This window comes from Rhinichthys klamathensis, unplaced genomic scaffold (genome assembly GCF_029890125.1).
Source record: "Rhinichthys klamathensis goyatoka isolate OS25496 unplaced genomic scaffold, OSU_Roscu_1.1 h1tg000091l_1, whole genome shotgun sequence".
NCBI classification, from domain to species: domain Eukaryota; kingdom Metazoa; phylum Chordata; class Actinopteri; order Cypriniformes; family Leuciscidae; genus Rhinichthys; species Rhinichthys klamathensis.
This window is the reverse complement of record NW_026606630.1, coordinates 1-262,500: the sequence shown is the minus strand read 5'-3', so window position 1 is coordinate 262,500 and position 262,500 is coordinate 1. Positions and strand designations below refer to the sequence as shown.

The window sequence follows — 262,500 nt, the reverse complement described above, 5'->3', positions numbered from 1 at the left end:
CAGTTGTTGGTCTGTCAGTTGTACATTTTTTTTGTTGTTTTTTTTAGGATTCTTTGATGAATAGGAAGTTCAAAAGACTTTTGTAACATTATAAATGTCTTTACTGTCACTTTCGATCAAATTAATTATTCCTTGATAAATAAAAGTATTGATTTCTTTCCTCCAAAAAATAAAAATAAAATTCTCACTGACCCCAAACTTTTGAACGGTAGTGTATATATACACAGACAGACATGTGATCCACCAATCTAGAACCACTTTCCCATTGAAGCAACATTTTAGAGGCACTTCATGCACTTCTTGGATATATGATCCGAGATGAAATGTGTAATGAGTCTAGACCATGATTCAAAGTGTATCAGATCTGTTATGTTTATGTTGCTACAAGACTTTTATTTTAGTGAGCCAACATAATTTTTAAAGAAGAAAGAATCTAATATAGTCGCGGTAGATGCCATATTTAATTTTATATAGATGAAAATGAGGCTGTGAGGGATAAACACTGTTGAAACGGTGTTAGGGTTAAGAAGGAATGTTCTGGGATCTGTACAAGTTAAGTTCAATCAAAAGCATTTTCAGAAGAATGTTGATTGACAGAGAAAATTATTTAGATTTGTCCTAAAAGCAGATGGATCGATGGATGGAGGGAGGGATGGATGGAGGGATAGATCGATGGATGGATGGAGGGATGGATGGATGGATGGAGGGAGGGATGGATGGAGGGATGGATGGATGGAGGGATGGATGGATGGATGGATGGAGGGATGGATGGAGGAATGGATGGATGGAGGGATGGATGGATGGATGGAGGGATGGATGGAGGGATGGATGGAGGGATGGATGGATGGAGGGATGGATGGATGGATGGATGGAGGGATGGATGACAGACAGACAGGTGATGGATGGATGGATGACAGACAGACAGATGGTAGATGGATGGAGGAATGGATGGATGGATGCATGGAGGGAGGGATGGATGGATGACAGACAGACAGATGATAGATGGATGGAGGAATGGATGGATGGATGCATGGAGGGAGGGATGGATGGATGGATGGATGGAGGGATGGATGGAGGGATGGAGGGAGGGAGGGATGGATGGATGGATGGAGGGATGGATGGATGGAGGGAGGGATGGATGGAGGGATGGAGGGATGGATGGATGGATGGAGGGATGGATGGAGGGATGGATGGATGGATGGAGGGATGGATGGCTGGATGGATGAAACTAAATTCAACTAAATGAATTGTACATCCATCCCTAATGGTCTAGTTTTGATTAACATTAAATTAAAAATGGCCCTGAGACAATTATTGAAACCCTTTTTCTCATATATTTTATCAAGTGATTCACACTGTGAGTCAAAACCCGAAACAAGGGACTCTTGTATCACTGAAGTTGACTTACGTCCCAGGCGTAGTTTGATGGACTGCAGTAAAGTTCCTCGTTCATCATGGCAGCTGTAGTTGCCTTCCATTGAGTGTGTGGTGTTGAGTAGTGCAAGCGAGCCCTCGTGTGTTTGCCACGTCGGTACTGAGCTCCCATTGAACCGCCATTCCACCGGAGACCTGCCGACCCCATCCAAAACTCAAAGTCAACATCTCAGTCAAGAACCTTCACCTAGTTTCCTTGCAAACCTGTTTTAATCAAAGATATACCTACGACCAAATAACAGTTATCAACGCCAGCTGGACCTACGTATCGCGTTACTCGTTTGTGTGTCTTGCAAATCTTATTTTTGGCAGCCGTATTCTCTTGGATAGCATCCTTTTTGGCGAGAAATAGGATTTCTCAACAACTGCATTTATATGAAACATAAGGCTTGCCAAAATCTGAGGCTGGGGAATCAACCCCCCTCTAAATAGCCTCAATGTGTCCAAACCCTATAAGGACTGGCCCTGTGCCCCTACAGAGGGTGGTTAAGCACACTATTATCACTCCTTACAGGAAAGCTTAGCTCTGGAAGTCTGATGGAGTTCTAGCAAAAACTTAATATAGACCGGAGTACGTACCCGCCATGTGAGCCTCCGCATGTGAGGGTGACCCTGGAGCCCAGTCCACCGAACTGGACGTCTGAAACTGAAAGCAGGAGACATGTGAGCTGTTCTATTCCAGAGCTGTCAAGTGATTATGTTATCAACAAGCCAATAGCACAGGAATTTTGACGGAGCCAAAGTGTGCCGCACACAGCCTGAAAAGTGAAGCCTAAACATTTAGATCGCCCCCTGGTGGCTGGCTGCAGAATAGGTCATAAACCCAATTACCCAAAACCAATTACACTTTTTGTAATAAAAAGATTGTTTTTAGGTCGTTCACACTGAGGTTTGTTCAAGTGTTCTTTATTCCAATAAGTTTGGTTTTAGTTAGTTATTCGATGCTATAAAAACAGGGTGTAACATCACGACCGAGTCTGCGCGAGTATAGGGGTCACCCCGGCTCTGTATGACATCATTAACAATGACTGTTTCAGGGATATTTTGGCTTCATTTTTCTACAGTGGAAGAAAGTGGAGACCCCGCTGTCCGTCTTTTTTACAGTCTATGGTCGGAGTATTGGTGGTGTATGTTCTATTTACCATAAACTATCAAATAAAATACATTAAATTAAATAAATAAAGAGCATAAATTTGGCTGTCGAATTTAACGTTAACACGTGCAATTGATTAAATGCTTAAAAAAGAAAATTAGTCATTGTCTTTAATGCATTTATACATTTATTGAAATAACAAAATGTCATCATCGTGAAACGTTCGCCATTCTTAGACATTTTACTGTGAACGCCTATAGAGTCGTGCAGGACAGCAGCAAAAATGTAAGATTATGTCCATAAAGTGGTGGGGAATGTTTATTTATTTGATTTGTTGCAGTCTAAAGGGCCGTCTAACCAAAGAACGATAACTATAAAGATAACTACAGTAGTCAACATTTGAAGTGGATAAAAAAAATTCATCAAAGTTGTCATAAGACAAGAACGGGTATTGTTCAAAATAAATGTATAACTTTGATGAAAGGTTTTGATCCACTTCAAAAGTTGACTACTGTATAACGATAACTATATTTGCGTCCACACCAACGAACGACAACGGTCTGTTTTTCTAAGCTCGCGCTGCGGTTTAAGTGTAGTACAACGTCATTGAACATGTTTTTGCTCTTCCCGTTGCATTTACACCAGCAGATGTCCTCAGCACGCTGTGTTTTGAGTGAAGCGTAATCCAGCTAATAATCTAACGGTGAAGCTGATGTAGTCAATATATGTTTATTTTCCAAGCCAATTTTCTTGAAAAGTGGCTCGACTTTTCAAACAGTGGTGGATTTTCCTGGACCTCGGCGATTAACTTCTCCGCAATGTCGTCTGCCATTTTAAATGCGCGAGCCCTTAAACTAGAATAGATTCTGATTGGCTGTCAGTGTTTTAATAGTTCAGCAGCAAAAAAAAAAACATTACGAAAGTGATCCCAACGATATCGTTCCTCTATATTGTAATAGCTGTGGTGTGAACTCTGCTATTCTTTAATATTGAGAACGATTTTAAGAACTATATCTTTATCGCTATCGTCCTATGGGCCTTAATAGTTGCTTCCACCAAATTCCACTGCTTCACACGTTCATCATTAAAAGCCTAGCAGAGATTCTATAGCAAGAATCAAGGTGTTTATGTTACTTTTCTGCCTAGTCAGAATTCAGTATTTATATCAGACATTTACTGCCAAAAGTTAAACAAAGAAAGGCAAACACACACGCGCACAGAGACACACACACTGGGAGTGGCGTCGTTCCAGTGGCCGGGGTTTTAACTGCGCTCAAGAAACGCTCGTGCTCAATGTCGGCTTTCAGGAAATATTGGCAAAAGCATGGTATTTGAAATCCCACCACATTTCTCAAATTTCTCCCTCTCTAGCCAGCTAAATAGCAGCCATAACACACACACACACACACACACACACACACACACACACACACACACAGACAAGCCAGAGTGGCTAACATTAATTGAGCAATTCATATGTAAGGCAATGGAGACTGGAAGTTTTAAACAAAGATGTGTATTGTTCTAAAAAACAAGGCCTTAGCTATGTTCCTGGTATGGATTAAAATTACATTTTCACATGATGAATCTTTTTGCTATCTGGAGTAGTCGTACAGTATAATTTCACCCTGCTTTGACTAAACGAAGACACGCTACAAAGGCTTTTGACCAATTCCATATGCAGGAACACAAATCCAAATACTAGCAGCAACCAAATCCCAATGCTAATGTGACTAGCTATCCTGATGCACTTCGGCTCAAATAAAAGCAATCCGTACCTTCATTGGTCCATATCTCTGATTTGACGTGGTCAGAGAAGAGGATGAGGATTCCAGTGACTATTAGATCGCCAAGGCATGACACTAAACCGGGCATCTGTGAGGGAGGGGGGGAAAAAACAACAGTTTAGGCTCTTGGTTAAAGGGAAGTTAATGGGTATCATCCTGTGTAAAACATCCACCTGCTTAGCAACCATCAAGGCTGTGAAACAACATAACAATTAACCGCTCTAATTTTGATATAGGCAAACAAGACACCATGGCAATACGTGCGTGACCATCTGATATTTCTGTATAAACAGCACAGAGAATCAACATCACTGCAAAGCCATGTTGACATGAATGCTGGTCGATTTGAACAGTTCTGCAGAATTCTGGGAAGTTATTTGGCTTAAGTACATTCGCAATAATTGACTGTTGAGGACATTCTGGGTTATGACGTCAAATGAAAAGGGCCCGTTATCTGAAATACGGCCCCGAGGAGCCTTGTATCAACAGACTGTAAACATTTTAAACAAATACTGTGACTGACAGGACACATCTGTCATGTATGCGGCGGGGATTTGCCTGGCAGGAATCGTTTTATGACAAACGGATACGGATGCATCTAAAGCGTAAAGGAAAAGCAAAGTAAATGCAGGAAATATCTTCACATTCCAACAGCTGAGGTCACTAAACCTCACAACAAGACTCAGGGGAGTTTATTAATTCATTAATGGCAGAAAATGATTTCCAAACGGAAGTGATAAACAAAAGTTATGACCGTTGTTAACAAACTACACAATTAGAGAGCAAAAAACAAGTAGAGAGGAAAATAAGTCAATTCAATCATTAATGAATTAATTACATTTAAAAAAAAAGTTATATAATGCGGAATGCTTTTAAATCCGAAGCAGAAAGTTTACAGTTGGGTTTAAATGTAAGGTCTCTTGCTTTGAGAATGTGGTATTTAACATCATACAAAAGACATTTAAAAGATCTTCTAGCTCAATATTGCCAGAAACATCACAGTGAAATTGTACATTTTTTGTACAAATTTAACACACAAACAAAAACAAAAATGGACACTGAAATTTCCAATTTACTGAAAGTTACAATACACACTGAAATAAGCGCTGTGAAATATTTTACTTCAGGGCATCACCTTACCCTGTTTGGATAGGGCTTCAGACAGAACGTTAATTTGTTAATAAAATCACATTGTCTTGACTCGCACATGTAAATAATGACGCATCAGACCGCTGTCAGTTTGGCAAACTAACGTTCTAAAACCACAATGTGTGCTGATATCCACAGAAGATAAACAAACAAAGACACCGTTGAACCACTGGGCTTCCCAGTAAGAACCATGGAACCAAATTTATCTGGGGTCTTTCCTGCTACTTCCGCTAAATGTGAGCAAACCATAGGGTTGTGCGATATGTATCATCTACGATAATATCCCTAATGTTCAAGCCGGCATTATCGAGAATGTCAGCTGCTTTACAAGAACCAAACAAACACACTTCCAGTTCATGACGTAGTCTGGCCATTTTCCCCTTCTTGGGTTTAGTCTCATATCAAATGATTAATGATATCAATGTCACACGAGAGTGCTCTGAATATCAGCACACATTTCATGAATGATTCAATGACCAAATGAATCAGCCCTTTGAATAAATGACTCAATGACTCAACTCGTGAAGCAGCCAAATAGATATAGTAGAGTATAGTAATAAAATAAACTTCAGAAGATCTAAGAACTGGATTCACTGAAGTGTGTGGCATTACATTTATTAGATATTCAAAGACTTGTTTAATTTTAAATCAATCTGCATTTGCTGAATGTCATAAAGTCGTAGTTCACGAATAAACACTTAACCAAATATTTAGCCCCTAGGCTTTGTTATTATCATTATCTTCTTGAGCATCATGGGATGTGCGTTTCTCAAAGCAGACGGGTCAGAGAAACGCTCAGGATTTTGTCATCATTCTTGGCAGCTGTAACCGAGTAGCCTGATTGTAGAAGATTATATGTAGTAGTAATCAAGAGACACATATTTTAGTGAAAACGACACAATCCTTCACAGTAAATCAATTTTCAGAGGGGAAAAGTAAGACTAAAACTCTCTGAGCAGTAAAAACATCCTTGATTTTTATTTCAATATGGTTTAGCCATCATTATTATCTTACATCTCTTGGTAATTCAGAATATATGAATTTTCCTCAGTGCATCAGAAGAGTTTGACTTCTCAAAACCGCAGGCCGAAGTTGTTCCCCATTAGTTTTATGCTACTTTATTGCAGGACTGCACCAATCTACAATGTTTTTCCCTCACTGCTAATCTATAACACAGGCTTATAATGCCTAGAAATTATCCTTTTATGCTATTTCAGATTGTAATTATAATAATGCCAGCCTATATGCTCTTCATTGGCTGAACGTGAACAACGTCTTACTTTAACCCTCAAACACTGTAGTTGTAGCTGAGACTGAAAGAGTTTGGTTCGTGTTGTTGTCATGTCAAGAAGACGCTGTTTTCTGTGCTGCAAAAGCAACTTCCAAAGGATGAGGACCCGGGCTAAAATTGATATGGCAAAACCTATGTCATGGTTACTGTTTGTATCTCTGTGAATACAAGTGCTGAGGAAGATTGAATTTCAGAAATGATAATGGTTGTTTGGTTTCTGACACATGCTGTAAACGGAAGATCCAATCAAAACAGACTGGGCCATCTGACCAATCAGAGCGGAGTAGACAAATCACAACATACTGGGTCATCTGACCAATCAGAGCAGAGTAGACCAATCGCAACAGACTGAGTCATCTGACCAATCAGATCAGAGTAGACCAATCACAACAGACTGGGCCATCTGACCAATCAGAGCAGAGTAGACCAATCACAACAGACTGAGCCATCTGACCAATCAGAGCAGAGTAGACCAATCACAACAGACTGAGTCATCTGACCAATCAGAGCAGAGTAGACCAATCACAACAGACTGGGCCATCTGACCAATCAGAGCAGAGTAGACCAATCACAACAGACTGGGCCATCTGACCAATCAGAGCAGAGTAGACCAATCACAACAGACTGGGCCATCTGACCAATCAGATCAGAGTAGACCAATCACAACATACTGGGTCATTGACCAATCAGAGCAGAGTAGACCAATCACAACATACTGGGTCATTGACCAATCAGTGCAGAGTAGACCAATCGCAACAGACTGAGTCATCTGACCAATCAGAGCAGAGTAGACTAATCACAACAGACTGAGTCATCTGACCAATCAGAGCAGAGTAGACCAATCACAACATACTGGGTCATCTGACCAATCAGAGTAGAGTAAACCAATCACAACAGACTGGGTCATCTGACCAATTAGTGCAGAGTAGACCAATCAGAACAGACTGGGTCATCTGACCAATCAGTGCAGAGTAGACCAATCACAACAGACCAATCACAACAGACTTTAAAAGTTTCATAATGTGAGTTAAGCTCACAGAATGTACAATAAATCCTGTACACGTGTATCTTAGTGTGCCAAACCCGAGGGCATGTCAAAGCCAGCAGTGGTCATTCTCTTATTTGACGTAGTTTGTTATCTGGATGGCCTCCATGTTCTCCACTCTCAGAAGACTGTCAAATTCAGCATGGAGGTGCAGCTCCTCTCACGCTCCATAAAGACCTTCTGCATGTCATCATCAAGCATTTGCAAGAGTGAAGTGTTTTTTTGTTGGTCTGATATGGGACATCGCACTTTAAACCACTTAAAGGCTGCCTGATTATAACAACAGTGGTCGGACAGTGTGGACTGAATGTTTCTGGGAATGTTTTCTTGTTGTTGGTAAATGATTTTATAAATCTATACAGTTTTCTATGTCAATATATATAGTAAAATGTAATTTATTCCTGTGATCAAAGTCCAGTCTTCAGTGTCACATGATCCTTCAGAAATCATTCTAAATATCCTGATTTGCTGCTTGAGAAACAGTTGTGCTGCTTCATACTACTGAGGAAACCATGATACACTACCATTCAAAAGTTTGGGATAAGTACGATTTTTAAAATGTAAAAAAATAGTTTATGTTAGATTGTAATTTTTTTTTTTTTTTACTTTTTTTTACAGCATTTTTGATCAAATAATAAGAGACTTCTATCCAAACCAATAATTATTACAAACATTTTTTCTCTGTCTCTGTGTGTGTGTGTGTGTGTGTGTGTGTGTGTGTGTGTGTGTGTGTGTGTGTGTGTGTGTGTGTGTGTGTGTGTGTGTGTGTGTGTGTGTGTGTGTGTGTGTGTGTGTGTGTGTGTGTGTGTAAATTATGTGAAAAAAAAATAGTTATTGCTTAATAAAGAGAAAAGAGAAAAGCTAATAAAAACCTAATTGTGACTAATACAAATATGGTAACCATATAGTATTATGCATGTTGTGTTGTTTATTACTTCATTTAAAAATATATAGAAATTATACAAATAAAATGAATTCACACACGCTGCATAGACAGGATCATATCATAATACACCATCAATTCTTCTGCCATTAGATCTGTTTGCCTCTGGAATCTCTCAGAGTGGATGCACCTGCGGCTCTTTGCGACCGAGCCAGAAAGGGCAGAGTTATGATCCCGGCTTCATCAACCCCCACCCGCTGGAATGCCTCGACTTTTCCTTCACCACAAAAATGCATCTCCACACAAGAGCTCTACCTTCCACATGTCAAACCCACAGCGTGAAAAACCAAGAGCTAAACGGTGACCGCAAGCCAGTGGTAAATTATATATCAGGGGCATATCCTTATATATTATTTAGTCTGTTGCCTGTTGTTGTTCAGGATGGCTGGTTCGAACGCAACAGAACGACGGAGCATCTGGCGAGGATAAACAAAGAGCTGTAAATCCATGTTAAAAACAGACCCTCAGGACCCATAACATCCTTTAACTTTTCCCAACATTATGGGCAGGTCTAAAAGTTTGTGAATAATAATAATAAATTATATATATATATTTTATATAATTATATATAGTATATATATATATAATTATATATACACAGTATACATATATATATATATATATATATACATATATGTATATATGTATACTGTGTATAATTATTTTGTATATATGAATACACACACACATGCATGTATATATTTTAAAAAAATGTGTTATTTATATCTAAAATATATATATATATATATATATATATTATAAATTATGTATAAATATTTATAAAAACTTTTATTTTGGATGCGATTAATCACGATTAATCGTTGCAACGCACTAATACATACATATATTCAACAATACCCTTTTATTTCAGCCTTATGAATATTTTAAAACTAGTGGCAAAAATAGTACCCATTAAGATCACTCAAAATACAAATTTTATATCAAGTATCTACATGATGCTATTAATATCCTATACCAATCACTAACAAAAGAGGTTTTGTTTATGTGCCATTACAAGATCTTATTGAACAGTGGAACCAAATGTTCCTAAAATTGCCATTTATGAAAATTTAATGGCTTTGGATAATTTTTCCACCCACACGTTTTCATATTCGAATACTCAATGCCAAAACAAACACATACACACACAAATGCACATATGCCAGCCAGATGTTGAGTTTGCATATTCAAGCATGTAAAAATCTAAATTTACGACCACAACGCATGGCAACTATCAGGTTCTGGAACACAAACACACACACACATATGGATAACCTTCCCAAAATCTGAATCATCAGAAAACCCACACGCAACTGTAACTCTGCTCATACATTACAATCAACCTCACATCACTACACCAATCGAATCAAACACTAAGGCTCTGTTCCAAAACCTACATATAGAAAACTTCAACTTAAATGAACATTTTAAATGTTGCCTTGGCAACTAACTAAGATAAAATAATTTTAAGTTGAAATACTAACATTTCCGCAACTAAAATAAATATAATAATATAACTTCGTCCATTACATCCCTTATTTCTAATTTAAGTTTGTTAAGATTTTATTTTATTTCTGATTCTGAAAAACTTGATGCGGCAAGTCGTAACGTAGCTCAACAGCTGTGGCGGTGTGCCTAATGAATACCTTAAAATAAACTCAATTTGATTTTATTCGAAATTTTATTCGAAATTACAATTTTCTTTTGCCATCTTGTGTAACTAACTGTGCTAATACTGTGGTATAACAAAAACAGTATAGCAAGATCTTTGCTAATATAATTCTATGGTTGCACAAAATACCATCATATCACCCAACATTAGCATAGTCTATAAAACTATTTAAGTCCTGTTCATTTCAAATGATTTCTTAAAATACTTCCCTTAAAGGTCAAATTAAGTCCTCAGTACTTAGTCACAAATCGTTCTGCAGGAAAGACAATGGACCAGAGAGGTAAAGGAGGATAGGGGGACCTTGGGGGACTCAAGTTGCCTCAAAGTAGGAAAGACAGCCAAGAAAGTGCGAAGGAATGTGCAAGCCTCGCCAACATTTTATGTTTCTTTCCATTGAATTCCAGTGTTTGCTCTGTGGGGTTGCTCCGCTTGCCAATAGAGGCCGACTCTCAGAGTGCTATGATAACAAGAGATAAGGCTCTTATGTGAGTCTTTTCTGATATAATATCATTTTCAATGTCAGCTGAGCTGCAACAATTATATCTCCATCTGCTTCACAAGCTTATCGCCCATTGCCAATGTTTGTATATGGAAAATTGAAAAGGCATTGTTGATAAAAGGCGTAGAAGTAAAGACATCCTGTGGCCTTGTGTGAGGTATTGCCTCGAAAAAAGAACAATGCCTTCGCCGACTCTCAAGTGCACTTTTTGGTACGCAAACACTTTGCAGCATCTTCTGTTTGGACATCTAGGAAACAAGTTCACTCATTTCAGAGGGTGTTTGTCTTTCTTTCCAGCACTGATTAGCAGGACCCTTGCAGTGTAATGCAAGTCTAAGCATACATCGCAAACATGACTCATGAAGTAACATGCAGTCTTTTTACGAGGGAAAATGCAGATAGGACGACTGGAAATAGACAGTGTTCCCTCTTTGACACATTCCAACTCATCCAACACGCCTGAATGGAAAACAGACTGCCTGACGAATGGAAAGGCTCACGTGAGGAATGTGAGGCACATTTGCCCGGGGTTTCATGCATTCTTCTCTGACAGTTGTTTCCTAGCCCACATGCATTAGGCGGTGAGCGTATCAGACAAAATAATTAATCAGTGCGAGTGACATTTCTCTAGATTATCACCTTTGCAAAGGGCAGCGGTTGAGAACAATAACCCTACGAGAGAGCTGATGGTGCACTGGACAACACTGGCCTCAACGTTAATCTCCTGTGTGTAATGAGCCTGGTCAACAGGAAAATAAAATGTGTTTGAACTTTAACACTTGATCTGGCATCACCTATAGCATAACGGAAAACCAATATAGTTGTTCTTAATAAAGTCAAAGTATACTTTAATGCTTTTTGCATATCAAAAAGACAGCTAAATCAACGATTAGCCGTCATTAGTACCACAACTGCAGAAGTTACATTTATATCTTATAAAATAAGAAGGTCAGACTTTGCATTTTGACCGGAATCACTTCAAAACAATTGAATACACCTCTACTATGAGCAGCATGTTTTAAGCTACTGTATTAAAATTAATTTAGCTATTTTTTTAGAGCATGAAATCAAATATGTTGGGGGGACACTGTAAAACTGATTGATAATGACAAAAAAATATGTTTTTACTTTATGCTTGATGGTTACACCACAGGACATTTAAATTTAAACTTTTCTGGAAAACGGATTGAGTTTTCGGCACACGTGTTTTACATTAGATTTTCCCTTTAGTTCTCATGACCCTTATTCCAAGTTGCTATCCAACCAGAAAAGTAAACACAGTTACTTATTGTATCTACAAAAGTAAACACAAATCTACAGATAGATTAATATAGAACACTGGTAACACTTTTGTTTGGGTCCAAATCTCACCATAAACTAGTTCCTAGTGCATATTACTAGGATATTGGATGTTAATAGTACTTATAAATCACATATTAATGCCTTATTCTGCATGACCATATTCTACATCCCTTAATCTAGCCAATACCAAAACTTAACCACTACCTTACTAACTATTAATAAGCAGTAAATTAGATTTTATTGAGGCAAAAGTCATAGTTAATAGTGAATATGTGTTGCCCAAACTAAAGTGTGTCCAGAACACTATATTAGTTGGGGATTAATCATTTTTTCGGTAACACTTTAGTTTAGGGTCCAATTCTCACTGTTAACTAGTTGCTTGTTAGCATGCATATTACTAGGATATTGGCTATTTATTAGTACTTGTAATGCACATATCATTCTGCATGACCATATTCTACATTCCTTAATCCTACCCAATACCTGAACTTAACAACTACCTTACTAACTATTAATAAGCAGTAATTAGGAGTTTATTGAGGCAAAAGTTGTAGTTAATAGCTAGTAAATAGTAAAAAAAAATGGACCCTAATCTAGTGTGACCATTTTTTCCTATTCTATTATTATAAAAAAAAAACTTCCTCATACTTAAATAACTTTAAGTGGCTCTCGAGGCGTATCGCTTTAATCTGGTGTATTCACTTGTGAACAGCTAAACAACATAAACATATTGTTTAGCCAAAGAAAATAAATGAAATATATAAAAACAAACATTTCTTTAATGTCTTGCTAATGTAGTCTTACCACGCCCTTCTTGAAAAGCCATTTAGCTAAATCTTGAAAAAAATTGTTTGATTTCCTACTCGTGTCCTTGTAAGTCTGAGATGATTGGATGCGTTTTCCCAGAGTTGCCTGCGGTGCAGGGCCACTGCAGGTCTTCGGAAAAAGAAAGAGAGCGGTATAAGCACATCTTCGCAACAAGAGACGAGTATCAAGGGATTCAAGGAAAATAAAGCTGTAAGTAATCTTCCCTTTTGTTTGAATGGGCAGAGGTTGCTAAACAGTCCAGGATGTGGACACACAGGGGACCAGGGCTTGTGTTCTCTCTTCGTAACTTGAATTTAGACCACCCAGGGCCCTTCAGATAAAGGTGTGGTTTACAGATACTTGACTGGCAATGCTTGCAGAATATGAGCCCAAATATACAGCATTATTCTAGAAGAATGGAGATAGGTCCGAGTCTACTGAGAGAGAGGTTGCCCATTTCAGGAAGAATGGGTTGTGATGTTTTTATCATCTGAAGATATGGACTTTGTCCAGACATAAACACTAGGTACAAGATGAAGTCTAGTTGGGCAACAACTGGTAGTTTTCAGGCTTACAAAGAAATCCTGGAATTTTTGTTACCATGAGAACAGCACTAAATAATACTTAATGACTTTTAACTTTTTAGGACCTGGAACTCAACATGATGTAACTTTGAATACCACAAATCAGACTATCAATCTCCTTTCAGAGTTCATTGTATATCGTCGCTGTCGGGCAGAAACCTTGCATCTTCATTTTTTGTCATTTTTATTTCTTTTCATAAATCATTACTATTGGTCAGCCTTCACGTATTTCTGTGGGTTTTGCAAAAAGGCAACCAATGAAAAGTATTTAAACAAACTTGTGACTAAACCTAGTATCTCCATTGGATCTTCAAACTTAAACTGTCAATCAAACCTTATAACTCTGCATCCGCACATTGGAAGGGTAAATAAAGTACTGGTTCCTTGAATAAGTAACCAAGAAGCACTATAAATATAAAAAGACTAATGTTTTATGTATTTGAGGAGCGGAGAGGAGTGTTTTATTCTAACATTTATCATCGAGTCATAGCCAATAACTAAATAGCTTGCGTGTAGCACTTCATCTTTAATAACATGAGATTTTGGCCAAATTATAGAAGAAAAAAAACTGGCTGACTGCATAACTACAGTAAACGTTGGATCCAAACGTTACAGTAAACCTGTAAGCTGATTAATGATTAATTTCTGGATTGGACTGATCCAGTTCTCAGTGACCCAGTACAACAATGTATGACTTTGTTAGTAATATGGAATAACTTATATGATACTTTTATTTTGCTCTCTTTAAACCCTGAAAGCTCTGGTCCCTATTCATCGTAATTGTGTGGAAAAGAAGTACCAGTACTTAATTCAAAGTCTTTCCTTTTCAGTTCTATGGAAGAAAGTAATGATGAAAGAATTTTAATATTTTGGTGAACTAATCTTTTAGGTTTAGTTCAATGGCAAATTGTTGCCAAACTATGTTGACTGGATAAAATCCATGACAATTATGGTTGCAGATCAAAAGAAAAAAGAAAGTTATCATCCACATTGTCAAAAGACGTCAAACTTTCTGCAAGGCTCCAGTGTCTCTAAGGAAGAAGTAAATTTAACCTGGGTAATGACACAAAAAGCAAATAAACAAGTGAGCCAATGCATATTTCAAGTTGCCCACCCAAAGCCTCTGTGAGACCCTTCTACATGGGGAAAGCAGATGATCTAACTAGTCAAAGAAAGAAAATAGCATCTGTTTGTGGACTGCTCACAGTCAATGTTTGTGCAGTTTGACAGACACAGCTAAGAGTCCTCTCGAAAGGGGTAAATTACGCACATTTGGGCCTGGCTTTGAAAACAGGCATCAGTTTGACGTGAAACGGGGATAAGGCTGCGGAGCACAAGAGCTATCATAGCCACTCAAGGCTGGAATTTCCTCAGGCACTGGCCAGAATAAGATGGCTACCAGATGCCAGCTATTCAACTAAGCTTTTGGCTGGTTTCCCAGGAGAATTGCAGCCTCAGCCAGTTCTGCTTGGAGGTAGACTGTGCGTGAACACTTACCCTCATTTTACTCAACACAGGATTAAACAGAGAGGACAAAAGCATCCCCGACTGATTGATTGCCTTGTTCTGTGGTTCCAAACATGGCCTGAAGACTTGATTACAACTTAGTATGGCACAAACTTTCTCTTGGAAGGAGCACCTTTCATGGAAGTTGCACTTTGGAGCATTCTCGGTTTATGACACCAGTCATTTACCTCGAACAAGAGGTTTCCGTATACCGCAGTTGTGAGTCACAGTTAAAGCCAAACTTGGAAACGTTCATTGACCCAACAACCTCTGCACCATGTGAAAGCCACTATCTGCTCTTCGAAAGCAGACGTCGGCGCGCTCAAGGAATTAGAAGATCTCTCTGAAGAAGGACCTCATCGACAATGACAGCTCAACACCAGCCTCGGCTGCTTGGCATTTAAAATGGCGCCACAGTCCCGCTGCATGTAATTATGGAGGCCGTACGGGCCAAAGCTCACTTCGACAAGCTACCACATCACGAACAGCACAAAACTCCACAACGCCAACATGTCATTTCAGCAAACGAGCGAAAGCAAATAAATGTCAGACGACACAAAGATCAGACCAGCAGCTGCAAGAGCCTGTTTCTGTATCTGGCATGAGGAATATGGCACTGGATCTGCAGTCTCTTTATATTCAATCAATGCCAAGTGAGTCATGGGGAGTATAAACCCCTGGAGTGCATTGTGAAGTGCTCTGAATGGCTTGTTGAACGGTCTCTAGCGTCATTTATCAAGTCTCAGGCTGGTTGAAGGTTGACACAACTCCCTGCGGAGGTGATACTGTTTGACCTGCTGCATGTGATAGGGGCTGAATAGAGAAAATGTCTCACAAACAACTGAAGATGATCCATTGGTAAAAGGTTTGCTAAGCATCAAACAGCTAGAGTATCAGATGTTGCCTGCAGGTATATGCATTTGTATATGGTTCCCAAACAGATGGGAGTTCTCTCCGGAAGATAAAGTACTTTCTTTGTGCCTATGACTCACACCTGCTGGGAAACGGCACACATATTCTCTTACCACTGTTCCAACATGCTTGGCTCATAGAATGCCCGTCTCTGGCATGAGAGGGGAAACAAAAACTGCACAGCATCCAAACACAAGCACTGCAGCACAATCGAACCTTCTGCAGACAGAACTTTGTTTGAATATCCTTACTGATAGCAGTCATATGTCTACCAAACATTTATTCTCGTAATGTGTGCTTAGTGAGGCCATTCCTCAAACGGATTACAACCATTTGAAACCCCTTATTAAATCTGAGTGGCAGCAAGAGATCTTCAGAGATAAAAGGCTTTAGCTGAATCAAAGCGAGTTGCCATGACAGGCCCGAGCCAAGAGCATTCTTACCGCCTAAAATCAAACTGTCAACACATATAGGGTTAATTAGAACCCTTATGTCTCATAAGATGATTTTAAAAAGAAAAGCATGATACTAGTTTTAAAAAATGGATTTTATATACTTTTAACTTTGTTGAATGTATTATTTTCCTTTTTTTTTTTTTTTTTTTAGACTTTCTAAAAGATAAAGTGTTAGGGTTTTTTTCAAACCTGGCTCATTTGGAGCGTTTGTTCCAGAACCTGGTGAGTTTTCCCTCTTACTTTGGTTCTCTTAAAGGAGAACTCCGGCGCAAAATGAACCTTTGGTCTAATAAAACATTGGTACCTAGTCAACCGTTCTCTGAGATTTGTTTTCATGATGATCGAATGTAAAGAGTTTTATCTCTAAAAACTGTTTAGCGTATAACGCTAGTAATGGGGGCATCTATTAAGTAAAAATAAATCGCTAGTTTATACCACTAACAAGGCTCAAAATAGCCCCACACGAACACAGTAACATAATGAGGGTCCCTACATGCAAAACGAAGCATTGAGAACTTTGTAAGTGTACAGACCGTTTTATAAGAAGATATTTTATGAAGACAGTCCACTTCGTGTATACAGACAGGAGCCATCTTTGGAAAACAGTCTCGACTAGTCAAACCATGAACGACGTGCTAAGTGAGCTGAACTGTATGAAGTTCAGTGAACTTCTGAACTGTATGAACCACGTTCGTGGTTTGACTAGTCGAGACTGTTTTCCAAAGATGGCTCCTGTCTGTATACACGAAGTGGACTGTCTTCATAAAATATCTTCTTATTAAACGGTCTGTACACTTACAAAGTTCTCAATGCTTCGTTTTGCATGTAGGGACCCTCATTATGTTACTGTGTTAGTGTGGGGCTATTTTGAGTCTTGTTAGTGGTATAAACTAGCGATTTATTTTTACTTAATAGATGCCCCCATTACTAGCGTTATACGCTAAACAGTTTTTAGAGATAAAACTCTTTACATTCGATTATCATGAAAACAAATCTCAGAGAACGGTTGACTAGGTACCAATGTTTTATTAGACCAAAGGTTCATTTTGCGCCGGAGTTCTCCTTTAAGCAAACAATTGCTTCAGTTGAGGTGAGAAAGCAATCTGATCCAACGGACCAAGGAACCAAGCAGTATGTGGCGAGCAGGACGAGGCCGGGGGCCGTGAGAGAGCGGCGCGAGGCCGGTGGCGTGATTGATAATGGCCGGTCTCGTATCTCTCACGGAGGAGCGGAGGCATAAAAGGAGGAGCCACAATGGTGAAGGACGAGGGAGGCCAGGCCTGGATTTATGTTGTGTTGTTTATGTTTTATTATGTGACAGCAGTCGTCCATGAGGGGCTGCTGTCTTTTACTTTCGTTCTGTTTTTGTTTTATTTTGTTATTAAAATCTTTGGAATGTTCGCCGGTTCCCGCCTCCTTCTTCCCATAACAACGAACCTTGTTACACAGTATTAAAATTCATAATGTGAAATGTGTTATATAAAAAGCAGCAGTGTCTGATTCTGTGAGTGAGAACATTATCGCAGTTGAAAACCAAAAAGTGCTTTTTCATCTTAAAGTTTTGTGTAAGTGCTCTTCTTCGTCCCTTGCAAGAATGCTTTCCCGGTGAAGCCTTGTGTGGCAAGCAGGACGAGGCCGAGAGTTGTGAGAGCGGGACGAGCTCACGGAGGAGCGACAACAGTGAAGGACGAGAGAGGACCAGGCCTGGACTATTACGTCATTTTGTTTATCTGTGTGCGGCAGTCGTCCGCGAGCGGCTGCCGCTTTTACATTCGTTTTGTGTTTGTTTATTTTATAATTGAAGTCTTTAAACATTTGCATGTTCCCGCCTCCTTCCCTGAACTAACAAACCTTGCTACACCTTTATTACCGCTATAACTCCTAATTAGTTAATGTATTAACTAACATGAACTAACAATGAACAATACATTAGTTACAATATTATTAATCTTTGTTAATGTTAGTTTATTAAAAATAGAGTTGTTCATTGTTTGTTCATGTTAGTTCACAGTGCATTAACTAATGTTAACAGATACAACTTTTGATTTTAATAATGTATTAGTAAATGTTGAAATTAACATTAAAGCTACTGTAGGTAACTTTTGAAAAAATGTATTTGCTAAAACTGTCATTATGTCCTGACAGTAGAATATGAGACAGATAATCTGTGTAAAAATCAAGCTCCTCTGGCTCCTCCCAGTGGTCCTATTGCCATTTGCAAGAAATACACGCTCCCGGTCAGAAACAACCAATCAGAGCCAGGAGGAGTGTCTTAGCAGTGTCAATCACGCTCGTGTCCGCGCTGATCACACCCCTCTCTTGCACAGCGCGAGCCGTCGTTCAAACTCAAGATTGCCGGCGTGCTGCAGCTGTGCTTATGATGGAGAAACAACCTAAACGGCCAATTCTCGAGTGACACCTGCTCATAAAACAAAGAGGTAAAAGGAAAAAGACTAATGACGATAAACAAGCGAAAAAGAAAGAATTACACAGAGCCCATTGACTCGGTGTCAAAACTCTAGCCGCATAACATGTGGATAAAATGTCACGCACTCTGCTAAGCAACAATTGAAACCTGCTAATTCACTGGCTTGTCATGTTGCTGAAATAATGTACTAGCACACTTTATCTAGCATTATATATCGCTAGAATAATTACTTACATTCTGTAACGTTAGTTACCGTTATATTAACGTTATATTACTAGCTATTTATAACTTATAGAAAGAGTGCAACGTTATAAAGTTACATGTAGGCTATTGCAAAATACATAATGATTTGAGGACCAAGTTTGTAGTCAAAGTATGGGCAGGCCATAGTCAATGTAAAGCATATTATTGATGTTTAGTCCCTATTAGTGAATGTGCCATATAACTTTTTATCCGCTGTTATCGGTGGCCCTGTTTACTAGCCTGCGCGTTCACGACAGGCTCCGCTGTGGAGGACGAGCTGTGGAGGGAGGGCTGTAGCGCAGCAGAGAGCAAGGGGGTGGGACCTGTAAGTTATGCTTGTTCAAATTTTCAGGCTAAGTCAACGTTTTCTCAAAAACTACTGCAGCTTTAAATAAGATTAATAAATGCTGTCGAAGTAGGGATGGGCGATATACTGTATACATGATAAACCAGAAGACATTGGTCAACCGGTAGAGATTTTTGACTATCGTCTCTATCGCGGTTACGCTCATGTGATGTTGCTTTGTTGCGAGGTCTTGAAAGCTTATCGTTTGCATGCGTTTTTTAAGCACTGCAGTTTAAAATCATGTGATTGAAGAGCAATTAGCAGCGAAACAGAACTCCTAATGACCATGTACTTGCAAGTAAACAAATCAATTTATGTCTTAAGTGAACGTAAATAATTGAGAAAAAAATACAAGTATATTGGATCCATGCAGTCGGTCTTAAAGTGACAGCATCCAAATGCTGTCATTATTAATGCTAATCAAACAACAACAAAAGAGAGAAAATCTCTCACTGCTCTTGACTGAATCACTTTTGTAACTTTAATAAGAATAAATGTATATTTAATTTAGCTACACAGTAAAGACTATGCATTTTTTATACATTTACTTTATACATTTTATGTAGTATTTCTAGTGCTTAAAAGTTTTTCAGGTAGTCCTTTTTCATGTGTCTTTGTTCTTTTGTACTTTGTTTTCATTGTGCTTTCTTTTTCAGTTTACTAGTCTTCAGTAAGCTTGAGAGTTTTTTTCATGATATATATATATTGTTATTGTGAAATAAAACTACTCATATTGCGATATAAGATTTTTGTCATATCGCCGACTCCCATGTAGAAGTATAAATCATTATTATAGTAGTTCACTAATGTTAACTAAACAACGGTAAAGTGTTACTAAAAACAGTACAGATTACGCAATATAAATGCCAGATGAAAATTCTTTCAAATGATGATGGTGAACATATGCAAAAACTTTATATCTGATATCATTTCATTATAGAAAAACTTCAATGCAGGTCAAAATGTGTGTACTGAGGGAACAAAAAAAACCTGAATTTGATATTCAACACAAAAATACACTCGCTTCTTGCGCAACCTGCCATGTCCTGCATTTCACCAAGTAGACTTCAAAGACATGGACAGACATCCTCTATTTCAGTTTAATTACCGCATTTCCCAACTGTGGGGCTTCACCAGACCTCGACACTTTCAACTCATAAACAAACCCTTAACGAACGTGAACTCTTCTGCAATGACTCACCCTGCCCTCGCATTACAGTTTCAAGGAAAATGACACAATCTAAAGCGTCACGCTGAATAATTAGTCGGCAAATTACTGTCCAATGCATATATATCTTTTGTAGGGAAATTCATCCTGAGCAAATACATATGAAACCGTTTAGGCAGCCTAAGCAAAATGTATGAAATCCCATCTAGGGCCTCAAGCAAGTTAAATCTTGGAGCAGCCCAGAGCCAACACACCGTCGGTGTGCCAGTGAGATAGTCGACCACGTCCCCTTCGCTGAGGCCCTTTTCCCCTGACAGAACAAAGAGCACTCAAGTCTAATTCGAAATTGATTGCCACTCATAATGCGTGCAGAAATATGCATTGGAAACGAGTGTGCTTGAATGAGGAACAGAGCTTGGCAAGTCAGAAAACCAGAGAGGATTCATAGGGGATGGAGCCGTGCATTCCACCGCCAAACAAACTTTGCAGACGTATCGCTTTCCTGCATTTAGAGGGTTTAAAAAAAAAACTGAACTGTTTTTCTCATGTTTGCATTCCGCTTTCTAGTATTTACAGAAAATAAACTTTCTTATATATGAGGAATGCACATCTGGGCAGATGTTGTCTATGTAGGGCTGCTATGATGATGTCTTTAATACCTGGCTAAAGCGAGGCCTGATGTGGAAACTAAGAGAGTGGTCTGTATTTAAGGAGTTTTTCAAAAGCAGTCGAGACAGTTTGGACTGTGTACACTGGATCCAAGGTTAAAATACACAAAGAGATTCAGCACAAATGACTGGAGACACTGTTCCCAAACAGTTTTAAAACAAAGACCTTTCCAAGAGATTATAAGCATTAAATGTCCCGTTCTGTCTTATGTCTAAGATGTACAAACAATTATATTCACCGTCCACAGTAACCGCACAGGCAAGCTTATGAAAGCACACTGGAGTAAAGAAGAGTAAGGGAAAGCAATGGCAACTGTAAATGCCCGGCTTCTGATTGGCTGTTAATGTTTTTATCTTTCATCAACTGAAAAACAAACAAAGTGAAAGTGCTATCTAATGCTGTTATCGTTATAGTTGTTGTGTGGACTCTGCTATTCTTTTACATTTAGAACAATCTTCAAAACTATATTGTTATCGCTATAGTTGTGTGATTAGGCCTTAAAACACAGAAATGTAACATCAGTAACTTTTTGTAGCGCATATTCCATTGGTCGTGCTTTTATATGAAGTCTCAATATAACTTTTAAACGTCCTTCTTAATCATTAAGATAAGTCTAGTTTTTAAAGACGTTGTGCTTTGATTAACATATACACATTCAATTTAATTCTACACAAAATATTGAAGTTTACCATTTGTTGTTACATTTATCACAAATCTCCATTACGATTATAGAGCTACATTGGCCTTGTTACACAATTAAGTGATTTTAGTAATGACTGCTAATATGTCAAAGTTGCTTGAGGCAAACTGCTATCTATGCTCTCCTCTATTTAGTCATGTGACGCTGGCAGAGTTTATTTTTGGACACATCGCCTTGCTATTGTTAACAGTTATTTTTTTCCTAAATACCTACACAAAGTATCCAGCTTCACAGTAAACTGAAAAAGTATGGCTGATCAAGCCCATAAGGGGACAGGATCCCCAACATTCAAACTAATGACAAACCAATATGCGTTTCAATTAACAAATTGTACATTTTTGTAAAATGAAAATAATAATAAAAGATTTTAATGGTATTCACATTTGTTTACATTATCAAAGATGAAGATTACTGACATAAATAGAAATTATAAAAAAGATGAAAATATATAATACAATAAAAAATACATTTAAAACATGGAAAAACAACTTTTAAAAGACTTTAAAAAGCCAATTTTTTTTTTTTTTTAAAGACAAGATAAGATAATGAAAAAATATTTGAGAAAAGCAACTCTAATCAAATTTTTTTTAAGTAATTCAATAAATATTTATATATATATATATATTTTACTCTTATTTAAAAAAAAAAAAAATTTAAAGTCCAGTAAATTTGCAATACGTAACATTTCTACGTAGTACACAAGATACTGTAGATGAATGTTTTAACAAATAACGCTGTTCCATAATAAATACATCATCACGTAGGCTACTCAACAGGTATCGAGCTGCTAGTTACGGTGTACATGCGAAGTTATTTCCGTTTTTCAAATGCAAAAACTTACAACATAACGTTTTTTTGACATAATAAACTGCTTATCTTCAGTGCAGCGGACAGATTTCCAAGCGCAGCTCCCAGAGCTCACAGTTATATGATCCCCCTGGGGTCGCCGAAACTTTCTTCTCACTGTCACTATGATGCCATTTCTAACGCATACAACATTTTCCCACAAATGTAGCTGCTAAAAGTGCTTCTGGTCAGTCCTTACCTTACTTTTCTTCAAACTTTAAACGAGCATTTTGACGCGGTTCCTCTCCATTGCTTTGGCTTCGCTTCACCTTCGTAGTAGAGTCAGAGGATTAGATGAGACTTCCCCTCCTCTCTTCCCATTGGAGAACAGCTCTGTCAGTACACACATGCTCGCGCCAGGATTTCCTGTCCTGGGCGGTGTTTCCACTGGCTTACTACCATTCTTTTCGTAAAAAAAAAAGTGTGTAGGGTGCCTTCTGCACATTTTCTGTATGTGATTTTTCTATAATGACTGCAACAACCATGATTGTTTTTAATTATTATGATTACAGATGAACAGTAAAATCTAATCTCAATCACACAAAAGGAAAAGTACAACTAATTACAGTCTCCAGTAAGCTCACAATAAAACTTTGGAAGCGTTTATAATTAAATTATACAAATTATACTAAATTATACCTACAATCATTATTAATAATGCACACGTATGCATACACGCCTATATTAAAACTCTTAAAGTAGACAAGAAATTGAAGTTTTGATAGAGTTTTCGTAACACTTTACAATTAAGGTTCATTAGTTAGCATTAGTTAACCTTGGTTAACATGAACAAAGAATGAATACTTCTACAACATTTATTAATATTAGTCGATATTAATTTCAACATTTACTATTAAAATCAAAGGTTGTATTTGTTAACAGTGTGTGAACTAATGTGAACAAACAATAACAGTTGTATTTTTATTAACTAACATTAACAAAGATTAATTAATACAGTAACAAATGTAGGCCTATTGCTCATTGTTAGTTCATGTTAGTTAATACATTAATAATGATAACTAATGAACCTTACCTTACTGTAAAGTGTTACCAACTTTTCTTTTCTATTGTGACGTTTACCCCAGTAGTGAGACGGCTTCTCAGACAGATGCTTGTCCAAACACCCACACTGGCGGTCTTTGCACTTGACCACTTGTCTCCTTGCATGACCAATTTCCTCTATTTTCAAGTAGGCGTAAAGACTGCGAGAGTGTGTAGAACTTTTGATTACTCGATGGGACACACGTATAGTCGTGCAAATAATGCAAGTGTCAACAGAGCTTTTATTTATTATATTAAATATCAATTTGGGCATTTCTGCCTTGTCCTAATACCCACACTTGTGGTCTTGGCCACTAGCGTGTGTACGCGACAGGAAGTAAGTACGCAGGAATGTCCCACGTCTTAAAAATGACAAAGTGCAGTGCCCTTAATGCACACTAAACCCACACTATCTCCAATACCGCTATATTCAAAGCTAAGCGTATCCCATCATCGTGCATTATGTTCGGGAAATCGCGAGATGTCGAGGAAAACATTCCACTGTAATTTAAATGAATTCAATACATGTAATTTGGTATAGTAAAAACAAGTGTTGCACATTTTATTGGTGCAAAGATGAGTATGTGTAGGACTATTTTGTAGGACATTTGCAACTGTTTTTTATCATTTTATTAGAAGCACAACAATTTTAAATTTGTGTGTTCTGTTAGTTAGCGACTACTGAACAAACATGTAGAAGTTTATTTTAAAATGCAAAGTATTGAAAATATAATACATTTAAAAACACTTGTAAAGACTATAAGTGTGTCCCATGGAGTAATCAAAAGTTTTACACACACTTGCAGTCTTTACGCCTACTTAATAAAACACTTGGGCTAAATAGAGGAAATACATCATGCAAGTAGACAAGTGGTCAAGTGTAAAGAACGCAAGTGTGGGTATTTGGACGAGGCAAAACACAAATGTAGAATCAGGACTTGATTTGAATTGATTGGATTGTTGTGGATGGTTGTGTTTTGCTATTGGTGGATCTCATGTGAGTGACAGGTTGCTCCGCCCTCACGCCAGTGAACGCATCATCAGAGAAGAGATGCTGCAAGAGAGAGGGGAAGTGATTGCGGTTTTTTCGACTGCGGAAGTGATTCATTAAGGTTGTGAGGCACATGAATTAAAATAATAATAATGATGTGCTCTAATAAATTGATACTGCCATATTCTTAATAAAAAAAAGAAGAACAAGAATTTTGATTTCATGGTGACTTAAAATTATAATACTTTTTATGAATTTTGTCCATTTTATTTTTGGGTGTGGTTTGTCACCATGGAAACAAGATGGGTTCATGCACTGAATACTAAACATAATATTAAGCCTGAGTTTTTGCACACAACATTGCAGAAATGGCATTTATGATGTTGTCAGCACATTCCCCTGCAGGTTTTAGGTCAATTAAATCCACCTTTTATGGACATTACTGTCATATTTCATTTTATTTCACTGATATAATTTGCCGTGAATAATTTGCGTATTTCACGGATATAATTTCACTGATATAATTTGCCGTTTTTTACCTCAGAAAACATGCCTCTTGTCAGACTCCCTGTGCATAAACTTGCCAGTCAGGCAAAAAGATCTTCCATTCACAGTTGAAATAATTGAACTTCAGTGAAATGTTTGGCAGTTGTGATACATTGCCTGTTGTTTACACAGATTTGCCATTGTAAGCTATGTTTGTTTTTCAGTGAAATGTAATGTGACCTTGTTTATAGTTTTGTGTTTTCACTGTTTTTGAAGCATGTCATTCAGATTTCCAGATTCAAAATAAAACTTTCCACAAGCATTGGAGTTTGGTTTGGAATTGTTTTGTAATAAAAAAAAAATGCTATATTGATGTTTTGAGGTTTGATGTTTTTGCAACTTTTCAAGAACAATCTATTTGAATTTGGTGTGGTTTCCAGAATATTTAGTAACACTTTCTATGAAACCTGTATATATTGTGCATTATAATGCAGGAGGCAGGACAGTAAGTGTAATCCACAAATGATTAATCTACACGTTTATGATATGCCAGCAACACCCTTTATATGTGATAAAGGGTACATATGTTTATATGTGATAAAGAGTTGTCACAACCTGTTATGTGTCATTTGCTTTAGCCTATTCTTTATGCAACTTTTCTCCATTGTTCATTTGGTCATTTACTCAGCAGTTCATATGGTGTCATTGCTTAGCCAACTGTACATAGCAAATGCAAATGTGCACACTCTGTATTAGGATAGGCATTGCTTGTTTTCTCATAGGAAAAACACTTTTTTTGTATGCAGTTGTTAATTATGTATGTCTTGAAATTTGAATCTGGTCAGCACTATCTTTATTAGACCCAGTATAAAAGGCCTGACATGGAACCCATGGACAAACTCATTTAGGGGACATAATTTGGATAATTCCGATAGAGCCAACATGGAATCTGTGGACAGGCCCATCCCAGGTGTGTATGGATCCACAAACCCATGCAGGGTCCATACTAGGGCTAATTCAGATAGCACCATAATGGATCCCATGGACAAACCAATGCACGGCCCATACTGGGGCTAATTCGGATAGGGTCGACTTGGAGCCCATCGACAAACCCATTTAGAGCACATAATGAGCCTAATTCAGATAGGCACAACATGGAACCCATGGACAAGTGTTAATTTCGTTAACAAAAACTATGACGAAAAATGTTCGTTGACAAACTTTTTTTCCCTGACTAAAACAAGACGATGAGAGACGACACCTACGTAATTAAACGACAACTGTGACGATATCAACACATGCAATACCCTACTGTTGACGAAAAAAGGCGAGACTGAAAAAAATAAAAACTTGACCAAAACCACTTGTTTTTGTCGCATAGGGCCTAAAGGAGGAGACAACACATTACACACTGTTTTTACGAGCGTGTATGCTTACGGTTGCCAGATTCCAATGAGTTAACCCCCCAGCTTTTCTGTTAACATACCCGGTATTTTCAATAGTATCTGGCAACCATATAAGCGCTCTCTCCACAGCCACACACTGCTGAAGAAGCATCTGAAAACACAGACAAGTAGGCTGGAGTGCAGCGATCTTCACTTGAGATTTTCTCAAATTAAAGTGTCATTCAGTCGGTCTGTGTTCTGTAACGAGACGCTTGCGCTTTTGGCGATTTTAAATCTAGCCGCGATCAAAATGCAGCAGTGGTTCTCAAACTGAGGTACGTGGGGTGACCATGGACTGTAAAAAAATATAGTGACAGGGGGTACGCGAACAAAATCCTGAGTTTTTCCGTTCATTTAATTCTACTTCACCTTAAAATAAAGCGGAGCAAGTATTTCTAGCAGGTAAAATGCGGTAGGCCTAATAGGCTACATGTATCCAAATCATCTTTCACGGTCAAAACTGACTGCATCCACAAAAGCCAGCAAATCGCACTAGGCCTACATTATTGCTGTTCTCCACAATATAACGTTACCTTTGCAAAAGTTAGGATTTAATACTTACTAGCATTAAGAACAAACCTAGACACAGACTTTGCAAGATTAAAACTCTCTTCGATACAAAAACATACCCTGTGTGAGTGATCATACGAGCAAGAATGCAATGTTTCCCGAATATCCACACGATTTCAAATGTGACATTGATTTTATACAACAGTTCAACAAACAAAAGGGAAACATTAAGTGATGTAGCTACTAAACAGTATTGTCATCATTATAGGCTATATTGCCAACGAAAGCCATAGCAGAACTGCAGCACAGCGGTGATCGTGAACGAATCTGTGGCTTTGAACGAATCGTGAGATTCAATGTCCTGTTCATAAAAATACCATAGATGTAGGCTTCATAATAAAGGCATTATGTATATGATAAATACAGTCACTTGCTTCGTTACTGAATGAATGATGACTCGATGACTCACTCATAAAGACAGTGACTCACCACTACTGCCGATTTTAATTAAATATTTAAAAGTACCATAATTGCATATTTATTGAACATTGTTTAAAGCATTATTTATTTTATAAAGGAATTTATAAAGGTAAAAAATGAACTGGAAAAAATCAATTAAAGGGGTCAAATATTGTTCCTTAAAGGTGCTCTATGTAGCTTTTCTTCTAAAATGAATCCTTTTTTTTATTGCCTGTGTGTGAAGGGGTTGTAATCACACATGGCAATGATCCACTTGTCGGGTTTTGCTATTACCTCTGAAGGCCAATATTCATATTTATATGTGAAGTCTCCGGGTCGGATTTACAGCAAAATCCATCGGATGTGACGTGCATGCGCGCTCCCGAGCCTCTCCATACAGTCAATGCGACGGCACTTCAGCTAACGACATGCAGTCTGATAACACCCCAAAACTAGCTGCCTCCAGCACAACACAGACTCCAACATAAACTCCACAAAAATATAAAAAACAAAAAAAAAAGTTTTATCTGCTGAAACTCGTCAGGCCAAACGTGATTCTGATCGACTCAGGACGAAAACACGGATCAACATCGGCAGAGCTTTTGAATTATTAGTAAACTCTAATGAAATAGCAAGGTAAACTACATGAGACATGAAATTAATACAAAAGACTGTTCCAGGATAACAAAAAGTAGGTACTTTAGGATGTAACTTATTTTATGTACTAGATCTACTGTCTAACGTTACTCATCCCACTACTATCATATTGTTTATAATAAACATTTCCAGACACGTTCAGTACAGTAATGTTACTTCCTACTGTCTTACTGTTACACTGACATTGTTCAGTCTAGTTCACCGTTTTCGTTATCATATTATACATTTACCTATGTTGACATTGCTGATTGTGAAAGATACACAAATAGTTAGTGAAATGCCTTATGCTAACACTAGGGGTGTAACGGTACACAAAAATCAGGTTCGGTACGTACCTCGGTTTTAAAGTCACGGTTCGGTACATTTTCGATACAGCAAAAAGTAAGAAATGCCAGAGAAATTTCCTATTTGTTAAAAGAAAAAAAATGTTTTTTAAATAAGTGTGAGTTTTCCTACATCTTGAAACTTTCAGGTTTATAAATGGGTGCCATCTTTGAAGGATGAACAAATAATGTTTTGGTCATCACATTAAAAATAACATTTAAATATATGAAGAGTTCAGATGCAAAAGCATTATTTTTATCAAGCTTGTACATTTAAGTTCAGTAATTTCACTTAAATGGCAATGAAGATTAGCTATTAATTGTCATTTGAGTGAAATTACTGAACTTAAATATACAAGCTTCATAAAAATGATCATTCTAGAAGAAAATTTCAAATGGCACTTAGAGGCTTTTGCATCTGAACTCTTCATATATTTATTTATATAATATTTGAGTTTTGAAGTGCTGGAAAAAGATGTGTGAAGTACTTGAAAGCATTTCACTATTCCAGCCAAACTGGTTACATTTAGTGTTACTATATTAAATCCATGGTGAGTGTTGCTGGTCTGTGGACGTAAAGTATTACTAGTTCATTCACGGCACAATATTTCTCCTGGTGTCCACGTCAGCGCTGTTTGATCTAATAGAGATCTATGGTTAATAACGGAGAAATGTGAATGCTTCTCACTAGATCTCGCAGCGATGTTATAATCAGTGGCGAATTCAAATGTTTTCTTTACTGGATCTTAGCGCTGTGTTGTAACAGTGTCGCTTGATCAAGATTGGCGCGCGCTGCACAGATGTTGCTGGTCCGAACTGATAAACGGTCCGTGAAGCACATAATGAGTAGCGCAGTTTCGTTCCGCTTGCCATTTAATGCTGGGCAACGTTGTGGTGATCGCGCCAGCGCGAATTTTGTCGGCAGGAAAAATGGTCCAAGGAATCGTTCGGTTTGTATGCATACCGAACCGGAAGCCTCGAACCGAAACGGTTCAATACGAATACATGTACCGTTACACCCCTAGCTAACACCACATGCCGGCTAAATGCAGTCAATGTAACGTTATCATGGTATGAGCATGGAGCATTAGTTCAACGTCAAGCTGATAAAAGTAGCCTATTATTGTAACGTTGCAGTGGGCGTTTACATGAGTTTCCAGCATGTTGTGTGATGCTTTCGCCATTGCGTTGAAAGTCTCTGTGTGGCCGGTAGTGAATGCTCGCTCTTGAGATCACACACGAGCACGAGCCCTCTTGTTGCAATCTGAAACATCACTGCTAGAGGCGCTAAAAAATACACAGAGCACCTTTAATGGAAAAAGTGTGACTGCAGTCTAAGTGGAAGAGGGGGGTACGCAGAAGGACGTTAAAATTAATGTCGGTAACTGCAGTTTGACTAAAGTAATAATGACTAAAAGTTAACAAAAAATGCAATGACTTTTTGTCGTCTAAAGCCCTATTCGCACGGGATAAGTATTACCTGGTGACCTCTAGTCATTTGTAATAATTGCGGAGGTTGTCTGTGATCTTAATCCCGTGCGAATCGGCCATGTCTGTAATTTGTAAAGTAAAAATTCCCCTGCAAATGACCTACCATATTTCGCCGAACACCGAGGTCCTGTGTTAACATTAGTCCCGTGCGTATCGGCATCTCTGTGATTTGGCGGGGTAGTTTATCATTTTTTCAAGGTTTTTGTTTCCTGTGCGTTTTTTTATCCATCTTTCACGAAGAATAGAGGCTGCGTTAGAGTGTTTTGATAGTATTTTGGGTGCTGGGTCATATCGCTATACACCATACAACTATACAATTTGCAGAAAGAGAAAGCTGAAAACCATCAGAAGAGCAAAAACAAAAATAATGATTAGATGGAGATGAATGACATGTATAGCAGCATCCGGTAAGGACAATTCTTCTGTTTATGATATATCATACAGCTAGACATATAATAACGACAAGACATTTCCAAGCAATAGCCTAATGACATCATATCCGGGAGATAAGTCAGTAAATTCGAGTAAAATCACAGGCTTCGCTTATCCCGTGCGAATACGCTACACGAAATTCAGATGTGGGTGGGTAATTTCAAATTCACACGAGGTCCCCAGATAATACTAATCCCGTGCGAATAGGGCTTAAAACTATGAAAGACAAAAATGACAAAATTGTGACTAAGATTAATAAGCATTTTTGTTTGAAGATGAAGACAAAGACTAAATCAAAAATTGCTGCCAAAATTAACACTGCCATGGACAAACCCATGTAGGGTCCATACTGGGGATAATTCAGATAGGCCCGACATGGAACCCATGGACAAACCCATGTAGGCCCCATACTGGGGATAATTCTGATAGGCCCGACATGGAACCCATGGACAAACCCATGTAGGGTCCATACTGGGGCTAATTCTGATAGGCCCGACATGGAACCCATGGACAAACCCATGTAGGGTCCATACTGGGGCTAATTCAGATAGGCCCGACATGGAACCCATGGACAAACCCATGTAGGGTCCATACGGGGCTAATTCAGATAGGCCTGACATGGAACCCATGGACAAACCCATGTAGGCCCCATACTGGGGATAATTCAGATAGGCCCGAAATGGAACCCATGGACAAACCCATGTAGGCCCCATACTGGGGATAATTCAGATAGGCCTGACATGGAACCCATGGACAAACCCATGTAGGGCCCATACTGGGGATAATTCAGATAGGCCTGACATGGAACCCATGGACAAACCCATGTAGGGCCCATACTGGGGATAATTCAGATAGGCCTGACATGGAACCCATGGACAAACCCATATAGGGCCCATACTGGGGATAATTCTGATAGGCCTGACAAGGAACCCATGGACAAACCGATGTAGGCCCCATACTGGAGATAATTCAGATAGGCCTGACATGGAACCCATGGACAAACCCATGTAGGGCCCATACTGGGGATAATTCAGATAGGCCTGACATGGAACCCATGGACAAACCCATGTAGGGTCCATACGGGGCTAATTCAGATAGGCCCGACATAGAACCCATGGACAAACCCATGTAGGCCCCATACTGGGGATAATTCAGATAGGCCTGACATGGAACCCATGGACAAACCCATGTAGGGCCCATACTGGGGATAATTCAGATAGGCCTGACATGGAACCCATGGACAAACCCATATAGGGCCCATACTGGGGATAATTCTGATAGCCCTAACATGGAACCCATGGACAAACCCATGTAGGCCCCATACTGGAGATAATTCAGATAGGCCTGACATGGAACCCATGGACAAACCCATGTAGGGCCCATACTGGGGATAATTCAGATAGGCCTGATATGGAACCCATGGACAAACCCATATAGGGCCCATACTGGGGATAATTCTGATAGGCCTGACATGGAACCCATGGACAAACCCATGTAGGCCCCATACTGGGGATAATTCAGATAGGCCTGACATAGAACCCATGGACAAACCCATGGACAAACCCATGTAGGGCCCATACTGGGGCTAATTCAGATAGGCCCGACATGGAACCCATGGACAAACCCATGTAGGGCCCATACTGGGGATAATTCAGATAGGCCCGACATAGAACCCATGGACAAACCCATGTAGGGCCCATACTGGGGCTAATTCAGATAGGCCCGACATGGAACCCATGGACAAACCCATGTAGGGCCCATACTGGGGATAATTCAGATAGGCCCGACATAGAACCCATGGACAAACCCATGTAGGGCCCATACTGGGGATAATTCTGATAGGCCCGACATGGATTCCGTGCACAAACCAATGCAGGGCCCACTTTTCAAGCCCATGTTGTACCTACATCGGCCCCACCATGAATTTTTGAATGTTATTTTCCTTTAAGTTTTTTTTTGTTATTATTTATTTTTATATATTTAAAGAGATCCTTAATGTAGTTGTTTAAAAATGTTACCAAGAAACTTTATATCTTAAATATACTTCCCAGATGAAATTTGTAATGGACACAGAGCACAGCACACATAGAACACTTATCCCCACCATACAACTTCTTATAAATAACCAAAAGTGAAATAAATAATAGCGCCTTATAAAACATTTCTTCACAAACAAAAAAACAAAACAAAAATTCAAAGAGAAGTACCTGTTACATTACACAGCAATACAAATTATTGTAACACAATAAAAGTAAAAGCAAAATTATAAGCAAAATATTTTTACAGCAGTACTGAGTGCCCAAATGAAGTGATAGTCAAATTTTAAATTCCTAATCTGCTCTAACACACCTGAATTGGTAACACGTGTAATGTAACTAGCAGTTGTATCTTTCGATAGATACAATAAAAATAGTGTCAATAGTGTACAAATAAAAATAACACATGCATAGATGGATATGAACTTGTTAGTTTGTGGAGCGAGATATCTAGGTCACTTGTTGCTTGCTGCGTTTATCTAGTACGTTATCTAGTACAATATAATGATTATCCTTTAATCAGCTTTAGAAAACCAAGGGGAAAGAAAAGATGAACTGAGAAAAAAATCGGTGAAAAGCTTTGATCATGATAAACACACTGATTGTTGAAATCACTAGGGCGTTTCTTTATTTTTTACCTTCAATAATTATAGTTAATAAGAATAATTACAGAAATTATACAAGTTCCCTGTAACGTCATTCCTCTAAATAATCTCACCTTTCTTATGCACTTTTAGTGTTATGTCACTTCTTATTAAAGTGTTCACATCTAATTTATTCCAGGAATGCCCCTCCCCCTTAAGCAAATATTTTTGTTTTTCCATTTCAAAAGTATAGTGGCAGACCTGATGGTGGTAGATAATAATAATCTAAAACCTTTAATCTTTAAAACCACAGAGTGGAGAAGGCAATGGATATTTTCCAGTGTTAAACACCATGGACATGTTCCATCTTGACAATAGAAGCAATCACTGGAGCACAGGTGATTTCTTAGATAGTATATGGATTGGATATTTTATAAGAGCATATCAAAATCCAGATGATGCTTTTTTGTGTTTACAGTCTTTAACTTGTTGTCCTCCACTACATTTTAGAAGTTAAGTTTCTAGTCTGTAATCTGAGCAAGAAAACCAGATGATCCAGATGTCTCACCACATCAACATCCCCACAAATATGTTACCCAATATATATTAATCTTCAAATGGTGTAGTGGCCACTAAAATGAAAACGCACACATCACAAAAACTGTTGGCTAATCATACATTATAGCTGAACATTTCAGTCCAGTTTCATTTTCATAGAGCATAACAGTTTAGTTTCTTTAAAATTATATCACAATCTGCACTCAAGGTTGTCTAAAATAATCAGAAATGTTCTACAACAACATTTCATTTTGAACTATCCCTATCTGCAAATCCTAAAACACATAGCAGAATGTTACATTCATGATCGATAATTATTAATTCATTAACCATTTGAATTTGTTCAAAGCATTTCAATTACATGTGTATATCACACTTTTGTCATTTAGTTAAAAGAAGTGTGTTTGTCTCATATTTTTGAATCTGAGAGTTTTTTGTTTTTGATGGTCCTTGAATTGGGACCATCAGCTATAGAGCAGCTATATGGCGACATCTTCTGGAAAGATCTTATAAAACACTATACTAACATTTTAGCAAATCCCATGTCGTAAAGATTGCACTAGACCAATGGTTTTCAATCCTGGTCCTGGGGACCCAGAGCTCAACACATTTTTTACACTGTTAAATATTTTCAGTCATTTCAAACTAAATTTTTAAGTTAAAAGGTTTACTTAAATTTTTAAGTACAATCAAATACTGGTCATACTGGTCATTTCAACTCATTCTTTTAAATATTGTCTGGTTTTAAATTGCTCTTTGTAAATTGACATGACATTACATTATTAGATGTTTCAGTTTAGCAAAGTAAGTTTGAAAACAGATTAATTAATAACTTGAATTCTGTTTTGATAAGTGAACTGTTGCAGTGGCTGAAAGAGAATTAAAGTGCTCAACTAAAGGAAACACTCATCACCATAATGGTGACTTTAAATGAAATTCAATAAAACATCAGCATTAATAGAGCTAAACAGCTTTTAATTATCACTAAGAGCTTTTGTAGACGTACAAAATAAATAAAGTCAAACTGGTTTGTAATAAGTGAATAAGGCAATGCTTCATTAATTATTCAGGGAAACTCGCCAAGGAGTGGCTGTCGCGAGGAGCATTTGGTCCGAAAACCAAGTCCGGGGGGGCCAGGAAGGTGCAACCATCAAGACCTGCTCCTTGTCTTCCCTGACCTTGCACAGTGTCTGTGTGAACAGGCTTAATTGGGGTAATGCGTATTTGCGTGTGCCAACACATCCATGCCAAGGCGTGCCTCTGTCAGGGAGTAAAAGAGCTGGCAGTGGGAGGATTCCTGGGAGGCAAACAATCATCTATCCGCGAGTGCTCGGGACATGGTGGAGGGTTCCACTCGAGTCCGAAGCCCGCTGTCAACTCTGAATTCGATTCGGCATGAGCAATCGCCCCCGAAGGGGGAAGCTCATCTCATCTTCCTCTTCAGAGGATAATAGCCCACTTTTCAATGCAGCTATCGACATCTGATCCTTACCTGGAGCGCCGAATGATACGCTGGGTCCCCCGTGAGAAAGACCCGCGCCATCACCCGGCTCAACGGCACACGATACGTTAGAAGAGCCCGAGGTCCGTGGGGACTGGCCCAGCTGAAACGCTCCCACTGTAACCCTCAGATTTCCCAGAGTGTTAACCATCCTGGCACTACTTTGTGCAGAGGAACCGGGATGGGTAACAGCAGAGGGGACTCTAGCCTTCACGAGGAAGGAGAGTCGCGACCCCAGTGCCGACATGGTCATGTTCTCTCAATGAAAACCATCCAGCATGCTCTTAGCCCAGACATGTGAGACAGTGATCATGGCCTATCAGAACAAGATTGGAAGCAAACACATACAGAAACACACAAACGGAAAGGCATCTTTAAAAAGACTCTCGCTGTCCGTTTTGCTCTTTTAGGAAAACTGCGCTTTTATGCTGAAGCGCCCAGGGGAGAAACGCTGCACTTAACCATGCTAAAAACCGACGAGACACCACAGCAATGCGTCATAACACCTGTAAGAGTGCTGCCGCTGTAGTAGGTGACTGGAAGAGTAATCGCTCATTCCGAAACAACCACTTGGCTCATAAGCAAAAATCTGAATTAGTGGATGTGTGCCGCCATCGTATATATCCATATGTACAGAGGAGTGGCATGTGCAAAAGCAATTGGAAGGTGCTCATTGGTCTTGCCTCTAATCCAAGGCTGGTTAACTCCTGCCCTCAAGATCCTTGTTCCTGCAGAGCTTAGCTTCCTTCAACCTTAATCAAATACACCTGAACAAGCTAGGTTCTCTGGGCTGAGCAGTTCTACAAAGTCCTGATTTCACCCAGAGTTTCTTGGTTGGGGTACATCCTTCAGCTTTTGGGATCGGAGCTGTACTCCCTTACGGAATGAAAATATATTTCCCATATATGAATGATTAATATATTAAATGGTTTAACAGAATATTTGAAAATATACAGAATAATATATTGTTTTACTATATTACAATATATTTAATAATACATCAGGAATTGCTGCTTTTCATATATTGAAAAATATGTGACAATATATTTACTAATATATCATAATGTATGTAATTTTATATTCAGCAATACACTTAATAATATGTGGATGTATATGTGATGATCAGATATGGTACTACTGCATGTGTAATATATTGCAGATATATTTACTCATGCAATATAAACACATGTATAGAAAAATATATAATGTAATATATTTCTAATTATTTACATTATAAATGTTTCATACTTTCAAGCTGGTTAACAACAGCACACCTGCATGTACTAATATATGTAACCAAGAGACTATCTTTGTGCTGAGGAGTGCACAGTCATTACTTTTAAGATATAGTCATTTTTTTCTTAATGGTGTTCAGCCAATCGTCAATCGAACCACAGGCTCGACTCTTTAGCACACACATACCAGAAAACCTTTTAAATTCCAAAATAATATAACATTAAACACTAACCAATAATACCCCCACTTATTCCTTTAGCACTCCTTCTTCAAGGTCTACCACATTCCTGGAACAAAGAACGTGGTAGCTGTCTGTCCCGCACCTCGCATATTCCTTTCTCATTGTTGATTCTTTTTTTATTTAATGTTCACTGTAGATTCAGGCACTGTGGATTTGTTCACATCACTGTAAGTTAACATTGATCATGCACCATTGTGCATTTAAAAACCAAGCCATTTAAAAAAAAATTCCAACATCAAATACATTTTCCAAGTCCAGGAAGCGTGCTGCAAAGCACCATCTTCACAATATTGATATACTTTGTTTTGAGGACACAAAGTGAACTGCTGCCATTGACGTGAAGCAAAGACAGGGGCTGAATTGCAGATTTCTCTGAATTTAAACAATGTTGGGATAATGGAAGTACGCAAGTCAACAAAACAACATTGTTCTAGTGGTTTTTGGATATTTTAAAGGGTAACTAAAACCTAAAACAACTTTTTTAAATTAATGATCTGTAAGACTGGGGCTTTATTAATGCTGTTCATTGATTCAAGTCATTTTTTTTTTACATTTGAGTATAAAGTGTTTTAATTCTACAATGTATGGTGTAAAAACGTCTGAGTGCTGCCCTCTTCAGGTTGAACGGTGGCTACTGCAGTTGAATTTTCCTATTGGAAGTTGTGATGCCCTGTGACGTAAGAGGGTACCAGCTAACCACGCCCTTGGCTACAGAGAGACGAGTCTCAGGTGCACGCCCTCTGTTGGGCTCTGCCCACTTTTCCAGCATTTTTCAAATATTGCCAGTGGGTGGAGTCAGGCTCTGACCAGGGGTTCAGTTACCCTTTAAAGGGGTGGTATAATGCCCTTTTCACAAGATGTAAAATAAATCTCTGATGTCCCCAGAGTGTATGTGTGTAAAGTTTTAGCTCAAAATACCCCACAGATATTTTAAAGTTGTCATTTTTTTAGGGTTAGCAAAAACGCACCGTTTTGTGTCTGGCCCTTTAAATGCAAATGAGCTGCTGCTCCCAACATAGAGGGCGGGGTTTCAAGAGCTGGTGTGTGTTAGCAGCTCCTGATTACCTCACGCAGACACACACTAAAATGACAGAAACTGTTCTACCTTTTATGTTTAAACAGAGTCAGACAAAGGCGGAGAAGACTCAAGAAGAAGTGACAACACGTAGAATGCAACAGGACGTCTCTGAATGGTTAGTTGATGAATTTATGTTGCTGATGTGGAGTTAACTATCTTCAATTAGCATATTCTGTCATGATAATCTATAAATCGCTCATATAGGAACTGTTTTGAGATGCACACAGAGTGACTTTCTATTGCATGTGAAAAGACGGATGCTACAGTTTGAGCTGACTCACAAATGTCCTATTCTCAACATGAATCCCCGGGGCAGGGTTTATGTAAATCTTAGGGTTGGTTATGTCACTAACCAGTGAGGAATGTCGTGTAGTCCATACCAGCCGTTTGTTGTAGTCCTTAAAAAACGATTTATTTAAAAGCAAATATCTTCCTTTGCTTTGAACTTTGAGCGTTGTAACTTTGCAGATGTTATTTATGCTCAAACAGCTAAATTACACACAAACTAAAGTTAGAAAAGTGAAATCATACTCAACCACCCCTTTAATGCAAAAATCGTACATATCTTACCTTTAAGCGCTTTAAACTAACTCATTAGCCTACAGTTTAAAGTGGCTAGCCCTCCTGTCAGACACGTGAGTTTATTGCATTTGAGCCTTGTTTTCCTCAGGGAGTCTCTGGTACACTTCACAGACTTCAATGAATAAGTGCCAGCCTGTGCATGCACACCAAACAGATGGAAAGCAAAACAATAGGACTGCAATAATTCTGACTAAAGGATACATTTCGCTAAAATATTTTACATCCAAAGGTGGAATCACTTTAAGTCTGTCTGTTCCTCCATGTAGAACAGCACTATAAACTCCTGTACAAAGAGTGTGTGGCAGTGTGATACATCGACTTCACACTTCCGCTTCTTTTCTGAATCTGTTTCTAGTTCAAACATACATGGCTAAATTAAACCAGCATTTCCACTTGCCGTTCCACTAACCTCGTAACTCCATTACTCCATTAACTCCAACACATCTCTAACTGTCAATCAAACTTCATTGCAGGTGTGGATACTGTCATTCGGAATCACAGATTCTACTTTTTGGAAGTATATGACCAACATAAGAATTTTCACCGGAAAATGTCATCTAAACAAGTAAGGAACATCCACTTTTGTTCTGACCAACTAAGGGGAAAAAAGCATTGCAGTAAATCGCGCTGATTAAATATAACGATCGCTTATCATATCTCATCAAACCGAGCAAATTATACTTTGTTCTCAAATTGTTAATGTTAACAACATCAGCATTGCGTGACTACATGTAATGCCCTTGCAATATTTATCCTTGTTTTCGCATGGGCCTGGTTGCCGTCTCTTTTTTTCTGTAGCCACTCCGAAGTCCGAAGTCTTTTGCATTTTACAACGGGTGAATCTCCAGTTGTCACTGGTGATTGTAGTTTGAACCTTTCTGGATCCGCCATCAAATTGACACATTTAATTATATCAAGTGCTGTGAGAAAAGGCTATAAATCTCCGCCTCCAACATCCTCACACGCAATATAGCTTATACTAGCCGAGACACCTTCTTTATTCAGATTCAGATTCCTTTTATTGTCATTGTAAGAGAGTACAACGAAATTCCATTTGCACCAAAGTGAGGACGGATCTCAAGCAATAAATAAAAAATAAAAACCAAAAATAAATAAAAAGAGAATATATAAAAACAATAAAACTATATCAATAACATTTGTACATTTCACTTCCATGCACACTTCCAACACTCACACTATCAGCTAGTACATGGCCAACATATTCTGTAAACATAAATAGATACAATTTATTGCACAATCCCAGTTAGCTGGTTGATTTCATGGTAGTGTCCAGTGTAGTGTTCAGTGTAGTGAAGGCCTTTGGGTAAAAACTGTTCAACAATCTAGTGGTGCGTGTTTTAAGTGTTCTGTATCATCTGCCTGAGGGCAGAAGGTCAAAGAGATGGTGGGCAGGGTGGGAAGAGTCTTTCAGTATATTTGTTGTTTTCTGGAGGCAGCGGGAGGTGAAGATGTCTTCCAAAGCAGGTAGGTGTGTGTTGGTTATTTTCTGGGCAGCTTTGATTACCCTCTGCAGGGCCTTTTTGTCAGCTGCAGAGCTGCTGCTGTACCACACCAAGATGTTGATGGTCAGGACACTCTCTATGGAACAACGATAAAAGGATATTAGCAGATGTTGTGACAGATTGACCTTCCTGAGAACTCTCAAGAAGTGTAGTCGCTGCTGTGCCTTCCTGATCAAGCAGTTGGTGTTGTGTTTCCATGTGAGGTTCTCCGAGATGTGTGTGCCCAGGAACTTAAATGTTGACACCCTCTCAACAACACCCACATTTATCACCAGAGGCTGGTACCCCTCCTTCTTCCTCCTAAAATCAACAATAAGCTATTTTGTCTTTTTGGTGTTTAGAGCCAAGTTATTAACTGCACACCAGTCTGTTAACCTCTGGACCTCCTCCCTGTAAGTCGTCTCGTGTCCCCTGCTAATCAGACCCACCACTGTTGTGTCATCAGCAAATTTGATGATGACATTGGTGTTGTTGGTGGGTGTGCAGTCATGGGTGTATAGAGAGTACAGGAAGGGACTCAAAACACAGCCTTGTGGAGCACCTGTACTGAGGGACAGGGAGGAGGAGTGGTGGGGGCCCATCTTGACCGACTGTGGTCGGTTTGTTAAAAAGTCCTTTATCCATAGGCAGATGTTATGATCAAGGCCTAGGTTGGTCATCTTGTGGAACAGTCTGCTTGGGAGGATGTTATTGAATGCAGAACTGTAGTCCACATATTACAGCCTTGCGTATGTTCCGGGTTGTTCCAGATGTTGCAGGACAGTGTGGAGGGCAGTGGAGATGGCTTTGTCTGTAGATATGCTGGTTCTGTAAGCATATTGATAAGTGTCCAGAGTGGTTGGTAGAGCAGCCTTGATGTTTTTCAGCACCAGTCTCTCCAAACACTTCATGATAATGGGTGTCAATTCCATAGGTCTGTAGTCATTGAGGCCCGTTAATACAGTCTGCTTGGGTAGTGGCACAATTATGGAGGTTTTTAGGCAGGTGGGAACAAAGGACTGTGATAGAGATATGTTAAAAATGTTTGTAAAGACCCCAGCCAGCTCCCTGGCACAGTCTCAGAGGACCCGTCCCGGGACACCGTCTGGACCCGCTGCTTTCCGTATGTTGATATTGTGGTTTGTATGTAGTACCTCAGCAGTCTGCAGAACAAGTGCCTGGTTGTTGGTAGCTGGAGCTTGGGTCCTAGCAGTCTCTGCCTCCACCACCTCATGGCGGCTGAATAAATGATTGAGCTCTCCAGCTAAGATAGTGCTGTTGTTGGTCAGTGAGTTGATGTTGTTACCCTGGTTTGTGAGTTACCGGATCTGAAAGCCATGTTACGGGCCCTGAACAGGAGTCGAACATCTTTATTCATCCATGGCTTGTTGTTTGGAAAGATACGGATTTGTTTTGTGGTGGTAACAGTATCCATACAATTTTTTATATAAAACAGCACAGAGGAGGTTTAAGTGTCCATGTTATCATCCTCAAATATGGACCAGTCAGTGCATGCAAAGCAGACCTGAAGTTGTTCAGATGCACCCTCAGGCCACACTCGGATCACTTTAACAGCTGGTTTCACAGTACTGATAAGCGGTCTATATGCCAGAGTCAAAAATAGGGAGATGTGGTCAGACTTGCCTAGAGGGGGGAGAGCCGATGCTTTAAAACCATGCTTAATGTTGCTGTACACATGGTCTAGAGTGCTTTTTTCTCTTGTGGGGCACTGAACATGCTGGTAAAGTTTAGGAAGAACTGTATGCAGGTTGGCCTGGTTAAAATCACCTGCTATTACAAATACCCCATTTAGGTGGGCACTCTGTTACTTGCTAATGGCAGTTAGCAAGTGGCCCAGAGCTGTGGTAGTGTTAGCTTGAGGGGGGATGTAAACAGCAGTTATAATGACAGGCGACTGCTCTCTAGGTAAATAAAAGGGGCTACACTTTACAGTTAAAAAATCCAGGTCTGGGGAGCAGTGAGAGTCGGTTATCTTAGTGTTTGTGCACCAGCTGTTATTTATGTACACACACAGTCCTCCTCCCCTGCTTTTACCAGAGTCGCTCGTCCTGTCAGCCTGGTGTGTAGCATGGCCTGCTAGCTGGATGGCCTCCTCTGGGATTGTTGCGTTGAGCCACGTCTCCGTGATCACCAGGACACAACAGTCCTGTACATTCTTCTGTGCGGACATGGTGAGTTCCAGCTCTTCCATCTTTTTTGATAGTGATCGTGCGTTTGCTACTAAGAGACTCGACAGTGGTGGTCTGTATGGGTCTCATGCTAACCTAGCACGTACGCCGGCTCTACGGCCTTGTTTCTGCCTTCTGTCACTGCACCGTCTCCGTCGTCGTCCACTGGGAACAATAATCCACGGAGAGCCCGGTTGTCTTGCTATCTCCGTCGGGAAGTCATGGTGGTAAAAAACACAGCTGATGTCCATTGAACCGATGTCTATCAGTTCATGTTGGCTGTATTTTATGTTTACATAAGCATACGTAGCACTCACTAACAAGTAAACTAACAGCAGCCATATCACCCTGTAGCCCAAGACTGGTTGCCCACTGAAGCTAAGCAGGGCTGAGCCTGGTTATTACCTGGATGGGAGACCTACTGTGAAAACCAGGTTGCTGCTGGAAGAGGTGTTAGTGAGGCCAGCAGGGGGCGCTCACCCTGTGGTCTGTGTGGGTCATAACGCCCCAGTATAGTGATGGGGACACTATACTGTCAAAGAGCACCGTCCTTCGGATGAGACGTTAAACCGAGGTCTTGACTCTCTGTGGTCATAAAAAATCCCAGTCAAAAAAAATTTGCCCCTTGGCCTCTGTCCATCATGGCCTCCTAATCATCCCCAAATATATACTGATTGGCTTCATCACTCTATCTCCTCTCCACCAATAAGCTGGTGTGTGGTGGGCGTTCTGGCGCAATATGGCTCCTGTCGCATCATCCAGGTGGATGCTGCACATTGGTGGTGGTTGAGGATATCCCCCCCCCCCCCCCCCCCCCTATGTAAAGCGCGTTGAGTGCCGAGAAAAACGCTATATAAGTGTAATGAATTATTATCATTATTATAACAGAAAACCTATAAATGAGAGCCTTCTCACAGAGTGCTGAGCCGCAGCATGTAGACGCGCCGCCATCACAGGTAAGTTACGTTGTATTTGTACAGATGTGATGTAATGACGCAAAGACATGCTCGAATGTCCCGCGGAAATCCATCAGTACCACTGGAATTAAAAACATTATAACTAGGGGTGCACCAATCCGATATTAAGATCGGATATCGGGCTCGATATTGACAAAATAGCAGGATCGGGGATCGGAAAAATTAACAGATCCAAGTTTTTTTGTTTTTTTTCTCCGTCGCAGCACATCCTACGTCATTCGTCAGCAGCACTTGTGTCGCGTGCTGGAATCAACATGGAGCGAGCCAAAGAGTCGGCTGTGTGGAGATTTTTCACACTTGCCACGCCAACTAGTTCGTCGGCTGTTTGCAATGTCTGCAAATTAAATTATTCGAGGGGTGGTGGTAGTACTGCAAAGTGCAATACTACTAATTTAATCAAGCACATCCAAAAGCACCATGCTAAGGAGCACGCCGAATTCCTGCAGCTCAACAAAACAAAAGGAGCGGTGTCAGCAGACAATAGAGTCCAGCAACTAACTTTGCAGGATGCATTTCAACGACGCGAAAAGTTTCCGAGGGAAAGCTTGAAAGCATCGGCAATTACACAGAAAGTTTTAGAATTCGTTATTGTAGATGCTCAACCAATGTCAGTTGTTGAAGATGAGGGCTTCCATCGCCTACTGGAACACTTAGAGCCAAGGAACTCTTCCATCACGCAAGTACAGCAGCACTGAGCAGCTTTATGCAAGAGTTTGACCAAATTGTGGAGGAGTGTGAAGATCCCGCTGCAGCAAGCAGCTCGAGCCCCGCAGTCCAACTGCATTGATATCTTACAGAGAAAACCATCGCTGCCTCAGACAACCCATACCAGTACTGGGGAGTCAACAAATACCGATTACCTTGTCTTGCTGCCACTGCCACAAAATACCTCTGTGCCCCCTGCACTAGTGTAGAAAGCGAGAGAGTGTTCAGCACAGTTTCCAACATTGTGGATGAAAAAAGAACTTACAGCAGAGAGAGCAGAAATGATTGTCTTCATGAGAAAGAATTTGCCATTGCTGATTAAGTGAGCATTCACAGGTTAAGTGAGCATTCACAGGTCATAAGTGGTGTGACACTGCACTACATTTTTACAATGTTTGTCTATTATTATTTGTAGGTGTGACCAAGTTGTTGTTTGACCCACTTTTTATAAGTTTATTCTCAGGGTTCAGCAGCTGCAATGTTCCATTTTGAATTCCTGTTTGCAGGACTTTGCACTTTATATTTTTTTACATGTTTGGTAACTTTGGTTACTGTTTGATTACTATTGTATATTCAACGAATACACTTGTTTTTCTGCGGCTACATTTTATTTATTTTAATTTAAGAAGTTCGATTAAATTCTGTTTTAGATTTAAATGGACAATTGTTTCTTTAATAACAAATGTATAAGAATTCAAATATTTTACAATGTTACAAATACAATTTACAAATATGTTTACAATGTTAACTGTTTGATTACTATTGTATGTTTGACCTACAATATTTTGTTTCTACTGCTATTTTATTTATTTAAATTTATTTTAAGAAGTTTTATTACATTCTATTTTCGATTTGAATGCACACTTATTTTTGAAACAACAAATAAATAAGAATTCAATACATTACATCTATGTTATTTTGTCTTACTTAGGAAAGTGTGGAGGCTTTAGTCTCTTCCACATGGTGGAAGGAAGGTATATGGTGGTTTATAAATAATTCAACAACAGTATCGGATCGGTATTGGGTATCGACAGATACACAAAGCCCAGGCATCGGAATCAGTATCGGGACTGAAAAAGTCAGATCGGTGCATCCCTAATTATTACAAGCTGTTAATTACCGTTTTGAATTGAGCTAAGGCAAGCAGATAGTTTTGAACACTGACTGGTTATGCACTTGTTCAAAAAATTACTTTGGATAATTTGTAACCCAAAAAAAGTACGGACTGCAGCTTTAAGGACCTAGGTAAGTATAAACAAGTGACAGGTTTAACCCTCTGTGGTCTGAAGTGTTTTCTGGGCCCTGGAGATGTTTTGACATGCTCTGACATTTGTGTTTATTTCTGTTACTTATAACATTTTCATGGCTTAAGTCTGATTACCCTGTATTCAGCACAAACTCTGCTACAATAATATGTGAGCAGCATGTTTGTAAATGCTTGTGGTCAAAAGACATGTTTTGTGTAAGAAAGCCTGTATCCGGGGAGGTGGGAATCATTATGAATATTGATGTGTTTCACACCTGGGAAGACAAAGACACTCGCTGAATGGGACTGTAAGGGAACTAGAACAAAGAATGTGAGGAGATTAAGAGAATGTTTTTTTTTTTGATTGTTTGTATTTTAATTACAACACAACATAATCCAAATATACATAACGGAGGACAAAAAAGCACATTATTAAGCACACGGATCTTAACAGAGATATTGAACAGTCACACACTGTTGTGCCATTCCTGAAACAGTTTCTGTTTAACATACCTGTTTTGTGCAAATGTTTTTTATTGAAAACAATATTGGCATATACTGTGTTCAATTTCACACTAACATTCTCACTTGGAGCAAAATAATCTCTCACACAATGTAACATTGTCCATCAATAAAAGGGTGAAAGAAATACTGACAAAGTCCTGATATTGACGAGGGGGCGGAGGATTCGCATCAGCTGTGTGTGTGTGTGTGTGCTTGGCCATCAACAAGTGGTATTTCAGACTGGACGTGCTGCGATGATGATAGCTCAGTTCACAACGACAAAACACACAGATCACTTTGGTCTTGTCAATGGAACCATTTGGCAACTTTTTAAAAGTAAACTTTCCATTCAGAATCTTATTGGCATCCATTTCGGCGTCTCGCGCTCGTCATCCACTCAAAGTGTAACGTTAACCAACTATTTGGCCGGCTCGCAAGCCCAAACAAGTGTGTGCGGCGTGCCTGTTGTTTTGTTTCCGGTCTAGCTAGATCCGCTTGCGCTTTGGTCGACGAAGCAACAAAACGTCCTCGCGCGGGGCAAGCCATTGAAATGAATGGGTTTCATAGCGGAGCGCCGCGCATGCCGCGTCCTGTTGCAAAAGCATGTGAAAAAAACGACAAAGTTTCCCAGGCCAAAAAGACCGTTAATCGCGCGATAAAAAAATTGACGCCGTTAAAATGGGTTTGCGTTAACGCCGTTAATAACGCGTTTAACTGACAGCCCTAATATATATATATATATCACAGTGACATATTTCAACATGAAATCTATGTATGAGTTTTAACTAAGGGTAACTATTATCACAAAAGTGAATATGTATGCAGTCAGTGTAGGCCTCATGAGGAAAGGTGTTTACTATGGCTGCATTCACAATTAATGTTTGAGACTGACAACAGAATTTTTTTACAGATGCGAGTCTTGAAATGTTTTGTCTTGGGATGAAACGATTCCTCGAGTAACTCGTATACAAAAAGTCATTGAGGCAAATGATTTGCCTCAAAGCTTCGTTTAGTCAATTTAACTATACACAGAGCACTGTGTTTCCCCACAGAGCATTATTACTGACGCACAACCAGCTAAACTCTGGACCATGTGATGTAAACACAGAAGATGCGGGAGAATAAAAAATGGAGGAACAGGGAGAAAACAGCGAGGGGCAAGAATAAGATTGAGGCCAAAGAAAACGGCAGAATGTTTCCAAAGTTTGGGATCATTTCATACTAAAACAGAAAGAAAACTCTGTACAGTGTGTTTAATGTAAGATTGAACTGGCGTACCACAACAGTACGAGTCCAATGCTTCAACATCTCAACCGAAAACACCCAGTCTACGCATCAGGTCCACGGAGCGGTCGGAGTCGACACAAGGTAATGTTAGCCTTCGCATTTAGCCTAAATCAATATGATTGCTAGTTGAAATGAAGGCCCATGAAAATGTATGTTGAATGTGACTGTGTAGTGACTATTTAAGACCGTAGATCAATATGGGGACTAGTTATGATGTCCCTAAGTTATCTCAAGGAGAATGAGAGAGGAATACAGCTTCTCACCCCTCCAATACGCCTTTCTACAGAGAGATGGTTGCCTGGAAGCTTCTTCACTGCTCCATGCAATACTAAGGAAGACACATGATGAAAAAAGACCCCTGGCGGCTGCCTTCCTGGATCTGGCTAAAGCCTTTGATACAATCTCACACAAAGCAATACTCACTGTGGCATGTAAAGCTGGCACCCCACCACCACTCATTAGAGAATAACCTCAACCAGCTGTATACGCATGCTGACATACACATTGGATCTCTGGTAACAAAGGGTGTCAAGGGAGTGAGACAAGGCGACCCGATCTCACCGATACTATTCATCCTAGCAATGGGCGAGGTAGTGGAGAAGGCCTGCCCGGATATAGGAGTGAGGATAGGAGACCAATTGATATCAACCATGGCCTATGCGGACGACCTGATACTATTTGCAGAGAACCCGGAGTTGATGCAAAGGAAACTGGATGGCCTGTGTAAAGGACTGCAAGATTCAGGCATGTCCCTTAACACTAAAAAATCCACCGCCCTTACGATTGTAAAGGACGGCCTAAGGAAGGCCGTGGCTCTCATGCCGCATCAATACACTACTCCAAGCGGAATGCTGCCACCCATGAACATAAAAGACACACAAAAATACCTGGGGATAGAATTCTCGTGGAAAGGGAGAGTGACCCCAAAACAAACAGTGGAACTGGAACGGATGCTCCGCGAAATAACGGATTTAGGAACATTAAAATGACTGCTGTGTTCCTTATTGCACCCAAGAACAGAACACCACAATCGCTTAGACGCCATTCTGCTCATAGACAGCTCAAGCTTATCAACAATGACCGCGCCGGTCCGCGCAGACTATGATGACAGCTCGCTCAGGGCGGGTCTGTGTTGAAACGCTGCTGTCAATCAACAATCGTGGGAGGGGCGTGCGACCTTGTGACGTCACACGCTCGAACGGCTCGATTTGAGACAGGGGAAAACATATAAGGAGATTAAAACAAAAACACTGGATGGATTTTTATCATTTTATGATGGTTGTGTACAGGCACTGCCAACACACATTTCAGTACAATCAACTTGTAAAAGTGCATGTACCATTATATGACCCCTTTAAATGTTTAGTTAGGTTATACAAACTGAATTTAGCATTTGAGGTATAAATGCAGAGTTTCCAGCTGTGAAACTGGCCAGTCCTGCTTTGTGTATTGGTCAGATTACTGAAACTCTTAATGGCTCTTGGAGCTCCTGTCTCAGCAAGAGAGTCCTGCCATTCTTGTTCTTGCGTCTCAGTGTTTGAATGGTTATGCTGATTGGATTAGGATTGGTAACACTCTCAGTCTAGGGCGGGTTCCTAAACCTGTATACATCATTTACATGCTTTGTTCATCACAATGTTAAGCCCTGCCCCTAAATGTATATAAATTGCAAGGGAACGTTTCCCTTAGTCAGACAATACTGGGATGACTACAGCGATGCACAGCGAAGTCCTCAATAAAGAATAACTTCTGCTTGAAAGATATCCCAACGTCTTCTGGTTTTCGCTTTTTAATTTTCCTACACTTGAGACGAAAAAAGTTCACAACAGCGCCCTTTGTTAAGTCACAAGGCGTTAAACGTAGGTGATAAGAGCATGCGATAATCGTCCTGGTGTGCACGAGGCTATTAGGATGTACATGTACGTTAGCCAGTCCTCGTTTATGCTCTGAGACATGATTGTAGTGTTTTGCCAATTGAGTTTGAACAGGTAAAGTGTGTGTAGGGAAGTGGGTTTTGATCAGACTATGGTGCAAGTCTGGTAAGGGCTGCAACCCAGCCTTAGCTTTGGCCCGTGTTACAACTGGACATGATAGGTTTGCTTCAGCCTTATGACCATCAGAGTTCATTATATCACGTGGTAAGTTGTTTTGTTTAAGAATCATGGGCACTTCCAACAACTTCATCTTCTATCATGTCTTTTACATACTTTGGATATTCTATGACCATATTTCACACAATTTCATTAAGGTGCATATTTGACGTTTTTTTGCAAATGGCAAGGATTTTGCCTGAAATTATACTAATTGTTTCCTTCATTCCCTGTCTTTTGACCACTCCTGATTCTCTAATTTCTTCCTTAAAACAGCTGGCAGCATGTTCCAAGGGATTTTAAAATTGTAGCGCCAGTCACAGACAGAGGAGGTCGGTGTTGAAAATGATCCTTGTGAAGTAACAGGTAGGCTTGAGCTTGGGCTTGTACTGACTCGAGGTGGTGTTAGTTTGGGGTAAGACTGGAAAATATTCCTCCATGTTTGAGTGGCTTGAAGCTGAGAAGACCCCTAAAAAGCAAAGAGACACATTCAGTTTAAAAGTCTTTAACAGATATACATTTTAAATACACAACTTTGTACAACTTGTGGAATGAGTACACTTATATTCCAAATACAGGCCCTTTGTATCAATATTTACAAACAATGTAATTAAAAACCCATTTAAAGGTTCAAACTATAGTCTAAAGCTGGTTACTAGCAGACACATTCTGTAAGTCATTACAGAGCTAGCAAGAGCTATCTTTTGGAAGTGAAATGTTTTCATTCCATCATATTGTAGCCCTAAAATGCCACTAGTGGCAACCTCATTAATCTGTCATATTTGAAATTTATTTGAAGGATAGCCCCTTGAGATGTAACATCTCGTTTTCGAGGGGGTCCTAAATATTACGGATTAGGTCTTACTTACTGTTTACATGTGCAAGAAGCTTCCTGCGGTATTAGTGGTTATTAAAAGTAGCTACTTTAGCGTAATAAAGTATCTCAATATTTATTCCATGAGTCAGCCCTGCAAACCTGTTGGTAGTCAACTTAGTGGATAGTGGAAATGTCCACTCAAACACTCTGGAGACCATCCCAGATGATGTCCCACCAGCAGGAGGGTCTCTATTGTGGAGCCCATCCCGGTCCATCAAGTCCAAAAACTCGTCCTCTCTGTCACGCCTTCTTCGTGATGCTGGTGCTGATGCTGGTGCTGGTGCTGGTGCTGATGCTCCTGCTGGTGCTCCTGCTGCTGGTGCTGGTGCTTATGCTGCTGGTTCCTCCTCTTCTTGGTCACACACTGCTGAACTTGGCCCTGGTGTGTCCTCAGGGTTGGGGGCAATTAGGACAGGGGGGTTGGTGGATTGGCTCTGTCCCAACACCTCATCCATGAGGACAAACCAGGGCCAAGTTTCAGCAGTGGGTTTCCCACTCACACCCTCACCTGTCCGGGGACACTTGCAATCCTAAGGCAGAGCAAATAAAGCATGCCTGTTAACAACAACGGCACAATAAATTTAAGCCAAGATGTCTCAAATCTTGGCCTGCATGGGAGTCGCTTTCCCCAGCAGGTCCATTTTCTAAAGAATTCTCCTAAAACAAGACAAAAGGGAAACACTCATGAAAAATATTAAGACAGGAGTGCAATCTTAACGTTGGTGCAACCTTAACATTACAAAATATGACACATCAGGACATCCATACAAAATACTTAAATTTGGTTAAAACTTTTGTAGACATAGCTTGCATGACAGCACTGCGAAAACACATAAAAGTGAAACCCCATTGCCTTATCTACCGCTTTTCTAATTGTTGTGGGCTTTATAGGGTGAGTGATATTTCTTATAATACACAAGTGAGATAGACTAGTGCAAATATTACAAATAGGTCGCTGTCTTCTTACCTCCAAGCCACGCTGGTGGAGTTTTTCGCCCCGTAAAGAAATGGTCATTTTCAGACCGCAATTTAAAAAGTTGAGCTGTCTGCTCCTTGCTCCCTGAAACAATTATTAAACTGATATTAGCACAAGTTTTGCCTCAAACCACACGACAAATGAAGCCACGCAATTGTGACGAATGAGTTAAGATGAAGTTTATAAGAAAGAAAAACTTGTGGCTTTTAACTCTGGTTTCTCTAGCTATTTGAGTAAATTAAAACATAATACTTACATTTAAATGTGAATTTGCCGTCCACCACCGAACTCTCGGCCACCCTTTTTTTAAATAAAAATGCTGTCGTCACCAGCGCAATGATTTATGGGGTAGGATAGGCCGCTTAGGATCCATTTATGTATCCTTTCTTTCACGGGAAAATGAAGGGTGCATTTGGCGTCGCTTTTGAATCAGGGTAGGCTTCGTCGCGCCGCGGTGACGCAACAGGTGAGTTGTCACAAGGGGTCAGGGGAAGTGTCTAGTAGTGTAACGTCCCTGTGAAATGTTTATTTAGTGTGGTTGTTCAGGCTAAAAGGGCTCTATGTAAGGGGCGAAAATGCTGTGTGAAGGGGGAAGTCAGGTGTATCACATATGCTTTACATTTCCATGTGTTATACTTGTGGAACATGGACCTTTGCTTTTAAAGAGCAATGTATGTATAATTATTGTGCTACTTTGGAACTATGCTTTTAAAGGACAATGTGGGTTGTGTTATGTGTTATGCAGCTGCTGGGTTGGTTTATGGAAGGACCTGCCAAGGAACAGCACCCTCTTCACTGAAATAAGTGGTGAAGTTGCCTCTCACTCTCAAGGTCACCCGTGTGGCGTTGTTAGCAGACATCCTGGAAACTCCCCGGAGACAACTACCTTCACCAGGCCTACGGTAACTACCCGCCCTGTGCCTTCTCCTCAGGATCATGACACGCAGGTAGTTGTGGAGAACGCAAGTGGCTCTGACACACGTCTCAGCAGTAGTGGGGCTGACAGCCATCACTCTTCTGTACATTCTCCACTGTGAAGACAGAATGCCAAAAGCACACTCAACTACAAGCCTGGCAAGACTGAGGCGGTAGTTGTACACCCTCTGCTCTCCAGGGACATGGGGGCCAGGGAAAGGGCGCATGTTCCGGCGGAGGGGAAATGCCTCATCTCCTACAAACACAAAGGGCATTGTACCACGATGCTCAGACCCAGGGATGACCGCAGATTCAGGGCGGTCCTGGGTACCATCTCAGAGGCCCTCACCAAAGGCAGAGTTGTAGAGGGATCCGCCATCACTCGTCCTGCCATATTCACCAACGTCAACTACCCTGAAGAGGTAGTCGGCATCGACCACTGCCAACAGCACGATGGAATATGTGCCCTTGTAGTTATAGTATAGGGACCCAGAGTTGTCTGGGGACTGGATGACCACGTGCTTCCCATCCACCGAATCAAGACAGTTGGGGAAGTTCCAGCGATGGCTGAACACTTCTGCAATGGCACCCCAGTCCTCCATGCATGGTGCAGGCAGGTACTTGAGTAGCAGGGCATCCCAGATGGCAGCTGACACCTCATTCACCACTCTTCCTGCAGTGCAGCGGCCCACCCTGTAGTTGATAGATATTATCCTGAACGAATCCGTGAAGATATGAAGATATATTAAGTTACATTTGCATGTAGACAAGAAATAGAAATTAACACAAAAACTGCGTAGTGCTAGGCCTAGATGGTGGACTTGCGCTCAGTTTTTTTTTTTGAGCGGCTGCGAACAAATTCTTTCTACACACACACAATATTACGTAACAATCTGCACGTATGTTGTAAAAAACCTAATTTAACATATAAATAACGCTATTTAATTAACCAAAGTGTTTTTTTTACAAATAAATGACTAAATGCTAAAAATGAATAAATGTTAATGAACTGCATGCAGTATATTCAGGTAGTACACATTAACCAGTATATGTAATCACCAACCCGATCTCACGGCAATTCGTACGAATTTTACGAGGTGGCTAATTCATAACAATTCGTACGACCTCACTCATACAAATTAGTACGATTTTTGCTAAATCGTAGATATTTTACGAGTTGGCCAATTCGTATGAATTCGTACGAATGACCTACCCCTGACCCCGCCCCTAAACCTACCCATCACGTGGGTTTAGACAAATCGTACAAATTCGTACGAGTGAGGTCGTACGAATTCTTACGAATTAGCCACCTTTTAATCACTCGTACAAATTCGTACGAATTGGTCGTGAGATGGCGTTGTAATCACTGTTTTAGATATCACACGTTAGCCTATTGGCCTCATAAGAAAATTTGAAAACAAAAATGTAGTGGTCCTAACATGATCATATACTACTCATTGAAATACCCTATTCACGTTGAGTAGCTAATTAAACAATGTTGCCATATAATCATATTGAGTGAACGTCCACTACTCAAACTAGTACTGAAAATATAGCGATGTATTCCGATTGTAAATCAACCAGCCATAATTATTCGATAACTGTATTATCTTAGGTGCAGTAGCCTACTGTAGACAAATAGCAAGGCGCTGAGCAGGACCAATTGCCTGACGAAAAAAAAAGTTCGTCTTGGCAATCCGGGGTCCCACTCGTGCCAGCAGCTCGTCCAACAGCTCCTTGGACAGCCTGAAATGTTCTCTGAACACGTCATCGTCAAGCCGGAGCTCCATCACAAGGCAGTGGTACTCCCCACACTCCCGCCGGGCAACTTCACTCCGGATCGGGTGAACCCAATGGCGACGACGTGGCTTCTTCCTCCGGAGGCAGAGCAGAGCAGCTACAATGATCCTTCTCTGTTTTTGATTCATGACTGCTCAACGAAATCCATACACATCACTTCTTCGAACAAATGTTTTAAATACACAACATTCCCCGGCTGGGTCAAAACCATGCCCATAGCGGTAAACTTGAGGAACGCCCATCAACGTACAAATGTGGGGAGGCGTCGCAACTCCACACGACAGTCGTGTCGCAAAAGTGGATCCGTACCAAAAGGCTCACCAAAACAAAGTTACTAGGTTACCACTTTTCATGTTTTCTGGGTTGGTAGATACACTGGGGACCCGATTATAGCACATAAACACAGGGAAAAGTCAGATTTTCATGATATGTCCCCTTTAAGATTGATTTATTTGTTCATTTTATTTTTCTATTGTTTCTATTTTATATGAGGTTTGCCATTTTTTATTAGGCAATTGTTACTCAAATGTGATTTTAATACTGAACATAACTAAGAAACAATATAAACATACAAATTGCATAAACATAAATTAGAAAAAAATATCTATTAAAATATACTCGAATAGGTAACAGGGTTGCAGATTTAAATTATTACTATTATTATTTATAATTCATGCTACCCCAGATTTTGAACCATCTGCTGTGGGTATTGATGCCATTCATTTCTAAGAGATAAATATGTCAGTGGCATTTTTTGATAAGGATGTATTTTCATATTATGACCAGCAGGTGTCAGTGTCCGCCTAGAGAATGTTATGAAGCAGATTTTATTGGGTACTAACTTAGACATGTTTGGATAGAGGAGACAGTGTAACAGTGACAGTAAAATTTAATGGTGAGTGCTTCAAGTGAGTGGCACACTTTTATACGGGCACAGACGAGTAAAACACAACTAATAAAGAGCAACAAGCCGCGCCTGAAGACCAACTTCATAGACAAAAACAATCTAACTAAGGGCCTTATGAATAAAGATTAGTAATTTATTAGTAATTTATTTAGTTATATCACGCCGACCATGAAATTATATTGACTTTAGTACCACTGCGGTTCACATCTAACGGTACTCTTTAGAACTTTCTCTGAGAACACTGGATAATGTGAATGTGATTTGCCAACTAATAAATAATAATAAAACATGAATATAACAAACAAAGCAAAATAAGCCACTACATTTTAAGTTCTGATGCGTCGAGAAACAATTATATGGTGTCTAAGAGATGTGATTCAAATGTCTAAAAATAAAAGGTGAAAAGCTGTCTCACTAACTTAATGGCCACATCAGCTGTTATTTGCTGGATAATGGGCCAGCAATCAAAGTTAATCAAGCAGTACCTCGTCTGTCATATAATTGCACGGCATATTATCCATTTTGAGGCATTGTCTGATAATGCTGACAGACACAGACTGTTGGAACATTTGACTCCCTCTGCTTATTGAACTTTCCGAGGGATCGTTCACCCCAAAATGAAAATTCTGCACAACAATTTATTTTCCATACGGATGCATATCGTTTGATTATGGCATACAGGGCTTTCACTGCACTTTCTGCAGGCTACTGGCACTGGACAGACATAAACTGTCATCATTTGGGAGGGCAAAACTAATGTATGTACAATTACTCAAAACAGTACTTGTCCCTCAAATGAGACGTTGAGCCTTCTCAAAAATGTATTCAAAATTTTTATCATGGATAGATTCACTTTTATCATGGATAGATGCACTTTTATGATGGATAGATGCACTTTTATCATGGATAGGTGCACTTTTATCATGGATAGATGCACTTTTATCATGGACAGATGCACTTTTATCATGGATAGATGCACTTTTATGATGGATAGATGCATTTTTATCATGGATAGATGCACTTTTATCATGGATAAAATGCACTTTTATGATGGATAGATGCACTTTTATGATGATAGATGCACTTTTATGATGGATAGATGCACTTTTATGAGATGCACTTTTATGAGATGCACTTTTATGATGGATAGATGCACTTTTATCATGGATAGATGCACTTTGATGATGGATAGATGCACTTTTATCATGGATAGATGCACTTTTATGATGGATAGATGCACTTTTATGATGGATATATGCACTTTTATCATGGATAGATGCACTTTTATGATGGATAGATGCACTTTTATGATGGATAGATGCACTTTTATCATGGATATATGCACTTTTATGATGGATAGATGCACTTTTATGATGGATATATGCACTTTTATGATGGATAGATGCACTTTTATCATGGATAGATGCACTTTTATGATGGATAGATGCACTTTTATGATGGATATATGCACTTTTATGATGGATAGATGCACTTTTATCATGGAGAGATGCACTTTTATCATGGATAGATGCACTTTTATGATGGATAGATGCACTTTTATGATGGATATATGCACTTTTATGATGGATAGATGCACTTTTATCATGGAGAGATGCACTTTTATCATGGATAGATGCACTTTTATGGACTTCAAAACAGAAACGGCCATTATAAAGCTTGGAAGAGCCAGGACATTTTTTAATAACTCTGATTGTATTCGTCTGAAAGAAGAATGTCATATACACCCAGGATGGCTTGAGGGTGAGTAAATCATGGGCAAATTATTATTTTTGGGTGAACTATCCCTTTAACAGCATATGGGTTTGGAACAAGATGAGGGGGAATAAATATATTTAGAGTTTTGCACGAACTGTTCATTTAAAATCCCAGAAAGTTTCTTCAGGTTTCCCGAGGCCTGAGTATTTCCAAAGAACGGAATAGCGCTTGTACGCCCGTCGCTTTAGCATGCGGTGTGTTTTCTGTTAGACTGGGTTGGATATGCCAACACATGCGGCTTTGGGGTCGGAGTGTGGCAGCTAGTATTTGTGTCTTGGACCTGACAGTGACCGTGAATCAGGCACACCTTAAACCTTACAGAAGAGTGCTATATCCTCTCTTGACAGCGGCTCTTTTTTTTTGCCAAGTCATAAAAGTGCCAGTCATAGCGCGCCTGGCAGGGGCGAGTCTTTGAAGACTGTCACGGGACACCCCGCGGCCCTCCCAGCCTGTGAGGTGTCGGGCTTCACCGCGGCCCCTAGAGCGCTGTCTCCGCTCCGGTACCAGATACAGACATCACAGCCATGCGCCGGGCCGTTCTGGCAGGACTGGGAATGCCAAATGCAGTTCATGCTGATGGAGTGGACTGTAAATCAGTCTCAGTAAGAAGAAAGGGAGGAAACTCTCCTTTTCTTGTCCATCGTCTGGCCCGTCCCCCTCCCCTGCTGACCTCGTGACCCCGGAGTGCTTGCCGCTGCTCGCGTCTGGCTAAGCAGGAATCCAGCCGGTCACCTAGCCAAGACTGAAATTAATTAGCGCCTTCCCACCTTAACCCGGCCCCCCTCCTTCCTCGGACCAGACTTGGCGCTCAATACCGGCCATAAAAGGAGGCCGCCTTCATCCGCATTGGGAAAGAACCAATTCATCAAGCTCCGCTTCTGCTGCTGGGAGGCGCAAGAGTCAGAGGAAGATGAACAGCACACTTCTCAGCTGTCCCGGGACGTCTACGGGGGCCAGGATCATCTGTCACGCGGGCAGCAGGGCGGTCGTGGGGTTCTCCTCTCTCTGCTGCTGATTACACAGTGTGATTCACACTTGATGTGCATCAGATGTGCTCTATACGGATGCTTAAGAAAGCTCAACCGACGCAGAACACACTGCTTTTAAGTCACGTCGGAATTATCGCGTTTACAAGACGAGCGCACATGAAAATGACGCGTTTACAAGTGGGAAAGTCTGGATTTTCTTTAATCCAGGATTGAGTTTGGGATTTGTCAAGCAAAGAATCATGGTGGATATAGATATAGAATAGGCATTATGTTTTACAAAAAAATAAATAAAAAAAATCCTCATTTAGTCATGTGAAATACACAACTTTTTAACATAGGATGTATCATAAACCCCTAATGAACTGATTAGAAAAAGAAAGAAGAAGAAGAAGAAGAAACAGTTATTTCAACAAAATAAACATCAAATGTGATGTGTCACACTGGGAATTCTGGGAATTACACTTATGTTTTTTTTTTTTTTTTTTTTTTACTGTAAATTATAAGATGACTTGTTCTTTTTCACTTCCAAAAACTGAAATTTTATCAGTATTTCATTACATGAAATGTCCCATTAGATTTTTTGGTAACACTTTACGAGATTCATTAGTTAACATTAGTTAATGTATTTACTAACAATGAGATATACATTTATTAGAGTATTTGTTAATGTTAGTTAATAGAAATACAGCTATTCATTGTTTGATAATGTTAGTTCACAGTGCATTAACTTATGTTAACAAAAACAACCTTTGATGTTAATAATGTAGTAGTAAATGTAGAAATTAATATGAATTAAGATCAATAAATGCTGTAGAAGTATTGTTCATTCTTAATTCATGTTAACTAAGGTAGTTAACTAATGAACCTTATTGTAAAGTATTACCGATTTAGATCAGGGTTTTTTTTTTTTTTTTTTTTTACCATATTTAGTAAGGAAACTTAACATTAACCAATTTTTACCACAGCATTTAGCAACCGTTAAGCATACAATCAGTGCATGTCAATCACAGAGCTGAAAGAAATACCAACCCCTAAACTTAACCCTAACCTTAGTGTAGTGTCGGGATGTCCTGATAGTTAGTCTCGCGTTCAGACCCATTCATAATTTTTCTGAACTCTTTGAATACATGAAATCTGACCTTTACCTGACATGTGACTGGATGACGGAGTTAACCAATTAAATCGCTGTGGAGTGCATTTGCTCTTAACACACTTAATGCTAATTTAGCATTATTTTAGCTCAAACATTAGCTCATGGCGCTAGCACCCCCAAGGTCATGGGTTGTGGTCATGTTCTAGCCTGTGGCTAAATGGCAAAATACAAATAAAGCAGTAAATACACATGTAATCTGTATTCTTTGCTATTTGTTTTGTGCTAAAAAGTGCTAAAAAGGCTTCCTGTTTTTTGGTCAGTTAGCTAAAAATCACTTAATTGCAAATCACATCACATAATGACTTGAAAATAAATACGTAAGCTAAGTCTTCTAATATAAGTAAATGATACAGTAGACTATTATTATTTTGCTTTCCAAGATACCTCATTTGTCCAAATCCTAAGACAGCATCACATGTATCCTTCTTAGAGATGGAAATCTCACAATGCCATGAGCTCAATAATAATAATAATAATAAAAGAAATGTTGATTGAAATGTGTGAATATTTCATTAATAGCTAAAAGTATTGATAAAAAGCAGTGGTGTAAAGTATTTGAGTAAATGAAATTAGTTACTGTAGTAGGCTGTATCTTTTTGGCTGGTTTTACAACTTTTACTCTCTAAAGATATTAGCAACTTTTACTCTCTACCTGACTACATTTTTGAATAAGTATATGTAATCTTTACTCCAGTACATTTGTGATGAGTGATGCAATTACTCCTTACATTTTGCATGGCACTAACTTTTCCTGCAGCAGTTTATAACTGCTATAAATAAGTGATATCTATGGAAGCTTGTTTCCGCCACTGAATGAAAAAAAAAATAATAATAATTGCGACATTTTATCTCACAATTGCGAGATATAAAGTCGCAATTCTGAAAAATAGTCGCAATTGCGAGAGAAAAAGACAGAATTGCGACTTTTTATCTCACAATTCTGACTTTACAACACGCAATTTCGACTTTATATCGCGCAATTCTGACTTTATATCTCGCAATTCTGACTTTATAACACGCAATTGCGACTTTATATCAATAAATTCTGACTTTATATCTTGCAATTCTGACTTTATAACACGCAATTGCGACTTTATATCAATAAATTCTGACTTTATATCTTGCAATTCTGACTTTATAACACGCAATTGCGACTTTATATCACGCAATTCTGACTTTATAACCTGCAATTGCGACTTTATATCAATAAATTCTGACTTTATATCTTGCAATTCTGACTTTATAACACGCAAATGCGATTTTATATCACGCAATTCTGACTTTATATCTCGCAATTCTAAGAAAAAAAGTCAGAATTGCGAGATGTAAACTGTAAAAACGCAATTACCTTTTTTATTTTTCATAAAAACAAGCTTCCATAGATATCGCCATCTACAGGGCATTGAAGGAACTATATCTTGTGTGTTTTGCCCTCACTCACCCAAACTTGTCAACATGGCTGCTTTACTTGAATGCGAGTGCATTAGCATGTGTTTCATATATGAGACGAGGACGTGACTGCAGCCGAAACCAGCACATCCAGTGCAAGTAGGCTTTGACTCATTTATTTTACTTAACTTATTTTAAAGAGGCTGTCACCCTGATGTATTGCAATTTTGAGGTGTTTCATTTTGTTTTTAGAAAATAAACGTGATCGTTCTCCTCACAAATCAACTTTCTTGTTTTTCACTTGCATGTCTCAGGTTTTGAGTATTAGTGCATCTTCCAGCCTACATTCAGTACGAGTAAAACACTTAAGTACTGTTCAAATCAGATACTTTAAGACTTTTACTCAAGTGGTATTGGAACTGGTGGCTTGTAACTTGTAATGTAATGCAATTTTTGGCCGTAAGGTATCTGTACTTTTACTCATGTGTGGTTTTAAGGTACTCTTTACACCTCTGATAAAAAGTAGATTATATATTTGACCCCTCAATTTGTATGTTCTGTGTATTTTCTATGCATGTTAGAGTATTGCAACATTGTGTACATGTGTTGTTACATTGCAACATGTAACAACAAACTTTATTGGAATCAGTTGTGAGTCATATCTTGTGTACTAAATATGATGTTTATTTGGTGAGAAAGAGGCATTATATGAAAATAGAAAATACAAACATTACAAACATTTTTTAATGCTTAACAGATGAATAGTTCATACAGAATATATATATTACTGTATATATGAAACTGCACAGACAGAAATAATAAAATATAAGTGAATCATAAGTAAGCTGATTGAACTTCATATAGAGTGTGGACACATACAGTATGTGAACTTGAGGAGAACTGGCTTCAAACATCCACAAAAAAGCACTATAATACCAGGTGGGTATTTGTCAAAATGCAAAAATAAGTAAAATAAATAAGCTCCAAAAGTACAAGTTAGTACTGAGAAAATATCTGTAATCATTTGTTTGATATTTTGTTATGTAATGCCATAGAGTTATTTGTAAGAGTGTTGAAATCCATTTTATTAAAGGGCCACTCAATGCCTTCTGGGTTACAACAGCTGGATATACATTACCAACTTTCAAAAGATTTAAAACAAGCACAAAATATGAAGATCTACAATTGAAGAATTACACCCCCACTAAACACCCAGCATAGAGACAGAAATATATCCAACAGTTGTCTCTGCATGAGCTATTCAGATGGGCACAGAGTTTATAGGGTGTACCCGCTGGCCCGGCATCTGCCAGACGAAAGTCTCCAGCATTCAAGGATCCACAAACTACGTATGGGGTGGTTTACACGACACCATTTCAACTTTGCAAAACATTGTGGCCGTTCATTTACACAACAACGGCATTTTGGGGGCCTGAAAATGCTAACTTTTGAAAACGGGTTTCAAAGTGCAAGTTTTTGAAAATGATACCGTTATCGTCTTCGTGTAAATTACAAACACTTGAATATGTGGAAACAGAAGCTATGTTTCAATCCTCACGTTTTTATCCGCATTAAGTGATATCGAATGAAAAATGCCTTATGGAAACTCGATTGAAAATTCGATTGAATTTCATGAATATCGACTCAAATGAAATACGTTCGGTCTCATCGGATTTTATCTTGATCGATATACGGCTTATGCGATAAACGCGGATGGAAACGTTATTATGGCGCAATCCATTTTGCCTAGTAAAACTTTGTTCGCAAATGTTGGCTTGAATGTTGTGCAATTCGGTGAGAAAATGAATGGAAACACCTTAACATGTCTCAAATCAATTCGATATACCAATTTGATCGCAAAACAGCATGTGACGTCATTACACACAGGTCTTTATCCGCTTTAAAGCCGTTTGATGGAAACACACTTTCACCAGCTTTATTCGCATGAGGTTTTTTCCGAACTTCAGATAATTCGATTGACAAGTGGATGGAAACATGGCGAGTGATGTCATGCGTATTATAGTTCAGTCTATACATTTACATACAAATATCTGAGTTACTTTTTCAAATAAGTAATGCAAGTTACTTTGTTTCCCCATGTATTGACTGACAGCTCTCCTGTCCCCATGTTGTAAAGTACACAACGAGTATTGTAGTTCAAGACTAAATGTCAGCATTTACTCATCTCACTTACACAAAAACAAATTCTGTATTTTTCAAAATTAAGAAAAACTGTCAAATGCAAATAATATGTTATACTAATACTTTTATGTATTGAATCTCACTTTTTTTGACCACTTTTTTGCTGCTGATCGTTAATCATCCAATTCAACCACACTAATAAGAAAAAATGACTTTCTATCTGTTTATTTTTTTTTTTTATTTTTTTTTATTTACTGCTGAAGTAAGGCTGGATCCCAAATGGCACACTTCGGCCTTGTGGACCTCCTTCGAGTTCTCACTCGGTGGACTCTGGCCTCGAGTCCACACGAGAGTGTATTTTGGGACAGGCTTGATGACATCATGCCACCGAAAGTCAAACATCCATGAAACTCCTCCCCTCATTTATCTGATTGGGCGTTCGCAACTTCGCAATGATTCCTGGGTAGGTAACTCGTGTGGAGGGTGCGAAAGTGCGAGCGAAAGTCCGCATCGAGGACACAAAGGCGGCGCTCGCGAGCACACTTCCGGGCGCTGAAATGCCGAACGGGACACCCTACGGACTCGTACACTTGGCGAGCACGCGCAATTTAAGGCCACGAGTCCACATGAAGTGTGCCATTTGGGATCCAGCCTAAGAGTGTTGAACTTTCGTCTCCTGCGTCCTGTTCTTCTGCGATCCAGAACGGCAGCTCAGCTGAAAGGTTGGTTTGAGCTGCACCCTCTACTGTACAGACGTGAATTTACATTTCCTTTAGCCTAGGCTCATTCATTTCAGGTTTGAGTTTAAAGGGCCTTTTTATTTGTAGAAGAATGCGTATGTGCGCAGACGTGTAGTGTTTCTTTAATAAAGTGACATCGCCATGTTGCCATGATGCTTTCATCACCAGCAGGGTGGATTACTGTAATGGACTCCTCACTGGCCTTCCTAAAAAGACCATAAGACAGTTGCAGCTCTTACAGAACGCTGAGCAGAACCAGAACATATAAACATATCACACCAGTCCTCAGGTCTTTACACTGGCTCCCAGTTACATTTAGGATTGATTTTAAAGTATTATTACTGGTATATAAATCACTCAATGGCCTAGGACCTCAATACATTGCAGATATGCTCACTGAATATAAACCTAACAGATCACTCAGATCATTAGGATCACATCAGTTGGATATACCAAGGGTTCATACATCACTATAAATATAACTCATACATAACTCATTAAGTGTACAAGGTACCAACATGTGGCAAATGTGGTAAACAGTATTACAAAGCAATTACTGCCATGCCGGGAAAACCACATCATACCAGTCTAGGGGCGCTTACACATTAGTGGGAAAATACATTTTAAGTTTGTGGAAAGAGCAGTGCAGTTTAAAATCAAGTAGAAATACAAAATATTGGATCTCCAACAGCACAACATCAGTGTTCGTTTTGGAAATGTTACAATCCTCTTCAATAACTTGAGATTGCATGATGGGATGTCACTTTTGCAAACCCTTGAACTTATGATGCACATACCCATTTTATATTAATACATTAGCAGCATCAGTTCTAATGTAAGTGCCATATGGTCATCAAGACGATTTTTGGAACATGGTATAGCTGTAGTCTACCAGCCTTAACCAGCTGGAGCCAAGTTCAGGTCCACCAAATAGTAGTCCAGTTCTAAACCTGCTTGAACTAACTAGAAACAAAAAAACGTACAATATGTTAAATATCTGAACCTAGCTCAGACAAACCATCTTCACTACACCTGTAGTAAGAATAGAGAAAAGTTGAAAAAGTGTTGACACTTTTTATTACTGTAGCAGACATTTTTTGAGGTGACTTTGGAATCAAAAAATAAACAATAATTTGTGCAGCAATACCCCAAACATATAATACAATTAGATTTTTTATTGATTACTCACAATTCTATTTTTAAAAGCTAAAATGTTAAATGGATAAGATAGAGCACATATTACAGAAATATAAAAATAAGACTTTTCTACTGCCTCTCTGAAACCTGAAATGTTGCCCACATTTTTAAACAATGCAGCCAGATTGTTAAAAAACTTGGATTTTACATAAACTATTGCATACAGTTAAAAAATAAACTCCAATGAAGAAACTTCTCTGATTTTGATGCAATGTTGGGGTACGTTTACATGATAACGATGTACTAAATAGTTTTTGCTTTGCATTTGTTGAAAAGTTTCTCGTACAGATGACAACGATGTCAAAACGGCCCTCGTTCACACGGATCTGCAAAAATTACTAAAAACGCTGGATTATGCTGCCAGGCCAGTAGTTGGCAAGGCAAGGCAAGTTTATTTATATAGCACATTTCATACACTACGGCAATTCAAAGTGCTTTACAGAAAATAATTAAAATAATCACAAAATAAAAGCAAGGAAAATTAAAACAGTTATATAAGAAATTAAATGAGATGTATGATACAGTTCTAAAATGAATTAAAAGAGTAAAATATGATACATAGATATTAAAACTTCTCATCTGGCAAAACACCGGTGTATCATATTTTTCACAACTCCCACTTTTACTGTGAGAAATAAATATAGCCCCAAAATGTACATAGTTTTATATATTGGCAATTCCATTAAAGAATTTGTATTATTATTATTTTTATTTTTTTTTGTAATGGGATTTACAGTTTTATTTGACAGTTCTACTCTATTTTCAGTGTTTTAGGAAAAAAGTGATTAAATTCAAACTTGTCAAAGTGCAATTAACAACACTGGCAGGCACCACTTTGATTTTGGTGATCACTTACATTTTATTGGGTTGAAACATTTATTACTAATTCATACATCTAAATGTCAACTTTTGCGACACACTTACCGAACTTACCTCAAATATATTAAAATGGAGATTTATTTCTCTTAGTAAAACATTTCTCTAAGCAAATATCATATCTATTCCACGAGTATATACGCCACGCAGTGCTGAGCAGTAAATATTAAAGATCAGCTGGGAGATTATTCCTGGAGATTGATATTGTATCTGCGTCTGGATTCCCAAACCTACTGGAAATGAAGGGAGGGGCAAAACTGAATTTGCCCTGCAGTTATTAGGTGTCATTCATATAGTTAGCGCTTCTGAAAGGTCGAGGTTGTCATTAGACAGGCCGGGGTGCAGACAGGCATGCAATGGTCTATTGATTTTTCCCAACGTGCTGTCGGAGGTTTAAACTTTAGGCCTGACAAAGGATGTCAAAATAGCAGACTGGTTTAGCCTGAGTACTTTCAGCATTTGACATTTGAGGAAGAACAGGTAGAAAAATGTTGTAACTTGAAGAAGAGTTTCATCACTGTGATAATTTCAAAGTTATATTGCATTTAAAGGAAAATTATGTTTCCTATCTGTCAGTCACTTTGACGTTGTGTTGAGACTGACACTAGGGGTCACTCTTGGAGCCCGGAAAACCAAGGCTGGCATGCTCCACTCATTCATCTTTGTTTTTCGGAGCCGAAGCACCATGTCTCTTATGGTAAAAGAGAAGTGATTTTCCATTCACCTCCCTACGCTGCTGGATCCACCAGCACATTTCAGCGGTCTCTCTCAGTGTACACAGATAAGTGCAGGGAGTTCTCCTGGGTGCTTCAGTGGTGGTCTAAAAGAGGTAATTTCATTGAAAAAAGAGCAAATTCCTCTGAAAGAGCTACACAGCAGATCACGTATTTCTAAAGATGCCTTTCTGTCCGTGTCCTTCTGGGTGCAGCGATTTCTCTCTTCTTTTGGACGGCCGCAATCGCTGTCTTGATTGCAGGGGGCATGCTCGTGCTGAGAGAGGTTATGAATGATATGATGGGTTCACGCGATAAATCCCTACTCTTGTTTTCGTATGTGCTTCGCGTTTGGGAATTGGAAGGCTAATTAAAAAGTAAGTAAACTGCTCAGCCCCTTAGATATCACCGCTTTATATCATGTCAAAATCAAACTTGAAATGGTGAGCAATCAGCTTGGAGAAATTAAAGATAGTTTGTGTCTGTGACCAGTGTTTACCAAGCATGTTTATCTGAAAATAAGTTGACTATTAAAAAGAACAGCTGAACATCAGTTCACAAATAAAATACTGTATATTGTTTAAATTGTTACTGTTTATATTTTGGAATAAATGTAAAAATGCTTAAAACATTCACTTGATGACATTAAAAAACCAAAATAGAATTCTATTTTTTCTTAATGTAATGTAAGTTAATATTTAACCAGGAAAATGTGACCGTGAGGACTTTGCCTCCTCATTTCAGAACACCACTGCACGCCACTGTCTAGGTACGAGGCCTCGGCCTCGAGCACTGAGGGTGATCTGGGGGTTACAATGGGAGAGCTTCTGTCGAGTGAGTCCCCACAGGTCTCCCATTCCTCAGCACACTTTTGTCCCCGAGTTGAGTTAGGCGGTTCACTCGAGGGTGAACTTAATTTCTCATTCTGGGTTTGAGAGGAAGATGACTTGCCAATCGCTGCATCGGAGGGAGAGTTATGCCTCCCGAAACAGATGACTCGCTTGGAATTCCACCCTCGGGTGTGATGGACAATTGGTTTGTGGGGTCGGAACACAATGCACTGCCACATTCTGCCCCGATTCCTTTCTTCCCGGAAGTGCATGAGGAGATCACAAAGTTGTGGAAGACACTTTTTCTGGCAGAACACGCTTTGCTGACTATTCCAAAGATTACACAAAGATCACAGTGCAGGCTCTGGGTTGGATGGTGTCCATTCTCATGGTTCAGGAGCACCACTTGACCTTACGTAGATGCAGGATGCCAAGAATGTTTGCTTTCTCGAAGCCCCCATCACCCAAGGTGGCCTTTTCGGTGACACTGTCAAGGATTTTGCACAGCAGTTCTTTGCAATAAAGATGCAAACGGAGGCGTTGCTCCACTTCCCCCTTTGGACCCTTGGCCTCAAGCCGCTGAGGGTGCCCCCCTGCGAAGGCTGCACCGGCCCTGCCACCCTTGTAAGGCTTTGAAGGCTCTGAGACGGGCAACCCAGATAAAGGAGGAGACGCAGCTGACATGCCCACCCCAGGACTGGGGACGGGCCTCACTCCCGTTGGAAGGAGTTTGGTTTAATGTTCTTTCAACAGATGCCGGAAGGCCAACAGGTCTTTCATGGTCAGCAAAAGAGCAGTGTCCTCTTTTCCTGGGTCATACTCAAACACCCAATGCTTGTGGCTCTCATCATCATGATGGCCAGGCATTGAACATTCGCACCAGAACCTCAGGGGATGTGAGTTTGATCAAGTTTGTCAGTCGCCTGCTCAGATACAGCTGTGTTCTTTTCACCTTAGTACAAGGCCAGAATGCAAAGCCTAAGTTGTACCATGCCCACTGGGAGTGAGAAATGACTCAACCTCTTCGGCTTTAGCTAATGGTGCCTTGTTGGCAGACATCTCCACGTAGAGCCAGTTTCGTCTGGAGTCTTGGGTACTAATAGGTAAAACTCGACAACTGGTCTGGTGTAACGCTTGCATTCAGTGCCTTTTCCCCTTTCTGAGATGATATTGTGGCTGTATTGTCCATCTGAGTTCCCCATGTCTGGCGAACCCAGGATGCCTTTTTGTACCTTCAAGCACTCATTGGTGGCCAAGTTCTGTGGAGGATTTCACTACCAAGCCCAGAACTCGTGGTATGCCTCTTTTCAGGTGAGCCCTTATACTTGGGCTGAGTGCTCCATATGTGCTGATTCCCTAACAGTGCTCCCACATGATGTATTCCATTATTCAGTTTCCCTGTTGGTGAACCTTCACCAGTTACTGTGGCCTGTAGTACTTCTACCCTGTGTAGTACTTCCCATTAGGTGAGTCCATAGGACGTACTCTCCACACACTATCCTCCCCATGGGTAGGATGGGATATCGGCAGTGTTCCTTTCTTGGCAAAGAAGGAGAACACTTCCCTAACATAACAACCAGGTGTTTCCAGCTGTAGTAAAACAAACAAACAAACAAATAAACAAACAAAAAAAGAGAATGTCATCTACTGCTGAAGTGACCTATTCCCCTTGCAAGGACAAGTCCACCGAGACAGAGAGACTCTGGCTCAAAACTCAGAACAAAGTTCAGCTAGTTGTGGTGCTCAATATAGGGACCCCTAGTGTCAGTTTCGACACAACGTCGAAGTGACTGACAGGTAGGGGATGTCTCCATTTCCTGATGGAGGGAACAAGACACTGTGTCGATACTGACACTAGGGGACCCTATAGTCTTGCCTTACCTCTGAGATGCTGTCTCAGCTCCTGAATGAGTGGAGCCTCCTATTATAACCATATGTCCGGGGGAGTGGCTGGCATGCAAATTCTACTCGCCCAATTGGTCTTTTCTGAATATGCCAGAGGTGTTTAGGGCTTAAAACAGCCACCCCTAGTGTCAGTCTCGACACAACGTCTCGAGTCAGGGAATAGAGGTCACAACAGTAACCAATATGTTTTGTGTACATTAATATAATGGTGTAGACAGAGTGCACCCATAATGCATCTTAACCATGTGATGCATTGTGTCTAATAAAGTGTCTGAAAACAACAAAAGGGCACCAAGTGGCATGGATTTATATGCTTAATGTCACAAACTGCTCAGAGACACAAAGGTTCAGATCCAAATGCAGCTTTAATAGGGGCAATCCAGACACGTAATCCAATAAACAGGCAATAGGTCAAAACACAGGTAGGCAGTCCAAACAAACAAACAAATCAGGCAGGGGTCAGAGGCAAAAGAGTAATCCAGGGAACAGGCAAGAAATCCAAAAACCAAGAGACATGAAACCAGGGAAAATGCTCGGAAATGCAGTGCAACAACATACAAAACTTTGCAGTGAGTGAATGAGTGAACATGTTATAAATAGGCTGATACTAACAAGGTAATGAGATACAGGTGAATGCAATCAGTGAGGAGTCCGGGCAGTGAGTTCTGGGAAATATAGTTTGTGAGAGTGACAATAGTCCAGGGTGAAGTGCCCTCTGGATGCTCTCAAGGGAACTCCAGCTGGTAACCGTTACACATAAGTTTCATGTTTTGGTTCATGTCTTTTATTGTGTTGCATCTAGTCTAGTTCCTGACTTCTGGTTATTGGTTTCCCTTCCTTCGCTAGTCTTGTCATTGTTTGTTAGTCTTGATAAGTTATGTCTTATGATTGGTTCATGTTGATTAGTCTTGGTCATAGTTCCCTTGAATTTTTGTTTCAGCTAGAAGGATATAATTAGTAAACTAACAGTAAACTTAATTACACTAGTACACAAAATTACCTGTAAGTTCACTTGTAGTATAGTTGCAATAGTGAAGAAAAAAATAGTGCTTAAAAAATAGGTTAAATTATGCTTAAAGGCACACTGCGGAACTTTTTGGCCACTAGTGGCGCTCGACCTGTAACTTTCACGTCTAGCGTCCCTAGAGGCCACAAGCTCCGCAGCACTGTCGCAAAAGTCAACCGGTCCGCCTATAGACAGTGGGTCAGCTTCCCGTGTCTTTAGATCAGTGGTTCTCAATCTTGGTCCTAGGGAGCCACTGCTCTGCACATTTTATATGTCTCCTTTATCTGACACACCCACTTCAGTTAATAAAGCTCTTTCCTAACGAGCTGATGATCTGAATCAGGTGTGTTAAATGAGGGAGACATACAAACTGTGCAGAGCAGTGGCTCCCTAGGACCAGGATTGAGAACCACTGCTTTAGATTATGTGTGCTTGCAGTGTTTGAGGCGGGCAGCCTGGCCGCGGTCGATTCCCTTATAGCAGTCTGCTGAGAGAGAGAGAGCGAGCGGGGCGAGCCCCGTGGGGCTTATGGTGTGTTCACACCGAACGCGAATAGAGCGTCAAATACGCGTCTATCGCGTCTAGTTAGACGCTTGAACATTCGCTCGAGTTCAAATATTTCAACTTGCGCGGAAGACATTCGCGGCAAACGCGTCGCCCAATTCGCGTCATTCGCAACGCCTGGCGCGAATGATGCGTCTATTCGCGTCTTTGCATTGACTTTGTATGTAATCTACTCGCGGAAATAATTAAATTCGCGTTCGGTGTGAACACACCATTAGTGCTAACATGTCTGTGAGTGAATGTGGGCGCGGGACGGCGGGCACATTTACTGCACTAAAAACACCGTCGGCCTGAGCTGACTGTAAGCTATGTGTGTTGGTTTCGTTTTACAGAAACCGTGGGACATGTTGTCTGTAGTGTTTGTGGGCACTGAGTCGTGGGAACGTTCACTACATTTAATGTAGCAGCTACATTTGACATGAGTCGATTTTATTTGTTCGAGCCCTGCACTGTGGCGGGCTGTGTTTGTGTGTAGAAATGAACAATGGGCTGTGGGCATTTTATTACACTCATAACACCATCGGCTGTGGCCGGAATACCAGACAATACTACACTGCTTATATGATTTATCTGTGTCACCTTGGAAACGGCATTTGTGTGCAGGCAAGCGTTAGCATCGGTCGGGCACCCATCCTCCTCCTGTAGCTCCATAGACGTGTAACGTTAGCTCACGCCAGCGAGCGAACGCTGGACCAATGGTGATCCTCGTCCTGGCTTTTCATTTGTCACTATGCCCTTTTCTTTTTTTTAGTGTCCTCTGACAAAACCTTTGCCTTCTTCCTTGTAGCTGTTGGTTCGGCCATGACAAAAACATACAGACGGCAATCAAACGCGAGTTGAGCACTCACGTCAGAATCTGAGGAAGTTGTGGGTGGTGGGGGAAGTGACGTATGCCGTAAAGCGGTCGAATTTTGTAGTTCTTTTTGTGCTCGGGTTCCTACCCGAACCCCGAAGTTACATAGTGCTAGTAAAAGCGATACAGACACCTTCAGGCTACGGCAGACGTGTCATTCAACCTATTGTAAGTCGATGTACCATCTCAATGGGTTTTGGTAATATATTATAAAGGTTGAAAAGTTCCACAGTGTGCCTTTAAACAACACTTAAAAGTATACTTTTATAAACAAAAAATTGAACCAATTTAGTCCTTAGAATTATTGAAATACTACACTTACAAGTATACTACTAATATGTGGATCAAAATTTTATTCAGTAAATAAAAAAAAATCGATACCTTTTTTTTTTTCTTTTTTTTTTTTAAGTGTGGCAAGAATAAATCATCTTGTTTTAAAGTAAAAAGAAACGATTCGGCACATTTTTTATTTTGGCTTGAGAAGCCAACATATTTTTAATACTATTTAAAACAGGGGTGCCCATTTCTGTTCCTGGAGATCTAACTTCATTATCTAAATTCAGCTCCAACCCTGATCAAACACAACTGAACCAGCTAATTAAGATCTTCAGGAGCACTTAATAATTACACACATGTGTGTTGGATCAGGGTTGGATCTGAGCTCTCCAGGTAGGTAGATCTCCAGGAACAGGATTGGGCACTACTGATTTAAAACCACCCCGAATTCCATAGTAACACCCATAGCAACAACCTAGCAACCACCCAGATTACCTTAGCAACTGCATAGCAAATGCTTTGTCTGTGAGACTTAAAAACTTATATATTTTAAAACTGATTCAAACTTAAAACTCCTTTAAATTTAAACCCTTTAAACTTCAAGCTTTTAAAACTTGCTTCAAGCTTTTTACACTCCAGATTCACAAATTGGTTGAGAATTCAGTATCATGTTAAAGGAGTATAATGCAATACACTATAACATCAGCTGCATGTTATGAGTTAACATAAATGAATAAGAATCAAGTTTTAAAATTATTTATGAAACAACAAATTACAATCTGTGTTAAGCAGTAAGAATAACTTGTAATCATTGGAATTCATTTGCTTCAGTAGCTGCAAAATTTATGAAAACCTAAAAACTCAGTCTCAATTTTACACTAAAAATGAAACAGACAAGGTCTATGATGATAAAAATGCATTTAGGCCTTTGTGGAGAGTGAAAACATTGTTAAAATTGCAAAGTTTGTGCACAGCCTCTGTGTAACCTCTCTCGAAAAATATAAATCATTTCTCACATCCCCTCACAGAAATCTTGATTCAAATCGTTTACAACAAATCAGTGCTATTTCATCTGTCAATCAAGATGGCAACAGTGAGCACCAGCTGTGTCAAAGACGTGCTTCTGTGCGAAACAACCGACACACTTAAAAAAGCCAAAAAAGCTCCTTAATATCTCGGTCTGGTAGCTGTCCGTCAGAAAACTCAAATCTATCCTCCATAACTAACCAAGCCTCTGAACGCCACTGGCCTGGCATGACCGATCAGTCATCGCAATGCCAGGCTAGACGGCCGTTGGAGACCGCAAGCCTGTGAGCCATTGATTTTCCTGTAAGTTTCTCGTCTCTCCTGCCAGCTAATAAGGGTTCTTGGGTCTAGACTTTAGAAGACTTTAAGTGAAGGGTAAGTCAACAGTATGCCTTCGGGTGTACCGACTGAGAGAGATTGATGCTTGAAGGAGAGTTATGGTTCTCCCAGACATAGTAACTCTCATGTCAGTGGTTCATGATCAAACTTAGAAGAAATATGAAAGAAAATAAGGAAATGCTCTCTTTTTTCACTTCATGTACATTAGTGCTGTGTTGCCATCATTTACTTGATGTTATCATTTAACCTCATGTCATTCCAAACCTGTATTACTATATTTTCTTTGGAAAACAAAAACAAATATTTTGAAGAATTGTATCTGCTCCACTGAAGCTCTCGAATACAGTGCCAATGACTTCAATTCTTTTGGGCCACTTTCACATAGCAGGAGAATATGGTTGTCAGTCCTGTGTCTGAGTCCTTAATGCGTTACATTTACAAACAGTTCAGTTATTTACGGGAGTGACAATCAAATTCTGTAACCAAATTCACACCTGTAAATTTTTAGGGCATTTTCTGCAAACCCCAGCTGTGTGAACTGAACTTGAATGGACACAACTGCTTTTCTAGCGTTTGTTGCATGTTTTAATTTTTGGTTTCGATAATTTACTGAGACCGCAATATGGAAGCTGATAATGCCATGGTTAATTGCATGTTTTTATTTTACAATTTGAACTTTATTTCTTGCAATTCCAAGTTTATACCTTGCAGTTCTGACTTTTTTGTCCTCAAGTCTGAATAGAGAAATGTAAACTCAACTGTATCAAAACATGTATGTCATAATTCTGAGAACAGAAGTTCAAAGTGCGAGATGTAAACTCAACATTGTAAGACTCAAAATTAAGACTGAACTATGTTATAACTTGTAATTCCGAGAAAAATGTCTGAAATGCGAGATATAAACTTGGAATTGTGAGAAGTCATAATTGTGGGAAGTCGAAATGACTTTTTTTATTTGTTCAGTCTGCTGCGGAAACAGACTTCCAGAGTCATGAGCTGAGTGTCATCTGAAGGTTTTCGATCCAGTCACTGTCTTCTACTAGAGCTGCTGCCGTCTGGTGTGTGGTCCGTGAATGACTCAAACGCTCTCTACTATAAAAGCTGTTGTTGGTTAATTAAGATTTGATAGAAGAACGCACGTCGCACTTTGATTGGACTCTTGTTGTGTCAACTATGATAACAGTTTTATGAATATCGCCATCTTTGATACTAGTTTAGCCACTGTCACTATTAGTCCATGGGCCCAGGTCACAATTTTCACTAATTGGTACCACCCAAGATGGCAAATTCTAGTTTGATTTTTTTTTTCAGTCCATATCTCTAGATGATATTTCAACATGATAACCTTTTGTAAGTGGTAGCTTTGTCACAGAAATTAGCCTTCAATGACCGTTGAGCCAAAGAACTGTTGAGCCAAAGAATGAAAAAATCTTGTAACTTTATTTGAACAGAACATGTCATACAAAGAAAAACTAAATAATTATACCTTATTCATGAACTTATTTGGCCATTGCAAAATGTTTCTGTTTATTCATCATCGTCATCATCATCATCATCATCATCATCATCATCATCATCATCATCATCGTCATCATATTCAAACAGTTTCATGACATCAGTATTCTCCTCCTCCTCCTCCCTCTGATTGCTGCAGGTTTGTAGCTTGCACTTTAATTTATTGGCAAGACGGGAACAGTCGGGAAGCTTGCAGGTCCGTGAACACTTGCAGGCCATTAGCTCCAGAACAGCCATTGGTGCTGGGGGTCCCCGCATTCAGTCTAACATGAGCATACCTGAACAAATAAGTGGGAGATATTTCTCATCCATTTCGGTGAGGTGTCCAGATGTCAAGATATTACTTATAGATATTTATATAAGACATAAGACATCCAGAAGGCAGACAGGGGACCATTGTTATCTCTAAGGTAGCTGAGGAACTCATTGAAACGTGTCAGAATGCGTTGACATGAATCTTGCTCGAGGGTTCCCTCAAATCTTGTCTTAGATATTTCTTCACACAGGTTATGGACTGCTTGCAGAGTTGCTTCCAAATGAATAAGATCTTCCTGACCATGGATTCTGTTCTAACCATGGATGAAAACCTTTCCATGCTAGTCTCAGGAAAGCCTCATAGAGCAGCTTGTGGAGCCTTACTCCTCGATTATACCTGTGACCATCAGTAACCCCTGAGATTGAGGCTACGTTTACACATAGCCGGGTATTTAGAGAAACGAATATTTTCCCCCTCTCCGTTTTCAAAAATAACATCGTGCACACACCCGAATAATAACGCCGTCGAGCGCCATCATAACTATGCCAAACCTATGGGCGGCAGTGTAGGGAGAAGGATAAAGCCATGCAAGCCAATCAAAATCCTCAGAATCGACAAGAGAGAACCTAAAACCCCGTTTCTCCCAGTTTACACGGCAACACATAACCGGCGTTTTCAGAAATCTCCACTTTGCCCGGAGTTTTTAGAAATAATCGTTTTCTGTGATTAAAAACGGCATATTCGTGTAAATGAGAGGGCAAAACGCAGAGAAATATCTGCGTTTTCCCATCGTGTAAACGGGGCCTGAGCCATCAGCTATCACTCCTGCCTCTACACAAAGGTCTCTTAGACCAGCATCTGCAAACCGTTTTCCAATTGTTGCCATGAAAGTACAGGTGGTATGGAAGACCCCCATTCTAAGGATGATGTTCTTGAATACCTCCTGGTGTTTCCATGTAATTTCTGCAGCTTTGGCATATAATGCCTGGTCAAAAACAACAACAATGTTGTTGAGCTGCAGAGACTTCATGATGCTTATTGGTTAAGTACCTCATGTACTGTTGATAACTGTGTAGCAGGAGCATTGATTGTGGGCAAATAGCCTATACTATCTTCTTGTACACTTGTATAATTGTGGGTGAGGATGTTTAACCCAGTCCAGCTGCAAACATCTTTGTTGGAAAGACGAGCCATTAGCCACACGTGGTTTCTGTCTGCTGCATCCTGTAGAAAGGAGGCATGATTAGTCTCAACTGTCTGTATAACAGGAGGATTGGCACGTTCTCCTGCATTGTAAATGGGAAGTACCATCTCTACTGCTTCAATGCTTCTCTTCTTGGTTTTGGGGATGCAAGGCAAAGCTCTGGTCCCAGCATTATGATCAGCAATAGGCTTTGTTTGCACAGCAATTCCGTTCACTCCAAGTGATGTCCCTTCACCACTGATTGTCTCCTCTAGTCTGTCTATATCCACTTCCTTCCAAGCACCTCCACTTGCTGCTTGCTTCTGAAGGCAAAGGTCTGTGTCAATTTCTTCTACCTGAGAATATGAAACACCATGGCCAAGTCTATTCAGTATCTTCATCAGTTCCACATTTCCGATGAGTGACTTGACAGCTCTGGGATGGGTTATTACCTACTTTGGATAAACCTGTTAGGAGTGTCTGGAGAAACTCCACTAGAGATGTAGGAGTGCTGTTCATCATCTCAAGATCTGACGCATGTGGTGGCCATGCTTGACTAATATCTTGGTTCCGAATATCACCTGTGATCTTCAGTGCCACTTGCGATATGATGTCTTCGCTAATGCTTGAAATTTCAACCGTCTTAAACTACTTCGCATCTCCACACACTCATCAATCTATTTTTAATTACTCACAAAGTTCTTATTTTATAAAATAGGTATCAAATGAAAAAGTGGACCTTCTGCTTCACAGTGATGCTAGTAGATTGCTGGTAGAACAAAGATGGTCTGAGTAATCTTGATTTGAAAAATCTAATTAAAATAAAACAAAGTTGCAATCATCGGTCATTTCTTCACTCATTTTCGCACTGCAGAGTCATAGCTGAATAAGTTGAGAAGTGCCTGTAGCCTCCAAGGGTAACGCATATCAAAATAAACAGCAGGACTCACCTTTTCAGATGAACATAGTGGCTTATCTGTACAACGAGGTATGGAGGAGTAATCTGAAACTTTTGAAACTAGCACCAGTCGTTGTTGTTGTTGCATAATATTATTTCATATACAGTACATACATATTTTTTCAAATTGCTAGATCATGGATTGTCCCACCATCATGGTTCTGATATCACCAGATTACAGACAGTCTTGTCTATCCATATCTGAAAAGATACCCCCCTTAACATCAATATCTTTTGAGATAGATTTACAAATATAATAATTTAGTAGATGCAAAAATATTTTTCTTTAATATGAAGGCTAATACAAAACGTATACCACATATATCATGTCAAATGATGGCAGATCTGGATAGCCCTGACTGTCCTGAAAAAATAAACATATAGCATGTATGGCTACCTCTTATAATAGACTTCATTCAAACCTGCGGGGCAGATACTGTAGGACGATAATGGCAATAATAATGATTGTCCCAAAATATTAGTAAAGCTACTCATTTGAAAAGGTTATCATGTTTCAAAGTACTTATATGGACTCAACAAACAAACTGGTACCAAAGAGATTTTGCCACCTTAGGTGGTACCAAATTCTGGCTTGGCCCATGGACTATATGGCTACAGGCGATAGTCATGAATAGAATACGGGCTCAACTTCTACTCGATCAGCTATTGCTACTACATGAACAGGATATTTAGAGACTCACACCTGTTAGTTAATCCCAAACATTGAGAGTGTGAACGTAGCTTTGTTGTCAATGGTGGAAGAGATATTTTATCTCTTGTATGGACTTGGAAAATAGTGCTCAACTTATATTTTACTTACCCAAAGTCGGGCTCAGACTACAGGAGTTTTAGGCCGATTCATCTCTGATTACCCATCCAGACAATCTGAGAAAAAATCTTGTCCAGGACCTTGGTCGGTTACGATGTTAGGCTTAGATTATCTGGTAATGTGAGGTCGTTTATAGATCTTCCGATCCGCTCACAGTCACATCGGGGCCACCCCGATAATGTCAAACAAATGTGATTTTAAATCAGGATGATTATAACTATGATTACCTCAGCACTTTCACAATAGCCAATGAGAGACAAGTTTACAAGGAGACAGATGGAATGAGAGAAGTTACGCAACGGAGACCGCAAAACAAGCTGGTGTACCGCTGCCTGTGTCTTCAAAAGCGTACTACAACTGTACGGACAAAAAGAAGATCTGTTTCAAGGATCAGGATGAAATTCAGTTGCAGGCACAACAAAAAATCAGTTTGGTTATAGATAATTAGCACACAAATGGTCAAAAGCAATCAACAGGAAATATTTAAAACCCAACAGAGAGCATTGGGCAGCTCAATTCCCAGGCGGCCTTCTGGGGAACGGGAGGAACACATAACGGGAAAGGCTAGGCCGGGCAACGCTTCTGGCTGGGAGATCGCTGGTGGGCAAGGACTGGGGTGAGAGAAGCCGGTCCTTGAGGAGAAGAAAGCCTGCCAGAACAGGAGCAGAGGGCAAATGCAGTCTAAACTGCTAGACAGAGAGGAAATAAAAGAAAACAAAACTGGCACTGTTGCCTAGAAACAGGACACTACACGATGGGCATGGGCGACACGGGCAACCGCCCAGAGCCGCATCTTGACGGGGGTGACACGGGGCGCCAATTAACCTTAAAGGTGCTCTAAGCGATGTCACACGTTTTTTAGGCCAAAACATTTTTTGTAACATACAGCAAACATCTCCTCACTATCCGCTAGCTGCCTGTCCCCTGAACACACTGTAAAAAACCGCGATCTAACTAAAAACAAACTGGGGTAACCCGCTCCACGAAACAAAACAAACAGTGTTCCAGCCAATAACCGACAAGAATGATTTGGGGGTGGGGTTAGTGATGCATTCGTGTAACAAAAATATCTATTTTTAAAACTTTATCGACTAAAATTACTAGCTTCTGGGAGACGATCGTACGCAAGTCGTCTTGCGCCAAAAGGGTAACACTTGACGATTTATGACGCAGAATGTAGCAGTAGTGTAAGCTTTGACGCCTCTCGCGGTTCAAACAAACAGGGCTGAGCAACAAACTCAAGCTCCTCTGACATTTCTGTTTAAAAATTGTCGTTTTAGACTTCTAATTCGTGACTGGTGTTTTGTTTTGCTCTATCCTCTGCGCTTCGTCATTACGTTGTGCGTCAAGGTCAAGGTCTTTCGCTTCACTGCAGAAGGCCTTTATTAACCGTGGAGCCGTGTGGTAGAGGTCTTCTCGGGTCCTAAAAACTGTACCCGACCCGAATCGACCCGAATCACTACTTACCCGAACCCGACGTGCATAAATTATTTTTTTTAAAGAAAAACCCCGACCCGAGACAGACCCGATAAAATTAGAGCCGAGTCCGACCCGACCTGACGGCATTTCCTTTAGAACCCGACTGGACCCGAACGTAAACGGCATTTACATTGTGCACAGCCTGCAGCCCTGCGTTTCTCAAAAATGCACTTAACATAGACGCGCAAGTGTAAGCGCGCTGAAGTGCTAAAATGTCAATCACACATCACTGTAACCCATTACGTCCTATAAAATTTGGCATAATGTTATTTACCGGTCCATACGAGGATTAGAACCACCATTCGTTTTCCCTGACATTTTTCGCAATTTCTGTTATCGCCTCCATGGTTTTCTGACAGTGTCGCGCATTTTTAAAATTGATTGACAGGCCTGGCTAAACGACAATTCAAATACTTGCATTTAGTCAAACATCCATCCACATGATGGCGCACTAGTTCTTCTTGGCAAAGGGAGGGGTTGGTTTATGTGGAGCGAGCAACTGAGTAAATAAATGCGGAGGCAACCGTGCTTATGCTTATAGCCCATTTGCACGTAGAAGCGCGGATTCGCTCTCTCACTTAGAAAAAGTGAGAGAACGGTGTCATAGAGTTGTTTTAAATACTGCAATTTTCTTAAATCCCCAACATAGTTTAAAAGAATTCGGGTCTTCTCGGGTCCATTTGGAAAAGGCATATTTATTTTAAATTACCCGAGACCCGAGGCCACTAATACCGAACCCGACCCGTGTCCGAGACACTCGTCGGAGTTTTGGACCCGAACCCGTTCGGGTCTCGGGTCGGACCTCGGGTTTTCGGATCCAAGTGGACCCGTGAAGACCTCTACCGTGTGGGTTACTTTTATCATGGATGGAGGCACTTTGATGGACTTCAAAAAATATCTTGCCATTTCACTGCCATTATAAAGCTTGGAAGAGCCAGAACATTTTTTTTTATATAACTCTGATTGTATTCGTCTGAAAGAAGAATGTCATATACACCTAGGATGGCTTGAGGGTGAGTAAATCATGGGCTAATTTTTATTTTTCGGTGAACTAACCCTTTAACAGATATTAAAATCTGCATTTAAAATCTCACCTCCAGTTCTCACTAAAGAACAAACGATATACGTTTTGTTTACATCCGCTTCCGCATGAGATCGTGAGGTGCTCCCTCTGGGATGCTAATCATAATAATATCTTGTAGTGTGAGATGATTTTCGAAACTTGAAGTGTGCGTATGTTTGAAATTTGAGAGAAGACAATCAGTAAAGATTATCCTGATGTTCATGATGCAACCAGATTTCGTAATTTAAAGGATTTAAAAACTCCCGTAGTCCGAGCCCAGCTCAATGGTGGAGCTTTTTGTTGTTTTAGAAGATAGTAATTGGTAAATTAACTATTACTTTAACATAACGGTAGTTGCAATTGTACACAAACACAAATTGCAGCCTATAGATATGAAGAAAGAAGTAACACTTATATAAATTACTGCAGTGTGTTTTATGATTTTATAGATGAACGTGTTTTCCAGAGATCCAGCATGGTTTAATTGAACGTTTCAAATGCCATCGTCTGTAATCATCTTCAACCTCATCTTCCACATGTGCATTTCAGTCAAAGGAAAACATTTATCATGAGACCTTATCCACACTCTGTAATAATCCGAAGGGTGGCTTATATTAGATCAGCGGTTCCAAAATTGGGTCACAGGTCAGTTCTGTTCAACAAACTCTCGAAACAGTTCATAAATGTTTTACGTTTTGGTCAATTGGTAACTAACTTGCATGAATTTGCACATTCTCACTCATAAAATTTCATTCAATTAGCTTAAAACCCCACTGACAAGTTTAGGGGTGAACCTTCATGTTTTTTCTTAAAATCGTACAGAGCACATACGTATCGAAATCAGGACCTTGTAAAATAGTTATGTGTTCTCATGAAATTGAGATGGTTCCAATAGGATTTGCAGACGGCAGGGGGAAATAATGTTAAATGCTATGCTGCTTTTCTTCAAATTCATTTGTCACTTGATAAAAGTGAGGTAACATGACCAACATCGGGAAAATACAGGTTTTAAGGACTATTTTGTAAACAATTTTTGGTATTGTGTTGAGTCGCTTATTGATGTCCAATGTAAAACCATTTGAGAAATGCACCACGTTCAATGACGGACATGAACAAAAAGATTGACAAGTTCTACTCATTGTGAAATGGTCACATTTAATGAACAACTTCTCATTTTATATACATCTATAAAAAGAACCCAGATACAGGTTACAAGAATCTAAAGCTAATACATACATTATTAAATAATAAACTTTTTCTCATGTTAAAGATACATATCATAGTTTACAAAATATGATCAAGGAGAATTAAGCAATTATGGTTTGAAAAAAACAAAAAACAAACCACAAACAAATAAACAACCAAAAAAATCTAAGGTTCTAAAATTATATTTTGTTCAATGATAACCAAAAACAAAGTGTCCTTGAAGAAGGTAGTATTAAACTGTGATACTGACTAGAAAAGTCTGCTAAAAACAGATGGCGAAAGGCAAAGAGTCGAAGAATGAAAATATGGTTCCGAATGGTGCTTAATCTTCAGATGGTCTGACACGACACATTGTTCTTCCTGTTACAAAAGGTGGTCCAGAACAGTCCAAACCAATTTGTTATTTACAGTTTCAACTTCTCTGTGTTCACGGGCCAAAAAAAAAAAAAAAAAAATGCTAAAAGAAAAAAAAGAGGGAAACAAAAGGAATACAACTGATATCAAATGATGGCCTTCAAAATAAATGTGTTACTCCTCGGTCTTTGAAGCTTGGGAAGATTTTGTACTGCCAGTTCCAATTCCTTACAGACACAGGTTTGGGGAAGCTAGGGATCATGGGGAAAAAAAGAAAAACAGTCCAAGTCTTTGGCATGATGAGTTAGCTGTATGTCGTGGAAATCAATGTTACACAAAATGAGCTTTTTCAGTCCTCGGAACAGTTTGAAAGATCGAAATGGGTGGAAAAATCTTATATGACAAACAAAGATGAGGTGAATTAATTTTGTTTGTGTTGTTCTTGTGCTGCCAGGCAGGTGAGTCTCGTGTCCCCAAATCTTTTGCTCCCCTGGGGTTCGGGTCCTGTGTCTGCGTCTGGTCTGGTCTGCCATCAGCTGTCATCGCCAGAGATGTTGAAATGCTTTATTGTTCTTTTTGTCTTCCTTTTGTAATTGTCAGCATTTATTAATCTTTCTAGGTCTTTTTTCTTTCGTGAGAAAAAGAACTTGAATTAAATTATCAATGCACGATATCTATTAACATGTGCAAAATAGAAATAGAAGACTCCTCATTTTTTTTCCACAGGAATGAAGCTTACACATCTGAAAACAAAGAAAAGAAAATATGTGTTAGATTTGTGCTGAAGTATTTATGGAATTTAATGCATTGTGTAATGGATTTGTTTATCATCTCATTCACTTAAGGGCCAAGATACGAGTGTGTGTATATATATATATATATATATATATATATATATATATATAAACAAAAAGTCAAACCAAAAATTATTCAGACACCAGATATAATTGTTGATATTTTTTTACTAGTGGGTGCAAAACACTATAGTTCATTAATGTAAGTGAGGATAGCAAACTAAAGTAAACTGTGACATATTATACCAAGAAATTCTTCATACAGTGGACTACCAGTAAAATTTAGAAAAATTTGGGACCAAAAATTATTCAGACACTTTGACCTGACCACGTATTCCTTACGTGCTTTTTCTTTAATTGCTAATGTGACCTTTTTACACCACAGACTGAAAAAAAATGAAGAATTGCTTGGTAATTGGTTGACCTAAATTGGTATTATCTAATTGTGTACTTACATTTAACAGCTTACAGCTATTCAACCTAATTCATTTGTGAGACAGTCAAACAGAAGGATGGCCAAAACCAATGAAATATCAACTGATTTGATAACTCTGAGCTCTTGTCATATTTTATTACACTTTTCTAAACTATAGCGAATAAACTGTGATAATGACAGTATGTATGTACAACCCAAAATCAATATAGTGAACTCCTTAACCGAATTTGAAAACATTCCCCAACTGAGCACTTCTATACAGCGGTCAGCCTACTACAGCATAAATTACTGACACAGTATTGCAAATGAGAACAAACAGGGGCCAATGAGAGCAATATCCAAATGGCTCCCACTTCATGCCAGTGGGAAGTTGTAATTGGTGAGCAGCCACCCGTGATGTTGCCTTTAATTTTGTCTTGGCTTATTACAGACTGACCAATTAAATCTTGCTCAGAACGGCTCAGTGTGCAGGTATAACGCGAAGGTATTTGCACGTACGAGGCCGTCTCGGGAGGGCGAACACATCCTACCCCCGAGGTGCTATCGTACACTTCCTCCTGCCTTCCAGCTCCATGCATGAGCTTGCTTTAATTAGAGATAGGCTCGTTATACTGTGTTGCTGAGTTTGAGATAACAGGCATGCTGTAAACATATGGCCCGAGCGCTAATGAATCTCCAGCTTGTTACTCGACTATCTCCCCCTGCTTTCTGACTCCTGCAGGGGATCGATGAGGTTTATATGGCTGTAAGCATCAGTAAACGGTCCGTCCCTCAGTTTCTCAGGGGTTCTGGGTGGATTGTGCTGGTCTAATGAGCCAATTGTCTCTAGTCGCTGTCCTGTATTCTAACCCGCTGTCAACAATCTCTAGTTTTTTCCCAGATGAAAGAGGGCTGACCACACTGCAATTGTGTCTAAGAATGTCCTATTTCACTTAATTACAAAAAGGCCCAATAGTCTTTTGTTTTGAGAGTGGAACTCAGTAGTCTGTTCATTAAGTGTAGTACATGTGACTTGCGAGAGTGATACAAAATCACGTTAAGCAAGGACTGTGGCCATGTGCACGATGTTAAAGTCTGAGTGGACTTAAGACCACTACCTCCAAGACTCAAAACTAGACTAAGACCTAAATCAATACCAGACCCATGAGACCTAAATCAATACCAGACCCTTTAAGACCCAGAGCAAAACCAGACCCCTTAATTACCTACATCACTACCACACTACCAATACCCAGACCAGACCTCCTAAGACCCAGATCAATACCAGAACCGCCAAAGTCCAAAGTATACTTCGCGTTCCGGCTCGCAAACTGTCTGATTGACGTCATTTTAACCATCAGTACAGTCCATGTATAACAGCGCATGTGCAAGTGATCTATCCATGCTCATGGTCAAAGGAGTCTTCTTTAAAAGGCTTGTGCGCTCAACTGTGTGCGAGACGGGACGTAATGCAGAAAACAAAGTATACCATCTTAAGACCAATACCAGACCCCCCTAAACCAATACTGTGACTCAGACAAATGCCATACTGTACCAAGACCCAGATTAATATCAGATCCACTAAGATCCAGACCTAGGTCAAGACCAGACCTTTCAAGGACCACATCCAGACTCTATTTTAATGAACTGAATCAAGAAATTGGTACATTTATTGCAGCATTCATTTCTAATATAAAGAGACTTTGGGCCCTGTCATATACCCGGCGCAATGCGGCGCCAGGTGCGACAAGTGTTTTCTGCTAGTTTCAGCCCGACGCAGTTATCATTTTCACATCCTGCACCACGATGTTTAAATAGCAAATGCATGTGCGCCCATTTGTTCACCCATGGGCTTCTGGTCTGAAAACGAAGTGTGTTCAGGCGCATTGTTGGCACGTTGCTATTTTGAGGCAACTGAAATAGACTGCGCCATTGATCGACTGAAACCTGGTCTAAAGTCAAAGTTTTTGTTAAAGAGCACGTTAGTAATGTGAGCCTTTAGGTGGGTTCACAACGTGCGTACACTTTGTCCCGTAGATGGTCTGCTTGCCCGCTTTAACCTCACACACAAGCAGATCCGTTTCCTCTCTGGAGAAGCGTTCAGTTTTTCCGCTTGCAAATTCCGCCATGTAAATAGCGAATCCATCATGGCGCGAGCGCAACTGGCTTTTAAAGGGAATGGGAGATGAGACTCTGATTGGTTTATTGCACGTTACGCCCAAAACACACCCATTACTCATTAAGAGAATAGGGACAACCCTTTTAGACTATGCACCGGGCGCGCCGACCATTTTTTCCCTCGTTAAACTAGCAAAAGTGGATTCGGACACGACCTAAGTGCGCTTGTGGCGTGTGCTTTAGACCATGCGCTTAGATCGCTAAAATAGGGCCCATAGTAAAGTGGTTGAATAGGCATTCTTCTGGATTCTCCGTAAAGCCCCGTACACACCGGGACGAATATCGGCGCGCGTTATTCGTCAGCGTTTTTAAACGCGTTTTTTGTGTTCACACCCAAGCGATTTTCGCTGACGATGAGCTGAGTGAACATGCCAATTCATTCCCTGACATTAGATGGCGCTTAATGTAAAACAGAAATAGTCCTATTTTGTAGTCGCTGTCGCGTCTGTCATATAGTTCTTTATGTTCCGACAGCAACGAGACCAGCAGTTCTACATTCATCTTGCCTTGCATCTTCCTCGTCTTATTTCTCCTCGGCAGTGTAGGCGCTACTTGGCGTATATCTTCTTCGCCGTTACGTATGTGTGCTCGGCAAGACCGTTTTGTGTTTGAGCGCCCCCAAGTTGTGTTTTACTGTAACTTCAGAAGCTCCAGACACGTGAGCAAAAGCGTCAATCTCATTGGTCGGATAGTTTTTGACGCAGCGCGTCAAACCAAAAAAACGAACCCGAGGCGTTTTTTTTTTTAAAATGACGCTTTTACGTGTGGCGTTTTTCGTGTCGGTGTGCACACTCACATTGGCGCCCTTTGTTTAGTCACGAGGCGTTAAACGTCAGCGAATATCGCATGCGAAATTCGTCCCGGTGTGAACAGGCCTTAATGGTGAAGATACAGCACTAACTAGTGGTGAAGTTAAGTATCACTGTGGTACTGTTTGAGATCAAGCATTGTTCAGCCAATTTTCGCGGGTGAAATCTTGTCATTTCAAATGGAATCCATGCAATAGGGAATTTCACATGAGGGCAAGCGATTTCCCCACACAGAATTCGCTAGCGGTTCAAGTTGGTCGCCATGTTGACCAGCAGAAAGCTGCTTTGTTTAAAAGTGACTTCTCTGTGAGCTGTACTTTATATATAACTACACTATTGACAATGGACCTTTTTGCCTGCAACATTTCGCCAACATTTTGTGAGCGCACCTTAAGACTAATTTTTATATTTTTCGTTTAGGACATTGACTGATCAGACCTAGACCAAGGTTGTTTATTTTATTTTATTTTATTTTATTTTATGTGGTCTATAGAGGTCTCAAGACCTTGACCACAAAAACAAGACTCCAACTCTGACAATGAGGCGAACATAACACAACTTTAGTTACTCACTGAGTTACAATATCTCTTTAATAAACTGTGCATTGGCTTCAACTATTAGTTAGTTATTGGTGTCTCAAGTGTATTGTCATTATGTATGGTACATAATTAGGAAACGTGTAGTCCATCTGCATGAATAAAGTGGTACTGTAAGCCTCTTATAATTTATAAATGCTTGCACATTATGTTCGCACATTGCTCATTGTTAATACCTCAGGCATTGTTCAATTGTTTCATTGAAAGCTTGCGATCCTTTCTCACATAAGAACAGGGAATGAGATGTTCATTCTGGAAATAGCATTGCAATGATGTCACATACCACATGATGGACAGCAGGACGCAGGCCAGGAGCAGGTGGGTTGACCAGAGAAGGGTGGAGCAGGCCGCTGTGGGTTTACCCACTCGCGGTGCGGCCGAAGGCGGACCAGGGGTGGTTTCTGCCAGGGAAGAAGAAAATGGTCACTTTTTAAACAGGAAAGGGTTTGTATGTCCTTGGTTCAAGTACTATACACTGCATGGGTGAATGACTATCTATTAATTTCTTCAAAAATACAATAAAAATGAAATTCATACATACAACGACTTGAAAAGAATTAGCATGTTTTAAATGTATTATTATATGTATTAAATTTTTTATGTTTTTGTTGGATTTTGAAATAAAAAAAGTGTCATTTGGTGTGAACAACAACAACAACAACACCCTGCAGACCCTCATACTGGAAAAAAAAAAAAAACACATTTGAAACTCCAAACAGTATGTAAAAACAAAACGAACTGTGACTGGTCACTTTACATATCATTTACATTTATGCATTTGGCAGACGCTTTTATCCAAAGCGGCTTACATTGCATTTCAAGAAACACATTTACATTCTTATCAGTTCTTGCTTTCCCTGGGAATCGAACCTATGACCTTGCCGTTACAAGCGCCAATGCTCTACTATTTCAGTTAGGCAGTCTCTTCCTGTTGCATTGGACGGGTCCTGGCCCAATAACTGGACCAGATTTGAAACCAAGAGTCAAAAGCCTGGTTACATGAGACAATCAACTTAATAAAATAAACTTTTTAATTGTAACTCATAATACAATAGAGTTAGAACAATATATTCAGTTAACTAAACAACTCCTAAACTACCGCTTGAACGTGTTCATGTTGTGCAATTGTGAATGTCAGAAGTGTAAGTAGATATTAGTTATTGTTTCAATATCGCTTGTTTATTTGTATTATTTGTGCAGTGTGACGATGTGTGAAATGACTCCCTAGAAAACATCTCAGATAAAGTAGAAAGACCTGTCTCGCACAATGACTCTCATCTCAAATTAAGCAAATAAAATGCTGAACTAACATGAGGCAATGGATGAATTATTACAAGGACGTTCTCCTGTTTTACCCAGGAGAAAAGAAAGAAAGCTTTTAGAGAGAGTGTTTTGACACACGGCTCACACAACCAGCATGCATTTCTGCTGACTTTTTGATTCCTTCCTCCGTTCCAAGTATAGTTTATAGAAACTCAATGCCGTCTGCTGGATCAAACCGAGCAGGGCAGCCGTCACTAGATATTACTTCTAATAACAGTCATAAAGCTATTTATAAAACAAAATGTACATAGACTATCACAAGGGTCTTCAAGACAAGATTCTCTTTGTCCGTCCCAAAATGGCTGTTGTACCAGTATTTGTAAATCCTAAACGTGGCTCAGCTAGTGACACTACTTATGATAACAGTCCAAACGATTAGACTCCTTGTTTACTTAGGGCTGTCACGATATATTTTTTGGCCAATGATACAAGTGTAGGGAGGTAGATAGAGAGTTTGAAACCATAACTGTACAAAAGTGTACTAAAAGACTTTATGCTGATCAGGATTTCCTGCTGACTAGGATGTTTAACACTCTGCCTTTTTAATGTAAAATGTCAAACTATATAGGAAACTGTGTTTCCTTCATTTGTCATCTCCTTTGACATGGTTTTGTGCGGCAGTACTAGCTTCACACTGCGTAATTGTCTTTTGTCTATTTCAACACTCTCTCATGGCAATTTGTGACTATTTTACATTTTGGAAAATTGATGGCTAATTCGTATAGTTTTTCTAATGATTGTACATTTTTGTACGATTCTCATCATACAGATCATATACAACATTTCCACCTCTTTACATAGTTACATTTTCCTGTAAGATCAGGTTGTTCATTTTATGACAGATGGCAACCAGTGCTAAGGTGCAATACCGCCACCTACTGTGTTGGAGAGTCAACAAATTGGCGCAGGATTATTTTTGAAATCATGTATGTCGTATTAGTGGTGGGCGAAGTACACAAATCAAGTGCTTGAGGAAAGGTACAGATAACCTTATAAAATATTACTCCACTAATTGTATATAGTAAAGTAATAGTAATAGTAAAGTACGCCCTTTCAATTTTACTTGGGTAAAAAAACAAAACTACTTGATTTTGAATGTACTTGTGTACTGATCAATGAACCGTTTATTTATTTAGCTATTGTATATACTTCATCCTACAATAAGGAGGATTAGTGGATGCACTGATGTATTAATCTGCAAATAAGTGAACATTTTATTTTATTACCAAAACTCTCGGTGACAGAGTTACATTTTTCAGTTTGAAATAATGGGGAACAATATTGTTTTATGAAATATAATGGAGTAAAAACTGCCCACCACTCTGTAGTATTAACATATCATCAATATTTCATTCCTTAAATACCACGGTTATCGTCAATACGGTATATTGCAACACCTGTAATTCGTGAAATACATTGTACAGTTTAAAAAAACCCTGAGCATTAGCTCAACTGGGGAGACATGACTGACAAAAAAACTCAGAAAAAGTGGATATTACAATGAGGTGGTATTCCAAATCCATTTACTAATATCATTCTATCATTTCACGGTAAAACATAATTTTCAGTGAGAAAAAAAAGGAAGTTATGATTAAATCCATCAGGAAAGATTGGATGGTCAAAAGTGAGTCCTAGCAGACTCCAGACCTAGCAAACCTTTAAAGTGGATTATAAAGGAGTTTTTTAAAAGCTTTTTGACTGAGATATGGAGGCTGAAGGCCAAGTTACAAAGAGAATATCAATGTATCCCATTTTGTTTTCTTTTGGATAACTTGGACTTTGAGGTAGGGTTGATTTTGAGTTCATACTGAACAGACATATGTGTCCCTCAAGGGGTTTTGCTGGTGTCCGATTAAATATGGCATCTACTTTATTATTTTCATTCATAAACTTAACATAACCTGATGTTAATTCATCATTAACCTAGGAGTGCATCAACTATTCATTTGTTGTTAAACCTCTCTGACAGCAGAGGGCAGCGTGACTGTGAGATGCAGGGCTATAGACACTGTCTCCTCATTATCAGTCACTATTATTGTTTTATGAGAGAACAGAGATCACAGAGGCAGACAGAACTGTCATTACGGTGAATAGGAGAGTAGGCATAGGGTTGACAGCTCATGCATACCTGGGATAACGTCGCTCTCAGTGGTGGAGGTTATGGGTTTGGGTTCCTCCATCCAGGGGGTGGCGTGAACCGCCACGCTCCAGTCGCTCCAAGTGCCGATCTCCATGTCCTTGGCCGCCAGTTGGATGATGTACTCTTTCCCCGCGTAAGCGTCGGTAATGGTGTGGGAGGTGCTGTCGGAGAGCTCCACCTGTCAATCAATAACAAGAGAGCCAATCAGGGATATGGAACTTATGGGAATGATGCGTGCTGTTGAGATGATTACATACGAGATGTATGCGATGTTGAGGTGTAGTGAAAGAGATTGGGTGGGTGAGGGGTCTTCCTGTTCGTGGACTTCCACACACCTGAGGACCACCTGTGGACTCTTTGGTGTCTGAGGGTAATGAGGTTGAGAGGGTCACTTGACCACAACAGAGGAGGGGGCGCAAAGAGACTGGGAAGTCCCGTGCATGTCTTTGAGGAGCGGGGGAATTTGACTAATGCACTGCAGCTGAGGCCTGTGGAGGGAGATGAGTGATGGCAGAGACGGCCCAGCGTCTGTGACTCATCCCGAGCATCCATCACTGGCCTGTCCTGCACTGCCGAAGCTCCAGTCTGGAACTCGAAATCATGTGCAGTTGCTCAATCTGTGCTTTTCTCGCTCTTTATCCGTCATACAGCAGGACATGGGGGGAATTCACTATCAATTCACGAGTTGGAATTTGAATTAAATTGACCTTGACCCACAAGATGTTGAATTGGAATAACAGGAATATTTAATATAGTCACATAACAGAAAGGATGATGTACACTGATGTACATTTTCTCAACTAATAACACATTGTTTGAATATAACATGGTTAGTTCCAGTCCTTGATTCTGATTAGTCAATAGCAGTGTTTTATTCACGAAACGCTCCACCAAACGGTTCTATGTATCACTACACAACACCCCCCCCATAGCAACCACTCTTAGCAAAGTAAACATATGTTCTCATTGATATTGTTCATTGAAGCTCATAGAGTAGAGCATTGTGAGAGATTGGGTAAGCGAGTGTACCTGCATTTACAGTAGATATCGCATTTTCCTTCAGGTTAGTCCTATATTCGTAATAAAAATCCGTTTGAATGTGCGCTGCGATATCTTGTCCTTTTAACTGGGTTTTCCCGTGCCCTGACACGCTAATCATTTGTCAGTTGCATCTTGCTTCTCTGTGTTCACAACAAGTTCAGTCCTTTCAATATAGTCCAATACAGGTTTCCTGTAGCTCAAGCAGTAGAGCAATGGCGCTTGCAACGCCAAGGTCATGGGTTTGATACCCAAGGAAAGCAAGAACTGCGTACCTTGAAATGCAATGTAAGTCACTTTGGATAAAAGCGTCTGCCAAATGTAAAAAATGAAATATTTGTGTCGTGCCCAAGCGGCAACATTCTAATCTGAAAAATGAAGCCTACCCGGAAGTGCGAAAAACTGCAATACATCGAAAATCCGCTAGAGGGAGGTCCCAAAAGGGAGCAAATATCCATAGACCCCATGTTAAAATGTCTGTTTTCACAGCATAAATTCATGTATTTACAGGTTGGTCCCATGGACTTTTATTGTATTTTTCGATAGGTTCCGAGTGTCTGACAACTGTGAGGGGGGTGAATTTTTTTTTTCTAACTCGTTAGTTTAGATCGTATTTAGATATAAAATGTATGACAAATAAGGGCGTGGTTAACTTTGATTGACAGCTTGATTGACAGCTGATAACGGGCTGCGTCGAGTGGAATTCCTGAAATTTGACGTCTCAGCCATGATCTGACACAACACATCATACCACCCCTCTGTATCCTTTCTGAACATTTGTATTGAAATATCGTACATAACATGGGTTGCTCTGCTATAAAATGCACTAACCGACACTGTAGGACTAGGAGTACTTCGCTCCTTTTTTTCCGGTAAGTGACATTCCACTACTATTTCACGTAGTTAGCACTATTTAGCATCAATGTTTGTGGGCAGTGGCACTGCAACAGTTAGCATTAAATCGCCTCAGATAAGTAAGCGTCCGAGGTACTTTACCTATGGTTATAACTGACGTTTGAAACACTGTAAATGCGTCTGCCAAATGAATAAATGTAACATAAGAATAGACTGATCTGCGAGCTAGTTGGTCGTACGTCAGAGGCGCCCGCGCCATTGGATGTGCTGTTGCCGCAGCACAGCCTATGAGTAAGCTATGCAGCTGCAAATGCGTTTTACATATAGGCTTCAGTAAATCGAGGAAAAGGAGTTTCAACATAAGAATGATACTGGCTGTAAAAAGTAGCCTAGTCTGCTAGTCGATCTTGTAACGGTACAGATAGCTGAGGCTGCTTGGCTGAAGAGGCGCGTCCACCGGCTGGCTCAGTCTCACACAAAGCCCGCCCTTTTACCCATATATGGATTGGCCAGAAGGTGGGCGGGGTTAGGATTTCCCAAGATTTTCAAAAGATGGCGCCGCCCATACCCCCCATAAACGGCCTCAAAACCGTTCTTCAGAAAGTCAATGGGTGACGTCACAGACGCTTTGTCCATATTTTTTACAGTCTATGGTCGTGCCTAACAGCGCCCTTCAGCCATGACTTATTCACGATAAAGCACAGCCTTATTAAAACAACATATTGTACCTTATTGCTAACATATATAATTCTAAAGCAGCATTATACAAATGCATAGTGAGTTATTTAAAATATCATCTGCAAGCAGTTTGCTACCTCCATTAAAAATCTAATCAAATTCAGGAATTCAATTAAAAGGTAACAGGCGTTCTCAGTTCAATTCTGACCGGTGCACAGACCTCTCGCACTCATGCTTAGTAGAAATGAAACAGTGGGATGGAAGAATTACTTTGCCCACAAAGCAAGATCCTTCTGCAGTAAAGTGCAGAGCATATTTTCTGAACTATTACTTCATTGCCTCCCAGGTCTCCTAAGTGCCGCTGTACAACACAGAGAAAGAGTGAGCAGGAAAATTGGAGTGTGTTTGCATCGAGACTCAGAGAATATCTCATGTGCACCTGAGCTGCTCAGAACAAAGACCAAAAGAGCTTTTTTTTTCTTCACTGAATTTCCACTAGCACCGTCTGCAAGTCTTTCCATCTAGTGTGCGCTAACAAACACAGCCTGTGTGGCTGTTAGTCTCTGCATTTACATTTTAATTGAACTTTATCTTTCATAATTGGAAAAGAGAGCATTGCTCATTTCCCCAGTGCTCCTCAAAACCCACAAAACAAAAGCTGCATCCTTTTAATTTCAGACTAAACCACGTTCTCTGCGCTTTCCCACAAAGTGGCCACTGAGCACCTGGGCTGTCAAGCGTTTGATTCGATTATTATCAAACTGCAGCGTTTCGTCCATCTATTGTCCTATATTTAGAGTTGAAATAGACCAATATGGCCTTGAATTGCAAATGTGTGCTTTTCATTACCAAATTCCCATTCACCTCAACAGCCGCTTTTCCACCATCGGGCCAAACAGTTCTCGCTGCTTAACCGTTCCATTCCGCGCTGATCCGGCCCGGCCGGGACGGATATGGTTTCGTTTTCCATTGTGGGGCTGATAACGGAGCTCTTTGGAATGTAATACAAATGCGGCACTCGTGGCCTTGTTAACACAAGAGTTTACATATTGTATGAGATGTAAATAGTGATGGCATTATGGTGGATGATCAGGTATTTCTATTACTAACTTGTGTTTCCATCGCTCAAATGATTGATGACGGCGCTACAGATTCGACCAGCATGGTTCAGCGCGGTTAGCCAGCCGTGTTGAGAATTCCGGGCCAAGAAGGGTTTGTAATCGAACCAAACTCTAGTGTATAATAACGGGAACCGTAAACGTTCTTAGAACTGTTTTGTCCGATGGTGGAAAAGTGGCTAACGACAATTTCTCAGCTGTCATGGCTACTTTTAAATGGGGGCATTGGAGAAATAATGGTGTAGTTACGGCATCTACCAACTAAACCCTCAACCAATGGCGTGTGTTGCAACAATGGCAGACGGAGAGTGTCTGAGAAACGTGTCAGGAAACAATAATTTTTTAATTTAATTTGTTACATCAGCTGATTTTATTTGCAAGGCTGCTTTAAAACAACAGTTTTAGCCATTCAGATCAATGCATCTTTAATGTTTGATTCCACCTGTAATTCTGTTACACAAACCATTTCACAATTGCTGCCATTTTGTCAAAGCTGTCAACTCCCGAAATGGTACCGGGAGTCAAAATGTCCTTTGTAACCCCTGCACTTTTAAGACACTAGGCTATAAATCCACAAATAAAACACTACCATCGGTTACAAATAACAAGTTCAAGAAAATTCCTGCCTAAAATCAAACTTTAAAGGCCTAAAAAAATTGATCAACAGATTCCTGTTTGTCTTTTTTTGGATCAGGTAACATTGCACATAGTGCAGAGAGAGAGAGAGAGAGGGAGAGAGAGAGGAAGACGGATATAAAGAAAAGTCTGAGATAATATTAGAGAGAGCTATTTATATACCCATATCATTATGTACCAAATACGCTCTGACCCTCATACATGGATACGCCTCGACAATCCCAGACGCCTCACTGTATTCTGGGCCTCGTTCAGTGCGGCCAAAGCTCATAAATGAGATTAGGTGTAAGTTGTGTCATCGGAACAATGAGAAGAGGATTTCTCTCTTACATCGTTTATTGCAATCAGTGAAACAATGAAACAGCTGCACACTGGGTTCTTATGAGACAAGATCAAATCTCTATTTCCATGTGAATCTGAGCTTTTGTCCCAGCCAGCCTATTGGTTTCTATTTGTGTGGCACTACACTGAGTAGCCCCACCTAAAATGACATTTCTTTGGTCCAAAATCCACATGTAACTGTATATTAAACATTAAAGTCAAATGCTGACATCAAAATTGATGCTATTTATTTTCATAGCACATGTTACAGGTCTTGAATTAGTTTTTGGTACATGTTATTCCAAAGATAAACACCTGTATACTAATTTCCGATGAAATAAAAAATGTAATCCTCCCTACTTCTACATTGGTTGAGAACATTTCATGTTGACTTTAACACATTCACATTGGCTGTAATTTCTGTGTAGGCTTTTTGCTTCTAGTTGTTATTGGTAACTGAAACTATACACAATTAAAAGTTTCTGATAATTGAAATAAGATAAAATATGAATATTAGATGAACACCTTAAACGTAAAAGACAAAAAAATCTAACCAAACCAAAATCAAAATGAATACTGAAAAATGAAAAGCTAATTCCAAATATGAATAAATAATACAGTATAATATAAATAATACTAGACTTATTAGAAATATTCTGTATTGTATAACAAAGTAAATGTGGTGTGGTCATGTGTTTTAATGCATGCAATTATAATGGATTACAAATGTGGTTACAATTATATATTATAACTCAGAACTGATTAAACGCTTTATAAATGCTTAATAATGCATTTATAACATTTATATTTAAAGGCTTCATAGAAACTGTTACTGTTTAGAATAATCATCATTACTTATGTAGGATATTATAGATACTAGTGCTGTCAAACGATTAAAATATTTAATCGCGACTAATCACACTAATGTCATAACTCGCGATTAATCGCACATTTTTATCTATTCTAAATGTCTCTTGATTTCTTTTTGTCCCATTATTTTTTCTCATTTTAATGCTCTTATCAACATGGAAAAGTGGATCAGCTTGCTTTGTGCAAATGTTTTTTATTGAAAACAACATAGTGTTCAATTTCACACTAACATTCTCACTTGGAGCAAATAATCTCTCACACAATGTAACACTGTCCATCAATAAAAGGGTGAAAGAAATACTGACGAGGTCCTGATATTGACGAGGGGGCGGAGGATTCGCATCAGCTGTGTGTGTGTGTGTGTGTGTGTGTGCTTGGCCATCAACAAGTGGTATTTCAGACTGGACGTGCTGCGATGATGATGATAGCTCAGTTCACAACGACAAAACACACAGATCACTTTGGTCTTGTCAAGGGAACCATTTGGCAACTTTTTAAAAGTAAACTTTCCATTCAGAATCTTATTGGCATCCATTTCGGCGTCTCGCGCTCGTCATCCACTCAAAGCGTAACGTTAACCAACTATTTGGCCGGCTCGCAAGCCCAAACAAGTGTGTGCCGCGTGCCTGTTGTTTTGTTTCCGGTCTAGCTAGATCCACTTGCGCTTTGGTCGACGAAGCAACAAAACGTCCTCGCGCAGCGCAAGCTATTGAAATTAATGGGTTTCATAGCGGAGCGCCGCGCATGCCGCGTCCTGTTGCAAAAGCATGTGAAAAAAACGACAAAGTTTGCTAGGCCAAAAAGACCGTTAATCTCGCAAATAAAAAAATGTACGCCGTTAAAATGGGTTTGCGTTAACGCCGTTAATAACGCCTTTAACTGACAGCCCTAATAGATACTTATTATATAAATATTAGAAAATTGGATTATGAGCTACAGTCCAATAAACATGAAAAATCACTACATGATTACTATTCAGCATATTTTGAACCCCACTGCAACTACGCTGACATCCTTTGGTATAAAGCGCTCATAAGCAATTCCAACTAAGATATAGCAAGTAACTGGTTTCTAAGATTTCTGACTTGCATGTAGGCAAACTGAGCAGCAAATGGATCTGCCAGACTCCCAGCAGTCACTGTTGGCTGATTACTGCCACCATGCTGTGATATTTTCTAAATTCTGCCCACTTCCCTTCATTCGTGCCTCCAGCCCAGCTGTGCTCAAAGCTGACGGTAGTGGAGTGCGGCGCTCGCACCTGATGCCTGCTTGACCAAACACCAAAGGCTGTAAACAGCTTCTGTTGATGATATATCAGTGGAAGCGTACAAGGCCAAACAGGTGAAAGGAGGATTTTAGACAGTTTTCTTCCAAGAGTGACTTCCAGTACATGGAATGGGAGTTGAGAGTAGTTGTTTACAGTGTTCAGGATGGGAACTTGGCCCTTCTTGTGTATCTCTCATTCTTTTAAAATCCCTCGTTTGCCGTGATTTCGTCAGATATATATTTCCGTCTCTTCCGTTATTGAAATTTGAAACCCTGACCTTGCAGAACCTTTGAGACTGAAACTGGAAGCTGCATTCACAAGTATTTAGTATGCTCTGGTAAGTACACTGCAACTGATGGTCTTTTTAATGACTTGGAAATGGTCTGACCTTAAATAATGCATACAGGAAGTTATTTGAATAATTTGCTAAAGCATTACAATAAGATCCCATTAGTTAACGTTAGTTAATGCAATGAGGAATACATTTGTCATATTTATTAATCTTTCGTAATGTTAGATAATAAAAATACAACTGTAAGTTCATGCTAGCTCAGGTCCATTAAATAATAATAGCAAATACAACTTTTGATTTTAATAATGTATTAGTAAATGTTGAAATTAACATTACGATGCTTTAGAAGTGTATGTCATAGTTCATGTTAATGGAGTTAAATGAATAGTTCATTTCAAAATGAAAATGCTGTCATCATTTACTCACCCTCAAGTTGTTCCAAACCTGTATGAGTTTCTTTCTTCTGCTGAACACAAAAGAAGATATTTTGAAGAATGTCGGTAACTAGACGGTTGATGGACCCCATTGACTTCCATAGTAAGAAAAACAAATACTATGGAAGTCAATGGGGTCCAACTGTTTGGTTACCCATTATTCTTCAAAATATCTTCTTTTGTGTTCAGCAGAAGAAAGAAACTCATACAGGTTTGGAACAACTTGAGGGTGAGTAAATTATGACAGCATTTTCATTTTGAAGTGAACGTTAAAAACAGAAACTTAGTGCTACCAATAATTTTAACAGTAAATTTTGGATGTCTGTTGCCCAGTCAGGCCCAGATTTAACTCTTTAAAGTCTACAAGTGGCCTTTTTGACGTGATTTAAGTGTTAACAAGTTCTCACTCACAAAAATATGCTCTTAAATATGCTATCCCTCCATAGCACAAAAAAAAAACACATTTCACTTCTATTTCCTGAGCCAAAACCGAGTGTGGAGCGACTCATTACGGCACTTTAATTCAGCTTTTTATCTTCAAAGGCTCCAGTCTTGAAAAGGAAATGTGTGGCTGTATCTGGACACTTGAGCATTACATTTGAAGGACTAATTTCATTAGCACTTACAACTTCCCTCATTTTGTCAGCTACAACCCTCTCTTTTTCTTGATGTGTCCATCGACATCACTACAGGAAGTCTAGAGGAAGAGGAAGCGTTCAAACTTAGTATCACAGATCATTGACGACTAATTCCAGCTAACGATGCCCATCTTCTCCAAACGGCGGCTCACATCACTGAGAGTGCAAACAAACAGAGTTAATTCTCAAAGTAACTGATTTAGAAACCGTGGTTCGCTAAGTATGTGCATTAACCTGAATTGCTTTTAATGATGGTTTGGAACGCACACTGAGCGCACAATGGTGTGTTTGTGCCGTTCCAAGAATACACGCAGATTTTGGAGGAACAGATGGGAATAAACTAGCCAACCGATTAAAGTCATTCCATTCCGTTTTTTTTGTTTAACCGAATGCAAATACCGCCGTGTTCTATATAGGATGTAATCCTTAAACAAAGAATTAGGGAACGGCAAGCGAATTGCCAAAAAAACAGTTAAAGACTAGCTCAATAAAAGGAGTGCTAATGTGGTCCAATTCAGTTTAATCCGTGAGTAAACACAAGCTTCCCTCAGGGGTCGAAGTGCACAGTTCCAAGTCGCCAAATTCAGGCAAAGTACCAACGCAGTGTCCCAGTGTCTTTTGCTATTCATGCAACATGAGCACTTATGAAATATGCACGAGATCTGAACAGCATCTCAATAAATAAATAATTGATATTATCCCCTGAATGGACAGAACAAGAGAGACAAAAAAAAAAAAAAAATGACTTTGTTTAATAGATTCTAATGTCTTTGTGTCTGGTTTCATGGTTTCATTATCCAGTGCTATTTTTTCTAAAGATTGAAGGGTTTATTAAAAATCATATTCCAGTATAAATCACTAATTGCAGAAGTAATCAATGAATTTACGTGAATTATTATTTGCGCAAAATTCTAATTAACGTAGTTAATATTGACGTATCAGTGGAACATAAAATAAGATATTTTGAAAAAAATCTCAGGTTTGGAAGCAAATGATGACAAAATTCGAATTAACATAGTCAATATTGATATTTTAACTACGTTAATTTTAATATTGACTTATCTCTGGAACATAAAATAAGATATTTTGGAACATTTCTCAGGTTTGGAAGCAAATGATGACAGAAACTATCCCTATAAATGACCAGTGTTGTAACAAATCCCAATATTTTGTTACTCCTCAAGCCTCGATATAGCATGCGCTTGATAATTCTCCAAGTATAACATCATCTCTTGATCTATCAATTGCCTGTGATTACTCCAGCTTTCAAGTTTCATCTGGCATTGAAATACACAATAGCACCTTCTTCATCTGTTGGGCTATATCAGCGGGGACATTATACATTCATCCCATTTCTAAAAGGTGCTCAAAGGAGCAGCGCTCAGATCTTCCGCTCATTGTGTATTATCTACAGTATTTTCATCTTAGCATCAAAGATGGCTGTCGAAAACAGCTTAGCCAATACAGTGAGCAGAGGGGAGGCCCGGAGGAATGGGAGATTTGAACATTCTTGAGAGATTACATAAGGGAGGGCATGGTGACCCCTTTCTCCCTTCACAATCCTGTCACCCTGTCCTGACTTAAGGCTTTTGGTATGGAAATCATGGCTTTAAGGGATGTGGATTCTTTTATTGAGGCCTGAAATTCTTGGGCTTTTTACTTGCCGTTGTGTATCCAAGGACAATTCAATATGAGTATCCTAGCGGGAAAAAAAGGGCAACTTTTACAAATGTTTTTTTAATCTTTGAGATCAATAGTTCTAAACTGGTGGGACGCAACCCAAAAAATGGGTCACAGATCTGTTCTGATAGGGTCAGGCGGGAAAACAAATGCTAAAGATACAAATAAAAGGCAGCTAATGACAAACCAAAGGCAAAAAGGAAGAGGGGAAACGATGGAAGCCTGTTTTTACCTCAGAGTAGAAAATTCAAAGGTAAATTGTGTGTAAAGTTTTAAATGAAAAAGTCATAATGAGAGATAATGTGACAAATCATACCATATTAAGTCACATGGTGCTATTTAAATTCACTCCAACATATCAATACTGTGAGATATAGTCAAATAGCGAGATTTAAAGTCACTTGTGATGTACAAAGTTGCAATTGTGAGAAATATTATTATTGTGAGATATGAAGTTGCAAAAATGGCTAGATATAATGCCATGCAACCAAATATTGTGAGAAAATCACACTTGTGAGAAATAGTCACATCATGAAATACAAAGTCGCAGATATAAAGTCAGTGTGAGAGTACGTCACATTTTGAGATGTAAAATCCCATTACATTATTAGATATAAAGTCACACTATGAGATTTAACATTGTGAAATATAGTCACGATTGACTGCAACAGATACAATCCCATTGTGAGACATATATAGTCACATTACAAGATATAAAGTCACATTGCAAAATACAAAGTTGTAAGAGAGATATAAAGTCATACCGCAAGGTTTAAAGTCAAACTGTTCGATATAGTCACAATTGTGAGGAAAAAAGTACAACTTTTTATAATATTGTTATATCCAAGATATAACAATGTGTATTAACATAAAGTACGTGCTTCTAACATGTACATTTACTTGTGCTTGCATAGACACTGAAACTTACAATACTGACGTATTGACAGCATCTAAAACATAAATTATTTACATATGCTCAACTTTACAGACGTACAAATCGAACAAATACTTATAAGTATAGAAATCATGTATTTTGTGTGTTCATGTGTTTTCAATTGCGTTTATTAAATGCGGTTTATATGCTGTGGATGATAATCGAACCATAAAACACATTATAAATTGACAAAAGAAATACATTTTGATATTGCGCTGCTAATCTTTAGTATCAATACGAGCACAGACCAAAATTCCAGCCTTTATTCAGCGATCTCCATCCTCAACAACGACCGAAAACGTCAAATTGTCAAATCCCGCTCTCGATATGAATAAAAAAATAGACGCGTCAAGAAGCGTCACGACACGTTTTACGGCAGGGATCGAAAATCTATCTATAAAATGGCAAAGATGCAACTTTACAAACATCTATATGATATAAAAGATTCATAATTATTTCACGTTTCCTAATAAGGTGCAAGTTTTAAATACCTCAATACCTCCAAATTGTACATTTCAGCATTGATCCAAACGTACAAAAATGGGTAACGCTTCCTTTTACAGTCCTGTTACCCATGTACTTACTATGTACTTATTAAAGTAATTATAATTACTGGGTAATAACTAGGTACTAACCCTGAACCTACCCCTAAACCTACCCCTAACCCATGTACTTACCTTATATTAGCCAGTACTTTCTAGCTAAGTACACTGTAAGTACACGTAAGTACTGTACTGTAAAAGGAAGCGTTACCCAAAAATGTACCTTACGTTTTTTACCGGTAAATGTTGTGTACTAATACCTCGTATAAAGAATGAGATCAGACTGGATATAAAGTTGCAAACGCCATTGAAATGTGCTTTTTTTATGTTGTTTTTTACTCTATGGTGTAAATGGGTTTTCACAGAATATGCTCCCCATGTCTTTTGTTGGTCTTAGAAACCAAAATGGTCAATACGCAGTGAATGTCATGTTAATAATTGTGCACAATTATGGGTTGCCACTTGAATTCCATGAAAAAAAAACCTGAAGGAAAACCACTTGAGAGCCACTTCTTTAGCCAAACACGAGTCACATAAACATGCAAAGGACCATTAGCATACTAAAGGCTACAGTAGATAAGGAAACGCTCATTTGAGTGTATAGCGCCGTATACTCCTCCTCGCCCTCCCGTCAGGGGATATAAATACGCCAGGCAGCCCCAGTTGGAGAGCGTGTCTACTGTTGTGGAGAGAAAAAGCAATTACGTGCCACTTCCAAAATTCACGTTTGACTTTCTTCTGACGGGATAAAAGTGGCTGAGCAGCGCAGGTTCTGTCACTCAAGCTAATGAGAGCTATTCCCTCAGTCTCCTTCTGCGGGATCGCCACTGCTGACCAACAGGTTTCATAGATAATTAGACCCCTTTTGATGGTCAGCCAACAGCGGTGCAATTAATATCAAAGGTAGTGGAAACACCTTAGCGCTTATCGCAAAGAACAGGCTGTGTGAAAGTACAGCACGCCTGTGTTGAGTGCGTGAACCGTTTTATGCCATTTAAGTGGGACTCGTGCAAAGCGGACGCTAATGAGATGTGTTTCTTTAACGGGTTGAATGTCAACAAAGGAGATAGACCGCCTTCGAAAAACACACACGCGTGCAAACGCATAACCCGAGGAGGCGCCGGAGGCAGTGTCCGTCAAACACATCGGGAGAAGAAAACAAATATGAGCTCAAGTACTGTGTAAATCGCTCATTTAATATAATTCGATTAGTAACTGTTTTGTATAATATTCTATGATGAATTAATTATTCTGAATTAACTAGTTAAATTTATAGCCGTAGTTTTATTAAATTATATTTCAAATAAAACGGTAACACTTTACTTGAAGGGGTGTGCATAAGACTGGCACTTTCACTATCATGACATGACACACGTCATGAATATGAAGGAGGGTTTATGCATGTTTATGACAACTGTCATTAAGTGTCATTCACTCAATTATGAAATTTTTAATGCAAATATGACATTGTTATGACAACTTGACATAAACCAATACATCATAACCTGTCAAACTTTGAGAAACCACTTAGCTTTATGGGTTAACATCACATTAAACTGTCATGAATATTTTTCTTGACCTCAACTACAGTGGATTGATAATTAATTATTGATAATTAATCTGCTATGTCATGTTTATGACATATTTATGACAGGTTGTGTTGTCTTAGTAATGTCAAGTTGTCATTACCAAGACACTGACAGGTTATGATGTATTGGTTTATGTCAAGGTGTCATAACAAAGACATCCCAAACAATGTCACATTTGCATTACAAATGTCATTATTGAGCGAATGACCCTTAATGACAGTTGTCATAAACATGCATAAACCCTCCTTCATATATTCATGACATGTGTCATGTCATGATTATGAAGGTGTCATGTCAGTCTTATGCACACCCCTTCAAGTAAAGTGTAACCAAAGTACTGGTAAATATCCCATTTGCTCCACATAGAGAGGGGTTTTTGCCTCCTCATTTGTATAGAGGGTATGCATTGACGTCACTTTCCCGCCGGAGTGGCAAAGGATCTGCTGAGTGACTGGAGTTAATAGGGGAAACTATGAAAACGTGAGTAAAACGAATAATTATCAGTTTAAACTAAAGGTTGGACTCAATATAGCGTTCCTTACAACTCACCAAACATCCAGTGATCAATGAATATTGACATGCAGCCAAGAATCGTGTTTCCTGACATTTATATATGCCTGATTTCATAAATCACTCTATCCTCTATAGTCTATTTTTGTATCAAATTTGTATTTTGTAGTTGAATTTGTATTTTGAGAGCGTCTCTTTCTATCTCACACACACACACACACACACACACACACACACACACACACACACACACACACACACACACTATACAGCGCACAGTGCCCCAGACAGATGTTCCCCACACTGTGCAGTCTCAGATCATAAGATAATAGTCCTTAGGGGGGCTGTGACACTGAATAAGACATGTGAATACACAAACCTTTATCCATCGACATCTCAAGGATGCCCCGGCTGATCTGAGAATCAATATGGGCGGCAGAGATGGAGCCAAGGTGCATTTTTCGATCTCCACGCTCCGAGTATCAAGAAACAGCTTACAGAACCCAAGGAAAAATAGCCTTAGAGCTGAACAAACTACTTAATCATAGTGTTCGAGCTGTCAGAGGTGACTTTAATGTCTAATGCACTATAATGCAATAGGAGAGACATGCAAGGATGACTGAAGAGGTAGAATTATACCTTTGGCTCACGCTTCAGTTTGAACCGTTGACATGCAAGTGGTTGATGAATCTGTAATATAGGTAACAGTGTAAAATCTCAGTTATGAGTTATTCAGGGATTTCTTTTATTATTAATGATCAAATCGATTTCTTCACCCAAGGCTTACATTGAATAAAATAGGAAAGAAAAATCTGAGGTCTCTTTAATATCAAAATTTTTCTCCTGGATGTTAGATTAATGAAGTGTCCTGATTCTCTCCTGCTTGCTATTTTATTTATTTATGAATGTATTTATGAATGTATGTATGCATGTGTGTGTATACGGATCATGCGTTTTGTGTCTGAGTCCACTTAAGACATAATCGACTATGTTTACTAGGATACTAACCGCGTTTTTTGACATAATTTTAATTAAATTTTTCCATTAAGGCACAGGAAGGCATGAAAGAGAGCTCAATTTCGTGGCTTTCAGGTCGCGCGCTCCGGATGTTAAACTTCCCACACAGTGCTTGAGTAACAAATTCCCTTTCGTGTTCCAGCGCTTGAATATTTACATTGGAAAGGCTGAAACTTTTGCAATGATGAAGCACTGGACCGTTTGTTCACGTTCATGTCGTCACAACATTGCATTGTTAGAATTAAAAAAAATGTTACTGGCGACTGACACCGTTTCATACACTCGCCAACGCTGATTTGTCCTCGCATTTGCCGCTTGGCGAGTGTTAATTTTAGGCCCTGTATGCATGTGTGTGTGTGTTTGTATGCATATGTATGTACTGTGTGTATGTATGTATGCATGCATGTGTGTGTATGTATGTACTGTATGCGTGTGTATGTGTGCATATGTATGTACTGTATGCGTGTGTATGTGTGCATATGTATGTACTGTATGTGTGTATGTATGCATGCATGTGTGTGTATGTATGTGTGTACTGTATGTATGTATGCATGTATCTGTGTGTGTGTGTATTTGTGTATGTATGCATGTGTGTGTATGTAGGCTACAGTATATATGTACTGTATGCATGTATGTACAGTTGTGGTAAGAATTAATGGCACCCCTGGTAAATATGATCAAAGATGGCTGTAAAAATAAATCTGAATTGTTTATCGTTTTGATCATTCATTCAAAACCTCTGCAAAAATCTAACCTTTCATTGAAGTAAACAAATTGAAAGTGGGGGGGGGGGGGGGGGGGGGGGGATCACATGATGAAACAAAAGCTTTTCTCCAAAAATACATTGGCCATATTTATTGGCACCCTTTTATTAAAGAATTATAATTTCAACTTCCAAATGAATTTTCCACAGGTATTTAATTAGCAATAATTACCAACTGACTGTATATAATGCCTGACATGCATCATACATAACAACAATATTAATAATAATTTTTCAAAGTAGTTCCATGATAACCCGGTTGTCTCTTTAATAGAGGGGTAAAGGTACAAGGAGAGAATGTTTGCGGAGAGAGACTAATGGTTTTGGGTGCAAATGTATTAAACCCAGCACTGAGGAGGAACGGCTCGAGAGCTAGACCCATCAGCACTTACTCGTGTGTGTATGAATGTGTGTCCATTCACACACTAGTGCCATCACCATCCTGATGATAGATAATTATGCGTAATGTGACATGTCTCTGAAATAATCAGAAGTCCAGCATCTCTGATGTCAGGCCTGTGATGGGGCAATTACAGCCTGTGATATGAGCCTGTGCTGGGCAGAGCCTGGAGCGTCACATGCATGGAAGTGTGTGTGTGTGTGTGTGTGTGTGAGACACACAGTCCATCCAAACTGAGAGCGAATGACATGATGGAACTAAAACAGACATGGGATGATCAACAAAGCTGTCTACACTTGCTCTAAATACATTAGAGAAATACTCGGTTACACTTTATTTTAAGGTGATGTCGTTACAGTGTAATTACACAAATGGGTACTTAGTCATATTCATTTACTCAATGTACTTACTATAGGGTTATGGGTTAGGGTTTGGTTTGTCACCGTAGAATAAAGTTACCAAAAACTGACAGAATACTGGACCGAAAAGGGTGTAAAGATATGAAGGTACATTGAATTGGATTTCAGATAGCACACACTTGCAAGATGTAGCCATTAGATAGATTTTGTAATGGGTTTAAAATCAAAATCCAAAATTGAGTATGGAGATCTATTACACATTTTACATTTCGCCCGTGAAAATTCATCGAACAATGATAAATGTGACCACACCTTTGGATTCTCATTGGTCTGTCCAAGCCGATCTCATGAGAAAACATTAATATATTAGATGGTGGCAATGGATGTGATTTCTACAAAAATGTAATTTTGTTACACCCCTAAACCTAACCATCACTGGGTGTAAGCAGATCATACAGTTCGATGACATACGGAAGATATCGTACATAAAAAAGTAGCAACAAATTTGACAAAGTGAAAAATAGTTACAAATTCCCATGATATTGTGTCAAAATGTTACAGCAAAATATATATATATATATATATATATATATATATATATATATATATATATATATATATATATATATATATATATATATATATAATAATCTTTTTTTTTATTAAAAATAAATGACTTTTGTGTGCTTTAAAATTAACATTTAATAATGAAAACATAACTATTTGTAAAAAATAATGTGCAAAAATGTGTAAAAATACATACAAGTATTAATTTGAAGCACCATTATTAAAAATCTTACTGACCACAAATAAGTTTTGATCGAAGCAATATATATAGATTTGTGGTGTCATATTTAATTAATATTTGGGTTCAGTAAATTACTTTTGGTTGCTTTAAAATGAACATTTAATAATTAACATATTACTATTTGTAAAAAAAATAATGTGTAAAAGTGTATGTATGTCTACAGTTGTAATCAAAATGATTCAACCCCCACTGCAAATCAGGTTTACTGGCAACATTTACGGACTTTCAGCTGTTTGAAATGAACTAATCAAACAAAAGTATTAAAATAGTTCAACACAACAAATCTTTCAAGTGGTTTCCGCAAATTCAACCGAAAATGCAACTTTAATGACGTCTGCACTCAAAATGTTTCAATTATTGTTGTGTTGAGAGCTATTTCTGTTACTTTTCTTTGATTTGTTCATTGCAAACAGTTGTAAGTCTGCACATTTTGCCAAAAAACCTGATTTAAAATGGGGGGTTGAATCATTTCGATTACAACTGTATATATAGAGCTTCAATAAAAAGTATTTGAGGTCGGTGCGATTTTTAATAATAGTATTTGAAATTAATACTTTTGATGCTATTTATGCATTTTGCACCGTTGCAGATGATTTGAAGCTAGACATATAAAAATGATATACAGTATATATTTGTAAATGTGTATAATATGCTTTCTCATTTCTATTCAGTTGCCCATCTGTGGTCAGCCTGTGACTTATTTAGTTTCTATGCATCAGATGTTCAGACGCTTTTACTGAATCTAGCCGAATTAACACCTACGATTAACAATCCAGCGAACTAAAATGACTCAATATATGAATTCCCCTCACCACACTTGCAATGTAGCCTTGAATATCATAACAAAAGAGCTTGAGTTTTGTCTCACAAAAAGAGCAACAGCATCCAAGAGATGCATAAATGTTTGATTGGTGTGTATCTGGCCACAGGACGAGTGTTGCAGACGGGGGCTGGCCGGGGTGGAGCACGGGACTTTCATGAAAGACGGTTGAATACCCCCTTTTTCTCCCGCTAATATCCTTTACCATGCTAATGTACTGCAATGCCGGTGCTATTGATTAATCTAAGTGCGGGCTGGAGGATGAGAGACTCTTGGCAGATGCACAAAAGGCCATTAAACGCGGAGGGGAGACGGGGAATGCAGCGTGTCAGGGAAGGGGGGGAGAGAAATCAAGGGGTGAATGAATGAAAGAAAGAAGGGGATTGTGGGGAAATAAGCACATGGTAAGCGAGACAACGGTAACGGCTGTTCTTTCTGCGTAAGACTGAATTTGACAATCCTCAAGAGGATTGAAACTGATGTGAAAAAAAAAAACAGAGCTGATTTGAAGGGATAGTTCAAACTCTGTCATCATTTATTCACCCTCATGTTGTTTCAATCCCCTATGACTTTCTTTCTTGAGTGGAACGCAAAAGAAGTCTCAAGACTGTGCTGTGGAATGGGGAATGAAGCTTCAAAAAGGACATTAAAGTCTCATAAATGTAGTCCATCCGACTTGCGCGCTACATTCCAAGTTTCAAGTCACGCAAAAAGATTTTTTTTGTCGAAAAAGTCCAGAAGTTGTTATTCGTTGAAAATCTCGCTCTCCAGTGGGATTTTATTTGCTGCGATCGGATCATTGAGTCAGTCTAATTCATCAATAAATCACTCAGACCAGTTTTGTGAATCGGATTAACCCGTTTAAAAAGACAACAGATTATAGTGCACATGTTGTAGCATTTTATGATACTTTTATGGTGCTTTTGCATCCTTTTTAAAGCTTAAAAGCCTGAAATAGCATGAAAAGCCTGTGAATTTACACATGCTACACTGTCTTCTTTTGATTCTACTGTGAAAACTGACCCGGACTGGTTTCAAGAAATTCATATTTCGTTTATGTTATCAGCTAATTTAGTAGAGCAATATTCTCAATGAACTCAAACACGAAAGGTGTTGGAATGGTTCACTGAAGAACACGTTCAACTCTGATTCAAACCAAATACCAAAATCCGTTTCAAGCTAGATGTGCAAAATGGCAGTTTTAATCAAATAACACAAGAAATCAGATGACAGAAATGCTAATACAAGGAAACACTGTCATGTTCTCAGCAGATGTTTACGTTGGCATGAAAGTAAACCTCAGTGTGTGTGTGTCTTCTAGGTCACAGGGGACGTCCTCCAGCATGATAAACCCTGGCTTCTGTAGAGATCTATAAATAAGAAGGGGTGTGGACGCTGTGGCCGACGGGATGGTGAGACAGGTCATGATAGCGTTCCACCTTCTGTCGCCTCGACAAACAAAACGCCGGCCCCTGGGTCGCACCACAACGTGACTGAGCATACTTTTACCAGACTTATACATCTCAGAGTCCCCAAACACACACACACACATTTGATAAGATCACACCGCTGCTTAGTGCTATTAACCAAGTCCTGAGGTCTCGGCTAGGTGTTTTCGAAGTTCATAATGGCTCGCGCACATACATTCGCACACCCGAGACAACCGAGCAGGCTTCTCATTTGCCCCGGAGTAAAGCCGTGACTCACTGGCGTTTGCATTTCCAGCCGTGGACTGATATCATAACTGCGACTGCTAACTGACATCACACGCTAATGGCTAATGGGTCCTATGAAACACGGCCTATAGTCAATAAATCAGCATAAGTGCACTGTTATTTGAACCTGTCTCTCCATTACAAAAAGAGAACAACAATGGAAAAATAAGAACAAGGCAATTATCGGGCCGCGCTGTTGTTTATGCTTGCAGTTTTCTTCATGAAATAAGATATTAAAGAAAATCGTTTTGCAGTTTATTTGTAAATGTAAGCTGAAACAATTCTTTTGCAGATAAACAGGAAGATGTAAAGAGGAGATTGCTGTTACTCGCTCCATTCGAGGACACGTTATATTGCAGTGTGAAAGCTAATAATGTTTTGTTTACAAGAAACCAAGCTTTGTACATGCATAGAGAATAATCGCATAACCTATTCGATATTGGATAATTAAATCAACTAATCGAATATTCAAAAATCGTGACTCATCCCTGCATGGAATCTCTTGTTTCTTTTCCCACACCTCCACTCACGTCTCACCCATTTTCCAAGGGGATTATAAACGTTTCTTCCTTTGGTTCGATTTTAATTAGGCTTATTATATTCGTATTCTTTACCGTGGTAAAGTAGAAAAAAGCTGTAGGACAGATAGCCTACATTTTTACTTGCACGTCAAATTCTTTTTAACACAGTTTGTGCTTGTTATTAGACATGGTAAGGCGTGTCGAGTTTATTTGTAAAGCGCGTTTCACACGCGCGGGTGATTTTAGTTTCGATTTCTCTAGCAGTGCAAAATCAAACATAGCCTAAATGCCTTGCCCTGTCTTTTTCAAAACAACCCCCAACCTCCGCACCCCCGCCGGTAGTTGGTCCATTACCGATCGGAGCTGCGGGAGTGTTTGGAGAGTGTACGACTTCTGGTGCTTTTGGATCACTTTCCAGTGCTTCGATGTCATGATCGGTCTGCGAGAAGCCGAACCATCTCGAACAAGCCTGGTGTGTTTGTGTTCGGCGCTGCTGCCGCGCTAGCGTTGCTGGGCAACATGAGATGTATACAGTGACGTCAGACGTCTGTGGCGGCTCTCTAGCCCGTGGAAAGGCAAACCGGTTCTTAGAAAGCTCGTCAGTCGAACCGAACTCCGAACTGGCTCTGAAATAGCACCTGGTTCATGCTGTAGGCTTGTAGTCAAGACCGCCTAAACCGAGACCAAGACACTACCAAGACCAGAGGGTATCAAGACCAAGACAAGACCAAGACCAAGACCAAGTCGAGACCAAGACCAAGACCAAGACCAAGACCAAGTCGAGACCAAGTCGAGACCAAGACCGAGACCGGAGGGGGAAAAAAAACAGACTAGTGTTGTTGAAGCTAAGCAATAACTTGTAAGATTTTGTTTTGCATTGCCTGCCTATCTCTGCCGATTTCGAAGTCTCCAAATGAATCCATTCTGCAACTTTTAAATACATAATTATATTTTTAAAAATGAAATTTTATGCTAAAGTCCAGGATCCGAAAGTTGGTTGTTTTGTCACTATGGTAACACACACACACACACACACACCGTTGGCGGTGCGCTCAAAGTCATCTGTCAGTTGTGCAGTTACCCAAAATCTCCTGAATGAAGTTAAAACCCATCATGTCACTGATATGTGTTTTACTAAATATTAATACATCAAAAACTGTACATGATATGTGTTTTTTTAATCAAGTGATCAAAGTGCTCATTGCCGCTGCGATCAGTGGCGCGGATACGGCTCGCGCACCGCACTGTCTTCACTCGGACGCGCGCTTCAATCCGTTGCGGATATCGCCGTGGATATTGATATTGCTAAATCCCCCGACCACTATGTCGGTCTGAGACAACGAGACCTAGACAAGACCGAGAGGTCCAAGACAAGACCAAGACCAAAGACCGTCAAGGCCGTGACAAGACCGAGACCACGTAAAAGACCGGTCTCGAGACATACATCACTATCATGCTGGTGGAAAAGGGGTATCAGTAACCTAATAAATGCTTCTTTTTGTTTTTACTCTTTTCGGAGATATTAAGATCCTTTAACCCCCCCAGTTCAATAAACAGTAACCAAAATACTTTTGTGTAATTCTACATCCATGCCAGCAGGAGTCAGTATAAAGCCCCTCTGAATAAACACTCAGATTTTTTTTTCTTTTTTTTTTTTCTATTTATTTATTTATGAAGGGACAATGCACAATTTTTAACATAAAATGTCCATTTCATGTATTGTACCGGATTTAGCCAAAGGCTATTTTTCATCCTATTTTTCATTTTTAACATTCCTCTTGACTACACAAGAAAAATATAAATGGCCGCCATGGAAAACGTTGTGTTTTGAAAACCAATATTGTAGTTACGGCATATACTAGCATAAGCTAACAATGCTATGCTAACCAGCAAAATCTTGACACCTCGGTGTGCGACACTCGACTAGGATAAACTACAATGTGGACCACCTTTATGTCAACAGTCAACAGGCTAGCTACTCCACTACCCATTTTCAGTCAAAGAATGATCTAAATCTCATGCAAATACCATTTATTCTTTTAAACCTACTCCATTTCGGCACTCGGCACTCCTTCTCTAGCCTTAGTCTTGTCCATCACTGTGATTTCCCGAAGCAACAGTGGGCCAAACCCCATTAGATCTACAGTCACATATCAGTCACCTGAAACTGGATGGTGCTCTATGAAGCTTGGCCTCTAAAACAGCACATTCATTCTGTGCGAGTCCCAGAAGCCCCCACTGGTCAAGAGCAGATTGTTTCTCATTTGGCTGAGTGGCACCACAGCGGCTTGTTAAAGCTCCAGTTTAAATACATCATTTCTGGGAATGAAAGGGGGAAAGAAGAAAAATGGCCCACCACACCATTCCCCCCCCCCCCTCCACCCCCTCCACCCCCTCCACCCCCTCCACCCCTCCACACCCCCTGCCCCCTTTCTTTTTTTCATGCTCCATGCTGCTGCTTTCCTGGACAAAGGACAGAGCGTGAAACATATGCAGTCATTTCACAGCTGTCTCGTGTCTTTTCGCCGTCCGCATCTATTTCAATCTATCATTCACATCTCTCTCAGGAATAACTTGCAATTAACAGGATTTCACCTGTTCTGAAATGTGTGTGCTAATGAAATGCATGCGCAAGCTTAACATTGCATCTTATCTTTTTTATCTTTCACCCAAGGGAAAATTAACTAGACAGTAGGTATTAACATGCCAAAACCTGCAAAATATACATTAACCACCAGCAAACTGGGCACTAAATGCGCAGGTGTAACCAGAGTTGTTTTAGTGTCATTGAGACACTATTATAGATTTTATTAATGTTTTGAATTAATGATTTTATTTTTATATTCGCCATTTTAATAGTTAAAAAATGAGCTTTTTTTAAAATATGTTTTATTTTAGTACATCAAGTTGAACTAAATTAAAACGAGAAATGTTGCCGTGAGAAACTAGTTGCAATAAAGTTGCAAATTTTGTGAAAAATTTTGTTAACGTTTATTTTATTTCAAGTTTTATTTTAGGGTGTTTACGCGACAACGATGTCCAAAAAACCGAAGAGTTTTTCCGTTGTGTTTTTGTGTACAGACGACAACAATTAAACATGCTTATTCATGCCAGGCCAGTAGGTGGCGATGTCTCTTTGCAAAGAAACACTACGTGCCTAAAGACTGCATATGACGTCACAGTTTACCCAAATTCTCGTTTTTGTAGTTTACACAGAGATGATAACGGTATCATTATCAAAAACTTGCACTTTGCGAAAACAGTGACAGGAAGAGACCTACTGTACGCGAGTTCAGCATTTTTGCTGTAGGGTATGCGAAAAAATGGTGATAAAAATAACCACATATCATAGCAAATAATGATAATAATTCAAATGACATGTAAACGGGAGTGAAGAGGTTTACTCATGTCATGTAAACAAGTCCTTACCGGAAATAATTGCATTATTGGCGCACATGTTCTCACGCAGTGAAAAATACATCACGGAGCAAAGAGGAAACGGACAACGCGCAGACAGACAAGACATGCAGGCCACTTTTGGTAAGAAACAAAGTCTCAGCTTTCAAATGATGCCATTTTTAAGAAATTCAAAAAATAAACACCGTTTTGTAGCTCTTTAATGTGTCGTGACAGATCGCTGTAAAAACGAACATCTCTTCCTCTTTACTAGTTATAGCATGAAATAAACATGAATGAACATGAAAGATATATCGTTTCAACCGCGGAAAGACACCAATACACACCATTTTTAACTTCAAGTCCACCAATGTTAATCTACTAACTCTACTGTCTGGTTCGTTTGGCTGACAAAATGGCGGATAGGCGAAGGGTGAATAGGTGGTGAATGGCTCTTTAATCTGGATTATATTTTTAATTTATATTGCGAATTCTCCCATTCATAGTAATATGAGTGCAGCGTCTTTGTATATTTAAAGTCTTAGGTTAAACATTTTTGCAGGTTAGCATAGCCTTTTAGCCCCTGCTGGTAGATGTTGTAACTACACCATCTGGTTCTAAAAATTCACATTTACGTTTACATTTATTCCTTTAGCAGACGCTTTTTATAAGGCCGCAACTAATGATTATTTTTCAATCAAATAATTGATTATCTTTTTGATTAGTTGGTTAATCTAACATTTTAGATTTATAGATTAATTTCCGATTAGTCCATTAACCCTTTGTTTAATTTACCAATAAATAATAACTGTAACTTCTGCCATTAATAAACCACTGTTTTATTCAAATATTGTGGGTTTGCCGAGAATACCAATGTGAGTCCTGAAAATTTGGAGCATGCCTGAGAGCCAGATTCGGCATCATAGGGGATAAATGTAAAAAAGTGGGATGCATCGATGCAATCCACACACAAAATGATGCATTTACGCCATCGGCATCATCAATTACGCATCATTTTTTATACAAAGCAACTTAAAAATGAACCTCATTAGGAATTTGTCAATTTTCACATATACAATTATTGTACGAATTAAAAGGCAGAGAACATCCAAACAATCAGCCCTGTTTATTATTAAAGAATTCACCTCTCAAAATACCGATCATTTCAAAAGAGAAAGTCACCGATATATTCCCACTTTCAGTAAATGTCTTATAATCTCTTCCCAAACACCTTCGAGGGAATGAAAACTTTTAAAGATCATCCCTCAGTGGGTGTGAGTGTATGCATATCTCTCTTATAATTACTCCACACTTCCGTTGCTCTTAGAGTCGTCCGTTAAATGTCAGTGCTTTTTAAAGCTCGGGCTGCACCATATGCCTCTTCATCTCAGCTCCATCAATTAAAACTAAGCAGAAACATTGATCCAGTGAATTTCTCAGTCCAGTCATTTATTTGAGCCGTTCAACAAAAATGACATTTCTACTCTATAATTACATATGTGAGGCCACACATTTTGTTTTGAAAATCGTTTCTAATGTTAGGTTTCAACCAATACGCCAAGACCAAACTATTACTTGTTGTACAGATGAGATGTTTTGTAAGTAGAGTTTGTTTTTCTGATCTTGCAATATAGCTGTGATATGTTTAATGGGTCATTGTTTAAATCGTTTACTCACCTTTACATCGTTCCGAACCTATATGCCGTTCTTTCTTCTGTTGAACACAAAATTTTGTTTGATCCATACAATGAAATTGACCCCAATGACTTGAATTTTTGGCTACTTTGGAAACATTCTTCAAAATATCTTCTTTTGTGTTCCACTGAATAAAGTCATACAGGTTTGAAATGACATCATTTTTAGGGTGAACTGTTCCTTTAAATGAATTAAAACTCTTCTGTGCCAAAGCAGTCGTGAGTGAATCCAAATGAGTCTTAATTTAGAGGTTTCACTGTGTTCCTATGTGTGATTTCAGAACAGATGGCAGACAATTTTTTGTCCTTTCCTCTGAAAAAAATGCTAAGTCCTAATTACCAGACTATTTATATAATGAATCCAAAATTAACTTATGCTCATCAATGCGACACAAAATTCTGTGTTTTGTCTATAAAAGTACTTTGAATTTGTGCCCACCTACCTGTCTACCTAAAACTGTAGATCTCAAAGTCGTCAAGTCGCCTTCATTTATATAGCTCTTTTAACAATCTAGATTGTTAAGAAAAGAATAGAAAAAAGTGTGTCAGAACACCCCGATATACTTGAAGTAAAATCGAAGAAAAAAACTGCTGTGATGACACAAAATAACGACAAAATAAAGTTCGTTAGGAGTTTGTTTCTGGAGTTCTGGAGAAGCATCTTGCCAAAGCTACCATTGGTCCATTACGATTACGTAATAAGTGGGTGTGGCTCCGAGGCTCCGCCTTCTTTAAAGGGGTAAATCTTCTCCGGTTCATTTTTCTCTGTTGAGTCCGTCGAGGTCAGACAAAACATGAACACACAGGAGAGCCGCTTTATTGTAGAAAATGAAGTTTTAATTGAAAGGGACACTGACACTGGTTTTCTTTTATCCTGTTTAAATGTAAAGCTTATTGCTTTGAAGAAATCTATTGTATAAACTGCTATATTAATAAATGTGATGTGACTGGAGCACTGAATCACAGAGCTGGTGCAAACATCCTCATCGCTATGATCAGATACTTAACTGCTGTTTTCTCACCGCTGTCAGTTTCTTTTGCTATTAAGAGGAAAGCACAGCACATATTTACATATTCATCTAAACGTCGTTCTCAACTGTGGATGTTTGCTAACAGTATATCACTGCAATGGTATTTCAAACTTCTTTTTACCCCTCAACGAATAACGCGAAAGGACTTTGCCGTGGGGATATTGGGGGGCCTTTAGATGTGTTTCTAGACAACTCTGAGAACACAGAAATTGGAGATATTAAAATCTGAGTTATGTTTGTATACCTGCACCTAAATACAACAGGAAGTTAATTTATTAACACTGTCCGCTAGCCGCGAGCGCTTGATGGTTTCCATGCCATATTTTGGCGTCAGATCCCAGGCAGCTTTGAGGCACCCATCGCTCAGCGAGGACTGTTCCAGCTGCCATCCTCTCATTCCTCAGCAGAATGAATGGCTTCCCTACACCAAGCTCCCCGTGCCGAGCTGGCTCTTTCATCTCTCTGAAGCCCTCTCGTCGTGATGCACTACGTGAGTACACATATGAGGCACAGCTGAAACGCGGCCCTGCAGAAGACTGATGAGGTTTCCACCTTGTCGTGATGGAGCTCAATATGGTCTTTGCTGCAAGCTGATATGAGCTTGTGTGCGGGCTGATATGGTTTGTTTCAGATGAGTAGTGGTCTCAGGGAACTCAAATAGGATTCGTATGGCACTGAGTAATAGTTGTTTTGGAAATTTAGTAGTTGGGTTCTGTGTAACGAGGGATGAGATGTGCTCTGTAGTGAAGCATGACATCATCCATGACTACGATTACACAACACTAGCTGGTGTTTGCAAGTACAGGTAGATAGAAGACGAGAGCAAAAATTCCCCTGTGAATTCCTATTTAAATCAATACATTTTGCCAGCAAGAATTCAGACAGCAGAGTTTCAGTTGATACGAAAATACTTTGAAAATGGCCACGATCAGGTATTTTGACATCGATACCATGGGGAAAAACTCCCATATAGATGTTTTTATTATTATATTTTGGCATCAGGTATATTAGGCTACTGTCGCTTTTAGACCTGACACATGTATACATTATACTGTTACAAGTGCGTTTTCTTTCTGAACTGTTTAAGTTCACCTAAAACATAACTGACTGTGTTCATGTGGATACTCGCCAACCGGCATTTCGACATTATTTTGTGTGTATTTGTCTGTTTAAGTTCAATAAGCAGCGACGATAACTCAATTCAGTACTGAGAGGCGGCTTTACGTGCGCGCACTTTGGGTGTGAGCATAACATATGCGGGAATGAGTAAAATGATGCGCAATACACGCAATCCCAAGCCGAAATTCAAGCCCTGTAACCAACAATATTCATCCGGAGCAAATTAAGGCGAGTGTGTGAGGAGAGGCGGGTTTGTGTGTAACTCGCTGTCGGAGAGATGAGAGAGAGCGAGAAATCGATATTTTTGACAACTACATTGCACTCAGTTTATTATTTTCAGATGTCCTTTTAAAAGACTACAATTGAAAAATACATATATATTATATATATATATATATATACAATTCAACCTGCCAAAGTGGCTAGTAGGAGTGACTGCGTTACACGCCAACGCTGAAATACACCCACATTTGGCGGGTGTTAATGTCATGCCCTGGGCCCACAATTATAACTTAGATACTGTTCAGATTTTATGCCTTTAATCTTGTGTAAATATTCCCCATGCTATCAAAATTTTACTGAATATTGACATTTTTCAAGCTGAAGTTAGAAATTCCTAACTCCTCTGAACTGCACATCCCATTCCTCCAGAGCAGGTAGTTTAATTTCATATTTCTCACAAAAAAAACAAAACAATTTGAAGTAGTTCTGAAACACTCAATTTTCTTGTGCGAGGCAGTAACTAGATTATAGAGTAAGATGTGCTCATCTACTTAAAGAGCTTAAGTAATGGAAATAAGCATGACGCAACATCTACTTTCAGCCTTGATATGTAAGAGGAATAAATGCAAGAATCCCAAGGGGCTTCTTAAGAAATAGTATTTGACTGGCTGGTGTAACGTGCTCTCATTCAGCAGTATGGCAACAAATGAAAGTATGGGTAATAAATCACCTACTTTCAGATGCCTTCAAAACTCTGATTGACGTCTTAGTGAGCAAATCATTTTCCAAAGAACATGTCTGGTCTCATTCTGTAGAGCACGAGGGACACAATTGGACTCATGCGGAGACCTGACAATGGAACCAAATCACACCAGCCCACTTTGACCCCAAAGGATGCTGTATTCTTGTAAAAAAAAAAAGACACATGTCTACAACACTACTCAAAACCTTGCAGAAAAGGCCGGTCGCCAGTATATGTTATATTCTGCACGCTAACAAGTAAGGTGTGCTTGGCTTGTGGGATGCTGAGCCACAGACAACTGGCTTGTTGAAATATTTAAACTAGTTGGAGCTTGTTAGTTATCCAGCAAGACTACATTGTTTGACCGACTTGCCCAAAATACCAGCTGGTCGGGTTTATGAAAATGCTATCATTAATAATCTAGAGTTCACACAGCATATGTGCTCAGCATAAATGTTAAAGATGCAACGAAGATGGACATGAAGCTACAACAGTGTTGGTCCACACTTACGTGCTGCCACTGGTCTCGGATGAGCGGTCGGTAGCGCAGAAAGTACTTCAGCGGGAAGGTCTCCACATCGGGCCACGTTGTGGGACTGTTCCAGGTCACCTCTAGTCTTCGTGCATTGTTGGCTATGGGTTTGGCCACCACCTTCTCAGGGGGGTCAGGTTTCACTGTTGGACCAAAGAGACGTCGATGTAAGCTCATGACCTATCAAAGGTATCATATTTTAAAGGAATAAATCCCCTCAAATTAATTCTGTCATCAGAATTTCATTTCTTTCTTCTGTGGAACACAGATGGAGAAAAAGTTCTCAAATCGTTTTCACACATGGTCATATTCTAACGAGTCACATAAAAAAACTCGTTTTACTGGAAGAAATACAGTTGAATAGGACACACATTTTAACTAGATTTCACCCTAGTTGATTGATCACAGTACTTTAACAATATTTTGACAAAAAAAACTGTTTTAAAGTATGCAAATGATCTAATTAAATATGCATTAATTTGCATACATCTCCAGAACAAAAATATGAAAAGCCAGGTTCAAAATGATTTCTTCATTTTGTGTTTACATGTTAGAGTAAATTTCATTCTGGGGATTTTTGATATCTTTTTTTGTTTTTTTATCAGAAAAACTTGTCAAAATCCAGAAAAAAAGAAGAAACAAAATCACAATGTTCTTAAGACTAACATTTTATAAAATAAACAGGTGAATGACATGAACAAAACCCTGTCTGAAAACCTCCAGAATATAAATTGTGCCTATATAATGTCTCGTCTTATGAGTATCTGGGAAACTTTTCGTTTCCTTTTAAGGTACTTTGTCTTTTTTAAGCTCGACAGCCTCTACGCATTCATTATGGAAAAGAGCAGCTTGAACATTGTGCTAAATTTCTCATTTAGCGTTTCCTAGAAGTTATACAAATTAAATAAGTCATATAGGTTTAGCAATGTCACGAGAGTAAGAAAAGTTCATTTAACATAGTTTGGAAGCGTGGAACTGCCTCAAATGTTGAGATGCTAATGATAAATGAGCTTTGACAAGGATCAGTACAACAAGAACACATTTTTAATGGCTGAACAGAAAGAAGCACTCATGACGAATGCCACTAGCAAAACACTACAATGGAAAAAGAGATGAATGATGAATAGTGTTGAGATTTCCTCTTTATGATCCCCAGCTCGTCCCTCTGAGCAGAAAATCAGTTTGACATAACACACACGTCTTTTAAAGAAGCCACACTGTGACATTTCTCGAGATGTCTTTTGAGCGAAGGCGTCCCCTGAATATGAGGAGATCCTGAGGTTTATGGGAAATAAGCGGAGAGCAACAGAGTGGCCTTTCTCTTCTTCTCAAGCTGCGGTGTCCAAGGATCATTCTGTTTGCACTGCGGTTTTAGCTTCACTCACACACAAACACATACACACAAGGACAAAGAGATGTTTCTGAGCCCCGTTCCCTTTACTATTCATAGCAGACACATAGTGGGTTCAGGATTTATAGCTCAGGCCTTGACCTGGCTTGAGCGAAACACTCTTTACGACTTTCAAACACTGTTGATGTTGTTTAGATGTCAGCTATTCGGATGCAAATTTTTTTTTTTACGTCTTGGCATGCTAAGAGGGAGGGCTAGACTGCAAAAATTCCTTTTCTTAATCAGTAATCTTTTCCCCCAGTGAAATATCTAAACGTCCTGTAGACAAGATAAATTGCTCACTTTAGAAGCAAATATTCTTCTTTTTTTTTTTTTACCTTGTTTTAAGCATAAACCTCACTAAAATCTGGTTATATTTTTGCTTAAAACAAGGGGGAAAAAATGTAGCAATGGAGTAGGAAAACTAAGTCATATATATATAATGCATTTCAATATTTTTAATTTATAAAATCTGGATTAAGAAAATTATTTTATTTTTAAAACTCAGAACTTCACAAAAATTGATGAGCATATGTGTCCTAACATGGTTAGGAAGCATGCAAAGTTTCGTGAAGATCGGACCATAGGTGGCGCTATAACCGTCAAAAAGGTCTCATTCTTATTAGGTGTTCAAGCACGAAGTGCTGAAAACCTACTGTATTTGTAAGGATTAAAAAAAAAAAAAAAAAATCCCCTAAAACGCATTGTGCAGCCCAAATCGTAAGGCCTAGAGACTTGAACCCTGGCCAGATGGTAGGGCCTCAAATTGGGGAGAACCTATCAGAGTATGAGCCCGATTGGCCCATAGGTGGCGCTACAGCAACCAAAAGTACTAATTGCTCATAATTTCTAGACTGTTTGACTCAGCCACGAGGTTTTTACACCACTGTGATCCTTGGCTCAAGACGGACAAGATGTATATCTCCGATTTCGCTATGTCGAATTTTGTCCAAAACGTACTTTTGCGAACTAGTCCCTGGTTTTTCACCCGATCGGAACCAGACCAGTCTAGGACAATTCTCTGGACTCTCTAGAGCAATAATTATCAAAATTATTCAACTTTTGACTGGCTGACAAAAAAAGCATTCCATTTAGTTCTCATGTACTCTGTAGTTGTGGTACAAATGTAATGGTCTGCTTGTTTTAGTTCCATTGAGAGGCCATTTATTTCTTTGATACTTCCATCAATATGTTCCCTACTTGTCACTGAAATGTATGCTAATCATACGTTGCTTTTTCAAATGAAATCAAATCACTGTTGCATATGAAATGCATTCCATTTTCCATAAAATATACACTAGAACCAGAGGGAAAATATTTTCGGTGTCAATCCAGTGATCCAGACGGCATTAGCATTTTTATTACTATCAAGCACACATGTAGCCATGCATGTAAGTATTCTATTTAGTTGCCAGAAGCCACTTCAACAAACACCACCAACAAACAACCAATATATCAGATATATTTTCTTCACCTCTGTTGGTCTGCATTGATGTTGTTATTTCAGTAAAGGAGGTGATTGTAGGTTACCAGAGTCTGGAAAATTTGAGCTAGATGTTTTGTCCAGGTCTGTTTGCTCATCACCAGTAAATCATCCAAGGTTAATAACGAATAGGAATTTTCAAAACAACTCTGCGTGTGATTTTTTTTTTCTCAAGAATTTGAATGTGTTTCCATCAAAACGACTTGTAAATGACTTCAAAATGGCGTCTGTCGGTTAAACGACACACACAATTGCCTGTGTCGACATTAAAGCTAAAGAAAAGAAAAACGTTTTCAACAAGATGCTGAACTAGTAATATAAACCGTACCTATTGAAGACTCCTCAAAGCTGATGGCGGTGGAAGCTCGACCCAGCGAGTTCACTGCTGTGACGTTGACCCGGTAAGGATAGCTGGAGAAAAGTTCTGGAAACTTCACGTGACACCTGTTCTTATGAACTTCATCCCTCGTCACATCCAAGGGCCTCTGGTTGTGTCTGAAAAATGTAAAGAAAATGTCATCTTCTGTAGCAGACCTCCTGACCACCTCATGCAGGTTTGGACAGTAAAAGACAACATCATTTACATAAACCAGTCCTTTAAGGGAAAGTGAAGCCAACAGTTTCAAGTACTTCTTAACCTGCATGAAATTCTTTCTTCTGTCGAACATGAAGCATGTTTTGAAGTATATGGGTAACCAAACAGTTGCTGGTCCCCACTCATTTCCACAGTATAGAATACCATGGAAGTCAATGGGGACCAGAAACGGTTTGTTTTCCCACATTCTTCAATAATATCTTCTTCTGTGTTTAGCACAATAATTCATACAGGTTTGGAACAACTTGAGGGTGAGTAAATGATGACAGAATTTTGGGTGAAAGTTTTGGGTGAGCTATCCCTTTAACAGCAACACTAAGTTATTGTTGTATGGAATAAATGTCCATAATTTCCGGATGAAACAAACATTATTATTCCATTTTGATGTTTTGCAGTGGTACCGCATGGCACAAGAACAGCAGATATGTTAAATTAGGGGCTGCCATTTGCTTGCCCCAGGGTACCGTCTGGGCAGAGGACTTGTAGCTGACCTTTAAACCTCCTGATATTAGCTCTGCATGTGCATTGCAGAAATCATTTACTGGGTTTTGATGAAGCTTTGTTGAGGTTACACTTCGCAAACCTTGCAGCCTATTTTCATACATAAATCACTTGTCATGTAGATAATGTCTAGTCCTGACATTATGTTCCTGTATAATGACCCAAACTGCACAATTTATGATACTTAATGGATTATTAAGTAGTTATTAATAGAGTTGAAACAAGGTCAATGCTATTTGATTAAAGTCCACTTTAGTCAACCACTTAGTTCCTTTGGATTAGTGGGTATTTATAATTTTTTATTAAAATCCGACGCATTAGCCACTGAAAACTATTTTTTTTAAATTCATTTCTCAGCTCAACAAGATATTTCTTTGTACATGTGTTATAAATGTAAGTTTTGAGTAATATTAATTTACAACATACTTACTGTAGGGTTTGGGTTAGGAATAGGGTTTGGTTTAAGGTCAGCTGGATGTAATTATGTATAATTAATAGTTATTACTAGTAACTATAAGTGTAGGACACTGTAAAATAAATTGTTACCAAAGTATTTTGAGTGAATATGCAATTTATTTCAAAAAGTAATTTATTCCTTGCTGAAGTATCACAAAAAAAAATCTTACTGACATCAAACTTTTGAACTTTAGTGTATTTTTTCCATGCTGACAAATGTATATATATTCAATTAAAACTTAAATAATTATCTTGTGGTGAGACCATTGAAAATGTTGGCAGGGCAGGTACAAATGTAAACTATTGGCTAAACTATTTAAAAAAAAAAGCTGCAACACTATAATAAAATGTTTAATTAGGGTATTAACTTCCATTTTAAATTGTGCTTTTATTAATATTTTATCCATTGCAGGACTAAGCTTACATTACCTGTTATTCCCATGATCACTGTGATTTTGCCATATTTTTTGATCCTGGAATAACATTCCTGTCCGAAAATGTATTCCTAACCCTATCCCTACCCTTAAACTTAACTTATCCCTAAAATCAGAGGGAAATGATCTGTGAATAACACTTATGTAGACACACCTAAGCCTGGTTGTAAGCCTAAACTTGACAAACTGTAAACTTGTCCCTCAAATCTGATTGGTTGAATGGAATGTTGTTCCATGATCAACAAATATGCTGTTGTACTTGCTGAAAATCAGGTTCACATATTCCCAGTTGGTCTCCTATCCATGTATTAACCAAGTCAAACTTTGCTTAGTTCCCAAGATCAGACGTGTACATGGTTGAACGGGCGTAAGTATGGAAATATGTTAATAAGATTCCGATGAGCTATGTGTTCTTATATTAGAGTTTCAAATGTCCAGTATACAGGACACTGATTATACACCCTTAAATAATTGAATTAATATATTTAGCCATTTAAAACGAAGATTAGTAATCTCATCAGAAATAGTAAGTAGTGCATAAAGTGTAGATTCAGACGCTTCCCATTTGGATAAAGCTGCCTTATGATTGTCCAGACAGATGTGGACAGAAGGAGAGAGAGAGAGAGAGAGAGAGAGAGAGAGAGAGAGAGAGAGAGAGAGAGAGAGAGAGAGAGAGAGTGGGGTTGAGAGAAAGAGAACTGAATCTGTGCAGCGTTATCCGGAGGGGCTTTCAGTTGAGAGTCCACTTATACTGCCTTGAGTTCCAGCACTCAGACTCAGACAGGCCTAATCAGCTCTCAGCAGACAGTGTCTGACCGCATAGATCACTGATTCAGATGAGCTCAATGCGTCTCAAAGCCTCTGCCGAACACGAGAGGGCATGACATGACAGACGGAGCGAGAGGCAAACAGAAGGAAGTTGGGGCTGATCGGGAAGCGAGGGTTGACGGATGGAGTTGCACACATAAAGAAAAGGCAGACAAGAAAATATCTTACTGGACGTTGACTTCGAAGTCCGTAGGGATGAACGTCGGATGCTGAAGGTGCCAACTGCAGTAGAAGCCTTTGGGGTAGGTGTTTGATCGACACGTCACCTGCGGTTCCTTCGGAAGAACTGTGAAAAAAAAGCAGAAGGGGGGGGGGGGGGAATGTAAGAACCTTGTCAGCGACAACACCTTCAGAAATCGATCAGCGGCCTAAAATACAAGTCCCAGGAGGCTTTTACGATATCCCCTGCTATTTTGGCTGTGTAACCCCTTGAACCTCCCCCATTCAAGCATCAAGTGGGAAAGGAAATGTAATAACCGCCCATGCCCTCCTTCCAGATTAGGGTCCTTTCTTACAGCGCCACTGGACCGTGCCTACCACTGCAAGAATTGAAACTGATGACTTGGACCGGTTGCCAGGGTTTCGCATACTATTACCCCTTCCCATGTGTTCCTGTATGTGAAATGGAGAGTGATTTAAGCTCTGCTGGCTGCCGAGCGCCGCCTTCTCCTTCCTCATCTCCATCGGCCCCCGAGGGCCTGACAAACTAGAGCCCAGAAGAAACAAAACCGCTTCGAAGGCTCACCTCTGGGCTTCCCTTTGAGCTTTGATTGCGCTAAACATCGCACTAAGCTGTACGCTCACACAGGTTCTTTCCTTACGTGATTGCGAAGAGGCTGGCTTTGAGATTTCTGATGGAGATTTCTGCTGCGGATCCTTGTATCTTTGCCCTTATGGGAACTTGCAGAGCTCTTAAGGCCTAATATAAAAGGCACTGACGGAAGAACATTTAAAAGGGACTTTAAGGCTTTTTCTGTGCAATCTTATTAGTGGTGCTTGCTTAAGTACCCTAACCTACATTTGAAACTTTGTCCTTTTTTTGTGTAACAGACATGAATGTTACCTTAAATTATGTACTATTACTTTAGATGATCAACTTGGCGGATGATAAAATGGCCAAAAATGTCCAGTGAACTCAACTGTACATTGAAGGAGGAACCCAAATAAAGACACTAGAATATATTGATAGACTTGAGGGTGGGCTCTTTTTATTTGGACCAATCAGCAACCACATTGTAACAGTCTACCAACCACCAAGAACACCCTGTAGAAGGGATGGGCAACGTCGGTCCTGGAGGGCCACTGTCCAACAGAGTTTGGCTCCAACCCTGAAAAAAATCACCTGCCTGTAACTTTCTAGTAATCCCGAAGACCTTGATTAGCTTGTTCAGGTGTGTTTAAATTAGGGTTGAAGCTAAATTCTGTAGGACAGTGGCCCTCCAGGACTGAAGTTGCCCAACCCTATAGATTGTCACCACAAATTTTTTTTTTTGAGAGTAAACAAGTGAAATACAAATTAAGAAAATCCGCCAATGCTACAAGACAAATTACACTTGCATTCTATATAGCATTAACATCAGTTTTCCTTCTTAGGTAAATAAATCATGTTTAGATATCTTTACTATAAAACAAGATACAAAATATTATTTACTCAAGTGTACAAACCAGGGCTGTAGAACTCGAGTCCGGTCTTGGACTCGGACTTGTCTCGGACTCGCTGGTATTCAGACTCGGACTTGTCTCGGTCTCGGCCACTGGTCTTGCCAAATATGGCTTTTGGTTTCGACCGAGTCCAGGTGTCTTTTTTATGTTCCCACAGTAACGTATTATTGTAGTATGCACCGGCAGACTTCCACAGAAACCTCCGCAGATTACCGCAGATTGTAATGCCCGTCATTGACAAGTGTGATTTCCTTTCTACTATTTGCTACTGCAATACCGGCGCATAGCTGAAATAACAGATCTGTCTATTCACTGCCAATCATAATATGAAATTGCTATATGGACTAGTCACTGTGAATATTAAAGACTGCTATCAAATCTGATTTTTTAGCGAGTCTCTGCAAGTGAGTGCCGCAGGTTCGTGTACTACACATACTCAAGTACACGTTTATCTTCAGCATTTCATCGTCAGATACACTCAGAAACCCGTCAAAATAAAAGTTCGGTTTAACGTGAAGAAATTACCACAGATATATTTTACTGGAGTGAAGCTATATGGTCATTTAGTTGCTCAAATGCTCAGTAGGCTACTAGTACCTAGCAGTGCTAATAGTAGTGGGTTGGTGTTTGTATCAGTTCTAACGCTGCTATTACGAGGTATCATCATATGTCATCATTCTTTTTTCTTTAGATTAGAAGATTATATGATATCAAGGGGAATGTCTATACTTAAAAATCCTGGGTGTTGTGACACTGTTTTTGCTTTTAGATCAACAAATAATAACCCAAAATGATTGTCATTTAATGTCAAGACTTTTTTCCTGTCCTGGACTCAGTCTTGACTCGGACTCGGACTCAAACCTTTTTGGACTCGGTCTTGTCTTGGACTCTAACCTCTCTCGACTAGTCCTGGTCTTTGACTCGACAAAGGTGGTCTTGACTACAGCCCTAGCCCAGCCCAAACAATACAAATTACATAATAGCCCATCCTTTAATAACCTCTCAATTGACCTTTTCACATTTTTCCTTCGTCAAATATATGTTATTTTGATGAGCTTATTACAGCAGGATAGAATTGTAGAAAATAGACAGCTGTGAAAACACATTTTATTTTGTTACTTGGGTGAAACATCTTGTCCAATTCATTAGTCCGCAATGAAGAATCAATTGCCGATTGAGTTTTACTCTTTTGTTAAGTAAACAGGAATATTGATTTAAAATAAAATCACAACCCACACATTAACAGACTGGTGCAGTTCACTGCTAGACTAAAATCTCAACAATAAGATGCTGGAAATGATCTGTGTGGGAAAACATAGTAGCACACTTGTTAGAGGAGAGGAGGGGTCCAGAGCATGATGTGTTTGACCTGACATTCCTACCATGAGCTGCTAGCTCAGTGCTTAGACAGTTTCTCCTTAGGAAGTGCATTCCTCCATAGAGTTCGGCCTGCAGGAGGCCTTCCTCACCCTCGGGACAAATGGGCACACTGACAGCTCACGGACCCTCATCCCTGGCTACTAAAAACACCGGAACCCTCCCCTTTCACTTCCCCACCCTTCCCAAAAGAAAGTGCATGGCCATCCGCACAGTGGAAGATCTCAAAGAGGCGAAAGTGGCAAAACAAAAGAAGGTTGCTTTTCTGAGAGAATTTGCAACCTAGCAACACTTCTATTGTTTCCTTTATGCTTTTTTCTTTCGTTCCCCCCCTTTTTGTAGGACAGAATGTTGTTGAATTAACAACAAAGACATATCTCAGCGTTCTTCCTTACAAGTGATTTCATCTACCAGTGCCAAAGGAACAGCATTAGCCAGAGATGTAGAGAAACTACACAAAAGTGTCACTTAAGCCACTTTGATTGCACTAGCGTTGTAGGAAACGAATGGGAAAGTTATTTCAAATGTTAGAGTTTGGAGGGTAAATCTCACAAAGAAAGGTCTGGGGTTTTTTTTTTTCACTGGAAAATTGAATTAAATGGGAAAAGAAAAAAATGAAATTATACAACTTTCTATATTTTTAGGATCATGAAGTATTTATTTATTTATGTTGTTTTGCACCATGACAATATTGTCATGACGTTTAAACCCCTCCTTTGTTTTTAATGCAAAAAAACAAAACTGTATTGTACAATCTGCATACTTTAATTTCAGAGTAAATTAACTCACAAACCAGCACTACTATGATGTATATTTACTTAATTGTAAACTATTTTCACTTCATTTTAAATTGTACTTAATTTTATTTCATTGTAATAATCAAGAAAATAATGTCACAATAAAAAAAGAAAAATATTTATTTATGCAAACACAATTTATAATTTATCTCTATTGATTTGATGAGATTCACCCATTTTGTCTCATTCCCCACGAATATTAAGCGATTTCTTCCTAAAACCACACTGTCAAAGCAAAAATGCTTTATGTAAAGTCGGAACTGCTTGCCTCAATATTGTTTGCCTCACATATGCTATAACCTCTGCATTGATAATGTGTATGATTGATTTAATCTGCATGACTGAGAAATTATTTTTCTTGTATTTCTCAGGCCTCGTTGTATTTGGATTGCATTTGAATGCAAGAATGTGAAAAACTAGGGAGAGATAAGCCCAAAAAGTTTTCTTTCCCAACCTCTGGGATCTCAGTTTGGTCAGCAAGACCTCACTTTATATAGCCATAACCATTAAGAGTGCTGTCATATCATAAACAGGCCTAGCAAATGATACCTTCCAAACTCCTGGTACAAAAAAGAGAAACTTCAGTACTATTTGGAATAAAAGCTGATAATTGCAGAAGTCAATGAAGAGGTGCAATTTAGCTGTCAGACGAAATACACTTACTGGTGAAAAAATAAAATCCTTCTCTGCCTTCCGGAGTCCTGTTTTTCTATATTGATGCAATTTAAATGAAACAGACGAAAACATGTGCCTTTGACCTCGGCTGCTTATTCCTTAACCCCACTTTTAAATCCGAATCCTACTTGTCACTCAACGTGCTGAAAGCATCACGTGCGATTCTGACCAAGTCTACGACCCTAGACGCATCAGGTAAACTCTTTCACACACTCAACAAATCCAGCTGGTCATACAAAACCCCAAAAGGAAAGGCTGTGCTATTGGCCCCCTGCATTGTCGGCTGTCTGCTCCCTAATCTGAGGCCATTAAAAGGCCAGCACAATGAAAGACATGGTTGCAGGGGTCACTTGACAAACGTCAAATCGCCAGGCCACATGAAAGGCGAGCGAGAGAATCCCAGGCGACCACCGCTATCATCACTAACTGCTGATCTGTCAAAGCTGGCTCTGAGCCCCCCTCCATGACATGTCTGGAATGTGTGCTATGTGCTCGGCAATTGGAAGCAGCGGCGAGAGGAGTGTGGGGAGGGGGACAGGGGCTCGAGTTGCATGGAAGGCCTCTAACAGTAAAAAAAAAAGTGGAGATCAGTCAAGGGAAACACTTAATGTTGTCTAGCCCAGCACCTAATGTGCCGTCAGACACAGCTGACAAGAAGTTCATAATCTGGAAGCATGCTGTGGGTGTCTGAAAGCTTGCATAGCCATAATCATTTAATCAAAAATCTGTTATCTAACGCAGCTGATTTTGCAGTGATACACGGAGCATTTTTAAATATTTGCTTTAACACATGGGTGCTCTATACAACACTTGACCTATAAAATCAACAACATATGCAACACTTGGGCCATGCAAGCATTTATGAATAACTTTTTATGTAAATTCTTAAGAATCGTCTTTGCAGATTCTATTACTGTATTACAAATATATCATAAAACAGTTATTACTAAATCTTTAATTCGTCTATGCACGTTACACCACGCTGTTCAATAAAGTCAACTTTCTTCAATTGTTATTTTCATTTAACGTGGATATTTGTTAATTTGGACTTTTTTTTTTTTTTTTTTTTTTGCTTTTAGTAGGATTTAAGATGCGTTTTAAAGATGTGCTCGTCTTTATCTACAAATTCCAAATCGTGTTATTTTTCTATATTTTGGTTAACCTAAATTGTGCTTTTATTTGTGCATCTTGTCTAGAAGATCAGGATTCGGGGGGTGGGGTCTTCAAACAGGCAAAACCATCATCATAAATTAGTCACAGTGCTCGTCCTGTGCGGAAAGTGCCTGGCTGGCATCTTTTCAGGGAACAGCTTTGCTCCGTCTGTGCATGCATGCAAATTCGTCTTATGCCTTGGATCCTAATCGAAAGTCCAATATAAAAAAAGCCCCATAAATCCTCGACAGAGGTGCATGAATCGGAGTGAGGGTGAGGCCTATAGAAGACCACTGCTATAGACCAGCTAAATGAATTGTTCTCCCACAAGTGCCAATAAATCATCAATCTCCTATGAGTATGTACTGCATCAACTGAAGGCTAGCGGCAGGGTTTGTCTTTGCCCCCCCCCCCCTTTCATCAAAACAAGCCGGCACTTTGCTCATGCTATATTTTGTTTGTAAAACATTTCTCCTCTTGACCATATGTTTCGACACACCGTAGAGACAGACAGAGCTGAGCAAATGGGAGAGGAAAAAGCCAGTCAGCAATCTTTAGCAGAATAATTTCAAAGCATCACACAAGCAAAATCCACCATGGTACGGTGACAGTAAATCTCAGAGTAATATACTGCGCAGTGTTAACAGTCTGTGGGATTAACAATCTGTTTAACAGTGAAAGCTGTAGAAAAACATGGTATATACTTTGTTTTAAAAAAAAAAGTGTGGTCTCAAAGGCTTTGTCAGGGTAGGCGCTGTTGTTTTCACTCAACGTGTGTTCGTTCAGGGTGGTCTAGTAATGTAAACCAGCTCTCAACAGCTTCAAATCACTAGATTTAGACTATTTTCTTACCCATGAAAAGAATAATTTAGCATGACTTGTAGCTAACCGAAGCTATGAGTAGTAATTAAGTAATAAAGTTGCTACTGGTTAAATATATAACAACAAGCAATTAGTTTAACATGTAACAGTCCCCGCAGCTTTTCAAACTGGTTGCTATAATTGTCTCTTGTTAACTGCTGAGCTGTGTGATGCTGCGGAAACCAACAGACAAACCTTTCCGGACCAATTGGAGCATTCCCAGAAATCACATCCGAGTCTACATTATCACCAGCCATCCCTTTTAGCCCTCTGTGACCAAAGCAACCAGTCTAATATTATATCCACTTCAGTAAAATTGCATTTAAAAAAAAAAATCCAAAAAAAACTCTCTAAGGTGAATTTCAATGGTAGCAACACAAGTTGTATATATGCAGTGACTAGAGCAGAGAACATCTGTACAGAGGTGGAATATATGAATAATACTCTCAGACTCTAAACCTCAAGGCAGTATTTTAATATTGAAACCATTAGCATGTGGTGGGAAAAAAATAGCAGTTCTGTTTCCACAGACCCTCTCCGGCATTGTCCCTTAACCATCCGATTATCATCGAGACAAAGGGATGTTTGAGAGATTTCACTCAGCACTAGAGTGAATCCCGATTTAGGATTAAGGAATACTTCACAGTGCAGTATTGTAAAATGGACAAGTTGGAATTGACAAAGTGGCCTACATTATGTGAACCCCGTCTTTGCATTTTCAAGTCTTGCACACAAAATATATTTCTGCCACTGAATTTTACCAGTCAGCATTTTAGACCTAAAAGTAAACATTTGCAATCATGGTTTACAGGTTCCTAGGTATCTGCTATTCAGAACGCATTAAGAAAACTTCTCATACTGTGTCCTTCTTGAAAGGTAGTGCTGTTCAATCCTGCGATCAGAGGGCAACTTTCCTTCAGAGTCGCCTACCTGGAAGTTTCTAGTGATCCTGAAGACCTAGATTAGTTGTTCAGGTGTGTTTAATTAAGATTAGCGCTCAACTCCCCTGGAAGGTGGCCCTCCATGATTAGGATTGGACACCCCTGCTTAAAGGGTTTGTTGTATAACTTTCTTCTTTGGAACACAAAAGGAGACTTTATTGAGAATATCCTGGCCACTGAGGTATTATTGGGGCTGTCAAGCTTCAAAATGACCCCATTGTGCAATGATATGTCTTCTGAAACCATACTTTATGTCAAGAACAGACAGACATTTAAGATGTTATGCACTAAGAACCTTGGCATTCACTCTAGCTCTACTTTGTGCGTTTGTGTGAGCATTGTTCTTTTGAGTCAAATATTTTCAGTGAATCAATTAATCCAAACTTTTCAGGAGTCTGATTGATTTGGTCATGAATCAGACAGATGTGGTTCTCATGATCACCTCTCTGACAGCACACTGGATGGAAAGATTAACAGTGAAAAATAACTTACATTTTAACATGTTTATCACACAAAGTTATAGTATAATATTGTATGATCATATGATAATAAGTATCGTTATGGTGATTTTGTGTCCTGAAACTCGAAGCTTGTGTCCACAGGCAATTATTTTTGTCTCTTCCTTCCATTCAGTCACAAAGTTAAAGAACCCAATACTGCAGACAAATATCTGATGGGGACAGGGAGGGGGCGTAAGTCATCAAGGGGGAATTAGCCTCTGAAGTGGGTCATCATGAGGGGCTAATTTGACAGAAATGCGGGGAGGAAGACTGATGATGGCTGAGCATGTGGTTGAAAAACAAAGAGGGATGGGCTGATGGATGAAGGAGGGGTGGGAGAGGTAAATGGACTGCCCTGGTAGACAACAGCATGGACAAAGTAAAGCCTGAACTGAGCAGTGTTTGGGTGGTCTTTGAGCCAAGGTGGACTTCCATGAGAAAAGTGTCTCTTCCTGGGAGTTTTTCTTAGTTCTATCTTAACAATACCCTGAAATGCAAGGGAAGTTAAAAATCTCTTACTGTATGTGTGTGTGTTTTGTAGAGTTCAATCATTATCATGCATGCCTTACTGGGAAACAAGAGTGTCTGTATTTGTAATAGATGGGTCTTGACAGGGGTGTTATTAATCGAGAGCACTGGGCAATGTGTTTGCACTTACTCGAAATTATTAGTCAAAAGCCAAAAAAAAAAAAAAAAACTATTGCATATCATCTGAAGCATGAAAGTTAACACGAATGAGAACCTTTAACATTCTTCAATTGAGAATGAGGGCCTTTTTAAAACTAGAGTGAAAGGTGCAATCACCAAAATATGACATATGCATTAAACAAACAAGCTAAAGAAATATAGCTTATACTGTGCCAACATAAAAAAAAGTTAATCTCCTAGACGGGCCAATTGGATTGTCAGCCAGTCTAGCTCAACTCCCAACCTGGTAAAATTTGTGTTCAACTGGTTTTGCTGACTGGGCAGCTGGTCTGCCTGGCAATTGCCAAAAACTATCCAAACAGACTGGCCTAACCCGCTTGGTCAGAATGGGAGAGCTAAGACGTGTGTGTGTATATATATATATATATATATATATATATATATATATATATAATAAGGATAGAGGAAAGCATCAGGCTATAGCTCACAGACCATATCATCTCCAATGTCTCACAGCTCTCCAATTAGTCAAGGATTATCTAGCGGTGAGGATGGACAGACCTCAATGAAACATCAAGCTGTTAAAAAAAAAAATTATATATATTCCCCTCTAAATCCCTCAGAACAGTGCTTCATTTTCCCTTTTTTATGAATGTGTGCGAACAGCTGGGAAGTTTGGTCCAGTCTACAGTAGGGTGGGTAATGGTGGACGGCAAGTCTAATATTCCAAAGAAAGCCAGGGGATAAATGGTGTTCATTGTGTGGACGGAGCTCCCTGTCATTTCACAGTCATGCTAATGGCTCTAATCTGACAGTGGGCTCTGGCAGTCGGCTCTTTGCTCCTTGCTTTTTCCTGACGTCCCTCCTCTACCTCCAGCCCCTTCACATTCCTGTCCCCCGTGTCATCCACAAGGAACGGGCGGCATTACATGCCTGTTTGTTCCCTTTGTCATACAGCCTTCTCCAGCTATTAGGGTTTGGGTTAGGAGGGGCAGTGGTCTGGGGGTTAAAGACTGAGAAAACGGGTGTTATGAGGGGGAGGATGTTGGGTTTCTGCCTGAGACCACTAAGCTCAAACACTGGCCCACATTCACTCTACCCCTGCTGATCACTAGACATTGTTTCTGATCAGTCAGGAATTTGCTCATGCAAAGCCTTCTTTGACTGAAAACCGCGGACCGTTGAGTTTGATCCACTGAAAATGACAGCAGAGATTTTGCTTAGACTCACTCTGGCTTTAGGGCAATAAACCAACAGATTTTTAGCCTCCTAGATCTACACTAGACACCTGCAGATGTGTACAGTGTGGCTGCAGCCTCCTTATTATGCGAGGAGACTGAGCAATTGAGCTGAAAATTGGTACACCAAGACAATCTAAAGCCATGTGGGTCGAGCAGGGATGAGAGTGAATCAGCTTAAAATACCAAGGTAATCTACTCTGACAGGCCTAAAAGCAATTGGAATTTAACAGCACATGGGTGCTTCAGAAACCCATGGGTATGCAGAATTGTTTTCATCCTGTTTTGGCCCATCAGTCCGCTAGATAATGGAGAAGGTTGCTAAGAGTTTAAGATGTATCTCCAGTGAGGTGAGGTGAAGTAATGGCTTCTAATATGCGCGTAAGGAAAGTAATTTGGCCAAAAAAGCCCAACGACACATTGGTATTTGTAGACGGCTCAGTTCCTGTCTGGCAAATTTAATCCCGGCACAAAGTTGGTCTCAGGACTTACCACTCAGTATTTAATTAGTAACTGTTAAAAGTTAAAAGTTTAAACCAGGGATTAGAAGTCCTAGTGAGGGGATTAGTCCAAAATACCAGCCTGGGTTTGGAAATAGATTCAAGGCTTTAAATGCATGACAGAGTTCATCTCGTTGTGGAAAAAGAAACCCAGAAAGGTGTCATTATAGGCAATCATTTAAGGATGGGTGGTTCTTACGAATGTTGGCGTGCAAATGGATTGCAAACCTCACGGTTGTGTTTGTCAGGCAGATTCCTGACACAAGCAATGCCTGACAGCTTAATTTATCAGTCTGTTAGATGGACACTTCTCCCCAAAGATGGAATGCCTTGATTTCACTCAGAATTTGAATAGGTCTGACTGCTCCAGGGCTTCTGACCTGTGGGATAAAGATTCTATTACTACAAGGGCAACCCCAGAGTTGTGGTGTGCCTCAGAAAGACGGCTTCAGCCGAGAAACACTTGCCAGATGAATAGTTAAAATACAAGGGTTAAAAAAATGCGTGGAAATAGTTCTAATGGGGGCAGCAGGAGCATAAAGTGCTCTCTAATTTCAGTCTAATTTTCTTTGAGAGGAAAATGACAGGTTAAGTTGAATGGTTCCCCTTAATATTTACCGTTTCTCCTGACATTTTCCTTCGCGGTGTTCTTGTGAAAATATCAGGCAGATTAACATTTCTGATGGGTAAGCCAAGAATCCCTGCAGGAATCACATCGGAGACTTAATTTCTGCACCGCAACGACGGCATAAATGATCCCTCTGCTTATAATTAGATATCGGGACTGTTGTAACTTTGGAACATGCTTGGGCCAAGTGAAAATTAGTCACAGTTCAACAGATGTCTGTAATTTCTGTAAAAAGGATATGAAGTTAAGTAAAGGTTTTCAAGCCAGCTTCAGACCCAATGTAAACATTCCCTCCCACAAAGGGCAAAAAGCGGAGGATGCTGTGCTTAGTCTACATTCTCGATTGCAAAGAATTCTGGGGTTCATCCCAAATGACAAATCACACACTTAGCCGGGAGACAGTGGCCATTTGGGAATGTGTACCAGGGTTGCTTTGGGTGCTCCAGGCGTAAAAAAGAATGAATTCCATTGATTCACTGGACCATGAATGGACTTCAGAGAGTTTTCCCCCCCCCCACCACAGCCGCCTTGCACCCAAACTTCCTTTTGAGTTGAGCATCCTCTCTTCCATGCACCTACAGTCCACTCAAAACACAGTTGCTGTTTTTGAAGGGATTTTGACAAGATGTAATTTTTAATTTGGCAATGAGTCTAAGTAAGCAAACAACTGCTAACCACTAAAATTATTGAAAATGTTATGAAATAGTAATTTCTGAGTGGGGCTTAAAACTCTTTTTGAACACAAGTCAGCCAACCACCAGTGACGGTCATGAGCTGAACATGAAATATAGGGAACATTATAAAGAAGTTAAGAATGGATTATGGCATCTTGTATCTGTATTCAAGGCATGTTATCCTCTCAAATACAGGCATTCTATCCTGATGAGTTCAAGAGGTTGCCAGAGGAGTCCCTCTCAGTCCAAAGGGTTGGTCAACACATACAGCATGTCATTTCACGGGAAGATATCTACAACAAACACAACAAATGCAAAAATTTTTTAACACTGTTAATCGTGTAGCATAGTGCGCATTAGTGAGCGCTGTCTTGGTCTCTCTCCCTCGCGCATATTAATCAAAATCAGTTGACGCGATGGAGTCACGTGGAGCATTTGGGGATTTTTAGAGATTAGAGACTCTAGGCCTACACTCAATGAACAACATCTCAACACTAAATTATAAAGGCCTGTCTCATATAGACGCCTGTCTCAAATAAAAGCCGGTGCAGTTCGACGATTTGGGAAAATAAAAGCCCGGGCTACTATTTGAAGTTTTACGGTAACTTGAAACTATAACACCTGAAGTCAAAAAGACGTATACAAGAACAACAACTGGCCTTAAACGCTTAAACCAACAACTCATTGTCTTAAAACATGTGCTGCTAACATATTTCACTAAATCCACTGCAGTCTGCCTCACCCCACACAAAGCTAAGGACTGTTTGGATCAGCAAGGCAGCATGTGATTTGGGCAAAATATGCAATTCTCATTAGGGTCGGGAGTTATGGGCTAGCCAGACCCAGAGTCCTCTGTCTCAATTAATGGCAACGACGTCCGCAATGAGAACAAATCACCTGGGTTCTCCAGACAGTCGGCTTCCATCGCCAAAGAGTCGGACAGATTCACTTGCAGACATCTGGTCCATTTACAAATTGGAAAATGCAATTTAAGGAAGAAGAAGAAAAAAAAGAAACATCAAGAGAGAATTTTGTGCAGACTGAAGATTCTGCAGGAATCAAACCAAATTCCCCTCTGCACTTCTGTGTGTCTGGCCCATAACTAATATTGTTTACCGGTAAGCAAGAGAGACAGTAGGAAACAATCTATAAAATACAAGCTTGTTATTCTGAGCAAAATTTTGCTTCTTTTATTAAATGTTGCATTGCTATTTCAATTACCCTTTCTCCATGTAACAAAGCTCTTTTCAAAGAGTTGCCTTTAATCCTAGAGTAAATAAAAACAGCTTTCCACATAAAGCTGGGCCATAAAGTTTTACAATTAACGAGGCTCAGGAGAGAAGACTAAACCATCTGTAACATCATAATTTAAGTTTTATAGATTCACCCAATAAGGTTTTTATTCATGTACTTTTTTTTTTTTTGGACCGTTAGGGTTCTTACTCTGAACTTTATACAGGTAATAAAGAGAGAAATCTGTATGAATATCGATCTTCTGCAAAACACAAAAGTAGATATTTTGAAGGACATTTGGATCCAAACAACACATTCATTGTATGAAAAAAGTACATTTTTCAAGATATCTTTTGTGTTCAACAGAAGAAAAAGACATACACGTTTGAGGATGAATGCATCCTCAATGAAATCCACAATTCCCTTTTTTATCGAATGTTGCAGTGCTTATTATAAATGATTTATTCTGCCTGTACATTTTTTGTTTCTTATCTGTGAAGCAGTTTAATTTGGATACAACAACAACAACAACAACCACAATTACTGTTTTTGTGGCAAATTGAATATGTAGTAACTGTCAAACAAATGATAGAAGTGCCTTATAAATGTTAGTAGACTCAGATTATTGAGTTACATGCCCCATTGAAACTGTTCTTTATTTTTTAGAACACTCGCTACAACCGCTTCAATTTCTAGTTATGTTGTCCTCGGGCTATGTACATTATTTCATTGATCTTTATTAGTCTTGGGGTTCTTAAAAGGTCAGACTATAGCAAAAATAAGAGTTTTTCCAGTCCTAAAATGTTGATTATTGAATGATACAACTAGAAACAGCTTCAGGGATGGGAATAACTCAGAAAATAGTTGTTTTAAGACACAATGCTTTATATTAGTTATTGAACTAGATCACAAACGAAGAACGAAGGGCTTGCTTTTTATTTCAGCGCTGTCGTGTCTCAGAAAGGATTGAGTCTTGTGGGGGATTACGTCCCCATAATGACGGTATGTAATAATTAATGGGATTAGGAGATTACAAAGCACTCTTCCAATCTGCGCCCAGGGCCGTACCGCCTGTATGTCTTTACACTTATCTGATGGCACGATCTCGTCACTGTGTGCCCCTGTGTTTTAGCCTTATTCTGGGCTACAGGCGCCAGTCTTCAGATACAAAAAAACTCAATGCAAACAGACAGCAAACAAGGGATAAATTCAGCAGAAATCATTGCTGCTGTTTGCATGACCTTAAATCATTGTTGAGATGACATATTCCTGGGACAAAAAACAAACAAGCAAAAAAACACGTGTAGTCAATGTAAGAGCAGCAATTACACATTCGATGGTAACAGATCATTGGTGTTGGGCCAGTTTGCGTTTCATTTATGCAATAGCTGATCAGGAGTTAATGATTATCAATATGATACAAGCAATTCCCAAATGTGTGAAGTTCAAATATATTGGACAGATGCAATAATAAAAGGTAGCATAATCAAAACTACTATTTAGCTCCTGTACACTGTCAAAACCCCCATTAAGGACATGTACGTAGACATAGTTTTATTTTTATTTCCTGTTTATTTTTTTAACACTTTACTGGTGTCCAAAAATCATGTGAAAGTTACTGGTTTTACTTGGTCATGGAGTTGACCAAGAGTTAGGGTTAGGGTTAGTATGTTAGTGCCAAAATTTGTATGTGAAGTGATTTTTTATCACACCAGTCTCAAGTTAATACATATAATTTTTAAATAACAGTATATTTGAATGTTTCTTGCATTGCCTCGTTCACTTCCAGTGTAAGTGCCTTAACTGTAAATGTATTTTTTTTTAATGGTTGAAACTTAAATTATCTCAATTTTACTAAATTATTACTTGTGGTAATCAACATCATTTACATATAATGTCATTATGACAACTTGTATTGAAAAAATTTTCGAGGACCATTTTTGTGCTAAAGAAAAATCTTAAAAACAGCAAATTCGCATATAAAAAATGTATACTGTTGTGGAAAAGTTTGTTTGTTTTAGAAATTAATCCTGTTATTCAGCAAGGGTGCATTAAATTGATCAAAACTGACAGTAAAGACTTTTACAATATTACAATTTGCCCCCCAAAATTCTGTTCTGTAGAACTTTGTTCATCAAAGAATCCTGAACAGTCTCACAACTTACACAAATATACTGAATTAAGCAACAAAACTGTTTTCAACACTGATAATAAGAAATATTTCTTAAACACCAAATTAACATGTTAGAATGATTTCTGAAAGATCATGTGACACTGAAGACTACAGTTCATTTAAATTGTAATATCATTTCAATATTACTGTTTTGTTGAGCAAAAAGACTTATTTCAAAAACATTTAAACAAAAAAATCTTCCTGGCCTCAATGTTAGTGTACGTTAGTGTACATTCCAAACACTAAAAATGACATTGTGCACATGAAACCACACAGATTATAAGAATGTGGTAGGCCAATGGTTAAAGGTCTACTAAATGAATAAAATAGCACAGTTGTCCCACATTAACAGAGCTTGACACATTGAACTAAACACTTCTACTATTACTGATCAGTTTTATTTAATGCAGAGAGCTCTCAAACTTAAACTCCAGAGAATATGTTACAAATACAGCCATGGAAATGCCAGCTTGTCGTTGTGTTGTGCACTAGCATACTAACAGGCAGAGAATGGGAGGACAAAGTCTGTCTGAAAGCACTAAATGTAGCCGGACATCTCTTAAATGAATGAGGCACAAAGGGGATTACCTCACCACATTTCTTCTGTTACTTTTCCACACACATAAAAGCAACTTCTCAATGCGTGTAACAATTCTAATTTGGGCCAAGGAATGGAGGGAGGGTGCGGGTGCGGGTGCGGGTGCGGGTGCGGGGGGGGGGGGGGGGGGATCAAAAGACGCCGCTCTGGTCTGTGGATGGGGATGGAATGTGACAATGCTAATTATTGCGTGCAAAGCTACACAAACCACAATTCCACCTGATAATGGAAGTCTTTTCCTTTCAAAAACGCCTTGTAGAGTCACTAGTGTGAAAATCACTCCCACATTCTTTTCGTTTCGATATGTAAGCAACCTTTTTCTTTGTTTTTGAAAAGCAAACATATTAAATCAATGTCAAACAAATAATACAAGTAACTTTAAAATGTCTGTCATGATGACAGGTCAATTTAAATATAACTGCAAATATGACAAATGTATAAAACAATTGGAAAGTCAAATGGAGAAATGTGCCTGTGGCAACATTTACATTAAACTAAAACAATTTCAATCAAATGAAATCAGTAACAACAAAAAACATATTTGCATTGCAGTGGCACAAGCATATAGATTGTATTTACACACTGTTTAATGCTGCTCAGAGGTGGCATGAATGCAATTACAATGGCATAAATAATGTTGTATTCAAGACAAGAGAGTATGCGATATTGGACACAGCCGCTGTATTTATGAATGAGTCATTGAATCATTGACTCTCCCAATCCGTTCAAAGGTGCAGATTCGTTCACTAACTGAACAGCAGTGCGTTGCTTGGAGACACACAACAGTTCCGCGGAGGCCTTCGTTGGAACTATTATTTTGTTGCAGAATAGAGCTAATTATACTGGCAATACTGGGTTTAAAATGCAGATCACATTACCCTTTTTGTTTTTTGAAACTGTTGTATAAAATCAATGTCACATTTGTGATTGTATGGATATTTGGGAAAAATGTCATTCTTGCTCATACGCTAAATGATCAACATTAAAATCAAGAAAAACTCACATAGGGTATGTTTGTGTATCGAAGAGAGTTTGAGTCTTAAATAGATCTCTATGCACAGTCTGTGTCTATATTCTTCATGCTAGTAATTTCTAAATCCCCACTTTTTCGAGAATGACAGTAATGTAACGTGATTCGCTGAGGCTGCAGACTCTGCACGCAATCGGTTGTGTGAATGCAGTCAGTTTTGACCACCAAAGATAAGGTCATTTGATTGGATGTCACGTATTTGACCTTTTACGGCACTAACATTTTCCTGTTTTTACACTAGAGGCAGCATTTTGCCTTTTAGAAATAAAGGCATGTGAAGGCTCGTACACACCGAGACGAATATCGGCGTGCGTTATTCGGCAGCGTTTTTCAATGCGTTTTTTGTGTTCACACCCAAGCGATTTTCGCTGACGATTGAACCGAGTGAACATGCAAATTCATTCCCTGACATTAGATGGCGCCCATTTGCTCTGCAATACCACTCCATAACATTCTCTTTTATTAAGATTTTTGTAGACCAGCAGCTCTACATTCATCTTGCCTTGCATCTTCCTCGTCTTATTTCTTCCCGGCAGTGTAGGCGCTACTTGGCGTATATCTTCTTCGCCGTTACGTATGTGTGCTCGGCAAGACCGTTTTCTGTTTGAGCGCCGCCAGGTTGTGTTTTACTGTAACTTCAGAAGTTCCAGACATGTGAGGAAAAGCGCCAATCTCATTGGTCGGATAGTTTTTGACGCGGCGCGTCAAACTAAAAAAACGAACCCGAGGCGTTTTTTAAAAAATGACGCTTTTACGTGTGGCGTTTTTCGTGTCGGTGTGCACACTCACATTGGCGCCCTTTGTTTAATCACGAGGCGTTAAACGTCGGCGAATTTCGCGCCCGGTGTGAACAGGCCTTTAAACTCTTGGAATCACTGTTGTACACTATTACCAATAGTTGTGACAAAGGCATTGTCAGATAAACACACAAGTGGAGAAGCAACCATGTCATTTTAACTTGCTTCTACAAATCTTTGAGCTCTTTTGTCATGACTTTTGTTTCACAGGACTCCAAGCACATCGGAAGTGCGTTTCTCTACCAGTTGAACTACGAAGCAAGTTTCCTTTGGTAGAAAAGCCATAATGGAGCTGGTTATGTGATGTAAATGACAATGTTTGCATTTACAAACAATGCAAGAGTGATTTGAGCTCATAACATAAGTAAATAAATCTTTATTAATCCGCCCTGTAATCATAATATGTGTGAAGTTGTTGGTGTTTTACTGTGCTCATATAACTAGTGTTCATTTCAGCTGGAAACTGCAGTGAATTGTATGTATGGGTGCGTTTTTGAAGTAGATAGAGGCACGTTTTTTCCAATGAACCTAGGTTGGAAACGAAACAATGAGAGAAAGGGCAAATGAAAGACATAAACCCCTCTAAAAGAAACAAACGTTTTTTAAAGTCTTCGCTGTTGGAACATACAGAAAGATACAGCGAGACGGCAGAAAGAGCCACATCAATGGCGGCATATATTCAAAGAGCAACAAACAGAAAGAAATGAGGTACGAAACCCGAAGGAGATGATCACCAACATGTCGGAGAAGCTCTACGTGGAGCGTACTGTTCTGTTGGGATGAAGTCATGAATGCTGTCCTGCAGAGTCGGGTTTATTCACTCGCCGCTCTGCCATGCTGTGGCTTCCTCTGGTTGCTCTTCTTTTCTTCTGACACCAAAAGACAACAACTGACTGAAGCCTTTCAGCGCACATCACCATGCCTTTGTGGAGCGCAATCAAAGGACATGAATGTTCGCCACAGCCAGGAATCGTCATGATTTGTCCGAGCATTGAGTCGGAAAGGACAGGTTTTGCCACATAGTTGGCAACAATGACCGCAAACATTTTGGAAAGACGACAGACTTCAGAGATCTGCTTGTGTTCAAACATGAAATGGTTTAGGTCAAGAAAAAAAACGTAATAAAGAAAATTACGGCATTACGTACTCAACTCAATGTCGTTCCCAACCATGGTAAGCAAGCAAGTGAATAATAGCATTGGATTAGAACTTAAATAAACCAAAAGAAAACATACTTTTCATGTTTTCTGTGATCATCGTCACCACCGATGGCTGATTTTGCATGCTAAGCACAGAAAAAGCTGCAGATCGGTTTTTACATAGACTTGTTTAATTAAACAGGGTTGTGTCATCATGTGACCAAACTTTATTCAAGACAACAAACGCATTTTCTTTGCCAATTGGTGTTGCAAAGATAATCTAGTCCCCTTGTCATTATACTAATTAAGTCATCCCAGTTTTAAATTAAATCTTAAATGAAGGTCTTAAATGTATCACTGATGAAACACAACACAAACCGTTGGGACTGTGAGTCATATTTTATGCAGAAGTTACTATCTACTAGTATCTTTCATCTAAAAAAAAAGTCTGTTTCTGTATTCTAGGTTATTGCTGTGAGTGGGGTAACATAAGATCTTGAAAACGGAAAAAAAGCGCTTCTTATGAAATATTCATCATTCATGCGTTTGCCTGATGATGTACACTGTATGCTGTCCACATGTGTTCATATTTTACTACATGCCCCAGTCAAGCCTTTGAAGACACATGCACGCAGAACGGAAGAAAGTCGTCTAATAAAGTGCAAGGAATAAAGTTAGCCATGTTCTTAATCAGTATTTTTGTCTTGTTTTACAATAAAAAAATGAATATCAAATTACGAGAGCAGCAACTGCATAAAATATATAGTCGTTTTCAGAGAAAATAATATTCAAGTTAATTTTTAACCATGAAATCCAATCATTTTCATTACATTTGTGTTTAAAAATATATATAAAATAATAAAAAAACAGGATGTTTTGATATATAAACAATACTGATAAAGAAAATGACTTAAAAGCAAAGTTATTCCTGTTTTCGCTACTGCCCACAGGTCAAGGGGAGGATGGCAGCACAAACTAAACTATTAGCTTACAACAAAATAATTTCAGGTTTATCGACAATTACATGATTCCACAGTGAATAATTATTGAGGTTGCAGTTCTGCTTTATTATCACTGAGCAGCCACTTAACCCCGGGAAACATTTCTTAATAGATTTTACTGTCACTCCAGACAAACAGCATTTGCTAAATAGCAAGTACCAAGATCACTGACCGATTAATGTTTGCATGTGTGTGTGCTTTGTATATTGCATGATGATGTCATCAACATGACCAATACTTGAATGGTTTCCTCCTTCCTCCATTGTCAAGGGTCTATTGCCATTTCCCTAATCACAGACATTATGAGCGCACGGAACAATTTCTCCATTAAAGTACCATCAAGGATCTATTGAGAAAACAATCTGAAAACATAATCATCACTCTCTTGCTAGATCACTGCCAAACCCTAATGAGAAACAGAATATACAGCATAGTGAGGGGTTACATCTGAATAAACTTTAGTCTGACAAATAGGATTTTTAATTAGGTTAAACTAAGAAATATTTGCTTATTTAATGGCCATGTGTTTTTGAATATAATATAATTAACATGTCAGTGCTTCCTAGAGAACTGATTTAGAATTGAGAATTGCAGTCGGACAACTACAATTTACCCTAAAAGCTTCAAAAGTAAATCACATCTAAGCAGAAACATGCATTTATGGCTTTCTACTGTGGAACCGTATGCACGTTGTAAGAATAAAAAAAAAATATATATATTTAAAATGTCCTATGGAAGCTTGTTTCCGCCACAGAATAAAACATTTTAAAAGATGATTGCGAGTTTTTATCTCACAGTTGCAAGTTTACTTTAGTTTACTGAGAAATAAAGTCAGAATTGCGAGATATAAAGTCAGAATTGCGTGATATAAAGTCAGAATGGCAAGATATAATCTTGCAATTGCGTGTTATAAAGTCAGAATTGCGAGATATAAACTCATACTTGCGAGAAACTTTATAACACGCAATTGTGAGTTTATATCTTGCAATTCTGACTCTATAACATGCGATTGCAAGTTTATATCTCACAATTCTTACTTTATAACACGCAATTGCGAGTTTATATCTCGCAATTCGGACATCTTTTCTCAGAATTGTGAGATATAAAGTCCACTTCTAAGGAAAAAAGACTGACTTTATATCTCCCAATTGTGTTATAAAGTCAGAATTGCAAGATATAAATATGCAATTCTGAGAAAAAAAAAGTCAGAAATTGCGAGTTCTCACAATCCTGACTTTATTACACACAAGTGTGACTTTATATCACGCAATTCTGATAAAAAAACTCGCAATTGTGAGAAAAAAAAAGTCAATTGTGAAATAAAAAGTCACAATTACCTTTTGGTTAAACTTTACTTGAAGGGGTGTGCATAAGACTGACATGACACTTTCATAATCATGACATGAGACATGTCATGAATATGAAGGCAGTTTTATGCATGTTTATGACAATGCCATTAAGTGTCATTCACTCAATTATGACATTTTGAATGCAAATATGACATTGTTTGAGATGTCTTTCTTATGACAACTTGACATAAACCAATACATCATAACCTGTCAGTGTCTTGTAAATGACAACTTGACATTACCAAGACAACATAAATTGTCATAAACATGACATAGCAGATTAATTATCAAACTTAAGAAACCAGTTAGCTTTATGGGTTAACATCACATTAAACTGTCATGTGGTTGGTTTTGACATTGGTTGTCATGAGGCCATTATAACTGTGTCATGAATATTTTTCTTGACCTCAACTACAGTGGTACAAATTGAATTAGTCATTAAAATGTTATAATGGCCTCATGACAGCCAATGTCAAAACCAACCACCTGACAGTTTAATGTAATGCTAAAGCTAAGGGGTTTCTTAAGTTTGATAATTAATCTGCTACGTCATGTTTATGACATATTTATGACAGGTTGTGTTGTCTTAGTAATGTCAAGTTGTCATTACAAAGACAATGACAGGTTATGATGTATTGGTTTATGTCAAGTTAACAAAGACATCTCAAACAATGTCATATTTCAGCGAATGATGACAGTTGTCATAAACATGCATAAACCCTCCTTCATATTCATGACGTGTCATGACATTACATTAAACTGTCAGGTGGTTGGTTTTGACATTGGCTGTCATGAGGCCATTATAACATTTTAATGACTAATTCAATTTGTACCACTGTAGTTGAGGTCAAGAAAAATATTCATGACACAGTTATAATGGCCTCATGACAGCCAATGTCAAAACCAACCACATGACAGTTTAATGTGATGTTAACCCATAAAGCTAACTGGTTTCTTAAGTTTGATAATTAATCTGCTATGTCATGTTTATAACAATTTATGTTGTCTTGGTAATGTCAAGTTGTCATTTACAAGACACTGACAGGTTATGATGTATTGCTCCTGTCACTCCTTCACTCCTGCTCCTGTCACTCCTTCACTCCACTAACCGAGGAAGAAGTATCTAAACTTCTCCTCTCCAGTCATCCTACCACCTGCCCTCTAGACCCCATCCCCTCACACCTTCTACAAGCCATCTCTCCCACACTTCTACCAGCTCTCACACACATTATCAACTCATCCCTCCACACTGGCATTTTCCCTACAGCATTTAAGCAGGCTCGGGTAACCCCTCTGCTTAAAAAATCAACATTAAACACATCACTTCTAGAGAACTACAGACCTGTCTCTCTCCTACCATTCATTGCAAAAACACTTGAACGAGTTGCTTTTAACCAAGTATCATCCTTCCTGTCTCTTAACAACCAGCTGGATGTCAACCAATCTGGCTTCAAGAAAGGACATTCAACTGAGACTGCATTGCTGTCAGTCACGGAAGCCCTGCGGATCGCAAAAGCTGCTTCCAAATCATCAGTTCTCATTCTACTGGACCTGTCTGCTGCCTTCGACACTGTGAATCATCAGATCCTCTTGTCCGCCCTCTCATCACTGGGCATCACTGGAACCTCCCTCAACTGGTTTGAGTCCTATCTCACAGGTAGGTCTTTCAAGGTCACATGGAGAGGTGAGGTATCCAAAGCACATCAACTGACCACAGGCGTTCCTCAGGGTTCAGTTCTCGGACCGCTCCTCTTCTCCATTTACACCACATCACTGGGACCCATCATACAGGCACATGGTTTCTCTTACCATTGCTATGCTGATGACACCCAGCTCTACCTCTCATTTCAACCAGATGATCCCACAGTAGCTGTACGGATCTCAAGCTGTCTGGCGGACATCTCGGCATGGATGAAGGAACATCACCTGCAGCTCAACCTGGCAAAGACTGAGCTTCTCGTCCTCCCTGCCAATCCGTCTCTTCAGCACGACCTCACTATCCAGGTAGATTCATCCTCAATCACCCCATCAAGGTCGGTCAGAAATCTTGGAGTAATCTTTGATGATCAGCTGACCTTCACAGACCACATTACAAAGACAGCTCGATCATGCAGGTTTGCTATGCACAACATCAGGAAGATCAGGCCTTTCCTAACTGAGCATGCAACACAACTTCTCGTCCAGGCCTTGGTCATTTCTAGGCTTGATTACTGCAATGCTCTTCTGGCTGGACTTCCATCATGTGCAACTAAACCTCTACAAATGATCCAGAATGCTGCAGCTCGTCTGGTCTTCAACGAGCCCAAAAGGGCCCACGTCACTCCTCTGCTCATCTCTCTGCACTGGCTACCACTCGCTGCTCGCATCAAGTTCAAGGCTTTGACGCTTGCTTACAGATTGACCACAGGTTCAGCTCCCTCCTACTTCCACTCACTACTACAAGTCTACATCCCTACCAGAAGCCTACGATCGGTCAATGAGCGACGGCTCGTGGTACCATCACAGCGGGGCACAAAATCACTCTCCAGAACATTCTCATTCACGGTTCCATGCTGGTGGAATGATCTCCCCACCCTCATCCGGAATGCAGAATCCCTGACAACATTCAAAAGACAACTGAAAACTCATCTCTTCCGGGAGCACTTAACTTAAAAAAAAAAAAAAAAAAAAAAAAAAAATAAAAAAAAAATAAAAAAAAAATAAAATAAAAAAAAAATACTTTCCTCTATATCCTCGCTTGCCTGCCTTATGCTACTCCGAGCTATGGCTGAACTTTGTATTTTGAGCACTTCTTGCGTTGCTTTTGCCTCTTCACGATGACTCGCTTGGTTTAGTCCTCAGTTGTAAGTCGCTTTGGATAAAAGCGTCTGCTAAATGACTAAATGTAAATGTAAATGTAAATGTATTGGTTTATGTCAAGTTGTCATAAGAAAGACATCTCAAACAATGTCATATTTGCATTCAAAATGTCATAATTGAGTGAATGACACTTAATGGCATTGTCATAAACATGCATAAAACTGCCTTCATATTCATGACATGTCTCATGTCATGATTATGAAAGTGTCATGTCAGTCTTATGCACACCCCTTCAAGTAAAGTGTTACCCAACACGGGTATGAGTTACAGTATGTTCTATTCTTTGCCAGCAGAATACTCAATACAACACAAAACTTCAAATATAATATTATTAAACATGAAAACTCTTTCATATTCATTGCCTTGTAATTCCACCTTTACAGTCTGTAAAACTCCTTCAATCTTTTATTTCTAAACTTGTCATTTACTTAACATGTCAAATCTTAGCTTGAAAACTGTAAAATGAAGTCAAGCTTCATCTAAGAGTTCAGTTACAGAACTCCTTGAAACTGCAAAACTAAATTAGGATCAAACAGGGGGCAATCGAAGCAATTTGCGATAAAATCTCAGTGAACTTCCATTCGATTTGAGTGACTTTCTAAATTGTCTCCGAGTGGCGACAGCATTGCATTGACTGGTCAGTCTCACCAATTACTCTTTCTGTCAATATTAAAACATGTGCCACGTTCCGTTCTCATGCATTCAAAACAGATGCTCATTTTACAATTTTGTGGTATAATAAGTAAACAAAACTTGCTGTTACTTAAACTAAGATGATTTCCGCCACCCCTCAATACAGTATATTTGATAATTCGGGTAAACAAAGACTCTATTTCAAGGTCCTTGCCTCATAATTGTCTTCGTAATGAACTTTCACATAATGAATATTCATTCACGGCTTCACACTCTAGGATTGTCTTCTGGTTACAAGGCCACTAATTGAATTGCTCGTGTGCAGAGGACAGCCGATTGCTCTTCCGTTTTTTTTCTCTTTCACATAATTATGTTCTCCGCTGCCAATCAAACCTGCCAGCCCTGTTTGTTTAGACTGAGCCAATTTGTATCCCTTGTAACCTCATAGATCTAATTTACAGTTAGCTGTATGAAAATACAGCCAGAATCTAGAGTAATTAAAGCACACACACAAACACTCACAGTCACTGTGTGTGCTTTGCTTGCATACTGAACCTTAGCGCACAGGCATGCATTGATGGATTTATTGACGGCAATTAATCAAATCTCCAACTGAATCACTTGTGAATATCACAGAGCAGAGTCTGCTTGTGCAGGGGGTGTAAAATCAATAGGATGAGACACACATGAGAGAATATAAAACCTTTTTTTTTTTAATGTCAGTTTTCCAAAGCTTTTTTATGCAAAAAATTGAGACAAAGTGTGATTTCTTTCAAAGCACAAAAACTCTAGCCATATTGTAACAAAATACATTGGATGGATGGATGGATGGATGGATGGATGGATGGATGGATGGATGGATGGATGGAAGGAAGGAAGGACGGACGGACGGATGGATGGACGGATGGATGGACGATGTGAGCTGAATTCCTACATCCACTGAAAATCACCCTGACAATCAAAATAAAATTGTAATAACTTGTTTCCAGTTAAATCAGGAACCTATTTCTTTTCATTTTTTGGCAAAACATTCCTTCATTTAAACATTCCAACCACATTTTGTCAACATAAATTGCTTAAATAGGGCAATTCAAACAAATCACTGGACTACATAAAAAGAAACAACAAGGCGTTTCTGTTTTCATCCAAACACCATCTTCAAGTAACTCTGGCAAATATACACGAGTCACATGATATGCACACAAGTAGAAGTCACATGACTACCAAGCTGTCCACATAGCATGCTTGTCCGAGCTGATGTGACCGTATCCCTCTCTTCTGTTTATGTAGTCCAGTGATTTTTAAATAAAGAGTTTGTTTGAGCATTTTATAACCTGGATGCTTTAGAAAGTTATAGACGGATTAAATAGGGCTGTAAAACAGGGTAGAATTAATGAAGTGTGATTAGTTAGAAAAGCGATAAAGCATTAATATAATTAGTCATGTCTGTAGAATCCGGAACGAGGACAAAAGGGTCTCACAACACGTTTTTCAATGTTGAACTACTTACATGTGGCGAAATTGATTGCGGTGGACTGCAGGCCAGTGATAGGCTGATGTTAAATGAAGAAACAACGATGTATAGATTTCTTAAGCTATGTTTTGTAATGTCTATTCAATGTTTTTGTCTGCCACAAATAATGCTTTTTTAATCACCTGCTAATTGATAAGCAGTTAAGTTGATTAACGGATCAATTGGCAGCCTTTGTTTTAATGATTATGATTGTGAAAATTATCTAACATAATGGAATGCCTTAAAAATAACAATAGTTCAGCTGCTCTGCTCTGAAAATAAGCAGTCTTGCTCTTGTAACGTGGTGGATTTCTGTGCGCGCAACTGTGGATACGGCGAGATTTCAGATGGATCACTTACATGTTGGCTCTGCGTTTATCATCTTTTCATCCGGACCTGATTTGACTTCCATGCTGGTTTATGAGGTTGGATCACATGGAGCCAGACAGACTCAGGAAACGTCTAACTACTTATTACTGCTTGTTCTGAGCTGCATACTGGTGTTTAGCATGAAAAATAACAAGCTGAAGGAGTTTAACTACAGAGTGGGATGTTGGGGTAATTCTTTCAAAAAGTTGAAGAGGGTGTCTGTACTTTGAACTTTGCGTTTTAAGAGCTTGACCAATTCTGAGCCCTCGTTTTGGGCATCAAGTCGAAAGCAACTCATCAAAATTGCCAGTCTTGCGTTAAAGCTTTCCGTAACCATATACAGTGAGCTTGTGTATGTTTGTGTGTCAGAAGAGAGGGAACTCTAACCTTCTGCCGTTACTGTACACAAATTAGAGACACATTTTTTCCTCGTTCTGCAACCCTCTACCAAGATTTTCATTGGAAACTCCAACATACTAACAGTCAAACCACATAATGTGCAAATCTAGCTGCTAAGCATGGAAGTCTTGACATAAGAAAATGGCAACCATTGCACTGTTCCAAACCTACCTAGACATATACGTACCTCCGACAGAGATCCTCCTATGACCTGATTAACAAGAGCCGAGGGTGTGCAAAATGCAGTTTATAAGTTCAAGTCCAAAAATGTAGTAAACAAGAATAATTCATGCTAAGAAATCAAAAGGTAACTGGCGAGCCACTTTAAGTGCAGAAATTGCTCAACCTTGGCACATTTCAAACACAATCAGAGGAAGCCAGTGCCAATCCAGCTCATGTTAATAGCATTTCTACTGCATGTAGTGTAATTTTTGTAATTGCTCTGGGTTTTAATAATTCACAGTATGGGCGCAGCACTGCCCTCATTATATGAGGTGAAAGACCTCTAGGGGGAGCAGAGATAGACCGTACAGCATTATTCCTACATTATTTATACACTTGGCTAAGATCCTAATCATAATGAACACTGTTTATTTTTCATCTCTAAATGAAGGCCCCTTTTACTGGAATGAAAATAACGCCCTCTAAACTCAAGGCTCAAATGGCATTCAAATTGATAGAGAGAACCAGTGTAATGACTACTAGGTTATGATTACGGCAATAGCCCTTGGAAATGGTCTAAATCCAGATTTAGGATTTGTAGAGACTATATTTGTTAAACGGTTTAGTATTCAGCCCATGATTAATCTTTTGTGTGTGAATGAGGTGTTGTATAGTGAGTTCCTAGAGTGTGACACAGCGTTCCATTATTCCATCTCTGATGAAGCAGCGAGGCGAGACGAGAGAGGTTCCCAGTGGAAATGCTCTGAAATCATTTTTCCTTTTGGAAACGCAATAACACTAAGAGCCTTAGCCGCTACACCTGTATGTTTTTTTTTTTTTTTGGTGGGCAGCTTGAATAATTGAATTATTCATCATTTAATCCAGCTGTACTCCACATTCAGTGAAAGGGAAATCCATTTTGGAACTATTTTACAGAGAACCTTTGGACTGTCTGTTAGCTCTAAAGTAATCTATAAGCTAGTATACAGATACAAAATAATACAGATGATTTAACTAATCACTCAAGGGCATATTCAAGTTTCTGTCCAATAAATTCACCTTTGGCTAAGCCTCGCCCCCCTTAGTTACTGTTGCTACGTCCGACAAACAAACTTCATCTGGGCTCTGGTATCAACATGGCTTATGCTGTGACAGCTCTTCCTGCTGAAATTTTATCAAACTTGTATAAAGCAGCAAATAAAGTGTCCGATAGAAGTAGGCAAAAGGGCTGCAATATACGTTTGAAGGCTATATTCGCGACATACAGGTGAAACGCAAGGAACAACAAGGCATCCAAATAGAGGCAAAAGCATACCGGTCACAGTCAAAAAATGGACCACCGCATATCCTACTAATGGAGACGGAGGCTGGGACTCACAATATCACGGAGCAACACTGTTCATGCAAAGCTGGGTAGGTCTCTATTCACTTCTATAATCGTTATTACAAAGCAAACGGACTACGCGAGTATAACGTTGTATTTATTAGCAGCGTGTGCTAGACGACACTTGTCAGGATTTGACTTCGGTTTTGGGAAGGGAAAAAAACGCACACCCCCCTCCGACCTCTCTGGGAAACGCGTATCTGTGTTACAAATGCCCCAGGCACAACGTTTAACCATATTTTTGATAAAACTACGACGGTAATAGCCTGCCGAGACCAAAAATATGAGACGCCTATGTTAAAGTCAATGGAGCGCTGTGAAAAAGTGTCGGACCACTGTGGGAGCTGATTGGTCAATCTACATTCTAGGGTGTGGCTTAGCCAAAGGCGAATTGCCTTCAAGAATGAGATTGCCCCTCCTCCTAATGCCACTTGCCTCCAATTAACTAGCAGAAAATCATGGTTCACGACTATGATGTAAACAAAAGCTACAATAGGCTGTGTTTAAAAGACTGTTGGTCTTCTAAATGACCCGCCTCAAATGGAATGTAAAAGAATTTGCATTATAACAGTAAAGAAAAATAGTCTTATTGTTTATGTTCTCATTGTTCAACTGAGGCATTTCATAGGGTCTTTAAAGATTTTTAAAAACAGAAAGTGCTACGCAGAGAAAACAGTTCTCACAGCTTGCTTTTATCTTGTTGAACTTCAAAAGAATTTCAAGAGTGTTTCACAGCGCGAGTTGTTAGACCTTTAATATCTTACAATCAAACTTACTCTTCACACACTTTCCTGCTGTTTAATTCCCGATTTGAGCAGAGGGCACACCCAAGGCATGTGCCGTACTGCAGGGAACCGGAAATGAGCGCTGGCACTTATATCTTGCTCAGAATGAGATGTTTCCTCTGGGAAGCCGCATTCTGTTGTCAATTTAGATGCAAGCAGGTGGCTTTCGTTCAGAATCTTTCTGAAATTGTTCATTAATCAGAGCAAAAATGTTATAGAATATATGACCATGGTAAAGGTGGGTGAATAATGAAAGGGTGTTTAAGTTATGTTTGTAAGGAATTTATCACTTATTTAAGAATATGCAAATCCGCACATGGGCGTATATGTTATTGCATAGGCTACACGTTATATGACATCACAGTACTTTCCCATTAGATATTTGTTAATGCATAATCATAATCAGATATGTGCCTATGCATAATCAAACGTCACCAAAAGCGCCTGTCCTCTTTCACTCTTTTCTTAAAATTATGTGGCCAGTGTTCATCAGAAATCTGGGCTGTTCTCATTCCATTTCCGACACTATATTAAATACATTGATAAGTTATATTTCATTGAATAGTCTGGTAGAATCTATCACATAAACAGGACTACGCCCTCGTGATTAGCAAATTTCAGGATGTAAACAATGGAAGTTTTATAGAGTTTTTTTTTTACCAGTTTGCTTGTATTTGGATCAATATTTATAATTAGTAATAATAATAATAATGGTATCAATAATAATAATTTGTTACATTTATATAGAGCTTTTCTCAGCACTCAAAGTGCTATACATATGGAAGGAGGGAATCTCCTCAAGCATTGATTAGGAGGCAAGGGGCCTCCTAATCATCCCCATATACTGTATATATATATATATATATATATATATATATATATATATATATATATATATATATATATATATATATATATATATATATATAAAAAAAATATATTTTTTATATATATATATATATATATATATATATGGGGATGATTAGGAGGCCATGAAGATGGACAGAGGCCAATGGGCAAATTTGGCCATGCAGGATGCCAGGGTTAAATGCCTACTCTTTTTTTCCAAGGACATCCTGTGATTTTTAATGACCACAGAGAGTCAGGACATTACAATGGACAATATATACTGGACCTTTCCCATGGAAGAAAAAGGTTCATGTCACAATTATTCTGGCAAACATTACATTCCCACAACAGAATAAAGGTAAGGCAAAAAGTTATCGGTTGTATGCTGCTTGTACTAAGACGAATCTGCAGTCTCATATCTTTCAAACGATGCATTGGTTGACCTTATTACTTGACAAAATGCTATTGTAAACAAGCTATCAATGTAAGCATTATCAAACACGGGGCCGCCAGCCATCTTTGTGTGCAAAGTGGTTACATTTGGCTCAAGGCTGTGTTGGGTGTAAGAAAGGTTATCCGTGCCCATTCGTTGTGGCTGAATAAAAGCAATTGTACAACTGCCTTTTTCAATTGTGGAACAAATAATTTTTCCCTTTTTGTGAGGGGTTGGTAAGGAAGTTAGGTGGGTGGAGCCATTAAGTAGATAGGATGTTAGGTAAGACGGTTGGTGCATACAGTACAATAGGGTATGTCAGTTGATAGGTGGGTTGTTAACTTTTGGTAGGTAGGTTAGGTTGTTGGGTTAGGATAGGAAAATGTGGGAGAGGGGTAGGGTAGATGGGTTGTATAGGGCAGAGGTAGGTGGGTGCTTTTATGTGGAGTAGGTAGTTCAGTGGGCAGGGTAGGTAAATATGTGCATGGGTGGAAATTAAGATTAGGTTCAGTGTGTGTTCAGTGTGAGTGCATATGTAGATTGGCAGGCAGGGTAGGTGGGTTTAGTGGATAGGGTGGGTAGAAAGTAAGAGGTGGTAGAGCAGGTAGTTTATTTAGTGGCTTGGGTTTGTGTGAAGCAGGTAGGTAGGTCAGTGGGTAGGGTAGATAAATAGGTCGGTGGGTATGTATGTGTATAGGGGCTTTCGCCCCGGAGGAATCTTTTCATTGTTCCTAGAACTATTGACAGGAGTACCTGTTTTTTGGCGTGTTCGCACCACATGAACTAGGAACGATTTTAGTTCTAGGAACTCCTTTTGGAGAAACTAATTTAGCTCCTACTTCAGAGTCGGGTCTAAACCAGCACTATAGGAACTACCAGTGACGTTAGTGTACGCTGATTGGCCGAACGCACGCGAAACACCAGCACCCACCATTTAAAAAAATGTATAGCGTATATTTTTACTCCAGAAACTAACTCTACGAACATGGAAAACAGTGATAGATGGACCTCCTAGCCTTTACGCTGAGGAGAAAATCCAACGCAACTTTAAGGGGACCAAGCCAAACCTGATTATGTATTTCTGCTCAGCTAGAAACACTGGACATCAACCACACGGCATACATTAATAACTTTTCATTACTGTCTACTTTCTATGCATAACAGTTCTATGTTATAACGTATTAGACAGGACTGTTAGATAGATCTTAACTAATGAACACGGAGAATGCGAGCACTGTGAGCTCAGGCTCTGGCATTCTCAGCGGTGTCACAATAAAGATCTAGCCTGGCTCCGCCCTCCTACGTACTTTCGCTCAATTTTCATTTTCCTTCAGTACTATGTCTGGGATTGTAGTGTATTCTTTGGTTTTCTCCGGTCAATTTTTTACCGGCCCAATCAGCGAACAGAGGGAGTGGCTGAGAACGATGATGTTGTGCACTAGTTTGAGTGGTTTGAGTCGTCATATGTCACGACCAAAAGTCAGCGATTGGTTATGGCAGATCCAAAGTGGCTCTGGGCAGATCCAATAGTTTTAAACTTCAACAGAGTACCCGCCTTCAAGGAAGTTAACGCTTGTCAATGGAGCGAGGCCAGACTCTCTGTACAAATGAAATGTACGAGAGTCTGGTGGGACCAGGCTAATAAAGGTCTGCCGCGCCGTCAAAATAAATGTCACAACAACAAGCACGGCTTACATCACTTCAGAGTTCCAACTGGCGGTGCGAATGCAACCAGGAAAATGTCCATAAGAGAACCATTAGATCTCGGAGAACCACCCTGGTGGCTAGTTCCTAGAACTACCCAGTGTGAAAGCCCCTTATCTGTAGGGTAGGTATGTTGGCAGGTAGGCTAGGTGGTGGGGGGATAAGCTTAGGTTTATGCAGGGTTGGCACACTAGCTGGGTCAGTTGGTAAGGTAGATAAAAAGGTGGGTATATATGAGTTTGTGGATGGGTTGGTAAGTTTATGTTTGCTAGGTAGTAATATGTTTTTTCACTGGGGGAATTTTAAGGGTCTGTTACCCGGTAAAGCTGACTGAAAAGTTTTGTGAAAAGACTAAACAAATAAAAAAGTTCATGCCTTTAGGAAATGAAATAGTTATGATTCAAGACAGAATCCAAAAAAATCTGTACTGGAAATGTCATATAGTAATAAAAAAAATTATTAAAAAAAAATAATAATAACGTCATCAGCTTTGAATGTGCTGTAGTATGTTTATTTGCATTTCCTAGATGTTCAGCTGTGACAGGTGCCTGAGGTATCTGAACCTTCCACTAAATTCAATATAAACACACACACACACAGAACCCCAACCTGAGTGTGTTTGCATGCATGTGTGTGGGCTGTCTTTTGAAGTTAAGCCTTCACAGATAAACAGCTTCACCAGGTTTTCAGCGTGATGAGCTCACTCAATGTGGGACACACTCCCATGTTGACGCCGGTGGATGGAAAAAAGCGAGAGCCCACCATTTAGGATTCCAATCGAGCCAAGATCAATAGTGATGTGTTATTCTGCAATAAAACAGGCTCATCCGAAAGAAGCTCTTGTGTTTTGTCATCTTGGATTTCTTTCATCTAGCCTGGGTACTTATGCGTGGGTTATGAGGGCCTGAGTTCTTGTTGTTTGTTTGAAGAAAAAAATAGGGCATAAGTCCATTGGAGCCGATGTTTCTCTGATAAGAATGTACAGACCCTCTTAAAGCAGTTGCTAATCTGACATGGTTCATCTTGGTGGCACACGGGGTGTGTTATGTAATGTTTAAAGCTCAGCTACTGTTTTTCGAGCCTGTCCTGAAAACATTCTGATGGTCTGAGTGGATGCAGATGTTTTTGGTGGAGGTTTTGCAGATGGTTGTCGATTTCTTTTTGTCTCGTTTTTACACTAGCTTTTCTGCTACATCTTCTACAATGCATTATTCTATTAATTTTCTTACTAGCACAATTCCCCAGTACAATCACAACTCTGATTAAAAACATAGATTCCGAATTCCAAGGTATCCAGAAATCTCCAGATGCCACGGCCTGTATTGACATTGTCTACTTCAGCTATAAATAACAACGCTATTATGTTACTAGGGAATAAGGTTATGACTGAGGAAATGAACCACAAAAAAAATGTAAATTACTTATTGATTTTCTTGCTTTTCAGATCCACATCCATCTTAGGTTTGAAAATATGTTTGACAGTAACCATATTCCCGCTGAATAACATGGAAGAGCTTTGCTAAAATATACAGATGGTCTGGAACGGGTAAGTATTTAGCAATATGTTCTCTTTCTTATTCCTTTTTCTTCCTGCATCTGTCTTTCTCTTGAGAACATGCAGACAGTATGGAAAGAATGGGGAAAATTTGATTAGAGAGGAAATCCTGGAGAAAGAAGCTTGTAAATTACAGCTAAAGTTCAGCAATCCTTCCTCCCAAAAGGATGAGAAAAGCTGCTAAACGGCATAAATCTCCTGCAGAGAACTTCAGCACGTCACATCTCTATAATTCTCTTTCCTTTTCCTCTCACTTCTGCTTAACGTAAAGCCCTGGATAATTGATCAGCATGGACAATTTCAGCAGCAATTCTGATAATGAAATGTGTTCCATGTATCCAGAAACTTAAATGGTTTATATTTATTTATATTTTTTGTATAGGATAATAGCAACAAAAAAATAACACATACATAATTGAGCAAATTCTGTTATAATATTTGTTTTCGGTTTCAGTTTATTTTAATGGTTCCTTTAACACATTGGGCCCTATCTTGCACTCGGCGCAAATGACTTTGTACACTGACGCATGTATCATTCCTATTTTGCACCCGCGCAAAGCGGACTTTTCCCTCCACAGACGCACGTCGGTTAACTAAGAAATACACTTGCCGGGGCGGTTCAGCGCAAAGCGGAGGCGTGTTCCGGCGCAAACTTTCCCTCATGCTATTTTGCTGTTCTATAAAACAATTGCGCCACTGACCAGAAAAAAACTAGTCTAAAGTCAGTGGCGCGTTGCGCGTTGTTCATAATGCTATTTTAAGGGCGCATGCTTGGCCATAGCGTGTGCACAACGCGCATACACGTTGATTCTCTCATCTAAGCAGCAGTTTTCATTTTTGCAAATCATACATTATTACGATGGATGGATGGATGGATGGATGGATGGATAGAAAGACAATTTATTATAAAAGCATATAGCTTACACATTTACCCAAATTATCATACGCCTGTTTAACAGAAGTTAATTTGGGTGGGTTTCTCCATCCCCAATGTCACTTCTCTGTGTTTTACGGCCCTGACGAGAACGTTGCTCTCCTCGGCTGTGAACCGCTCCTGGCGCGCGCCTGGCAAATCCGCCGTTATAATAGGAATCCGCTTTAGAACAAGCGCGCCTGCTCTTAAAGGGAATGTGAGATGACGCTCTGATTGGTTTATTTCACGTTACGCCCAAACCACACCTATGAATAATGAAGCTACTTCAGACCAACCCCTTTTAGATTTGCGCCAGGCGCAAGAGGCATTTATCCCGCCGGGGAAATAGCAACAGCGCCGGGATCCGCCCACAAAATTACTTGCGCTTTGCGCTTTGACACTTGCGTTTCAGATCGTTAAAATAGGGCCCCTTATGTTGACTACACGTAACGTTGCACCTACATGTCGACTAACTCTCATTAGAGTATTAGTAGAGTATTAGTAGACTGGTAGGGTTCAAGTTAGAATAAGGTGACATGTAGTTGCAAAGTTACTTATAGTCAGTATAATGTCTGTTGAGGAGCATCAAAATAAAGAGTTATCAGATATTAAGCAGAAAGTCTACTAATACTAATGAGAGTTAATTGACATGTAGTGGCAAAGTTCCTTATAGTAAACAGCAAGTTCAGAAGGGACCATCAAAATAAAGTGTTACCAAGTTTTCTGTCACATTATGATGCGCAATTTACACAACTAATTGTCAAAATAGGTTGTTTTTCTTTTTATTGAGGAAGTTCTAGGATTGCAAAACCATTAAAAACAGAAGCAAATTTTTGCCTCTCATGCTGGCGAGTCTCTTCTACGTTCGTCTCGCAGAGCTTTTCTCTCCCGCTCTGATGTAATTACTGTATTCTACATTTGGCTGACCCGTTCTACACAATCCCAGAGGTTCCAATGGTAAACAAAATATCAATCATATACAATAAAGCTGGCAGGGAAAAGGAGCTAAGCCTTAACAAAATACAAATAAGAACTGGGGCCATCTCTTAAAGAAATTGACCAAAAAATGTTTTGGCCAAAGCAATGATCAGAACATGGTAATTCAGACTTTTTTTAATGGGGGTGTGTAGTTGAAAGCAATTTTCTTTTCCTGTCCCTTAGGGGGAAAAGGAAAGTCATTTTTCATGTTTTGCTAATGACACAGAATCTGCCTAATAGTCGAAATTTTAGTTGAGCACAAATATGCAAGCATGTGAGAAATTCAAACTGGGTATGGAACTACTTTGATGATTTGGAAGATATAAGGTTAGCCAGGCATTTGATTTGCACTTTTTTGAAATGCATGAATTGTGGAACAATAGTTTTGCAATGTGCTCTTTAGGATATTAAAATGCTGCAATTCCATGCAATTCTATGGTAAGAACCACAAAAGGTAACTATATTGATAACTATATTATCACCCACATCAATCTACAATAACATTTGTAATGTTCATTTCAAGTTTTGTCGTCTGCCACTTTAAATTCTCACGTTCTTTAAAGTCGTGTGAATTCTGATTGGCTGTCATTGTTTTTATCATTCCTCGGCTGGAAAAACATCGTTCTGAATGTGACATCGTTCCTCTGTGCGGTTTTCGTTATAGCTGTGTGTGTGGACTTCGCTATTTTCATAGGATCAGAACAATTAATCAAACTTTATAATTATGGTTATTACAGTTATTGTCTTCGACATGAATGGGCCTTAATTGTGTTTCTTTGGCTTTCAATTCAGATACACAATATGCTTTCATCATATGGAAATATCAAATCAGATGTTCTTCAAAATATCCCCGTTTGTGTTTCATGGAAGAAAGACAAGTTTGGAATGGCACAAGGGCGAATGAATGAAAAATATATTTGGAATACCAGAAAATAACTTCTTATTTTTCACTTTTTGATTATCCCAGGTTTCACGCCACACAAGCGCTGTAGGTACTAGTTTAATGCTTTTGTTTGTCTCTGCTCGCAGTAAGATAATAAAAGTTTAATAGTTACGGCATCGTGAGCACTCAAGCAACGAAGTGATGACCTCGACATGTGTCTTCTCTCTCCAACCTCCTCCCTGACAACCACCGCAAAGCAGCCCAACACGAGCATGCTATCTCTGACAACGGCACAGCGCGCTTACCCTCGCATACTTTGTGGTCCTGCCTGAACCCTCAGCGTTGCTTACTGTAGACCCAGCACTTTATCCTGCAGGACAGCAGCTTTTTTTCCCAGGGCAGACAAAACATGCCACTTTAATGGCTTTCTCTTGTTTCTTACAGCTAAATGGAGACGGAACACAAGCAACAGAAAATCAACAGCAGGGAAAAGCATGGTGCAGGTTTTGAACTTTACAAGAGGTAACTTACTGGTGAAGATGTTTTTGTATGCCCTTATACTTTTTATGAAAATGCTCATCAGGCTGGCATTACTTTCTGTGTTATTTTATGCTTCAGTGAAGATCAACAGTGTTTTTTTTTTGTTTTTGTTTTTTTTATAGAAAATGTCTTGGTAGTCATTAGTTTTTGTGGAATGGCAAACTATTGGATTTGACCTGCCAGTGATGTCAATTCATGGATACATTTGGTGAATGTGAGACATTTGGTTAGACAACTTTCAGGAGTAAATGAAAGACCAAATTTAAGTAGCAAACTACGCTCACATAAGTTTAGCATTATTAGTAAACTTTGCTATGCTTATGCATCATATTTCCTGCCAACCGATAATGCTACAGAGGACTGTATTAATCATACTGAGTGTTTCAAGACAGCTTTATGAAAGTATGATAGATGAGCTCATTATTTATTCCAAAATCATGGGGGTTTCATATACTCAGTCATTACAATCGAGCACATCATGTAAAAAAGACATCTAGAAAATCTGGTCACACTTAAGAAATGTAGTTGTGGATCTTGTTAAAGGTACTTGAATTCTTGAAGATTCTTAACTTTTACTAAATTTACTGAAACTGTCAGCAGTTTTGGTGCTGTTTAACTCTTTTTTAAGTTTCCAGTCAGCGCCAGCATTTTTGATCATTTTCACAACATTTTCATAAATATACCTCCAGAGAAGAGCATTTTGCTAAATATATGCACTGTGTAACAGAGTCCTCTATTCATTATATTTTTACTTAACCTGTTAGTGATGTCTTCATTATTTAATGTGTTTGAAGGAATATGTCATGAAAACAAGTTATTAGAGTTTATTGTCGTTTAATTGTTTATTTCACCATAAAAATGAGGTAGAAACAATTCTGTTATTAAAAATATGATATAAAAACTGCCTTGTGTGGAATTTAAATATTTGTACAACTCAGTTTCAGCTATTTGAGTGTTTTATTATTAAATAAGTTAAATTAATTACTTGATTATTAATTAATAATTTATTTTTGGTTTTGGTTTTTCGGCCAAGTGCATCCTGGTGTTTCGGTTTCAGACCAAAATTTTAATTTCGGTGCATCCCTAACAAAAAGAAATGGCGCTACTTCCTTTTCAATGCCACTTAAAAAGTGTTGGATCTGGTACTAGTGGGTAAGAATAGATGCCCCACAAAGACTATTCAGAGTTGTGGACAATAATTGATGTTAATGCGCTGGAGACGTTGAGCCATGGTGCTTGTGTGGATGATATAGGTTCGCATCAAGTTTGTGATGTTTACTGATTTCACTCCTTGTCTTTCATTTGTTTTTATAATTTCTTGTTTCCAGCTACATATTGAAAGCCGAAATGCTGTGCAGTGCAACAAAATCCACAGACAATATGAACATATTACTATTTAATAAACATTGTAACAATGAGGATTTAACTGTAGGCAGGGATCCCTAGAACAATGGTGAAGAAAGAGAGGCGGTAGCTATCTTGAACCATCCGTGGGCACAAACAAAACCAGTGTAATTATCAAGGAAATCATAACTTATTTCCTATGGTTTCTCAGTGAAAGTTGACCTACAAACTGTTTTGGTTATGACAGACCACTAAAGACTGCTTAGAGGAGCTGTAGGAATCCTTGTAAATGGCCAGACCCAATTCTTCCCCTCTAATTCCTGGCAAGCGTTCCTGTCACAGATAGGCAGAGTGTTTGACGTACTTGCGGAGGAAGCCTCTCCCTGTCTGTGGGATTGGGACCATGCCATTCTCATTCAGACACTTAGCTGCAGAACGCATCTTGTTAGCTGAGCCGTCTTGCCCATGACCCAGCCGCTGTGAGAGAGGAAGTGCGGCCACACGGCCACTAGCCCACCAGACATAAGCTCACAATCTGTTTTTTTTTTGCGGAGCAAAGCCACACAATGACATATTGTTTACACCTTTGCTTGTTTAAATGTGGTGTGTCACAATGTGCTGACTTTTTAACAGTTTTTGCTTTATCAACAATGCAGTAACACACTGACGTAGTAGGTGGAGTATGTGGTTATGAGATCTGATCACATGAGACACATTTAAGATGTCACTACCAGGTGTAAATGGCAATCTGTCTCGGCTACACTTGTGTTTAGATCACCTGAATCAGATGTTAGCACGGTACCAGAAGTAAACAACGGAGACATGTGTGATTAATGTCTTGAATGGATGGTTTACGCCAAATTTTAAGTTCTGTCATCATTTACTCACCATTGTTTCTTTCCAAACTAGTTTGAAAGTGATACAGGTTTGGAACGACATGTGACTAAGTAAACTATCCCTTCAAGTTAAGTCTTAATTTGCTCTCCATTTTATCTTAGGAGAAACAATCGAGATTTAGTTCACATTATTTTCTTGCAGAGACAGACAGAATAAATGGAAATAAAGTAAAAACTTGCCATAGTTTTTGGCAAGTAAAAACCGCAATCATGCTCAATGAAATGTTGCATTTTTAATGTATGTAAAATGAAATTCCTTTAGAGAAACTAGACTATTTTTATTAATCATGTGATGTCGCTTACATTTCTTTCAGGCATTTTCAGCGGCCGTGGAAGTACGCAGAGGCGGGTGATGAAGTGCATTCCTCATCATGTTCTCATAAGAGGACTCATCTCCACTTTTCCCCTCTTCATTCGTCTAATTTGATTAGTCAATGAAATTGCTGTCAGGCGGCGTTACGGGTAGCATCTCGTCACATCATATTGATTACAGTGCTTTGCACATTTGCTACTGCATAGCAGTTTATAATTTAGCTGTGGGGTTATATGGGAGTTGCGGAAAATAATCTACCAATTCTACCATGAATCTGCCAAAGTCTAACACGTCGCCCACCTTTGTTCTAAATGTTCATGCACAGCCTATCTGAACACATTTAAAGGGGTCCTATAATGCCATTTTCACAAGATGTAAAATAAGTCTCTGATGTCCCCAGAGCGTGTCCCTTTAAATGCAAATGAGCTGCTGCTCCCGGCACAGAGGGCGGAGCTTCAAGAGCTTGTGTGTTAGCAGCTCAGATTACCTCACAGACACGCACTGAACATTTTAAAAACTTTTAGCCTTTTATGTTCAAACAGGAGTCGGACAAAGATGGAGAGACTCACGTAGAAGAAGTGACAACGTAGACTGCAACAGGACATTTCTGAATGGTTAGTTTATGAATTTACGTATGTAGCTGATGTGTAGTTAACAATCTTCTAGTCATTGATTAGCATATTCTGTAATGATAATCTATTAATCACGTTCCCAGAGGCAAGGTTTATGTACATTTTAGGGTTAGGGATGTCACTAACCCATTAAGAAGCTCATTGTAGTCCCTACCACACATTTGTTGTAGTCCTTAAAAAACGATTTCTGTAAAACTAAATATATCCCTTTGCTTCGAACTTTGAGCATCATAACTTTGCAGATGTTGTTTATGCTCAAACAGCAACATTACACACTAACTAAAGTTAAAAAAGTGAAATCATAATCAACTACCCCTTTAATATACAGCTATACAGATATTTAATACACAACTTAAAAGTAATTGAATGTCCGAATAGGTTTTTTGGGGGCCACTCAGAAGTCCTACATAATGACCCTGTTGTATTGTGCACATCTGGACGAGGCTTACTATCTTCTCTCACATCATGTTGTATATCCTCGTAAAAATGATCAAGCACGACAATTTAATCCCATCGACAAATAGATAAGATGTAAAACTTGCACCCCAGTGACTCCCACACAGATAGAAGCAGCTGCTTGCTGGAGAAGACAAGGTTTGGGATCAGGGGCCGGAGGAGAACCGAGGAGCGGTCAGGGTCAAACAATGACGTTTGTTGTTAATAATTAGACTCTTCAAATACACAGTGGAGAGATCCAAACAAGAGGTTATTGGCCTTTATGAGATGACAAGGTAGCAAGTGGCGGAAACGACCACAGTGCTTGTTTCCAAAATGAAGTGTTGGGGTAAACACTGTCCAGGGTTATTGGAAGTTCTGGGAAGGGTGTAGTGAATATTAGGAAGAAGAAATTGGGATAAACAGTCACTACTTACGTCCGACACGGAGATTGATCTGGTCGCGGCGCTGGCCGTCGGGGTTCTGGAAGCAGCTGTATAAGCCGTTGCTACTCATGTTCACCTCCATCAGGATGAGCCGCGGTCCTTCTTCTCGCCGGCGGGCCTTCACGTCCGTGCCATTCACCTTCCACGTTACAGAAGCGTCGTTGTCCAGCGAGCCGCATTGCATAGTGACATCACTTCCTATCCTTTCATACTGGATCCTGGCACCTGGGGAAACAGAATCATCATGAGGTCATCACGATTGCAACACATGGCTTTCAATGTACTTTTTTCCATGCACATGCTCCTAAGTTGAAAAATTTAGGAGTGCATTTAAAGAACTATAAGGGAAATGTATCAATATTCAGTTTACATTGGTTTATTGCATAATCAAAATATGAAGGGGGGAAAAACTTAATGGGGGACTTCTAATAGGACTCTTATTTTGAAATGTCTATGCTTTGCTGTTGCCGGCTTTTCATTCAAAAAGATGAGGGAGAACAAATATGCACTCTTACAACCATCTACAACATATTACAATATAAACACCAGGTAAACATTGCCATAATTAATATGTAGAATGTGCAACAGTGCTGAATTTTTACTTTGAACTATGTCATATTTAAATAAAATCATAGCCTTTTGAAGTTTAATAATCACATTAGACTGTATCGTGATTCCTGTTTGTCCATCCCTAAATTGAGGACCTCTTAAAAATGATAATTAAGACGTTAATGCACTGTGAACTAACATGAACTAACAATGAACAGCTGTATTTGTATTAACTAACGTTTACAAAGATTAACAAATACAGTGACAAATGGATTGCTAATAGTTGGTTCGTGTTAGTTAATACATTAACTAATGTTAACAAGTGAACCTTATTGTAAAGTGTAACAAAGACTTTTTATGAAACTTTTTTTACTTTTTTTAGGTCATGCAGAGACTTTTTTATTTGCACACATGCTCCTAAATACATTTTAACGTTTGCACACATCTATTTTAGTCTCAAATGTGAACCCAGCAACTTACTTTTAAGACCAATACAGATCATGTTTTTGTATTTTATTGTGGTGATTTCCATTGTTTTCTCATCTACACTACACTTGCGGTACACGCACGCAATCTTTGACCGTTGTGTTTTCCACTGGTAGACAGGACATGTTGGTGGTGTTCATGTGCGAAAAAATGTGAGGAGAGTCTCTTGAAAGATTGTGTTTGTCACATTGGATTATATGAGATTGTGTGTGAAAAAAAAAAAAAAAAACCTATGAATGAATGTATTTTGGCTAAGAATATCAAACACAATTGGTTTTTGGTTTGCATGAGATGAGAAAATAGCAGGTCTGTTTATGTTTCTACTTAAAATCAGTTCGGTCATTACCATGTTTTTCACAAGAAAAGGAAGATGTGGTTATTTTTCTACAGAATCTTTTTCACACCCTAAGGCGTGTTGTTATGGGCTTTGACATCAAAAGAAAATACATTTCTTCATGTCGCAACCACGAGTAATGCCCTATAGATGTCCGCTGTCATGCGACAGCTGCAACAATGAAAGAAACATAAGAAAAAAGAAGGTTCAGAATACACAAACAGTCAAACAAACAAAACTCGGAGAAAACATCACTGCGTCTCTTTGACTTTCATTACGGCGTCGTGACTCCGACAATGCACAGGGGTCGGAAAAAGCAATCTCTCTTTCTTCCACTGACCTGACTAACTACCCCTGTAGCTTAATCCACACGGTCAGGGCAAACCAAATCCATGAATTTTACATTTACTCCGATGTCAAAGCCTGTGATGCAGCAGTGTTGAGTAGAATGGAAAGAGAAAGGCTGTTGCGTTCAAGAGAGGAGGACGGTGACAGCGGCGACTGTTTGCTATAACACAGACGTGCCCATTAGGATTAGTTCAGTAGATAGGGTGACATGCAGTCGCAAATTTGACTGCAAATGTCCTGCTTAGAGAAAGCATGTTTCTATCTTTACAGATAATAACTTGTAAGCTTATAAGCAATGACAAAATTGTAGAAATATTATATTAATATCTTTGATAGCACCAATGTTGCTACAGGAACACTTTCAGTTAATTTGATGTCTGCCAAGCGACCAAAAACAGACTTTTAAATCCAAACAGGACACTTTATAATGTGATCTATCATTTTAAAATGACAGAATGGGAGTAGAATAACTTTTTGAATAAGTTAGGCATCACTTTCGTCAGTCTTAGATCAAAGAAAAATCTCCGGTCACCTTGTAGTGTGAACTAACTTGAATGTCTGCTGATTTCATCATCCTGATTACCATTCTATAGATTTTTTTCAACTTTAAAAAAGGGGTAATTATATTCTCTTCACTTTCAATTAAAATGTAATGTATTGCATTGCATTCATAATGTTTTATATTCAATACAACTCCCCGCATACACTATCATTTCTTTGAACCGATTTAATTGTGTCCATTGAACAAACATGATTATCATTCTCAAACATATGTTAGATATCAAAAAAAGAAAGAAGAATTGCAAGGAGGGTAAATGCCTGAATTCAGGCTGAACTTCTCAAAAGGTCATTTTATAGCTCTGTTTTTTGAGAAACCCTCGGAAGACGATGCTTTGTGAGGAATCTCAGTTGTGCAGGCTTGTGAAATATCTCCTCTCTAAATATCTTTAGTATGGGAGTCATTGCTTTGCCCTCTGCCTTGTTCCCTTTGAGGATTCTCATTAAGGGGTTGCCTCTCACTTGTCTGCCCACTTTTTCCAGACCGTGCTATTACGGAGCATCAAATAAATCCATTTCTTGTTTCCTGCCTGCTTATCTGTTGAAGCTGCGGGAAGGCAGCGATAGGGTGAGTGAAGGGTGGCACATTGGCACGACACAACAAAGCCCAAGAACAATTCCTCATATCTGCTACCTTTCGATAGCTCAGAATGCCTAATTCCCATTATGCAATTAGCAGGTACTTCTTTTACAGCCTTATCAGATCTTAGGTTTGCTTCATTTTGCCACATGGTGGCATAGAATTGGCAATTCAATGGAACACCATAACCGCATTGTATCTTTAGGATAGAAAATTTGTGCCAAAAAGCATGATTCCAGGAGTTGCCCTTAAACTTTTACTACCCACAATAACATCATGACTCAACATGTCAAAAAGCTCCAAACATATTGCTTTAAACAAACCTAAATACACAAGCCACACAATTTCCAAAAAAAAATGCAAGTGATCGTGCAGTTTCAAGGGCAATGAGTTTGAAGGTCCCATTAGCAATAGAATGGAAGGGGAAAATATGGCTGGAGTTTAAAGCAGTTGTCAAACTGACACTTAATAATGTAGATGTAAACTGGCCGCAGAGGTTAGCGGAGGCGTCATGTAGAGATGAGAGGAGAGGGACTTTACACCCACATGGAAGTGCTAAAGGTTTATGAGCAGGACATATGCAGTGTTGCTTGTGGAGGGAATTCTAGACTGGCCAATAGAGGACCGGACCGACAACTAGAACTCCTGGCTAGATGAGGAACAGCTGTCTTTCTGAAATATGCAGCAAAAGCACACAGCAGTTAATTGGCTGGGCAAACAGAAGCTGTCTGTGTTAATGAGTGTCCTTTGTTCTCAAACTCTCACAAAGACATTGGAACCTACAATTTATAACTCACTATTTTAGAATATTGTTTTGTGAAAGTACACAGTGCAAACGAAAGTTTCATGCAGGACAGTTTGGGATACTGGTGGCCAGTATGGGATGCTGGTATGCTGCTGACTCAAGAGGGTTCTTAACTAACTTAACCAGCAAAACTTCACCAAGCAGTTTTACCTGACTTTCATTGCCCGAGTCTTCAAATTTTACATTTGATTCCTCCAAATCATGATTATTTCGTTCCATCTTTGGTTTCATGGCATCGGCATGCTTTCAGGGCTGCCAGAGTTTACAAGGACTCATCGCACTAAAGCCTCCAGGCTGCGGGTGGGCTGGGTAGTACTGTGGCATATGGAAGTTTTCCCTCCCTGGCTGATATTATATTGTAACACAGAGGGATTTTCACACAAACAAAGGTCATGAAATGCTCCATAGTCTGCAAAGGTCAATAGGATTACAAAAAAGTATCAGATTGATACAACATGGATCAGACAGCTTCATCATTGGGCTACTGAGCTTAGACGCTCTACATTGGGAATGTGGGTTTGGCTACTTGGTTTATTTTCTTACACTTGTCAGGGGGGGATGCTTGCTTACTCCTAGCCACTGGCGCTGTTCCTGTTTTTCTCTCTCCTCCCAGACCTCCCGTGATGCACCACATGCTTCAAAGACTATCTAGTTGAAGACCGACACAAGTTTCACTTTAGCTTGTGACCTACGAAAACCCCTAAATGGGTATATACTAAGTATACTAACTAAAATGAATGATTATCCAGTCACATTTTAGAGATGGAACTATTGCTCAAACCATGTTCAAAGCCAATGGTTGATCCACTGCTGGAGCCACGCTCAAAGTCATTGTAGAATCGCTGCTCTACTCCCACCAGTTGCATTTTATACAAAGATCATAAATTGATCTTTAATGGATGCATTTTTTGAGAACAAAGCATAAACAGCCCACAATAAATATTATAATACATACATACAGGGCCACTGATAAGAGGGGGAGACAACTTTACATTTTGTCCCAGGTCAAGATTCAGGTCATGTTATTCTATATATACTGTTTATATGCAATGTGAAACTATAAGAACATTATTTAACATTGGTCACATTATTCTGCTCAAGTGTCATGTCTAACAATGTCCTTCAACTCTAAAATCTCTATAACATTACTACTGTATATCTAATTTTTTCAGAGATTTTACAGAGATTGTTTTTTACATTGTTATTTTTTACATAATATCTTCACTAGTCAGAAGAAAAAAGATACTACGATGTAATGATGTGGGCCTTGCATCGTTCTGATTTTTTTTAATAATGGCTTATTATTTTCCCAATTCAATGCACAATGGAACTTTTGACAGAAACTCAGTCTCACTTTGTTTCCCCAGACACATGAGCAGCCTGCCAGAGGAGATGAAACAGGATGTACAACTCAACAGCCCCTTGTGATGGAGAGCAGCATGAGGCAACGCTCCAATGCAAATCGGCACCAGAGGAGATTAAAGCACCCCATCCCACTCGCACCCAAAGCCCTAATACACAAAGGCAACCCTGATTGAACTGGATCCTAATCTCAAAAATGCACTCCACAGCAATAGCACCCCCCCCCCCCCCCTCCTCTTCATTTGCTAATACACAGTAACATACATCCTTAGCATTCCACATGTGGAGCTGAAATCTAGCCGCTGCTGACAGGCTGTACAGATATATGGGGCTGCGCTTGCTGTGATCATGTCATTGATTTGGTGCAAGGTTGGGAATTTCAGGAATCATGCAAGTATTAAAAGACAGCCTATCGAGAGCATGGTTATGGCAGCATAAGACTATTGCAGCAATTGGACCATATGTTACTATGGTGGTGTTGATGCCATGCTGTGATTATCGTGATTGCGAAGTATGCAGGGAGCTGGTCTAGTCTTACACCGTGTCCCAGTCAACCGGGTGTTTCCAGTGTCAAGTCTTTATGCAACAGCCAATCAGAACATACTTAATGTTTAATGCTGCGTTTCATACAAAGTTGATGTGGGATATTTATATTCACCTACTTCCAATCATAAAGGTGTTCCATTGGCCATTATATTGTAAGTGCTGATGCTCGAAAGATTATATATATAAGGAAACTAAATAGCAAAGCTATTGTTAGCTTAACAAGTGTAAGCTTCCCCAGTAACCAAATTGCAGAGGATAAATGCAAACATTGCCTGTCACTGCAAACATTTTGCTAAACAGGCCCAGGAATACATTCTGTGTACCAAAATGGGAATGATCACTGTGTACCTGAGTGCTGTCATGTTTGCATGATGTAATACTCGTGTATCTGAAAAAATAAAAATAAAAAATTTGGGTTGTGAATTTCCTATTCACTTTCCAAATTGGAAGTCCGAGTTAAAGTGATGTTCTGTTGTATTTTTCCAAGAGGGAAGTAGGAAATTCTGACTTCCACGGCTATCTTTGTTGGGATTTTGGACCAAATGAGATTTTGCGCTGACGAGTCACTAAAACCAAGCGTGTGACAAATTCAGCTTGATGCAGACGTAGCTGGAGAAATGTGATTCATTTCTTGTTGCTTTATTACGTTGTCTCATGTCAGGGCACTCTAATTTAATTCTGTGAAGATTATGGCTTGGAAGAAAAAAAAAATAGAGTAAACATTGCAGTACAACAAAGATTTTCTCAAGATGTGCTTGCCAAAAATGATGCAGTCCAACTCAATAAGCACAGTGTAAATTCACAGCGTAAACACAGACATACACCAACCAACGTTTCATTCATATTTGATGGATGACCTTGGGCCAAGATATTCTACAAGCCAAATCAAAAAGCATTCCCAATCTACTGATGATGTTCTGGAGTCTTCAGGTAAGTCACTGAGGATATTCATGTAGTGCTAATGGCATGCTATAAAGCTTATACATATTTGTAAACACAGACTAACAACTGATGTGGACTATAACATATATTGTGGCAGAAATAAACAGATTGTAAAATCAAGTTTCAAGAGCACTTTACTGTCTGGCGACTCTGCAATTATTTTCTAATATCTAATTCATTCTCAGAATGAAGTAGATGGCATGAACCTGCTGTATTGGCCCCAGGCCCTTGGAGAAAACACTCCTTTATACCCAGATTACTTGCACATTTATTCCGCCGCTCTACCTCGGCTCTGCTTTGAATAAGGGAATTGCGTGGCCTTGCTGCTGGAATGTAAACATCCCGTGGCAGGCCTGTGTCTGCGGCCCCCTGTCCTCCTCATCAGGAAGGATTGAAATCTGCTTGCTGTACGCCTCCCTCTCTTACTCCATCTCCACCTGCACACATGTCCTCCAGCGCTGATCACAGATGAGCCGTGCAAAATGAAGAGCAAACATACCTGGATGTCATTACAAAGCACTCCCATAGTTTACAGGAAGTACACTGAGGCCTAAAACCAACAACCGCTCCTTCTCTGTTCCCATTCTCCTCGCAGGGTGGCGGCAGGAGGGAGAGGGAAGGAACGAGCTCCGGTAAGGGTCAGAAAGAATCCTGCCGCTCGTTTTTTACGTCTGTTTTGACAGGCACTCAGAGCACCAACAACGCTTGCCGTAATTTGTCTCCATTTGCTCAGCCGTTGTTATCATTTCCCCAATCAATCCTGACGTGAAGGGTCTTTTTTAGATGCTGATGTGTTTATGTCAAAAGGGGAAATTCTTGCGACTGGAATTTGATGACGGCAAAGTATGTACTCTGATTCAAAAACCTTACTATGCTGAAGGGATCACAAAGCATTTCTGAGAGGATGCCAGTGTGCCAGCCAAAGTTGCACTTTTAGATCATTTATCATGTCAGGCCGAGGCATGTCTCGGAAACAAAGATAAATATTTTTTTCTGATTAGAAAAATCCCTGTGTAAACACCAAGGTGTTTACAAGCTCTCTCTGGGCCAGTGGATGAAACGGTCTCTGGTGAACTACAATCAAGAATATTTCTATATATTCCCCATAAAAGGGAATAAGGGAACACCAAAAAAAAAAAAAAAAAAAAAATTTCAAAGTTGATCAGTGACTAGGTTGTGTAAACCAGTACTTCATTTGTCGATCTCAAGGACAACCTCTACAATTCATCTGATTTAGGGTTACATTTATTAAGCACCAATTAGATGCATCAGGACTGAGGACAATCTAACCAAAATCTTTTATTGTGCTGTCATAGTCCTCACAAAAATGGATTATGCATAATAATGAGAGCATTGTTCACAGCAGGTGATCTGAAGTATGATGCTGATTGTCTTTTTTTTTTTTTTTTGAGAGGGGTGAATTTGTAACAAAAGTACTGCTTTGATGTTGTAGAAGTTTTGCTTTAAAGGGGATGAAATTAAAGACTTCTCGGAGGAATATTTAACATCCTGACAGTTCCACAGCTTGTCTACACCGCAAGTTTAGCATTGCATTGCATGTTTGCAGTGTATATAATGATGCAACAATGATGATTTGTGCGCAGGCTTGATAATTTTACAGATAAACAAAACACTGAGTGAACATCCGTGTGGCTTTAGAGCAAATAGGTCGACCTCAATGGCAGTGATGGAACTGGTAGAAGAGATTTCCACTGCTTTATAATAATGAATATACTGTGGGTGTTCCTTGATTTACACAAAAACATTTTTTTTGACACAATTGATCATGGATTATTAACCCTTTTAAACCGGCTGTGTCGTCGTCGACACATACCAGCAAGCTGTATTAATTTTACTGAAACTCTTAAACCGTTTACACTATCAAAACCATTCAAATTGCCCCTGACATTAGACAACATGCGCTTTTCGGCAATATTCGGCTTATTACGGTAATTTCATGCTTTCCATCAGCAAATGACAGCAGCTTTCTGACAGAGCGGGAAGGAATAAAGGATTTGAACAGAGAGACACGAAGCGCGGCAGTTTAGAGTGTTTTGGATTGCATAAAATAATAAAAGAAACAAACAAATGCATGGGGAAAGAAGTGGTAAACAGCAGAAGAAGGGATTGGGATGATTTTTAATGAAATTTGGGAGGCGGATGGCTCTTTCATGTATCTTAGCATGTGGTGTGTGGATGGGTATGTGTACGTGCCTATGTATGCATGCATTTGAATATGTGTGTGCGTGTATGAAAAAAACTGTGCAACCCAATGTCACAAAAACGACTTTCAACTTTTCAACTTTAAAGTGTTAGTTTCTTTCGTTCGTGTTTTTTTTTTTCTTAAATAAAAATCAGTAAATCTATTCTCGCTTTTTTTTTTTTTTTTTTTTTAATTCTATTTACAAACTCACCACACACAGTAATGGTCAATAACTGTAATTTGTGAAAGCTATTTTTTTTCACCTTGCAAATGAAGATGGCACATTGTTTTAGAATGCTTATCAAAAAATCTAAATATGTGAAAAACACCTATTTTAGCTTCAGGTTCTAAAGGGTTAATGATGAAACAGGAGAGATACGATTATAAAAAGAAAAGGGTGGAAGGATGGTATAAGAGGAAAAGCCCTCTCTTGGTTAAGAGGTTACCTTGATAATAGATATCAGTTTGTACAAATAAATAATGTTAAATCGGATCTAATAAAAGTCACTTGTGGTGTTCCTCAAGGTTCGGTGCTAGGCCCCATTTTGTTTATACTGTATATAAATGAATGATATTTGTTAAGTGGCTAATTTTTTTTTTTTAATTGCTCTGTTTGCTGATGATACACATTTATATTGTTGGGGGAAAAATTTTGGAACAGTTTCTGAATACAGTGGAAATTGAATTGGTCTTGAAAATTGAAATTGAAAAGTGGTTTGATTATAATAGACTTTAATTTAATTAAAACAAAGTTCCTAATATTTAGTAATCTGCAAAGTAATAACAAAGTGAAAATTAGGATTATAACGAGGGAATAGAAAGAGTTCGAAAATAAATCTATGCGTGTTATAAATAAATGTATGCGTGTTATAATTGTTTATATATTATGCTGGAAACCAGATAGTAATAATATAGAAACAAAAATGTCTGAATCCATTGCAAATTAAATAGAACAAAACATCTTTTGAATGAAAAAATCATTGTATATATATATATATATATATATATATATATAATGATTTTGTATTACCTTTTTTCAAAACCCTTTCTGAGAATCTACATCTCAGAATTCATCACTTAGATAAACATCAAATTAAACAGTTGACCACATTAATCAACTATATGGTTGACAGGTCAGTCATGTTAACACATCCCTACTTTTCAAATTAGTTTTAATAGTAATTTATTGCAATTCCTCAAGGGTTGAACAAAAAGTGCCTTAAAACATTTTTCCATTAAGACAACAAAAAAAGGAGAGCAAACAAAAATGTTATAAAATATCCTATGTGGTCTTTAAAATCTGATAACAGTTTCTTGTTAATTTGAGGTTTTGGCTGATATGTATAATCTGGTTTTGACAAATTTTCTGTTTTTTGCATCAGAGAAAAGTTTACAACTCATCTCTGATGCAAAGCCATTTGATCGAGACCTTATCATACGTTTACCACAGATTCTCTAGAGAGAGCAGTTGAGGCTTGCGCAGTGACAGCAGAGAGGAAACTGCAACTGTTTGCTACGTGATGCTTTCGTTTGCGAAGGGTACACATTCTGGCAGCCCAACAGACTCTACTGTGACAAGCCTGCTTTGTATTCCACACTATTACTCCCCACGAGAAAACCTTTCATAACACAGTCTTATGCTGTTGTGTTTTCTCGTGCTTTTCCCTTATCTATCCCACCTCCTATTCCATCTACTTTTCCTCCGTTGTATTCATCTCTCCAATTCCTTTCTCCAACACCTCCTTAAACTCACACCCTGAGTCGGAGCCTCTCACTGCAGGACAACCAAAAGCTGCCGTGACTTCACCCAAATTCTCCCGTTACCTCAGGGTAATCCTGGCGTGATTGCCCTGCTTAGTGGCCCTTCTCCTTGCTCCCACAGGTGGCACGCTACTCACCAGACGCTGCCACTCGCAAGGAAAACAACGTGCAAGTCTTGTTTGGATAACACTCAGGGCTAATCTGTCCGGAAAGGGAGGACCTGTTCGTGAGTGTCACTGGAATAACAGGTCTGTTTGAAGAAAAGAGCATTTGGCTGCTTTCTCCAACTAGAGAATGTTTCCAGTGGCATGGTGTTTTTTAGGTGTTACCTTGCAGGATCTTGCAGCCACTTTTGCAAGCAAAGTCCAACCCCATCATCTGTAAAGCACGACTAAGTTTTGAGTTGCTCACCTTCAGCTCTGATCTCGATTTGTTTTCGCATGAGAGGATATAGCAATTTCCGCCTCATCTTTTCTGTGCGCCATGAGCAGGGAAATTTGAGGACTACCAGATTCAATGGTGTCCAATATTGCTCCTGGGGGTCCTATGTTCTAGAGTTTAGCTCCAACTTGTTCTAACACACCTGCCTGGAAGTTTCTTCTCATCCTGAAGACCTTGGTTATTGTTCAGACGTGTTTATTTGAAACTGGAGCTAAACTCTATAGAATAGTGGCCTTCCATGAGCAGGATTGGACACCCCAGACAAAGTGCAACGCATAGGTATCATTTTATGATACGCACTACGGCATCACAATCATTATAACTGGGAAGAATTGTCTCTCACACTTTCAGAAATGTCTAAGGGCACGTTTACACGACACTGATATGCTTAAAACGCTCTGTTAAATGAGCTTAAATATGCTGAAAGTTTTTCCTTTGAGTTTTCCGCATACTGTCTGACAACACCATTGTCAAAATTATCCCCATTCAGGCGAAACTAAAAACGTTGTACCGTATATACCCGAATATAAGACGACCCTGAATATAAGACGACCCCCCCATTTTCCAGACTTATTTTGGGGGGAAAATCTGGTTTTCAACAGAAAATAATTTTAAGAGCAAATTTCCGAGGCGTTGTTCCAAATGCCTCGCATCACCTGTGCCTCGTGTAGAGGCCCGCTCGTCGGCGGAGACCGGCACATATGCGCTTCCTGATTGGCCATGACTGCGGCTGTCCTGAGTGCGACGGGATGGACTTACCCACCCTGCGCGGTCGTCTGGCCGTTTTCAACGACGATCCGGCTCCCGCTCTCTCTCTCTCTCTCTGCTCGAGCCACGCAAGAAAAAGCGCGGTTCACAGAGGATGCCAGAGCAGACGGAGACAAGCGAGCAGAGACCACCCCCCGTTCACATATCACGTCTTTTGCGCGCTCAAGTTCGTTATTTCAAATGTAGGCGCGATCATAATGGAAGCGACGCGCTCGTTTTTTCCAAGCGCGTCCGTGCCGCATCGAGATCCTCTGTGCTCTCGTCAGTCGACGGCGCGGGAGAAAAAGGCTATCAATCGATTCCTCCACTCGAATATAAGATGACCCTGAATATAAGACGACCCCCCATTTTTCAGCCTATTTTTAGGACAAAAACCTCGTCTTATATTCGGGTATATACGGTATTCTGCTGCCAGGCTTTTAGATGGCGATGAAACACTATGGACTGAACATGTAATACGCATGTGCATGACGTCATCGTTTTCACAGATTCAAGTTTTCATTGGTTATTCGGAGACCGTTTTCAAAAACTTGCACTTTGAAACCCGATTTTTCAAAAGTTTGCATTTTCAGGCACCCAAAACGCCATTGTCGAGTAAACGAAAGGTCAAAACGCATACAAAGTTTTAAGTTTTCAGTTGAAAACGGTGTCGTGTAAACAGCCCCTAAATTGACTTCTCTCTTCTTTTGGGGAAGTAATCATTACATTTTAAGAGTTTCGTTTTTGAGCTTCTGTTTTAAGGGCCACCAGACAGCTGCTAACCCACACAGGAAATTAAAACTTATTGCAAGCATTAGTTTTTGGAAACAACCATTTCACTTCAGTGTTTGCTTCATCGTACACAACCCGAGCACACACAGAAGCTTGGAATCTAAGAGGGCAATCTATCAGTAGATTTACCGCCGCTGCCACACACGCAAACAGAGACATTAGATCATGTACAGTAATTGCAATAATATTATGACTACATATACAGTTGTGGCAGTTATGGTGATATTAAAACGTAATCATCTTTGCACAATTTATCTCAAAGTGTACTTTATTTCAATACTAAATTGCAGTTCGAGGAGCAGAGGCTCAGAATGACGGCGTGTTTAAACATCACAGACATTTTTTTTATGCATCTCCTGATGAGCATAATTCAAGCAACACTCATTAATTGTGATGACATTCATAAATGCGACATAAAATATATTAATATGCACTTGACGTGGAATGTGACCTTCGAAAGCTCATTTGGAAACTGCTAATTGTGTATACTTAGCAAAAGCCGTATCATCTATCAGTCTGGAGGATGACTATTGACCTCTAAAGTTGCAGTTTTTTTTTTTTTTTTTTGGACTATACATTGTTTTGCATTGGTATCATAGCACTGGAAAAAAAGCTATTAGTTGCATTTAGTTGACTGAGTTGTAAGAGGAGTGAGAGCTGATAACAAAGGTTAATTCTAACAACTGTGGATTTCCTGACCCAATTTTTCCACCAAACACTTTTCAGAGAGCGCATGCAGATGGAGGCGTGAAGATTAATGCCCAGACTTTGCCATTTGACATATGTGGGTTCTCTGTTTTGCGTACGCCAATGCCCTCTTTTCAAGCTAGGCCTCACGTGAACACAATGCTAGCTTCACTTTGATGAATTATCATGGCTAGATGGGAATGAAAAACAGAAAAGTTGAGAGACGGGACCGTTCTTTTGTGTCTTTAGAGGAGAACGCACCTAAAACTGCAAGTGATGAGAAAAAGTGAATACAAAAACTGTGAGGGTGTATTATACAACTATCAACACAGACTCTGATGAGCTTCTCTGAGTTTCTATGCTTGTAGGTGTAGTGAATGGGGCATGATACATCAAATGGAGTCTGAAACAGATGGCATACATACTTTTGTTGTCATCATTTGGGTCACTGGGTTCAATTTGAATGCCTTAGTGACTGGTATAGGGGCAGCTGAAGCTGAACAAGCAGATGCACTCGGTTGAATAGTGAAAGAATGCTCTAGCGGCGCACTGTAAAAGAAGTTAAGAAAGCTCAAAATACTTGAGGCAACCCGTATCAACTTAACAATAAAAGTTGTAATAATATAATAATTTCTCAAACTCAAAAATGAGCAACTTTCTTAACTTGTATATCAGCAAACTGAAAAGGTTATAGAGTTACTGCTAGATGTTGTTTACTCACTGAAATGGAAGAAAACGTCACAGAAAAGCACCTATTAATTCCGAATAACAAATATGTGTCATCATAATTCCCCATGCTTTGACCAAAAACAAAATGTTTCATAATTAGTGATCAAACTGAGTATGCTCAGCAGTCTGTAAGTTGGATATAGTAACTTGGATATACTCACACTAATAGTACGTTTACACGACAACGATACGCTTAGAAAGCCAATCCCCATTCGTCGTCATCCGACGGAACGTCTCCGTTCCCTACTCAGGGAACGAGGGTTACATCCGTAACCGAGACGGTACGTTTACACGACAACGATATGCTTAAAACGGAGAAGTTTTTCCTTTGAGTTTTCCGCGTACAGAACGATCCCCGTTCACACGGACCCGCGAAAACGACTAAAAACGCTGTATTCTGCTGCCAGACCATTAGATGGCGATGAAACACTATAGACTGAACACGTAATACGCATGTGCATGACATCATCGTCTCCAGAGATTCACGTTTTTGCTGTTTACACGGAGACCGTTTTCAAAAACTTGCACTTTGAAACCCGTTTTCAAAAGTTTGCATTTTCAGACACCCAAAACGCTGTTGTCGCGTAAACGAACGGCCAAAACGCAAAAAAAAAAAGTTTGAAGTTTTTAGTTGAAAAACAATGTTGTGTAAACAGCCCCTAAATTATCTGAAATTGTATTTACATTTTTGAGTAATGTCAACTTTTTTTACAATCAATAGTCCAATCAACCTTAAAACAAGTTTTTACAGTTTATGTTTTATTACAGTTTTAACATGTTTACCGTTTGTGCCTGCACTGCTGAAAAGAGCGACTTGAACCACTCTTCCAAGTTTGGTGATCTCAATTGATTCAAGCTGGTTTCCCAGCCTTGGCCAAACTGGTCGTTTAGCCTGACCAGCACCAAACCTCTCTTAAACCATCAAATTTCACATTATAACATACCATCTTAAAGAAACTTTTAACTGTAATGACTACAAAAATGTGAGGTAAAAGTTTTAATGTATCTTTTTGAATATGTGCGTGTGTAAAATTGCATAATTATCTTAAAAAGAAGATAAGATAAAAAGTACCTTTATACAAATTTCACAACTTTAGGCTGAATTGTAATATGAAAATTAAATAGAAAAGGTGTATTCAAGTCATTATTGAATTTGTTATGCTTTTTATTTATTTTTTATAAATGCAATTAAGACAAAACAATGAGTGTCACTGACACATTAGCACACCTGCGTACGCTTTCAGAATCAACTCTGCAAGAGCGCTCACGTTTACACCCCATGCACAACCTGCAAGCTGCAACCCACATTGAATTCTCCAATGAATCCACTTGTCAGCAGCTTTTATCCTCAACGGGCCACAAATAGCATTTTTTCCCTCAATAATGCATTATAAGACAATGAAAGTCAAGCACTTTCATCAAGTTCAGCATCAAATTACGCCTTTCTCGCATAACTAATTTGATGATATACTTGGTGAACAGAGCGCAAAGCTCAACGTTGTTTGGGGAATGTTTTTGTCACCGTCAACATCTTTTGAAGGATTAATGAAGGGCAGAAATAGAAACTATCACCAGACGGATCACAAATGCTTCGTTTAATGTGTTCGGCTTAATGAGCTCATAAACAGCAAAGACGGAAGCAATGGAAACGTGTGAAAAACAGTTACTAACTCACAGGGTATTTTCACACTTGGTGGGATTGTTTCCGATGTTTGCATCATCATTGTGAACACCATCATAAATAGCATCAACTGTACACCACTGTATCGAAGTAACAATTCATGAGTAGAAGATGCTAACTTCACTGCTTTATTCATGTTTGTGTCCCTTTGCTTTTACGGACACACACACACACACACACAATCACACTTGTATCAGTCAGCAGCAAAGTTGCATTCAAAGGAATGTGAAAAACGCAAGCTATTCTCACCGAAAACGATTTCTGAGATCAGTAGATGAGAAATGCATAACAAGGAAATGACTCATTACCATTGGCAGTTAATATGGCTGGAAAAGCTACAAAAAGTATTGATATTTTGCAAGTTTTTCATGATATTTGCTCTGAAATGTCTAAAAAATGGGTAATTTCAGGTTATTTTCAACTAAACAGACTCAGTAGCAAAATATATTTAAGATAAGTATTCAAATCTAGTAAAAATCTAGTTAAAACTAATTTACAAAAAAACATCAATTGACGTAATAATAAACAAATTCTAACCTGTAAAACTTAAAATGTTATAGATATTGTACAAACATCTGTCTTAACACTTTTTTATTAGTTAAATGACAATCTTTAGCAAACCTATTATTCAAACCAAAAGTGTATTACAATTATCAAGACATTTACAATTTAATAGCCAACAAATTTTACTTCTCACATCAAAAGCTGTGCCCTCAGTCTATTCTGCTTACAAATGTTGCTGGTACAGTGTCACTTTTACAGTAATACTGAATGAATATTGAACGTAACACTGAGGCATTGTTTCTTTGTTTTCTAGTAATTCACAGATACAATGAGTGGACCGATCCTTGTTGAGCTTAAATTCAGGAAATGGAAATCACACTGTGATGCACAGCTTGAGTCATTGCTGAAGTCTTTGTCAGGGGTGACTGAATAAATAGTCTATATTTAAAATAGGCACTGTACTAATGTAAGTACACTACTTAGACTACTTTATTATAAGTTGCCAATATAAGTCCTTCGTGGTATTGATGTCATAACCATGAGTAAATTAACACATCACCGAAAGACTACCTGGCCAAACCTGTTGAACAACAGTATGAAATACTGCACAGAAATTAGCCAATCATAATAAAGGTCATTTACATAAAGGAGTCTTAAAGGTACAGGAGCAAAAAAAAACGTTAATTCAATTAGTTTAATAAGCATTTAAACAGAGGTAAGAGGAAAAGAAAATGCCATCGAAACTTTTCTGAAGACAGTCAGTTCCCTTCAGAGATGCATTCACATAAACCCTCACCCCAACTGAATATTTATATGTTTCTTCCAATATTTCGAGCATTGCGAACAGTAAGCTTGCTGTGTTTTCATAATATTTCCACACAAATGACATTTTGGGAAATGATTGCAATGCAGTTTGTGTGCAAGTCTGGAACAGAGATCGGCTAAAATAAAATAACAATAAAAAAAAAACATTGATGGCCGGTCGACCAGTGCATCTCTAAATGTATGCACTGTTCTTTAGGACTCGACAGTAAGAGCTGTCACACTGATGCTTTCCACAGTCAATGTTGTAACGTAATGCTCTCAAGGATGAAGAAAGCACAAAGGCAGAACGTGCAGGGCAATAGAGGAAGAGAGAGAGAGAGAGAGTAAATGCATCAGTAAGAATAGAATGGTCTAGCTGTCCCAGAGAGCTTGCTGGATCGATACACCCCAGAGGATAAGCAGCGAACCTGCACTGTTTCAGATAATAAGTCCCCATCACCTGAAATCAAACACTGAATCACTGAACATGAGATCCACTCAGGACTTCAGGAGACAGTGCACTCCACACTGAACTCATCTTCTCTCATCCATTGCAGCAGGTGAAGATTTATCCGTATTAGGACTCTTAAACCGTTGTGCTACTGGTGTTGTGCGTGGTTTGCTTGTGTTGTTGTTTCTTCATGCTTTAAATGTACACTAATCTAAAATAGGTGTGAGGCCTAGACACGAAATCATTTTTTCCTAAGATTTCTTCGTTCCTTGATTCGACTTTCAGCAATTTTACCACCATTTAGAATTTTCCGAAAAAACTAATTTTTCAAACTCATCCTAGATGCTTCATCCTATTTTTTCTCCAAATTCAAGTCAGATCATCTTGCGGATGTATCTCTTGAAAGATTTGATATATTGACAACTTTATGTGTGTAATTGACATTGACATTTTTCAAAATATGATCTTTTTTGTTATAAAGAAAAAAAAAAGTCATACTTGTTTGGAACAACATGAGGATGAGTCAAATTTAACAATGTTCATTTTTGGGGGTGCTATCAGTTTTTTTTTTTTTTTTTTCTTTATTCTATTAAAGAGCAACCACTGAGCAATAACATTCTAGAGGCAATTTAAAAATATACATATTATTAGATTTTTGCCACACTACAGGCACAATCAAACAGACAAAATAATGAAAACACAGAAAGGTTGTTCTGCACACTCAAAAGTCTTTGTTGTTGGATTATTATTATATTCTCAGTTCAATTCAATTCTTTTAACAATGGCAATGTCACTTCTATGTTTTCCATAAAGCCTAGGGCTTAAACCTTTGAGAGCAGACCAAGGGCAACAAGTACATGGCAAAACTGTTTTGGGATATGAGAAAATCCTTGGTAAAAACAAAAAAATGCCCTGAAAGGCAGAGTCCACAAGCAGAACCTGCTGAAGGAAAGGAGTCTCTGCTCTGGCAAGAAGATGGACACATCGTTAACCTTCGAGTCATTAAGGTCTTGGAAAAGCAACAGTCCCAAATAGACCAAGATGGTGTAGCACAGCTGGAGGTGCGTGCAGATGTTAAGAGGTCCCGTTCTATAAAAGCATGGACAGAGAGCTTGAGGACATGGGTGACAAGTTGAAGACAGGTCAAGACAGGACAAGTAAGCTGGAATGGGGATGGTCACACGGCCAGAAGGTTCCAGAAGTAAATGGTGTTCCAGGGGTAGAAATCGATAGAATGGTATGCTGATTGAATGAGCTACTTAAGCAGCCCCTCAGGACATGAATTAATTAGTTAATTAGTATAAAATAATATCGGTATGCTGTGAGATAATGGAAAGGTCATTATGCAGTACAAAAGACACCAGAACAACTGTCATCAGTAGGGAAGACCCGAGTCCCATTAGATCATGGCAGGCAAGCAATCTAAAACACTGTGTACCCAACAATGTACTGACCACACCTCAAGACTACCCAGTGTACGGGAAATGCTACCATTATATTGATACCTTAATAAAAAAAAACCTAATGGATTAGCTAAAGGTTCGTCATTGGGACTACAATTGAATAGGAATCTGAATCCCAAACAGGGGACTTTAGTTGAACACAATGACTGCTGCTGAACAAGCCAGACTTTACTTAGTTGAGATTTCCACAATGGTTTGGGAAACAGGGCCCAAAGCCTGACCATTTAGATAAATCTTCTGGAAAATGCCAGATTGGAATAGTAGTAATTTCCATGTTTATGGTGGTTAGTGCTAGTCCTGGTCTTGCTCAGATTGGTACTTTTCAAGCCATTTTTTCTCAACTGCTTCAGGTATACAATTTAAATGTATGTAGTTTTAAATAATTTATACATTAAAATGATCAGATTATAAATGTTTCACACATTTCCCACCCTACACAATACTATCATTTACAAAGAAAACATGCAATGATAGTTGAAAATTATAAAGCTGTTATATAACACCAAGGCAGCCATAAATTCATAAGCACTTTGCTGAAAAATTATGGCATATGGCATTTTTTTACATTTTCATCCCAGTTTTGCAAGCAACTGTAAGAACATAAAAACTCATTCTTACAATTTGAATAAAACATAATCAGTGTTAGCTAGATTTTTTTTTTTTTTTTACCAAAATTTGCAACCAAATGAAAACCAACTGCAAGACATAAAAACACAAACACTGCCATTCAAAAGTTTGGGTTTGGTAAGATTGTGTTTTAAAAAGAACTCTCTTATGCTCACCAAGAACTCTCTTATGCTCTGTCAAACCTTGCGAAGACAGAGCTACTTGTGGTCCCGGCCAACCCAACACTTCATCACAACTTCTCCATTCAGCTAGGCTCGTCATCCATAACTCCATCAAGGTCAGCTAAGAACCTTGGGGTTGTAATTGATGATCAGTTGAAATTCACAGACCACATTGCTAGAACTGCCCGGTCCTGCAGATTTGCCTTGCACAACATTAGGAGGATCAGGCCCTTCCTTACAGAGCATGCCACACAACTCCTTGTCCAAGCACTTGTTTTATCCAGACTGGACTATTGTAATGCTCTCCTGGCTGGTCTTCCAGCTTGCTCTGTCAAACCTCTACAATTGATCCAGAATGCTGCAGCCAGAGTAGTCTTCAATGAGCCGAAGAGAGCACACGTTACTCCTCTACTCACACAATTGCACTGGTTGCCAGTTACCGCTCGCATTAAATTCAAGGCACTGACGTTTGCCTACAGAACAACCACTGGCACTGCTCCCTCTTACCTAAACTCACTACTTCAGACTTATGTGCCATCCAGAAACCTGCGCTCTGCTAGCGAATGTCGTCTTGTGGTACCATCTCAAAGAGGCACAAAATCTCTTTCTCGGACCTTTACCATGGCTGTTCCCTGTTGGTGGAATGATCTGCCTAACTCAACCAGAGCTTCTGAGTCAGCAGCCACTTTCAAGAAACTGCTGAAGACATATCTTTTTCGGCAGCACTTGATTCAGTAGAATTAACACTTTCTCTTCTCTTCTATTCTATATAAAAAAAAATAAAAAAATAAAAAAATAAACTGCACTAAAATTAAACTGAGAGGGGTTATAGCACTTACGTATTGTTGTCCTACTGTTAGTTTAACTGCTTCTATTGTTCTCATTTGTAAGTCGCTTTGGATAAAAGCGTCTGCTAAATGAATAAATGTAAATGTAAAATGTAAAGATATTCTACATTTATTTGATAGAAAGATTCAGTAAAAACAGCAATACTGTGAAATATTATTACAATTTGAAATAACAATTCCTGTAAAGCAAAACTGAATTTTCAGCATCATTACTCCAGTCTTTATTTATCAATATTTGATGAATAGAAAAATAAGTTTCATCCACAAGCTGGAGTTCCCTTGATTTCCACTAGAGGCCACTCCTCCCATTTCCTTGGCTTTCCCATCGTGAACTACACTTCCCATAACCCATTGCCTGGACTCATTTTTATTTTATCACTTCCACCCATGTGTCATTCTTCTTGTTAACTCTGTTTATATAAGCCCTGTTTATTCAGTCACTCATTGCGCAGTCTTGTTTAGTGTTATACTCCAATTCTGAGTGCTGTTTTATGGTCATGATCTTCTTCCTGTTTCCCATGATTTCCCTGTTTGCCTGTGTCTTGAACTCTGTTGCTATCTGGATTGTTTGCCCTATGGTTTTGACCTTCTGCCTGTTATTTGGATTACGATATTGAATTACCCTAATTATAAAACTGCATTTAGATCCTCAGCCTTTGTGTCTCAGAGCAGTAAGTGACAAACTGCATTCATTTGAAACATTTTATAACATTATAAATGTCCTTCCTGTAACTTGATCAATGCTGGTATTCATATTTTTTTTTTTTGGTTACACTTTATTTCGATGGTCCACTTTATAAATAAGGTCCATTCTATAAGTAGCTTTACAACTACATGTCAACTTATTAGACATTACTAACCCAAAGCCTAAAGGACCGTTCACATCAAGGATGATAACCATAATGATAACGATAAAGATATAGTTCTAAAATTTGTTCTAAATATAAAAGAATAGCAGTCACACCATAGCTATAATGATAAAGGCACCATTAAATAATATCTTTGAGATCACTTTCAGAACAAATTTTTTTTTCAGCTGATTGACAGCCAATCAGAATCCATCATGCTTTAAGAGCTCAAGCGTAGAATATAAAATTGCTGATCTTCGGCTTATCAACAGAACAATACAATGTGTTGGTGTGGATGCTAATATAGCTATCGTTCTTGGTGTGAAAGGGCCTTAACACATAACAGTCTACGAATACTTTAGTTGCCATGTAGATGCAAAGTTAGTAAAATGTCTAAAGTGGACTATCGAAATAAAGTGTAACCATTTCATCTCTCAACAAAAACATCTTACAGACCCCAAACACTTGAACGTTAGCATAAATGATCAACAAATGTAAGATTTACTGACAATGCATCACTGGCCCGACAAGGGAGAGTCACTGTTGCGTCAATTGGCCCCAAACTCTCTCAAACTGGTCTCAGGCCTGCAGGCCAACCTTATTGTTGAGCCCTGAGACTAGCGCAGCAATGCTGTTCAAAATACATTTCAGATGTTGACCAGCAATGTATCACTTGTAAAGCTGATTGACCAAGAAAGTCTTGCTGGTTAACTTAAGACTCTTTTACTTTAGCTGTGCTTGATAGCAGATGGCTTATTGTTGAAATGGTTGAGCTGAACTGGCTTTACCTGCTAGAGGTCTTGCCTGAATGTCTCAGAAATCTCTTTAGCCCAACAAGCATGTTTAAGGCAGCAGTATCCATCTATTCAGGGTGCTGTAGTTTGGAAATCCAATTTCACCGTCTTTGAATCAATTTCCAGGCTTGAATCACTTTTGCCAGTTTGGCTGAAAAGGTTACAGACAGAGCACGAGGGTGTTTTTCTTACTCTGATAGCTAACATAGAGGACAGAGAATATCACAGCAAATCAATTGCAGCAAATCTCGAAAGAGCTCTGTTTCTTGCGCAAGAACTCCCAGAGCTTTGCAGTATTTCTATTTGTGTATGGCTCGGGTTCAAGTTCTAGTCAGTGTCGTGTCTCATTCATTTCATGCACAAAATGTACTGGGATTTCAAGTTTAGATTTATAGTACAACACTGTAAATGTGGACCTCTTCTGCATATATTTCATTTCTGTAATACCACTTGACATATGACAGGTAGTTAATCTGCATATTTTAAAGTGGTGCTCTTGAGTACAACAGCAGGAAAAACATTCATATTCGAGCAGGGCAGAGGAAAGATAATCATGCAATTACAAAAACGCATATGGAAAATGAATGCACGCCCAGGGGTTGAAAAATACCTGGTGGATTATTCAGGACACTAGGAATTAAATTTCTGAAATCCGTTTTAATACTCTACTTTTTGGCATCTGGGGACCTGCTTATGATGTTTTGTTAGGTTGGTTTGGGTATGTGTGCATGCAGTAATACACCTTAACAATATGGGATCAAAAGGTTTAGGCAGATTTGCACCTTATGGTGGATTGCTTAAAATATATTTCTCCTCTCCCACTGTAACGTGCAAAGGCAACTATGAGTAAGCAATAAGTATGTTCACAAGTTGTAGATGTGCCGATACGGTATATCACAATAATGACAATGCACGGTATTGTTATCGTGGGCACTTCAAAATATTGTGAATAATAATTTATTACGAACCAATCAGATATTTTAATGCAAACTTTTTTACGACTTTTTCATCAACCGGTTAAAATGCACAGGACATTAGGGGCTGTAAGAATATTTGATAAACAATAGCTACTTTTACTATTCTACATTAACTTGTGCTGCTTTTGGCAGACAAAAAAAATATATACATTTTCCCTTTATACTCAAAGGTGAAGTTTTTAAATGCACCTGTGGAGACAAAACACTGTTGGTCCATTAGTCAGTCAAACAGGTAGTCTGCCTAACTAGCATGTTTTATGAGGACTTTCCATAGACATAATGATTTTTTTACTGTACAAACTATATATTCTATCCCCTAACCATAGGCCCAGGGTGAACCAACTCCAGGGTAAGGCTAAAGAGATGCATTTCCTCTTAAAAAACACATTTAAAAAAGCAAGTCATGAAATGGTTTCAAGTTATATATCGCCTAGTTACAACCTATACTACACATCCCAGCATAACTTTGTTATTAAACCACTATAATTTGAACAGAAAAGCAAGCATACCAATGGCATGGCAACCAATACAAATAACAAATAACCCCTGCCTTACCTAATGCAGCGAAAACATAAGTTTTATTCAAATTCTGAATGGAATATATGGCCTAGAAAGCGCGCGAAGAGCGCTCCCTTTATAATCCCTGAACATCTGCACAATGAATCTCTTATTTAAGTTAACGAGAGGATTTGCGAGAGTGCAGAACTCTTGGACAAAAACTCTAGCATTTTAGCGGTGAGTGGATTCTAACGTAAACACATCTGATTGGCCATTTCGCTCAAGAAATCAACAGATATGTTTGTGATTGGCTAGATTGCTCAACACTGCAAAAACATGAATACAAACCTTTGTTGCTCTCAAGAGTTCAAACACCAAAATCTCTTTCGCCCATATGCTATTATTCTGGCAAAAACTTACACACACTCTTGTCTATGCCACAAGGAACAGAGATTTTGGATATTGCCATCGTTGTGGGTACATTTTGTAGTCCCATAATGTAGGGTTTACCAGGACCACACACACACACAAACACACACACACAAACAGAGAGAGAGAGAGAGTTTTATTTGTACGTATAAATTAAGGCAAGAGGGACTGCTGCAACATTATTTATTTTGTACGCAAGTGATTGTCCCAAGACCGGAATGGAAACGCTGCATGTGTACCTTCACACACCTTTTTACTGTTGCAATACAGATCCCATATTTTTATTTCCCCATTTGCATCTCTTAGATAGGCTTTTCATTTGGCACTAAAGGTACACGCACACACAGATAACCAGCAAAAGGGAAATAACAGAGGAAAGCCTTTCATCCACACCAGAAATGTATTGCTCATGTCCTACGCAAGACTTTCATCCAACATTAGGTTTCTATTCACAAACAAAAACATCTGTGTGAAAGCGTGTGTGATCTGGACAGTCCGTGAAGTAGCCTTGGGGGATGCACTGATGTGCTGCTATAGGAAAATTACACAGACACTCCTTTAAAATTCAATAAAGATTGAATTTGATCTCAGCAGGATGGTGTGGCGACTATTTGAACTTACTTTGGAGCAAACTTTCATCGCCAAGATCTCAGCCATGCTGTTGCAAGATGGATAACAGCACTTTTCAATAAGCAGGCACATTTTATTTAATTTATTTTAAAATGTATATTTGTTTTTATATGATTTATATTGCATCTAGGCTGGGCAACTATCAGGCAAAGGAATTCCAAAGGAATGTGAGAGTCTCAACAATTTGGAGGAAGATTACATGTTCTTTGAGACCAAAATAAGATCTTTGGGGCCTCAGTGGTAGCAACCAAAGATAGCACATCACATTCGGAAAACTCCACAGTGATTTATGCTGGTGGGAGCTTTGTATTTTGTGATGCTACTCTGCGGCAGGAGCTGGAAAACCCATACAAACGAAAAAATCTTGTAAGGAAAATGTGTCGCTATCTGCTACAGCTCCTTGGGTTGGAAGATTATACATCTTCCAACAGGGTGATGACCCACAACATTGGGCAAAAGCTACAGTGGTGTGGCTTCAAACCAGTAAAAGCCCAGACTTTAGTCCAATTGAGCATGTGTGCAGTGACTCAAAAACTGCTGTTCTCAACAAACTGTCTTCATCCAACATGATGGCAGCTAAGCAATTTTGCCAAGAGGAATGGGCAGAAATTCCAATGCCAAAACGTGCAGCGCTGCATAGAGACTCACCAAAGGAAGCTGCCAAGAGTTTATAGGGGGTAGGAGAATAATGAACACGAAAATAGAGTTAATACTCTTCATCTATAAGTTAGGAGATTATTTTTGCTCTTGGAAAGATTTAGCATTGCATTGTATAGTCTAATCAAGCAAGTCATATCTAGGCACAGTTGTAGCCCTTATTCTCCAGGCACAACCATTAAGAGCTGTGTGAATCAAACATGACCACTGCTAGCCCAGCATTAGGTGTACTTTACTTTATCTAGTTCATTAACATTTCAGAGCTTTGATCATTTTGCCAGCCGAGCAGTTAGATGGCTTTAGCCAAGGGAAGTCTAAATTTTAAATAAAGTTGAAAGTCTATACCCACAATGCGAATAAAAAAAATAAAATAAAAAAAATCCTTTGAAGACCATGTTTAAGTTACAAAGCTGAATTTTTTCTACACACACACACACACACACTAACAAGCAGGGGAAACACTTACGGATTTTAAGTCTTCACACGATAATTTACAGAAAACTGCAAGAATAAACCTCCTCATCTCTTGGAAACTCTCCTGATCTCACTAAGGTGAAATAATACTAAGACTATCTCTTGTTAAGCAGTGTTCACTGTACTGAACAAGAACCCCACGCTTGAACAAACACAAATCCAGCAGTCTGATCCCGAGTTCAACTCTGCCTTGCCAATTAGATGAATTTACACACAGTGGAACGCTGAAGCTGCAATGCATTGTGCAAGTCCATTAAGACTTCCAGTCCACTGCCCGAATGCATATTAAGATCTATGCTGACCCCCACGAGTAAACATTCCCCATTAGCGAGCTCGCAAAATCCTAGAATGGCCATGCTATTTGGCTCAGGACCAAGGGCATGGACACTTAAGCTCCGTTCCAAAAACCTAGGGAGCAGCCTACCAGAACTGTATTTTAGGGCATTTTATACATGCTCCGGACACAGAGGTTATTCCAAAATGGCAGGAAGCTAAATTTTGACCCAACAGCCTAATTCTAAGCTAGAATATATATATATATATATATATATATATATATATATATATATACACTCACCGGCCACTTTATTAGGTACCCCATGCTAGTAACGGGTTGGACCCCCTTTTGCCTTCAGAACTGCCTCAATTCTTCGTGGCATAGATTCAACAAGGTGCTGGAAGCATTCCTCAGGGAGTTTGGTCCATATTGACATGATGGCATCACACAGTTGCCGCAGATTTGTCGGCTGCACATCCATGATGCGAATCTCCCGTTCCACCACATCCCAAAGATGCTCTATTGGGTTGAGATCTGGTGACTGTGGAGGCCATTTTAGCACAGTGAACTCATTGTCATGTTCAAGAAACCAATTTGAAATGATTAGAGCTTTGTGACATGGTGGAAGTAGCCATCAGAGGATGGGTACATGGTGGCCATAAAGGGATGGACATGGTCAGAAACAATGCTCAGGTAGGCCGTGGCATTTAAACGATGCCCAATTGGCACTAAGGGGCCTAAAGTGTGCCAGGAAAACATCCCCCACACCATTACACCACCACCACCAGCCTGCACAGTGGTAACAAGGCATGATGGTTCCATGTTCTCATTCTGTTTACGCCAAATTCTGACTCTAACATCTGAATGTCTCAACAGAAATCGAGACTCATCAGACCAGGCAACATTTTTCCAGTCTTCAACTGTTCAATTTTGGTGAGCTCTTGCAAATTGTAGCCTCTTTTTCCTATTTGTAGTGGAGATGAGTGGTACCCGGTGGAGTCTTCTGCTGTTGTAGCCCATCCGCCTCAAGGTTGTGCGTGTTGTGGCTTCACAAATGCTTTGCTGCATACCTCGGTTGTAACGAGTGGTTATTTCAGTCACTGTTGCCCTTCTATCAGCTCGAACCAGTCTGGCCATTCTCCTCTGACCTCTGGCATCAACAAGGCATTTCCGCCCACAGAACTGCCGCTCACTGGATGTTTTTTCTTTTTCGGACCATTCTCTGTAAACCCTAGAGATGGTTGTGCGTGAAAATCCCAGTAGATTAGCAGTTTCTGAAATACTCAGACCAGCCCTTCTGGCACCAACAATCATGCCACGTTCAAAGTCACTCAAATCACCTTTCTTCCCCATACTGATGCTCGGTTTGAACTGCAGGAGATTGTCTTGACCATGTCTACATGCCTAAATGCACTGAGTTGCCGCCATGTGATTGGCTGCTTAGAAATTAAGTGTTAACGAGCAGTTGGACAGGTGTACCTAATAAAGTGGCCGGTGAGTGTATATACATCATTCGAAACTGTAAAGTAAAACTACTTTTATTTGTGTAAACACACTATAACATGAAAATGTTGTACCTTTGTAAAATAAAGAAAACAAACAAAAATGTGCCTTTCATGAACTGGAGCGCGTCACAAACATGAACCGAAACTCAGCGAATGGTACTTGCCTCACAGACACGAGAAATAGGAAGCTTGACATTTTTTACATTTAAATGAACCAATTCAAATAGCTAACAGATACTCTCCGATTATGTTATCCGTATGAAAGGTACATTTCTATCTATAGGCCGTCCACTATGCGGAGATGGTGAGTCAGCAGTCAACTTTATTTTTGCAGCCGACACTGACTCAGAAAACACTAGTTTATTAATAAATAACTAAAATTGTCCTTGCAATTTTTTTTCAGACACATTCATAATCATTACGTTTGCCGGTGCTAAGCAGCAAGCTTTATGTCTGCGCTTGAGCACGGAATAGGCTATACATTCCGCACCCAGTAGACCTATATCTAGCCTAATTTAATTAATATATGTATATCTTTAATGTTTATAATGTGCATTTTATTTGAATACAATAATGAATATGAGCTCATACTGAGGATAAGGTGTAGAATAAGAATGGGATTTGCAAAAAAAAACAAGACCCCAGAGGTGCAGAGATGCTATCAGACAGGAAGTGAAGATACACAACTTCCTGTCTCCCACAGAGATAGGAATATAAGATCACAGTTAATGTGACACTGTCACAATATGGACAATGATTTACAGACTATTTTCTGTGCTCTTCATATAAGGATGATCAAATAGTTTCTACTTCTACTTTTTTACGTTCAACTTTCTTTAGTGTGTAATGTTGCTGTTTGAGCATGAAAAAGGTCTGCAAAGTTACAAAGCACAGTCACTCCAAAGCGAGTTATTCTCTATATCAGTGTCACTCCCTGAAACGCCTGCATTGTAATCTTGAGTTTTCTTCCAGGAACAAACACGTCTCAATATTCTTAATTTAAATGATTTCCACCCAAGGCATACGCAAAATAAAGGGGCAGGGCCTGGATGAGTTAGTTAGTAGTGTGTTGAAACTCACAGTTATGGTACGGGGTGGGACATTTCAACACACTCAAAGTGGTTTACCAATCACAACACACTGGTCAAGCTGACCAATCAGAGCACATTACGCTTTTCGAAAGGAGGGGCTTAATAGAGACAGGAAGTAAACAGAGCGTTACTGACAGACTGAGAAGTGAGGAACTGCAGCTGTTTTTTTAACATTCAGGCATGAAAATCTGTTCTTGTAGACCCCAAAAACAAAATCAAGGCTTTGAAAAGGGACATAACACGTCTCCTTTAAAGGGGTAGTTCATCCAAAAGTAAATATTCTGAAAAAAATTGAGCGTCAGCGTCAGTTCTGGCAGGCCAGGTAGTCAAGCCGCTGCTTATGCTATTTGCTATCAACACTGTCCCGTCAGCTGATCTGCTCCAGCTGAGCTGCATTAGCTGGTTAACTCCCCTCGCTGCTCAATGGCCAAGCTCAAACAAGGCGCCCTATTTAAAGCTCATTCACCTTGCTCATACATGCTTGCTGCTCGCTCTGCTGGCTCGCTGCTCGCTTCTGCTGGCTCGCTGCTGCTGCAATATTGACACAGGACTCGACGTGATTCATTCTCCATTCATCTCTGAAAATCTTCACGAAGCTAAGTTCCTTTTTAATATTCATTGCTAAAAGCTATCAGTGTGTTGGCAACATCCTTCTTGTTAATGCTATCCGTGTGGCATTTGGGCTTATCTAACTAGTCGTTTTCATAAAAATGCTTATGCGATCATATTGGCTACGTGCATTAGGCTATCTGTTGTCATTGGCAACTGATCGCGTTGCTCACGCTGGCTTTTACCACTATGCAGCGCAGATTCAAACAGCTTGCTGTGATAGGAATTCACTTCTGCGGACTGCCTTTTCGGACCGTATACAGCTCATTCTTACGCATTGTGCAACAACTACGGCGGCGACACGTACTCGCTCCGGTTTAACCCCTTAAGCTATGGGGCGGTGGTTTCTGCTGCTTACGAACGATACCTCCGTCTCGATGTTCGGGATATTCTTGACGACCAGAAGCCATGAGCTCAAGTCTCTGATTTGTTTCGTTAATAAAACACATTTGATCATTATTTTGCTCGCGCTCTGCTCAGTTAACGCCCCTGAATGCGCTATCAGCTGTTAATTTATTCATCTAGCTCGTTCTCAGAGGTGGATTAGTCATCTATCCATAGAGCTTACACTGTAGACTGTCAAACAGTAAATACAGATAATCTAGGTAACAGCATGTTTTAGCTATTGCGGTCTTGATTAGTCATTTCAGTAATTAATTAATATTTTACTATTATAAATCGCTAAATTAGGGCGGCTCAGTCGACACCGTTCGAGACACTCAATTTTGTTTTGGGGGGAATAGCTCGTGTGGTCAAATAAATCATCCTCTGTATCACAGAGGATTGCCAGGTGTGGTTTTGTTTGGGGGGATATTTTAGCTCTCACAGTCTAAAACTGTGTGAGCGTTCCCTAATGCTGCTGCTGCTGTCCTCTGACCTTTCATGAGCACCATGAAATAGCAGAGAGTCAGAGGACTCCCTGAACAGAGCCATACCGCCAAATTTCAATTCAGGAACATCAACCTGTTTGCAATCTATTCAAATAATTATTAATTATTTTGTCTGTGTGTTCTTGACTTAATGGACCTGACAGAAATAACAAAAATCATAAAGATTCTAGGTAACTAAACAGATTTGGTGTCCATTGACTTCCATTGTATGGACTATATATATATAATAAAAAAACACTAAGACATTTGTCAGAATATCTTCATCATCCACAGAAAAAAAAAAGTCTTAAAGCTTTGAAACGATATTAGGGTGAGTTAACAACCAGTAGCAACAATTTTTGGTGAAATTTCCTGTTAAGCAACATGTTTTTGTGAGATTCATTCAGAATATAAAGAACAATGTCTGTAATATTTCACCACTAAAAACCAAACAAACAAACATACAAACAAATAAAATGATTAAAAACATACTTCAAACATACATGTTTCTTTTAGCATAGCATCATCTTGTTTTTTTCTTGTGATATTAGGGTGAAATATGCCGCACACATGTCCTTGACAGGATTCATAAGATTCTCCTTTGTTGTCTCATTTCCAGAGTTTAATTAAAAGAGGATAACAGTGCAACTACGGAAGGGAAGTACACGGCCTACATCTGTAGCTTCACACAAAACAGCTGTTTCCTCAGCGCTGTGTGTAGCCATGCCAATTTTATGCTTTCGGTGTTGGGATTTCCAAAGAGAACATCTTAAGCATTGATTGATGCAGGAAAAGGTTCTTTATTGACAGTGGAGAGTTTGAATGATTTATACACTGTAGTGAGACGTTTATTTTTGCACATCTTTGAGGGTAAACAGTTCAATAAGCACATGGTAAGGCTGAAGCTGGTTTTCCTGAATAAGGCTTTATCATTTAACACCCAATGTAAGCAGTATTAAGTATAAATCCTTGAAGCGGAGCTAAAGCACATTGAAAATGGTAGTAAAAGAGATATGTATTTTGAAGGGTGCTGAGAGTGTGAGAAGTTCATGCACCTGACTTCTTTCACACGCTCTTTTTGCGAACGAGGACGTGCTTGAAAATCGCCACTGCATTCGCTTTCATTCTCTCTTCACCCCCTGCTGATTCAAGCATGAGAGACGGTTCACACTTTCTAACTTTAACGTCACCGCTCTTGAAGTAAACATCAATGTGCAATTGTGCCACAAAATCCATGCAAATTCTCTAGGGAGGCAATACGCACATTTTATCACACCTCTAACACAGCCAAACTTGGAGTTGTTGATAAAATTCACACTTGCACCCCAAAGGGATGCTGCTTTTTTTCTATTTAGGGAAGATAGCTAGTAGACGGCTTCAAAATTATTTGTCCATTACCAAAGAACGCAAGCGGAGAGATGTCTGATCCAGTCACAGCTTACCAACTAAAGACAAAGTCTTAATCCCGGTTTTGAAATGACGCATGTCGAAATGCAAATATCTGAAAGCTGTCCATTTGCCGTTGTAATCCAGCACGTCTGCACATGAGACACATGATTTACCAACATTATTCATTCAACATGTCTATACTTGATCAAGATGCCATCATCAAACAGGGTACTTGTGTATTATGAGGCCCTTTAGGCCACTAGAGACAAACAAGTGATTGATTGAATTCAACAGCCTTTCCACGCTGAGCCGGATTGGAACTGACCAGGACAATGGATGCTCTGAAATATATTTGCTCTCATTCTCACTTAGGGTCTCATGAATAATTAAATTGTTAGAGATGGGCTTGTCTGGACTCAATTTCACTGACTGATGACATAAAACAAGGCTTTGTCTGTCTTTTTCTGATGGAAGGATGGGGACGGGTAGTGTTCTTAGTTCTAGCTTAAAAATATCCCTAGACTTAGTCTATTATTTCAGCTCAAAAGCATACAGTACTTCTTACACTTCTACCGTTTATTTCTATTTCTGTTATGTGTAAAATGTGTATTTAACGAAGACAGTCTGTTATTAACCAATTACGGAATTGGAAATCAAAGGTGTCAGATAAAGAAAAAAAATCTATTTCATTTTATCATTTGCATGTCAAGCCATTTTCGTAAAATGTTCCAAAATCTTTCATTTTCAAATTAAAACTATTTCCAGTTACTTCACATTCCAATAAACACACCGTTTATATACAGTACAATCTTACCACTGTTTTCACCAAATGTGCATTGACACCACCTCTGTTGTTGTTTCATCAGTTTCCATGTCCATAAAATATAAAACCATGTTCCTGATGTTAAGTGTAACTTAATTTAGGTTAGGTTAATTCAGGTGTTAATACATGATTATTCATGTAACTTTATTGTAAATTGTTAACCAAAAGATTTTTGTTTGAGAGTTAAGAGTGAGTTCTCGCTCCAATTTCTTAACTCACTCTGATTCCTTGTGAAAATTGCTCACTCATGATAAGCCCCACCCCCTCCATGTAAACAGAGTGATTGAAGAATTAATGACCAATCAAAACACTTTAAAATAATACATCACGGTTCTTTCCAGTGTTGGCATGTACAGCATGTGCAAGCTCATGTACATTTCAAGCAAACTTTTTTTTTTTTTTTTACATTTTATGTTATAATATAAATCTATTTTGAAAATAAATTAAATTTTGGTCTGGACTGGATGATGTACAAGAAGAGGGCAGAAAGTCAAAAGTTTACTTTGGTTGTCTGCAGGGTTATTATAGTTAACTAAAAGTTAACTAAAACAAAATCTAAAAATTATTAAAAACATTTGTTAATCCACTTCATTTCACAGAAACCACACTTGTCAAAGTTATTAACGATCTTCTTAAGGCAGTGGCTTCTGGTCAGCTGACTTTACCTATTTTGCTTGATCTGAGTGCGACCTTTGATACAATCATCCTCCTAGAAAGGCTGGCCTCCCTTGGAGTTATGGGAACCTGCCTGTCTTGGTTTGGATTGTATAATTTGGGCGCACTGTACAACTTCAGATCTAACCCATCGCAAGTTACCACTGGTGTTCCCCAAGGCTTAGTCTTGGACCCTCTTTTATTTATTTACTGAGCCTTGGACATATTTTTAGGAAGTACCATATTCATTTCCACTGCTATGCTGACAATCCCCAGGCTTACCCTGTTTCCATGCCTACTTTTGCTTTTCCTCCACTTTCTCTGTGCAGCTGCTTAGCAGACATTTAAAACCTGGTTTTATTTTTAAAACTCAATAGTGATAAAACTGAAATTCTCCTGGTAGGTACAAAATCTGATAGCTTCTCTGTGACTATTGACCAGTCCATAGTTTTGCCATCCATGCAGGTTAAAAGTCTGGCTGTTGTCCTTGTTAGCACCCTATCCTTTGAAGCTCACATTAATATTATTCATGCTGCATATTTTCATTTCCGAAACATAAACCGTCTTTGTTCTTCTTTGACAACAAACAGCACTGCTATCCTTGTACATGCCTTAGTTACCCAATCATTTCAATCTGCTTTTAGGTTAGGTAGTTATTGTTTGGAAATGGGGTAAAATCTATGTGTGTTAGCCTGGAATGTTGTTCATGGACTAACAAAAGATGTTGATGCAGAACCACTTCCTTCCCCCACAACATCAGGGTTTACACCTTTATTATTGTGATTGACAGGGTTATATGGACCTGAAATCTTTGTTAGGAACATTGTTTGGTTTTCAACTTCAAGACTTATGGCTTACAACAGACCCTGCTTACTAACCAAACTTTGAAGGATTACAAAACTCTAATGCAATTACTCACATTTGCCCTGTCATGAGAAGAGATCCACCTGCAACTGAATTAGGATGCTTTGACAGTTTGTCACAAGTACAGACATATGGGATATTAAATCTATGAATTTTAAATTAAATGGAAGAATTCTAATAAAGACTTTCCAAGATGTCAAATCTAGTTTAGTTATAATTAGTCAATAAGAAACATTTTAATTAAGTCACAAACTCTATGCATTTGTCATGGTTAATTTTGAAAGATATTCAACAATAATTATACCTACACTAATGATGCATTAAACACAAATCTTGTGTGACCGTGTGAATAGAAAGTTAATTATCACATTAACACACAATTCTCTATATTTGTGTATTGTAATGAAACTGGTGTGTACTGGCATTCATTTTAGAGAGTGTGTGTCTGTGTGTGTGTGTGTGTGTGTATACGCAAAAGGCTTAGATTTGTGATGACTGCTGTCTAGATTAAACATGATCAGCTGACCAATCAGAACAAGTGTGGCAACAGATAAGCAACACTGCTGATGGATGACGTGGTGATGTCATCCCACTGTGACATCATCGTATCAGTGCTACAACCCTGCCAAAGAAACACATGCCAATGACTAGGCATTATAGCGATGTAATCAGCTTTAGTGAGAGACTCGCTTCAACAAAACCCGGGCCGCCGCAGGGGTGTGGGGGGATGACAATAGCATTAGACATCCAAAAAGATGCCTTATCACTCTCAAACCATGTTCCTAAATGAAGCTACATCTGTAGTTCTGACTGGCATAGGGTCAGGATTCCTTTTTTAGTAAATTGTCATTTAGAAACCCTTTTATGATAAGTCACTTGAAGTACATTATATAGTACAAACGAAGAACAATTTAATGCTGAGATTCTACATCAGGGGTGCTCAAACCTGACCCGGCCGCTCAGCTGTGGTACAGTTATTGTAACAGCGTGAATTGTACAAACGTAACCGAGACGTTCCCTATCAGTCAGTCATGTTCAATGTTACGTCAGACGTGATCTGACAAATTGCAATCCCTACCAAAGGACCACTATTTTTTGCTCCTTCCAGCGCTTCGCATAAGCCACCTGACCCACCCCAACATATGTCTCTGAGTTAGCTCCAGCCTAGTTAGGGGGGAGTCAACACCGGCAGGGACGGCAGAGCAGACTCTGCCAAGGGAAAGCCATGGGCTCGCCCACAGGGGACCCGTACCATGGAAGAATACAAATCTAGGATCACCGTAGGGATCACAACATATGGCACCTAGCCTAGCACAGGGGTCAACCATTGGGTGTACTTACGAGTGTTAGGCCTGGCGTCGGAAGTTCCATCCCCTCTGACTGCCAAGGGTTGTGGAGGAACTCAACAGGGTTCACCAGCTGGGGAACTCAACTGAGGAGCAAGATAAGCGCACGCATCTGGTCCATTGGAGGGGAATGGGGCAGCAAGCGAGACACAGAGTGGGTCCCCGACGTTCACTGGCCACTTGGGGCGAGTACACGGTAGAACACTGGCTCTACACAAATACTATAAAATCTGGCAAAAGTGTTGGGTGTTGCCTAGCCCGCAGCTCTACGCAGCACCCAGGAGCAAGCAGCACTTCAACCTTGATGATTGCTGGCCGCAGTGCTGTCCGTTCGGAACAGTACATACTTGCCTAGTAGCGGCGATTTGAAGCGGTCCAGCGCAAGCCGTACTGCTAGCAACTCGAGGCAGTTGATGTGCCAATGCAGTTGGGGTCACGTCCAAACCCCCGAAACTGCATGCCCATTGTAAGTGGCACCCCAGCCATTGGTGGAGGCATCCATGTAGACAACAGCATGCCTGGACACTTGTTCTAGGGGAACTCTTGCCCGTAGAAAACCAGGGTCCGACCACAGGCTGAAGGTTTGGCGGCAGGCCAGGGTGATTGTCACCCGGTGCGTGCCGTGTTGCCACGCACATCTCGGGCCTCGGCCGTGAAGCAAGTGCTGAAGCGGCTTCATATGAAGCAATCCAAGCGTCGTTACTGTGGCTGCGGATGTCATATGCCCAAGGAGCCTCTGAAATAGTTGCAGTGGGGCCGCTGTTCTGCTCTTGAGTGAATTCAAGCAGTTCAACACCGAGCAAACACGCTCCTCTGTGAGGGGTGCTGTCAGGCTGACAGAGTCCAGCTCCATACCGAGAAAAGAGATACTCTGCACGGGGGAGAGTTTTCTCTTTTCCCAGTTGACCCACCTGAAGACCCAGCTGTCTGAGGTGCCCGAAGGGGAGGACTTTGTACTAATATACCAGATCATCGAATGCAAAGTGCAGGAGCAGTCTGTGTTGAGGGAGAATCAAGACATGAAAGTGCGCATCCTTCAGGTTGATCGCTGTAAACAAATTTCGGGGACGAGCCAACTGAATCACATAGCCTGCGATGTGACTTTCATCACGGTCAGTCACTCTGGGCAGTTCCTGCATCAACCCCGGCTCAGAACTACCCTCGTACACTATAAGTGCTTTGGCCTCGTAGAGTTAAGGGGTGGCCATCGCATGCAGGGCAGAGGCGGCCTGTCCAGCAGCACTGTATGCCCCAGCAGCCAGAGCTACTGTTGTCTCACAGGTGCTGGATGGGTTTGCGGATGACCCCACCAGGTGGCAGCACTCTGCGGCACTGCAGCTGCATACTCCATCTGGGGAATCCCCACGAACCCTCTGACCACCTCACCATCAAGAGTAGCGAAACAGGAAAACACTTTTTACGCAGATGTTGGCATCTTTGGCGTTCCATATTGGCCCCAATATGCTTCCATACTGCCAAAGCTCTTAATGCACATCCGGCAAGAAAGGTACAGGGGCGGGGCAAGGCAATTTACACGTTGTCCTGCGCCCCCATACACCAGCTACGAAAGCTCAGAGCGAGACCAAACGCGCAGCAGCCCGGGAAAGCATGGCTGTCAACTCGGAATCTGATTCGGCATGAGAATCTGATTCAAATCTTGCGGTATTGTGCATTGGCACAAAGACTCAAAGAGTCTTGCAAAGTGATACTATATCATGTGACCAAAAGTTGAGAAACACTTTTGCTGCAACGCACTCTGGTGCAGGCAGTTCATCCAATTAGCTGTTCCTTCTTCGTTTCAAACTCTGTCACTTTTTCCAAACCCCTTAAATGTATTATACGCATTCCTTTCCATCAAACCCTTAGTTTTCTCTAGTCTGCCTGGTCCATGAAATATGCTCTGATTGGCTGTGCTTGTGTGGCATTGCAAAGCATTTTGACCTTCTCTGGGGACAGAAAAATTACTTGTTGATGAAAACTTGAGTTGCACCTGGTTAGGAAACGGCATAATATGCCAGCTTGAATAATAACTGCAAAAAATGACAATAGCTTTATAGTAGCTTCCAACAAAACAAGGATGCCTCGGTAGCACTTCCACCCCGAGGTCTTGCAAAATGACACTGAATTGAAATACAGAAACAACATAGTTGGTTATTCACCCAAGCATGAGAGAACCCATCACAGTCAGCAAGATAACATGTCTGGTCCAAACTTAGACACATTCATACACACTCCGAGGATTGTTTTGTTCTGGAGCTCTAGTTTTTGACCCAATGACAGGCTAGCCTCTGTGTTTCCGGGCAGCCAGGCCATGCGTTAAACAGCATTCACACACACATACACACACCCCTCCCCACAGTCAGGTGATACTGACCCTCTGCTCACAATGTGACTTCTCTGTTCCACTCCAACAGACAGACTGAAGGAAGGACGCAAAGAAAATGACAAGTAAAAAGAAAGTCAAGATAACAGAAAAGAACAAACTGATCCATAATCTACAAAAGATGTATGTAGCGGATTTTGTTAAGAAAGCGTCTTGTTCCTGATCAAACACACACACACCGGAGACCCACAACAGATGGAGGAAGTATCCAAAATGTGGACTTACCTTGCTGGCTGCGCCTTTGGGCATAAACCACCACCACGGCTGCAAGCACCACACAGCAGAAGGACGTCACAATGTTGGCCATCTGCAGAGACACACACAGAGGTAGATCGTGAGGCTTCTGGCCTGCCCGAGAGAAACTGGGTGGCACCGATGCCAAGACAGCATGAGGAGGACAGTTTCCTCCTTCCCTCCCCTTCTCTCTCACTCTCTCACTTGTTTTCTTTCTTCCAATGTCTCTGCCTGCTGATTCCCCGCCCCACTTCTCTCTCTCTCTCTCTCTCTCTCTCTCTCTCTCTCTCTCTCTCTCTCTCTCTCTCTCTCTCTCTTCCCTACTTTATAGCGTCTCATCAGTGGAATCAATGCCCTCTGGGACTGATATTCTCTCTGGCCAACTGGCTGTGGGATAGACAGACCTAGATGAGAAATAGGGAGAAGGAAAGACAATGCCAGACTGTTTGGATCCAGGATTGACCATCATAAAGACCTCCTTAGTCTCTCTTCATCTGGCCTTCTATTTCTCTTTTTTCTCTCTCTCTCTCTCTCTTTTCTCACTCTCCAGTGTTTCCCCTACCATTGTTTTGGGGGGGCGGCCCGCCCCCCCAAAACGACCCCCCCCCCCCCTCCCCTAAAATGCTGAAGAAATCCCGTCATAAAAAAGGAATTTACTGTATAATGCGGAATTTCACGGAATTTGTAAATTGTTTGAGGAATAAATAGAAAGCAGTTCAGTACACTTGAAATCAAATCGCGATGTAGACTAGTGTGTGTGAATATAAAACCACAAAGACAATTTAAATGCGAATCCTGCATGTTCTGTGCGAATGACTGGTGCAGCCGACGCGCAGTTTCATTTACCACACACACACACACACACTGAAGCACGTGTGACGCTTGCGCTGTTTTTTTGCCTATATGAAGACACAAATGCACGAACTTCCTCTCCAGGCTGTAGATCCACTCCGAAAGTCACTTCGTGAGCATTTAACCGCTTCATTTCAGAAAAACTTCATCATGACATAAATGATGAATTTTCTATTTTCACCATCTATTTTTCTTTTTTAAACCAGGGGAAATGTTGTTTCATCCTTATTGCTATTTCATAATTCAGAACTCAGGACAGTGTTTCCCAAACATGTTACTGGATTACCCCTAAAAGTACACTTTCTGAATGTCTCACTTATCTGACACGCACATTTCTAGTCACTCCAAGACCTGAGAGGGTAGTCTTGTTTCAAAATCACACCATTGGTTGAGCCACTGTTGTTCTGGCTGACTTAGCTGGGTCATTTAAACAAACAGCCTTCAATTCCTTTTTGTGTCAACAGTGGCACAAAAAACACATTTGATCACATACGATTTTCCTACTACCTGACAGATATCCCTGAAACAGGTCTCCTGATCAATCATAACTGTATCTGTGACAGCACAATAGACCCTGCGAACACCAAAACAGTACCCTTCTTTAACTTAAATCAGAAAAACTCTAGGCCTATCAATCATTTTAAATGTTCATGGGTTTTTGAACGACATTGGCTGCTAGTATGTCTTTAGAGTTGTGGTTGAAGTAAGCAAAAATAGTGGAAGTTTGCTGAAATCACTTTAATGGAGTTCCAGATTCATTTAAAGTTACAGTGTGTAATGTATGCACCACAAGCGGAACCAAATGGAATTGCAAAAATAATTAATAATTACCAATTTGTATTTGATGAAAGACTTTGATATCTTAGAAAATCAGTTTGAGGCATTGCTAAGATCACTTCTGAAACTGTAGAGGCGACATATGTGAGATTACTGTAAAAATCTGAGAAGCAGGAGACTTAAACAAAACTTGATCTCAATGTAATCTCATTTTTGTCCAGAAGAAATAATTGAGATATTAACAGGACCCCTTTTGTGATTTTCTTTCCTATGGGAAGACTTAACAGTGAAACATTTGAAATCCAGACCAAAAACAACACATTGTAGGGTCAGGATATCAATTTGTCTCCCTAAGCACACCAGCATTTAAAACATTAAAAAGAGCCCACAGTCAAAACAAGCACAAAGAGAGGCATTCATCAGAGTGAGACAGGGAATATTCATAACCAAGAATAAAAAAACAAAACTGGATGAATGCACACATAAAGCCATGGATGGAATACAAGCAGAAGATTTTTTTTTTTGTATACTCACTTGTTTAATTGTCTCCCATGATCCCAACGGTAGTTATTTATTAAAATTAAACAGGAAATTATAACACACCCCATTATCAGGATGGTTAACTTGCTAAAGGAAATGTATACACACTTTATTTATATATTTAACATTGTAATCACAACACCGTCTCGCTAATTGCGGAGAACCTAGCTCATTTGTAGCAAAAGTTCTTGATTGTTTTTGCTGGCAAGAACGTGCTCGTCTTGGCTGGTGTCGAAGATGTAAGTGGGAGTGATGTGCCTATAATATTTGCTTTTATTGATGGGGGTGTTTAATATTGTGGATATTTTGCTTTTTGTCAGCTACTTATTATGTTCTGATTCATGGGTCTGCATACTTAGCGTGTCTTTTATCAACATGCTGTATTTACCCAGCATTCGTCACTCACTAAACACAAGGTTCACATACACAAAAGTGTGAAGACAAAAGAGCAAAATATTTTCTTTGTTTGATCAATGTCTTAGACTAAAGTCAATATTGTATATCCTCGCTGAATGACGTCTTTGTTTGTCTCTGTGTGTCGTTCCTCAAAAATTCATCATAAATATTGTATGAGGTCATCATTTACATTTGAATGACAATAAACTCTTTGAAATCAAGAATATGTCCAGATATTACTCAAATATTGCTGCCCAGCACTACTTATGGAGTAATATCATTACAGAATACAGTTGATGACCCTTTCATATTCAACTTAGTAAGTATGCCCAAATTAAAAGTATGTCAAAAACGACTTTCAGTATTTTGAAAGTGCACTTTTCGGTTATTCAATTACCACTGTTTAAAAACCAAAGCTTTCCTCTATTCCGTTGAGATTCTTGAGTAAAGCAGAGAAATACTTTAGTCTGTTGACTGACACTTCATATTTATTCCAGCACTCGAGAGAGAAAAAAAAGGACTGACAGGAGTGAAATTAAAATTGTATCTCTCTGTCAGTTCTTCAGAATTCCTCCTTTTTCTGGCGGCCATAAGTAGCATTTAGCCTATCAAACTCGTGAACAATGCATTTGATATCTGACAGCTCAGGATCCTTCTCTTAATGACATCCCATGGCTCTGCAGATTTTATAATAATGTTGCTCAATGAGACCCATTTTGCTCGCCTTTATCTCCTGTCTTATTTATTTATTCATATCTTATTTATGGACATTGCTGCTGAATATAGGCATTTCTCTCACTGGTTAATTAAAATATATAATTTATCGTTGGTGCTGAATGATTTTTTGCACCCATCTCAGGTTCCTTGTGATCTCCTGTAAAATTTGCATTTAAATTGGAATGCCTGAACTGAATACTTGCAAAGAAGGTATGAAGTATCACAAGATAGAACCAGCCAGGAAAATCCCACCAAACCTTTCGCTGACAGATGAACGGAAATCGCAAAGACTTTTTATTATCTGTTTTTTTTTTTTTTACTTTCCCTTCAGAAAAATCTCCACTTGCCAAAGCATTCTCCAATATGAATCAATGTGGCCTAAAGGATATGGAGATTAGTCTACATGTTGAATACAAATAGCAGTGCCAATGGCAGTGAACTCTGAAAATCTTCAGTAGCATATCAATGCTTTCTAAGTCTCCCTAGAGTTGCAAAGATGATACATAAAGCATTTATCTTAAATAGCTCACCATTACATGTATGAACCACCATTAAGTTGTATACTGGCAAATCAGTTTCAGAACCAGGTATGTGCTGTGTTACATTTTTAAAATAATACATTTTAAATAAATAGATATATAACCTCACAATAAAAAAACAACATTATGTATATTTTGCATAATGCATATTTTGCGTTTACTGCTATTGAAACGAAAGAAAGAAAAAGCTTTAGATGTGCATCAATTTATATTACACAATGATTCATGAACATTTTTTGATTTTACCTTAATGCCATTTTTACAAATCAGATACTCCATTAAAGCAACTTGGTTCATAGTCATATTCAGTCATAATCATAGTCACAAGGCCAGAAGGATTGTGAAACTAGTCTAATGAAACAGCCTTTAAGAATCGTAATGACCAAATAAAAAGCTTGCATTTAATTCTTTGTGATATTCACGATGATGTCGAATTTTATATGTCCAGCAAAATTATCACAAATGTATCATGAATATTCAATATATCGCTCAGCCCTTAATGTGTCTGAACATCCAAAGATAAAATCTCAATCAATTTTCCACAAAGGCTCTAGTCTTCCTACTGACACACACACAAACTCTGAGGTCATATCCTGTAATTAAAGTCTTGCATCCAAGACCCCCCCTGACACTAATTCCCTCCATCAATCCAGTCGTATCACAGACCTCTCAGATTAGCACCCATGCTACAGCGCACATGGCACACGGCCATGCACACATACAGCCAATAGCCCTGACATTTAAACCCGTCACATCACCCCTAATCGCATGCCAAATACAATGTCAATCCTGTCAAAGCCTGTGGAGCTGTGATCTTCGAGCAGCTGTGCTGGTGTTATTTAAAAAAAAAAAAAAAAAAGATCAATAATCAATACTGGATCAGTGCTTTAGCGCTACAGGGCTTGCCACCTGTGTTTACTTAAAATGCAAATGGGGAAGTTTGTTTGTACATGTACATGAAGCTATCAGGACTGCTCATAGACCAGTAGGAAAAAATACAAGTTTATTTAAAAGGTACATTAGAAATCATCATAATTTTTATTGTATTTACTATATTATATTCCTATTTTCTTTGCGAAAAGTAAACAATTTCAGCTTGATGTAACTGTCTTTACATGAAAATGAAAAAAGCCTCATTAAAATAATGAAATTATTGAAAAGAAGTCTTATAATCATGACAAAATCATTCATCTCTTAGAGAGAAAAACAAATTATATACTAACACATTTCTCATAGCTAAAATACTCACTGCTTATTACTATCAACTCTTTCCCAGCCAATTTTCTGGCTTTCCTTGTTTTCACTGTTATACAGTAGGGGGCGATATCACACATCTTCTGAAAGAGTACTGAATCTCCTGATCAAAACACAGGCGAAGAAGAAGCAGAAACAAGCCATTTTTGATTGTTTGCTTAAAAGCAGAGGGTCTGCTATATTGCATATTCAGATATTCATTCATTCTGGGTGCCATGAAATTTTTGTATAAATGGTCAAAAACGCTTGCAGTGGATGGAAAAAAAAAAAAAAAAAAAAAACGCTGGTGGGGAAAGAGTTAATAAGTTCTGTCCATGGTGTGACCAAAGTCATGTGGTAAAACCGTCACATGAACCTCATAACTAATCAATTTGACAGGTTATAAAATGTCATGTGGTGTGACTCCCTAAAAGTGTAATGAAGTTTATAAATGATATTTGTAAGAAACAAATTCTTGACAAATATATTTAAAAACCGTTTTGAAAAAAAATAAGATGTACATGTTTTTCAAAATCATTCAAAACCAACAAAAATACAAAGAGCACATTTCCAAAAACTTTTTTTGATTTGTTTTAAACTAGATTTTTTAGCACTCTCTTTTTGCAATCTAATTAGGAAGCCATTGTGTCCCTCATGCCAAGTTAGGCACAGCTGCATTTTAAAGCATGCAGCACGAAGAGTTTATCACGCATATGGCACCTTTAACAATTTTATGATAAAATAGTGCAGATGGACCTATGCAATGAATATTCATCAGTCAGTGTCATTAAAGAAGTGCTTTATGACTATATTATCCAATGTGAATACGCAGGCCATCAACAGAATTGGTTTATAGGCTGTGATACAGATTATTTAGTGCGATTTTACACCATTCTGCTCTGCCATTACTCATCTGCATGACATGTATCAGCCCTTGTGCAAATGCAAGCAGAAAGCCCCACTGCAAACAGCATGCTGTTGGTATTTACCCACAATCCCACTCTGCACTAAATATGCAGTTCATATTCTAAATGAGTTATTGAAGTGAGACTCGGCTAACTATAAACCGAGCTCTATGTGGGAGTTAAAAGCACTCGCTTTACGTTTTTTTTTTTTTTCCCACAAGGACCTTGAAATGCAGCACCCATGAATAGACCCTTCCTGCTTTGGGCCTGGTCCTTACCCCGGCCACCCTGTGTGCTAACCGCACCGAGCCAATTGGGACATTACAGGGAGACTAAATAAGCAGACACCCTACAACGGAATGCACACAGGATGCTTTTACCCTCTGTAAGGTTCTGAGGTTATGGATAAGGATAGTGTTGTTTACATCATTTAACTAACAAATTAACAAAAGAGCAACTGTTAAAGCTGTCACTCATTACTTCAAAGATAATTTAAGGAGTGAATTAGGAAATCTGAGAAGCAAAAAGGGACAGTGTATTGGAGATTTGGACATATATTACTGAAACATGGACTTTGGAGATCTCACTCTTTAGAGCATTAGGACCTAAATAACTAGAAAGTACCTAGGTGGCCACTGAGTGAACTGACTATAAAAATAATTTTGATATCATCAAGTGAAGTCAAACTTCTATCTCATTTTTGGGAATGAAAAAGGTCTGCAGATATTCCCCTTACTAATGTTTGTGGGCCCAAAACGTATTGGTCTTTAGAAAGTCTTAGCTTAGAAGGTCTCTTGACAGTGACTCAGTGATCTGTGACTTGTGATGTAATTATCCTTTTTCTATTGGTTTACTGGTCTAAAGAGGACATCTGTCATGCAGAGCCCGGGCTAATGGTATAAGGACACTCTGTTTCTCTCTTTCTCCCCTCAGAATCAGAGATGAATGTAACACTTTCAATCTCCAAAGACTTTTGGAAGATACATGGATCGAAGTTCATTATCAGCCAACCGAATGTCCAATGAAAAAGCAGAATGCATTTTAATGCTCCACCTTTCCATCGCACCTCATTGTTCTGATTGGATAGTATTTATGCTTACCACATCACCCATGGCCACAGGTGAAAAAGGTTAATTTGTCAATGTTGCAAGGTCTATAAGCAAAAATAATAGTGCTTGGGAAGGAAACAGATGTTTGACAGAGTCAGCCATTCAGATAGTTCGGGTTCAAAGGTTCCAGCTGGCAACTGCCGGCAGAAATGCCCTGTGGTGCTACCAGGGTTTGCCTCTGCCACCACTGCGCAAAAGCAACATCTGTTCCTCAGACAAACTACCAAAACTGCAGCCAACTGTTTACTATGCTCTTCTGACGTGACACACCAAGCAAGAAATGTAGAAAAGTCACAATGTGAGGATCTCTTGGGCTTCAATGAGAAGAGGAGAAAGAAATAAGATAAAGAGATGAGAGTATCAAGAGACTGATAGGTGGTTAGTCCTGAAGCCAGGGCATTTTTCTGCCCATTCACAAAGGATTTATTTGCTTCAGAGAGTTCTTCAAACTAAAATACCACAGTGGCTTGGTCCTTCTCAGATCATTTATGTCCATGGGCCTTGCCGATGTCAACCATGAAACCTCATTACTTGCTCAGTTCGGGGGCAATGTGTTTCTTTCTTTCAGACAATCAGAAAGGCCAGAATGCACCACAGAGTGAACCTTTTAGTGTAGGTACAATTTACGGAAAAAAAATTACAATATACAATTGTACAACACAGACTGGGGTGGCTGAAGATCTGAGCTGGTAAGTGAAGGGTTGACGTATGGACGGTTCCACACGGTTCCATTACCATTGCGTCCATAATCGACAAATGTAACCCAAAGTTACATCAGAGGCACGGCCCCTAATACGTGTACAAAAGTAGCTTCAAATAAAGTGTCTGCTAAATCAGTTGTTCTCAGTTGGTTTTGCGTCAGGGCCCAAATTTTACATTGGCGTCAAGTGGTGACCCAACATCGGGGTCAGCATAAACCATGATTATTGCAAGTAAACCCATAATTGCAGTCAGGGTTTTATTTTCTCCGATTTTGTTTAGGTTTGCTCAAGGGTTTTGAAGATGGGGGTCTTTCACATAACCTCTCCATGTTGCCCCCTATCTATTTTGTTAAGTTTCCCTCAAATGACAGATAAATTTGCTCAAAAATATTGTAGAGTTTGATTGGAAACATTACCTTTCATGCCACCCTATCCACTCTACATCCTATTCCTGGGCTGCAACACATCAGTTGAAACCCACTGTGCCACGAAACAAATTAGTAATCGTTGTTGCTAGAATGTTAGGTGACCGTGTAGACACACTGGTGTAATCTGTACTAGTATATATTAGACTCTTTTTTGATGAACTCTCTGTTTGCACACCTTAATGTGCGCACACCTTAATGTGCACACCCCTGAGGCTGGTGTCCTACAGCTAGCTGAAACCATTGGAAATTTGCCCAGGGGCCTTGTGTAAGCTGTAAGGCAGGACCCTGGTGAGGAGCTCGTCTCATCACCAGTCTGACAGAGTGATTAGGATTCTATTCCCAGCTTCCTTCTCCTCTCAGTGCTCATTAGTCATACAATCAATTAAAGCCAGTCCATGCTCACATCGTCTTTCCTTGCCAGATACCTAAATTACACATGGGGAGAATATTCCACTGAGGTGGTTGGGCACTTTCCTTCACTCTGAAAAGTTGTTTAGCCTTATAAGATGGAGGAAAGTACAATTTGTTTTCAAATGAAAAGTACCTCTTGTTGTTTCAGCTAACAGTGATAAACGTTCAGTGAAATATTTAAAAGTATGCCTCAGACAAAGGCCATGATCAAAAAGATGCACTTGATGTGGACTTGCAATCTTGTGGCCTTTGTTTTGTGTCCAAGAGGTCATCAAGATCAATGGGTGTCCCAGTTAACAATTTACGGTTCAAAAGAGTGACTACCAGTGCTTCTGTTACACATTTGATGCACCAACAGTGCACCCTTTTGTGTAGATAGCACTGGTGCTGACTTCAAGGTGATACCTAACAGTCCATGCAACATTACATCATTCCAGTGTGGAGTCAAATTAGGGCCAAAAGAGCCGAGGTCACCATTTGGAACAGAGGCAAATGGTCTTCTTGAACAGTAATTGAACAATGTCTTCTTCTATAGGTGCCATTTTGAGTTTTCAGATTTCATTTCACACAGTCCAGGGATCACAAACAACACCCTCCTAATTCAACACAATTACACCACCAACCTGGAAATCGGTGTGTGTGCACTTTTCGCTCTGACAGAGTCCATCGATTTGTGCTGACAGAGACAGACAACTCTCTTGCATCACTGAGTGCAACTGCTGTGGGTCTTTTCACCTTGATGGGCAACTCCTGACTCAACACACAAAGATATTCATCAGCAACCTCTTTGCTGTGTTGGGCGTTACAGTAGAGTGAACTACTAAGTCTGTCTTCAATGAAATTGTTGCTGTAACGACCAATGGGTCAGAAACATGATATAAATGTATTGAGCAGTCTTGCTTCCGGAAGAGAGGAGGCTACAGTGCAGACATATTCTGAATGTAAAGAACACTTCAGCACAAAGGAACCTTAAAGTCAGTCACTGGCACATATTAAAGGTTGATTCAATAGACACTTACAGTTCTTCCTCTGAGGAAAAAGAGACCCGGATCATGTCTCAAAGTCCTCCTGTCCCTTTGACTCAGTCATACTGCATAATAACCTTCCTCTTTTGAGTACAAGGCCTCCCCAAGTGACAGGTGTTTGACTTGATATGCCCACTCCAGCTGAGCTCCGGCTCACCAGAGTGCAATTGACAATTTCATTTCACACATATTGAAGAAGGCCCGTCTAAAAAACTTAGAATTAGGTTATTGATCCGGTGACTCTTATTGTCATTGCTCTCAAAGTCAAGCCGGTTGCGTAGTTGCCCATTTATTAACAACCATTTCATGAAATGAAACAGTGCATGACGTGACTCTGGCCATTTTGGGGAATCCAAATTTGAAATGACTACATACCTCACTAAAAAAGTGATATCATTAATATTGATATTTTTGCCTCAAAGCTCTGTTGACTTTAGGGAGTTTCAGGCCACTCCTGTGATCACGTTCTGCCACGCATATTATGATTGAACTCAGACAAGGCGCCTGGCATGTTTGCATTCAACCCAGAGGGATGCAACTCAGCAAAATCTATAATTGCTAATAGCATGCTAATAGGGAGGGGATAATGGAGTTTATTTCTGGGGCCACTTTTGTGTATCTATTGACTATGTTTGGCAGGGATAGCCATGCTAGCTAATCCTTACACCACCTCTCCTTGGCTGCCTTCAGCCTGTAGGATAATAAATAATGAGCTTCAGTGAATTATTGATCTCTCTCGCTCTCTCATGTTACTCAGAAAGGTCTTTTTCAGAATAGGAAAATTAGAGAGAGCGAAAGCTCCTAGCATTTCAAACAGAAAGGATATTAGCATTTTGATGGTTTGAGGTGGGGATTAGTCCTTCTCTAAGAGAAATCCAAAAGGCATTGATTAGGTATCGCTTATATCATTCACAGCAAAATACTGATGCTTAAGGTACAACAAAATTGAATTGAAAATGTTCAATTCACAGAATAATTTAGTTCTGAATAATGTTTTTTAAATGCCTTTTTTTTAAGCAATTTACCAACCATGCGGAAATGACATTGATTACAAGGTATGTAAATATTATAATAACCGAACAGCTCTGTTATATTTGTTTACCCGGATTGTCTAACATTTCAGCCATTACTGTCAGAAAGCCAAGAATATCCGAATAACCCTTTTCCTCGTTCTTCCTGTTTGGTCAGTAATAAACACTGCACACAAGCAGAGCTGCTGCTGTCATGTTGAGCAAAATCAGCTCACAGTGCATTAGCTGCTCTATCGGAGAGAGTATCGATCCCTCTGAACATGGTTTACAGCTACAGAAAGCGGAAGAGGGGGGAGGAAGATGGAATGCATGCATTTTTCATATCCTGGCTTAAAGCTGGTGACTCTTGACTGTATTGCATAACTATAAACATTTATTTATAAAGAGAATTGCAATTTCTGTGAGTGCAGAGCTACAGAGCGAACTCAGTGTTTTATTTGATTGGCTGTTTATTCATTGTCGTCTTTATGATATCCACACTGTAAATCATGTTTTGTCAGCTAACTTAATATTACCAAAGAATGAATGAATGAATTTATTCAAGTAAAAAAAACAACAACAAAAAAACATTACATTTACTTACTGAAAGTTATTACAATGGTCAGATCAGGTAAAGATATCTCTTTAAGGCAGCAACTACACATTTTCAGTTTTACTGAGCAGAATGTTAATAATCTGACATGTAGAGGATGCCAAAATAATGATTATTAATGGTTTAAAAAATTACAGCAAGATTTGTGGACGTACTGTAATGGAGAGAAAACATCCCTATTATAATTCATTGACTTCACCATCATCATAATCTTGCTTATTCTGAATCAGATCTGAACTTTACTCCCTATTGCACAAATGTGTTAAACCTATAAAATCTGAGACTTATTTTCAATATGTGATTTATGTGAATCACGACTCTTTCTAAGTAATGAACAGCAAGTGATTTGCTGAGAAAGAAAATGTATTAAGGCAGTGCTCTCACCTAAACAGAGATTACTCCTCTAATTATTATTGACATTGTCTAAACTCGTTTTATTTCACTTGGCAAATCCTGAACACAACTTCTCACTGAGGTAGCAAACATGATGCAGTCTTAGAAATTGGGCAAAAAAGAGAAGAATTAAAGCATCTAGAAATGACCATGGACACCCTACCGATGCCCTGGCAAACTCCCACCTTAGCATTCAGGTGACAAGTTCTACAGAAAATCTAGTTTATTACTTTTTAATAAAAGCAGGATACAATATTATGAAAAAAAGATCAAATTACGTTTTTATTCCTTATAGCCACTTCCACACCTTTGGCATGAAACTGATCGATATAGTACAGGCTAAAACTGTGGTGTGAAGGAAGTAAGGAAGCCTGCTTTCTTTTTTTATAAGGGTGGAAGTTATGTTTTTATCAAGGCCTGGGATGTAAGGAGAGCTCGTTGAACTCTAAGATGGATCGAATGCTCCTGTCATGTGGATTCTGAATTGATCCAAAGGTGTGAGCTTAGGGAATAGAAAGAGAGAGACAGGTGAGCACAGGTCTCTCACCCTGACTTTCACTATATCTCGGCCTGTAGAGACTTCTAACATTTTCACATTGAGTTTGGTCAGGGAGGAATATAAAGAGAAGCTCAACCGTATTGGCGCACAAGAACAAACCTAATTCATTTTGCGGAAGCTCAAACGTGCTGCATAACACAATAATGAACCTCATTGGTTCTTGTGGAAGCTCAAATGTGTTGCATAACATAGGAGAATGAACCTCATTGGTTCAAATGAGTTTTACAATCTCTTTATGAACTTTTTGAAGCATCAAAGTTGTAATTGCGTAAACTGTCAATGGAGGGACAGAAATCTCTAAAATTTCATTAAAATGATCTTAATTTGTTTTTCAAAAATGTATGAAGGTCTTACGGGTTTAGCACGACATGACGGTGAGTAATTGATGAGAGATTTTTCTTTTTTGGGTGAACTAACCCTTTGAATACCTGGATTCGGTCTGGTAACGATAGAAAATAAAGCAGAGATGGATCATATGCCAAACAAAAAACAAAAAGCCATTACAGAGGGAAAAAAAGATTCTTTAGGAGGGATTTGTGGGTAATTCAGTCTTTAATTACTCTTTCACAGACATCCTGAGGGACTTCGAGCAAAGTATGACATCAATTTCAACACAGGTAGAACTATCTACAACATTAAGTTTTAACCACACATCTCTCACAGAGAGCTGATTGAACTTGGCTCAGATGTAAGCCTAAATGAGGAATTTAAATGACATTTTAATCAATTTTGAGATTAATATGTCCCTGTTCTATTTCCACGGTGGAATTCCATAATGTACTACGGAAGATTAGCATACAACTCATTAAGCAGCCAAATAAGTAAATTTCCCCATATAACAACTAATGTACAGTCTAATTATGCAAAGAAACAGATTTTAATTCTCAGTTGTTGCTTTAAAAAAATTATATTTGATGAATGACAGGGGAAATTCTTGCTTGTGTGATCTGTGAGTGGATTATAAAGGTGGAACCGTCAACTTTCCTCCATGCATTTAGAATAAAGGCAGGCGAAGCCAATCGCGATCCAGATTTCATGGCGGCTTTTCAAGGATTAGACGGCAAGCCCCTGCCTTTTGCATCCCTGCCTTTCAGACAAACGAAGCCCTTGATCTTTTTCAGATCATGTCGCGCACCATTCATCATTCTGACAAGTTTCAGAGAAAGGTCTCCACTTGCAAAGTACCTTTTGTTAAATGGAAGATTATATTGGAGCAGACGCAATAATGGCCTTTACTATGTACACCAAATTAAGACCCTGTGAGCTGAAGATGTCTGCCTGTCAAAAAAAAAAAAAAAAAAAAAAAACACTAAATGATTTTCTGCTATTGGCACATGAGTCATTTTTAATTCGTACAAATCAGTTCAATGTGCTGCAACGGTACACAGCTTTGCATGAATGAACCTTGCCTCGAAATAGCCTGATTGTTTATAAGATGACTTTTGGTTTAGAGACATGACATGCTGTTTGCAACCCATTTTACTGAGGGAAAGCAAGGCATGAAATGAGACAAATGTTGGGAGGAGCTACCAGAATGAAGCCAGATGGACGGAAGAGAGAAGCTGAATAGCAAGAGATGTTCGCAGCATAAGCCAAAAAGGATAAGAGGCGGAAGTTGTTTTGATAAAAGACTACGAAGAAAGATTTAGCTTCGAACAATGCACCCTAAAAAAATGCACGATAAGTAAACATTTTTAATTGTAGATCGTTATTTGATATTACATTTAAAGTTATGTTTAATTTTTTAAATGTACTAAATTGCAACTTTATAACGAATGTGTAATTATAAATAGATTCCATGGCAAAAAAAAAATACAAATTTAAACAGGATTCTCAAACAACGTGAATGTTCACATAAAAAAAAAAGATCCAGAATGGTGCCTAGTAAAGTTTCTTATAGCTGTGCTTTGGTAAATGCATGTCCCTTTGTTGCATTATTAAATAACCCTTTGAGTTATGACCTTTACTCTCACAAGAAGCTTGGTTTACACTCAGGCATATTAGAGGACAGCCCATGGGTGATATGAGACCTGTGATACATAGAGAGCATCATCAATAAAAACAGTAAGGGAGGCAGCCGCTGCCAAGACAGCACTCAGAGAGACCGAGGCTAAATCCGGTTTCATATTATCATTACACATCCCAGGCACGGATGAAAGGGAACCCTCCTTTAAATGGGAGTGAGAGATGGATCCTTCGGCATAAAGGACCACTTGGGACCAGAGACGAGGAAAGCAATTACAGGTTTACACGGCATATATTCTGCAAGTCATTGTAAGTTAATGCTGGGGCAAAATGAGGCAAGGGAAGATGACCAGCGACGGAAGGTAGCACGTGACGGGGGAGCGCTAGAAACTTGTTTACAGCCACATTGGGCCGGCCTCCCATGTTTGTGCGCTCTAGATTTACAAAACAATCAAAGAGCCGAATAGACCACTCTTTAACCAGCCCCAGTGAAATGGTAGGAGTTAAATAAATGTGTGCAACAAAGGAGCATGGGAAGCAGTGGATTAAAGACATGGGGGACTGAATTAATTTAAGACGTGAACAGCCCAGCAACTTCAGTCTGGACTAGCAGTCTGGAACAATAACTGTGGGGGATTAACTGCAAAAAAAGGTATTCGGAAGAAAACTCTTTGACCAAACTAATTAAGTTAAAAGTAAGAGGGGAAATAAATAAATTACTCTATTGAGCCATTCAACCAATTCTAGCACAGAATGCATGGGATGCTCTTAAAAAGCAGTGCTTTGCCTGAGCTTTTTCACAAAAAAACTTTTAAAACATTGCTTTAAAATTTTCAATTGATTGCACTTGAGCTTCCGAAACACATTGTTTGCTTTCAAATGGAACTTAGTTTCTACTGATAATCTAAAAAAAAGAATATTGTGGAAATGAATAGCGTTATAACTCAGTGTTTTATGTAAAACATCATTATGGCTAATATCCTCTACTTATCTTACCGTGTCCCTAAAAACTTGTTAGATGAGGTCATCATAGCATTCCAAGTAATGCAATAAATTCTTTATCCATTAAAACAAAAATATTTTCCATTTATATGTATGTTTTGGTTCAGTTATCTTCCCCTGTTTTACTAAATGCAATGGGAAATTGTATTGAAACCACAACACACACACTGAGCCCAGATGTCTTCTAATGTTTTATTTCTGACAACCGGAGGCCATGTTCTGTGGTTTAATCTGGGGTCATTTGAGATATCACTGACGAAGAGTACAAAAAACAACTCATAGCTTTGTTAAATTAGAGTAAGCGGCAAGCAGCAAAATGTATTTTCCTTGAGCATTGTCTTCACGCTCTGTCAGAGAGGCAAATCAAATCACAGGCCAGATGAAACCTGCTCATGCGATTTCACTGATGGCTGTTTGAGCTCTGCTTAGATAATTAGTCAACTTAACAGCACAATAGTGCAATAGCATCTACCACCATTTAATTACCAAGACAACCTGACTATAACACTTATTAACACTCCCTAAAGTCATAATCGTTATAAAAAAAATTCGGCAGTTAAAAATGATTGCATGCCATCTGCATTAACATTATAGCTTAGAAGCTAAATATCTGGCCCTCTAACTGTAACGTAGTAGATTCACTCCAGTTGGTCGATCAATGAATCACCATTTTGTCCTTGATCAAGATACTTAAACTCTTTGGTTAACACATCAGCTGAATGATTAATTAGTAGGTAGGGATATGAATCGAAAAGAAATTAACGATTTGGTTTAACGATTCCATTTTCGGTGCAATACCATTAATGTCCCATTAATGTATTTAGGGGCCAAGCACCGAAGGTGCAGAGGCACCTATTGTATCTGTTAGTTTTCTTATTATTATTATTCCGTGAATGGGAGTCTATGGCAGCCCTATGAACAGTAAGTAGGAAAATGATGAAATTTGGCACACTTGTAGTGATGCTAATGAATAGTAATTGGACCAATTTTTGACCCTCTAGGACCAACTCTATAGCGCCACCACCAGTTCATAAATTCAACATTGAAATGGTTATAACTTTTAAACCCTTTGATCTAGAGACATCAAACTTGGTACACCTGATTCCACTCATCATGCTGATCACAACCAATACCTTACATTAAGACCCCGCCCATTACAGTAGTGGCCATTTTGAAATGTACAGTATTCCGTTTTTTCGCTACTCCTCCATCAAATTTTGTCCAATTTTCTCCAAACATGGGCTCAAATGATCGTCAGACTGAGCCGCATAAAAGTACTGTTCCCGATTTTTTTTACTCATCTTTGTTCAAAAGTTATGGTGTCGCAAACTTAACGAGGTCCACCCAAAATTGGCTAAGAGGCTGTATCTCGGCCAAAGTTTGATCAATTAAAATGAAAATTGGTACACTTCATCGGAAGCATGTTCTGAGGTCCCAGGCCAAAGTTGGGAATGGCGCCACCTACGGGTCATGAGATATGACAAATTGCTATTTTGGCCAATAACTTTTGAACAGTTTGTCAGAAATTCATAATTGTGGTATCTATGGATTCCTTGCATCATGCCGAATCCGTGGATATCGATTTTGCCATGATGGGATGTACCACGTGTCCGCCATTTTGAATTTTGTCATAATTTGCAATATCTTTTAAACTATTTGAAATTTCCTCACCACATTTGGTATGGATCATCATTAGCATGGCCCGAAGGTACATGAGAAGTTTGATCACAGCGCCACCTAGTGTTCCAGAGATATCATTGTTTTTTGAAAAAACGCTTATAACTTTTGCTATCATTGCTTGAAATTTGATTTCTTTATGTCAATATATTCCTTGGCTTATGCCGATTTCAACGATATCTCATATGCTATTTTCCAACAATGTGACTGGCCGCCATATTGGAGCGAATGTAAAACAGTTTTTTCGCTACTCCTCCTTCAAAATTTGTCCAAAATTGTCCAAAATTTGCTCAAATGATCTTCGGACCGAGCCGCATAAAAGTACTGTTCCCGATTTTTTTGCTATACTGTAATAAAAAAGTTATGATGTCACAAATTTAACAAGGTCAACCCAAAATTGGCTAAGAGGCTGTAACTTGTGAACAGTTTGTCACAAAATCATAAAATTGGTGTCTATCGATTCCTTGCATCATGTCGAATCCGACGATATCTATTTTGCCAGGATTGGATGTACCACGTTATAAGCTAAATTAGCATTAAGCTAGCTTAGCATGCTTATCTGGTTAACATGTCATGGAACTTTTTGTGAACTCATTCTCACACTGAAACCTCTACTCAGCAGGCTGGTGAACGTGCATGAGTGATTAGCTCAACGTGTTACACCACGGATCCCGATGTTCAGCGTCGTGGGTTCGCCACTCAGTGTGACATGTGCCCAGACCGCATGAGGTACTGTGGCAGGAAAAGATGCAGAAGTTGCATCTGTTCCAGGCATTGTGCATAAGAATGATCTCATCTGAAGCTGCCACACACAACATGCAGTGCTTTTACGTCCAATTCATTGTTGTTCTTCTTCCAGAAGGGTAGTCAATGGCAGCCCTATGAACCACAAGTTAGAAAATTGGCACACTTGTAGTGATGGTAATGAGTAGTAATCTGACCAATTTTGGATGATTTAATCTAAACTTTTTAAATACAAAATGTTCTCCATTTACTTCAAAATTCTTAATTTTGACTTGATTCTCTCTTGAAAATATTGAATTTCGGCAGCTGTGTAGATGCATGTCTGGCAAGTGGCTCAACGAGATGAGTGACAGGCATCTAACCCATAGATAGTGGGTTCGAGTCCCGTGTGGGACAGCTTTAAAATTGTGTATTATGAAATTAATTGATTATGAAACACTTGTAGTGAGTAGTCCAACGTGTGATCAGATGATCTTTGGACCGAGCTGCACAGAAATGATGAACAGGTTTTTGATAGTAGCCCCCATACCAAAGATCTTCCTCTCTGCAGTTGACCTAGCCTGTGTTTGTTGCCTTATCTTAGTTAGCTTAGCATACTAATTGGTTAGCATGCTAGCCAGATGCCATTCTTTCTAATGTGGCTCTTCAGTTATCAGGCTAAACCATAAGGCTTTAAGTGGTGGACAAGTTGCTTCTGTTCCAGGTGAAGGAGCTAGTAGAATAGAACACACAGATAATTTATTTAAAAATTCTTCATTTTGAGTTGCTTCTCACTTGAACTATGGATCTTCTGCATCTTGGCCAAAACACAACTTCCAAGTGGTGCAATGAGATGAGTGACAGATATCTGACCCAGAGATAGTGGGTTCAAGCCCCATGTGGGACAACTTTAATTTAAAAAAAAAATGTGTTAAGTTGTCATTTCAATTCCTTTATTATCCAGATAAGCATTGTTGTAATCTTTCTTTTGGGATTAGAAATGTGTTTTTGTTCATTCTATGTTGATTCTTACCTGAAGTCTTAAATATCCAGAAAGGTTTGTGAACAAATGAGCAGTCATTGACTTTCAACTATTCTAATTGCATTGTAAGCAGTTACATAAATTGGTTGTTTTCTTCCTATGTATAGTCGTATCCTCTTTTTTTTTTTGCCTCCATGTGTTAATTCTCAACTTCATATATGTGTTTGTGCATTGTGTGTAAAGTAGTGAACTGGAGAGCAGAAGGGTATGATAAGATGTTTGTGGTGGTCTAGGTAAACCTCTATTTTTTTAAATTGTGCTGCCTTTTTTACATTTCAAGTTAAATACATAAAGCTTCAAACAGAACACAAATGCCTATTCAATTGATCAACCACTGGCAACATTTTATTGCAAAGTATATAGTAAAGAATACTTTCAATTCCATACAAGAAATGGTTTGACCAACTCCACAATATTAACTGATCTGACATTAAACATTTGAATGTGTACATATGCATATCTTTTAATTATTTTAAGTCCCATAAACATTAGACTTACTTAGTGACTTGAATATCAGTTTTTCCTTCTCGTCATGTGGACAATAAATAAAAGTAATTTTATCATAATAGTAAACCATAAAATCACATTAAAATACATGAACATTTTTGTATTATCTAACATTAAGAATTGTTTTAAAAAATAAATTGTAATTGTAAATAGAAGTTAATTAGTTACTACATGAATGTTAAATTACAAATAGTTACTATTCTAACAGTACATTATTTGGATCAACATCAATTAGTTGAGGTATATTGCCAAAAAGACTAGTAAAAGCTAACCTAAAGAATTTACATAATGTATACAATTATTTATTCTCAAATAAGCAACAAAATATCATTACACATCAAACAATACACTATCATTATACACAGAGCTGCACTCCAGGTTTATTGCTGCTCCTGATGCTTTGAATATTTTCCCAAAACAATCAGAGTAAAGCTTAATTAAGTTCAAGAGGCTTCATTTCTCCATCCCTAAAAGGCATTATACAAGTAAATTTACCTTTCAATTATTTCCAGCAGACTTTCAGATCCATTTCTTGCCTCCACTAAACCAAGCTTCCCAATTCTAAAATGATTAACTCAGCAATTTGATGAATGTATTACTAATTCCTGCAATCACCCTAATTGAATCGTTTGTTAATTGCATACCAAGCATTGTCAATTTCTGTTCTAGTAGGCCTAATCTACTATAAATCACACCACTTGCAAACCTCTTTTTTCATGCAACAGCAAAAATGAACAAATATTTAAATAGACCAGAGACCAGTGAATCTGACAACTGCATTTATGTTTACATTCATGCAGTTTCCAGAGTGCAACTGTCTAGAACAAACTCAAAGTTTTTTAATGCAACTTTGCAAACAGGTCGCAGTGAATATCACCAAGCTGTCATCTTTGCGCACGAAAAACATCAAACTTGGACAACATTAGCATTAAATCGGACAGCGGTTAAACTGTCAAACATAACAAAAAAGCCAAGTAAGTGGTAGTCTAGCTATTTAATCCTGTTTTCTATCTGATAAACTTTCAGTAATCGTATTCCTTTCAAATTCATTGTACAAACAAGCCCATATCAATTCTCACTTTTTTCATTCTTTAGGCCTCAATAATTCTGAATATTTCATTCAGTGTGATCGGAGTACTGCTGTGGAAGTCGCAACATCTACATTTCCCCACAAACCACCAAAAGAGATAGAAAAACTCACTGTAGAAGAAGCAAAAACTCTGGGATCACGACAATTGGTAAGCTGTTTTTTTTTCAACCTTCTCACTGTGTAAATAGCCTACAGGGTTGTTTACTTGTTGTAGTAATGCTCTGGAGAGTAGTACAATCACATATATTAGCCCGCTGTAGATTGTGCAAAATCGTTTTTATGGGGAGAAAAACATTTTAAAGTAGCCTGACGTTCAAAAAAATGCTAAAATGTGAAAGATTTTTCAGATGCACAGGCAAAGATTACTCTGCTTCTCAGTTATCTTTGCTAGATGCTTTACAAACATGATTAATGCGTTTCAAATTGGTTAATGTGTGGAAAAGTTTGGCTATTTCCTCTTCTTATGACCACAACAGCAGTTGTATACATTTCCCTTGTAATCATGTTTATTGATGTATATTTTTGATTGTACATGTACGATTTTCTTTAAATTTTCAGATCACTAAAATATCTGCAACAGTATGCAAGCTAAACAACGCAACTACTGTAAAGGCCTGGGGTACAGACTGTGAGATCCAAGAATGTTCCTTGCAAGATCCATCTGGAGAAATTCAACTTACTCTTTGGGAAAACCAAGTTTCAAAACTGCAACTAGGTAACTCCTACACCTTTACCAATCTTAAAACTAGACTGTACAACAGCCTTAAGAGCCTCACAACAACCCTGAAAACAACCATGGAACCTATTGCACAGGACCAAGTTTTCCCACCTGGTCAAGGCCCTAAAATCAGTAAAGAACCCTCTCTACCTAATACAGTGGTGAAACAAAAGCCAATAGGGGTGCAAATAAACATTAAAAAACAATGTCCAAAATGCCACAAATCACAAGAACAATTCAACATCAAACAGCAATTTCACTGTTGCCCGACTTGCAAAATTCTACGGAACACAAAAAGCTATATAACAAAATGCAATGGAATAATTGAGATAAATCAAGACAGTCAAATAACTTCTCTTACGGTTTCGAACTCAACTTTGTCAAAATTCATAGCACCAGAACTTGAACTGTCAACTTGTGATTCACAAGATATAGAAGAACTCTTTCTATCCTCCGATGAACTGACTTTAACATATAATAACTGTTTGGAAGTCACCAATATTGAAAACGCTTCATCCGCTCATCCCAGTGATGAGGATTTATTTGAAGTGAATATCGATGAAATCAACCCTGTCCTCTGTGTCACAGAGACACAAAGCACTCCAGAACCCAAGTCTCCAGTTAAAAGACCATCTGAGCCAACAACGCCTCCTATTACACCAGCTAAAAAACCTTTGACTAAGAAGAGTGCTGTAAAAATAATACAAAAATGACTTTGTATTGAAATGCACAACTAAGATGGTTGTGTGTGTGTGTGTATATATATTGAAATGATGGTATTGGTGTTTTTTTTTTTTGTTTTTTTTTTAATGAATGGCAAATATTGATTTAAGTCATGTTTTCTATTGAAATTAGGTTAATTTTGTCCATTATGTTCTGAAATGCTACTGATTGATTTTTATTTCATTTTTATGGCAAAGCTTTGTTAAATGTTGTTTAATGTGTTTTTTTTTTATTAAAACAAATGTGTGTCAATTCTTGGAATATGTGACCTTTATTGCATGGGCTTATCTTGCATTTGGAAAGTTGCGTGCATTCTTCTAGCCATTCTTAACTAGGCATTAAGTTTAGTTTCACAAACCATACTGGGAAAAGCAAGTAGTGTAACCATAAGTGTCATTGTGAATAACTAAAGAAACGGTTGGTATTCTGTTCTGTAAAGATTTAAATATGCAACAATGGTGCTTTAAAATCACTTCAAAGGCCCCCTCTAATTTGCTTACTTTATCCAATGTGCTAAATGGTATTTAAACTAAAAATAATCGTTATTTTTAATTCACATTTTTATCACCTCTCACAATATTGTTTCTAGGCAGCATAAAAAAAAAAACTTAATTGTACAAGACATTATCAAAGATGACTGTCAAAGTAATGTACTTGTAGCAAAAATATAGGTTACAGTTGCATATGGCAGTTAACCCATGTAATTCCAATTTCTTTTCCCTGAGATAACATGTATGAATACATAAGGATATTAAACAATCTTTAACAATTACGTCAAAAATATATCTCAAAATCCATACAAAAAACTTGATTATTCGTCAGGTCACAATTGTGACCATTAGTAGAACAAAGGGAGGCTAGGTATATGGTGTTAATGGATTTATAAACTGACAAACTTCTACAGTTTAAAGACCAGGTTCAATAATTGTTTTAAGCTTTAGTTAATAGTGTTGTATTACATCAAAGACACACCATGCAAAATTTCCATTTGTCAAACAGTGACCCCTAGAGTTGCTGTGGAGTACTTGTATTTTTTCTGAATATTAACTTAATGAACTAATATCTAATATGCCCATGACAATTTAGAAACTGAAAATAGAACATAAAAATATGTATTAGATCTAATATAACAAAATTACAAGATTATAAAATGCATTGCGTGAATTCTTGTTTAAAGAGAAGTGTTTAATCTACAATTAAACTAGGAATGTTTGACAGAATAGTGAATATTATCAGGAAACCTGCTCCAGACTTTAGGACCCACATGCAAAAACAAAACATTCTCTCCTTTAGTGCAGTTCAATATCCTAAGTAGTACCAAAAGTCCAGAATTGTAAGATTCTTACAAGAACCTGTTAATCTTAATGTTGTAAAATAATATTTTATTGATCTATATACTGCATCTTGGACTAACTTTATTTGTTAAAGGTGCAGGACAACCACCTAACAGTGAATCACAATAATATCAACTAAACTCATTAAACGTAACATGCTGTCCATTTAAATACTAAATCTTCATTTTGAGTTGATTCTCATTTGAACTATGGAACTTCTACATCTATGGAAACACATGACTTCCCAGGGGCTCAATGAGTGACAGGCATATGACCCAGAGATTGTGGGTTCAAGTCCTTTGTCTTACAACTTTATAAAGTTGTGTCATTTCAATTTCTTTATCATACTGAAAAGCATTGTACTATTCTTTCTTCCTATTAAATACAACGTGTGTTTCATTTATATGCAAAGTCTTTATTTTGAGTTCATTCTCTTTTTTACTACTGAACCTCGGCAGCTGGATGATCTCATTTCTTTTGTGAGGTAAGAAGTTAATGAGTAAGAACACTTTGGTTATTAAAGTTTCTTTTAAAGTTTTGAAAGCAAAGTATTTTTAAGTACCTTTTGAACCCATGGAACCATTGAAGGCTTGGCCCCGTAAGGCTGCTTGCAGCTTTAATTAGGGGCCAAGCACCGAAGGTGCAGAGGCACCTATTGTATCTGTTGGTTTTCTTATTATTATTATTAGGGGCCAAGCACCGAAGGTGCAGAGGCACCTATTGTATCTGTTAGTTTTCTTATTATTATTATTCCGTGAATGGGAGTCTATGGCAGCCCTATGAACAGTAAGTAGGAAAATGATGAAATTTGGCACACTTGTAGTGATGCTAATGAATAGTAATTGGACCAATTTTTGACCCTCTAGGACCAACTCTATAGCGCCACCACCAGTTCATAAATTCAACATTGAAATGGTTATAACTTTTAAACCCTTTGATCTAGAGACATCAAACTTGGTACACCTGATTCCACTCATCATGCTGATCACAACCAATACCTTACATTAAGACCCCGCCCATTACAGTAGTGGCCATTTTGAAATGTACAGTATTCCGTTTTTTCGCTACTCCTCCATCAAATATTGTCCAATTTTCTCCAAACATGGGCTCAAATGATCGTCAGACTGAGCCGCATAAAAGTACTGTTCCCGATTTTTTTTACTCATCTTTGTTCAAAAGTTATGGTGTCGCAAACTTAACGAGGTCCACCCAAAATTGGCTAAGAGGCTGTATCTCGGCCAAAGTTTGATCAATTGAAATGAAAATTGGTACACTTCATCGGAAGCATGTTCTGAGGTCCCAGGCCAAAGTTGGGAATGGCGCCACCTACGGGTCATGAGATATGACAAATTGCTATTTTGGCCAATAACTTTTGAACAGTTTGTCAGAAATTCATAATTGTGGTATCTATGGATTCCTTGCATCATGCCGAATCCGTGGATATCGATTTTGCCATGATGGGATGTACCACGTGTCCGCCATTTTGAATTTTGTCATAATTTGCAATATCTTTTAAACTATTTGAAATTTCCTCACCACATTTGGTATGGATCATCATTAGCATGCCCCGAAGGTACATTAGAAGTTTGATCACAGCGCCACCTAGTGTTCCAGAGATGTCATTGTTTTTTAAAAAAACGCTTATAACTTTTGCTATCATTGCTTGAAATTTGATTTCTTTATGTCAATATATTCCTTGGCTTATGCCGATTTCAACGATATCTCATATGCTATTTTCCAACAATGTGACTGGCCGCCATATTGGAGCGAATGTAAAACAGTTTTTTCGCTACTCCTCCTTCAAAATTTGTCCAAAATTGTCCAAAATTTGCTCAAATGATCTTCGGACCGAGCCGCATAAAAGTACTGTTCCCGATTTTTTTGCTATACTGTAATAAAAAAGTTATGATGTCACAAATTTAACAAGGTCAACCCAAAATTGGCTAAGAGGCTGTAACTTGTGAACAGTTTGTCACAAAATCATAAAATTGGTGTCTATCGATTCCTTGCATCATGTCGAATCCGATGATATCTATTTTGCCAGGATTGGATGTACCACGTCATAAGCTAAATTAGCATTAAGCTAGCTTAGCATGCTAATCTGGTTAACATGTCATGGAACTTTTTTGTGAACTCATTCTCACACTGAACCCTCTCCTCTGCTGTCTTGAAATTCACGTCCTCTGAGTGGCGCAATCAGCTAAACCATGCATCTCGAATCCCGAACCATTCTGGTCGTGGGTTCGAGTCCCATATGGGATGACTATAAAGTTGTGTCATTTCAATTTCTTTATCATACTGAAAAGCATTGTACTATTCTTTCTTCCTATTAAATACAACGTGTGTTTCATTTATATGCAAAGTCTTTATTTTGAGTCCATTCTCTTTTTTACTACTGAACCTCGGCAGCTGGATGATCTCATTTCTTTTATGAGGTAAGAAGTTAATAAGTAAGAATACTTTGGTTATTAAAGTTTCTTTTAAAGTTTGGAAAGCAAAGTATTTTTAAGTACTTTTTGAACCCATGGAACCATTGAAGGCTTGGCCCCGTAAGGCTGCTTGCAGCTTTAATTATTTAGTACATTTGTGGAAGCACCAGATGTGTCTTTGTGTGTATACATTTGGAAATAACAAAAACTCAAGACTGAGACAGAGTCAGGTAATTCACTATCTGTTCTGGGCCCCGTTTCCCAAAAGCATCGTAAGCCTAAGTTGATCGAAGAGACCACTGGTGGCAATTGTCCTGAGATCAACTTAGGCTTACGATGCTTTTGGGAACCACAGCCCTGACTGATTCATTAGGAGTGACTGATATGCCTTAGACAGATTATATTGAGTCATTTATTAAAACAAATTGACTCATAAGAGTCATTCGCTCGTGAATCGGACTACAGTTGTCATGATGATCGTGAGACCATCGAGGCCAATGCAACAGAAAGATATGTGACTTTTCATTGTCTCTGTATAATTTCACAGCAGCCAGTCTTTCTCTCTCATCACATTCAAGACAACAAGTACAACTCATCTAAAACATTTATTTTACCGGTAGAAGAATACAGATGTTCAAGGACCATTAACCATATCTAGGATAAGGACTTGTTCTCAATTCCCAACCCTTCGAATTACTAAATGTATCTATCTTAGATGATAGTGACGATGGTACACTTCACACAAGACATACATCTACTGGGATAAAAACAACTTGCAGTCCTGGCATCTCTCATCTCCTGTACATGAGCCCATGCATCTGGACTGCTATTGTATCAACACACAGTCCTGACCATACAACAGCCATCTGGAGCTTTCACCTAAGTCTAATTGACACGCTCATTAGGAAGTAATGTCACAGAGAACATTCTGGAAAGGGGAGAAATGGCAGTGCCGTGCTTGGCAGGAAATAGGCAGCCGTCCATGCATCCCCCATGCCAGAAGAATCCACAAGCAACCCATCTGGACGAAACTATTCCGCTGTGAAGCGATCGCCTTCGATGACATGCAAGGCAGTTTGTTCCGATGTGTGGCTTATATTTTAACCACCATAGTTTGCTTGCTTGTTGAAATGTATTGGGATATTTTGCGGTAAGGAGATAATGCAGAATAGTCCACAACAACTGCCTGAGTTGAATTGGAAATTGGCTAGGCGCACCTGGCATGTGTGACATGGCAATCGACACATTAACCCTGAATTATGCAATGGGATGCACAGAATATTTGCAGATATAAACAACCGCGTGCATGCAGCTGGCACGAATTAAGGTTTCTGAGAATAAGGACTAGGAAGATTTACTCTAGAATAACCTACAGCAGACAGCCCTTGCGACAAACTTGGGAGACCGATGGGATACATACAAGACCCCACGAATTTTAGAAAGCAAAAGTCTAAGACAATCATTATATATCAAATTTAGCATCTTGTGCATTGTCTGGATACACATTTTCTCCCAGATGCATTAGACTGATTGATGGCACTCTCTTCTCTGGGCTTGCTTTCCTTTGAACTTAATGGCACAAAACTACTCCATTTGTGTACAAAACAGAATAAAATCCTGTTTCATGGAGCTGTCTTGTTTTACAGTAGCTTTGAAAGTAGACTTACACCAGTGCACAACAAAACAGACAGGATATGCGAAGCAATCCTGTTTCCAATTGCAAAAGAAACTTTTCACCTACACCTTTAACATTGTCTTCAAAGGAGGAAAACCTCCAACTGTCGACATTAAGGGTAGTGTGTTATTAGTGGCAGCTTCTTTCAACAATATAAGCTTTGACTTTGAAATAATTCTGATCCCGAATCCAGGCTCCCAGCATTCATAGGCGGTGGGATTCCAGATGTTTTGTTTGTGATAATGTGATTTTAATTACCATCCCTGAAGTGTGATAGTTTAAACTGGGCGTCAGTATACCCTGTTTCCCCCCCAATATTCTACAGTTGAATGGGCGAGTTGTACATCTCAGACTAAGTAGCCTGTCAGGTAGAAAGCCCATCAAGGACACCAATACCAAATGCTGCTTTTCCCTCCAAAGAACCCTTGCCAGTCTTAATTTAAGACGGAACAATTTCATCAGCTCTCTCAGTTGAAGCTGAATGTGATGCAGTGCACCTCGCCTTATCTTTGTGCTTTTTTCTTGCTGTTTGATATTGAACATTTCTTCTACACAGAGGCTTGATCTGATAACTCTGATCCTTGAACCCGGTGTAGTTTGATGCGGCACTGGACAGAACTGAGATAATAGAATGTCCAGTGCCTTAAACAATAAAACCTGTATCTCTGAAAGCTGTGAAACTGCAACTTGTCTTTAGTCTAGCCCACAAGTGTTTAATCTTCCTGTAGAGATTAGTTCCCACACGAATTAAGCACAGTGAACCAGATAATAAATGTCTTCAGGATTTACCACCCCACATCCGAATGTCTACTTCTCTTAAATAGTATGCGAAAAGCAGTATGTGAACTGTGTAGTATGTCCAAAATCATTGCATTCATGAATTAATAAGCGAACAGTACCTGAATGGCCTCATGCATCGCCGAGACTCTGATGTGTGCATCCACCAAAAGAAACATCGACCCATAAGGCCAGGTAAGAAGGCCACACTGTCAGACAAAATATGCAAAAATTATACCTGTAGGGGTAGAACAACTTATCACTTCGTCAGTACCCTTACAGTACCTTACATACACCTAAAAGGTGTATGTTAGTACCTTAGAGTAGTAATATGTACCCTAATGTACAACTAGAAAACTTGGAACCGTTTAGGTGTAAATAGGGGTACTACCCCAGTGACAGGCTGTTATACTCCTAAAGGTAATATTTTTGCAATTTTTTTTTCTGATAGTGAAGAGAAGCGCCTCAGCTGTCATAACATGACAGGCGTAGTATGTCTGAATTATGTTCATACTACACACATGCATACTTTCGAGAACATACTTTTTAATGGTCCATCATAAGTCCTTCATTAAATCTAGGATCGATTCTGACAGTATGCAGTTTTGGATGCAACTCTAGAAACTTCCAGGCTGTGTGTTGGAGCAGGTTGTACACTCCGCAAGTAGGTGACCCACCAGGAAAAGTAGACTGAAGCACCCTGGTCTAATTATTTTCCTCACTTGAGAGATGGATCATAGTCTCTCAAGGCCTCAGGGCCTGAGGGCACCTGGGGAAAGCTAATGTTGTATGAGCTCTGGGACCTTAAAGGTCAGCCTGCATTTTATATACCAAAGGACCCAAAGTATGTGCCCCCTTTAGATAGTCTGGCAATAGTCTGGTCCATAATCTAGTTCTGTTACCGTAGGAGATGTGAATATTTCATGCATTCACAAATTTTATTTAGATTCGTTCACTTATTTAATTGACATATTGTGACCTTTAAACACAATAATTATGTTACACTTCCTATGGTAATCTGAAGTTTACACAGTTAGAATTAATTTTTTAATACTTGCTTCTAAGTAAACGGCTTAAAATAAAGTAGCACATATTTACAGGACAATTATTCCTAAGCTGTTTTAAGGTTGATCTCTCACACAGGTTGGGTTCATGTCCTCATAAGCAAAGCTCTATTATATTCCCTACCAAATATGGATCTACTTCTGGATAACAGGAGGAATAACACAGAAGATATGTCATTCCACTTTTGGCTGCCTTTGTGCTAACCTTATCCCTTGGATTTCCTCCACCGTGTTTGGCCCTAACCGAGACCTTTTCCAGAAATGAATTCAGCTGAAGGGCCTGATAACCTTTTACACTGGAGCGAGCCATGAGACATTAAAACCAGGCATCTGGTGGAAAGGGTACCACTTTCGCGCATACTGAGTTCTTGTATTTACGCAGATATACTGCATATTGCAATTGCGCCGAGATGTGACATTTCTGGTTGGATGTGATGCCAAGTCACAAAACGTGGCAAATTGAACCGTACAATGTGGAGACAAGGGTTGCTTTCCAATTTTATAAGAAATTGAACACTTCCTCTCCACTTGAGTGCAGAAAACCTATTCGTTTATTCTTGGTTGTGGGGTGTTCTGGTGTGAAAATAGATTTGGGAACCAGTTAAACCCAACCCAAGGGATGAGGGTTTGAAGATAAAAGCATCTTTCTTTATGAACCCGTGCCACATTTCAGTGTTCTCAGAAGAGAAAGTGTTCATAGCTAGCTAAACTAGCCGTCCAGGGGTGCGCTTCCCATAAGCATTGTTAGCCAACTATGGTCGCAAGTTCCATTGAACTCTATTGGTAACGACAGAACTTGCAAACTTTTTTATCAAGCAAGATATAAGTCGCAACTATTTCCTTACATTATACTAGATGTTTTGCCAGTGATCGATTTTATTTAAAGTGTGAACTTGAGTATTTCTCTGACGACTGTTTTTTTTTACATCGTAATTCACCAGTGAGTGATTTGCCCATGACCAAAGATGGCAGTAAGCAGGTCGCGTACTTCCGGTGTGCCCGGAGCAGCTGTCATCGAGATGAATGGGAATGGTAATGGATGGCTTTCTCCAGCTATAATAAACTTCCTTGGTGTATCCCTCTTCCTATTATCAACTCCCCACTTTTAATTCATGGCAACCCTAATGCAAATGCGATGTAAAGGAACTGCTGATGTACAAAGTGGATTGCTTAACTGCGCAGCATTTTTTCACGAGACAGCTCGGTCTCGATTTGAAGGAGCTGTCGTCCCCTATCTGGTTGACAGACGTGTGTGTCAGACTTGTTTACTGGTCGGCGCGTGGAGCTGTCCTAACGGCTGATGCTGGTGAGCCGAGGCAGTCGTCCAGTGTCTGCGGACTGTACGGTAGAAAGGATATCTTAATCAAGTGGGCATAAAATCGAAAACAAGGCTCAAACTGAGAGGGTCGTTACATTAGGATGACTTAAGTTTATGTTGCTGCATAGTTTGTTGTGCTCTTTCTGGGTGCGGACAATATTATTAGGATGTCTTATTAAAGATTAGAATTGAATAAATAAGTAATTGGAACTTAAATCTTCATGTCAAAAGACAACTAGCAGAGTGATGGATGTGCTATTTTCCCCAAAGAGATCTCATGGCTATCCTGTTTAAATTATGTGATATTCCATAGATCTGTTTTCTTTTGTAAACAGCACAATGTAGATACATTTTACCCTTGTATCATAGACTTACTGTAATAGCTGCTTGCAATGTAACATCGCCCTTTCTTACACCTTTTCCCACACCAACTTTTCTACACGGCAGATCCTATCATGTCTGCAGGGCGAGACAGTTTTTACAGTGCCTTGGAATCGATTATTGATAGTGTCAGTTGTGTTTTACTTGACAGCAAGGCTTTTCCTCCTCAGGAGGAGGAGAGGGGGAGCGGTAAGAGGGTTTGGGAGGAGAAATACATCCAGGGAGCAGGTCAGAGTTTTCTGGATTTGGAAGTTCTGGTGGTGGAGGCGCGGATATAACTGGAACAAGCATGTGGGGCAAAGGGAGAAGGCAGTCATGTTGTGGTTCACAAAAGAGAAATAGATGAAAAGACATTTGGAATAGAGATGAATGGGTATAACTTAAGGGTTGTGTGCTTAAAAAAAAAACAAAGACATGTTTGTGATTCCACCAAGATCTTTATTTATTTATTTTACTGCCGACCTAAAACTATAATGCTGTTTTCTGCATTTTTGTTGTAATGCAGCAAAATATCACTGATATTTATTGTTTAATTAGTCAGTGACAGTAGGACTAATAAGATTGCAACATTGACCACGCGCTTATTCAGCAACATCGGATATATTAATTTTCTTTATAGGAAGTGTAATGCAAAATATTAAAATATGTACAATTTCTAAGTTTAAGACTGTAAGAAGACTTCTTTGATATTTAATAAGTGGCTTAACAAACCTAAATGGGGTTTTTACTTTTGGAATCCTACTGTTATTGTTCTTAATCTCCTTCTGTTATTTCCATAAAATGTATATTCTATGCATAAAATATGCATATTTCAGGTTTTTCCAAAGAGATCTATATTACCTAGAAAAGTATTTTTTTCATACTTTCAAGAGCCTTTTAGAGAGAGAAAAAAAAACTTAAAATATCTGCGTTGTGTGATATATACACTTCAGTTCAAAAGTTAGCCTGTAAATAATACTGAACGTTTATTTAACAATGAAGGATTAGATTGATCAAAAGTGCCAGTAACGACTTTTACATTGTAAAATAAATGTTGTTCTTTTTATTCATCAAAGAATCTTAAAAAAAATTATTGCAATGTTTCCCCTTTATTCTTTAAAAGTCTCCGGCTCATGTCTAGTTATCATGCTTATCGTGTTACTTACACTGTAAAAAATTATCGTGATTTTAACGGTAAAAATGCTACAGTGCAAAACTGTTAATTGGTTAACAGAAAGTTTCCTTACTATATACGGTAAATATCTGTGATAGATCTAACGGTACATTTAATGTAATTTTACTGTAAAATACCGTTAAATTTACAGTTTTTGAAGGTGAAGAACAACAACTCATTTTAAAATTTACAGTGAAAAAACGTAAATTGACATTCCCACAATTCCCTGCGTGTGTCACCACTAGGCTTATTTGGACTCTCTGTTTGTTTTGATTTGCCACGTGTGTTCCCCGTCTGAGTTTCCCGCCACCAATCTGTATCCACAGCTGCCTGTCATTTTGTAATCTTCTTCATTGTGTATTTAAGTTCCTGCCTGTCTTCACTTCAATGTCCGGTATTGTTGTGTTTTACACGCTGTCTCACCCGTTTGCCTGTTTCTGAGTTCTCTTTATTAAAGAAAGTGTTATTTCTACGTTCATCTCCGTCATCCTTCCTACGAGCTGTGACAGAATACCGGACCAAAAACAAGATGGATTTTGAGTTCATCGCCCTAGCTCAGAAGAGCCAGGATTTTTTGTCTTTCACCACAAACTTCTTTTACCTTGCACTCACCAGCCCCCTCGACGACGAAACCCTGAAGACCCTGTTCTGGATCGGGGCAAACTTCCACCATCCGATCGACCTCCCAGACACCTCGAACCTGAACTGGAAGGAGGCCATCATCAGGTGTCTGGAGAGCGTCGCAGCCCGATCCAGAACACAGCCAGACCCAGAGCCCGGATTACCACCCTCGACCGCGGAGATCCCGTGCGTGCCCCCCGCAGACGGAGAGCTACCACCCGCCGCGACGCGTCAGCCAGAGCCTGAGACGAAGAGGACAGAGCTGACCCTCGTCCCGGAGGAGGAGCTCCAACAGGAGTCTGACCAGGGGTGTGAGCCCACAACATCTGCGGACGAGGGGACCCAATCTATGGAACAAGAGGACTGGCTGATGAACTTCAGTGACGAAGCTACTTTTCCCGCCCTATCCCACCCATCATCTGCATATTCGTCGTCTTCCGATTTGTCCAGAGACTGTATCTGCCCTGTCATCTGTCAGTTCTGTACCATCTTGACACCCATCTCAGTCAGTCCTCCAGCCCCGCCGCTGCTGGATGTGCGCAGCCCTGCACCGTCTCCGAGGAGTTCCCCCGACGTCGAGCTGCTGGTCAGCCCACCATCTGCAGCGCCTGTACATGAGGATCCTATGGCTTCGCCTCCAGCCTCGGTCCTCTGCACTTCATCTCGGCCTGTCGACCTGCCGGCTCCGTCTTGGCTCCTCCCACCTACGCTTCCACCAGAGACCCTCAAACCATCGGCTGCAGCGGGTTCCCTCGTCCTGCCGGCTCCCCCTTGGTCAGTCGTCACTCTGCCTTCGCCGCGGACTTACGGTCCGTCCGCTACGCTCCATCCCTCCACCCCTTTGGCTTCAGCGGGCTCCTCCTTCCCTTCGGCGTCACCTCTGTCCTCCCTCACTCCACCTCTGCCTCTGCTCTCGGGCACTCTGGCTCCATCTCCAGCACTCGTCGCCGCGATGTCGCCGGGGTCTCCTAATCCTGCGACGTTGCTGGAGTCCACTGGCTCTCCGTCTGCGCCGATGGATCCTGCCGCCGAGTCTCCGTCGGTCATTCCCCAGCTACCGTCAGTCTCCTCGCCATCTGGTCTCTTCCCTCCATCCCTCCACCAGGCCATCTCCATCTGTGCTGTCAGGGAATCGTCGTCGTCCCTTCACCACCATGTCACTCCAGCCTCTCTCCTGCACTTCCTCATCGTCGCGTCCACCACCAGAACCTCCTCCGGTCCCCCTCCATCATTTTGTTACGGCGCGAGGACGCGCCTTGCCGGAGGGGGACGTTATGTCACCACTAGGCTTATTTGGACTCTCTGTTTGTTTTGATTTGCCACGTGTGTTCCCCGTCTGAGTTTCCCGCCACCAATCTGTATCCACAGCTGCCTGTCATTTTGTAATCTTCTTCATTGTGTATTTATCCTGCCTGTCTTCACTTCAATGTCCGGTATTGTTGTGTTTTACACGCTGTCTCACCCGTTTGCCTGTTTCTGAGTTCTCTTTATTAAAGAAAGTGTTATTTCTACGTTCATCTCCGTCATCCTTCCTACGAGCTGTGACAGCGTGACACTTCACATTTGATTTATTTTGTTGAAATAACTATGTTTCTATTAGTTGTCTTAGCACTTTTCTAATCAGTTATGTACATTAGGGTTTTATGTTACATTTAACGTTGTTAAATTAATGTTTATTACATTTTTTTAATTTTTATGTGTGTTACCATGATGGTGTTTAATGTTTGTGCGAATAACACTGTGCAGCTTCTATGTAATAGTATTAACATTCTTGTGGAAGATTGCTTGTGATGAGCTTTGATTTATCATGTGACTTAACACTGCTGTGATGATTGTTGGTTGTCAGTATATTACAATGGTACAAAACAGATATTAATACTTCATTGGGTTGGTAAATTATCATTATATTAGATAATGAAATATGGTTTATTACTGTAAATTTTAAGTTAAAGGTATTGTAGGTAGGAATTTTTTTTACAACTTTTTGCCAAATTTGTTTAAACTTTCTATATATATCAATGCATAATTAAAATATAAGTGCTCTGGAAAAGAGAGTATAAAAATCGAGTGTCTGTAGTCCTCTCAGGGCTGTAATAAACACAGCTACTTATCTCCATTCACTTCCACCCCCTCCATTCTGGGCTCCTTCCAAAACCCACGCCCCCAAAACACATGAACGCGCGATGCCGACAGCTCACAGCTGGAGGACGCGCTTACCAGCGCCCAGCGGAGAGGAGCAGTGCATGTAGTGACATCATGTCAGACTCACATGTAATAAAATACCTAACTTTATCATTATGAATATAAACAACTAACATGGCTGTTAGTACTCACTATCAAGCTAGCATATCGATACTGGTAAAGTTTAAAATATATTGAGTTTGATTCGTTAACGAGCTAGTAACATAAAGCAAAGCTAAAAACAGGTTGCATTGATACACGTTTTCCCATTACAATCAGTTACACTGTGATGAAGGTGAATTTCGTGTAAGATTCATAACATATACGCCGTGTTTTGCATGTAATTGTGTCTCTTACTAGTCTCTTGCCCTCCTCGAGTCAAACGAGTGCGCGCATGTGGGCAGCGCATGTAGCAGCGGGGGTGTTGCCATGGTTGCGAGAGAGTGACAGTCGCCTAAGCCAATCCATTGTTTCGTCCCGGAAGGAAATAATGAGCTGTGTTTAGTGCAGATTAAACGGTCTAGAGTCACTCAATTTTTATACTCTTTTTATCAGAGTACTTACATTTTAATTATGCATTGATATATATAGAAAGTTTAAACAAATTTGGGAAAAAGTTTTTTAGACCAAAAACGACCTACCCTACCTTTAAGTCTGTAAAACCAATAACGTTGATACTGTATTTTTGACGGTAAAGTTCTGGTAACCACAGCTGCCACTTTTTTTGCGTAAAAACAATTTTTTTTACAGTGTACGGCTTCACAGGCAAACACACATAGTCAAGTACACAGTCAAATTCATAACACACACACACACAAACAGTCGGCCAAACGACCATCTACATCATGCTCTCCGCGCGCGTTCAGTTTGCAGGCAGCCTCTCAAGTTTAATGACGCGTAGCAACAGGATCGAGAGAGGATGAGGGGGGTCACGGACGGCACTAATGTCCGGACACATCGCCAGAGGATCAGAGACTTCCAGACAAAGGACATCAGAGAAAGCCTCTCTCTCCACAAGCACATTTCTGACCTCGTATACACTCAAAGAAACCCATTCACAACTACTTCTGCTATGATGCCAGTTCTCTAAATAGAAGACATCTTGGACAGATATGATGGATACAACCAAAATGCTTATGGCATTGTAAATTGTCTTCTCAAATCGACTTCCATATCTGTCATAAAGTACTTTAGAGATGTGTCCTTTGTTGTCAGAGAAGTCTCAGATATCATCATGATGTGGTTTCCTGCAATACTGCACACATGTTTTCATAGAGCAAAGATGAATTGAATGTAGTGAAATAATTGAATGATTGTGAATCATTCCTAACCACATGACTGAAATGGTCAAATCCATCAGTATTCAACTTTCCCTGCCCATTAGCCTGTCAGCATAACCTGATTTTTGGTTATTAATGCAACAAACGCATGATTGTTTCCCGTAACTCTTTTTGTTCAGTCAAAGGAAATGCCATATTTTTGTATTATCTTTAAAATGCGGCTTTATTGGCTCCTAATAGCATTAAAGTCCTTGCTAGAATTTGTCTAATTTCGTAATGTTCAGCATGATTACATAAATACAAGTTGGTACTTCTGATGGCATTCCAAACTCTTATGACTGTTTATTTATCTTCAGAAGAAATAAGTTATAGAGGTTTGGAATGGCATGAGGGTCATGATGACAAAATGTTCATCTACTATGCTGAACTATCACTTAAACTGCCTCTTTTTTGACAGGGCGGGGTGTAGATCGAGTTCCAACTTGCCTAATAATTAGTCATTATGTTCTGATAATTTGCTGCTAATTTTCCTCTCTCTTTCCCCTTTCTTGATAACATATAAACATATTTGCCTCAACACATCAACACTGACTAGAAAATTATAGTAAATACTTTTAATTACTAATAGCAGTGCTTATTTCCATGAAAGCAATGGATTGTCATGGTGGTCATGCTGGCACCAAACATCAGAAATAGTCAAGGAGAGTGACACAGAGAGAAAGAGAGGAGAGAGAGAGAGAGAGAGAGAGAGAGAGAGAGAGAGAGAGAGAGAGAGAGAGAGAGAGAGAGAGAGAGAGAGAGAGAGAGAGAGAGAGAGAGAGAGAGAGAGAGAGAGAGAGAGAGAGAGAGAGAGAGAGAGAGAGAGAGAGAGAGAGAGAGAGAGAGAGAGAGACTCTGCATTGGAAAGAAAAACAAATAGTGGAGTGAGACTCCAGCCCTCAGGGAGCAGCACTTAAGTAATTAATGTTTGAAATTGCTCAAGTTCAGCTCGGAGACTCCCGAGAGAGCCAGTATCAGTCACACACACACACACAGAGAGAGAGAGAGAGAGAAGAGGTGAGAAAAGAGGAGACCAGCTCATTTTCTCATAAAAAAATTTGTTAAGATTTGTATTATCCACTTCTTTTCTTGCAGATAAACATTCCAATTGTGATTTACGCACTGATGAAATGTTTATCTAAAGCAAATTCCCTAAAATCATGACTTTAATTACCGTTTCTAATTGATCATTTCAATTTTTGGTAACACTTTTATTAAATATTTAAAAAAAGGTTATTTGGAAACATAAAAAGACTGTATTTATAGTCTTTTTTTTATATTTATATTGATTCATAATTTAATATATATTCATATTTAAGTTAACTAATAATGTTTTGCATTGTGTAATGTTATTAATGAGTTATGATATAGTTATTAAATGTGTATTTTTTTTCACTCACAATCAGTGTTGGGGAAAGTTACTTTTAAAAGTAATAAAGTAGCAAATTGCATTTACTTGTGTTATCTTTTTATGGAAAGTAATGTGTAATGCTATTTTTGCGTTACTTTTTCTAACCAGGGTTTGGCTTGCTTGTTTTCTTTTTAAAAATGTAAAGGCTTTCACACCAAAATTGAAATGAAAAAGCCTTAAGCTGAAGGAAATACAAATTCATAAAATAAAAATAATATATAAAAAAAGAAACACAAATGTAATGTTTATCTGAAGTCATTTTTGTTTATTATGGTTGAACTGGTCAGAGGCAAAGACAGAGGCAAATGGCTTAATAAAGTGACGGGGTTAAAGTGTATTTGTGTAATATAACGTTTAATAATTGCATGTCTGCATAATATTCTGAGATTGAATTTCACTGTTTTTATTCATTTGAGGAATACAGAATCTGTTTTTGTGCAAGTGAGATGAGTAAATGAATGTTCATATTTAGTCTAGAACTACAATAACCATCTAGTTCACACACAGCGCACACAACGCATCTGCACTTACTCCAGGTTTCTCCTAACATGTGCACAGAGGAGCCGTCATTCAATAAATGCAAAAACAAAGTAACTTGAGTTACTTTTTAAAAAAAGAACAAATATTTTGTTGTAAATTTAAAAGTAATGTGTTACTTTACTAGTTACATGAAAAAGTAATCTGATTACCTGTGTTACTTGTAATGAGTTACTCCCAACACTGCTCATAATGATGCAATGTTAGCTAAACTAACATTTAAATTTTTCACGTATCTAATTAAATGTTAAGTACTTACCTCAAGAAATGTAATGGTGAAGTGACAACATTTTACTAGTTACTATTCAACCCTGCAGCACTAAATGGAGCTGCAAAGATAATGACCTTTCCCTAACAGGCCTCATGAACACTAACCTTAATCGGCCTTTGGTCAGGCAAACAGATAGCCTTGCCTAAACCTCATGCGATTACTAAAGCCAATCTTGCGCCATCGGGCTGCTCAGGCTGCTCAAATAAATATTGTAAAAATTACACGAGCACCTCAAAAAAGAAAAATAGAATCATCCATTTCATTTTGTCATTTAATTGGTTCCAGTTACAGGTTTAATGAACACTAAACTTTTGTCTATATCATCAAGAGTTTTAGTGAAACCCATGGCTGGAGTATTTGAACCCTCTCAAATGAGACTGAAGGGACTCTTCAAACTGACAGCGGTAATGCCACGCATCTTACTGTTCCTAAACTTTGCCGTAATGGATTTCTTTCACCTTTTCAGCTTAAGCATTGCACACTAAGCTAGATGCAGCCGCTGGCCAAATGTGCTTAAAACCTGACTCTACTCTCACTGTCCCTTCTCTTGAAGATAAATTGAAGTGGAACGTCCATCGGCACAATGTCAGTTTAGTATACCAGCTCATTTTTCAGTGCAACTGCGGGATCAGACAATGACTGAATTTTAAGAGCACAGATAAATGCAGTCCCTTAAGACAACAAAGACAATTACTGTCCTGAGGGAACAAAGGACAGTTTCAAATATGTCTGCTCTCCTCAGCCCCAAAAGAATGTGTGTTAATACAGAACAAGGATCTATCTATTTGCTGTACTTTAACTAATTTACAAAACAAGAATCTATCTATTTGTTGTACTTACACTAATTTAAAATGCAAATGAGCATAAGGACTTTCATTCCAAATTTGAATACATTTATACAGCAGCTTGATAATGTTAGAGTTGTTGTCTAGTCATTACATGAGCAGTGGTGCCGTGTAGGGGCGTCAATTGGGTATGGTGGCTTTCATACCTTGGCAGCTTGGTCAGGTCAATGCAAAGTAATATATTTTTATTGCATGATTACAGTGCTATTACTCCACCATTGCGTGCCAGATTGGAAGTGAGGTGAATATGTAGTAGCTATAGATAACGACTGAATAAATTAAATGAAAAGAAAAGAAGTAGTACTAGATGCATAGTTCATGAAAAAGACTGCAAGCGACACCTGTACAACATCATTCAAAGGTGATTGTCAGCGCCAGCTTTTAAACCCCAGCTGCAGCGAAACATCCCCTTTGTGTGACACCGAAATCCTTATGCCAGGAGAGGTGAGAGTCAGCACTTGCTTCAAAACCTCAGAGGAGCAGGTGCCCCACGAATCAACTACCAGTCCCATGACGTCACGACATTCCTGCAAAGAGCTGACATCAGTGCAAATACAACAGACAACCCTGTTCCTTTTTACAAATGGAAGACTTTCAATGCCGGTGTATATAAAAGCTATGACTGGGTGGAATATTCAGTGTCACGGGATGCTATTTTTGCATGTCGCCATTTCACTGGGGTTTCAACTGTTGCTGGGGACAGACAAGGGCAACGTGTTTACATCGACCATGGATACAAATGTTGGAAAAATATGCAAAATAATCTTCTGGAGCACAATGACAGCAAGAAACAGAAATGCTGTATTGAGCATGGAATGAGTTCAGGGCTGTGGATGTAAGGAGTCGATTAACAGTCAAATTGATGCCAACAGACAGTTGTAGGTACAAGAAAACAGAGCATACGTCAAACCTTTATTAAAAATTACATCCTTTTTAGGATGACAGGAACTCTCGTTCCTTGATCACAATGAGAACCATTGTGGTGACAATAAGGGAAATTTCCTGGATCTTTTGGATATTGTTGCATCAAATAGCAAAGACCTGACAATCAAATTGGATCACAGGTACGGAAAACTATTCATCCCCAGAGTCTCCGAACAATATGATTAGTGTTATTGTAGAAAAATTAAAACAAAATAATAACTGAAGTTAAGGAAGCACAATATTTCTCCATTTTTAGTGGATGAAACAAAAGACTAATAATGAACGAGTTGTCAAGTCAAGGTTTAAACCTCCAGATGTGCATTGGGCAGGAAACGTGCGTGAAGTACAGGCTATTATACGTCAAGAAGTGGCATACGCTGTTTACATCCACTGTTACGCACATCGATTCAACATTGTGCTCGTGAATTCTGTAACTGAAATTCCTGAGCATTGTACAAAGTACAAACACTTTATAATTGTATTGCAAACAACAATACCAGATGCATGCCTTTCATTCAGGCGCAGAAGTGACTAGGACAGAAAGTTTTGAACTTGGAGCTCACTTGTACAACTCACTGAATCCATTGGTATAGGGCACTGCAAAAAAAATTAAGTTATAAAGCTATAAGGCTGTACTAGCTGTGCTGAAGGCCACCCCGGAGACCCATACAGAGGGATCTGTGGAAGCAGAATGAAGATGAAAATATTTTCTTTTGTCGAACACCTGCACGTTCTAGAGAAAGCCTTAAAATGGACTTATGGGTTGTCTGAACAACTTCAAAAAGTAGGCATTTCTATCACAACAGCTGCAACCCTTATCAAAAGTACGAAACATCAGCTGGAGATGTTGAGGTCAGATGCTGAGTGGCAAAACACTTTCAGTGAGGCAAGGGCATTTGGCACAAAAGTCTTTAGACACACCTCCTCCCCCACGGCCTGCTCGAATAAGGAATGTGTCCAGAGCATTAGCAGGTTGTATAGTAGGGTCAAGCGGTGGCCAAAGGCCAACAACCGACAGCCCAGATTATCATGAAAAAACGCTGTACTTTGAAGTACTTGATCGCTTCAACAGTGAGCTTAATCGATGCTTCACTGATAGTGATGTTGCCCAGGCATTTAATTGTTGATCTCCCAATTTTTTGGAATGCAAGTTAGATTGAAAAGTTTGCCAACCAATATGACAAGCACAGTGATGACACATTGCTTCAAACACAGATCAAAACTGCTAAAGTCTTTCTAGACATTGAGCTAAAAGATGAGAATGATGTAATCATTTTGACAGCTCTTCAAAGACTGAGCACATTACCTGTTGCTTTTTGGAATTGATTACATAGTTCAAGATTCATGTGACATTGCCAATATCCACTGCATAAAATGTACGATTCCTTACGGACCACCATGACTGATAACAGATTAATTGACCTGATGTTGAAGGCTGTTGAACGTTCAGTTGTGAAGTGCCTACATTTGGAGGAGCTTGTTACGGACTTTTCCAAGTTAAGAAACTGACGCTACTCCTTAATGGAATGATTGCCTTTTAAATAAAATAAAATCAAGATCATCACAAGGTAAGACTTGGTCTGATCTGCTCTTCAATAGATCATTTAAGGTGTGTATAGATGTGCTTTGTTGTGATATTTGAGCATAATTGCACAGGAATGAATGAAATTATGTGGGACTGTCACATCGAGGTAGTACGATTGGATGACATCCTTAGAGTCTGCCATACCCTGCCTTTTGTCTTGACGCCACTGGTGCCTAGTTAGTGTCCATGTTAGCCCCGCTTTGAGTGGAGTATGAGCAGTTATATTGGTGCCATGACCCGGATGGGAATGAGGTTTAGGGGGGATAAGTGTATCAGAAGCCAGCAAGTAAACCTGTGGAGGTAACCTCACTCCCCTTACCCCTTACCTACGGTCTTTAGACTCCTTGTTAGTGTGCCTGCCTTTTAAACCGGTTACCACGGGTTCGAATCCCACAAGGAGCAGAGCGAGTATGACCACATGATTACACTTGCCTTGCTAAAATCACCATCACAATACTAGGTTCCCAGAACATTGCTACCGTCCTCTGGACGTTTGTGTCTGGGTGGTTGCCAGGTGGTTGTGTACTGGCAAACTCAAGAGTCCAGTCCACCTTCAAGTGTTTGATTTGTCTCTAAATATGTCCCTAATTCAATCTAAGTCTATGAAACTTTATTTTGCTAGTTCGCCAAGCACAAGTCATAAACTTCTTTTTGACAAGCTGTGTTATTTGAGGTGTTGTATCATGTCTGTAACACAAACATTTTGGGACTGAAGTTTCATTTCGTAAGAAAGAGGTTTGTTCAAATTCCTACTCTAAGAAACGGATGTTTGGCTCAACGAGCACCACTAAAACTGCTAGACTCTATAATATCAAATACATATCCAGTGAAAGATGACAAGATTAAACCTGCCAGAAAATCATTGGCACCTCCATTCGAATGTCATCACGTCTTCCCTAGATGACATGACATGTTGCGCGAATGCTGTTTTGCAATTTTGCCAGCGCTCGTGGCAGTAAATCACAGCATCTGAAAAGCGATGCTTCAGTTTTTCTCCAGCTGTTCTCACGTAGGAAGGTGTCAGAGCTCACACATGGCAAGAATCAAACGAAATGGAGACAGAGTGAGAGAACGAATGAGAGTGAAAGAGAGAGAGAGAAATTGGAGAAAGCAAATCACTCAAGGGGTCCAGCAGACATCAGTGAGTCCAGCTCAGACGCTCAAAGTAAATGACTTCCTTGTGTGCTCTCCTCTCTGGTATGTATTTTTTAACAATAATGCATAGGATCACATTGCTGCTGCTCATGGTGTTTGTGATGTGCCGAGACGGATGAAAGGGAGAGAGCAGAGGCTAGCGGTTCTCCGAGGAGAATACGGAGAGGAGGTGATCGCTTGGAATTTCCTTTACAATGAGCTTTTCTTACGGAGAGAGAGAGAGAATGTACAAAGGAAGCAGTCTGCTTTAGAAAGAGAACGTCAATTAATGTGTGACCATTTTCTAAATAATCTCACACTTTTAAACAATATAATATAATGTAATGTACAAACATGCATTTTCTGTTAAGCTGTTTGAAATTATGCATTTTGAAAAGCAGTCAAATAAAGAAAAAATTACAATCACTCATTGCACTTTCATTTCATTATTATTTTTTTTAAATAATCATATTGTATTTATACATTTTAAAGTGTGGTATATGTTTCCAAGTCACTGTCACTGGATCAATACATGTCCATCAAAACCATATAGAACATTATTTATAATGTGCAAATAAACTTTAAGCTTGCTTTTAACCAGTTTCAGTCCTTGAATTGATATTTACTTTTCACCCCCAAAGGGGAAATAAAACGACTGTAGTCTAGACTTGTGGACAAAGGGGACGTTTCTGATCAATAAACGTGAAGCGCTTCAAATCCCCCATAGTCAGAAGACACACGGCTGCTGAGACTCCACTGGATAGCATTATAGCACGACTTAGAGGTTGAGACAGAGCGAGACCCGTGACGCAAGCAAGAGATGGATTTTTATTTACAAATTATAGTTCTGAGGTGTTTCATTTGTGTATTGTTATTGGTAGCAGTGCTCTGGACATTTTGTACTGTTATTAATATTATCATTATTAGTGGCAGTAGTGGTAGTGGTAGTACATTTACTCTGAATATGTATTTACTTTTAAACATGAATGTATAATTTCAACTGTTACTAAAATTGACTTGGAGAAAAAAAATCTGCTAAATATTAAAATGAAATTATTATTTTTTTACCGATATATTATTATTGATTCAATTTACTGTGAATATTTAGGTAACGCTTCCTTTTACAGTCCTGTTACCCATGTACATACTATGTACTTATTATAGTAATTACAATTACTGGGTAATAACCAGCCCGTTCTCATCCCAAGGCGTCATACATGTGACGCTTTTGACATTTCGTTGAAATCTTACGCACATGGCATCCTTTAGCATCAATATGAGACGCAGAACCCAAGGCGTCATAACCGTACCCTACCCCAGACCTAAACCTACCCATAACAGTGCGTGTTATATTGACGCTAAAGGATGCCATGTGCGTAAGATTTCGACGAAATGTCACCTATATGACGCCATAGGATGAGAATGTGTTGGTAATAACTAGGTACTAACCCTGAACCTACCCCTAAACGTACCCCTAACCCATGTACTTACCTTTTATAAGCCAGTACTTTCTAGGTAAGTACACTGTAAGTACACGTAAGTACTGTATTTACTTAAAACATATTTAGGATTATAACTGTCATTAAAATGTCTTTAAAAAATTAGCAAAATAATCAAATCAAAACAATACAATACAATTTGTAAAAAACGATTATTGGAAAGATATATTTTTGTTATTTTGTTAACCCATAACGTTAACGTCATTAACGTTGTCAAAAACTGCAATATTTTAAAATCAAAATCTATTAAATTGTATTTCTTTTTATTTCGATTATTTTTTTTATTTCTATTCTATTCTATTCTCATGTGAAATGTATCATATCTGGTGACTGCTTTCCTCTGGCGATCACACACATGCTATAGGCAGCTGGGTGGCATGCAGAGAGAGAGAGGTTGGTTCCAGCCAGACGCGCTAGTCTTGTAATTGTTAGCATTATGGGAGCTCTGGTGAAGCACTGGGGATCCTGCACTTGCCAGGATGTCCCTTGGGAATTGGCAGCATGCGTTATCAAGGGAATGGAATTACTGCGTAAAGGAGTAGACTGAGATAATGGTAGTGAGTGCTTTTCCTCTTGCCCCTCTCTCTCTCTCTCTCTCTCTCTCTCTCCATATCTGGTGTCTGGTTCGATTTCTCATCGGAGGAGCAGACCTACTGACGTCGGCCGCATTGATCGCAGGACGCTGCGTGACACAATGAAAGAACCCTTAGGGTTGAGTTCAATCCAATCGCTTTTAGCTGCTGTATGTCTATGTAAATCGGCCATTGTGGACGTTCTCCGACACACTGCACAGCTGTTCCTGCACACGTCATGTTTAACAACCGACTGTAATACATTGATTCATGCGTGTGAATTGATTACTAACAATTCTATAATATTGATAATAATCATGATTTTTTTTTTTTGAAAGAAGTCTCGTTTGCTCAGCAATGCTGCATTGATTTGATCAAAAAATACAGTGAAAACAGGAATATTATGATATATTGTAATTTAAATGTATGCATGTATTTATGTTTTTATTTATTTGTTGGTTTAAACCATGATACATTTCTTTCAGGATTCTTTCATGAATAGAAAGTGCAAAAAAAAAATTTTTTTTTTTTAAGGAATGTTTTGTAACATTATAAATGCATTTACTGTCCCTTTTGATCAGTTAATCCATCAGTCCTGAATAAAACTTTATTAATTGTTTTGTTTGTGTGTGTTTTTATTTACCCCAAACTTTTGAATGGTACACACATTTTTTATTTTTACTGTAATTTTTACTGTAATAAAGCCAGCAATTGGTGAGCATATAAGAAATAAACATTAAAAACTTTAATTATTCTAAAATGTGTGTGTGTGTGTGTGTGTGTGTGTGTGTGTGTGTGTGTGTGTGTGTGTGTGTGTGTGTGTGTGTGTGTGTGTGTGTGTTTGTTTATGTCCCTTTTGGGTACATTCACCAGGATACACACCAGTAAACTGAGGACCACCTCAAAAATTGAGGACATTTTGTATGTCCTCATTTGTTTGACTATATAATGGCATTCAGCATACTCTAAAATGGTGTCCAGACTTAAAATCTCACTTGTCCCAAAAAATCAGTTTTAAGTGATTTGTGTATGTGAAGTGTGTATGCCCCCCCACTAAAGTGTGTATAACACAGCGCCCTCTAGGAGTACTGCACTTCCGGAAAAGATACACACTTCGGGGATTCTGACCAATCAGAGCGCAGGAAGCCACTATGAGAGCGGGACTTAATGATCTGACCAATCTGAGGCCATCACGTCATCAACAAAAATGGCGGAGCGGAGGCGATATCATTATTATGAATGAATTGACAGATAATCCACATTCAATAATAGATAAATTCGCAATAATTATTATTTAAATAAAAATAGACTAATTTACCCTGAGCAGCAGGAGCTCTCACGATGTATATGGGCATGTTATTAAACTTTAATCCTCGCAGTTTTGCTCTCGCATCGGAGTCTGCTCTGTGTAACGTTATGTGTGTGTGAAGATCGCGCTGCTGCGCGTCACCGAGACTATACAGCTGTACAGTAACTTACATAGGAGTTTATTAATCATGTAGGAACGAGTTTGAAGCGGGGAAGAGACAGAGACATTACGTCATGTGAATTTACAAAGTACATATTTTCTTCCAAAAGCGGAGGAACAGCTGTTTAAATCTGTCAATATGGATGTGATGATTTATTCATCCAAGTTTGTTTAATAAAAACACACAAGCCACCAAAAGATGTGAAAACATGCTAAATCGCTTGCTTTTATGAGTGATTTTATTTGTTTGAAGTGTTTTCTCCTACTTTGCGTTCTGCCGTTTCCTCTCATAATATCAGTGATTTCCCTGAGTGGCCACCGCCCCTCCCCCACCCCCCGCACGAGCAGGACAGGACTCCGTTACCAGTTACCACAGCAACACATTCACTACAGCAAACAAGCTAACTTTTTTCTTTATATATTATATTATATTATATTATATTATATTATATTATATTGAGGAGAGCAGTTACAGCAAACATTATTCTTATTATATTATATTGCATTGTATTATTTTATATTATATAAAGAGGAGAGCAGTTACAGCAAACATTCTCTTTGTAGTATATATTATATTATTTTATATTATATTATATAGAGGAGAGCAGCTGCATGAAACATTCTCATATTATATTATTATATTAATTAAATGTTTACACTAATTACATACGTTTTTTTAAGGCGCTTTGGTGCATTTCTCAAATCACAACTAAAATTCTTGTTCAACCTCCACATCATCTAGTCACTTGTGCACATCATGAAAGCAGTTTATCATTCTTTTGAACAAATTGCAAATGCTTTGGTACATTCATGCAATAAATGTAAGTGTCTGCTGTTTCTTACATTATCAATTGCTTATGTCATGTTGATCAAAATGTATTATACTGGTTCTCTGTTGAATAGTCTTACCCCTCAAAACATATAGGCATTAAATTACTAGTTGTCATAAACTGTCAAACATATTTTCTATACAATTCTATTATACTTTTTTTGTCCTGAATTGCAGATGTGAATTTTGAATTTCACTAATGAAGGGGAATGTAAAGCATTAGATCAATCAATGATCACCAGTTCTCTATAATCGCTCAGAGTGCATCTCATGAAGCTTCCTCTGGAAGCCATATAGACAGAGCACAACACATACACACTCTGAGAATGGAAGAACAACAGGGTAACAGCCGAGAAGAAGAAGAGGAGGAGTAAGGATGTGTGGTGGAAGGATACAGAGGTAAAACAGAGAGATTGTAGGTTTCTGAAGAAATAGGGGCCAATATTGTAGATCATGTTCATGACCTCATGGCCGAGGCGGGTTGAAAGCTGAGCTGAATGTTGGGAGAACAACCGTGTGTGTCCTCAAACATTCAAGTCTTTATAGACAGAACATGCGTGTAATCAGACAGTGTTCACTATACTGTACTGTTCACCATAAGCTGTAGACTTACTGTATTACAGTGGAGTCTACTTGCATTTTACATGAGACAGTAAAAATACGTGATAGAGATCCCTTTCCCACTAATTAGATATCTTAAATGATGTTGTGTGCACTTCTGTATTTGTCTTCATTGTTGTACAGCCTTGATGTTAATATTTTGTTGAAAAATTGTTAAGACCCCAGGAAGAATAGCTGCTGCTTAATGGAGTAGCTAATGGGGATCTAAATAATAAACAATAAACAATAAACTCTACAGATAAAGCGTTGTGAATCTAGTTTCGCGTACCTACCCCGAAGTGATAAAATAAAACAAAATTATGTATCAAATTTATAGACAAGTAATTTGTTCAGGCATGGTTTTCTAGGGAAATACAAACCTACGCACATATATTCAAACGCACATAACTATAGAATCAATTCTTAATGCGCATGTGAACGCCATCAGCGTTAATCACAGGTTCACGTTTAAAGTCTGTTTAGAGACATTCATATACATTTTTACCTTGCAGTTACTGTAAATCCGGCCTCTAGTTCATAAACGCCAGAGGAGAACTGGCCCCCACTGAGCCTGGGTTCTCCCAAGGTTTTTTTCTTCTCCATTGGGTCCCTGATGGAGTTTTAGGACACCATCGGGTCACTTGATGGAGTTTTTCGGTTCCTTGCCACTGTTGCCTTTGGCTTGCTCAGTTGGGGATATTCAAATTAATTAACCAATCATTAATACCATTGATCAGCTCTACCAAACGTGGATGTTTTTCCACTAAGAAACGAACATTGTTATTATGTTTTGATTGATACTGTGAAGCTGCTTTGATGCAATCTATATTGTGAAAAGCGCTATATAAATATACTTGATAGAGACATAATGTAACACACACACATATACAGTATGTGTTTGAATAGTCTGTTCATCGCAATGGCATTGTCATTTTTTAACAGACCAACAGTGTATCTGTGAGTCCAGTCTCATAATGGGTACATGTGTTTATGTGTCATACAGATAATGTGCAGTCTTTTCATTGTCATCAAAATCGTAGCCAGTGTTTACTTCTCAAAATACTGATACAGTTATATTGACAACCATCAAAAGCCTGTAACTTGTTAAAAATCCTTAGTACAATATATATCAATGAACATATCAGTGCCTTGTGTCACAAACAAGAATGTCAAAATGCTGTCATGTAATCCTATTGTGTTCTGCTGTTTGTACGAAATGCACTTTCCTTGTTTGCAAATCTTAAGGATGATTCAAGAAATGTACCAAAGCGACTGATAAGAACTGTTTATAGAGGAGAGCAGTTACAGCATACATTCACTCTCTCTCTCTCTATCTATCTATCTCTCAATATATATATATATAGCCTATATATATATATATATATATATATATATATATATATATATATATATAAATCGATAGATAGATAGATAGAGAGAGAGAGAGAGAGAGAGAGAGAGAGAGGGGGGGGGGGGGGGCAGAGCAGTTACATATAGTCATACAAAAGAAAAAAAGTGTTTAAAAGAATCATGAATCAAGCTGACACGTTTAAATGTTTGTTTACATAATTATTTTGTACTTAATTTGATTTTAAAAGCCATTGGATCTGCACTAACCCTAACCCTAACCCTAGCTCTGCCTGTGACTGTCAGTCTGACTGAGATCTGCTCACACTGTGATCAGCCGCCCTTCCCCCACAGCACTGAGACTGATCGCGCGCGCGCCCTTCCCCCACAGCACTGAGAGAGACTGATCGCGCGCGCGCCCTTCCCCCACAGCACTGAGACTGACTGGAGTGACAGAGAGTTGAACTTGTCTCTGGCTGAACTAACAGACTGACAGTTACAGGTAGATAGCTAAGCAGAAGTGCTGCTCAAAAGATCACAAACTGTCGTGGCTATGCGTTTTTAAAGCACTTTTACAAGGTCTATTAGCTTCTCCGCCCTGTAATGTAAAATACCATTAATTTATGAAAGAAATACAAAGAAGATAATGCTGTTAAAGTACTTGTTAAAGTTTAATTTAGAGCCTCGAAATAATCCACACCCATCCCCCATCTTAACTCGAATAAATTGACAACAACACAGACTCCAAAAGTAGAGACATATTATACCAGCTTGAATATCAGCCCTGCTGTGTATTTGCATACATCAGTTTACTATTTTGATTAATAAATGCTATTAGTAGAAAATAAGATGTCTGTTCAAGATATCTAGGTTGCTCATTTAGCATTTTTTGCTCTTTTAAACCTGTGCTTGTTCGGACATGCGCACTGGTTCCTAGTTCGAGTCGGGTGAGTTCGTTTACAAGTGATCATGTGCTCTGTCCACTAGAAAGACTTGATCCACGACAGTTTTTTTTTTTTTGAAGAAGAAGAAGAAACACTACTGCGATTAAAAAAAAAAAGATTCTTGTCATCAGAGAGTTTTCTATTCGGTCAAATAAATAGTCACAATTGCAACGTGAAATCCAAATACGTAACTACGTCATTTACGCACGTCTGCGACAGTGGATGTATTTTCCCGGGAAATGCAGACACGTGACAATGGGACGCGAAACAGTCAGACGACAGCCCTCCACCCTCCACCACGCAGGAAAGGTGAGATGAAGTCTTGTCCTGAAAATGCATGATAACTAAATACATTGTGAAATATGAAAGTTAGTAAGATGTATGTTTATTTTAGTGGTTTAATTATTTTTTGCTTAGGGTTTTATTTACTTCTCGATTGTATTTTATTTGTTTCTCATTTGATAATTTGTTGCAATAAGGAAAAAAGTATATTGCCTACTTGTAGGCATTGACCAGTAAATATAATTTTGTTATTTCTTATATAATAGTACTTTAGATTCTACAAATTAAAAAAAAAACGAGTCAGTGATAGCCTACTATATCATTGTTTTTCTCAAGTGTTGTCAAATTGCAACTGTGATTTAAAATATTAATTATATATTTTTATATCATTATTATTTGATATATTTTTAATTTTATGTAATACAATATTTGCCCAAAAATCTTTTTTTCAGTGGAATGTTTTTTTCTAGATTTATTATTTATCTTTTTTATCTTTTTTTGCCCAATGATGGTACATAGACACTTTATAGTATTTTTATTGTGTGTTTCAATGTCCAAAGCAGACAAAAAGCACATTAGAAATAGTCCATATAAATCTAGCTGGTTATTGACTGAAAATATCCTGTATGCTGTAGCTAATCAATATAGTAGATTCATGTCAATTGTGGTCACAAGACACACAAGAACCAATGTTTTTTGGCATCATTGACATTGCCTTTTTTTAATCTAAATTCCTGTTGTAGACTGGTCACACGTGCTGTCATTGAATAGAGCTCTGTGATATAATATAAATATATACTTAAGTGTTGAACAGAAAAAACACACGTGTTTGGAACAACATGAGGTTCAATTGGAACACTTAACATAATTGTATGTTAATTACGTATGTTTTTGGGTGAACAATTCCAGTAAGATCAACAAGATTTTTTAAATATGCTTGTTTATTTCATTCACATTATATATATATATATATATATATATATTTTTTTTTTTTTCCCAGTCATTTCAAGAAAGTAAGTCGCCATGCTGGGAAATAAAAGACGTAAGAAACCTCTGCAGGACGCTGAGCATCACATTACCTGTGAAACCGACAAGCCTGAGCTTCAAGAGCAGTTCATCAGCAAATATAAAGGCAAGTATTTATGAATAAGCAGTAATAACGTTACTCTACAAAACTGATAATTTAATATATAATTTATTTTTATTGTGCAGTCAAGATTTCTGAATAGAGTTCTGCAGGCATTAGCCCGAAAACAAAAACAGTTGCATTTTTGCATTTCTGGTTCCATCAACCCAAAGTCAGTGTTTATTTGCGCATTCTTAGCCCAATTATGCACAATAAGCCCATAGTGCGTGTGGTCATGTAAACGCAGACTAAGGTCATCATAAACGGCATAAGCATAAACCAATCGACACCGCTAGATTTTTGCCCCTTATTCCAGATTTGCCCAGCATGTAAACACATTAACCTGCGTTCTGTGGCTTATTGAAGTGAGCATGTGTGACTGGAAAGTGTCCTTATTGTGGATTTAAGCACATCCAGACAGAGCGAGCGTTTTCTTGACCCAAGAACATCTTAAAAAGTGTTCTCAAAAAGTGTTCTCATCTCATGCAGAAGTGGTACAGTCAAAATCCTACTAAAACTTCTTTGTCATTGTGGAGAGTGCAGTGCATGGTTGCATAGCAACAACAGACGCCACGGGAAAATCAGACTGTTATTTTACTATTAATAATAAAATATAAGCTAATATGCATTAACACTAGGACTCCCAGAATTCTATAACTACTATAATGGCCATAGCAGTCATTCTGACTGCTCATACATTATTTGCATATCATTTCAAAAAGCTATATCAAATCTAAGAATAAATGGATCTGTTATGTTAGGATAGGTAATAATAAACATCAGAACACTACATTTTAATTATGATGTATGTAAAATTGTATTAGTTAACCAACAACCACTCAGCCTCATCAAGGCTCTGAAGCATGGCTAAAGCCTCTGTGGCAGTCATTCTTCTTGCTGACATTGTTCTGATATTCTCTTTTCAATATTTCAATTTGGTTTTAGCTCGAAGCTAAAGCTAGATTTCAGCTTTGCAATAGACTAAACAAACAACAAGAGAAATTGTTGCTAGTCAACGGTGATGCATCTTCAAGAGCAGGAAAAAGGAGCAACCGACACACGGTCTGTAATGCATACGGTCAGTATGACTGTTATGACCATTCAAGGTAGAAATACTCAAAACTCAGTCTTTTGTGTCTTGTAATTTTAATAAAATAACAATGATAGAATAAAATATAGACACATTTAGGAAAAGTCAGGGTCCTATAGTTACATGGGTTTTATTTCAACAAAGTTATTACATTGCAAAATTTTAAAACAGTCAAAATGACTGCCTTGGGAGTTCTAGTGTTAATGTACATGTCAAGTAATTTGTCTTTTTTTACTCGTATATTTCAGCCTTTAAATCATTTTTATAAAAAGAATGAGGTTTATCTTTTTATAAAACCTTTTTTGTCAACTTTATTCGAATTTAATTTTACTATATGTGCCTATAGGGGTGGGCCGGGGATGGCAGGGGTTGGTGGCAATGTAAGTTTCTGGATATTTTCTATAAGAAAATTTGCGGGGCGAGGGCTTCGATTACCTCTCTCTTTTTGGACCATACATGTGTTTGCATCCCTGCATATGCGCGAGGGAGGGAGAGAGAGAGCAAGACAGTTTGAAGGCGCGCGCGCGGCCGGGGCTCTGCTCGTTCTTTCAGTAACATGCGCCCTGTCACACTCATCTACATCACTCACCGATCAAATAAGGCTTTGGCGGCAGGGGCGTGTCTAGAAGGGGGGCACGGGGTGGCACTGGCCCCCCTGGAATATGATTGACCCCCCCCTGGTGCCCCCCCAACATCATTGGGCTAGATTTACTGTCAACCTGACAATGCCCAACGCCATTGGATCAGAGCGCTGTCAATCACTGCTTGATTTGCGATTCGCAAAGCGAAATCACAGGTCCGCGTTTTTAAAACAGTAGGAGAGAGAGAGAGAGATACCTCGACACGTCATTGTAAATATTGCACCGTATGTTAGTCTGATTACTTTCATGTGTGACTGATCAAGCCAGTACCGTTAGATCAGCTAACGTAATTTCGGCAGACTGAATAGAGATTCCGTGGCAGCGCACGACCACATAAATATAAAATAGATAATTTTTATAGATTTTTAATAGATTACTCTATCTGTTGTTTTAAATACTAAAGGCACAATAATCTTTTTCCAAAAAAGTCGTGCCGTGGTGAACATTAAAATGTGAGAATGTTAACTAACACCATAGCTACATGCAACTGTGTAATTTAGATACTTAATGGGTTTTTGTTTATTTATACACCGCAACAGGACATCCAAGATTTCTTTAAGAAATCATTTTAGAGACCGATTTCATGCAGAGAACGTTCACCGACACTCACACACACATTCAATGTTTGTGTTGAGAATAATGCATGTTAGATGACTAATTAATGCCTAGGTGATGTTTTTTTTATTTATAAGAACAAAACTGTGTGGTCCAATCCATGTTAAATACAAAATGATTTTCAGGCTCTTGTTCAGTGCCACATTTAATACCATCTATATTAGGGCACTGGGCATTGCAAAGATTTTTTAATTCGTGTTTAATATTTTCTAAACAAGTATTTATTTCTAGTTGAATTTTCTAGCTGATTTCCCATGGGCCCCCCTGACTGGTCCTTGGTCCACCCTGTGGCCCCCCCATTTATAAAATCCTAGAATCACCCCTGTTTGGCGGGGCAAATAAACTGCATCCAACTGCTTTCCCTGACGCCTGGATCGTTCGGTGGCGTATTCAAACATGTTGTTTGTCCGCAGCCAGGAACAGCACGTCTGCGTGGCATCGCAATCTTCTTGTAAACAGACCCACTCGCTGCATGACAACGCATGCGATGATGCGAAATGAGGCATAGTTGTCTTGTGCTGGAGGCGGTCATATGCAAACGACTGGTACGTCACTTCGTACCGTGACGTCACCTCGTACCATGGATCCACAACGAGCTGTATTTAGAGCTTGATTAAATAAATGCTTCGTTTATAATGGGGGGGGGGGGGGCATCTTAAGCTATTAAACTTGCAGGAAGTTTTAATAATACATAGATCTCTTATATACCAAAAGATCAAGGCAAATTTGGTCTCATGTCATGACCCCTTTAAAAGTATAATGTAAAGTATAAAAAGCAAAGCATACTTTGAGATTAGCCTGGCTATTGACTATTTTCCTACAGTAATTTCCCTTTTACATCATATAATGTACATCATATGGTTAAGAACTTTTAGTAATAATCAAAATAATAGTTGACATTAAAGAAACTGCTGCTAATGAATTTCTCCTCTTCAGGGCGTGGAGTTTTCACCACTGGAGCTTTCTTCAGAGGGGATTTTGTTCTTGAATACAGAGGTGAACTTCTGAGTTCAGAGGAGAGTCTTGCTCGAACTGAACACTACACTGAAGCTGAGAACACGTTCCTGTTTGATTTTCAGTGGCATGGCAGAAATTGGTGGTGAGTAAAGAACTGTTGGATTGATGTAGTAGTGATGATAAAATATCTGGAACTGTAAAATACTCAGGGTGTGTTCATGCCTGTAGTTCTGTTCGCTTGGTTCGTTTGGTCCGGGTCTGCTTAGTGTTCAGATTGGCATTTCTATCGTCAAACCTGTTATGCTTGACCAGTTTGTCCTTTTTAGGGTCACATCTTCCTGTTTTTGGTTCGTTTATATGTCTCTGGTCCATGTTATGCTCATATTTCATTCAAACCGCACCAGAGTTTTTCTCTGTATTCCCTAAAGAGAACAAAATGGTTAAAGGGATAGTTCAGGATTTAGCATTAAGCTTTGTATTAGTAGAAAACCTGTAGTATTTTCGAATTACCATGCTTTCCACCCTCATATCCCCCTGAGACGAGAGATTTATGTATTTTTTGTCTGGAAAAAATCCTCCGATGAAGCAAAATTCGTCATTTTGCGTCATCGGAGGATTTTTTGGCCAGAGGCTAAAGACTACAGCCAGTAGTAGGGGCTGTCCCGCATGTTCTCAACCCGCCCATAGAGGGTGGGATCTCACTCACACAATGTACACATAGTGTCAGACATCTTTTTCTGGAAGCTAAGCTAGCAGGTTCTTGTTCTGTGGCGAAAGCTGAGTAGTAGGGGTTACCATCCTCTTTTTCCCGGACATGTCCGGCCGTCGATGTCCGGGATTCAGCTTTTGCTTTCTGCAGTCGCCATTCATTGTTTACATGCACACCTTTTGTTTCAATCTAACTGAATTCATTCCGATTGGTGAATCTGAATGTAGTGTTTACATGAAAGCTAAACAAGTGATCGGTTGATGTGCATTTTAACATTGCTAAGAAAATTTCGTCTCACAGGTGTCGCTCATCAGTAATCACGCCACCGGCCTCGCGCCGTTCTCCCGCGGCCCTCACTCGTCCTGCTCGCCACAGTAAACATGACTCGTGTCGTTCTCCCGCGGCCCTCACTCGTCCTGCTCGCCACAGTAAACATGACTCGTGTCGTTCTCCCGCGGCCCTCACTCGTCCTGCTCGCCACAGTAAACATGACTCGTGTCGTTCTCCCGCGGCCCTCACTCGTCCTGCTCGCCACAGTAAACATGACTCGTGTCGTTCTCCCGCGGCCCTCACTCGTCCTGCTCGCCACAGTAAACATGACTCGTGTCGTTCTCCCGCGGCCCTCACTCGTCCTGCTCGCCACAGTAAACATGACTCACACCGTTCTCCCGCTGCCCTCACTCGTCCTGCTCGCCACAGTAAACATGACTCGTGTCGTTCTCCCGCGGCCCTCACTCGTCCTGCTCGCCACAGTAAACATGACTCGTGTCGTTCTCCCGCGGCCCTCACTCGTCCTGCTCGCCACAGTAAACATGACTCGAGCCGTTCTCCCTCTGCCCTCACTCGTCCTGCTCGCCACAGTAAACATGACTCGTGCCGTTCTCCCGCGGCCCTCACTTGTCCTGCTCGCCACAGTAAACATGACTCGCGCCGTTCTCCCGCGGCCCTCACTCGTCCTGCTCGCCACATTAAACATGACTCGCGTCGTTCTCCCGCGGCCCTCACTCGTCCTGCTCGCCACAGTAAACATGACTCGCGCCGTTCTCCCGCGGCCCTCACTCGTCCTGATCGCCACAGTAAACATGACTCGTGCCGTTCTCCCGCGGCCCTCACTCGTCCTGCTCGCCACAGTAAACATGACTCGCGCGTTCTCCCGCGGCCCTCACTCGTCCTGCTCGCCACAGTAAACATGACTCGTGCCGTTCTCCCGCGGCCCTCACTCGTCCTGATCGCCACAGTAAACATGACTCGTGCCGTTCTCCCGCGGCCCTCACTCGTCCTGCTCGCCACAGTAAACATGACTCGTGCCGTTCTCCCGCGGCCCTCACTCGTCCTGCTCGCCACAGTAAACATGACTCGCGCCGTTCTCCCGCGGCCCTCACTCGTCCTGCTCGCCACAGTAAACATGACTCGTGCCGTTCTCCCGCGGCCCTCACTCGTCCTGCTCGCCACAGTAAACATGACTCGTGCCGTTCTCCCGCGGCCCTCACTCGTCCTGCTCGCCACAGTAAACATGACTCGTGCGTTCTCCCGCGGCCCTCACTCGTCCTGCTCGCCACAGTAAACATGACTCGTGCCGTTCTCCCGCGGCCCTCACTCGTCCTGCTCGCCACAGTAAACATGACTCGCGCGTTCTCCCGCGGCCCTCACTCGTCCTGCTCGCCACAGTAAACATGACTCGTGTCGTTCTCCCGCGGCCCTCACTCGTCCTGCTCGCCACAGTAAACATGACTCGCGTCGTTCTCCCGCGGCCCTCACTCGTCCTGCTCGCCACAGTAAACATGACTCGTGCCGTTCTCCCGCGGCCCTCACTCGTCCTGCTCGCCACAGTAAACATGACTCGCGCGTTCTCCCGCGGCCCTCACTCGTCCTGCTCGCCACAGTAAACATGACTCGTGTCGTTCTCCCGCGGCCCTCACTCGTCCTGCTCGCCACAGTAAACATGACTCGCGTCGTTCTCCCGCGGCCCTCACTCGTCCTGCTCGCCACAGTAAACATGACTCGCGCCGTTCTCCCGCGGCCCTCACTCGTCCTGCTCGCCACAGTAAACATGACTCGCGTCGTTCTCCCGCGGCTCTCACTCGTCCTGCTCGCCACAGTAAACATGACTCGCGCCGTTCTCCCGCGGCCCTCACTCGTCCTGCTTGCCACAGTAAACATGACTCGCGCCGTTCTCCCGCGGCCCTCACTCGTCCTGATCGCCACAGTAAACATGACTCGTGCCGTTCTCCCGCGGCCCTCACTCGTCCTGCTCGCCACAGTAAACATGACTCGTGCCGTTCTCCCGCGGCCCTCACTCGTCCTGATCGCCACAGTAAACATGACTCGTGCCGTTCTCCCGCGGCCCTCACTCGTCCTGCTCGCCACAGTAAACATGACTCGTGCCGTTCTCCCGCGGCCCTCACTCGTCCTGCTCGCCACAGTAAACATGACTCGTGCCGTTCTCCCGCGGCCCTCACTCGTCCTGCTCGCCACAGTAAACATGACTCGCGCGTTCTCCCGCGGCCCTCACTCGTCCTGCTCGCCACAGTAAACATGACTCGTGTCGTTCTCCCGCGGCCCTCACTCGTCCTGCTCGCCACAGTAAACATGACTCGCGTCGTTCTCCCGCGGCTCTCACTCGTCCTGCTCGCCACAGTAAACATAATGAATGGTGACTGTAGAACGCAAAAGCCGAATCCCGAACATTTTGGGCGATCTCAAAACACATTTTCGAACTCACTAGTAGCCTATACTTGTTGTTTAACTACTGCGCTCTGTTACCGGTAGGCGTGGCCTCCTAGGGCAGCGAAGCAAGTGCATTCTGGGAGTTGTTGTCTTTCATCCACATAAGCCAAAAATACATTTTCTGGCTTTTCTCAGTCTACAGTAGAAAGCTCCAAATTCAAAAATAATTTCACATTTCTTCTACATAAATGACCCATTTTAAATACATATTCATCTTCGCAGAGGTGAAGTATCCCTTTAATTTGAGATGGCTTTATCTGAGAGCTGAGAGGATGTTGCAGTACACTATCATATATATCAGTGGTTTTCAGACCCTCTCTGCAGATTCTGTATGTCTCCTTCACCAGACACACTCAGTTGAGTTCATAGAGCCGTGTTCTGATGATAAACTCCTCATCTGAATCAGCTGGATTAAAACACGAGACATACAGCATATGCAGAGCGGTGGGTTCCCAGGACTGGGGTTCAGAACCACTTATAGAAAATAACTGTACATTTCTATCATGTATACTAAGATTACAAGTATTGAGTGATAATTGGATGTCTTTATAGCATGGATGCATCTAAAGAAGACGGGTTGTCCTTGGGAAGACTTGTAAACGATCAGACCAGAAATCCTACTTGCAAAATGAGAACCGTTGAAGTGAGCAGAAAACCTCACCTGTGTCTCTTTGCTGTACGAGACATTCTACCAGGAGAAGAAATCACTTACAATTATGGAGACTCAGATTGGCCATGGCGAGTCAAGGTACTATCAAGAAAATGCTAAAGAGATTGATCAGTAATTCATGATAATCTTTTACTGTCATTCTGATTAGTTACCATGTGATTGTGGTCTCATATTTCTGAAGCCTTTAAATCAAGCATCAGCAGAATCCACTGATAAAAAGCCAGCCAGCAGTTTGGGCCCGCAGAAATCGGTAGGTCCACTTTAAAACATCTGTATCATTATATTATTGACTATTTCAGCTTAGAGATGTGTGTGAAAGAAATGATAGTTAAAGTGTAGGACAGCTAGAGAAATGAACATAAACAAGTTTTTCTGTCCTTCACAAATATTTCCTGCTTTCTTAGCCCCATTGTGCAGCTTCTCTTCCCTTTCCTGAATTGGACAAGGTGAACAGCAAGGGTCCACATAAGCTGTCAGGCAAAGCAAGAACATCAAGGAATAAAACGGTAACCATCTCATACATGCAGCAGCGATCTACTGATGTTTACTGCCAGCTAGTTAAAAGTGCAGTCAGTGATTTCTGATAAACACTGTTGATATTTAAAATCGACAGCCAAACAAACACACACCTCCCTTCATTGCTCCGCCCCCAAAATAATGAACAACACAGGCAACCAGTTGACTACAGGTGCATATCCACTTCATCCAGCACACGTGTGTAATAGTTGTGGCACGTTCGGATCATTTTACTGACTTGGATCTTTGAATCTCGTTCATCAAAATTAACAAATCTTTTTTCGAAAACCTTTTGTTCATTTCAGTAGAATGTATTTAAAATGGTAGCCAAATTCCCCAAACACATCAAATGTTGATCGCATTTAGAATAAGAAAAAAAGTGCGATGCAAGGAAAAGGCCAAATTATGAGAGACGGAAATGATTCATTAATTTATTTGGGTCTTCAGGCTATGCAGTCTGTTAGTTACCTCACCTCCCGATCTAAGCCGTTCGTTCATCCTGTGACATCCTCATAAACTTAACTTTGCAGTCTGTAGTACCGGATACGTACACGTTTCGAGTCTATCGACTTCGGGTTCAAGTCATTCGTTCATCACGTGGCAGCCCCATTGAGCTATGCAGTCTGTAGTACCGGATACGTACACGTTTCGAGTCTATCGACTTCGGGTTCAAGTCATTCGTTCATCACGTGGCAGCCCCATTGAGCTATGCAGTCAATACTGGATGCAGAATTGATTAGTTCATATTTTGAGTCTTCGAGGACTTGAGAGGTGAACTAATCATTTATCTTTCCAGTACTGACAGCATAGCCTCAATGGGACTGATGGGAAGAACGAAGGACCCAAAGACTCGAGTGATTTAACTAATCATTTCTGTTTCCAGTACAGAACCTATAGGATGTTGTGTGTGCGCAGTCAACACAAAATTAAA

At 39.4% G+C, this 262,500-nt stretch overlaps 2 protein-coding genes across 2 annotated transcripts in view; both read right to left on the bottom strand.

Moving 5' to 3' along the window:
• il11ra (interleukin 11 receptor, alpha) overlaps window positions 1-23,201 on the bottom strand; it is a 33,605-nt gene extending 10,404 nt beyond the window's left edge. Inside the window, 4 exon segments of the mRNA XM_056252037.1 lie at window positions 1,409-1,569; window positions 2,014-2,080; window positions 4,306-4,402; window positions 23,079-23,201. Of these exon segments, the coding sequence (XP_056108012.1) occupies window positions 1,409-1,569; window positions 2,014-2,080; window positions 4,306-4,402 (325 nt within the window). The 5' untranslated portion in view covers window positions 23,079-23,201.
• Window positions 23,202-80,697: 57,496 nt separating this feature from the next.
• On the bottom strand, window positions 80,698-202,552 carry cntfr (ciliary neurotrophic factor receptor). Its single transcript, XM_056252036.1, has 8 exons — window positions 202,355-202,552; window positions 164,595-164,828; window positions 123,774-123,891; window positions 121,120-121,286; window positions 117,898-118,061; window positions 89,366-89,555; window positions 86,198-86,315; window positions 80,698-81,865 (listed from the first exon to the last, which is right to left on the bottom strand). Coding segments are annotated over exons 1-8 (1,074 nt in total). The 5' UTR covers window positions 202,437-202,552; the 3' UTR covers window positions 80,698-81,864.
• Window positions 202,553-262,500: the final 59,948 nt, after the last annotated feature.

Excerpts from the sequence above, each read along its gene's own strand:
- cntfr (XM_056252036.1), bottom strand. The coding sequence starts at position 202,436 with ATGGCCAACATTGTGACGTCCTTCTGCTGTGTGGTGCTTGCAGCCGTG. Across the intron at positions 121,287-123,773 it reads GACTTCGAAGTCAACGTCCA|ACACAACCAGAGGCCCTTGG; the intron begins GTAAGATATTTT and ends TACATTTTTCAG. Across the intron at positions 89,556-117,897 it reads TCCGAGACCAGTGGCAGCAC|GTGGAGCTCTCCGACAGCAC; the intron begins GTAAGTGTGGAC and ends ATTGATTGACAG.